Source organism: Pristiophorus japonicus, chromosome 10 (assembly GCF_044704955.1).
Source record: "Pristiophorus japonicus isolate sPriJap1 chromosome 10, sPriJap1.hap1, whole genome shotgun sequence".
Classification (NCBI taxonomy): domain Eukaryota; kingdom Metazoa; phylum Chordata; class Chondrichthyes; family Pristiophoridae; genus Pristiophorus; species Pristiophorus japonicus.
Window position 1 is genome coordinate 800,653 of NC_091986.1, and position 288,358 is coordinate 1,089,010.

At 46.3% G+C, this 288,358-nt stretch overlaps 1 protein-coding gene across 1 annotated transcript; it reads right to left on the reverse strand.

Annotated features, from left to right (window-relative positions):
- Positions 1 to 627: 627 nt before the first annotated feature.
- Positions 628 to 165,833, reverse strand: LOC139274683 (claudin-10-like). The gene is made up of 5 exons (XM_070891362.1): positions 165,614 to 165,833; positions 91,892 to 92,053; positions 81,250 to 81,331; positions 42,656 to 42,763; positions 628 to 763 (listed from the first exon to the last, which is right to left on the reverse strand). The coding sequence occupies exons 1-5, from the start codon at positions 165,831 to 165,833 to the stop codon at positions 628 to 630; spliced, it is 708 nt and encodes a 235-aa protein (XP_070747463.1).
- Between the last annotated feature and the right edge of the window lie 122,525 nt (positions 165,834 to 288,358).

Below are 288,358 nucleotides of genomic sequence, written 5' to 3' on the forward strand. Positions count from 1 at the left end.
GGGGACCCCGTCAGATGATAAGAGGGTCAGCACATGCATGCTGCAGCGAGAAAATGGGCGGAGCGGTCCCGGACACCGCTCTACTCCTGAGGAAGTGCAATTTCTAAAATGGCGGCCCCTCCACGGAGAGTCGGCGGCCATTCCGCACTGCCGCATGGCCGCCACTTTCAGGGGTTCAGAGGCCTTATTGGAAGGGGCAACTTCTACCCCTATGACTCTGTGACATAGTCAAGAAGCAATACATTTTCTTTTTCTTGTAACTAAATAACCAGGTAAAACTTGTCAAAATACTGAAAATATTTTTTTCACATAACAGTAAATCATTCATTGATGCAGTGCTCAACTCTGTTTCCATTTTTCATCAAATTAACCACTGAGGAATTGAAGTATAATTAGTTGCATCAAAAGATCAATAGTTAATGCAGAATGATCTATTTTTCCATAAAGCTATGTATAGACAAAAATATTCCATCAGGTCAAAAATAACAATTCTAAAAAGTTGTTTTTAGAATTATTGTGAGAAACAAAGGCAAATGTTATATATTTTTGTAAATTAAAGGAAATTTTCTTATGGACTGAACTTGATTAAATTAGTCATATCTTTATCTTATTTGTTGGTTGTTTTTATTAAACATATGCATTCTTATCAAATTGCTTTGGTGGGATCACTGTATTCCTAGCTGACCTCATGTCTTCTGCAACATTGTGTGTCTTTGTCTGAGAAGAAAAAACAGATGCTGTAGCACTGTAGCCATAACCCACTCTGAAAGAAAAATACATAAAATTATGTCCAGTAATCAATTCGATTCCATATTAAAGCTCTGAATTTAATTTACTTATAAAAATCATATTTCATCTGTTCTCGCACTGATCCCAATTACATCAATCAGAGTGATGATGGCAAATTTGAAATGCAAGTTCCTAGTTCCTTGGTAGAGACAGGAGGAAGTCATTTTTCCAAAGTTACTTCATCATAATTGACAAATCTCTCATTCTGAAAACAGTAGTGCTTCTGAATTTTCTTTCTTTCCTCCAGTTTCCTCTCGCTCTCCAAAGGCATGGAGTCATGCTGTGTAGACGTGCCAGACACCCTCCAGTACTTCACCCAAGTGACTATACTTCACGTGTGTGCTTAGACACATTTGGCAGGTTAGTTACCATGGTGGACATCACATCCGAGGCAAGTCTAGTCCTCATCTAACTGCTACATATGTGCAGTAACATCAGGAGTACTTGGACAGTGATTAGGAGGTAGAAACCCTGATGCTTTTTTCTATCTTTCAACAACCAGCACTGAGGCCAATTGTAGCACCCCTTTCATCACACTGAGATCAGCTAACTCAGCATACACTCAAGTTCAAACCTGAGAACCTTCTAAGTCCAATACAGATCAGTTCCACATACAGGCAGCGATTTTTCTGACCTCGAGGGATCCTTGGTGGGCAACGTCGGTGGTGGGCCCCGAACCCGCTGCTGGCTCCATCCCACTGTCTACAATGAATTTATGTTGGTAGGGCTTATTAAGCCCGCCCAGAACCTTTCCCAGCTAATTAGGGGAAGCGAGTCTAGTGATGTCATTTGATGACGTGTCATCAGCCGCTTTCCTTAAAGGGACCATGTTCAAATTGATTTTGACATTTGTGCTGTCAGTGTTCTACAGCAGCGAAGTGATGCAAACACTGACAATCACTGCACAGAGGGGTACGGCTGCACGCAGGCTCTCCCATGGCTCCCTCGATATACTTATGGAGGAAGTCACAGCACGCAGGAAGGTCCTCTTCCCTTTCCATGGGCGGAAAAGACCTCCCCAGGAGATCAGCCTGGTTGCACATTGCGGAGTAGGGCACAAGTAGGAATGTGATCAGGTGGATCTGGATGCAGTGCAGCAAATGTTTCAATTATCTCAGTAAATTACGAAACATTAGTACAAAGACACACTCAACCTCATTCTGCTGTACCTCTAATCACGGCCCCAACACATTACCTTCCATAACCTACTGCACATCCTTACACCAACTTACCTTGTACCTCAACTCATCCCTCTATCTATATTAACACATCCTCATCTCACTAGCCACCCCTCATACTCACCCTGATCCTAGTGTAATGATATCATCTAACAACACACAAGGGTAGGCACTTGGGCCTATACTCACTCATTGGAGTTCAGAAGAATGAGAGGTGATCTTATCGAAACACGAGATAATGAGGGGGCTCGACAAGGTGGATGAGAGAATATTTCCACTCATAGAGGAAACTAAAATTAGGGGACATAGTCTCAGAATAAAGGGCCGCCCATTTAAAACTGAGATGAGGAATTTCTTCTCTCAGAGCGTTGTAAATCTGTGGAATTCTCTGCCCCAGAAAGCTGTGGAGGCTAGGTCATTGAATATATTTAAGGAGGAGATAGACAGATTTTTGAGCGATAAGGGAATAAAGAGTTGTGGGGAGCGGGCAGGGAAGTGGAGCTGAGTCCATGATCAGATCAGCCATGATCGTATTAAATGGCGGTGCAGGCTCGAGGGGCCAAATGGCTTACTCCTGCTCCTATTTCTTATGTTCTTATGTTTTATGCAATGTTCATGTAAAGTTTCTGTTAATGTGGTGTCAAATATTGAAACCTTTATTTTCAATACTTTGCTTTCTTGGATAGATCTGTGTGCTTAGTAAGCTGCAGTGAATGGTAAGACATAACGGTACCCCTCTCCCCCCTGTTCCGCCAATGGTGATGAGTGTAAAATGAATGGCTTGGCATTGTAGGGATGCTTTATGGTATTGGCGTGGTGTGGTGCCATCCTGGCGCATCATGGGGACAGCCAGGATATACATCAAGTGAAGTAAATCTGGTCACGGTAAAGCATACCAGGCAGCAATGTGGTCGAGTGCTGATACCCTGTGTCCTGTGCAGCATCAGGTGATTGCGGAAAAGGTTGGTGTTGTTGTTGGTGCTGCTGGTGTGCCTGGTGCTGCTGGTGTTGGGGCTGATCGTGGTGGGATTCTGAGGACCAAGGTGAGAAAGTTTAAAGGGCACCCATGCTAATGGAAAAAAAGAAGCGATCTATCAATAGTGAGAGGTAATGAGGTCAGACTTGCGTAAAGACTTGCAGCACGGTGAATCTATTGTGGAAATGCAGTGAGGAAGATCTTGTGCTGGGGGAAGATATCTCTGTAAGGTGGGAGCTTTTACTTTTCATTTGTAGCTGTCAACTCAACAACTGATTCAATGGTCACTCAACTCCCGCCTCAGATTGACAGATGTGGTCCCCAAACGGCAAGGACCCCGTGGGCGAGCACGTAAAATTAAAAGGTGAGCTCAAATGATCTTAATGATCTCTAAACAAGGTCATAATGACCTGAATTGGGTCCCCCGCCGCTGTGTGTCGGGTCTGCTCAGTGCTAACAGACCCGACATCGGGGAAAGGTGTGTGGTGGCGGGTTCACAGTGAGGTCCTGATCTGGGGTAAAAAAACACTTTCCCACCCGACCGCCCACTGATCGTGATCGCTGACCTTCCGGAAAATTTCGGCCACACTTATCAACTTTGCCATCAGGCCACCTGCTTCTGAACTCTTACACAAAATTAATTACTATTTTACAATTCTTTCCTGTTTACAGCGTAATTTTACATGGCTTAATCTAAAGGTATTCTTTGTATCAGCCACCTCAGTCCAATTGGCAAATGCTTATGTAAAGAGACAGTTGTGATAATTATCTTGTATTGTATTACACAACACTGCAAAACAACATAACACAGTAGAGAGCAGCAAAACAGGTTGTAGACAAGAAACATACTTTTAAATTGCTAGAAGTTATTTTGAACCCACATTTCCTTTGTCTCATTGTTTGAACTTTAGGTACAATGCTGCAAATTAAGTAGAAGTTTCAAATGAACATGATATAAGTTCACTCAGGGATTCAACTCCTCCCTAACCAAAGCAGTAAGACCTTGGAAGATATGAGGAGAATGATCATACAGGTTTTAGGGTGCAACTTTATTTAATTCTCAGCATAAAGCATAATAAGGATGAAAATCACAGCTGCTTGTATTTTCAGATCAGGTTTGGGGTACAAAGATAAATGGCTAAAGAAGGTGCCCGCCTATTTTAGGTGGTACCATGCGACTGAGGTGAAAATTATATCATGGCATCACAAGCTTCATTTTCTGTTATTGCCACCTAATCTCCACTCTCACCTTGTCCATCGAAAACAGGTGTCCAAGGTTGCTAGATGCACAGCAGAAGGCGGAAGAGAATTTAAAGAACCAACCATAAAACTTTGTCAGATCAGTTTATAGCTTGTTTTAGACTTGCTTTGAACTTGTGGAGTTTTTTTTGTCTTTTCGAAATACTGTAATTGTTATGTATGCAAACCTCACCTATGTGTAAGACTTGCCACTAGGGGGCACACCTGTGGGAGACCTATGGGTCACCTGTGCACCCTGGAGCAAGCATGCTGCTGCCTCACTTTGGAATTATATTAAAGAGACCAAGGTCACAATGGTTTGAGCTTACAACACAGTCTCGTGGAGTTATTCTGAACTTAACAACTGGTGACGAGTTACAGATCACGAACTTTCACGTGGAAATTGTTGTCATTGGTATTCTTGAGAGATTTGTTGAGGGTGATGATTGTGAAACCTTCGTTGAGCGTCTCGACCAATACTTCGTGGCCAACAAGCTGGCCAATGAGACGGCGATCAAACGCAGAGCAATTCTCCTCATCGTATGTGGGTCTTCGATATATGGCCTCCTCAAAAATCTGCTGGCACCGGACAACCCAACGGACAAAACTTACACAGAGCTGTGTGGCTGGCTCAGGGACATCTCAAGCAGAAGAAGAGCATCTTAATGCCCAGGTATCACTTTTATACGCACCATCGCTCCGAGGGCCAGAACGTGGCAAGTTTTGTCGCTGACCTAAGATGCCTCGCGGGACAGTGCGAATTTGCAGGATCCTTGGGGGAAATGTTGCGGGACTTTTTCGTGCCTGGAATCGGCCACGAGGTCATTCTTCGCAAACTGCTGTCTGCCGAATCCTTAGATCTGAGGAAGGCCATCACGATAGCCCAGGCCTTCAAATCCACGAGCGACAACACAAAACAGATATCTTCACAGAATCATAGCTCACCAGCAAGTACTGTGCATAAAATAATGACTTCAGCAGTCAGAACTATACATGGTAGAGCCCACACGACTGCAGAGGCCAGGCCTAGGGTTACTCAGAGGATGCTGTGGAGTGCTAATGCGAATCCATTAACACCATGCTGGTGCTGCGGGGGCAGTCATCGAGCCCATCAATGTCGATTCAAGCATTATGTGTGCAAGGGCTGTGGAATAATGGGGCACCTCCAGCGAATGTGCAAGCGACCTCTGACTCACCACGTGACAGAGTCAGCAGAGGACGACCGATCCAGCGTGGATCACGCTGAACAAGCAGGAGAGGCAACCTAACCTAAGGATGAAGAGGAAGTGTATGGGGTACACACCTTCACCACCAAAAGCCCTCCGATGAAGTTAAAAGTAAAACTTAATGGCACCAGTCTCCATGGAATTGGACACGGGGGCAAGTCAATCAATCATGAGCCAGAAGGCTTTTGAGAAACTGGGGCAACGAGGCACAGAGGCCAAAACTGAGCCTGATTCAAACAACACTGTGCACTTACACCAAAGAACTCATTCCTGTTATCGGCAGTGCGGCAGTGAAAGTATCGTATGACAGAATGGTGCATGATTTACCACTATGGATTGTACCAGGCGATGGCCCAACACTGTTCGGCAGAAACTGGCTAGGAAAGATCCGCTGGAACTGGGACGACATCAAAGCACTGTCTTTGGTGGATGATGCCCTGTGCGCACAGGTGCTAAACAAATTCCCGCCGTTATTCGAACCAGGCATCAGCAACTTCACAGGCACCAATGTGCAGATCCATCTTGTTCCTGCGGCACAGCTCATTCATCACAAGGCCCGAGCAGTCCCATATATGATGCGAGAGAAAGTTGAGATCGAGCTGGACAGACTTCAACAAAAGGGAATCATATCGCCGAGTTCAACGAGTGGGCCAGTCCAATCATGCTGGTGCTAAAGAGCGATGGGACGGTCAGAATCTGTGGGGACTGCAAGGTGACGATCAACCGAGTCTCGTTACAGGACCAGTACCCACTACCCAAAGTGGAGGACTTATTCGCAACGCTAGCAGGGAGAAAGTCGTTCACCAAGCTAGATCTAACTTCTGCTTACGTGACACAGGAGCTGGCTGAACAGTCAAACAAATTGACGTGCATCAACACGCACAAAGGACTGTTCGTGTACCACAGATGCCCCTTTAGGACTCGCTCAGCTGCGGCCATCTTCCAGAGGAACATGGAGAGTCTGCTGAAATCGGTTCCATGCACCGTGGTGTTCCAAGATGACATCTTGATCACTGGTCGCAACACTACCGAACACTTGCACAACCTGGAAGAAGTTCTAAAGCGACTGGACAGAGTGGGACTCAGGCTGAAACGCTCCAAGTGTGCTTTCCTGGTGCCAGAGGTCGAATTTCTGGGGAGAAAGATTGCGGCAGATGGCATCAGACCCACGGACTCCAAGACGGGGGCCATCAAGAATGCACCCAGACCACAGAATGGGACGGAGCTGCGTTCGTTCCTGGAACTCCTCAACTATTTTAGTAACTTTCTACCGGGATTGAGCATTTTGCTGGAACCCTTGCATTTATTGCTACGCAAGTGTGATGACTGGGTTTGGGGTAAATCTCAACAGACAGCCTTTAATAAGGCCAGAAACCTGCTATATTCTAACAAGTTACTTGTATTGTATGACCCAGTACTAGGTTGTGATGTGTCGTCGTACGGGGTCGGTTGTGTGTTACAGCAAGCAAATGTGTCAGGCAAACTGCAACCGGTTGCATATGCATCCAGAAGTTTATCCAGCGCTGAAAGAGCCTACAGTAAGAAGCGCTGGCATGTGTATACGGGGTTAAGAAAATGCACCAATATTTATTTGGTCTCTGGTTCGAGCTCGAAACCGACCACAAACCGCTTACTTCACTGCTCTCAGAAAGCAAAGGTATCAACACCAATGCTTCGTCCCGCATCCAAAGATGGGCAGTAACATTGTGTGCGTGTGACTATGTAATCCACCACAGACCAGGCACTGAGAACTGCGCTGACGCCCTCAGTCAGCTGTCATTGCCCACCACCGGGGTGGAAATGGCGCAACCCGCAGACTTGCTTGTGGTAATGGATGCTTTTGAGAGTGAGGGGTCACCCGTCACGGCTCGCCAGATCAGGACCTGGACTAGCCAAGACCCCCTGCTATCACTAGTTAAAAGCTGCATCCTCAATGGGAGCTGGTCGGCGGTTCCCGGGGAAATGCAAGATGAAATCAAGCCGTTTCACCGACGTAAGGATGAATTGTCCATCCAATCGATTGCCTCCTATGGGGGAATCGCGTGGTTTTGCCAAAGAAAGCAGGGAAATGTTTATATGTGACCTACACGGTACCCACCCAGGCATAGTCATGATGAAGGCTATCGCCAGGTTGCACGTTTGGTGGCCCGGCATTGACTCTGAATTGGAGTTATGCGTACACCAATGCAACACTTGCTCACAGTTGAGCAACGCACCAAGGGAGGTCATGGCCCTCCAAACCGTGGTCCAGGGTTCACGTAGATTTTGCTGGCCTTTTTCTAGGGAAGATATTTCTAGTAGCAGTGGACGCTTATTCTTAATGGATTCAATGTATAATAATGTCATCATGTACGTCCACTGCTACCATTGAAAGCCTCAGGGCCATGTTCGCCACTCATGGTTTGCCCGACGTCCTTGTTAGTGACAATGGATCGTGTTTCACCAGCTCGGAATTCAACGAGTTCATGACCCGCAATGGCATTAAGCATGTCAGGTCTGCCCCATTTAAGCCTGCATCCAATGGTCAAGCAGAACGGGCAGTCTAAACCATCAAGCAGAGCTTGAAATGTGTAACGGACAGCTCCTTGCAGACCCGGTTATCTCGGGTCCTGCTCAACTACTGGACGCGCCCCGACTCGCTCACCGGGGTTCCCCCTGCAGCATTGTTATAGAAACATAGAAAATGAAGAGAGCACTCAAAACCAGGCTCCCGTTAGTCCACCCGATCTCAATGATCACGTAGAAACCCGGCGGCACCAGCATAACGCATACCACGATCGCGCGGCGGTATTGCGTGACATTGAGGTTAATGATCCTGTGTTTGTTCTCAATTACGGTCACTGTCCCAAGTGGATTGCTGGCACTGTTTTATCCAAGGAGGGGAATAGAGTTTGTTGTTAAATTGTTGAATGGGCAAACGTGCAGAAAGCACTTGGATCAGACCAAACTGCGATTCACAGACAACCAAGAACAGTTTGAAGAAGACTTTACCATCTATGATCCACCAACACACACTCAACCAGCAATCGACCTCTCTGTCAACCACAAGGATGAACCCACCATGCCCGACAGTCCAGCCAGACCAGCCGTGCTGCTGTGCAGCAATGGTCCGACCAACTCACCCATGCCAGGACTTCAACTCAGGCGATCGACCCGGGAATGCAGAGTGCCAGATCGCCTCAACCTGTAAATAACTTGTACTTATGACTTTGGGGGGAAGTGATGTTATGTATGCAAACCTCACCTATGTGTAAGACTTGCCACTAGGGGGTACACTTGTGGGAGACCTATGGGTCACCTGTGCACTCTGGAGCAAGCAGGTATAAAAGGTAGTCCACCATGCTGCTGCCTCACTTTGGAGTTATATTAAAGAGACCAAGGTCACAATGGTTTGAGCTTACAGCACAGTCTCGTGCAGTTATTCTGAACATAACAGCAATGATTGCCATTGTGCCAGATGCCAAAGTAATTGAAAACAGCAAAAATTGCACTGCCATTTTTCTCCCACCCATTTCACGCAGGGAACAATGGATTTTCCACTGGAAATTCCCCTTTATCTTTGCAAGAAGAAAAAGAGGAGGAGCAACGGAAGGATGCCTGGTTGGCACAACACCCACCTTCACACCAGAATATAAGGCAACAGTGAAGATAATCTGCATTTGTCAGATAAACAGTGCCTGTAAAAACTTCACTTTACAAAAGAAACAACCATACCTAAAGACCACCCCCACCACAGGTACTAATGGCTGTTAAGTCACGATTGCCCATAGCTTTTTTTGTATTGGGTTATTCCATGTTTTCACCAATGACATCAATAACATAAACAAGTATGGACTTTGGATAGATAAAGCAAGTGACAGTTTGCTGGAAGAAGCAATTTCATCTCCTTTCCCATGGACAACTGATGAACCATGACAGATCTTATGTAGATCACTACAATTTTACAGCATGACAGGATTCTTCAGGGTGTAAGGAGTCATAGATTGCACCCACATAGCCCTTCATGCACTCTTGCTCAATACCACAACCTACATCAATAGGAACGGAGTCCACTATTGCAATGTCAATCATTTGCAAGCAGCAGCATGGCATAATGCAAATGAACACTTAGTTTCCTAAGATTTCAACTGATGGCCCCTATTAATATACTTCATACTACTAGCAAGCTGATACAGAAAGGTAAGTCACTGAGTGAATTCAAGGCTATCGTCTGTGTTATGTCTGTAATGTACTTATGAATGACTCCACGAGGCAATGTGTTGTACTCAAACTGTAGAGACCTTGGTCCTTTATTCGTAACTCCAGAGTGAGGCACAAACATGGTGGGCAGCCTTTTATACAGCCCCTGCCACCAGGGCAGGAAACTCCGGTCTCCACGAGTTGCACCCTCTAGTGGTGCCAGCATAGTATATACAAAGTGTAAACCCTATTGATGGTACATCAGGTAAACAAGTCTCCATCTTATGCAACGATAACAGTGACTACACAGAGTGTATATCTATAGTCAGCATATATAACATCACTCTCCCACAAGTCCTTTGTGCCGATATCTTTGCACTATTTGCTCTGGCTTAGCTCTCCTCAGACTTAAGTGCTAATAGCCCTTGCATCTTGGCTATGCTTTGGCTTGGCTCTCTCCCTGTTAACCCCCAAGCCCTTTTGACACAACGTTGGGTAGTTGTTACCAGTTTGGATGGTTCAATGATTCAGTGCAGGTTCCAGTGGGTTCTGGGTGTGATCCATGTGTGTGTCCATGGCTACACACATCCATTCCCCTCACCACCCCCCGCCCCCCCCCCCCCTCCACAGCGAGATCATGCAGCAGGCCCGTTACATTATCATACAGGATCAGACACAGTGCAATTACAAAGAAAGGAAGGAAAAAAAAGTTTGTATCGTGGCACCTTGATTGTTTGACTTACATTCGTTACATTTTGCGGTCATGCGCCAGGATTGAGTGGATTGAATTCATGGTTCAGTCATGGTCAGGACTGAGGTAGCAGTACATGTATGCGAGGACGCTGGTTCCAGAGCAACCGGACAGGTCCTAGTCGTCTGATAGTGGCGCTGCGTCCCCTGCTAGCGGGGTGGACTTGGTTCGCTACCTTGCCAGGACTCAGGGCCTTTGCCATTGCCTAGTGGTGGGCAGAGCCACAGATGTGTGTGGCATCCCTGTCCCCCTTTGAGGGCTGCAGAATCTTCTGCCTGCTCTCTAACGGTGTTGGGAACCTGACTGTTCCAGGTCCCGTTTGGGGAACTTGTTGCTTCTGACCTTTCGCTCCCGGACATGGCCGAGGTAGCGACTGGGTCTGGGGGCTGCGCTGTCTCCACCCGGGTGTTGGTGGCCGACTGCACGTATTGGCGCCATTTTCGTTTACAGGTCCGTGGTGAATAGTGTCATCGGGTCCTGTAGTGTGGGATAGACCTGGGGCAGGGTATCAGGATCAATGCCTTCACCCTCCTGAGGTCGCTGGCCTATAACTTGTGGCGACACCTGGTGCAGGGCATTAGGATCAGCGCATTTACCCTACCGAATTCGCTCGCTTGCTACTTTTGGGGACACTCTATTCCCGATATCTCGCAACAACATTTTGTTCTTTACATTAGGAATAGTACCGACATCTCGCAACAATATTTTGTTCACAATCGTAATCGGTTTGTTACATTGCCATGCATACAATGTCTCTTTTAGTTCAGTTGGTTGCAGGTCTCCTTTAAGAGCACCCTGCTGGCTTTACCCCAATCAAATCCTTTGCTAGACACCACGTACTGGTCCCTCAGAGTTGCACCTCGTGATGTTGCCGCGGCCATCTTTTTTTTCAGCCACGTTGCCCCTCACTGCAGCAGGGACGCCATCTTGCCTCTGTCCTCGAGGTCGACTGCCTTGATCCTTCTCTCCCACGGCTCTGCCACAAAAGCTGGAAGAGTGCCTGTGAATTCGATCTTCCTCCCCAGGAGTCCTGCCACTGGAGCCGGGAAGGCACTTTTAGGTCGTTCCGGTCAGATCATTACCACGCAGTCGTGATGGATGGTCTGTGCCTCAGGTGCTGCGCTGGTCTGTTCTTTGGTGCCTGGCTCAAGCGAAGGTGAGGTTTTGCTTTGCCTTTGAGCACAGGGAACATCGATTGCTGGAGTAGGAACATAAAAACATAGAAAATAGGTGCAGGAGTAGGCCATTCGGCCCTTCGAGCCTGCACCACCATTCAATATGATCATGGCTGATCATGCAACTTCAGTACCCTATTCCTGCTTTCTCTCCATACCCCTTGATCCCTTTAGCCGTAAGGCCTACATCTAACTCCCTTTTGAATATATCTATTGAACTGGCCTCAACAACTTTCTGTAGTAGAGAATTCCACAGGTTCACAATTCTCTGAGTGAAGAAGCTTTTTCTCATCTCTGTCCTAAAAGGCTTACCCCTTATCCTTAGACTGTGACCCCTGGTTCTGGTCTTCCCCAACATCGGGAACATTCTTCCTGCATCTAACCTGTCCAATCTCGTCAGAATTTTATATGTTTCTATGAGATCCCCTCTCATTCTTCTAAATTCCAGTGAATATAAGCCTAGTCGATCCAGTCTTTCTTATGTCAATTCTGCCATCCCGGGTATCAGTCTGGTGAACCTTCGCTGCACTCCCTCAATAGCAAGAATGTCCTTCCTCAAATTAGGAGACCAAAACTGCACACAATATTCAAGGTGTGTCCTCACCACGGCCCTGTACAACTGCAGTAAGACCTCCCTGCTCTGATACTCAAATCCTCTCACTATGAAGGCCAACATGCCTTCTTCACCGCTTGCTGTATCTGCATGCCAACTTTCAATGACTGATATACCATGACACCCAGGTCTCGTTGCACCTCCCCTTTTCCTAATCTGTCATCATTCAGATAATATTCTGCCATCCTGTTTTTGCCACCAAAGTGGATAACCTCACATTTATCTACATTATACTGCATCGGCCATGCATTTTCCCACTCACCTAACCTGTCCAAGTCACCCTGTAGCCTCTTAGCATCCCCCTCACAGCTCACACTGCCACCCAGCTTAGTGTCATCTGCAAACTTGGTGAAGAGATCTTCCCATTTCCACTGGATCTTCCCCATCCACCTTCTTCCAAGTAGCGTTGGACCATCACCTGCAACAATCCACAGCGATAACTTGTGCACCACGCCATTATGGATTACACTTACATCCGCACTACCAAGGACTGGGATCAGCTCCTTGGTGTTGGTGCGCAACCTTTCCTGCACTGGAACCAGCTCGGGTCGTTTTTCGTTCCATAGCCTCTCAAAGGCATCCTGGCTCATCACTGACTGGCTCGCTCCCGTGTCCACTTCCATGAAGACTGGAACGCCGTTTATCTCGACTTCCATCTTCACTGGAGGACAATCGGTGTTGCAGGTATACACTCCATACACTTCTTCTTGGGGCTGAGCTGCCTCTCTGGCCAAATCATCATACTCCCCGCTGGATTCAAAGTCACCTACCGACTCATCTGCTAGATGATGAGTCGTATTTCTTTTAAATATACGCTGGGGATGGCCTTTCGTGTTACAGACTTTGCATGCGTACTCAGCAAACTGACACTGGTGAGCCCTATGTTTTCCTCCGCAACGCCAGCATGATGCTACTCAATTAGCACCCCTTGGCAGACTGAGTTCTGGAACCCTGAGGTCTGTGCTCTCTGCCCTGGCAGAGCCATGTTCTACAGTCTTGCCTGTGAAAGGCACCATTCTGTGTACTGGGTTTGAGTCCATGGGATGAATAATTTGCTTGGTGCTGCAGATCGAGGTCATGAACGCATGACTGATGCTGATGGCCTTCTGCAGGTCGGCAGATAATAGCTTGTGAAGGAGGCCCTCGTGGCCAATTCCCATAATGAAGATGTCTCGCAATGCTTCATTGAGGTACGTGCCGAAATCACATGGTACCGCAAGTCTCCTGAGGTCGGCAGTATATTTTGCAATCTCCTGGCCCTCAGGTCTGTGGTGAGTATAGAATCTGTGCCTGGCTGTGAAGATGCTCTCTTTTGGTTTTAGTTGGTCACGAATTAGTTCAGTCAGCTCATCGTATGTCTTATCGTTGGCCTTCGTGAGTGCCAGCAAGTCCCTGACGAGGCGGTAGACCTCGGGCCCACAACTGGTCAGCATTATGGCCTTGCGCTTCTCCGCCAATGTGTCTGTCTCCCCTGCCAGGTTGTTTGCCACGAAATATTGCTCGAGCCTTTCCGTGAACACATCCCAATTATCACCCTCTGCAAAGTCTTTTATTGTGCCAAAGGTAGCCATAATCGCGTGAAAGTCCATATTCTCATCGGCAGTTGTTATGTCTGTAATGTACCTATGAATGACTCCACGAGGCAATGTGTTGTACTCAAACTGTAGTGACCTTGGTCCTTTATTTGTAACTCCAGAGTGAGGCAGCCCCATGGTGGCTACCCTTTTATACAGCCCCTGCCACCAGGGCAGGAAACTCCAGTCTCCACCAGTTGCATCCTCTAGTGGTGCCAGCATAGTATATACACATTGTAAACCTTATTGATGGTACATCGGGTAAACAAGTCTCCATCTTATGCAACTATGCAATGACAACACAGGGAGTATATCTATAGCCTGCATATATAACAGTCTGCAGCCATATATGGCAGCACCTGTGATTTTCCAGGACAAGAACTGAGCTTCGATATTAAAAGTCTATTAATGCACCAAAGTAATAATTAGCCTGTTGAAGGCATTCTTCTGGTGCCTGGGCTGATCTGGGGATATCCTGCAATATTGCTGTGCTAAGGTTGCAAGGATTACGGTTATGTGCTGCATACTGCACAAGTTTGCCTTACAAAGAGGCTTCACCTTAAAAGTCCAAAAGGAGGAAGGCCATGGCAGTCAGCAGAGGGATTAGCAAAAGGAGAAGCAACAGCCTGCAGAGAATGTAAAGAACAGTCAATTATCAGATGCAAGAATCATTTGTGACACTTTTCATGCCAGCACCTGAAAACAACTTTCCCACAGTGCTTCCTCTTGGTGCCTGTGCATGAAGAGTGTGCGTTTAACCCTCGCCTTGTGCTTCTCCTATTTGCTGCCTAAGTGGCAGGACTGTGAGGTGGCTGGCTGCTGTGTTGCAATAGGAGCATCCTGGGACTTAAGTGGTCCACATTTTACAGCAGCTAAGTCCTGGGATATACCTCTTCTATTCCTGCTTCCTGTACAGTTTGGGATTGCATCCTTCCTGCCACATGTGAGGAGCTGGTTCTGAGGCCTGCATGTGGTGCTCTCCTGACAGAACCAGCATCCATATCCATTCATGCTATGCCACTAGTATTTGGGGTGGCTCAGCATGGACACTGATCTCCAGAACATCAGACCTAATGGAGATAAGAAAATCCCTCATAGGGGCCTTCACTGCAGACGTCCCTGGAACTTCAGATTCATCTGATGGACAGCAGTGTTTTGATAGCATCCTCTCATATGCTTCACAGGTTGTTGAACTTCTCCATCCGAACTGCTATCTTCAGCACAATGTCTGATACAGTCCGTAAAACCTGCACCAACACTTGATAATCTGCAAGTGGCATTTTTCTAAAAGCAAAACCTTTGAGATCGAGAACCTCAGGCTCTTCAGCCAAGAGGCAAAGCATCCTGATCCTCTGGCCAGTAACATCTTCCTTCTTATATGCCACTGTTGTTTCTGCTCATTTGTGTTTCAGGGAGCTTTGGGACATCACCTCTCAGTGTCTGCAGCATCTAACGGATACCATTAAATCTGCCATCCTGCTAATCAGTGGGCACTTAGATACAGGACCCAGTGTGGCATGGCTAGAATCTGACTTCATAATGCTATCCTCTTTCCTGATAGAAACATAGAAACATAGAAACTAGGTGCAGGAGTAGGCCATTCGGCCCTTCTAGCCTGCACCGCCATTCAATGAGTTCATGGCTGAACATGCAACTTCAGTACCCCATTCCTGCCTTCTCACCATACCCCCTGATTCCCCTAGTAGTAAGGATAGTTCATATGATAGTTCATATGATTTTTCCAGCCAGCCCCCTTAGATGCCTGCTGATGTTAGTGATAGAATACAGGACCAGGCTACCCACACACCTGTAGTGATGACATAAGTAGGAAGAATAAAAAAACAATGGGGGGCAAAATTGGGTAGCGCTGCATTTGGGGCGCTAAGTTTCATCTGTTTGAATACTTAGTGCCCGACGAGATGGGCTGCAAAATTGTGCTAAATTGGGCACTTTTGCATCAGAAATCCAGCGAGGCGGTATCTGAGGCGCTAATGGCCTCAGTGGGGCGCTGCAGGGTGCTATTACCGGGGCTGCACCCAATGTCAACTGACTTTCACTCAGTGATAATCAGCCTGCTGCTGATTCCAGTTCTTAAGTGGGATAACGTTTCAGGCATTTTCATAATTGCTGGAGTTGACTAAGAGCTGCAAGGAAGGTCTGTGATGGCTGCTCCAATACCTCGTAGAATGGCCACTCGTTTCAATGACCTGGCATTGGAGACATTGGTGGGGGGCAGTGGAGAGAAGGAGGAATGTACTGTTCCCTCCATCTGGGAGAAGGCCACAGGTTTTTAGCACCATGTGGGCACTGTGGTCGATAGAACCCATACACAGTGCCGCAAGAAATTCAATGACCTCAGTCAGGCGGTCAAGGTGAGTACATGTTTGCACATCTCTTACATACCAGCCTCTGAGCCTCTGTCTGTGTACACTCTGCAAACCAGCACTTAATTCAGCAGGCAACCACCAACTATCTGTACCTACTCACATTCACATCCTCATTTCATGCCTTGCCTACATTCACAGCTATTTAACCATGGCAGTCATATCTTCCACATACATAACTGGACTCTTACTCACACAGGTTCCTTTCTTTTGCAGGCCTAGATGGCACACAACAGAATGAAGCAGCAGCGAACTGGAGAGGGGGAAGCTGAACTGCGGCAGCTTTCTGACCTGGAGGAGAGAGTACTGAGGCTCATTGGCCCACTGGTGGTGGGCGCCATGGCCAGTGGCGACGTCGAGCCGCTGGGGGTAACAATGGAATCTTTCTCCGCTCTTCTCGTCCCACCTCCCTGTTAAACCAGTAGGTCATATTACTTTCCAGCTCATCATATTGTCAGCCTTCCTTGCTCCATTCCTGCCCCACTGCCCTCACCTTAACATAACTCTTGTGCCATTTATGCTTTCAGATAACCATACAGCAGATGAGTAGCCTGTGCCTGAGCCCCCGCAACTGAGTTACGAGGGAGAAGAGGGGGACGAGGAAGAGGGGGACGAGGAGGAGGAGGAGTAGGAGCCAAGCACTGTATCACTGCTTCTCTCACCTGCGGGCATCAGCTTAGTTATTTGCATAATGTGGTCGTTAGAGGTTAGGTTAGTACAGGGTCTGCATGAGGTGATCACCGGGACCTAGCGGGTTGCAGCATGGTTAAGGGGAAAAGGAACCTCTGAAGCCATCTCCCCGGAGGGCGAGTTCGTGCAAGGGTTCTACTGTACAGGACTCGGATGAGGACCTCGATGGGGAGGCGTTCACACAAAGGGTGATGACCATGCACTCCGACATGATAGGAGCAATGGCAAGGGTGCCTGAGAGCCTGTCGGAAGTGGTAAGGAGCGTGGAGGAGTCCACCTCCCGTGTTGTACACAGCTCTGCGCACACCATGGAGTCCATCAGTGCTAGTGTGCAGATGATGTTGGACTCCCAGACAGACCATGCAGATCCAGACCTCATTGCGCGTGTCATGGGCGATGTGGCAGCTTCCATTGTGGCACAGGCGGAAGCAATGCAACGTCTCTCAGGGTGACAACATTCCTGATCCCACCACTGCCACTCCGCCATTGCACTTGTCCTGCCTGTAACTCAGCCAGCCCAAACTGCTGCCATCCAGCCTGAGGTGGTGCAGTCTACAGCTGGGCCTTCTAGGCCCAGAGCTGGTCGAGGGCATCCTACAAGGCCATATGTAGTCTCTGGCCCTGACACACAGCAGCCTTCCACCAGCCATGCTGCAGCCACAGGGGACACACTGAGGAGGAGCATTAGAATAGGTGAACGAAAGAGGGGATATGAGGAATTGCACAAGGATGATGAATAAATACTCAGTCTACATTTTAGTGTTGTTAGATAAATGTTGATTGGAATGCTTAATGTTTGCTGTTGCTTCTCATTTCAGTCTTGGGGCTTTAGTCTGGAATGGCAAATTGATGTGGTGATGGGAATGTCCACAGAGGGATGGAAATCAGTGGAAACGAGTTCTGATGAGATAATCACGGATATCTCTTGCAGGATCGTGATGGAGTCACTTCCTTTTCCATCATGGCTGTTGCTGCTCCTGGTCCTCCTGCTGTTGTTCGTCCTCCTCCTGAGGTGAAGCGGCTATTCCTGGTGGCAATGGCTGTGCCGTCATGATAGCCAGGTTGTGCAGCATGCAGCAGACGATGACTAATAGGGACATCCATTCAGGTGAGTACTGCAGGACTCTTCCCGAGCCGTCAAGGTAGCGGAACCATTGCTTCAGCTCACTGATGTTCCTAGTGGCGGCATGGCTCTCATTGTGCGAGTGCTGGGCAGGAGTGGTAGGGTTGCGGAGGGGAGTCATGAGCCAGGTGGATAGTGGATACCCTTTGTCTCCGAGCAGCCAGCAGCGAGCTTCATTTGGGGGCTGGAACAGAGCTGGCACAGGATGAAGGCACCGTGGTCGCTGCCAGGATAGCGGGTATTCATGGTGACTATTCTGCGTGTGTGGTCGCACACCAACCGTACATTCAGTGAGCCTTTGCGGTTACGGAATACCTCAGGATTGTGATGCGGTGCCCTCAAAGCGGCATGGGTGCAATCGATGATGCCTTGCACCTGTGCAGCCTTCGGCCGCCTGAGGAAAAGAGTGTTCGAAGATCAGGCCCTCAAATCTACCACCAAGCTCATGGTCTACAGGGCTGTAGTAATACCCGCCCTCCTGTATGGCTCAGAGACATGGACCATATACAATAGACACCTCAAATTGCTGGAGAAATACCACCAACGATGTCTCCACAAGATCCTGCAAATCCCCTAGGAGGACAGATGCACCAACGTTAGTGTCTTTGCACAGGCCAACATCCCCAGCATTGAAGCACTGACCACACTTGATCATCTCCGCTGGGCAGGCCACATCGTCCGCATGCCAGACACAAGACTCCCAAAGCAAGTGCTCTACTCAGAACTCCTTCACGGCAAATAAGCCAAAGGTGGGCAGAGGAAACGTTACAAGGACACCCTCAAAGCATCCTTGATAAAATGCAACATCCCCACTGACATCTGGGAGTCCCTGGCCAAAGACCGCCCTAAGTGGAGAAAGAGCATCCGGGAAGGCGCTGAGCACCTATAGTCTCATCACCAATAGCATGCAGAAACCAAGTGCAGGCAGTGGAAAGAACGTCCGGCAAACCTGTCCCACCCACCCTTTTCCTCAATGAGTGTCTGTCCCCACCTGTGACAGAGTCTGTAGTTCCCGTATTGATCTGTTCAGCCACCTAAGAACTCAATTTTAGAGTGGAAGTAAGTTTTCCTTGATTCCGAGGGACTGCCTATGATGATGCCCGCTATCCTGGCAAAGCCACATGCATGCTCATGCTGCTTCTCTCTGATCAAGGGGAAGGAAATGTAGTACCTGCTCCTTCTGTACAGAGCATCTCTGACCTCGCAGATGGAGCAATGGACGGCAAATGGGGAGATGTTGGAGATGTCTCCTGTCGCTCCCTGGAAGGATCCATTGACGTAGAAATTGAGCGCGATGGTGACTTTGACTGCCACGAAGAGAACTGTCCTCACCCTGGTATGAGGCTCGAGGTCTGGTTGCAGCAAATGGCAGAGTTCTGTGACCACGTCCTTGCTGAAATGCAGCCTTCACACACACTGCTCCTCAGTGAAATTGATGTAGGAGAACTCCTGCCGGAATACCCGGGAGAATAAGGCTTCCTGTTGCCAGTCCTGTGGCACCTTCTTCCTCTGGTAACATGTTGCTGTGGTTCTCCCTGTGCTGCTGCCTCTGGTCCTCCCTGTGCTGCTGCCTATCTTTGTCTGTGCCTCTCCCTTTGCCTCTCCCTGTGACCCTCTCCACGGGCATCTCCCTGGGTCTCTTCATGGGCCTCTCCTTGTGCCTCTCACTGTGGCGTGCTCCTTGGGCCCCCTTCCTGGGTCTCTCCATGTGCTTTGTCCCTATGGTGCTCCCTCTCTTTGTCTTTGCCTTTCTCTCTCCCTCGCTCTCTGCCTTTCCCTCTGTAATTGGCAGCGCCTTTGTCTTCGTTGAAACATCCTCTGATGGTGATGTCGGAGCAGGAGGTCAAGTCCCAGCATAGCTCCCATGAAGAAACAGAAATGGTTGAACTTTAAAACTGCCATGAGTTATACAGGGGAAATGTTAGGTGGCAGAAGACCTTTTGAGCTAAAAATCACTGCTATCGGTCCACCAGCCACACTGCTAACTGTTGGAAAACAGAAGAAAGTAATGGCCGACAGAAAATAGTTTCCAAGATAGTGCCTTTAAATAGTGCTGCTGCATCTGAATCCCAACTGCAACTCGACAGCTGAAGCTGATGTAGATATCGGGCAGGAAAGTGGAGTTGAGGGCGATGATCAGTCATGATCTCACTGAATGGCGGGGCAGGCTCGAGGGGCCGAATGGCCTACTCCTACTCCTATTTCTTATGCTCTTATAGGCTGCCAAAGAATCCTCCTGGAACTCAGAAACTCTGAAATGAGGGCCACCTGGATCTCCAGAGGCTGATAATCGTACAGCACAGTGAAGTACCCTCAGGGAGCACGTTGGCTCACCACCACAAGACATGCGAGCCACCAGGGATAGGCATGGTGGTTGTAAATATATAGTTGTTCAGTAAAACCACTTTGTGATGTAAGTCCACTGTTTTGAGGCATGCCTGTTGTTCATTTATCTTTTGCATTTACAAACATGTTTGGAGATCTGTTTGCAACAGGCTCCTTAATGAACCATTGCCTCCTGATAAAGTTCTCTATTGATACATCCTCAAGGTAACACTATGATCTGCAAATGCTGGTGCAAGGGTACCCCCCGAATTCATCTTTTCCTTTGGTGTTCCCTTATTCCACATGCCTCTTCTATGACCTCTTCCTGCTGCTCCTGTTGTCTCTCCAGCATAAGTAAATATATAGGAATGGTCATACTGAGCCGATGGTAAGGAATCCATGATAGAAGTGTAGGAAGAAAAAGATTTTCTTGCCTGAAACTGCTGAAAGGTAGCTTACAGAATCCCTTCTTAGCAATAGAGCTGAGAAATTATTTTTCAAAGTTAATATTTCAGTCAAAGATCGTGGACAAAGCCTGTGAATTTCTGAGATAGCAAATTTTGCCCTTGTTATCCTATCATTTGCATGTACAAGGCACTTTAGAAGTGAGCACACATTCTGGTAGCAGTCAGTTATACCAGACTGTTTTAGAACAGGTGCAACTCTCTGTGTCTGACTTAAACCCTAAGGGGGAGAAATTGGCCTCCTTTGCACCTCTCGTTAGTGCCTCCGGGGCGCGATAATGGGGCGCTAATGGCTTTCCGGCCGGTCGTGACAAAAGTAACGACGCCCGCGAACTTCCCTAGTGGGTTAGACCGGGTGGTACACCTTACTGCCTCAATCTCCTGCATCCCGGGGATCGTGACGTTATCCTGTGTACAGCACCCCGTTATCGCTCCGGATCCTAAATTCGCTTCCGCCCTCTGCAGCATCGCTGGGCGTCAACAACGGCAGCTGCAGGAGGCATTGTAACCTCAGCTGGCTGCTTCGGGAGTGGTAATTAAAGTCATTGGTGGCCAGGCAGGCCAAAATTTTATTTTCACCACACTGTGCTGTGATTTGATTTTTTCTCACGCCATGATGGAACGAGCACTGTTAGAGTGCTTGGGGCTGATTTTCGTTGACCAGTTGAAGCCTTACCTTCAAACGACCTCTGCATTGGCCCTTCCCTTTAAGGGAGGGAATGTGCCTATGATTCCGGCAACGCTGTATGGGACATTGTGCAGCCCTCTACCGCTACTGCCCCGCTTGCTCTGTTTAGCATTCCTAGGGGAGTGGAAGCACCTGATTTAGCGCTCCACTTCCCTCCAGGAGCGCTAAACTGGAAGTTCGCATAGGCTTCACTTGCATAGTGCCCGCCGATACCTTTGCGCTCCCGCAAAATTTAGTGCCCCAGGACGATATATAGTTACTAGCCCTAAATTTCTGCCCTGACGATATTACTTTTCGCGCCAGAAAGTTGTGGCATTTTGAGCCAAAATATCTTTTCTCATCTTAATTTGATTTTTTTTTCAAATTTTGAAATCTCTAATTATGTTTTGGTGATAGTAATTAGTAGGTCCCTTTTTTCCTCTGCACTTCTCAGTGTCCATCATTTAACATGTATTCCCTTGACTTGTTAGCCCTCTCCAAATGCATTACCTCACACTTCTCCGGATTGAATTCCATGTGCCACTGCTCTGCCCACCTTACCAGTTCATTAATATCTTCCTGCAGTCTACAGCTTTCTTCTGCATTATCAACCAAAAAGCTGATTTTAGTATCATCTGCAAACTTCTTAATCATAGATTTGAGTCTAAATCATTGATATAGTATATATGGTCTTTAGCAAGGCTTTTGATAAGGTCCCACATGGTAGACTGGTTATGAAGGTTAAAGCCCATGGGATACAGGGCAAGGTGGCAAGTTGGATCCAAAATTGGCTTGCGGGTAGGAAGCAAATGGATGTTTTTGTGACTGGAAGGATGTTTCCAGTGGGGTTCCGCAGGGCTCAGTACTGGGTCCCTTGCTTTTTGTGGTATATATCAACGATTTAGATTTGAATATAGGGAGTATGATTAAGAAGTTTGCAGATGACACTAAAATTGGCTGTGTGGTTGATAATGAAGAGGAAAGTAATAGGCTGCAGGAGGATATCAATCTACTGGTCAGGTGGGCAGAGCAGTGGCAAATGGAATTTAATTCAGAGAAGTGTGAAGTGATACACTTTGGGAGGGCTAATAAGGAAAGGGTATACACATTAAGTGGTAGGCCATGCGGAATGCTTGTCTTTATTGGCCGAGGCATAGAATATAAGAGCAGGGAGGTTATGCTTAAATTGTATAATACTTTGGTTAGGCCACAGCTGGAGTACTGCGTGCAGTTCTGGTTGCTGTATTATAGGAAGGACATGATTGCACTGGAGTGGGTGCAGAGGAGATTTACTAGGATGCTGCCTGGAATGGAGAATCTTAGTTATGAGGACAGATTGGATAAGGCTGGGTTTGTTCTCATTGGAACAGAGGAGATTGAGAGGAGACCTCATTGAAGTGTACAAAATATTGAGGGGCCTGGATATAGTGGATAGTAAGGGTCTATTTCCATTGGTGGAGGGGTCGATTACGAGGGGGAATAGTTTTAAGGTGGTAGGTGGAAAGTTTACGCAGAAGGTTGTGGGGATCTGGAACTCGCTGCCTAGAAGTGGTGGATGCAGAAACCCTCACCGCTTTTAAGAGATGGTTGAATGGGCACTTCAAGCACAGTAATCTGCAGGGTTATGGACCTAGAGCTGGTAATTGGGATTCGACTGGATGACCTTTTGTTGGACGGCACAGATATAATGGTAAATACTGCAGGGAATAGAATTTCATTTCATTCATTCATAGGCAGTCCCTCGGAATCAAGGAAGACTTGCTTCCACTCCTAAAGTGAGTTCTTTGGTGGCTGAATAGTCCAACATGAGAGCCACAGACCCTGTCACAGGTGGGACAGATATTCATCGGGGGAAGAGGGGGGTAGCACTGATTTACCACATGCTCCTTCCGCTGCCTGCACCTGACCTCTTCATGCTCGCAGCGTTGAGTTTCGAAGAGCTCAACGCCCTCCCGGATGCACTTTCTCCACTGAGGGCAGTCTTCAGCCAGGATCTTCCAGGCGTCAGTGGTGATGTCGCACTTAACCAGGGAGCCTTTGAGAGTGTCCTTGTAATGTTTCCACTGCCCACCTTTGGCTCGTTTGCCATGAAGGAGCTCCGCATAGAGCAGTTGCTTAGGGAGTCTCGTGTCTGGCATGTGAACTAAATGGCCTGGCCAACAAAGCTGATCAAGTGTGGTTAGTGCTTCAATGCTGTGGATGTTAGCCTGGTCGAGGAGACTGATGTTGGTGCATCTGTCCTCCCAGGGGATTTGCCGGATCTTGCGGAGACATCGTTGGTGATATATCTGTAAGTCGTCCATGCCTCTGCTGCATACAGGAGGGCGGGTATTACTACAGCCCTGTAGACCACGAGCTTGGTGGTAGGTTTGAGGGCTTGGTCTTCGAACACTCTTTTCCTCAGGCGGCCGAAGGCTGCACTGGCGCACTGGAGGCGATGTTGAATCTCCGCATCAATGTCTGCCTTTGTTGACAGGAGGCTCCCGAGATATGGGAAATGGTCCACGTTGTCCAGGGCCGCGCCATGAATCTTGATGACTCGGGGGCAGTGCTGTGCGGTGAGGACAGGCTGGTGGAGGACCTTTGTCTTACGGATGTTAAGTATAAGGCCCATGCTTTCATATGCCTCGGTGAATATATCGACTATATCCTGGAGTTCAGCCTCAGAATGTGCACAAATGCAGGCGTCGTCCGCGTATTGCAGTTCAACGACAGAGGTTTGGGTGGTTTTGGACCTGTTCTGGAGATGGCGTAGGTTAAACAGCTTCCCACTAGTTCTGTAGTTTAGTTCCACTCCAGCGTGGAGCTTCTTGACAGTGAGGTGGAGCATGGCAGCGAGGAAGATTGAGAAGAGGGTTGGAGCGATGACGCAGCCCTGTTTGACTCTGGTTCGGACGTAGAATGGGTCTGTAACAGATCCGCTGGTAAGGATCACGGCCTGCATGTCGTCGTGGAGCAGGAAAAGTATGTTGACAAACTTTTGGGGGAACCCAAAACAGAGGAAGACGCTCCATAAGCCCTCACGGTCGACAATGTCAAAAGCCTTTGTAAGGTCGAAAAAGGTCATGTATAAGGGCTGGTGCTGCATTTTTCCTGCAGTTGTCATGCTGCAAAGATCATGTCCGTTGTTCCCTGTAGGGGACAAAATCTGCACTGTGACACCGGGAGGAGCTCTTCGGCCACAGGGAATAGAATACGGCCAGGGTGATCTCCTGGACTAGTTTCGATCGCCTGGATGGGTCAGGGAGGAATTTTCCCAGATTTATTCTTCCTTTTTGCTTCTTCCAGGAGATCACATGGCTCCGGTTGGAGTGGAGTGTAGAATATTTCAGTATAAGGGGTGTCGCAGTTGTATGAGGTGGACTGGTTGCGCTGGGTGCTCTTTGCCTTTCCGTCATTGTTCATAGGTTTATATGTAACCTTTAGGGTTGCTGACCAAGAGCCATGCAGCTCTTTGTCGGCCGGCGCGGACACGATGGGCTGAAATAGCCTCCTTCTGCGCTATAAATTTCTATGTTTCTATATATACCCCAAAAAGCAAGGGACCTAGTACTGAGCCCTGCGGAACCCCACTGGAAACAGCCTTCCAGTCACAAAAATAGGCATCAACCATTACCCTCTGCTTCCTGCTTCTAAGCCAATTTTGGATCCAACTTGCCACTATTTACAATATACATTAATGATTTAGATGAAGGAATTGAGTATAATATCTCCAAGTTTACAGATGACACTAAGCTGGGTGGCGGTGTGAGCTGTGAGGAGGACGCTAAGAGGCTACAGGGTGACTTGGACAGGTTAGGTGAGTGGTGAGTGGGCAAATGCATGGCCGATGCAGTATAATGTGGATAAATGTGAGGTTATCCACTTTGGGGGCAAAAACACGAAGGCAGAATATCTGAATGGCGGCAGATTAGGAAAAGGGGAAGTGCAACGAGACCTGGGTGTCATGGTACATCAGTCATTGAAAGTTGGCATGCAGGTATAGCAGGCGGTGAAGAAGGCAAATGGTATGTTGGCCTTCATAGCTAGGGGATTTGAGTATAGGAGCAGGGAGGTCTTACTGCAGTTGTACAGGGCCTTAGTGAGGCCTCACCTGGAATATTGTGTTCAGTTTTGGTCTTCTAATCTAAGCAAGGACATTCTTGCTATTGAGGGAGTGCAGTGAAGGTTCACCAGACTGATTCCCGGATGGCTGGACTGACATATGAGGAGAGACTGGATCAACTGGGCCTTTATTCACTGGAGTTTAGAAGGACGAGAGGGGATCTCATACAAACATATAAAATTCTGACGCGACTGGACAGGTTAGATGTAGGAAGAATGTTCCCGATGTTGGGGAAGTCCAGAACCAGGGGACATAGTCTTAGGATAAGGGTTAAGCCATTTAGGACTGAGATGAGGAGAAACTTCTTCACTGAGAGTTGTTAACCTGTGGAATTCTCTACCACAGAGAGTTGTTGATGCCAGTTCGTTGGATATATTCAAGAGGGAGTTAGATATGGTCCTTACGGCTAAAGAGATCAAGAGGTAGGGAGAGAAAGCAGGAAAGGGGTACTGAGATGAATGATCAGCCATGATCTTATTGAATGTTGGTGCAGGCTCGAAGGGCCGAATGGCCTACTCCTGCACCTATTTTCTATGTTTCTATGTTTCTATGTTTGCCCTGGATCCCATGGGCTTTTACTTTCGTGACTAGTCTGTCTTGTGGGACCTTATCAAAAGCCTGGCTAAAATCCATATACATACATCAAACACACTACCCTCATTGACCCTCCTGGTTACCCCCTTGAAAAATTCAATCAAGTTAGTCAGACACGACCTTCCATGGCCATTCAACTTCCGTTAGCTTAACATACGTTATCAAACGTAACAGTTGGCGAGCTGGTAAATTCTAAAGGTGAGTTCAATGTTGTTGTTAATCCTTTGTTAACAAGGTAATAATGAGCTGAATGGCTCCCCCGCTGCTGTGTGTCGGGTCTGCTCAGCGCTGACAGACCTGACATTTGGTAAAAGCGCGAGGTGGTGGGTTGGCAGCAGGGTCCCGACCCGCTATAAAAAAAAAACACTTTCCCACATGACCCACCAACGATCTCTCCCCCCACCCCAAGAAATTCTCCTCACAGTGTCAATTTCCAACACCCAGCTCTACCTCACCACCACTTCCCTCAATCTCTCCACGGTCTCTAAATTGTCAGACTGTTTGTCTGCATTCCAGTTCTGGATGAGCAGAAATTTTCTCCAATTAAATATTAGGAAGACCGAAGTTATTGTTTTCGGTCCCCGCCACAAACTCCATTTGCTAGCCACCATCTGTCTCCCTAGCAGCAGTCTGAGGCTGAATCAGAGATTCAGAGGGAAGTCATGTTTGATAAATCTTCTAGAATTTTTTGAGGATGTAACTAGTAGAGTGGACAAGGGAGAACCAGTGGATGTGGTGTATTTGGACTTTCAAAAGGCTTTTGACAAGGCCCCACACAAGAGATTCGTGTGCAACATTAAAGCACAAGGTATTGGGGGTAATGTATTGACGTGGATAGAGAACTGGTTGGCAGACAGGAAGCAAAGAGTAGGAATAAACAGGTCCTTTTCAGAATGGCAGGCAGTGACTAGTGGGGTTACCGCAAGGTTCAGTGCTGGGACCCCAGATATTTACAATATACATTAATGATTTAGACGAAAGAATTAAATGTAATATCTCCAAGTTTGCAGATGTCACGAAGCTGGGTGGCGGTGTGAGCTGTGAGGTTTGTAATGAGACAGGCCCCCTTTTTACAAGTCCTCACTATTTCCTGGTTTATACTCTGACCAACAGAGTTGCTACTGTGAGGGGGCCTATAGACTACGCCCACCAGTGACTTTTTTCCCTTATTATTCCTTATCTCCACCCAAACTGTTTCAACATCCTGATCATTTGAGCCTGTGTAATGAGACAAGATTAATAAACAATCTCCTAGTAAAGGATCCCCTTGGAATGAGTGATCATAGCATGGTTGAATTTCAAATTCAGATGGAGGGTGAGTGTCATGTATCTTACATTATTATATATAACTGTATCCCAACATGCTATACATGACTGTAATAAGATATGACCTGTAACCACCAGCATACCTTACCACCGGGGGTGCAGTTGCAAGAGACAGGTATATAAGCACAGGTCTCAGGCAAGGGCAGCATTCCAGAGCTGGAAAATAAAGGTGCAGGTCCAGAGTGACCTTGACTTCACTACATGCCTCGTGTGAATCTGTACTGAGGGGACAGGACTTTACAGTGAGAAAGTTGGATCTCAAATCAGCGTACTAAGCTTAAATAAAGGAGACTATGAAAGTATGAGTGCAGAGTTGGCTAAAGTGGACTGGGAAAATAGATTAAAGTGTAGGACGTTTGATGAACAGTGGCATACATTTGAGGAGATATTTCACAACTCTCAAAAAATATCTATTCTAGTGAGGAGAAAAGGGTGTAAAAGAAAAGATAGCTATCGGTGGCGAACGAAAGAAATAAAGGACGGTATCCAATTAAAAACAAGGGCATACAAAGTAGCCAAAACTAGTGAGAGGACAGAGAATGGGAAGCTTTTAAAAGCCAGCAAAGAATGACTAAAAAAATGATTAAGAAAGGGAAGATAGACTATGATAGTAAACTAGTGTAAAATATAAAAACAGATAGCAAGAGTTTCTATAGGTATATAAAAAGGAAAAGAGTGGCTAAAGTAAATGTTGGTCCCTTTGAGGACGACACCGGGGAATTATTAATGGGGAACATGGAGATGGCAAAAACTCTGAACAAATATTTTGTATCAATCTTTACGGTAGAGGACACAAACAATATCCCAACAGTGGATAGTCAAGGGGCTATAGAGGGGGGAGGAACTTAACACAATCACAATCACTAAGGAGGTGGTCCTCAGGGACTAAAGGCAGATAAATCCCCTGGACCTGATGGCTTGCATCCTAGGGTCTTAGAAACATAGAAACATAGAAAATAGGTGCAGGAGTAGGCCATTCACCTTCTTCACCGCCTGCTGTACCTACATGCCAACTTTCAATTACTGATGAACCATGACACCTAGGTCTCGTTGCACCTCCCCTTTTCCTAATCTGCCGCCATTCAGATAATATTCTGCCTTCGTGTTTTTGCCCTCAAACTGGATAACCTCACATTTATCCACATTATACTGTATCTGCCATGCATTTGCCCACTCACCTAACCTGTCCAAGTCACCCTGCAGCCTCTTAGCGTCCTCCTCACGGCTCACACTGCCACCCAGCTTAGTGTCATCTGCAAACTTGGAGATATTACGCTCAATTCTTTCATCTAAATCATTAATGTATATTGTAAAGAGCTGGGGTCCCAGCACTGAGCCCTGCGGCACTCCACTAGTCACTGCCTGCCATTCTGAAAAGGACCCGTTTATCTCGACTCTCTGCTTCCTGTCTGCCAACCAGTTCTCTATCCACGTCAGTACATTACCCCTAATAGCATGTGCTTTGATTTTGCACACCAATCTTTTGTGTGGGACCTTGTCAAAAGCCTTTTGAAAGTCCAAATACACTACATCCACAGGTTCTCCCTTGTCCACTCTGCTAGTTACATCCTCAAAAAATTCCAGAAGATTCGTCAAGCATGAGGAGGACACTAAGAGGCTGCAGGGTGACTTGGACAGGTCAGATGAGTGTGTAAATGCATGGCAGATGCAGTATAATGTGGATAAATGTGAGGTTATCCATTTTGGGGGCAAAAACACGAAGGCAGAATATTATCTGAATGGCAGCAGATTAGGAAAAGGAGAGGTGCAACGAGACCTGGGTGTCATGGTTCATCAGGCACTGAAAGTGGGCATGCAGGTACAGCAGGCGGTGAAGAAGGCAAATGGTATGTTGGCCTTCATAGCTAGGGGATTTGAGTATAGGAGCAGGGAGGTCTTACTGCAGTTGTATAGGGCCTTATTGAGGCCTCACATGGAATATTGTGTTCAGTTTTGGTCTAATCTGAGGAAGGACGTTCTTGCTATTGAGGGAGTGCAGTGAAGGTTCACCAGACTGATTCCAGGGATGGCTGGACTGTCATATGAGGAGAGACTGGATCAACTGGGCCTTTATTCACTGGAGTTTAGAAGGATGAGAGAGGATCTCATAGAAACGTGTAAGATTCTGACGGGACTGGACAGGTTAGATGCGGGAAGAATGTTCCCGATGTTGGGGAAGTCCAGAACCAAGGGACATAGTCTGAGGATAAGGGGTAGGCCATTTAGGACTGAGATGAGGAGAAACTTCTTCACTCAGAGAATTGTTAACCTATGGAATTCCCTGCTGCAGAGAGTTGTTGATGCCAGTTCATTGGATATATTCAAGAGGGAGTTAGATATGGCCCTTACGGCTAAGGGGATCAAGGGGTATGGAGAGAAACAGAAAAGGGGTACTGAGGGAATGATCAGCCATGATCTTATTGAATGGCGGTGCAGGCTCGAAGGGGCGAATGGCCTACTCCTGCACCAATTTCTATGTTTCTATGTTTCATAAATCCATGCTGATTTGGACCGATCCTGCCACTGCTTTCAAAATGCGCTGCTATTTCATCCTTAATGATTGATTCCAACATTTTCCCCACTACTGATATCTGGCTAACCGGTCCATAATTACCCGTTTTCTCTCTCCCTCCTTTTTTAAAAAGTGATGTTACATTAGCTACCCTCCAGTCTTAAGAGAAGTAACCGCAGGGATAGTGGATGCATTGGTTGTAATTTACCAAAATTCCCTGGATTTTGGGGCAATCCCAGCAGATTGGAAAACTGCAAATGTAACGCCCCTGTTTAATAAAGGAGGCAGACAAAAAGCAGGAAACGATAGACCAGTTAACCTAACATCTGTGGTTGGGAAAATGTTGGAGTCCATTATTAAAGAAGCAGTAGCAGGACGTTTGTAAAAGCAAAATTTGGTCAGGCTGAGTCAGCATGGATTTATGAAGGGGAAGTCATGTTTGACAAATTTGCCGGAATTCTTTGAGGATGTAATGAACAGGGTGGATAGCGGGGAACCAGTGGATGTGATGTATTTGGAGTTTCAGAAGGCATTTGACAAGGTGCCACATAAAATGTTACTGCACAAGATAAAAGTTCATGGGGTTGGCATGGATAGATGATTGGCTAACTAACAGAAAACAGAGACTCGGGATAAATGGTTCATTCTCGGGTTGGCAATCAGTAACTAGTGGAGTGCCGCAGGGATCAGTGCTGGGACTCCAACTATTTACAATCTATATTAATGACTTGGAAGAAAGGACCGAGTGTAACATAGCCAAGTTTGCTGACAATACAAAGATGGGAGGAGAAGCAATGTGTGAGGAGGACACAAAAAATCTGCAAAAGGACATAGACAGGCTAAGTGAGTGGGCAAAAATTTAGCAGATGGAGTATAATGTTGGAAAGTGTGAGGTCATGCACTTTGGCAGAAAAAAATCAAAGTGCAAGTTATTATTTAAATTAAGAAAAATTGCAAAGTGCTGCAGTACAGCGGGACGTGGGGATTCTTGTGTGTGAAACACAAAAGGATAGTATGCAGGTACAGCAAGTGATCAGGAAGGCCAATGGTATCTTGGCCTTTATTGCAAAGGGGATGGAGTATAAAAGCAGGGAAGTCTTGCTACAGTTATACAGGGTATTGATGAGGCCACACCTGGAATACTGCGTGCAGTTTTGGTTTCCATATTTAAGAAAGGATATACTTGTTTTCGAGACAGTTCAGAGAAGGTTCACTAGGTTGATTCCGGAGATAAGGGGGTTGACGTATGAGGAAAGGTTGAGTATGTTGGGCCTCTACTCATTGGAATTCAGAAGAACGAGAGGTGATCTTATCGAAATGTATAAGATTATGAGGGGACTTGACAAGGTGGATGCAGAGAGGATGTTTCCACTGATAGGGGAGACTAGAACTAGGGGGCATAATCTTAGAAGAAGTGGCCACCCATTTAAAACTGAGATGAGGAAGAATTTCTTCTCTCAGAGGGTTGTAAATCTGTGGAATTCGCTGCCTCAGAGAGCTGTAGAAGCCGGGACATTGAATAAATTTAAGTCAGAGATAGACAGTGTTATGTATGCACACTTTACTAGTGTGTAAGACTTGCCACCAGGGGGCGCAGCTGTGGGAGCCCCAAGGGTCACCTGCACATCCCGGGCAAGCAGGTATAAAAGGCAGTCTACCATGCTGCTTCCTCACTCTGGAGTTACATTAAAGAGACCAAGGTCACAATAGTTTGATCTTACAGTATACAGTCTTGTGGAGGTATTCTGAACATAGCAATTGGTGACGAGTAACAGATCACAAACTTTCACGCTGTTATGGTTGCCGTTGGTATTCTTGAGAGATTTGTTGAGGGTGATGATTGGGAAGCCTTCATTGAGCGTCTTGACCAGTACTTCATGGCCAATGAGCTGGATATGGAAGATAACGCGGTCAAGCGCAGGGCGAATCTCCTCACTGTTTGTGGGTCCACCATATATGACCGCATCAAAAATCTGCTAGCACTGACGAAACCAATGGAGAAGACATATGAGAGTTGTGCACGCTGGTTCGGGAACACCTCAATCCGAAGGAGAGCATCTTAATGGCCAGGTATCGCTTTTACACGCACCATCGCTCCGAGGACCAGAATGTGGCGAGCTATGCCGCCGACCTAAGACGCCTTGCGGGACCATGCGTATTTGTTGGATTTTTGGGGGAAATGTTGCGGGACTTTTTCGTGCTTGGAATCGGCCACAAGGTCATTCTTCGCAAACTGCTGTCTGCCGAATCCTTAGATCTGAGCAAGGCCATCACAATAACCCAGGCTTTCATGTCCACAAACGACAACACTAAGCAGATATCTTTGCAGCATCGAAGCTCACCGGCAAGTACTGTGCATAAAATAACGCTTTCAGCAGGCAGAACTGAACATGTCAGGGCCTACACGCCTGCAGAGGCCCGACCTAGGATGAATCAGATTCCGCTGTGGGGCGTAAATGCGAATCCATTAACACCATGTTGGCGCTGCAGGGGTCATCATCGGGCCCATCAATGTCGATTCAAGCACTACGTGCGCAAGGGCTGTGGCACAATAGGGCACCTCCAGCGAATGTGCAAACGTACTGCAACTCACCACGTGGCAGAGTTGGCAGAAGATGACCGATCCGACGCGGATCACGCTGAACGAGTAAGAGAGGCAACTCAACCCGAGGCTGAAGAGAAAGTGTATGGGGTACACACCTTCACCACCAAAAGCCCTCCGATAATGTTGAAAGTCAAATTAAACGGCGTTCCAGTTTCCATGGAATTGGACATGGGGATGAGTCAATCAATTATGAGCTAGAAACTATGGGGCAACAAGGCACAAAGGCCAAAACTAAGCCCAATTCACACAAAGCTGCACACTTACACCAAAGAGCTCATACCAGTCATTGACAGTGCGGCAGTGAAGGTATCGTACGATGGAACTGTGTGTGATTTATCACTATGGATTGTACCAGGCGATGGCCCAAGGCTGTTCGGCAGAAGCTGGCTAGGAAAGATCTGATGGAACTGGGACGACATCAAAGCACTGTCTTCGTGCGCCCAAGTGCTAAACAAATTCCCGTCGTTATTTGAGCCAGGCATCGGCAACTTCACAGGCGCCAAAGTGCAGATCCATCTAGTCCCTGATGCACGGCCCGTTCATTGCAAGGCCAGAGCGGTTTCATATATAATGCGAGAGAAAGTCGAGATCGAGCTGGACAGACTTCAACGAGAGGGAATCATATCGCCAGTCGAGTTCAACGAGTGGGCCAGTTCAATTGTTCCGGTGTTGAAAAGCGATGGGACGGTCAGAATCTGCGGGGACTACAAGGTAACGATCAAGCGAGTCTCGTTACAGGACCAGTACCCACTACCCAAAGCGGATGACCTGTTTGCAACACTAGCAGGGGGGAAGTCGTTCACCAAGCTGGATCTAACCTCTGCTTATATGACATAGGAGCTAGCTGAACCTTCAAAAAAATTGATGTGCATCAACATGCACAAAGAACTGTTCGTGTACCACAGATGCCCTTTTGGGATTCGCTCGGCTGTGGCCATCTTCCAGAGGAACATGGAGAGTCTGCTGAAATCGGTTCCGCGCACCGTGGTGCTTCAAGACGACATCCTGATCACTGGTTGCAACACCACCGAACACCTGCACAATCTGGAAGAGGTTCTAAAGCGACTGTACAGAGTGGGACTCAGGCTGAAATGCTCCAAGTGGATTTTCCTGGCGCCAGAGATAGACTTTTTGGGGAGAAAGATTGCGGCAGATGGCAGCAGACCCACGGACTCCAAGACGGAGGCCATCAAGAATGCACCCAGACCACAGAATGTGATGGAGCTGCGTTCGTTTCTGGAACTCCTCAACTATTTTGGTAACTTTCTACCGGGGTTGAGCACTTTGCTTGAACCTTTGCAAGGGTGACGACTGGGTTTGGGGTAAATCTCAAGAGACAGCCTTTAATAAGGCCAGAAACCTGCTATGTTCTAACAAGTTACTTGTATTGTATGACCCGTGTAAACGTTTAGTACTAGCTTGTGATGCATCTTCGTACGGGGTCGGTTGTGTGTTACAGCAAGCCAACCGGTTGCATATGCGTCCAGAAGTTTATCTAAGGCTGAAAGAGCCTACAGTATGGTTGAGAAAGAAGCACTAGCATGTGTATACGGGGTTAAGAAAATGCACCAACACCTCTTTGGACTCGAGCTCAAAATCCACCACAAACCGCTCATTTCACTGTTCTCAGAAAGCAAAGGTATTAACACCAATGCTTCATCCCGCATCCAAAGATGGGCACTAACATTATCTGTGTATGACTATGTAATCCGCCACAGACCAGGCACTGAGAACTGCGCTGATGCCCTCAGTCGGCTACCATTGCCCAGCACCAGGGTGGAAATGGCGCAACCCGCAGACTTGCTTCTTGTAATAGATGTTTTTGAGAGCGAGGGGTCATCCGTCACGGCTCGCCAGATCAGGACCTGGATTAGCCAGGACCCTGTGTTATCACTAGCAAAAAACTGCATCCTTAATGGGAGCTGGTCGGCTGCTCCCGGGGAAATGCAAGGCGAAATTAAGGCGTTTTACCGACGCAAGGATGAAATGTCCATCCATTCGGATTATCTCCTATGGGGGAATCGTGTGGTTTTGCCAAAAAAGGCAGGGAAACGTTTATACGTGACCTACACAGTACTCACCCAGGCACAGTCATGATGAAGGCTATCGCCAGGTCGCACGTTTGGTGGCCCGACATTAACTCGGAATTGGAGTCATGCTTACACCAATGTAACACTTGCTCACAGTTGAGCAATGCACCAAGGGAGGCCCCACTGAGTCTGTGGTCATGGCCCTCCAAACCGTGGTCCAGGGTCCACGTAGATTTCGCTGGCCCCTTTCTTGGAAAGATGTTCCTAGTAGCAGTGGACACTTACTCTAAATGGATTGAACGTATAATAATGTCATCATGTACGTCCACTGCCACCATTGAAAGCCTCTGGGCCATGTTCGCCACCCATGGCTTGCCCGACATCCTTGTTAGTGACAAAGGACCAAGTTTCACCAGCTCGGAATTCAATGAGTTCATGACCCGCAATGACATCAAGCATGTCAGGTCTGTCCCGTTTAAGCCCGCATCCAATGATCAAGTGGACGGGCAGTCCGAACTATCAAGCAGAGTTTGAAACGCGTGACGGACGGTTCCCTGCAGACCTGGTTATCTCGGGTTCTGCTCAGCTATTGGACGCGACCCCACTCGCTTACTGGTGTTGCCCCTGCAGAACTGTTAATGAAGAGAGCACTCAAAACCAGGCTGTCCTTAGTCTACCCGGATCTCAATAATCATGTAGAAACCCGGTGTCACCGGCATAACGTGTACCACAATCATGCGGCTGTATTGCGTGACATTGAGGTTAATGACCCTGTGTTTGTTCTTAATTACGTTCATGGACCCAATGGGTTGCTGGCACTATTTTAGCCAAGGAGGGGAATAGAGTGTTTGTTGTCAAACTTTTGAATGGACAAACATGCAGAAAGCATTTGGATCAGATCAAACTGTGATTCGCTGAAAACCAAGAACAGTTTGAAGAGGACATTACCATCAGTAATCCACCAACAAACACCCAACCAGCAATCGACCTCGCGGTTAACCACGAGGATGAACCCACCATGCCCGACAGTCCGATCAGACCAGCCGCACTGCTGTCAGCAATGATCCGACCAACTCACATGCCACGACTTCAATTCAGGCCATCAACCCGGGAACGTAGAGCCCCGGATTGCCTCAACTTGTAAATAACTCGGATCTCAGACTTTTAAGGGGAGCGATGTTATGCATGTAAACTTTACTATTGTTTAAGACTTGCCACCAGGGGGTGCACCTGTTGGAGACCCATGGGTCACCTGCACACCCCGGGCAAGCAAGTATAAAAGGCAGTCTATCATGCTGCTTCCTCACTCTGGAGTTACATTAAAGAGACCAAGCTCACAACAGTTTAAGCTTACAGTATACAGTCTTGTGGAGTTATTCTGAACATAACAGACAGCTTCTTAACTGAAAAGGGATTAAAGGGTTATGGGGAGCAGGCAGGGAAGTGGACCTGAGTCCATGATCGGATCAGCAATGATCGTATTTAATGGTGGAGCAGGTTCGAGAGGCCACATGGCCTACTCCTGCTCCTATTTCTTGTTTTCTTATCTTATGTGTCAACATAATTAAAACAGATTATCTGTCATTATCACATTGCTGTTTGTGGGAGCTTGCTGTGCTCAAAAAGGCTGCCGCGTTTCCTAAATTACAACAGAGACTACACTCCAAAAGTACTTCATTGGTTGTAAATTGCTTTGGGCTGGCCTGAGGTTGTGAAAGGTGCTTTAGAAATGCAAGTCCTTAAATGAGCTGGAGCACCGGGCCCTTCACCATAGTGGGCCACTCCGACCTGTGTGAGAACATCTACGCAGATCGGGCCTTCAAAAATAGGTGGAGCACGCCACTGCAGCTTCCAGCGCGAGCTGACACAAATGTGTGACGGGCGACTGGGTGATGTCATCAGGACCCAGGTCGCCATTTGGAGCGTGGGCAGGAGTATCGGCGGGGCCCTGGTACAGCAGAGGAGTGGGAAGGTTGTGACGGACTTGCGACGAGTGATTGGGGCAGAGGAGTGATGAAGGATCATGGCTGAGATTGGTGGGTGATCGTGATGAAGGTTTGGCGACTGTTTGGTGCGTAGATGCGGTGGGAGATCATGGCGGAGGTATGGCGAGTGTTTTTGTGAAGGAGGAACGGCGAGAAATCGTGGCAGAGGTGCGGCGAGTGAGGATATGGGGCCCAGAAGAGCTGAGGGCCCAGGGGCAGCATGGGCCTGCTCACACTGCGATATGTGTATGCGCTTTAAATATCCGGGCTGAAAACAAATCATCGGTGATGTTTTCAGACCCATTCCATTTAATTGGGCCAGGAAACCTACATGACTTTCAATTAATGCTATTGAATGAAATGCACAGTGCAGAACGCTGTTATATATGTGGACTTGTATTTACTCTGTACAGCCACCAGAGGGCTCATCCCCTGGAGTCCCAAGGGATCCCATAATCCCTTGGGAGCACAGGTATTTAAGGAGGCTTCACAGGTTGGAGAGGCACTCTGGAGACCTGCAATAAAAGACTATGGTCACACTTTACTTTGAGCTCACGGTGTTCAGTCTGACTCTCCATACACAACAACTGGCGATGAGATACAGATAGCGAACCCAAAGATGCAGAGAACAGTGGGCATCCTGGAGAAATTATCAGAGGGAGATGATTGGGAAACCTTCGTAGAGCGACTCGACCAATACTTTGTGGCCAACGAGCTGGAAGGAGAAGCGAATGCTGCCAAACGAAGGACGCTTCTCCTCACCGTCTGCGGGGCACTAACGTATGGCCTCATGAAAAGTCTGCTTGCTCCAGCGAAACCCACGGTGAAATCGTACGATGATTTGTGCACACTGGTCCGATAGCATTTGAACCCGAAGGAAAGCGTTCTGATGGCGAGGTACTGGTTCTACACCTACAAAAGGTCTGAAGGCCAGGAAATGGCGAGTTATGTCGCTGAGCTAAGACGCCTTACAGAACATTGCGAATTTGAAGGACATTTGGAGCACATGCTCAGAGACTTTTTCATACTTGGCATTGGCCACGAAACCATACTTCGCAAACTTTTGACTGTAGAGACTACAACCTTGAGTAAGACCATAGCGATAGCCCAGGCGTTCATTGCCACCAGTGACAATACAAAGCAAATCTCTCAGCAAACAAGTGCTGCTACAAGTACTGTGACCAAAGTGATGTTGTTTTCGAATCGTAACGTACAAGGCAGCTCACACATACCTGCAGATGACTCAGAGTCCACCATCAAGGGTGATGAATGCAAGGCCATTAACACCTTGTTGGCGCTGCAGGGGTGATCATCATTTCCATTCAAGTTGATTCAAAGAGTACGTTTGCAAGGTCTGTGGAACAATGGGACACCTCCAACGAGTGTGCAGGTAAGCTGCAAAGCCTGTTAAACCTGCAAACCACCATGTTGCAGAGGGGGACAGATCCATGGAGGATCACGATGAACCAGAGCCTCAGATAGAGGAGGCAGAGGTACATGGGGTGCACACATTCATCACGAATTGTCCCCCGATAATGCTGAATGTTGAACTAAATGGACTCCCAGTGTCAATGGAGCTGGACACGGGCATGAGCCAGTCCATCATGGGCAAAAAGACTTTCAAAAGATTGTGGTGTAACAAAGCCTCAAGGCCAGTCTTAACTCCAGTTTGCACGAAACTAAGAACTTACACTAAAGAACTGATTCTTGTAATCGGCAGTGCTACCGTAAAGGTTTCCTATGATAGAGCGGTGCACAAGCTACCACTCTGCGTGGTACCGGGCGATGGTCCCACGCTGCTCGGCAGGAGCTGGCTGAGAAAGATACGCTGGAACTGGGACAACATCCGCGCTATCGCCCGCTGAGGACACTTCGTGTGCCCAAGTTTGAAACAAATGTCCTTCGCTGTTCGAACCAGGCATCGGGAAATTCCAAGGAGCAAAAGTGCAGATCAAACTAATTCCGGGGGCGCGACCCATCCATCACAAGGCGAGAGCAGTACCGTACATGATGAGAGAAAGGGTAGAGATCGAGCTAGACCAGCTGCAACGAGAGGGCATCATTTCACCGATCGAGTTCAGCGAGTGGGCCAGTCCTATTGTCCCAGTCCTCAAGGGGGACATCACTGTCAGAATCTGTGGCAATTACAAAGTAACTATCAATCATTTCTCCCTGCAGGACCAATACCCACTACCAAAGGCCGATGACTCTTTGCAACACTGGCGGGAGGAAAGACATTCACGAAGCTGGATCTGACTTCAGCCTACTTGATGCAGGAACTGGAGGAATCATTGAAGGCCCTCACCTGCATCAACACGCACAAAGGTCTTCTTGTTTATAACCAATGCCCGTTTGGAATCCGATCAGCGGTGCCGATATTCCAGAGAAACATGGAAAGTTTACTGAAGTTGGTCCTGCACACCGTGGTCTTCCAGGACGACATCTTGGTCACAGGTCGGAACACAGTCGAGCGTCTGCAGAACCTGGAGGAGGTTCTTCATCGACTCAACCGCGTGTGGCTCAGGTTAAAACGCTCGAAGTGCGTTTTCCTGGCGCCTGAATTTGAGTTGTTCGGAAGGAGGATTGCGGCGGACGGCATCAGGCTCACCAATGTGAAGATGGAGGCAATCGAGAACGCACCGAGGCCACAGAACGTGATGGAGCTGCGGTCGTTTCTGGGACTCTTGAACTACTTTGGTAACTTCTTACCAGGTCTCAGCACACTGCTCGAACCACTGCATGTCTTACTACGAAAAGGGGGCGAATGGGTTTGGGGCCAAGAAAATGCCTTTGTAAAAGCGAGAAAATTGTTATGCTCAAACAAATTGCTTGTGTTGTATGATCCATATAAGCGTTTGGTACTGGCATGTGATGCATCGTCATATGGTGTCGGGTGTGTATTGCAACAAGCTAATGATTTCAGGAAACTGCAACCAGTTGCTTATGCATCCAGGAGTCTGTCTCAGGCTGAGAGAGCCTACAGCATGATTGAGAAAGAAGCGTTAGCGTGTGTCTATGGGGTAAAGAAAATGCATCAATACCTGTTTGGGCTAAAATTCGAATTGGGAACTGACCATAAGGCACTTATATCCCTGTTCTCTGAGAGTAAAGGGATAAATACCAACGCATCGGCCCGCATCCAGAGATGGGCGCTCACGTTGTCCGCATACAACTACGTCATCCGCCACAGGCCAGGCACAGAAAACTGCGCCGATGCTCTCAATAGGCTGCCATTGCCCACCACGAGGGTGGGAATGACGCAGCCCGCAGATCTAGCCATGGTTATGGAAGCATTTGAGAGTGAGCAATCACCCGTCACTGCCCGGCAGATCAAAACCTGGACAAGCCAGAACCCCTTATTATCTCTCGTCAAAAGCTGTGTCCTTTACGGGAGCTGGTCCAGTGTCCCAGTGGAAATGCAGGAAGAGACAAAGCCGTTCCAGCAGCGCAAAGATGAAATGTCTGCACAGGCAGACTGCCTTCCATGGGGCAATCGAGTAGCGGTCCCCAAGAAGGGCAGAGACACCTTCATCAATGACCTTCACAGTACCCACCCAGGCATCATAATGATGAAAACGATTGCCAGATCCCACGTGTGGTGGCCCAGTATCGATGCGGACTTAGAGTCCTGCGTTCACAGTTGTAATACATGCTCGCAGTTAAGCAATGTACCCAGGGAGGCGCCGCTAAGTGTATGGTCTTGGCCCTCCAAACTGTGGTCTAGGGTACACGTCGACTATGCAGGCCCGTTCTTGGGTAAAATGTTCCTTGTGGTTGTAGACGCGTACTCCAAGTGGATTGAATGTGAGATAATGACGGCTAGCACGTCCGTTGCCACTACTGAAAGCCTGTGGGCCATGTTTGCCACTCATGGCTTACCCGATGTCCTGGTGAGTGACAATGGGCCATGTTTTACCAGCGCTGAGTTCAAAGAATTCATGACCCGTAACGGGATCAAACATGTCACATCTGCCCTGTTTAAACCAGCGTCCAATGGTCAGGCAGAGAGAGCAGTGCAAACCATCAAGCAAGGCTTGAAGAGGATAACTGAAGGCTCACTGCAGACTCGCCTATCCCGAGTCCTGCTTATCTACCGCACAAGACCCATTCACTCACTGGGATCCCACCTGCTGAACTGCTCATGAAAAGAACACTTAAGACAAGGCTCTCGTTAGTTCACCCTGATCTACATGAACAGGTAGAGAGCAGGTGGCTTCAACAAAGTGCACACCATGATAGCGCAAATGTGTCACGCAAGATTGAAGTAAATGATCCTGTATTTGTATTAAATTAAGGACAAGGTCCCAAGTAGCTTCCCGGCACTGTCGTGGCCAAAGAGAGGAGCAGAGTGTTTCGGGTCAAACTTTCAAATGGACTCATTCACCGGAAACACTTGGACCAAATCAAACTCAGATTCACGGACTATCCTGAGCAACCCACCTTGGAACCTACCTTTTTTGATCCCCCAACATACACACCAGTGGCAACCGGCAACACGGTTGACCACGAAGCAGAACCCATCATCCACAGCAGCCCTGCAGGGCCCAACACACCAGGCAGCCCAGCAAAGCCAGCTGCACAGCAGCCCAGCGAGGGCCCAAAAAATGATTCAACAACACCAGCTTTCACACCGAGACGATCAACCAGGGCAAGAAGTGCCCCAAATCGACTCGCATTGTAGTTACACTATTGACTTTGGGGGGGAATATTGATATATATGTGGACTTGTATTTACTCTGTCCAGGCACTGGAGGGTTCATTCTCCAGAGTCCCAAGGGATCCCATAATCTCTTGGGAGCACAGGTATTTAAGGAGGCTTCACAGGTTGGAGAGCCACTCTGGAGACCTGCAATAAAAGACTAAGGTCACACTTTACTTTGAGCTCAGTGTTCAGTCTGACTCTTTCTCCATACACAACAAACGCGCTGTTGAAATCTACGGGGATGGTGACCCGCTACGCGACCTGATGCGACTCCAGGGTAAAGATTCCGGCCATTGTGTCCAATTCTGGGCACCACGCTTTAGGAAAGATGTAAAGGCTTTGGAGAGGGTTCAGAAGAGATTTCCTCGAATAGTTCCAGGGATGAGGAGAAGGTACAGAAGAGATTTGCTAGAATGGTTCCAGGGATGAGGAATTACAGTTACATGGATAGACTGGAGAAGCTGGAGTTGTTCGCCTAAGAGCAGAGAAGGCTAAGAGGAGATTCAATTAAGGTGTTTAAAATGAAGAGTAACTAAAGAAAAACTGTTTCTAATGGCTGAAGGGTTGATAACCAGAGGACTCAGATTTACAGTGTTTGGCAAAAGAACTCGAGGCGACATGAGGAAAAACCTTTTGACCCAATGAACGGTCAGGATTTGGAATGCATTAAGGTGGTAGATTCAATAGTAGCCTTGAAAAGGGAATTGGATAAATACTTGAAACAGAAAAATTGCAGGGAAAGCACTGGAGAGTGCGATTAACTGAATTGCTCTTCTAAAGAGCCGGCGCAGACTCGATGAGCTGAATGGCCTCCTTCTGTACTGTACTATTCTTTGATTCCATCTCTCTCCATGGTAACTGTCTGATCCTGAACCAGCCTGGTCACATCCTTGGTGTCATATTTGACCCTGTGATGAGCTTCCGACCATCACTCAGACCACCTATTTCCACCTCTGTAACATCACCCGACTCCGCCCTGCCTCAGTTCATCTGCTGCTGAAACCCTCATCCATGTCTTTGTTCCCTTTAGACTTGACTAGTCCCACACACTCCTGGCTGGCCTCCCACGTTCTACTTTCTGTAAACTTGAAGTCATCCAAAACTCTCCTGCCTATGTCCTATCTCGCGCCAAGTCCCATTCATCTATCACCCCTGTACATCGGTTCCCAGTTAAGCAACACTTCGACTTTACAATTCTCATCCTTGTTTTTACCCCAAGATGTTTGATAAGATTTAGATAAATGCAATTGTTTTTAAGGTAAATACAACCCTTGTATAACTCACAAAGGCAACATGATAAAGGAGCAGGTCTACTATAATGTTAACATTACAACTTCTCGGCTGCTTTATACATTCATCATGACATGTTCAATTCCATAAGAGCAGAATTCTAAATGCATTTCTTCAACCATATAATATCTCAATAAGCCTATTTTATCTTACCTTGGAGAATTTTCACCATCAGATAAGGAGAAACAAAATACCACACCTCCCATCACGGAGAGTGAAGACCCAGCCCAGCCAATAAATAAAGCAGCTCCTAATTCATATCTGCAGAAGCAAAATAAACATTTTTTAATTTTTCTCCCTGACAGGTTGGCTAAGTGTTTAAACCTACAATGATCTTATTAGGTTACAGGGTTGATGTTATGAGTTAGCATTCCTAGTATAGAGCTTTGGTGACAGGAGTACAGATCAGGAATTCAGGACATGTGGGCCAGCACAACATTAAAATGCATGGTATGTTGAATCTTGTCAATTGTTACAAATACATACCTATATTGATTAAAACTACAATTAAATCCTTTTGTATGTAAAAATTTAATGTGTAGAAATGAACATATATCTAAAACAACATGATGGAAATGAGGTGATGTAAACCCACATAAAGGCAACAAAAGAAAGTGAAGAATGTCTTAAAAAATACTGCCACTGTATGGGGGGAAAATTGCTTAGCGCCCCGTTTGAGGGCGGTAACAGCCGCGAGGCACGATTTCCTGTGCCAGGCGCAGAGGTCCCGCCCCATGACCTAAATTCGCGTTGCCGGTCCTGAGAGCAAATGGAGCGCACAGTAACCCGCTCCACCTGCTCTGTGAGGCATGAGCGGGGGGACGGAATCCGAGAGAGTTGCAGCGCGATGCGGTGAAACGAGTAGCACTGTCGTGTAGACAGGGCGCATCCTTTCTTTAAGGGGAGGGCCAAGCTTCCGACTCTGTGGGTACCTACCTGGACCACCGGGGAGCGGGGTGCCGTGGCAAGATCGCAGCACGGACCCAGCAATCCAACATGCAGTAGGCCGCGACCAGTAAGTTAAAAAATTGCCACCTCCCCATTAAATCTGGCCCCGTGAGCGGCCTACAACCCGGGTATGTGGCCCCTGAATCTGTCGTTGGCAGCGCCTGCCGCAGCTTCAAGGGGCGCTCCCAAATTCTCGCTCGGAGGCGCAAACAGGTCGTTGTGCACGGTGATGGTGTAGCCGACGCACCGCTGCAGGGTGCTACCAGTTTTCGCCGGAGTCATTAGCGGCGCCACGCCTGGGCCAAAGGTTATTTGCACCCCGTTAGCGCCCGCCCGGGATGCTAACGGGAGGCGCAAATGCCCCGAATTTCTCCCCCTTATTGTCTAATCAATTAATAGTCACAGATTGTATATCCAACATTAAAAATCCATGGTAAATGTAACAATGTTATTTTTTCCATCAAAGTAAAGATATAGAGGAGTAAAGATACAGCTGCTTAAAATACTAAGAGGAATGGATTATGTACATATAAGCATGTTATTTGATTGGACTGTAAGCACATAACTTGAGAACAGGAAGATAAAATTCACATCCCTTACACAAATCTTCAGGCTAGAAGGCATTTTTTATCCACTGCGTTTTGAATTTATGGAATAAGTTCCCACTTAATATGCTGATTAACACATTTGAAAAGAGCTAGATGAATATCAATTAATTTTGTGAGAAATGTTTCTGCACATGGTAATGTAATTTATAGGTTATAAGAATAAGCTCATATAGGGATAATTAAATGTTCTGTAGAGCATGATGGTTTCTGAGCTTCTGGGAGTATGGAAATACCGTATCAAGGCAGTTGGTTTAGAATGTATAATTTAGATGTAAGCATAAATATTCTAGACTTTTGATTGATCTAACTTTGGGACAGTTTGCAGAAACATTTCTCACAAAATTAATTGATTTGGTTTAGAATAACCTATTCTGTATGGTTTGTGGAAGCATAGAAACATAGAAAATAGGTGCAGGAGTAGGCCATTCGGCCCTTCGAGCCTGCACCGCCATTCAATGAGTTCATGGCTGAACATGCAACTTCAGTACCCCATTACTGCTTTCTCGCCATACCCCTTGAACCCCCTAGTAGTAAGGACTACATCTAACTCCTTTTTGAATATATTTAGTGAATTGGCCTCAACAACTTCCTGTGGTAGAGAATTCCACAGGTTCACCACTCTCTGGGTGAAGAAGTTTCTCCTCATCTCGGGCCGAAATGGCTTTCCCCTTATCCTTAGACTGTGACCCCTGGTTCTGGACTTCCCCAACATTGGGAACATTCTTCCTGCATCTAACCTGTCTAAACCCGTCAGAATTTTAAACGTTTCTATGAGATCCCGTCTCATTCTTCTGAACTCCAGTGAATACAAGCCCAGTTGATCCAGTCTTTCTTGATATGTCAGTCCCGCCATCCCGGGAATCAGTCTGGTGAACTTTCGCTGCACTCCTTCAATAGCAAGAATGTCCTTCCTCAAGTTAGGAGACCAAAACTGTACAAAATACTCCAGGTGTGGCCTCACCAAGGCCCTGTACAACTGTAGTAACACATCCCTGCCACTGTACTCAAATCCCCTCGCTATGAAGGCCAAGATGCCATTTGCTTTCTTAACCGCCTACTGTACCTGCATGCCAACCTTCAATGACTGATGTACCATGACACCCAGGTCTCGTTGCACCTCCCCTTTTCCTAATCTGTCACCATTCAGATAATAGTCTGTCTCAGTTTTTACCATCAAAGTGGATAACCTCACATTTATCCACATTATACTTCATCTGCCATGCATTTGCCCACTCACCTAACCTATCCAAGTCACTCTGCAGCCTCATAGTATCCTCCTCGCAGCTCACACTGCCACCCAATTTAGTGTCATCCGCAAATTTGGAGATACTACATTTAATCCCCTCGTCTAAATCATTAATGTACAGTGTAAAGAGCTGGCGCCCCAGCACAGAACCTTGCTGTACCCCACTAGTCACTGCCTGCCATTCTGAAAAGTACCCATTTACTATTACTCTTTGCTTCCTGTCTGCCAACCAGTTCTCAATCCACGTCAGCACACTACCCCCAATCCCATATGCTTTAACTTTGCACATTAATCTCTTGTGCGGAACCTTGTCGAAAGCCTTCTGAAAGTCACCACATCAACTGGTTCTCCCTTGTCCACTCTACTGGAAACATCCTCAAAAAATTCCAGAAGATTTGTCAAGCATGATTTCCCTTTCACAAATCCATGCTGACTTGGACCTATCATGTCACCTCTTTCCAAATGCGCTGCTATGACATCCTTAATAATTGATTCCATCATTTTACCCACTACCGATGTCAGGCTGACCGGTCTATAATTCCCTGTTTTCTCTCTCCCTCCTTTTTTAAAAAGTGGGGTTACATTGGCTACCCTCCACTCCATAGGAACTGATCCAGAGTCTATGGAATGTTGGAAAATGACTGTCAATGCATCCGCTATTTCCAAGGCCACCTCCTTAAGTACTCTGGGATGCAGACCATCAGGCCCTGGGGATTTATCGGCCTTCATTCCCATCAATTTCCCTAACACAATTTCCCGACTAATAAGGATTTCCCTCAGTTCCTCCTTCTTACTAGACCCTCTGACCCCTTTTATATCCGGAAGGTTGTTTGTGTCCTCCTTAGTGAATACTGAACCAAAGTATTTGTTCTATTGGTCTGCCATTTCTTTGTTCCCAATTATGACTTCCCCTGATTCTGACTGCAGGGGACCTACGTTTGTCTTTACTAACCTTTTTCTCTTTACATATCTATAGAAGCTTTTGCAGTCCATTTTAATGTTCCCTGCAAGCTTCCTCTCGTATTCTATTTCCCTGCCCTAATCAAACCCTTTGTCCTCCTCTGCTGAGTTCTAAATTTCTCCCAGTCCCCGGGTTCGCTGCTATTTCTGGCCAGTTTGTATGGCACTTCCTTGGCTTTAATACTATCCCTGATTTCCCTTGATAGCCACGGTTGAGCCACCTTCCCTTTTTTATTTTTAACGCCAGACAGGGATGTACAATTGTTGTAGTTCATCCATGCAGTCTCTAAATGTCTGCCATTGCCCATCCACTGTCAACCCCTTAAGTATCATTCGCCAATCTATCCTAGCCAATTCACGCCTCATACCTTCAAAGTTACCCTTCTTTAAGTTTTGGACCATGGTCTCTGACTTAACTGTTTCATTCTGCATCCTAATGTAGAATTCCACCATATTATGGTCACTCTTCCCCAAGGGGCCTCGCACAACGAGATTGCTAATTAATCCTCTCTCATTGCACAACACCAAGTCTAAGATGGCCTCCCCCCCCTAGTTGGTTCCTCGACATATTGGTCTAGAAAACCATCCCTTATGCACTCCAGGAAATCCTCCTCCACCGTATTGTTTCCAGTTTGGTTAGCCTAATCCATGATAACTGCTGCACCTTTATTGCATGCACCCCTAATTTCCTGTTTGATACCCTCCCCAACATCACTACTACTGTTTGGAGGTCTGTACACAACTCCCACTAGCGTTTTCTGCCTTTGGTATTCCGTAGCTCCACCCATACCGATTCCACATCAAGCTAATGTCTTTCCTTACAATTGCATTAATTTCCTCTTTAACCAGCAACGCCACCCCGCCTCCTTTTCCTTTCTGTCTATCCTTCCTAAATGTGGAATACCCTTGGATGTTGAAGTCCCAGCCTTGGTCACCCTGGAGCCATGTCTCCGTGATGCCAACCACATCGTATCCGTTAACTGCTATCTGCACAGTTAATTCGTCCACCTTATTCCAAATACTCCTCGCATTGAAGCACAGAGCCTTCAGGCTTGCCTTTTTAACACACTTTAACCCTTTAGAATTTTGCTGCAAAGTGGCCCTTTTTGTTTTTTGCCTTGGGTTTCTCTGCCCTCCACTTTTACTCATCTCCTTTCTGTCTTTTGCTTCTGTCTCCATTTTGTTTCCCTCTGTCTCCCTGCATTGGTTCCCATCCCCCTGCCATATTTAACTCCTCCCCAACAGCACTAGCAAACACTCCTCCTAGGACATTGGTTCCAGTCCTGCCCAGGTGCAGACCGTCCAGTTTGTACTGGTCCCACTTCCCCAGAACCAGTTCCAATGCCCCAGGAATTTGAATCCCTCCCTGCTGCACCACTGCTCAAGCCACGTATTCATCTGAGCTATCCTGCGATTCCTACTCTGACTAGCACGTGGCATTGGTAGCAATCCAGAGATTACTACTTTTGAGGTCCTACTTTTTGCTTGATGAGCCAAATGGCCTTCTCTTTTCCTTTTCATATTCTTCCATTCTTAAGTGAGGCATCACACAAAAAGGCCCAGCAGATGGTAGGAATTTCAGAATGCACTTCCCCAGCATCCGAGACATGTAATGAAAAAATCGTCTCCTAAAATGTGGATGCCTGTCTCCACTGCGTCTCTCGCAAGCCTCATCAGAAAAGATATGAAACTCCTAGTCTAAATTAGGTCTTTGAATTGACTAAGCTACATTCAGCCAGAGCAAAATGCCAAATTGGCATTGAACCGTTTCATATTTGAATATAGTTCCCTGAGATATATTTTTTAACTTAACATTTAGTGTGGTTCAGGATGTTAAATAGGAAACAATGGGAAGTCATTCAGTACAGTCTACAGCAGCTCACATCCTGGCCATACAATCGTTCCAAGTAGCAGGGCACCACACAGACCTGACTTCATTTTTCTTACTTTTGAATGTTACATTATCTTTGAAACAATTACCGGTAAGTTCATTTCGTTTGGTCCTGAGAAGTAGGTGGCTTGACTGAACAAGATATAAACATTTCATTCAAGGTGGGTAACCTTGATTTGCAGCTTGACAGGCCAATTCTCAACATGCACAGTTCAGGGAAGACTGTCCTTCTTTCTTTCACTCTCTGGAGGGTCAGCACGAGTCAGTAATAATCACACGTTGGCTCCAGAATGGCAAAGTGAATACATAGGGGGCGAATTGCCCAGCACCCCGATTGGGGGCGATATCCTGCTCCGGACGGTAATTCCTGCATCCTGCCACGGCCGCTGAATTGGGCTTTCCGCTCCTCAAAGGAAGTGGAGCGCGATCTTGTGCGCTCCATTTGTTGTAGGGGTAGGACCAGCGGCACTAACAGGGCACGATTGTGACACTATGCGAATGCTCCATGTAGAGCTGACACTGCAATGCCTCATTCCTCTGAGGGACCAGGACTGCAGCCTGGCACGATGGCAGCCTGGACCACACCAGGGGGAAACCAATAGAGCCCACCCCAAGAATTAGCAAAGCAAGCAAGATGGCGGTACAGCGACCTCCCCTTTAACTTCTGCCCTTCGAGCGGGTGGTGGGGCAATATTTCCCATGGGCCGGAAAGGGGTCGGCGCACGGTGCTAAGGTGTCACTGCGCACAGCGATGACGTCACCGCTGGTTATGCGGTAGCCTGGGGCGCTACCCACGAGGCACAGCGCTGCCATGACAGCGTCGCCACATAGCCCCAGGCAATTTTCCAGGAGATGGTAGCACCACCCCTTCCCCCATCGGGGTAAAAGTGCTTTGCGCCCTGTTAGCGCCCCCCAGAGACGCTGGAAGGCATCGTAAAAAGGGGCAATTTCGCCCCCCCCCCCACCCCCACTCACTGCCTACAAAGTAATTACAATACAGAGGGCAGTTAGATAAGAAACTGTATGCTTGAAGGTGAGTTTTGCATACAGCAGTGGTAGAATTGCACATTTTATTTATGTTTGTGATATAACGAGTGGTAAGTAATTGATTAATCTTTTTGTGGCATTCATATATTTCATGTAAACTAAATCAATTTCCACACAGGCCATGTAGGACATTATGATGTAAAGTTTCTTGTGGGAGAAAAGAAGGAACAGATGGGGCTAGACATTTCACTTTTGTGAAAATCAGCCAAAAATGGGCGTTATTTCCAGCATGGGCAGTAAATATGGGTTTTTACTGCCCATGCTGGATTATTGCCCATTGTCAAAACCCTTACTTTGCAATTTTTAAATAGCCGTTACCGCGAGCGATCTGAAATGGGCGTTAGCTTTAAGTTTCTCTGACCTTCTGCCGTAAAGTGTCGCCGTCCTGAGCAACGGCATGGCAACGCTATGTTCCTGCATTTTAGGAGGTAAGGAGTCATCATTACATGCGCATAAGAGGAGACAAAGAGAGAGGGAGCAGAGAGGGCGTGAAGGGGTGTGTGGGTGTGATGTGGGTGCTTGTTTGGCTGTTTTGGAAGGTAGGAGGGAGAATTTCAACCTTAATACAGAATTGTAAGCAAAAAGTTAGCTGTTACCAGCAAGATATTTTCGTTAATTTGGTGCCTATAATGGAGGGAATGGAGGAGATGACTCAGCATGCTGTGGAGACTGACGCTGGTGAGAGCAGTGAGCTGGGAGAGGAACAATTGGGAGGGCGAAAGAGAGCGAGGAGATTATCGGACGAAGCTAATGCCTCCCTCATGAAGGAAGTCGAATCACACTGGGGTGATTTGACACAGGGAGGGCGTGGGAAGCCTACCCCAAAGGCCTACCAGAAGTTATGGGCCGAGATAGCAGAGGTGGTCTCGTCGGCGACCAACGAGGTTCGTGAGGTCAACCAGTGCCGCAAGCGATGGAACGACCTTGTTGGATCCGCAAGAGCAAGTATTACATTTATTTACACATTTATATAATTTGATTTGTAAGTGTAATGAGTGATTAAAATCAAATGTGACGTCTTTCACTTTTACCGGGAAGGTTGTACTCAAAGCTTGCGTTCACGGTGTACGTCTTTAGGTAAAGAATGCTAATGATCATAATAATCATAATTACATCTGTCGGTTATGTATTGTATCAGTGTCTGTGACAGTACCTAGCAATGATATCATGCGATGATCTCATGCCATGTCATCCTGTTACCTTTTACAGAAGAAGGTTTCAAAGAATAGGGCCGAGTCGAGGCGAATGGGTGGGGGGCTACCAGTCATCATCAACATTACCAATATCAAGGAGCGGATGCTGGCACTAATGGGGACCCACCCCTGGTCAGCCACACAAGCAGCAGCAGAACCTGATGTGATGCCACATGAGTAAAGTATACACCATTGCAAGATGTAAAGTTAATAGATGCCACACCCACTCATATCCGAACAATAATATATGATCGATGATTGATAAAAGTGTTCTCTAAATAATGCTGACCTCATGAGAATCATTGCAATGCAGAATGTGTTGATGGTCATGAAATGTGATGTCTGTGATGATTTTGATAGCAGTGGTGCTTTTGTTGTGCATATGCTGTGTGTAGCACTGTAATCACCTTGTGACCCTAGCATCCCCTTCTCCTCTAATAACCTCATTTGTGTTTTGCAGCTAAGCCAGCAGCGCGTCCCCAGGCAAGACCACCGAGCCAAGAAGCTGAGGACACGGGGCCGGACTCACCGCACGATCCTCCATCTGGTGCTGAGGAGCTGCGATTCTCGTCCATGGATCTGCTGGGTTCGTTCTCTACGGATGACAGCGTGGACTTTAAGGAGCCTGCATCGCCAGGCTCCATAATGAATTCGACCCCAATGCTATCTAGTGCTCCTGCGGCCATTCACACCTCCACTGTGGAGGTACCGGGTCCAAGCACCTCGCCAAAGGGAACCCCAGGTGTCTCAGGACGGCGCCGAGCCCGCGGAGGTTTTATCTAGTCACGGCAGGTCTGCTCCACGAGCGGCAGATCAGAGCGGCGGCATGGTAGACTTGTCCAGGAGGACTTTTGACATAGGTCAGCAGATCCTCCAGACATTGGGGGGCATATCCCACCAGCTGGCCAGCAGGTCCGGCACCATGACGGAGTATGTTCCGTGGATGGCGGAGGCCCTGGAGGCGATAGCCAGGAACACTGGTGGCAGAGGCCTCCCAGTGGTCCCGGAGCGTGGCACTGCGCCCCAAGGTGCCGCACCCCCAATGCCAACAACACATGAGAGCCAGGAGGAACATCTTGCTTTTGGCTCGGAGAAGGTTCCCACCTCGGGACCCTCCTCTCCTGCATCCGTGCAACCACCAGCTCTGCCTTCCTCACCCCCAATGATGCAGTGCCTGAGGAGCTCCTCGCAGGCGGCGTGGAGTCAGGAGGGGAAGGGGTAGAGATGGGGAGAAGAGGGGGGGGGCAGGGGGAGGAAAGTGAGGTGCATGTCCACAGGTGATGGCTTTGTAATATTTCCATCTTGGTGTATCAAATTTATTGTAATGTCTGGGGTACGGGGGGAGGGGGCCACCTTGTTGGTTTGCATTTGTGTTCTGTGTTGCTGGAAATGTTGACCATTTGATTGATGTCAATGTTCTAAATGTGTTGTGGGGTTCGGGTGGGGTGGGGGTGGGGTGTTTTTGACAGTTTAACTTATGATTTCAGATAAATGTTTTTTATTTAACATAACCTTGTTGCGCATTGTCTCAGATAGCTGCACCGTTACACACTGGTGATTCCTTAACATGAAAGGGTATAATTAAACTTAACTTGAATCAACTTAAACTTTAACTGGCACCAAGGTGATGCCCACCATTGATGTCTGAGCTGCACACACAGCAGTGTGTCAGCTTTGTGAATAACAGCAATGTTCTTTCAGGCAAAGTGCTCATTTATGAGCTGCTGACGTAAGAGTCTTGCAGCTATGTAACCACCACGGGCCCTTTCCTGTGGTCTGGAGGGGGGCGTGGGCATGGTTGCATAGTCAGCCTGATTGTCTGGCCCAAGGTCAGCATCCAGCCCCTCGTCCTCCTCTTCCTCTCTCTCCTCAGGTGGACCGGCAGTCCCTTCTGGCAATTCTTGCCCCCTTCTGATAGCCAAGTTGTGCAGCATGGAGCACACGACCACGAATTGAGCTACCTGATTAGATTGGTATTGGAGCTCCCCTTCTGAGTGCTCCAGGCATTTAAAGCGCTGCTTAAGCACAGCAATGGTTTCCTGGACCACATTGCTTGTGGCTCTGTGGCTCTCGTTGTATCGCTTCTCGGCCTTGGTATGGGTGTCACGCAGGGGGGTCATCAGCCAGGTGGCGAGGCCATATCCTTTGTTATCAATCATCCAGCATTGACCTTGTGGCTGACTGGTAAACATGTCAGATACAGCGCTCTCATGCAGGATGTGAGCATCATGGATGCTGCCCGGAAATTTGGCATTCACTGCCATAATTATCTGGTTGTGGTCGACAACGAGTTGCATCTTCAGGGAGTGAAATTCTTTTTGGTTCCGAAAAATCTCTGCATCCTGAGAAGGTGCCCGCATGGCAATGTGCATACAGTCTATTGCTCCCTGCACCTTGGGGAAGTTAGCAATTCGATAGAATCCTAGAGCCCTCTCAGTCTGAGCTTCCGTGGTCATAGGGAAGCTGATAAAGTCCATCCTACGTGCTTACAGGGCTTCAGCGACCTGCCTAATGCAGCAATGTGTGGCATGCTGAGATATAGCGCAAATGTCGCCAGTGGAGGCCTGAAAGGAACCAGATGCGTAGAACAAAAGTGTCCCGGTCACCTTGACCTCGATGGACAGTGCGGCCCTGATGGTGCTGGCAGGCTGCAGATCTGCCCTGATGAGCTAGCATATCTCACTGATAACCTCTTTGTTGAAGCGCAGTCTCCGAAGACAGGTGTGCTTGGATAAGTTGAGTTAAGACCGTTTCTCCCTGTAAGTGCGGGGGGTGTATGGTCTCGTCCTCCTCATCAGTCTGGCACGTCAGTTGGGCACATAATGCTGTCGAATATATCTTCTGCCATCTGTACTCTACAGCATCTGCGTTATCATCAAGACAGGCTGAGAAATGGCTGGCCCCATTCCAATAACTATCAGCATAATACCGATTGTTCACAAGCAATAAATGTCCCCATTAAGACACCGAAAGTAAATTCCAATCGTCCACTGTGTGAAAAGATGTTTGTTCAGATGTTCACATCACCTTAAAAGACCTCCAGAGTACATCCAAACTCCCCCGAAGTTGAACCAGAGCAGCCTTTTAAATGATGCGACCTGCGATTTAGAAAATGGCATCCATACCGCTGTGATTAGTTCAGGTTAATTCAACTTTTCACAGCGGTTTTTTTCGGCGAGCAATATTATCGGCGAGATGTGTGCGTGGTGCCGAAAGTAAGGATGGGCGATTTTCTGGGCATTAGTTTTGGCAAATGTGATCTTTGCGACAAAAAACAGTGGCCGGGCGGTATTATTAAATCTTAGCGTTAATTACGTGCCGAAAGTAACGCTGGGCGATATTATGAGCATTGGTTTCGCCCATCCTGACCTTTCCGCCCCAAAAAAGTGGGCGGTATTATTTTTTATCGGCTTTATGTACATGCCGAAAGTAATGCTCGGCAATAAGTGACCAAGAAATGGCTGTTACTTTCCATTTTGTGGCTAAATGGGCAATATATGGGCATTACACCTCATTTCAGTGTTAAAATGGACGTTAAGTGGGCGGTATGCATACAAAAATAATGTAAAATCTAGCCCATGATCTTTTATCTCTTTCTGCAAGCTGCCACCCTTTGAGATTCCTTCAGGCCTGTTTGTTGAGGCGATCAGGATAAATGCATAAGCCACTGAAACAATCCTGCTATCCAACACAAAGCATTGCAACTAGGAGAAGTGGAGGATAGTGAGAAAAGATAAAATAAAAGGCCTGGAAGATAATCCATCTGCCATATTTACCTCGATGACTCCACCTTTTTAATCAGCTTTTATCATTCCTACTGGCCAACGTTCATGCAAGTTTCTGTTACAATTTGTTTTTAAAAGTATTAAGAAGAAAAAGATAGTTAAAGGCAAAGGAAGGGAATGATAATTTCTTCTGACTTTTCACAGAACTCATAGAAACATATAGCACAGAAGGAGGCCATTCAGCCCATCCTGCCTGTGATGGCTCTTAGGAAGAGCAGTCATGCTCAGTCCCACATCCTTAATTTTTGTCTTCACCCTGTAAGTTCCTCATCCTCAAGTACTTGCCCAACTCCCTTTTAAAAATTATTTATGGAATCCGCTTCCACCAGCTTTCCAGGTCGAGCATTCCAGATCCCGACAATGCTCAGTGAAATATTTATCCCCATCTCCCCTCTGGATCTTTTGGCAATGATTTTAAATCTGTGACCTCTGGTTATTGACCCACTCATCAGAGGGAATGGTTTTTCTCTCTCTACTTTATCAAAACCTCTCATCAGCTTGAAAACCTCTATTAGGTCACCTCCTCACTTTCTCCGTTCCAAGGAGAACAGTCCATTTTTTCCAATCTCTCATAACTGAAGTCCCTTGTCCCTGGCAGTATCCTGGCATACTGCCTCTGTACCCTTTCTAAGTACTTTATGTCCTATGTTCCTACATCTTTCATGACATGTAATGCCAAGAATTGTCCACAATACTCCAGCTGGAGTCTAACCAGTAATTTATAAAGTTCTACCATGATCTCCTTGCTTTTGTATTCTCTTCCTCTATTTATAAACCCAAGTAACCGATATGTATTTTTCGCCACCATATCAAAATGTCCTGTCACCTTTAAGCATTTGTCTCTCTGCTGATCTGCACTTTACTTCTGCCCATTTCACCATCCTGTCTATGTCATCCTGAAGCCTATAACTATCCTAATCACTGTCTACTACTTTGCTAAGTTTCATATAATCTGCAAACCTTATAATGCTGCTCCCTACATCCAAGTCTAGGTCATTTATAAAAATCAAAGAGGAATGGACCCAAAACTGATCCTTGGAGAACACCATTGCAAACCACCTGAAAAACATGAATCCACTACCACTCTTCGTTTCCTTTCACTGAATCAAATTTGTATCCAGACCACCACTTTCCTCTTAATGTTATGGGCTTCCATCTTTTTAATAAGCCTCCTGTGTGGCACTTTGTTGAATGCCTTCTGAAAGTCCATATATACAGCATCTGCTGCACTAACTTGATCAACCTTCTCTGTTACCTCATCAAAGAATTCAATCACGTTAGTCAGACACAATTTGCCATTAACAAATCCATGCTGGCTCCCCTTGATTAACCCATGCCTTTCCAAATGAAAGTTTATTTTGTCCCTGATAATGGTTTCCAATAACATCCCCACCACCGATGTTAGGCTGATTGTCCTATAGTTTCTTGATTTATCCTTCGTGAATAGTGATAAAACATTAGAAATCATCCAGTCCTCCGGCACTACTCCTGTATCCAATGATGCCTCTGCTATTTCTACCTTTGCTTCTTTCAGCAACCTAGGTGACCTACCAACTTTCAGTAATGCGAATCTTTATTGTATGTCTTCTCTATCAATGATTATCTTATCCATAACTTCCCTCTCCTCTTTTAGTGTAACCTTCAAATCATCTGCTTCCTTTGTGAAGGTAAATGCAAAGTACACAGTTAATACTTTAGCCATGTCCTCTGCCTCTACATGAAGATTTCCCTTTGGATCCTTAATAGAACCAACTTTTTCCCTAGATAACCGCTTGCACCTTATGTGTTTATAAAATGTTTTAGGGGGAATGGATAGGCATTTCTGCGGCCGCAACCGAGACTCCAGGATGGTATGTTGCCTTCCTGGTGCAAGGGTCAAGGATGTCTCGGAGCGGGTGCAGGACATTCTGAAAAGGGAGGGTGAACAGCCAGTTGTCGTGGTGCACATTGGTACCAACGATATAGGTAAAAAAAGGGATGAGGTCCTACGAGATGAATTTAAGGAGCTAGGAGCTAAATTAAAACGTAGGACCTCAAAAGTAGTAATCTCGGGATTGCTACCAGTGCCACGTGCTAGTCAGAGTAGGAATCGCAGGATAGCTCAGATGAATATGTGGCTTGAGCAGTGGTGCAGCAGGGAGGGATTCAAATTCCTGGGGCATTGGAAACAGTTCTGGGGGAGGTGGGACCAGTACAAACCGGACAGTCTGCAGCTAGGCAGGACTGGAACCAATGTCCTAGGGGGAGTGTTTGCTAGTGCTGTTGGGGAGGAGTTAAACTAATATGGCAGGGGGATGGGAACCAATGCAGGGAGACAGAGGGGAAAAAAAAGGAGACAAAAGAAAAAGACAGAAAGGAGATGAGAAAAAGTGGAGGGCAGAGAAACCCAAGGCAAAAAACAAAAAGGGCCACTGAATATATAGGGGCTGCAGGAAGAATCAAAACTAAAAATCATGGTTTAAAAACTAGTATTAAAACACTCTACCTAAATGCACGCAGCATTCGAAATAAAGTAAATGAGTTGACGGCACAAATCATTACAAATGGGTATGATTTGGTGGCCATTACAGAAACGTGGTTGCAGGGTGGCCAAGACTGGGAATTAAACATACAGGGGTATCTGACGATTTGGAAAGATAGACAAGAAGGGAAAGGAGGTGGGGTAGCTCTGTTAATAAAGGATGATATCAGGGCAGTTGTGAGAGACGATATTGGTTCTAATGAACAAAATGTTGAATCATTGTGGGTGGAGATTAGAGATAGTAAAGGGAAAAAGTCACTGGTGGGCGTAGTTTATACGCCCCCAAATAATAACTTCATGGTGGGGCGGGCAATAATCAACGAAATAATGTAGGCATCTGAAAAAGGAACGGCAGTAACCATGGGGGATATTAACCTACATATCGATTGGTCAAATCAAATCGCACGGGGTAGCCTGGAGGAGGAATTCATAGAATGCATACGGGATTGTTTCTTAGAACAGTATGTTACAGAACCTACAAGGGAGCAAGCTATCTTAGATTTGGTCCTGTGTAATGAGACAGGAATAATAAACGATCTCCTAGTAAAATATCCTCTCGGAATGAGTGATCACAGTATGGTTGAATTTGTAATACAGATTGAGGGTGAGGAAGTAGTGTCTCAAACGAGCGTACTATGCTTAAACAAAGGGGACTACAGTGGGATGAGGGCAGAGTTGGCTAAAGTAGACTGGGAACACAGACTAAACGGTGGCACAATTGAGGAACAGTGGAGCACTTTTAAGGAGCTCTTTCATAGTGCTCAACAAAAATATATTCCAGTGAAAAAGAAGGGCGGTAAGAGAAGGGATAACCAGCCGTGGATAACCAAGGAAATAAAGGAGAGTATCAAATGAAAAACCAATGCGTATAAGGTGACCAAGGTTAGTGGGAAACTAGAAGATTGGGAAAATTTTAAACAACAGCAAAGAATGACTAAGAAAGCAATAAAGAAAGGAAAGATAGATTACGAAGGTAAACTTGCGCAAAACATAAAAACAGATAGTAAAACCTTTTACAGATATATAAAACGGAAAAGAGTGACTAAAGTAAATGTTGGTCTCTTAGAAGATGAGAAGGGGGATTTAATAATGGGAAATGTGGAAATGGCTGAGACCTTAAATAATTATTTTGCTTCGGTCTTCACAGTGGAAGACACAAAAACCATGCCAGAAATTGCTGGTCACAGGAATGTGGGAAGGGAGGACCTTGAGACAATCACTATCACTACGGGGGTAGTGCTGGACAGGCTAATGGGACTCAAGGTAGACAAGTCCCCTGGTCCTGATGAAATGCATCCCAGGGTATTAAAAGAGATGGCGGAAGTTATAGCAGATGCATTCGTTATAATCTACCAAAGTTCTCTGGACTCTGGGGAGGTACCAGCTAAAAGCACTTAGAAAGCAGCTAATGTAACGCCTGTGTTTAAAAAAGGGGGCAGACAAAAGGCAGGTAACTATAGGCCGGTTAGTTTAACATCTGTAGTGCTTAAAACTATCATTAAGGAAGAAATAGCGGGACATCTAGATAGGAATAGTGGAATCAAGCAGACGCAACATGGATTCATGAGGGGGAAATCATGTTTAACTAATTTACTGGAATTCTTTGAGGATATAACGACCATGGTGGATAGAGGTGTACCGATGGATGTGGTGTATTTAGATTTTCAAAAGGCATTCGATAAGGTGCCACACAAAAGGTTACTGCAGAAGATAAAGGTATGCGGAGTCAGAGGAAATGTATTAGCATGGATAGAGAATTGGCTGGCTAACAGAAAGCAGAGAGTCGAGATAAATGGGTCCTTTTCGGGTTGGAAATCGGTGGTTAGTGGTGTGCCACAGGGATCGGTGCTGAGACCACAACTGTTTACAATATACATAGATGACCTGGAAGAGGGGACAGAGTGTAGTGTAACAAAATTTGCAGATAACACAAAGATTAGTGGGAAAGCGGGTTGTGTAGAGGACACAGAGAGGCTGCAAAGAGATTTAGATAGGTTAAGCGAATGGGCTAAGGTTTGGCAGATGGAATACAGTGTTGGAAAATGTGAGGTCATCCACCTTGGGGGAAAAAAAAAGGGAATATTATTTGAATGGGGAGAAATTACAACATGCTGCGGTGCAGAGGGACCTGGGGGTCCTTGTGCATGAATCCCAAAAAGTTGGTTTGCAGGTGCAGCAGGTAATCAGGAAGGCGAATGGAATGTTAGCCTTCATTGCGAGAGGGATGGAGTACAAAAGCAGGGAGGTCCTGCTGCAACTGTATAGGATATTGGTGAGGCCGCACCTGGAGTACTGCGTGCAGTTTTAGTCACCTTATTTAAGGAAGGATATACTAGCTTTGGAGGGGGTACAAAGACGATTCACTAGGCTGATTCTGGAGATGAGGGGGTTACCTTATGATGATAGATTGAGTAGACTGGGTCTTTACTCGTTGGAGTTCAGAAGGATGAGGGGTGATCTTATAGAAACATTTAAAATAATGAAAGAGATAGACAAGATAGAGGCAGAGAAGTTGTTTCCACTGGTCGGGGAGACTAGAACTTGGGGGCACAGCCTCAAAATACGGGGGAGCCAATTTAAAAACGAGTTGAGAAGGAATTTCTTCTCCCAGAGGGTTGTGAATCTGTGGAATTCTCTGCCCAGGGAAGCAGTTGAGGCTAGCTCATTGAATGTATTCAAGTCACAGATAGATAGATTTTTAACCAATAAAGGAATTAAGGATTACGGGGAGCGGGCGGGTAAGTGGAGCTGAGTCCATGGCCAGATCAGCCATGATCTTGTTGAATGGCGGAGCAGGCTCGAGGGGCTGGATGGCCTACTCCTGTTCCTAATTCTTATGTTCTTATGTATGTTCTTATGTTCAATTTAATGTTGCCTGCTAATCTTTTCTTGTAACCTCTCTTTGCTTCCGTGTTAACTTTTTCAATTCCCTCCTGTACTTTTCATAATCTTCCTGGTTATTGACTGAATCCTGCTCCTGGCATTTGTCATAAGGCTCATTTTTCTGTTTTATTTTAACATTTATTTCCTTTGTCATCTAGGGCGCATCAGCTTTTTTGAGAGAAGCAAGGTATTTACAAGCTAGTGAAATTTACAAAAAAACATTCTCATTAACGATAGAACTCTTACGTTTAGAATAACTCCACAAGACTGTTTATCTTAAGCTCAAACTGTTGTGACCTTGGTCTCTTTATTGTAACTCCAGACTGAGGAGGCAGCATGGTAGACTGCCTTTTATACCTGCTTGCCTAGGGTGTGCAGGTGACCCTTGGGTCTCCCACAGGTGCGCCCCTGGTTGCAAGTCTTACACATTGGTAATGTTTACATACATAACATCATTCCCCCTCCAAAGTCTTATGTACAAGTTATTTACAAGTTGAGACGATCCAGAGCTCTGCGTTCCTGGGTTGATCGCCTCAGTTGAAGTCCTGGCATGGGTGAGTCAGTTGAATCATTGCTATGCTGCGGTTTGGCTGGTCTGATCGGACTGTAGGGCATGGTGGGTTCATCCTCGTGGTTAACCGCGAGGTTGCTGGTTGGGTGTGTGTGGGTGCATCAATGATGGTAATGTCCTCTTCAAACTGTTCTTGGTTGTCAGTGAATCGCAGTTTGGTCTGATCCAAGTGCCTTCTGCATGTTTGTCCGTTCAAAAGTTTGACAACAAACACTCTATTCCCCTCCTTGGCTAACACAGTGCCAGCAACGTATTCGGGACCATGACCATAATTAAGAACAAACACAGGGTCATTAACTTCAATGCCCCGTGATACAGCCGCACGATCGTGGTACATGTTATGCTGGTGACGCCGGGTTTCTACATGACCATTGAGATCCGGGTGGACTAAGGAGAGCCTGGTTTTGAGAACTCTCTTCATTAGCAATTCTGCAGGGGGAATCCTGGTAAGCGAGTGGGGTTGCATGCGGTAGCTGAGCAGAATCTGAGATAGCTGGGTCTGCAGGGAAACGTCCGTCACATGTTTCAAGCTCTGCTTGATGGTTTGGACTGCCCATTCCACTTGACCATTGGATATGGGCTTAAACGGCGCAGACCTGACATACTTGATGCCATTGCGGGTCATGAACTCGTTGAATTCCGAGCTGGTGAAGCATGGTCCATTGTCACTAATAAGGACGTCGGGCAAACCATGGGTGGCGAACATGGCCCGGAGGCTTTCAATGGTGGCAGTGGACGTACATGATGACATTATTGTACATTCAATCCATTTAGAGTAAGCGTCCACTGCTACTAGGAATATCTTTCCTCGAAAGGGGCCAGCAAAATCTACATGGACCCTTGACCACGGTTTGGAGGGCCATGACCACAGACTCAGTGGGGCCTCCCTTGGTGCATTGCTCAACTGTGAGCAAGTGTTGCATTGGTGTACGCATGACTCCAATTCCGAGTCAATGCCGGGCCACCAAACGTGCTACCTGGCAATAGCCTTCATCATAACTATGCCTGGGTGGGTACTGTGAAGGTTGCATATAAACGTTTCCCTGCCTTTTTTTGGAAAATTACACGATTCCGCCATGGGAGGCAATCCGAATGGATGGACATTTTGTCCTTGCTTCGGTGGAACGGCTTAATTTCGTCTTGTATTTCCCCTGGGACCACCGACCAGCTCCCATTAAGGACACAGTTTTTTACTGGTGATAGCACCGGGTCCTGGCTAGTCCACGTCCTGATCTGGCGAACTGTGACGAGTGACCCCTCACTCTCAAAAGCATCCATTACATGGAGAAAGTCTGCGGGTTGCGCCATTTCCACCCCGGTGGTGGGCAATGGTAGCCGACTGAGGGTATCTGTACAGTTCTCCGTGCCTGATCTGTGGAGGATTACATAGGCATATGCAGATAACGTTTGGATGTGGGACGAAGCATTGGTGTTAATAACTTTGCTTTCTGAGAACAACAAAATAAGCGGCTTGTGGTTGGTTTCGAGCTCGAACCGGAGCTCAAATAGGCATTGGTGCATTTTCATAACCCCGTATACGCATGCTAATGTTTCTTTTTCAACCATACTATCGGCTTTTTCAGCCTTAGATAAGCTTCTGGATGCATATGTAACTGGTTGCAGTTTGCTTGACCTATTGGCTTGCTGTAACACATAACCAACCCCATGCGAAGATGCATCACAAGTTAGTACTAAACGTTTACACGGGTCATACAATACAAGTAACATGTTGGACCATAGCAGGTTTCTGGCCTTGTTAAAGGCTGTCTCTTTAGCTTTACCCCAAACCCAGTCGTCACCCTTGTGTAGCAATAAATGCAATGGTTCCAGCAAAGTGCTCAACCCCGGTAGAAAGTTATCAAAATAGTTGAGAAGTTCCAGGAACGAACGCAGCTCCATCACATTCTGTGGGCTGGGTGCATTCCTGATGGCCTCCGTTTTGGAGTCCGTGGGTCTGATGCCGTCCGCCGCAATCTTTCTCCCCAGAAATTTGACCTCTGGTGCCAGGAAGACACACTTGGAGTGTTTCAACCTGAGTCCCACTCTGTCCAGTCGCTTGAGAACCTCTTCCAGGTTGTGCAAGTGTTCGGCGGCCAGTGATCAAGATGTCATCTTGGAACACCAAAGTACGCGGAACCAATTTCAGCAGACTCTCCATGTTCCTCTGGAAGATGGGCGCCGCCGAACGAATCCCAATTTGCACATCAATTTTTTCGAAGGTTCAGCCAGCTCCTGTGTCATGTAAGCAGAGGTTAGATCCAGCTTGGTGAACGACTTCCCCCCTGCTAATGTTGCGAACAGAACAGGTAATCTGTTTTGGGTAGTGGGTATTGGTCCTGTAACGACACTCGGTTGATCGCTACCTTGTAGCCCTCGCAGATTCTGACCATCCCATCTCTCTTCAACACCGGAAAATTGGACTGGCCCACTCGTTGAACTTGACTGGTGATATGATCACCTTTCCTTGAAGTCTGTCCAGCTCGATCTCGACTTTCTCTCGCATCATTTTTGGCATACAAATTGGCCAGAAATAGCAGTGAACCCGGGGACTGGGAGAAATTTAGAACTCAGCAGAGGAGGACAAAGGGTTTGATTAGGGCAGGGAAAATAGAGTACGAGAGGAAGCTTGCAGGGAACATTAAATGGACTGCAAAAGCTTCTATAGATATGTAAAGAGAAAAAGGTTAGTAAAGACAAATGTAGGTCCCCTGCAGTCAGAATCAGGGGAAGTCATAACTGGGAACAAAGAAATGGCAGACCAATTGAACAAGTACTTTGGTTCGGTATTCACTAAGGAGGACACAAACAACCTTCCGGATATAAAAGGGGTCAGAGGGTCTAGTAAGAAGGAGGAACTGAGGGAAGTCCTTATCAGTCGGGAAATTGTGTTGGGGAAATTGATGGGATTGAAGGCCAATAAATCCCCAGGGCCTGATGGTCTGCATCCCAGAGTACTTAAGGAGGTGGCCTTGGAAATAGCGGATGCATTGACAGTCATTTTCCAACATTCCATAGACTCTGGAACAGTTCCTATGGAGTGGAGGGTAGCCAATGTAACCCCACTTTTTAAAAAAGGAGGGAGAGAGAAAACAGGGAATTATAGACCGGTCAGCCTGACATCGGTAGTGGGTAAAATGATGGAATCAATTATTAAGGATGTCATAGCAGCGCATTTGGAAAGAGGTGACATGATAGGACCAAGTCAGCATGGATTTGTGAAAGGGAAATCATGCTTGACAAATCTTCTGGAATTTTTTTAGGGTGTTTCCAGTAGAGTGGACAAGGGAGAACCAGTTGATGTGGTATATTTGGACTTTCAGAAGGCTTTCGACAAGGTCCCACACAAGAGATTAATGTGCAAAGTTAAAGCACATGGGATTGGGGGTAGTGTGCTGACATGGATTGAGAACTGGTTGGCAGACAGGAAGCAAAGAGTAGGAGTAAATGGGTATTTTTCAGAATGGCAGGCAGTGACTAGTGGGGTACCACAAGGTTCTGTGCTGGGGCCCCAGCTGTTTACATTGTACATTAATTATTTAAACGAGGGGATTAAATGTAGTATCTCCAAATTTGCGGATGACACTAAGTTGGGTGGCAGTGTGAGCCGCGGGGAGGATGCTATGAAGCTGCAGAGTGACTTGGATAGGTTAGGTGAGTGGGCAAATGCATGGCAGATGAAATATAATGTGGATAAATGTGAGGTCATCCACTTTGGTTGTAAAAACAGAGAGACAGACTATTATCTGAATGGTGACAGATTAGGAAAAGGGGAGGTGCAACGAGACCTGGGTGCCATGGTACATCAGTCATTGAAGGTTGGCATGCAGGTACAGCAGGCGGGTAAGAAGGCAAATGGCATGTTGGCCTTCATAGCGAGGGGATTTGAGTACAGGGGCAGGGATGTGTTACTACGGTTGTACAGGGCCTTGGTGAGGCCACACCTGGAGTATTGTGTACAGTTTTGGTCTTCTAATTTGAGGAAGGACATTCTTGCTATGGAGGAAGTGCAGCAAAGGTTCACCAGACTGATTCCCAGGATGGCGGGACTGACATATCAAGAAAGACTGGATCAACTGGGCTTGTATTCACTGGAGTTCAGAAGAATGAGACGGGATCTCATAGAATCATTTAAAATTCTGACGGGTTTAAACAGGTTAGATGCAGGAAGAATGTTCCCAATGTTGGGGAAGTCCAGAACCAGGGGTCACAGTCTAAGGATAAGAGGAAAGCCATTTAGGACCGAGATGAGGAGAAACTTCTTCACCCAGAGAGTGGTGAACCTGTGGAATTCTTTACCACAGAAAGTTGTTGAGGCCAATTCACTAAATATATTCAAAAAGGAGTTAGATGTCGTCCTTACTACTAGGGGGATCAAGGGGTATGGTGAGAAAGCAGGAATGGGGTACTGAAGTTGCATGTTCAGCCATGAACTCATTGAATGGCGGTGCAGGCTAGAAGGGCCGAATGGCCTACTCCTGCACCTATTTCCTTTGTTTCTATGTTTCTATGAACCGCTCGGGCCTTGTGATGAACGGGTCATGCATCAGGGACTAGATGGATCTGCACTTTGGCACCTGTGAAGTTGCCGATGCCTGGCTCAAATAACGATGGGAATTTGTTTAGCGTTTGGACACACGAGGCGTCATCCTCCGAAGACAGTGATGTCGTCCCAGTTCCATCAGATCTTTCCTAGCCAGCTTCTGCCGAACAGCGTTGGGCCATCACCTGGTACAATCCATAATGGTAAATCATGCACAGCTCCATCGTACGATACCTTCACTGCCACACTGCCAATGACTAGTATGAGCTCTTTGGTGTAAGTGTGCAGCTTGGTGTGGATCGGACTTAGTTTTGGCCTTTGTGCCTTGTTGCGCCACAATTTCTCAAAAGCCTTCTGGCTCATAATTGACTGACTCTCCCCCATGTCCAATTCCATGGAAACTGGAATGCCGTTTAATTTGACTTTTAACATTATCGGTGGGCTTTATGGTGGTGAAGGTGTGTACCCCATACAGTTCCTCTTCAGTCTCGGGTTGAGTTGCCTCTCTTACTCGTTCAGCGTGATCCGCACTGGATCGGTCAACTTCTGCTGACTCTGCCACCTGGTGAGTCACAGCACGTCTGCACATTCGCTGGAGGTGCCCCATTTTTCCATAGCCCTTGCACACGTGCTTGTATCGACATTGATGGACTCGATGATTACCCCCACAGCGCCAACACGGTGCTAATGGATTCGCAATCACGCCCCACGGCGGACTCTGAGTCATCCTAGGTTTGACCTCTGCGGGCATGTATGTCGACCCTGCCATGTACAATACTGCCTGCTGAAGGCGTTATTTTATGCACAGTACTTGCTGGTGATTTCCAATGCTGCAATGATATCTGTTTAGTGTTATCATTCGTGGACGTAAAAGCCTGGGCTATCGTGATGACCTTGCTCAGATCTAGGGATTTGGCAGACAGCAGTTTGCGAAGAATGACCTCGTGGCCAATTCCAAGCACGAAAAAGTCCCGCAACACTTCCCCCAAAAATCCAGCAAATACGCTCGGTCCCACTAGGTGTCTTAGGTTGGCGGCATAGCTCGCCACGTCCTGGCTCTCGGAGCGGTGGTGCATATAAAAGCGATACCTGGCCATCAAGATGCTCTCCTTCGGCTTGAGGTGTTCCGAAACCAGCGTGCACAACTCTTCATATGTCTTGTCTGTTGGTTTCGTCAGTGCTAGCAGATTTTTGACGAGGCCATATATCATGGACCCGCAAACAGTGAGGAGAATCGCCCTGTGCTTGATCGCGAGTTCTGCCTTTTCCAGCTAATTGGTCAAGATATTCAACGAAGGCTTCCCAATCATCAATCTCAACAAATCTCTCAAGATTACCAACGGCAGCCATAACTGCGTGAAATTTCGTGATCTGTTACTCGTCGTCAATTGTTACGCTTAGAATAACTCCACAAGACTGTTTATCTTAAGCTCAAACTGTTGTCACCTTGGTCTCTTTATTGTAACTCCAGAGTGAGGAGACAGCCTGGTTGACGGCCTTTTATACCTGCTTGCCTAGGGTGTGCAGGTGATCCTTGGGTCTCCCACAGGTGTGCCCCCTGGTGGCAAGTCTTACACATTGGTAATGTTTACATACATAACAAGAACGATCTTCTAATTAATCTAATGTGCCTATCAGTTATTAACCTCTAAGTGCCCTAAAGGTGTGCCTATTTATAGAAATTAGATCTTGTGGGAGTTAAATTGGGCCCTGTTGTGCCCATTTTTTAAGCGCTATGGAGTCAACTAAGATTCAAAAATGGGATCTGAGATGCATGCACACACTTCCAATGGGAAGTGCACAGGATGCCAATTTGATAAAGAGGTTTGCGCGTGCACACCTAACGACTGCTGGCAGCATACAGAACAGAGCGGTGATGACGTGAATCAGTGTGCAATGCTGATTTAAACCCACCACTGCCATTTTGCTACACCACACTCCAACCAATGCTTTGTCTTAACATCGCACAGATGAACATGATGTTAAACGATGAAAGATCCCCACCAGTATAATTTAAAAGAATCATGAAGTACTATCAGGGTATAACAAGGGAGACTAGAAATAGGGGTCATAAGTTTAGAATAAGGGGCTGCCCATTTAAAACTGAAATGAGGAGGAATTTCTTCTCTCAGAGGCTTGTAAATCTGTGGACTTCACTGCGTCAGAGAGCTGTGGAAGCCGGGACATTGAATAAATTTAAGGCAGAGATAGACAGTTTCTTAACCGATAAGGGATTAAGGGGTTATGGGGAGCGGGCAAGGAAGTGGAGCTGAGTCCATGATCGGATCAGCCATGATCTTATTAAATGGTGGAGCAGGCTGGAGCAGGCCGTATGGCTGACTCCTGCTCCTATTTCTTATGTTCTTATTTGCTGGATTATTTATTCTGGCTGCTGTTGCAATTGCACACATTTTCAGAGCTTTCCTACACTTGACTAAAGTTTTATTACTCTATAGGCAGTTGTCTGGCTGGTCTTGGAGTAATTCTTCTGTCATAAGAACATAACTACGTAAGAATTAGGAGCAGGAGTAGGCCTTACGGTGCTTCGAGCCTGCTCCGCCATTCAATAAGATCATGACTGATCTTCGACCTCAACTCTTTGTAACAACAACTTGTATTTATAATAGCGCCTTTGACATAGTAAAATGTCTCAAGGCGCTTCACAGGAGTGTTGTAAGACAAAAATATGACACCGAGCCACATAAGAAGAAATTACAGCAGATGACCAAAGCTTGGTCAAAGAAGTAGATTTTAAGGAGTGTCTTAAAGGGGAAAGAGATGTGGAGAGGTTTAAGAAAGAATGACTTACATTTATATAGCGCCTTTCACGACCACCGGACCTCTCAAAGTGCTTTACAGCCAATTAAGTACTTTTGGAGTGTAGTCACTGTTGTAACGTGGGAAACGTGGCAGCTAATTTGCGCACAGCAAGCTCCCACAAACAGCAATGTGATAATGACCAGATAAACTGTTTCTTGTTATGTTGATTGAGGGAAAAATTTTGACAATGGGCTAGAACCTCCACTTTTGTGCTTACCATCCAAAAATGGGTGTTATTTCCGGTGTGGGCGTTAAAAAAAGGGTTTTCAGATCGCTGGCTTCTTGCTCATTCTCAAAACACCTAATTTGCATTTTTGAAAATGGGCGTTACCATGAGCGATATCAAATGGGCGGTAGCGTTAAATTTTTTTGACCTTCTGCCGTAACATGTGGCCGTCCTTCGCAATGGCATGGCAACGCTCGATTCCTGCGATTCAGGAGGTCAAGGGTCATCATGACATGCGCAGAAGAGGAGACAGAGAGGGAGCTCAGAGGGACTGAAGGCGTGGCTGGGTGTGGTGTGGCTGCTTTGGGAGGAAGGAGGGAGACTTTAGAGCTTCACAGCAAATAGGCAAACAAAAATTAGGTATAATGGAGAGAGAAGAGGAGGCATCACAGCACGCTGTGGAGACTGATGCTGGAGAGAGCAGTGAGGTGGGAGAGGAGCACAATGGAGCGTGCAAAAGAGCCAGGAGGTTCTCGGACGAGGCAAATGCCAACCTCCTGCAGGAGGCCGAGTCACGCTGGGGTGATTTGACACAGGGAGGGGGTGGGAAGCCCACCCCAAAGGCCTACCAGGGGATACGGACCGAGATAGCAGAGGTGGTCTCGTTGGCGACCAACGAGGTGTGTGAGGGCAACCAATGCCGCAAACGATGGAACGACCTTGTGGGATCTGCAAGAGTAAGTATTACATTGACTTATATGTACTTATGTGTTTATATAATTTGATTTGTAACAGTCATGAGTGACTATCAGCAGATGTGAGGTCTTGCACTTATACCGGGAATGTTTTACCCAAAGCCTGTGGTCACGGTGTACGGCTTTAGGTAAAGAATGATAATAATCATAATAATCATGATTACATCTGTCGGTTATGTGTTGTATCAGTCTCTGTGACAGTACCTAGCAATGATATCACGCACTGATCTCATGCCATGTCGTCGTGTCACCTTTTACAGAAGAAGCTATTGACGATGAGGTCCATGCAGAGGCGAATGGGTGGGAGGCCACCAGTCCCCAGTGACATCACTGAGATGGAGGAGCGAGTGCTAGCACTCGTGGAGAAGCACCCCCAGACAGCCATGGACGTATCTGCAGACCCTGAAGTGATGCCACGTGAGTAAAGCTTACACCATTGCGTGATGTGAAGTCAATAGATGCCACACCCACTCATATCCGACCAATCATATATGATAGATGATTTCTAAAAGTTTCATAGAAATAATGCTGGCCTCATGCGAATCATTGCAATGCACAATGTGTTGATGGTCATGAAATGTGATGTCTGTGATGATTTTGAGAGTGGTGGTGCTTTTGTCGTGCATATGCTGTGTGTAGCGCTGAACTCACCTTGTCACCCTAGTACCTCCTTCTCCTCTAAACACCTCATTTGTGCCTTGCAGCTCAGCCAACAATGCGGCCCCAAGCAAAGCCACAGAGGGCAGAAGGAGTAGGATGGCCGGACTCAGCGGACGATCCTACATCTGGTGCTGAGGAGCTCTGATTCTCACTCGTCAATCCACTGGGTCTGTTCTCTATGGATGAGAACGCGGACTTCGAGGAACCTGCATCGCCACACTCCAGAAGCCATTCTACCAAAGGCCATCTACTGGTCCTCCGATCATTCCCGCCTCCACTCTGCAGGTACCGGCCCCAAGCACCTCGCCACAGGGCACCCCATTTGTCCCCAGGACGCCGCCAACCACACGGAGGCCTCGTGGACGCGGCAGGTCTGGTCCACGAGCGCCACATGAGAGCGGAGAGATGGTATAGTTGTCCAGGAGGACTGTAGACATTGGTGACCAGCTCATTGAAGCATTCGGGGACATATCCTGACAGCTGGCCACCATGACTGAGTACGTTCCGCAGATGGCGGAGGCCCTGAATGCGATAGCCAGGAACACTGCTGCCACAGGCCTCCCAGTGGTCCCCGAGCGCGGCACTCCACTCCTAGGTTCCGCATCGCCACTGCGAACGATAGATGAGAGCAAGGACCAAGATCCTGCTTCGCATCAGAGCATGTTGCCTCCTCGACAACCCCCGCTCCCGTACCCGTGCAACGACCGCATCTGCATTCATCCCCCCGAATGAGGCACCGCCTGAGGAGCTCCTCGGCCAGGCGCCGTGGAGTAAGGAGAGGAAGGGATAGAGGTTGGGAGAAGAATAGGAGGGGGGAAGGAAAGCGAGGTGCATGTCCGCAGGTGATGGCTGTGTTATATCTCCATCTGGGTGTATGCAATTTGTTGCAATGTATGGGGAGAGGACCACCCTCCTGCTTTGCCTTTGTATTCTGTGTTGCTCGACATGTTGAACATTTGATTGATGTCAATGGTGGAAAAAGTGGGGTGTGGTCGCGGGTTGGGTGTTATTGCATGTGATACTTATGATTTCAGACCAATGTTGGTATAAAAAAATTTTTATTGAACATATTCTTATTGCGCATTGTCTCAGATAGCTGGACTGTTACACGTTCGTGATTCCTTAACATGAAAGAGTTAAATAAAACTTAACTTCAATCAACGTAAACTTTAACTGGCACCAAGATGATGCCCACCATTGATGTCTGAGCTGCACACAGCAGTGTGTCAGCGTTGTCACTCACAGCAACGTTCTTTCAGGCAAATCGTTCAGATATCAGCTGCTTACGTAAGAGTGGTGCAGCTATGTAGCCACTGCAGACCTTTTCCTGCGGTCTGGAGGGAGTCGTGGGCTTGGTTGCATCGCCAGCCTGATTGTCTGGCCCTAGGTCAGCGTACAGCCACCCGTTGTCCTCTACTCTCTCTCCTGAGGAGGAGCATCAGTCCTTTCTGGCAATTCTTGGCCCCTCCTGATAGCCAGATTGTGCAGCATGGAGCACACAACCAGGAATTTACTACTTGCTCAGGGTTGTATTGTCGCTCCCCTCCTGAGTGGTCCAGGCATCTAAAGCGCTGCTTAAGCACAGTTATTGTTTTCTGGACCACATTGCGTGTGGCTCTGTGGCTCTGGTTATTTCGCTTCTCGGCCTTGGTGTGGATGTCATGCAGGGGTGTCATCAGCCAGGTGGCTAGGCCATATCGGTTAACACCAAGCATCTAGCATTGTCCTTGTGGCTGACTCTTAAAGATGTCAGAGATAGCGCTCTCACGCAGGATGTAAGCCTCATTAAAGGTGCCCAGACATTTGGCATTCACTGCCATTATGATCTAGTTATGACAACTAGTTGGACCATCAGGGAGTGAAATCCTTTTCTGTTACGAAAAAGCTCCAGGTCCTGAGATGGTGGCTGCATGGCGATGTGAGTGCACTGTATTGCTCCCTGCACCCTGGGGAACTTAGCAAAATGGTAGAATGCTCCAGCCATGTCAGTCTGAGCCTCCATAGTCATGGGGAAGCTGATAAAGTCCATCCTTCGCACGTACAGGGCCTCTGTGACCTGTCTAATGCAGCGATTCATGGCATGGTGAGACAGAGGGCAAATCTCAACCGCAGAGGCCCGAAAGGAACCGGATGCGTAGAAAGTGCCGCGTTGACCTTGACCTCGACCGACACTGATGTCCTGATGGCAGGCTACATTTGTGGCCTGTTGAACTCACATATTTCATTGATCAATACCTTGTGGAAGCGCAGTCACCGAAGGCAGGTGTGATCAGAAACGTCGAGGTAAGACCTCTTTTCCTTGTACGTGAAGGGTGTGTATGGTCTCATCCTCCACTTCATTCTTTCACGTCTTAAAGTGGGGCAATATGATGATGTACATCACACATTGAGCCATCTGCACTCTGCAGCATCTGCGTATTTATCGATGCAGGCTGAGAAATGGCTGGCCCCATTGAAATGAAAGTATAATAGCGATTGATCAAGAAGCACTAATTTCCTCACTAAAATACACCTAGAGTAAATCCCCAATAGTCCAGAGACTGAAAATATGTCTGTTGAGATGGTCACTTCACCTGAGAAGAACTCCAGAATCAATGCAAACTCCCCCGAAGTTGAAGCAGCCTTTTGAATGAAGCGACTTGCAATTTAAAAAATGGCAGCCACACCGCTGGCTTTAGTTCAGAACAGTTCCACTTTTTCCGGGCGTTTTTTGGGGCGAGCGATATTGTGGTTGATATGTGTGCGAGGTGGTGAAAGTGACGGTGAGCGATCTCCTGGGCGTTAGTTTTGCCAAATGTGCTCTTTACAACAAAAAAAAATGGGCAGGTGGTATTTTTGAATCTCGGCAGTTTAATTACGTGCGGAAAGTAACGCTGGGCGATATTATGGCCGTTGATTTCGCCCATTCTGATGATTCCGCCCCAAAAATGTGGGCGTGGGCGGGCGGTATTATTTTTTCCTGGCGTTTTACATATAGGGAAAGTAACGCTCGGCGATAAGTTTCTGAAAATTGCCCGTCACTTTCCATTTTGTGGCTAAATGGGCGATATATACGTTATATGTCATTTCAGCGTAAAATGGACGTTAAGTGGGTTTTAAGCATGCAAAAAATGAGGAAAGTCTAGCCCATGGAGTCGATGGCTAGGGAACAGAGTTTGTGGTGGGGACCGAAGACAATGGCTTAATTCTTCCCAATATTTAACTGGAGAAAGTTTCTGCTCATCCAGAACTGGATGTTGGACAAGCAGTCTGACAATTTAGAGACCATAGAGTTGTCGAGAGAAGTGGAGGTGAGGTAGAACTGGGTGTCGTTAGCGTACATGTGGAAACTGATGCTTTGTTTTTGGATGATGTCGCCAAGGGGCAGCATATAGATGAGAAATAGGAGGGAGCCAAGGACAGATCCTTGGAGGGCCCCAGAGGTAAAGATGCGAGTGTGCAAAGAGAAGCCATTGCAGGTGATTTTCTGGCTACGATTAGACAGATAAGAATGGAACCAGGCGAGTGCAGTCCCACCCAGCTGGACAATGGTGGAGAGGTGTTGGAGGAGGATAGAGTGGTCAACCGTGCCAAAGGCTGTAGACAGGTCAAGAAAGACGAGGAGCGATAGTTTACCTTTGTCACAGTCACAAAAGATGTCATTTGTGACTTTGATGAGAGCCGTATCGGTACTGTGGCAGGGGCGGAAACCTGATTGGAGTGATTCAAACATGGAGTTCCAGGAAAGAGGCAACACGTTCAAGGACTTCAGAGAGGAAAGGAAGGTTGGTGATGGGGCAGTAGTATGCAAGGACAGAGAGGTCAAAGATTGATAGAATCCAAAAATCTATCTATCTTAACCTTGAATATACTCAACAATTCTTTTGGGTGGAGAATTCCAAAGATTCACAACCCTCACAACCGTCTGAGTGAAGAAAGTCCTCCTCATCTCAGTCTTAAATGGTTGACCCCTTATCCTGAGCCTGTGACCCCTAGTTCTAGACTCTCCAGCCAAGGAAAACAACCTCTCAGCATCTACCCTGTCAATCCCCCTCAGAATCTTGTATGTTTCAATGAGACCACCTCTCATTCTTCTAAAGTCCAGAGAATATAGCTCCTAGCTACACAATCTCTCCTGTTAGGACAATCCTCCCATCCCAGTAATCAATCTAGTGAACCTTTGTTGCACCCCCTTTAAGACATGTATATCCTTCCTCAGGTAAAGAGACCAAAACTGTGCACAGTACTCCAGGTGTGGTCTCACCAGAGCCCCGGACAATTGAAGCAAGACTTCCTTACTCTTCTATTCCAACCCCATTATAATAATAGGCATTTGCTTTCTTAATTGCTTGCATTACCTGCATTCTAACTCTGTTTCCTGTACGAGGATACATAAATCTCTCTGAACACCAACATTTAATAGTTTCTCACCATTTAAAATATATTCTGTTTTTCCCTATTCTTCCCATCAAAGTAAATAACCTCACATTTCCCCACATTATACTCCATACGCCACCTTACTGCCCACTCACTTAAACTGTCCATATCCCTTTGCAGACTCTACATGGGCAAAATTGGGTTATTTTGCGCCTCCCGTTAGCGCCCCAGGGGCCAATAACGTGGCGCAAATGGTTTTGCGACTGAGCGCAGCGAGATCACCGACTCCTGCCATATTCGAAAACACTGACAGCTTGCAGGAGGCGTGTAGTTGGTGGCTGACCACTTCGGGGGCGATGCTTAAAGGCAAGGTGGCCTTGAGTGTCGGGCTGATCGGGCGGGATTGCGGCTACCGTCGTGCAGAAGGTAAGTTTGTTTTCCTTTGCAGAGCCTGCAACGATGGCTCTTCCCTTTAAAGGAGGGAAGGAGCCTTTCAACATGGCAGCACTACACGGCCCAGTGTGCAGCGCTGCTGAACTAATCGCCCCCGCCTGCTGCCGATTGCGCTCCAAGAAGGAAGTGGAGCATTTGATTTAGCGCTCCACTTCCTTCTTGGAGTGCAAACGCCAAATTCTTTTAAAGTTCGAAATGATAAGCGCCTAGTGGGGCGATACCCGATTTCACCCTCTTTGTGTCCTCCTCACAGCTTACCTTCCCACCAAACTTGTATCGTCAGCAAACTTAGATATATTATACTCGGTCGTTTCATCTAGGTCACGAATATAGATTGTAAATAGCTGAGGCCACAGCACTGATCCTTGCAGCACCCCACTAGTTACAGTCTGCCAACCTGAAAATGACCCGTTTATCCTACTCTCTGTTTTCTGTCACTTAACCAATACCCTCTCCATCCTAATATATCACACCCAACCCCATGAGCCCTTATCTTGCATAACAACCTTTTATGTGGCACCTTAACGAATGTCTTTTGGAAATCCAAATATACTACATCCACTGGTTCCCCATTATCTTTCCTGCTAGTTACATCCTCAAAAACATAATTTCCCTTTCAGAAAACCGTGTTTATTCTGCCTAATCATATTGGCCCTGAAATTCCGGCCTCCCCGGGTCCGTACGAAGTGTGTACGGACCCGGGAAGGCATCGGAAAAGCCAGTTTTCGGCGCGCAATGCGTATGCACTGAAACCCGGCTTTTCCGATCTGTCAAGTTTCTGGCTTGACACATCCTCTGCAGATCAGGAGCGAGGACACCTGTAAGTGCAAACTTCCGATATTTTTGCATACAATTGTCCTCAAAAATCTTCCGCCTGAAAAAGCAGGCACAAAGCCTACAAGTGTTTTAAAAAACACAAAAACATATAAAAATAAAGTTTTGAAAACATATTTTATCATTAAAAACCCTCCCACAATGGTACGTTTATTTAAAAAAACTTTTTCAAAAATCGGGAAAATATATATTTTTTTAAGACATTAATAACTTTAATTTAAATGAATATTTTCTATTTTTTATTAGTGTTTTGGGTGTTTGGGGCTGTCTCTCAATCAATGTAATAGGAGTTTAGGACCTTAGGGAACTCCTTTTGCTATGATACTTTACCTGATTGGCTGCTCAAAGCCATGTGACTCCAGCTCCAGGCCTGCGCACGTCCTGATGTGCACACACTGCGATGCGCAGTCAGCGCAGTCCACGGCATCGGAAAGTCGAACGTGGGCAGCAGCTTAAGATAGGTGCGTATTTTTTCTCTAAAATGCCCGCGGGAAGGCAAAAACGGAATTTCAGGGCCATTATGATTTTCTAAATGCTCTGTTACTACTTCCTTAATAATGGCATTTCCTCGACAACTGATGTCAGGCTAACTGGCCTGTAGTTTCCTGTTTTCTCTCCTTTCTTGAATAGTGGGGTTACATTTGCTACCTTCCAATCCGCTGTGACCGTTCTAGAATCTAGGGAATTTTGGAAGATCACAACCAATGCAGCCACCTCTTTTGGAACCCTAGGATGTAGGCCGTCAAGTCCAGGGGATTTGTTGGCTTTTAGCCCCATTAGTTTCTCAACTACTTTTTCTCTACTGATCTTAATTATTTTAAGCTCCTCATTCTCATTAGCCCCTTGGTTCCCCACTATTTTTGGTATACTTTTTGGGGGTGAAATTGTCCCTTTTTATAGCCCTATTAGCAGCTTCGGAGGACGCTAACGGGGCGCAATGGCATTTTTGCCCGGGGAGAGCACTAGTGCCTCTCAAGAAATTGCCCCAGGGGTTTGGGAAGGCACTGTCCCAGCAGCGGCGCGCCCGTGATTCACGGTCCAGGCCGGCGCGCAACCGCCGATGACGTCATCGTCGTGCACGCCAATCCTGCCCCGCGCCGACCTCTTTGCGCCCCATGGGTCGCAAAGCTGGTGGACATCCGCTGCCAGGGCACTCTTAAAGGGGAGGCCTTTAGCGCTCCAGGCCACCACCTTTATTTGTCGTCCGACTCTTGTGTCTGCCCGGCAATGGCGGCCCTCGCGTAAACTGGGCCACCATCATGCAGCCCAGCACTCCACTTTGGGCATACCTGGGCAATTTTACACTTTGTTGGGTAGATGCCAATGTTGCAGATGTATTGGAACAGAATCACTAGATGCGTGACTAATTATGGAGCACATGTCTTCAGCTCTGCAGCAGTGATTTTGGTGCCTTATAGCCTTTGCCGTATCCAATGCACTCTGTCGTTTTTTGACATCACATGGAGTGAATCGAATTGTCTGAAGACTGGCTTCTGTGATGGTGGGAACCTTAAGTGGAGGCTGAGATGGATCATCCACTCGGGCCATTCTGGCTGAAGATGCTTGAGAGGAGAGGAAGGGAGGCTACAATGTGCATAGCCCCTTTATGACTCTTCTACCTGACCAGATTATTCATGACCAATGCCAGTAACTTCAACTATACCTCCCCATTCACCAACTCCTTCCCTTTTCTCTATCACTGACCATATTATCGTCCTCTTTCTGACAAAACAAAATTAAAACCAATCAGAAAATGCAAATTCAAATCCAGTTTTATATATTCATTGATAAAATAATGCATTCAAAATTAAACTAATCACCCTTGTGCATTCTCTTAGTGCCTGTCTTCCGTGTGCCTTTACTCTTCCTAGTGCTCCTACGAGGTGCTTCCCCAGTGGTTGCAGCAAGTGAGACGGAAGGCTGTTAACCTTCAATTAAGATGACTGCAGATGGCTGAGAAGGACTACCATGAGCAGCTCTGGGCCTAGAGAACCCAGCTTCAGACTGCACCATGTTGGCCTGGGCTGCAACAGTCTGCTGGTTGACTGATAAGCAACAGCTAGGGCACTGGCAGAATGGCAAGTGTGGGAGCAGGAATGCTGTGTCCTGAGAGAAGAAAGCAGGTTCCTGTTCCATGGAGCCACTGCCATTCTCTTGGGGCCTCAGCAATCCTGGTGTTCTGTTGGAAAATAGATTAAGGGACTCCAGTGATGCCCTACTAGCCCCTTTGAACAGTGCTTTTCAGATCCAGGATGGCAGCAGCCTGAGCTTGCAGGACAGCAGTCTGTGATTCCATTGAAGCAGTCTGACCTTTGATAAAACCTGTTTGTGCTGCAATGGAAGTTGTGACATTGGCTATCAGACACTACATCAGGGTGGGTTCCACAGGAGGCTGATGGAGGTGACTATCAGACGCTGCATCACGGTGGGTTCCACGGGTGTGCTCATGGAGGTGACCACCCGTTCAATGTTGGAAAGGATGGGCTCCAAGCTCTGCGCAAATCGCTATGCCAAGCTGGAGCTGGACTCCCCCATGTTCTTTGACGTTATACGTAGGTTTTCTGGTAAGCTTTCCAAAGCACCAAGTTGTGTACATCCATCAGCCTTCTTCTGTAACCTGGGCCATCAAAGTCTTCATCTGACTCCTATGCAGCAGAACTAGTGTACGACCTCGCCCTTCAGCAAGCTGGCAACTGTGCTATCCTTTCCCCATGCCATTGCTCCTGCACACTTGTACTTGATGCCTCACCATGTGCAGATCAATTCTCCATCCTAACCTTTAAATTATGCTTAGTTTCAGTCTCTGAACTGATGGCTGCGTCATCATAGGCGGTCCCCCGAAACGAGGATGACTTGCTTCCACGCCAAAAAAAAAGGATGAGTTCACAGGTGTTTCGAATGAAGAACCCGAACTACATCCTCAAGGGTGGAAGATGCCTGCGCGGGGATTTTTTTAATGTATGGTGGCCGTTGCACCCCAGCCACCACACGGGCTTGACAGAGCTAGGTCTTGGTCCAGTGGCAAGGATTAACCAAGACAACTGGAGACCTGCACGGACCTAGTGCAGCACATATCGCAATGTGGGCTGGCCTGTGCTGCCCCTGGGCCCCTGGCCCCGAACTCATGCCTCCCTGGGCCCCGATCACATATCTCCACAATCTACACGTTCAGTCTACGCTTGAATGGCATGATTCATAACATTCCTTTCTCATGTGACTAAACAATGACAGGAACCTTCCAGAAATAAGAGGACTCGTGTTCGGTCAGCATCTAGGAGATAAAACTGCAGCCCTTCCATAGAGTTCCTGCGCTTGCCTGATCCATGAGGCGGCAGAGCTCCTTAATATGGCAGTCATTACCAATCTAACTCACTGGTACTTCAAAAGCATTGCAGCTCGTGGGGACACCGCCGCACCCCAACCGGAACCATGTGATCTCCTGAGAGAGGCAAAAAACAGATAAAACCCAAGCCAATTTAGGGGGAAAAAATCTGGGAAAATTCCTCTCCGACCCACCCAGGCGATCGACACTAGTCCAGGAGATCACCATATTAACATTGTGCATAAGTCATGGCGCGGTGGGGGGGTGCCCTGCGAACTGCAGCGGGGTGTGGCGGTGATGGCTGTGTATGGATGATAGAATGACGGTGTCCATTCATCTTCACTGTCTTCCTCCTCGTACTGGAAAGATTCCCGTTCTTGGCTATCTAAAATGAAAAAGGGCCAAGGGTTGTGTTGTGGAGAGGGGAGAGGAGAAAGTAAGAAGTGTGTGCTTACACCATCTGTAGCTTGTGAGCCAGAAAAGATTGTGGGATGAGGGAGAAGTGAGAAGAGAGAAATAGGATTAGGTATGCGGATATCCTCATCATCAATCCCTCCAGTCCCGCCAGTGGCCACTGCCTCAGTGATGCCCCTTCCCATGATGGCCGACACTGCCTCCTCCATGGAAGTTAAAACATGCAGGCTAGATTGACATCTATGGGTGGGTTCTTGGCAGGTGCTATGAGCCACATCTCCAGTTCTTTCCTGCTGCTGCCTGTTATATGTCACCTTCTCCTGCAAGAAAGAGGGAAGTATGGGTATCCTACAATATGTTTGGATGATGTGGCTGTAATGGTTCAATAATTGCCAGAGTGTGTGAGTTGTGGGTGTGAGACCTGCAATTATGCTAAGTGAGTGAGGTAAAGCATATGAATTGAAGGGTTGAGTCCTGATTGATCGAGATTGATTGGCATGCAGGTACAGCAGGCGGTTAAGAAGGCAAATGGCATGTTGGCCTTCATAGCGAGGGGATTTGAGTACAGGGGCAGGGATGTGTTACTACAGTTGTACAGGGCCTTGGTGAGGCCACACCTGGAGTATTGTGTACAGTTTTGGTCTCCTAACTTGAGGAAGGACATTCTCGCTATGGAGGGAGTGCAGCGAAGGTTCACCAGACTGATTCCCGGGATGGCAAGACTGACATATCAAGAAAGACTGGATCAACTGGGCTTGTATTCACTGGAGTTCAGAAGAATGAGAGGGGATCTCATAGAAACGTTTAAAATTCTGACGGGTTTAGACAGGTTAGATGCAGGAAGAATGTTCCCAATGTTGGGGAAGTCCAGAACCAGGGGTCACAGTCTAAGGATAAGGGGTAAGCCATTTAGGACCGAGATGAGGAGAAACTTCTTCACCCAGAGAGTGGTGAACCTGTGGAATTCTCTACCACAGAAAGTTGTTGAGGCCAATTCACTAAATATATTCAAAAAGAAGTTAGATGAAGTCCTTACTACGAGGGGAATCAAGGGGTATGGCGAGAAAGCAGGAATGGGGTACTGAAGTTGCATGTTCAGCCATGAGCTCATTGAATGGTGGTGCAGGCTCGAAGGGCCAAATGGCCTACTCCTGCACCTATTTTCTATGTTGCTAGGTGGGTGAATAGAATGTAATGAATTGAGCAAGGGATGAGGCTAGTGGTGCAGTTTGTAGGATACGCTATTTGGAGATTGAATTCACTCACCTTGACAACTTCTTCTTGCTGCACTGCATCCATATTCATGGAGCTCTTTTCCTGGCATTGACCTCCACATATATTTCTTCCCACTGCCTCCTTGAGGGTCTCCTGTCACCTCTCTGGATAGAGGATGCCCCTCCTCTACTCTTCCTGCACAAAGGTCTCCAGTGCATTAGTAGAAAATCTGGATGCATGCTCTATCGCATGTTCAACCATGCTTCAATATATCAGCTCACAAAGGACTCCTACCACTCCTTGCGGCCTCAATGCACCTCCCCTTTAAGAGATGCAGGCTGCCTTTAAGTAGCTATCGACACTATCAGGCCCCCTACTGATGCGTGCAACCAATGAACAGCGCAGGCAGTGTTGGCTGTACACAGCAATCATGTAAAACAGCAGCCAGCACGAATTTAATGTGCTGCTTGCAACGCAATGACGAGGTGCCGGTTAATTGCGCACCACAATCCCCATGCCTGTTTTTGGGGTTATCCAATTTAAACCCCAGTGGCTTTGACATGACATGCTTGGTTATAGGCCATTCCACCTTAGCAGCAGAATAATACATTGTGTGTTACATGGTAGAATTCTTCTGCCCTTATAAAATAGTGCATCTTCCAACTTACCATGACTAACTCCATGGGGGATCGCTTAGTATTAACCTAAATTGTCATTACTGTACTAGTAGGGAGATTTGTTTATTGATGTCGATTTTTTTCTTTTCATTTTCCTTTAGATCCTGTGTAGATCCTGTTTAGATCCTGTTCAGATCCTGTGTAGAACCTGTTTAGATCCTGTTCAGATCCAGTGTAGATCCTGTTTAGATTCTGTTCAGATCCTGATGAGATCCTGTGTAGAACCTGTTTCGATCCTGTTCAGATCCTGTTCAGATCCTGATTAGATCCTGTGTAGAACCTGTTCAGATCCTGTTTAGATCCTGTTCAGATCCTGTTCAGATTCTGATGCATAAACACCTTGCAGAAAAGGATGAAAACTTCTCATTTTTCCACTTCAAGTTAATTTTCTTTTCCCAATTTCAAAAATCTAGTGGAACATCTTCAGAATCCAGTAACAAATCAAAGAATGATTCATCAACATTACTTCTGGACCAAAAGTTATTAACTAATGTCAGTAACATGTTTAATGTAAGCCATAGCACAACTCACAAAATCTGCCATTAATTAGCACCAATTCCCTACCTAGATTAATTTCAGTGGAACAAATAATATTTTGTCACAATGAAAGAAGGTGTGGATCAAACAAGTTAAATAATCAAAATTGTTTTCGGGAATCATTTCATTTAACAATACAAATTACTTAATGTCAATACTAGCATTTTAAATTAATAAATCTTAAAAAGAATGCTGTTCTAAAATCTGTACTGTATTGCTAATAGTTTTATTTGATAGTGTACTTAGAGAGGATCGGTAATGACAATCTCAGCTTCACTCCATTTCTCAGTCATTAAATTTAATAGCTTAAAAGAAAATTAAGCTCGTATCATAGTGAAAACTTACTTTTGTTCGACAACCATGGGATCATAGAATTCTGCAGTAATTCGATTTGCATACCATGAAAAAGCAATTACAGATGACAACCCTGTAGGGAATAGATTTGCATTAGTCCAAGCTGAATAATAAATTATCGAACTGTAAATCCCCTATATACCAAGCTAAATTTATGTCAAATGTATCCCATTCATATAATAGCTTGAAGTGAATATGAATTAAACGGGTTAAAGGTAGTGAAATATTGGCCTTGATTTTGTGGTCAGCGGTGAAGGAAACATAGAAACATAGAAACATAGAAAATAGGTGCAGGAGTAGGCCATTCGGCCCTTCTAGTCTGCACCGCCATTCAATGAGCTCATGGCTGAACATGCAACTTCAGTACCCCATTCCTGCTTTCTCACCATACCCCTTGATTCCCCTAGTAGTAAGGACTTCATCGAACTCCTTTTTGAATATATTTAGTGAATTGGCCTCAACAACTTTCTGTGGTAGAGAATTCCACAAGTTCACCACTCTCTGGGTGAAGAAATTCCTCCTCATCTCGGACCTAAATAGCTTCCCCCTTATCCTTAGACTGTGTCCTCTGGTTCTGGACTTTCCCAACATTGGGAACATTCTTCCTGCATCTAACCTGTCTAACCCCGTCAGAATTTTAAATGTTTCTATGAGGTCCCCTCTCATTCTTCTGAACTCCAGTGAATACAAGCCCAGTTGATCCAGTCTTTCTTGATATGTCAGTCCCGCCATCCCGGGAATCAGTCTGGTGAACCTTCGCTGCACTCCCTCAATAGCAAGAATGTCCTTCCTCAGGTTAGGAGACCAAAGCTGTACACAATACTCCAGGTGTGGCCTCACCACGGCCCTGTACAATTGTAGCAACACCTCCCTGCCCCTGTACTCAAATCCCCTCGCTATGAAGGCCAACATGCCATTTGCTTTCTTAACCGCCTGCTGTACCTGCATGCCAACCTTCAATGACTGATGTACCATGACACCCAGGTCTCGCTGCACCTCCCCTTTTCCTAATCTGTCACCATTCAGATAATAGTCTGTCTCTCTGTTTTTACCATTTATCCACATTATACTTCATCTGCCATGCATTTGCCCACTCACCTAACCTATCCAAGTCGCTCTGCAGCCTCATAGCATCCTCCTCGCAGCTCACACTGCCACCCAACTTAGTGTCATCCACAAATTTGGAGATACTACATTTAATCCCCTCGTCTAAATCATTAATGTACAGTGTAAACAGCTGGGGCCCCAGCACAGAACCTTGCGATACCCCACTAGTCACTGCCTGCCATTCTGAAAAGTCCCCATTTACTCCTACTCTTTGCTTCCTGTCTGACAACCAGTTCTCAATCCATGTCAGCACACTACCCCCAATCCCATGTGCTTTAACTTTGCACATTAATCTCTTGTGTGGGACCTTGTCGAAAGCCTTCTGAAAGTCCAAATATACCACATCAACTGGTTCTCCCTTGTCCACTCTACTGGAAACATCCTCAAAAAATTCCAGAAGATTTGTCAAGCATGATTTCCCTTTCACAAATCCATGCTGACTTGGACCTATCATATTACCTCTTTCCAAATACACTGCTATGACATCCTTAATAATCGATTCCATCATTTTACCCACTACCGATGTCAGGCTGACCGGTCTATAATTCCCTGTTTTCTCTCTCCCTCCTTTTTTAAAAAGTGGGGTTACATTGGCTACCCTCCACTCCATAGGAACTGATCCAGAGTCAATGGAATGTTGGAAAATGACTGTCAATGCATCCACTATTTCCAAGGCCACCTCCTTAAGTACTCTGGGATGCAGTCCATCAGGCCCTGGGGATTTATCGGCCTTCAATCCCATCAATTTCCCCAACACAATTTCCCGATTAATAAGGATTTCCCTCAGTTCCTCCTCCTTACTAGACCCTCCGACCCCTTTTATATCCGGAAGGTTGTTTGTGTCCTCCTCAGTGAATACCGAACCAAAGTACTTGTTCAATTGGTCCGCCATTTCTTTGTTCCCCGTTATGACTTCTCCTGATTCTGACTGCAGGGGACCTACGTTTGTCTTTACTAACCTTTTTCTCTTTACATATCTATAGAAACTTTTGCAATCCTTCTTAATGTTCCCTGCAAGCTTCTTCTTGTACTCCATTTTCCCTGCCCTAATCAAACCCTTTGTCCTCCTCTGCTGAGTTCTAAATTTCTCCCAGTCCCCGGGTTCGCTGCTATTTCTGGCCAATTTGTATGCCACTTCCTTGGCTTTAATGCTATCCCTGATTTCGCTTGATAGCCACGGTTGAGCCACCTTCCCTTTTTTATTTTTATGCCAGACAGGAATGTACAATTGTTGTAGTTCATTCATGCGGTCTCTAAATGTTTGCCATTGCCCATCCACAGTCAACCCCTTTAGTATCATTCGCCAATCTATCCTAGCCAATTCACTCCTCATACCTTCAAAGTTAGCCTTCTTTAAGTTCTGAACCATGGTCTCTGAATTAACTGTTTCATTCTCCATCCTAATGCAGAATTCCACCATATTATGGTCACTCTTCCCCAAGGGGCCTCGCACAACGAGATTGCTAATTAATCCTCTCTCATTACACAACACCCAGTCTAAGATGGCCTCCCCCCTAGTTGGCTCCTCGACATATTGGTCTAAAAAACCATCCCTTATGCACTCCAGGAAATCCTCCTCCACCGTATTGCTTCCAGTTTGGTTAACCCAATCTATGTGCATATTAAAGTCACCCATTATAACTGCTGCACCTTTATTGCACGCACCCCTAATTTCATGTTTGATGCCCTCCCCAACATCACTACTACTGTTTGGAGATCTGTACACAACTCCCACTAACGTTTTTTGCCCTTTGGTATTTTGCAGCTCTACCCAGATAGACTCCACATCATCCAAGCTAATGTCCTTCCGAACTATTGCCTTAATTTGCTCCTTAACCAGCAATGCTACCCCACCTCCTTTTCCTTTTATTCTATCTTTCCTGAATGTTGAATACCCCTGGATGTTGAGTTCCCAGCCCTGATCATCCTGGAGCCATGTCTCTGTAATCCCAATCACATCATATTTGTTAACATCTATTTGCACAGTTAATTCATCCACATTATTGCGGATACTCCTTGCATTAAGACACAAAGCCTTCAGGCTTGTTTTTTTAACACCCTTTGTCCTTTTAGAATTTTGCTGTACAGTGGCCCTTTTTGTTCTTTGCCTTGGGTTTCTCTGCCCTCCACTTTTCCTCATCTCCTTTCTGTCTTTTGTTTTTGCCTCCTTTTTGTTTCCCTCTGTCTCCCTGCATTGGTTCCCATCCCCCTGCCATATTAGTTTAACTCCTCCCCAACAGCATTGGCAAACACTCCCCCTAGGACATTGGTTCCGGTCCTGCCCAGGTGCAGACCGTCCCCACGTGCCCACTGACTTTCAGTGGGCTTTTGCATTGTGATTTGTGATAATTAGAGAGCCAAAACAGCACGATCCCTGACCCCAGAGGAGTCTGATCTTGGGGGGCTGGGGCCGGGGGAGGTTTGTATGGGGGAACTAATGGTGGGGGAGTTTGGCGGCCAGGGGGAAGCACTCCTGCTCCTCACGGCCCACAAGGAGTGTCCCTAAGGTTGTCCACACCTCGCTGCGGCTGCCGGGATTCCTGAGGCCCAGGAAACCCGGCTGGCCACAGATAAACCTGCACAGCAGGTTTAATCCGAGGGTTCCGGCCTCATTATCATATTGAAAGATCCAACACACCTCCTAGCAGCGGGTTGGCTGCCTGCCCCCACCTGAGTAAAAGTCGGACCTTGGCAGCTTAGAGCCGGCTCCTGACATTCTTCCAATTTCTCCTCATTTAGTCCCACCTGCACACACTCACACTGGCTCACCCGCAGTCTAAACCAGGAAGTGTAAGTTAGAACATTTCATTCAATCCAAATTCATTTACAGAAAGCAAAGTAAAGAAAGGAAAAGAACGATGGGATTATGAGAGAGATAAAAGAGACAAAATGAAAAAATATAAAATAAATGATATTAATGTTTTTTTTTTAAATCTCTAACAATAATTAAAATCTGAAGGAGTGATACTCTACACTTGTAAAAGTAAATTTTCATCGTCATAGGCGGCTAACATGACTGCCCACCTCTGTATGCGGGCTGACGCATTTGCATTTATGGCCTTGTTGTCGGCCAAAAGGAACGTTAGGGGTTTGTGATCTGTCTCCAGCTCAAATTTCCTGCCAAACAGGTACTGGTGCATTTTTTTTACAGCATATACACATGCAAGTGCTTCATTTTCTACCATCCCATAGCCCCTTTCTGCCTGGGACAGACTTCTGGAGGCAGAAGCTCCCGGCTGTAACTGACCCTTGGCATTCACATGCTGCAACACACACCCGACCCCATAGGACGATGCATCGCACGTTAACACAAGTTTCTTACATGGGTCATATAGCGTTAACAGATTGTTGGAGCATAACAAATTGCATGCTCTGTCAAAAGCTCTTTCCTGGCTGTCCCCCCAGACCCATTCGCGACCTTTGCGTAGGAGCTCTAACAGCATGCTCAATTTGGGAAGAAAGTTACCAAAATAGTTCAGGAGTCCAAGGAACGAACGCAGCTCCGTCATGTTACGGGGTCTGGGTGCTCTCTGGATTGCTTCCATTTTGGACGCAGTAGGTCTGATCCCGTCTGCTGCTACCCTCATCCCCAGGAATTCTACCTCTGGAGCTAGGAAGACGCACTTCGCCTTTTTCAGTCGCACCTCCTCCATGTTGTGGAGGTGGTCTTCAGTATCGCAACCCGTGATGAGAATGTCGTCTTGAAAAACCACTGTCCTTGGAATCGACTTGAGGAGACTTTCCATGTTTCGTTGAAAGATCGCGGCGGCCGAGCGAATCCCAAACGGACATCTGTTGTACTCGAACAATCCCTTGTGTGTCGTGATGGTGGTCAGCTTCTTTGACTCACTCGCCAGCTCCTGGGTCATGTAAGCTAGGGTTAGGTCCAATTTTGAAAAAAGTTTGCCACCGGATAGCGTCGCAAAGAGGTCCTCCGCTCTCGGTAGCGGGTACTGGTCTTGGAGTGACACCCGATGGTGGCCTTGTAATCACCACATATCCTGACCGACCCATCCGCCTTGAGCACCGGCACAATCGGGTTCACCCAGTCACTGAATTTGACTGGCGAGATGATGCCTTCCCTCAGCAGGCGGTCCAATTCGCCTTCTATCTTTTCCCGCATCACATACGGCACCGCTCTGGTCTTGTGGTGTATAGCCTGGCGTCCGGGTTTATGTGAATCACTACCTTGGTCCCCATGAAAGTGCCAGTGACGGGTTGAAATAGTGAGTCAAATTTGTCCAGGACCTGTGAGCATGATATTCGCTTCACAAAAGAAATTGCATTGACAGCGCCCCATTTCCAGTTCATGACAGCAAGCCAACTCCTCCCCAGTAGTTCGGGACCGTCCCCTGGAACATTCCAGAGTGGCAACCTTTTCTCCGAATCTTTGTGGGTCACGACTACCGTGGCGCTGCCTAGCACCGGAATGATCTCCTTTGTATATGTCCGTAGCTGTGCATCAATCGGCAATAATTTTGGCCTCCTGGCCTTGGACGCCCACAACTTGTCGAACTGTTTGATACTCATCAGGGACTGGCTGGCCCCTGTGTCGAGCTCCATTGATACTGGGATGCCATTGAGGAGCATTTTCATAATTATCGGTTGCATCCTGGTGTATGAACTGTATATGTGCTCCACATGAACTCGCTGAACTTCAGTTTCCAGCGATTTCCCCCAGTGTTCATTTGGCCCCGTAGGGCTTACATCAGCCCCGTCCTCCTCGTACATCAACCTGGCTGCAGGCTTCCTGCACATACGCGCCAAGTGACCGCTGACGTTGCAATTTCTGCAGGTATATTGCTGATACCTGCAAGCTCTGGCTGTGTGTTTGCCTCCACACCTCCAACATGAGCCGTTGTTGGAAACAAAAGGTCCATTACCAGTCGATCGTCTCTGACTGTCTCTGTAACTAGGTGTTGATGGCCCCATTACTGGCCGCATTGTTCCTTGCGATGGCATGAATCGCCGTTCAGCTAGCCATTGTCTCTGTTGAATTCCCCCTTTGGGTTCGACTACATGCTCGGGCATGTCCGATTGCCCCTGTCTGCCTGGAGAACTGTGTGCCGCATTAACAATGTTGACCCCCTGTCCATTTGCTGCATTTAAACCAAGATTTTTGTCAAACATCATTCTGGTCTCTTCCTCCCCTGAGATAAATGTCTGGGCCATCAAAGCCGCCGTTTCCAGGGTCAAGTCTTTGGTCTCAATCAGCTTCTTGAAAATCCCAGCGTGCCCGACGCCCTCAATAAAAAAGTCTCACAGCATCTCTGCTCTGCATGCATCTGGGAACTTACATAGGCTCGCCAGTCGCCGGAGATCTGCCACAAAGTCTGGAACGCTTTGCCCTTCCCGCCGCCGGTGCGTGTAAAACCAGTGTCTCGCCATGTGCATGCTGCCCGCCAGTTTAAAGTGTTCCACGATCAACTTACTGAGCTCTTGTCCCCCGGCTTCTCTGGCGCTAGAAGGTCCTTCATCAGGGAGTACGTCCTGGATCCACAAACTGTCAGGAGATGAGCCCTGCATTTGTCGGCCGAATCCTGTCTCAACCATTCCTTGCAGACGAAACTTTGCTGTAGTCTCTCAATAAAATCGTCCCAATCATCACCGACACAGTGCCTCTCGTCTGTGCGTCTAGTGGCCATGCTTGCGTGGTTTAAATCCCAGTTTCTTGTCGCCAATTACTATACAGTATAAATGCACACGAGGCCCATACTTGAGAGAAGGTCACTCTGTGACCAGTAACCTTTATTCACCAGCACTGAAGTGACGAAGGTGGGTGGAGCTTCCCCATTTATACCTGAAAGCCCAGGTTAGGAGTGTCTCCCACAAGTTCACCACCCCCAGTGGTCAGTGTTCTCACGGTGTACAACTTAGGTCAGTTTATACATGGATTACAATGACAGTAGAATACATGACAGAATCGGACTGGTATCAATTACAGGTGTGCAATCCTACCCGCCCCATTTTCTTCTCTGTGCATTACCCAGGCAACGCTTTACATCTAGGCAGTAAAGATAAAAATCTATCCATTGTACAAGAACTAAAGTAGAAAACCAGCAGGTAACCTAAATTTTGTGTAGAACATAAGAACATCATAAATAGGAGCAGGAGTAGGCCATACGGCTCCTCGAGCCTGCTCCACCATTCAATAAGATCATCGCTGATCATCGACCTCAACTCCACTTTTCTGCCTACTCCCCATAATCCTTGACTCCCTTATCGTTCAAAAATCTGTCTATCTCAGCCTTGAATATATTCAATGACTAGCCCCACAGCTCTCTGGGGCAGAGAATTCCAAAGATTCACGACCCTCTGAGAGAAGAAATTCTTCATGTTTGCAATCAATTTGGTTTGCTGTGAAGCATTCAAAGTAAAAATATTTTCATTTCTTATTGTAATAGTTTAAATGTAATGCCTTGGATATATAAGAAACATAGGGCCCAAGTTTCCACAAGAAAAAAAACGGGCGCCCCTCCGAGCTGGGCGCCCGTTTTTCGCGCCTAAAACGGCGCCTAAAAAAATCCTCGGTAGTCTCCACCTACCTGCAGGTCCTCTGGCCCTCGGCGCAGTCAGCACGAGCTGTGGGGGGGCGGAGCCAGGTCCCGGCGCTGAAAACAGTGCCGGGACCTCTGCACATGCGCGCTACAGTCGGCACGCAAGTGCAGTAGCTCCAGGCGCCGAACTGTGTGGGAGGGGCCCGAAGCACGCAGCCCCTAGCCCTGGCCCAATGGCCTCACTGGGGCTGCTTGAATAAGGCTCCTCCCACGGCCAGCTCCTGCTCCCCCCCCCGACCAGACCCGACACCCGCTCCCCCCCCCCCCCCCCCCCCGCCGACCAGACCAGACCCGACACCCGCTCCCCTCCCCGCCCCGACCGAGACCCGACACCCGAGACCCGCTCCCCCCCCCCCGCCCCGACCCGACACCCGCTCCCCCCCCGCCCCGACCCGACACCCGACACCCGAGACCCGCTCCCCCCCCCCGCCCCGACCCGACACCCGCTCCCCCCCGCCCCGACCCGACACCCGACACCCGAGACCCGCTCCCCCCCCCCGCCCCGACCCGACACCCGCTCCCCCCCGCCCCGACCCGAGGCCCGCTCCCCGACCCGAGGCCCGCTCCCCACACCCCCGACCCGACACCCGCTCCCTCCCCCCGACCCGACACCCGACCCCCCCTCTCTCTCTCTCTCCCTCTCTCCCTCCCTCTCTCCCTCCCTCTCTCCCCTCTCTCTCTCCCTCTCCCCTCCCCTCTCTCTCTCCCTCTCCCCTCTCTCTCCCTCCCTCCCCTCTCTCCCTCCCCTCCCCCTCTCTCTCTCTCTCTCCCTCCCTCCCCTCTCTCTCTCTTCCCCCTCCTCTCTCTCTCTCTCTCTCTCTCCCTCCCCTCTCTCTCTCTCTCCCCCTCCCTCGCTCAGCGGCACGAACAGCTGCAGAATTCTCCCTGGCTGAAGCACTTTCACACAGGTAGAAAGATGGTTTATTTAATCTTTTCTTGGCTTATAAATGTTTATTCAGGTTGGATTTATTTGTATAATATTTGTAGAAGTATAAATAAGGATTTATTGTCAAATTTAATGAGTTCCCTTCCCCCCCACCTCGTTCTGGACGCCTAATTTGTAACCTGCGCCTGATTTTTTAATGTGTAGAACAGGTTTTTTCAGTTCTACAAAAATCTTCACTGGCGCCATTCTACTTTAGTTTGGAGTACGTTTTCACTGTGGAAACTTTCAAATCAGGCGTCAGTGGCCGGACACGCCCCCTTTAGAAGAAAAAATTCTGTTCTAAACTAGAACTGTTCTACCTGACTAGAACTGCAGAAAAAAAAATGTGGAGAATTGCGATTTCTAAAATAGTCCGTTCTCCACCAGTTGCTCCTAAAAATCAGGCGCGAATCATGTGGAAACTTGGGCCCATAGAAAGTAATTGTTTGAGATATAAGGTTAGTGGTAATCTTGGAGTGTTTAATATTATACTATATGTAATGGTGCTCTCAGCTGCTGGCAAGGAGACTGCTGTCATGTTTAATAACATCTGGCGTGCAATTTAACGACCAAATGGAGATTGGCTAACAGTCAACGCACTGTAATGGATGTTGAGGTTTGGTCGTCCAGGAAACAGTCCTTGAACCTGGGAAGCCTCACTGATAGAGGACAGACTCACAAAGTATTAGAACATGATGCCATGCATTGTCATTAATAAACAGTTATGAATAAGATATATATATCAGGTACTTTAGTCGTTATGTTACCGGACTTGTAGACCTTCCCTTTTGTTGTCTCACCTCTCTGCACTTCCCCTACCTCTGTACTTGTTTAAACCTGTTGCATCTCTAACTTTTATCAGTTCTGACGAAGGGTCATCGACCTGAAACATTAATTCTGTTCCTCTCTCCACAGATGTTGCCTGACTTGCTGAGTATTTCCAGCATTTTCTGTTTTATTTCAGATTTCCAGCATCCGCAGTATTTTGCTTTTGTATTAGTAATCCAGGGGCCTCGACAACTAATCCGGCGAATGTAAGTTCAAATCCAGTTTGAGAATTTGTATTCTGTTTTTAAAAGTTTGGAAATAAACAGCTGGTATCAATAAAAGTGACAATGAAACTTTTGGATTGTCGTAGAAATCCAACTTGCCTCGCTCCTCTTTCTCTCTGTAACCTCCACCAGCCCTATGACCCTCCAAGATCTCTGCACTCTTCCAATTCTGGCCTCTTGTGCATTTCCGAATTTAATTGCTCCACCATTGGCTTCTGTGCTTTCAGCTGCCTGGGCCCTAGGCTCTGGAATTCCCTCCTTAAGCCTTTCAGCTTCTCCACCTCTCTCTCCTCCTTTAAGAGGCTCCTTAAAACCTACCTCTTTGACAAAGGTTTTCGTCACCTATCCTAATATCGTAATATTTCCTTATGTGGCTCCATGTTAAATTTTGTTTGATAACGCCCCTGTTTTACTACATTAAACTCAAGTTGTTGTTGTGTCAATGACCTTTAGTATAGAAAGATGGAGTTGAGGTGAAAGATCAGCCATGACCTTATTACATAGCGGATCAGGCTCAAAGGACTGAATGGCCTATACCTGCTCCTATTTCTTATTTTCTTATGTTCTTGGGAAAGCTGCCGCCCTACTTATTTTGGCTTATATGTGCCTCCAGTGCCACATTCACAGCCCTCTGAAGTGGCCTGACAAGCCACTCAGTTGTATCAAATCGCTGCAAAGAATACTACAGTGGTTCAAGAAGAAGTCCTACCACCACCTTCTCAAAGACAACTAGGGATGGGCAATTAATGCTGGCCTTGCTATCGAAGCACACATTCTGTGAATTAATTTTTTTAAATGCAGTTTGAGAGTGCATAATGTATGGTTGTGCACAGTATGGACCTTATTTTGTTATAAGCCGAGTGAATAACCTGGTTCCTTTGCCTTTTAAATAAACTGCATTTTTTTTTAGAATTGTATCCTGAGTAAAACGTGCAGCGAAAACTGACCGAGGACGGTATCGACCCCTCTTGCACACTTGTAATCCTCCTTACCAGAAAGAATGAATAGCATTCCTGCGCAAAAGGTAATTTTTCCTTTAATCCTTTCTGGGCCTCCAATTTTCGTGCACTTCATCCCCACCAGTGAAAATATGCAACCAAAAAATCCCAGAGAAACAGCAGTAATCATGAGCCCTCTGCACACCTGGATATAAGCTGGATGAGAAAGAAACCAAACATTAGTAATATAAGAATTATTTGCTATTTATTGCTTTAGAAATTAGTATTTATAACAAATTTACGACAATGTGAAACACTTTTTCTCTTATATGCAATGACAAATCATATTTTTAATTGAGATAGTTGCGTGAAGTGCCACGGCCCACAGTGCAGGCACCACAATGGCCAAACGCAGCAGGAGAGAAGAATATTAAATCAAGAAATATTGACTACATAATACCAAACTTGGATTTTTAAAGCCTGTAGATTGTAGGAGGAATGGAAGACTAAGGGAAGGAAAGACGTCCATAGTTTTGAGTTAGAGAAGGAAATAAATCTGAATTATAAATGTTCATGCTTTCCTGAATTAGTGCTTCACTTTACCAGAAGAAACCAATATTGAGGATGTGAACTCTCAGCAGTTGGTATCTTTACAGAGAAATGAATGAGAAATTGCAAGAGACTAAGGAGGCTAATGTTCCAAGTTCATACTGGTAGCAGGGGGCCTTAGTCACTGCTCATAGCGCAGATAATGGGCTGACAGTCAGTAGTAATATGAAATATAGAAAAACGTAAAAGTCTGCAGGTGTGTTTTAGACAGAACCTCATGAACACATGAAACATGCATGTACACAATTGGGGGAAAAAGAAACTTTCAAATTGGGTATTAACTGTTTACACTGAGCCGTACGCTGGCCTTATTAAATCAATAATGAAACACATTTAAATGCAGTACATAGGCCTAAGTAGGCCTTGGAAAGAAGATGTGCAGGAAGCCATCATAACTGGGCACTAGGACTCAAAACTGGGTTGCGGTCTTGACACTGCAATCAACGCTGGAAGTGCGCCCGCCTTAAATTGGTGGGTGCCTATTTCATACATGCAAATTAGCCTGTTTGAGGACCCAAATGCCATTTTCAACAAATTTAGCATGCTATTCGTCAGGTCTACAATAGACACACAAATCATGGGCGGGAACAGTCAGGACAGCAACACTTCCAGCGTTATCTAAAGGAATCATCAGTCGTTCTTCGGTAAATCACCATTTTGACTCCTAGTGCACTGCTTTTGCTATTTTGGCTCTAATGGCTGTTGTCACGGACATTAAACAAGTATACATGAGCAGGAAGAGCTTCCAGTGAACAGGCAGCTGCTGTGTAATGACATGTGCCTAGTATCTGGGCAGCAGTCACAATGCCTTCATCCTGTGAGAGTCCTCAATTACCCCCTCTCCCACACCACGGTTCAAAGGCTGTCTACTTGGAGATAAGGGCTATTTCTTGTAGACATGGCTCATAGCACCTGCCAAGAATCCACCCATAGATGCCAAGGTGAGTTACAATCTAAGCCATGCCTACACCAGAGCCCTGATAGAGAAAATGATTAGCATCCTGAGCAACCCTTCCACTGCAGCAGTAATTCCAGGCTGCAAACGGTAGTAACATTCGTTAATCTGCAGTGAATGTCTGTATTAAGCAGATGGCAATGACTTCATCCCCTTCCCTATGGAGGCTACAAAACAGGAAGATGAGAAGGGAAAGGCTCATCTATTCAATTAGCTACCAGAGCTCTACAATAGCAGGTCACCAAGGGCTCTTTGGCTAAATCATTCCTGTTCCCCTGCACCAACAGGCATTCCCAACATCAGTCCGAGTCCTTCCACTATCCTTAGGACGGCACTCAACCCAAACACTAACATCGGCCTTTCAAGCTCTGGTCAACAAATTCTCACCAAACAAACCTTGCACATGAAGCATGTTGTAAATGACTGTAATTGACAATGAGCATTAACACATCCATAAGTCAATGATCACGAGGTGCAAGCCCCTAGTGCCTCGCTTTAACTCTCTCCTCCTTATTGTGGACCTCCTACGTGGTGCGACCCTAGGGGCTTCAGCGTGGAAGGTGGAAGGTTAATGAGCTTCCGATGGGGGCACTTGAGGTGGCTGTGGCCTCAAGAAGCTCAGACCTCAGAGAGCCCAGCTGCACATTGCAGCATCTCAACTCCCACTGGGCCGAGCTGGCTTTCTAGCACAGGATGGATATTGGTTGATGCATTGGCTGGGAAACAGTCTAGCCCAGCTGCAATTCTTGGATGGGCATTTGTTGAGGGGTTGACTTGGGGTGGGGGGGGGGGGCAGCTGTGATGTTATCTTGAAAGAGGACTGCAAGAGCCTCTCCCATTGTGCCACTGCCACTCGCATTTGGTGACATCTCGGCACTCGCAGTGAAGCCTTTATCCATCCTTTGACACAGAATGTGGCAGCCAGTGGAGATGCTGAAACCTAGAGCCTGAATGGCAGCAGTTTTAGTTTTTATTGACACTGTCAGAGCTGTCACCACTGGCTCTGTTATTGAGGGTCTTGCTGACCCCAAGCTGCATGGTTAACTGCATTGCCTCAATCCATATACAATAACATCACAGACTATCCAACATGGTGGGGATTCTCCTCAACAGGCCATCCAATGCACTGAACAATTATTGGTGCACACCAATCAGTTTTCTTTTAAAGGCTGTGCCCTGGAAGTCGTCATCTGTGCCTTTTGCAGCAGAGTTAGGATGCGAGCTTGCTCTCTGAAGAGGTATGTCAGGTGTCATCTTTTCCCCTGCCCTTGCTCCTCCCCTGTGCTTGGGGAATCTCTCAGTTTCAGACCCTAAAACTCATTACCTAAAGTACGCAGAGTGCCGATTACTGCGCTGAAAGAGTCACAATGAGTGACAGTACTTCTTTATGAGGGCTGCCTTCCGTTTCCTCTTCTGCAGCTGGTCCCAGGACTTACAAAGACAATGGAAAGAGGTGAGATAGACAAGAGTTAGCACATAGCTGCAATCAGAAACTGCAGCAGATGCATGGCTACTTTATGGGCCATGTGTTGTCATTCTGAGGGTGTGAGGGACAGAATTCATTCTCAAGAGAAAAAGAGAGGAAAATGGCCAAACACCTGCAGAGTCACTTTCTTCAGCCTCGTTATTTGCCACACTTTGTTCTCTTCCTCTGCCTATAACAGCTATTGCCAATCCTCCATTGATGGGAACTCCTGGATTGATAGTTACTCCCTCCTGTTGTACACCAGCTTGTGCTGCAGGAAGAGTATGACCGTGTTAATATGTGGACTGTTGAAGGGATGTAAAGACATTTGTAGCAGCTTACCATACTTTGCTTGATGAAGAGAAAAAAGTGTCAGGTGCATGGAAGAGAGAGCAGTATCTGTGAGGGCACGAGCAGGTGCAGAGTGTGCAAGTGGAAGAAGGAGGAGGTAAATTGAAGTGTACAGGTGTGATTGGAGAGAGATAGAAAGTGGGGTGCCAAGGCTTGTTAACATTGGGGCTACAGTAGAATGATGCAGGGTTGTGCAGATTGTGGTTGGGAATCTCACCTTAGCAGCACGAGTTGGATCATTGAACTTCTTCATACATTGCTGCCATTTCTATGATACCAAACCCCTGGCATTCACATGCTCTGTTACCTTTGCCCACTGTTGAAGGGCTATCTGGTAGGGCACTCTGTGCCTTTCTGTGGGGATCAATAACTCCTTCCTCCTGGTTACCTCTAACACCAAGACCTCTACGGCACTGTTTGAGAAATAGGGGGCTGCAACAGCATCTCATTCACCATAGACTAAATACACCTACCTTTTAAGTGATGCAGGCTACCTTTAAATCATGGGAGCCTCGCTAGATTTCTGCTCAACCCCAATGGGCAAGCTGTTAATTACAAGTCTAAGTAACACTGACAGTTTGCTCTTACTGTGGAAATTAAGCAGGTACCTCAAAATGGCATAAGAACGTAAGAAATAGGAGCAGGAGTAGGCCATACGGCTACTCGAGCCTGCTCTGTCAATTAATACGATCATGGACACAGGTCCACTTCCCTGCCTACTCCCCATAACCCCTTAATCCTTCATCGGTTAAGAAACTGTCTATCTCTGACTTAAATTTATTCAATGTGCCGGCTTCCACAACTCTCTGAGGCAGCGAATTCCACAGATTTACAACTCTCTGAGAGAAGAAATTCCTCCTCATCTCAGTTTTAAATGGGCGGCCCTTTATTCTAAGATCATGCCCTCTAGTTCTCGTCTCCCCTATTAGTGGAAACATCCTCTCTGCATCCACCTTGTCAAGTCCCCTCACAATCTTATACATGTCGATGAGATCACCTCTCATTCTTCTGAATTCCAATGAATACAGGCCCAACCTCCTCAACCTTTCCTCATAAGTCTACCTCTGGAATTAACCTTGTGAATCTTCTCTGAACTGCCTCCAAAGCAAGTATATCCTTTCGTTAATATGAAAACCAAAACTGCACGCAGTATTCCAGGTGTGGCGTCACCAGTACCCTGTATAACTGTAGCAAGACTTTCCTACTTTTATACTCCATCCCCTTTGCAATAAAGGCCAAGATTCCATTGGCCTTCCTGATCACTTGCTGTATCTGCATACTAACTTTTTATGTTCCATGCACATGTGCACCCAAGTCCCGCTGTACTGCAGCACTTTGCAATTTTTCTCCATTTAAATAATAACTTGCTCTTTGATTTTTTCTGCCAAAGTACATGACCTCACGCTTTCCAACATTATACTCCATCTGCCAAATTTTTGCCCACTCACTTAGTCTGTCTATGTCCTTTTGTTGATTTTTTGTGTCCTCCTCACACATTGCTTTTCCTCCCACCTTTGTATCATCAGCAAACTTGGCTACATTACACTCCGTCCTTTCTTCCAAGTCGTTAATATAGATTGTAAATAGTTGCGGTCCCAGCACTGATCCCTGTGGAACCATACTAGTTACTGATTGCCAACCTGAGAATGAACCATTTATCCTGACTCTCTGTTTTCTGTTAGTTAGCCAATCCTCTATCCATGCTAATATATTACCCCCAACCCCGTGAGTATCTTGTGCAGTAACCTTTTGTGTGGCACCTTGTCAAATGCCTTCTGGAAGTCCACTGGTTCCCCTTTATCCACCCAGTTCGTTACATCCTCAAATAATTACAGCAAATTTGTCAAATATGACTTCCCCTTCATAAATCCATGCTGACTCTGCCTGACCAAATTTTGCTTTTACAAATGTCCTGCGACTGTTTCTTTAATAATGGACTTCAACATTTTCCCAACCACAGATGTTAGGCTAACTGGTCTATAGTTTCCTGCTTTTTGTCTGCCACCTTTTTTAAATAAGAACATTACATTTGCAGTTTTCCAATCTGCTGGGACCTCCCCAGAATCCAGGAAATTTTGGTAAATTACAACCAATGCATCCACAATCCCTGCCGCTAGTTCTCTTAAGACCCTAGGATGCAAGCCATCAGGTCCAGGGGATTTATCTGCCTTTAGTCTCATTATCTTACTGAGTACCACCTCCTTACTGATTGTGATTGTCTTAAGTTCCTCCCCCCCTATAGCCCCTCGGCTATCCACTGTTGGAATATTGTTAGTGTCCTCTACCGTAAAGACTGATACAAAATATTTGTTCAGCGTTTCTGCCATCTCCATGTTCCCCATTACTAATTCCTCAGTCTCGTCCTCTTTGGGACCAACATTTACTTTAGCCACTCTTTTCCTTTTTATATACCTAGAGAAACTCTTGCTATCTGTTTTTATATTTTGTGCTAGTTTACTTTCATAGTCTATTTTCCCTTTCTTTATCATTTTTTTAGTCATTCTTTGCTGGCTTTTAAAAGCTTCCCAATCATCTGTCCTCCCACTAGTTTTGGCCACATTGTATGCCCTTGTTTTTAATTGGATACCGTTCTTTATTTCTTTAGTTAGCCACGGATGGCTATCTTTTCTTTTACACCCTTTTCTCCTCACTAGAATATATTTTCCTTGAGAGTTGTGAAATATCTCCTTAAATGTACACCACTGTTCGTCAACTGTCCTACACGTTAATCTATTTTCCCAGTCCACTTTAGCCAACTCTGCCCTCATACCTTCATAGTCTCCTTTATTTAAGCTTAGTACGCTGGTTAGAGATCCAACTTTCTCACCCTCCATCTGAATTTGAAATTCAACCATGCTATGATCACTCATTCCAAGAGGATCCTTTACTAGGAGATTGTTTATTAATCCTGTCTCATTACACCAGATCCAAGATAGCCTGCCCTCTGGTTGGTTCCGTTACATACTGCTCAAGGAACGCGTCCCTTATGCACTCTATGAACTCCTCCTCAAGGCTACCCTGACCAATTTGATTTGTCCAATCAATATGGAGGTTAAAATTACCCATGGTTATTGCTGTTCCCTTTTTACAAGCCCCCACTATTTCCTGGTTTATATTCTGACCAACAGAGATGCTACTGTTAGGGGGCCTATAGACTCCCACCTTATTATTTCCCCTTATTATTCCTTATCTCCACCCAAACTGGCAAATTGGCATACCTCGTGTCATCGAGTTCAGGATGTTGTAGCAGATCAACCACCTATTTTTGTTAGAGAGTTCAGATAGATGTCCCAAAGCAGTTCACAGCTAATAAATTACTTGTAAAGTGTAGTCATTGTTGTTTTGTATGCAAATATGGCAGCTAATTTGCATACAGAAAGTTCCCACAAGCAGCAATGAGATACATGACCAGATAATGAGATACATGACCAGATAATGAGATACATGACCAGATAATCTGTTTTGATGATGTTAGTTGAGGGATAGATGTTGGCCAGGACACCTCCTTTGCTCGTCTTTGAATAGTTCCATATGATCTTTTACATCCAATTGAAAGGGCCTCCATTTAAGATTTCATTAAATAGGTGGCCTATCTAACAATGCAGCACTCCCTCTGTACTGGGCTCAAATGCCAGCATAGATTATGTGCTCAATTCCTGGAGTGGGGCTTGAGCACACAACTTTCTGATAGAGTTGAGAGTTTTGCCACCGAGGCAAGCTGACACTTTTAAATAGTGTACATGACAGAAACTGCAAAGCAGAGGGACAAGGTAACAGAACAGATCTAAAATTTCCAAAGGCTGGAAGGATGTCAGATTATCAATTCCAATCACGATTCTCCCTCTCGAAGTCTCTTCCATCAACCAAAGTCCTTCCCTAAAAGGAGATAAAAGAGAATGATATCAGGAGTAGCAAAGACTAAAGATAATATTAATAGTAGTGTAAGGACAGGAATCTTTGCAACAAATGTATGAAAAATGATCTGGAGGAAAATTACATGACTCCAGTTAAAATGCCTTTAAAGTGACTTATAATTATTCTAACCTTACCTGTGGCATATTGCACTTATTTTAGCTCAAGCAATGATGACGACTACACATAAAGGTGTGTAATCTAAGTTTACAGTCATTACTGCTTTAGTGCTCCTTTTGGTGTGTCCCAAAACGTTGTTGCAAAGACTGTTCCTCAATATTCTCCTCAAGACGACCTTTAGTTGATTCTCGAAAACTGTTGACGATATTCTGGCATAGTAAGGAGAAGGACTGGAGCAGCATTGCTTTAACCAGAATGATTCCATGACAGCTAATGATTGCAAAACATCTTACAGTGCACTTATATCCCCATGCACCTGATTGAACCCACATTGCACAGTGTCCCAACATGTATATGGCTTCTGACATTTGGAGCAAAGGTACTGCTCCTGTGTGCACTGGGAATTGTGCTAAGTAAGATGAAGGGATATTAGCTGTGCACTCTGGCTTATCTGGCCCTACCTCCATAGGAAATATTTCCTACTGTTGCTCAGCCAAGTACTGAAAGCTCTTCTCCCTACATCATTTCAGTGCATGGCTTCTGATTCCAACCCTTCCTCAGTTATACCGGATTCAGCATGCTAACCAGGCTTCTCCTCTTTTGAAATCCCAATTGATTGGTCTTGTTCCTACCTGAAGGATGAAGATGTTGTTGAATCATCTGTGAAGATATAAGGAGAATATGGTTTTGCTCAGTTCATGTTGCACTATACATAACATGCCAAAGGCAACAAAGTGCTATAGCATAGCAACATTTTTCAGACAGTTGAACATCAAAACAGTATGGAATCAACTGAGGACAAAAGGAATTGATATTGGACCAAATCAATTAAATATGCATTAAAGGACTTTCATAGAATCATAGAATCATAGATGGTTACAGCATGGGAGAGCATAGCGTGCAAAGGCACTTCAACTAGCCCCTCTCCTCTGCCCTTTCCCCGTAGCCCTGCAAATTTGTTTCCTTCAGGCACTTTTGAAAGCCACGATTGAATCTGCTTCCACCATCCTTTCAGGCAGTGCATTCCAGATCCTAACCACACACTGTGTAAAAAAGTTTTTCCTCGTGTTGCCTTTGGTTCTTTTGTCAATCACCTTAAATCTGTGTCCTCTGATTCTTGACCCTTCTGCCAATAGGAACAGTTTCTCTCTATCTACTCTGTCCAGATCCTTCATGATTTTGAACACCTCCATCAAATCTCCTCTCAATCTTCTCTGCTCTAAGGAGAACAACCCCAGCTTCTCCAATCTATCCATGTAACTGAAGTCCCTCATCCCTGGAACCATTCTCATAAATCTTTTCTGCACCTTCTCTAAGGCCTTCACATCCTTCCTAAAGTGCGGTGCCCAGAATTGGACGCAGTACTCCAGTTGAGGCTGAACCAGTGTTTTATAAACGTTCATCATAATTTCAATGTTTTCGTACTCTTATTGTTGAAGCCCAGGATCCCATAAGCTTTTTTAACTGCTTTCTCAACCTGCCCTGCCACCTTCAACATTGTACCCTTTAGTTTATATTTCCTCTCCTCATTCTTTCTACTAAAATGTATCACTTTGTACTTTTCTGCTTTAAATTTCACCTGCCACATTTCTGCCCTTTCCACCAGCCTTTATTATTCATTATTGCAATACATATTGTACAATAGGGAATAGAAAAAATTATTGAAATTCTGAAGAGGTAGTTTTATAAACAAAGTACAACTTACCAGAATCACAGAAGCTAGATGGTGGGTCAAGCCCTTGTTCCACCAGGTGGACTTATTGGATCCATGTCAATATTCTCATGAGTGGCCACATTTGGATCTTGCACACCCAACCTTTATTACTGAACTCAATGTTTTGCCTATCTTCAAGTGTTACTGGAATTATAAAACTACAGTGTACTAAATGCTTGGATGATTTTCAGTTATATGTGGTTGCCTTTATGTGCCTACCGTTAAACCATTCAGTTTGATAAATTGTAGAACTAGCAATAAGATTAGAGAGCCGATTTTTACTTTTGGTATCTGAAATGGGCGGTACTGGATCATCCATCCGTTATGTACCCTGCTGAATGTTTCTTTCCATTGGCTCCATGTATAACTGAGAGCCCATCTGTCACCGCCTGTTTGTCACCACTGCTGAAAGTTACAATCAGCACTCTGTGCTCAGTTATATTTTCTGTACATTGAGGGGGAAGTTTTTTGAATAGATGAAATAGCTCATTTATGATATCGTACAATCATTCAATCCAGCAGGAGGCCATTTGGCCCATCTTGTCTGTGCCGACTCTCTGAAAAAGTAATCCAATTGGTTCTACTCCTTTGCTCTTTCCCCATAGCCCTGCAAATTTTTCTTTTTTAAATAGAGATCTAATTTCCTTTTAAAAGTTACCATTGAATCTGCATTCACCACCTTTTCAGGGAATGCATTTCAGATTATAGCAACTCACTGAAGAAAAAACATTCTCTTTACCTCCCCCTGACTGTTTTGCTAATTATTTAAAATCTGTGCTCTCTGGCTATCGATCTTCCTGCCAGTGGAAACAGCTTCTCCCTATTTATTCGATCAAAATCCCTCAGAATTTTGAACCCCTCTATTAACTCTCCTGTTAACCTTCTCTGCTTCAATGAGAGCAATCTCCAGAGCTGCGGAATTCCAAAAGGCAGAAAACGCTAGTGGGAGTTGTGTATAGACCACCAAATAGTAGTAGTGAGGTTGGGGACAGCATCAAACAAGAAATAAGGGATGTGTGCAATAAAGGTACAGCAGTAATCATGGGCGACTTTAATCGACATATTGATTGGGCTAACCTAACTGGTAGCAATGCGGTGGAGGAGGATTTCCTGGAGTGTATTAGGGATGGTTTTCTAGACCAATATGTCGAGGAACCAACCAGGGAGCTGGCCATCCTGGACTGGGTGATGTGTAATGAGAAGGGACTAATTGGCAATCTTGTTGTGCGAGGCCCCTTGGGGAAAAGTGACCATAATATGGTGGAATTCCTTATTAAGATGGAGAGTGACAAAGTTAATTCGGAAACTAGGGTCCTGAATTTAAGGAAAGGTAACTTCGACGGTAAGATGCGTGAATTGGCTCGAATTGACTGGCAAAGGATACTTAAAGGGTTGACGGTGGATAAGCAATGGCAAATATTTAAAAGATCACATGGATGAACTTCAGCAATTGTACATCCCTGTCTGGAGTAAAAATAAAACTGGGAAGGTGGCTCAACCATGGCTAACCAGGGAAATTAAGGATAGTGTTAAAACCAAGGAAGAGGCATATAAATTGGCTAGAAAAAGCAACAAACCTGAGGACTGGGAGAAATTTAGAATTCAACAGAGGAGGACTAAGGGTTTAATTAAGAGGGGGAAAATAGAGTACGAGAGGAAGCTTGCAGGGAACATAAAAACTGACTGCAAAAGCTTCTATAAATATGTGAAGAGAAAGAGATTAATAAAGACAAATGTAGGTCCCTTGCAGTCGGATTCAGGTGAATTTATAATGGGGAACAAAGAAATGGCAGACCAATTGAACCAATACTTCGGTTCTGTCTTCACAAAGGAAGATACAAATAACCTTCCGAATGTACTAGGGGACAGTGGGTCTAGTGAGAAGGAGGAACTGAAAGATATCCTTATTAGGCGGGAAATTGTGTTGGGGAAATTGATGGGATTAAAGGCCGATAAATCCCCGGGGCCTGATAGTCTGCATCCCAGAGTACTTAAGGAAGTGGCCTTAGAAATAGTGGATGCATTGGTGATCATTTTCCAATAGTCTATCGACTCTGGATCAGTTCCTATGGACTGGAGGGTAGCTAATGTAACACCACTTTTTAAAAAAGGAGGGAGAGAGAAAACAGGTAATTACAGGGGAAAATGTTGGAATCAATCATTAAGGATGAAATAGCAGCGCATTTGGAAAGCAGTGACAGGATCGGACCAAGTCAGCATGGATTTATGAAAGGGAAATCATGCTTGACAAATCTTCTAGAATTTTTTGAGGATGTAACTAGCAGAGTGGACAAGGGAGAACCAGTGGATGTGGTGTATTTGGACTTTCAAAAGGCTTTTGACAAGGTCCCACACAAGAGATTGGTGTGCAAAATTAAAGCACATGGTATTGGGGGTAATGGTGTGGCGTGGATAGACAACTGGTTGGCAGACAGGAAGCAGAGAGTCGGGATAAACGGGTCCTTTTCCGAATGGCAGGCAGTGACTAGTGGGGTGCCGCAGGGCTCAGTGCTGGGACCCCAGCTCTTTACAATATACATTAATGATTTGGATGAAGGAATAGAGTGTAATATCTCCAAGTTTGCGGATGACACTAAACTAGGTGGCGGTGTGAGCTGTGAGGAGGACGCTAAGAGGCTGCAGGGTGACTTGGACAGGTTGGGTGAGTGGGCAAATGCATGGCAGATGCAGTATAATATGGATAAATGTGAGGTTGTCCATTTTGGGGGCAAAAACACGAAGGCAGAATATTATCTGAATGGCAGCAGATTAGGAAAAGGGGAGGTGCAACGAGACCTGGGTGTCATGGTTCATCAGTCAATGAAAGTTGGCATGCAGGTACAGCAGGCGGTGAAGGCGGCAAATGGCATGTTGGCCTTCATAGCTCGGAGATTTGAGTATAGGAGCAGGGAGGTCTTACTGCAGTTGTACAGGGCCTTGGTGAGGCCTCACCTGGAATATTGTGTTCAGTTTTGGTCTCCTAATCTGAGGAAGGACGTTCTTGCTATTGAGGGAGTGCAGCGAAGGCTCACCAGACTGATTCTAGGGATGGCTGGACTGACATATGAAGAGAGACTGGATCAACTGGGCCTTTATACACTGGCGTTTAGAATGATGAGAGGGGATCTCATAGAAACATATAAGATTCTGACGGGACTGGACAGGTTAGATGCGGGAAGAATGTTCCCGATGTTGGGGAAGTCCAGAACCAGAGGACATAATCTTAGGATAAGGCGTAGGCCATTTAGGACTGAGATGAGGAGAAACTTCTTCACTCAGAGTTGTTAACCTGTGGAATTCCCTGCCAGAGAGAGTTGTTGATGCCAGTTCATTGGATATATTCAAGAGGGAGTTAGATATGGCCCTTGCGGTTGGGAGGATCAAGGGGTATGGAGAGAAAGCGGGAGCGGGGTGCTGAGGGAGTGATCAGCCATGATCTTGTTGAATGGCGGTGCAGGCTCGAAGGGCCGAATGGCCTACTCCTGCACCTATTTTCTCGGTTTCTATGTTTCTCTAATATCTCCAGATAACTGAAACACATCATCCCTGGTACCATTCCAGTAAATATCCTCTGCACTCTCTCCAAGGCCTTGACGTTCTTTCTAAAGTGTGGTGCCCAGAATCGGACACATTGGCCCAGATTTTGCTGTCAAAATAATGAAGAAGAAAGCTGCGGACTGCAGGAAGATATCAATCATCTGGTCAGGTGGGCAGAACAGTGCCAAATGGAACTTAATCCAAAGAAGTGTGAGCTAATGCATTTGGGGAGAGCTAACAAGGAAAGGGAATACACAATAAATGGTAGGATACTGAGAAGTGTAGAGGAACAAAGGGACCTGGAAGTGCATGTCCACAGATCCCTGAAGGTAGCAGGCCAGGTGATAAGGTGGTTAAGAAGACATACGGAATGCTTGCCTTTATTAGCCGAGGCATTGAATATAAGAGCAGGTGGGTTATGCTTGAATTGTATAAAACATTGGTTAGGCCAAAGCTGGAGTACTGCGTGCAGTTTTGGTCACTGCATTACAGGAAGGAAGTGATTGCACTGGAGAGGGTACAGAGGAGATTTATGAGGATGTTGCCAGGAGTGGAGAATCTTAGCTATGAGGACAAATTGGATAGGCTGGGTTTGTTTTCCTTGGAACAGGGGAGGCTGAGGGGAGACCTCATTGAGGTGTATAAAATTATGAGGGGCCTGGATAGAGTGGATAGGAAGGGCCTAATTCCCTTAGCAGAGGGGTCAACAATCAGGGGGCATAAATTTAAAGTAATTGGTAAAAGGTTTAGAGGGGATTTGAGGGGAAATTTCTTCCTGCAGAAGGTGGTGGGGGTCTGGAATTCACTGCCTGAAAGGGTGGTAGAGGCAGAAACACTCACCACATTTAAAAAGTACTTGAATGTGCACTTGAAGTGCCGTAACCTGCAGGGTTATGGACCTAGAGCTGGAAAGTGGGATTAGGCTGGATAGCCTCTTGTTGGAGGCACGGACATGATGGGCTGAAATGGCCTCCTTCTGTGCTGTAAACTTCTATGATTCTATGATTTTAGCTGTTACTCAAAACAAAGAAGCCCTCAAAGTATCTCTGTCGGTTAGCTGAATCATCCATCCAACAAAAATTTCTGCTAGGTTATCCAGAAATCCTATCCTTCATCGCCAATGTGATATCTTCTGTACGAGCTAAGATGGCTGATAACTTCAGGAACCTGTCAGGTGACCTGACCCTGAAGCTTTATTGTCAATACAGCAATGGCTGCATTACCACAGTAGTTCACTCGGTGGAGCTATATATATATATATATATATATTACAATACTGTCCCTCAGAATTTTTTCCAATAAGGTCAATATCAGCCATTTTGCTTATCTGTCAAAAACTATTTCTAGATTGAAATCCTCTAGCCCCTAGATGTACAATTTTCCTAATTGACAACTTCACTGATTCGGAACATGCTGCACTGTCCACAATAATTCATCTAGCTGAATTGCTTTCCAACTAGAGGTAATGCCTGCTTGCCTTTTGTATTGTCTGATTTGCCTCATCAGCAGAAAGCACTAAAATAAGCCTCCAGTTAGCGTTATGAACATCAATTGGTCTTATAATAATAATACTAACTTTTATTTATCATCATCATAGGCAGTCCCTCGGAATCGAGGAAGTCTTGCTTCCACTCTTAAAATTAGTTCTTAGGTGGCTGAACAGTCCAATACGGGAACCACAGACTCTGTCACAGGTGGGGACAGACAGTCGTTGAGGGAAGGGATGGGTCGGACTGGTTTGCCACACACACTTTCCGCTGCCTGCGCTTGGTTTCTGCACGCTCTCGCGTTGAAACTCGAGGTGCTCAGCACCCTCCCAGATGCACTTCCTGGTCTTTGGCCGGGGACTCCCAGGTGTCAATGGGGATGTTGCACTTTATCAGGGAAGCTTCGAGGGTGTCCTTGTAATGTTTCCTCTACCCATCTTTGGCTCGTTTGCCGTGAAGGAGTTCCGAGTAGAGCGCTTGCTTTGGGAGTCTCGTGTCTGACATGCGAACAATGTGGCTTGCCCAGCAGAGCTGATCAAGTGTGGTTCTACTTCAATGCTGGGGATGTTGGCCTGATCGAGGGCGCTAATGTTGCTGCGTCTGTCCTCCCAGGGGATTTGTAGGATCTTGCAGAGGCATCGTTGGTGATATATCTCCAGCGACTTGATGTGTCTTCTGTACATCGTCCATGTCTCTGAGCCATACAGGAGGACGAGTATTACTACAGCCCTGTAGACCATGAGCTTGGTGGCAGTTTTGAGGGCCTGTTTTAAACACTCTTTTCCTCAAGTGGCCGAAGGCTGCACTGGCGCACTGGAGGTGGTGTTGAATCTCGTCGTCAATGTCTGCTCTGGTTGATAAGAGGCTCCTGAGGTATGGGAAATGCTCCACGTTGTCCAGGGCCGCGCCGTGGATCTTGATTACTGGGGGGCAGTTCTGTGCGACGAGGACAGGCTGGTGGAGGACCTTTGTCTTACGGATATTTAGCGTAAGGCCCATGCTTTCGTACGCCTCAGTAAATACGATGACTATGTCCTGGAGTTCAGCCTCTGTATGTGCTCAGACACAGGCGTCGTCCGCGTACTGTAGCTCGACGATAGAGGTTGGGGTAGTCTTGGACCTGCCCTGGAGATGGCAAAGGTTGAACACGTTCCCACTGGTTCTGTAGTTTAGTTCCACTCCAGCGGGGAGCTTGTTGACTGTGAGGTGGAGCATGGCAGCGAGGAAGATTGAGAAGAGGGTTGGGGTGATGATGCAGCCCTGTTTGACCTCGGTCGGGCGTGAATTGGGTCTGTAATGGACCCGTTGGTAAGGATCACGGCCTGCATGTCATCATGGAGCAGGCAGAGGATGGTGTCGAACTTTTGGAGGCATCCGAAACGGAGGAGAACGCTCCATAGACCCTCGCATTTGACAGTGTCAAAGGCCTTTGTAAGATCGAAGAAGGCCATGTATAAGGGCTGGCGCTGCTCCCTGCATTTTTCCTGCAGCTGTCACCCTGCAAAGATCATGTCCGTTGTGCCCCATAGGGGACGAAATCCGCACTGTGATTCCGGGAGGAGCTCCTCAGCCACAGGGAGAAGACAGTTGAGGAGGACTCTAGCGACGACTTTCCCAGTGGCTGATAGCAGGGAGATTCCTCTGTAGTTGCCACAGTCGGACTTGTCCCCTTTTTTAAAGGTGGTCATGATCACTGCATCTCTGATATATACCGGCATGCTCTCCTCCCTCCAGATGAGAGAGATGAGGTCATGTATTCGTGCCAACAGTGCCTCTCCGCCATACTTTAGTGCCTCAGCAGAGATTCCATCCGCTCCCATAGCCTTGTTGTTTTTAAGCTGTCTTGGCTTTTTCTGCTTCATGCAAGTTCGGGCCTACCTCAGGCTTCCCACCACATCACCAATCGGCAACCCGGACTCCTGCGGCGAAGACCGGGACTCCTGTGACGGAGACCGGGACTCCAGCGGTGAAGACCGGGACTCCTGTGGCGGAGACTGGGACTCCAGCGGTGAAGACCGGGACTCCAGCAGTGACAATCTGGACCTGGCGATCGCCCCCGCCCAGCGGCGATTGGAACACCTCCAATGGCAACAGATGGGCCTCTTCTCCCCAACGACGTCTGGACCTCCTGCGGTGAGAGGCGACCTCCTCCTCAACGGCGACCGGGTCTCCTCCTCTTCTACGATGCGGTTGGCCCTCCCCCTCCCCCCTCAGCGACGACTGGAACTCTCCTGCTCCAGTGGTGACCTTCCACTCTGAACTCCAGTGGGCCACTGACCCTCCCAATGCTTGCCCCAAACCAAGACTCGGACCACCTACCATCAAGAGCACTACTCAGCCAACAACTTGCCGTAGGCAACTAGGCTCATACAGCAGTGCCTGGTCTCCAGTCATCTTGGACCCCATTGCTACTGGATCAAGACCTTGCTCAGCTAAGCCCATGTGGTAGCCGGTGTGCAACAACTACCCCACGTTAAAAGAACTCACGCACAGGCATCTTCCATTTCTCTAACATTAAGTTCAGGACCTGGAACCTCAGGACCTTCATGGACAATTCCAACAGCGACAGGCCGGAATGCTGCACCGCCATAGTTGCCCGGGAACTTAGACGCTTTGATATCGACATTGCCGCCCTAAGTGAGACCCGGCAGGCAGGGGAAGCCCAGCTCAAAGAAATAGGTGGAAGTTACACCTTCTTCTGGAAAGGGAAACCAGAGGAAGAACACCACCTCCATGAAGTCGGCTTCGTCATCAAAAATGACCACCTCAAAGACTCCCCCTGCAGGGTTAACGAACGCCTCATGACTCTCTGACTCACCCTATCCCGGAATCAATGCGCCACAGTCATCAGTGCGTACGCTCCAACACTCGATGCAGTAGATGAGACCAAAGAGGGTTTTTACTCCAGCCTCGAAAAATCCCTGTCCTGCGACCCCGCAGACGACAAACTGATCCTCCTCGGTGACTTCAACGCCAGGGTTGGCAAGGACACAGCCCTCTGGGGAGGCATAATTGGCAGAGAGGGTTAGGGAAAGCCAACTCTGGCAGTACCCTACTCCTGACAAAATGTCTACAATATGACCTTCTCATCACCAACACCCTGTTCCACCACAGGGACAAATACAAGGCATCATTGCAACATCCTCGCTCCATACACTGGCACCTGCTCGACTATGTCATGGTCCGAGCCAGGGATCGCAAGGATGTACGCATCACCCATGCCATGACAGGAGCCGACGATTGCTGGATGGACCACCGCCTAATCCGATCCATCATTGACATCTACGTAGCCCCAAAGCGGAGGGGGCAGCAGAAGCAGTGCCGCAAAAAAGTCAATGCCGGGGCACATAAGGACCCAGCTAAGAGAGACCTATACAGTCAGCACCTCACAGCTAACCTGGCGTGCCTTGATGACCCTGAGATGGTGAATGCCCACAGTCCTCCAGGCCTCCATAACCAGTGCCTGCGAAGAGACGCTCAGTCACTCAAGAAACACCAGGACTGGTTTGATGAGAATGATCAGGAGATCCAAGAGCTAATGGATCGCAAGCGCAGGATATTTCTGAGCCTTAAACAACAACCCAACTTGGGAGCAGCAAAGTAGCATTACAGACGGCTCAAGGCTGAGGTCCAACAAAAAACTCGGGACCTAAAGAACAGGTGGTGGATGGAGAAAGCACAGGAGATTCAGCAGCTGGCCGACAGCCACGATGTGCGAGGATTCATCGAGGTCAAGGCCACCTACGGTCCAAACTCCCAAGGCCCCACACCACTGCTGGCCAAGAGAGGGGAAACACTCATCAAGGACCCATTGGAAGGAGCACTTCGAAGATCTCCTCAATCGAGACTCTGCCTTTGACCCGAATGTTCTCGATTACATCCCGCAGCATGCAACCCGCCACCACCTCGGCAAAATCCTTATAATAATAACTTTTATTTATATGGTGCCTTTAACATAGTAAAACGTCACAGCAGTGTTAACAAGACAAAACAGATAAATTTGACGCCGAGACACAAAAGAAGAAATTAAGGCAGATGACCAAAAGCTTGGTTAAAGAGGTACATTTTAAAAAGCGTCTTAAAGGAGGAAAGAGAAATAGAGAGGCGGCGAGGTTTCAGGAGGGTCTTCATCAACGTGACCTGTCCAAGGTATACTGGAAATAATACCAGGTTTGAGATTTGGCTGTTTGATCAGGCCAACCAGGAATGGTTTCAAATATAGGGCTAGAACTTCCACTTTTTTTGCATGCTTAACACCCACTTAACGCTTGTTTTACCACTGAAATGTCATATAACGCCCATATATCGCCCATTCTGGCACAAAATGGAAACTGATGGACTTTTTTAGGAGACATCGCCGAGCGTTATTTTCCCAATGGGCTTAACGGCAAGAAAAAATATCACCGCCCGCGCACTTTTTTTGGGCAGAATCAGAAGAATGGGCGAATTCAACACCCATAATATCGCCCAGTGTTACTTTCCGCATGGAATTAACGCGAGATTCAATATTAACGCCTGCCCACTGTTTTTTGTCATAAAGAGCATATTTACCCAAACTAGCGGCCACGGAGATCGCCCATCTTCAATTTCACCACCTCGCACACATATCGCCCACAATATCGCTTGCTCAAAAAACCGCCCACAAAAAGTGGAACTAACCGGATCGAACACTAGCGGTGTTGCTGGCATTTGTTAAATCCCACTCTTACGGGAGGAACTGATATCGGAAAGGTTTGACGGAGAGAGCGCTGATGTGAGTGATAACGCTGACACACTGCTGTGTGTGTGCAGCTCAGACGTCAATGGTGCCCATCACTTTGGTGTCAGTTAAAGTTTACGTTGATTGATGTTAAGCTGTATTTAACTCTTTCATGGTAAGTAATCACCAGTGTGTAACGATCCAGCTATCTGAGACAATGCACAACAAGGTTATGATGAAGGGTCATCGACCTGAAACGTTAACTCTGCTTCTTCTCCACAGATGCTGCCTGACCTGCTGAGATTTCCAGCATTTTATGGTTTTATTCCAGATTCCAGCACCGCAGTATTTTGCTTTTATAGAAGTATGTAAAATGCACACACTTTCACTCGGCTATTGTTTTGTCTTTGGCACTATCCTGAAGCAAAATCCAAATGTCCATTTTCTCAAAATTGATATTGTACAGGTTGAACCTCCCTTATGCGGGACTCCCTTATCCTCACGTCCGGCACCATTCCCGGCCACTCTGACATGAACAAATTGAAGTCCATCCTCACTGCTGACTAACGCAATCGTTGGCCTGACCCCGTGATCCACCCCTCCCCGCCCATGATCTCTGTCGCATCCCAGCCCCAAGCCAGCCAACCCAGTTATCTCCTTGCTCAGTACCTGTACCATCCAATTTAACGTGACCACCCCTCGTCTAGAAAAATCCTTTATTCAGAACAGGCCAGGTCCCGAGGTTGCCGGATAAGAGAGGTTCAACCTGTACTATCAGTCACTGTGCCATTAAAATATTCTGCTATTTGCCTAATTACGATAAACATTATTTCAGTTTGTTGCATATAGTGTATCATAAATTCTGAGACGATGTCTTGTGAACATGGAAAAAAGAAGTACGTTTCCAGGGTCAGTTAATAGTTAACTTTTTCTAGTATTTTTAATGAGCATTGAACATCTGGGGAAGAGACACTTTATTTCAGTCTACAATACTATCTCTACAATGTGGTTAAAGGATACAATGAAATGAATATGGTTGGTTTTAGTTCAGTCTTTTATCTGCATACATGTAGCAGGAAGAGGAGAGGGTGAGCTCCTGTGACTTACCCAGGGAATAGGCTGCTTTCATTAGAAGGTGGAAAGACTGAAAGCTAAACTCTGAATTTGGATAGCAGATGTCAAGCTTGATATATTACCAGTACTGGATTCTGTAGTTAAATCAGGCCAAATGATGTATTCCAATTTATTCTTCTTGGGGGGAATGTAAATTGTAAAAGAAATGGATGCATTTGCAGCCATCCATGAAGAATGAAGCCATTGTTGCTGGCTGAATGAGTATTAGGTATCCCTTGTAGAACCAGAAAGGCACTTTTTGTATGACAGCTGGTGCTTATTACCAGCAATGTTGTCATTATTCAAGGGGGTGGTGCTTGTATAGAAATCCCCTACCTTAGTACAACCCGTTAGAACGATGTTAAGTGAAGAAACTGGTGGTCGCCGCTCTTTCGCCAGCTGGTAATAAAAGAAGGTCTCTGAGAAGACAGAAAAAGCCGCAAATACTCAGCAGTCAGGCAGTATCCAAGAGATAGAAACAGAGTTCACATCTCAGGTCGAGATGCTGCCTGACTAGCTGAATATTTTCAGCATTTTATGCTGTCTTTTCAGATTTACAGCATCTGCTCACCGAGGGAAGAGGAAGATGCAGAAGAGGAGGAAGCCGAGAAGGAGGAAGCAGAGGAAGGATGCAACCAAGACAGCCCCTTTCTGGCCGGGATATCCGGGATGGAATCATCTGCCTGCGGTACCAGCGACCACAGCCCCAATTCCCCTTTCCACATTTGTCCCACACCTTACCTTCCCTCTGTTACTGACCATCACAGCATCCACTTGGCCACAATGCTGGAATAAAATCCACCACAAAGCAAACTTTCTAATCCAACTTTATACATCTAGCCATCCAATATTACATCAAGAAATCAACTCATCGCTCTTATGCAATCCCTTAGTGACTGTCTTGTGCCATCATCATCATAGGCAGTCCCTCGATGTTGAGGAAGACTTGCTTCCACTCTAAAAGTGAGTTCTTAGGTGACTCAACAGTCCAATATGGGAATTACAGTCCCTGTCACAGGTGGGACAGACAGTGGTTGAAGGAAAGGGTGGGTGGGGTGCCTTTGCCAATCCTACAGATGTCACGCAGTGCTACCCCTGTGGCTGCAGCGCGGCTGGTGGAAGGCTGCTAACTTACAGTGGAGTCACTGCAAATGGTCTTGCTGGTCGACCTTGAGGAGCTGCTGGCTGGGCGTGTCAAATCAATCTTTTTCTTCAATCTCCTCTCCCTCTTCTTGGTCACCCACTGGCTGGGCAGGCTGCATTTCTTGGGTGTATGAAATGAGGAAGGCACAAGGGTGGAGTTGTGGTGAGGGGAGGGCGGGAAAGCAAGAGGTGCATCCCAGAAGGAGGAGAATTTATGAGGATAACATAAGAATTAGCAACAGGAGTAGGCCATCTAGCCCCTCGAGCCTGCTCCGCCATTTAACAAGATCATGGCTGATCTGGCTGTGGACTCAGCTCCACTTACCCGCCCGCTCCCCATAACCCTTAATTCCCTTATTGGTTAAAAATCTATCTATCTGTGACTTGAATACATTCAATGAGCCAGCCTCAACTGCTTCCTTGGGCAGAGAATTCCACAGATTCACAACCCTCTGGGAGAAGAAATTCCTTCTCAATTCGGTTTTAAATTGGCTCCCCCGTATTTTGAGGCTGTGCCCCCTAGTTCTAGTCTCCCTGACCAGTGGAAACAACCTCTCTGCCTCTATCTTGTCTATCCCTTTCATTATTTTAAATGTTTCTATAAGATCACCCTTCATCCTTCTGAACTCCAACGAGTAAAGACCCAGTCTACTCAATCTATCATCATAAGGTAACCCCCTCATCTCCGGAATCAGCCTAGTGAATCGTCTCTGTATCCCCTCCAAAGCTAGTATATCCTTCCTTAAGTAAGGTGATCAAAACTGCACGCAGTACTCCAGGTGCGGCCTCACCAATACCCTATACAGTTGCAGAAGGACCTCCCTCCCATCCCTCTCGCAATGAAGGCAACATTCCATTCGCCTTCCTGATTACCTGTCGCACCTGCAAACTAACTTTTTGGGATTCATGCACAAGGAGAAGGGAGCGGGTAGGTCCGAAGGCCTCCTCGTAGGACTGCTCCTGGGCACGGCCAAGGGTGCCATCAGCCGGTCCAGGCAGCGGGCGGTCGAGGGGGTCGTTCAACCTGACTGCCTGCCTCTCTTCCGCTCTTACATCCGGTCCAGGGTGTCCTTGGAGATGGAGCACGCGGTGTCCACCGGTACGCTCGCGGCCTTCCGCGAGAGGTGGGCACCGGAGGGACTGGAGTGCATCATCACGCCCGGCAACCAAATTTTAATTTGATTTTACGTTTTAAAGTTTAATTTGTTTTAATTGCCGGTGCTTTTAGTGTCCCCTTCCCTTTTATAGGGGGCACTGGAAAAATGTGATTTTAGCGCCCAAAAAAAACCCCCCAAAAAAATGAAAAACACAAAAAAAAAACCAAAAAAAAGGAAAAAAGGGCCTTGTAAATGTCTGGTGTGTCACCCAGGTCGGGTGGCACGGTTTAATGTTTTATGTTTTTGCAGGTGAACTCCAAAAAGAGTTTCATGCACAAGGACCTCCAGGTCCCTCTGCACCGCAGCATGTTGTAATTTCTCCCCATTCAAATAATATTCTCTTTTACTGTTTTTTTTCCCAAGGTGGATGACCTCACACTTTCCGACATTGTATTCCATCTGCCAAACCTTAGCCCATTCGCTTAACCTATCTAAATCTCTCTGTATCCTCTACACAACCCGCTTTCCCACTAATCTTTGTGTCATCTGCAAATTTTGTTACACTACACTCTGTCCCCTCTTCCAGGTCATCTATGTATATTGTAAACAGTTGTGGTCCCAGCACCGATCCCTGTGGCACACCACTAACCTCCGATTTCCAACCCGAAAAGGACACATTTATCCCAACTATCTGCTTTCTGTTAGCCAGCCAATTCTCTATCCATGCTAATACATTTCCACTGACTCCGCGTACCTTTATCTTCTGCAGTAACCTTTTGTGTGGCACCTTATCGAATGCCTTTTGAAAATCTAAATACACCACATCCATCGGTACACCTCTATCCACCATGCTCGTTATATCCTCAAAGAATTCCAGTAAATTAGTTAAACATGATTTCCTCTTTCATGAATCCATGCTGCATCTGCTTGATTGCACTGTTCCTATCTAGATGTCCCGCTATTTCTTCCTTAATGATAGTTTCAAGCATTTTCCCCACTACAGATGTTAAACTAACCGGCCTATAGTTACCTGCCTTTTGTCTGCCCCCTTTTTTAAACAGAGGTGATACATTAGCCGCTTTCCAATCCGCTGGTACCTCCCCAGAGTCCAGAGAATTTTGGTAGATTATAACGAATGCATCTGCTATAACTTCCGCCATCTCTTTTAATACCCTGGGATGCATTTCATCAGGACCAGGGGACTTGTCGATCTTGAGTCCCATTAGCCTGTCCAGCACTACCCCCGTAGTGATAGTGATTGTCTCAAGGTCCTCCCTTCTCACATTCCTGTGACCAACAATTTCTGGCAAGGTTTCTGTGTCTTCCACTGTGAAGACTGAAGCAAAATAATTGTTTAAGGTCTCAGCCATTTCCACATTTCCCATTATTAAATCCCCCTTCTCATCTTCTAAGGGACCAACATTTATTTTAGTCACTCTTTTCCATTTTATATATCTGTAAAAGCTTTTACTCTCCGTTTTTATGTTTTGCACAAGTTTACCTTCATAAACTATCTTTCCTTTCTTTATTGCTTTCTTAGTCATTCTTTGCTGTCGTTTAAAATGTTCCCAATCTTCTATTTTCCAACTAACCTTGGCCACCTGATACGCATTGGTTTTTAATTTGATACTCTCCTTTATTTCCTTGGTTATCCACAGCTGGTTATCCCTTCTCTTACCGCCCTTCTTTTTCACTGGAATATATTTTTGTTGAGCACTACGCAAGAGCTCCTTAAAAGTCCTCCACTGTTCCTCAATTGTGCCACCGTTTAGTCTGTGTTTCCAGTCTACTTTAGCCAACTCTGCCCTCATCCCACTGTAGTCCCCTTTGTTTAAGCATAGTACGCTCGTTTGAGACACTCTTCCTCACCCTCAATCTGAATTACAAATTCAACCAAAATGTGATCACTCATTCCGAGAGGATCTTTTACTAGGAGATCGTTTATTATTCCTGTCTCATTACACAGGACCAGATCTAAGATAGCTTGCTCCCTTGTAGGTTCTGTAACATACTGTTCTAAGAAACAATCCCGTATGCATTCTATGAATTCCTCCTCAAGGCTACCACGTGCGATTTGATTTGACCAATCGATATGTAGGTTAAAATCCCCCATGATTACTGCCGTTCCTTTTTCAGATGCCTCCATTATTCCCTTGATTATTGCCCGCCCCACCGTTAAGTTATTATTTGGGGGCCTATAAACTATGCCCACCAGTGACTTTTTCCCCTTACTATCTCGAATCTCCACCCACAATGATTCAACATTTTGTTCATTAGAGCCAATATTGTCTCTCACAACTGCCCTGATATCATCCTTTATTAACAGAGCTACCCCACCTCCTTTCCCTTCTTGTCTATCTTTCCGAATCGTCAGATACCCCTGTATGTTTAATTCCCAGTCTTGGCCACCCTGCAACCACGTTTCTGTAATGGCCACCAAATCATACCCATTTGTAATGATTTGTGCCGTCAACTCATTTACTTTATTTCAAATGCTGCGTGCGTTTAGGTAGAGTGTTTTAATACTAGTTTTTAAACCATGATTTTTAATTTTGACCCCTCCTGCAGCCCCTTTATATTCAGTGGCCCTTTTTGTTTTTTGCCTTGGGTTTCTCTGCCCTCCACTTTTACTCATCTCCTTTCTGTCTTTTGCTTTTGTCTCCTTTTTTTTCCCCTCTGTCTCCCTGCATTGTTTCCCATCCCCCTGCCATATTAGTTTAACTCCTCCCCAACAGCACTAACAAACACTCCCCCTAGGACATTGGTTCCGGTCCTGCCTAGGTGCAGACCGTCCGGTTTGTACTGGTCCCACCTCCCCCAGAATCGGTTCCAATGACCCAGGAATTTGAATCCCTCCCTGCTGCACCACTGCTCAATCTCACGTATTCATCTGAGCTATCCTGCGATTCCTACTCTGACTAGCACCTGGCACTGGTAGCAATCCTGAGATTACTACTTTTGAGGTCCTACGTTTTAATTTAGCTTCTAGCTCCTTAAATTCGTCTTGTAGGACCTCATCCCTTTTTTTACCAATATCGTTGGTACCAATGTGCACCACGACAACTGGCTGTTCACCCTCCCTTTTCAAAATACCAGCATCTTGTGTGTTTTCAGCCTCATCTTTGATCAAGGGCTCAGGCATGGCCCTGCCAAGAATGGCCAGCACCATCTCCTCTAAGGGGGTGAGGTGTGGGAGATGTGCCTAGTTATTGGTGCAGATTGTTGGTAGGTGAGTGATTGTCAGGGTGGGGTGGGGGTCATGCATTGAGCAGTGTGAGGCTAGTGGTGCAGTTGGTAGGAGACAGCTCTTGAAGATGCATTCTGTTATGTATGTAACTATATAATACTTGCCACCAGAGGGCAAGTTGGAGTCCTAATGGTCACCTGCACACACGTGCAGGGCCAGTATAAAAGGTTGGCTGCCATGTTGTTTAGGTACTCTGGAGTTGTAATAAAGAAGACTAAGTTTAGCTCACAGTACTCAGCCTCGTCGAGTTATTCTATACACAACAATTGGCGACGAGTAACAGAATACGAACCTTCACGCAACCATGGCTGCCGGTGGAATATTAAAGAGATTCGAAGAGGGTGATGATTGGGAAGCCTTGGTCGAGCGTCTCGACCAGTACTTCATGGCCAACGAGCTGGAGGGAGACACTAACGCGGCCAAGCGCAGGGCGGTTCTCCTCACGTCTGTGGGCCTAAAATATACGGCCTCATCAACAATATGCTCACACCGACAAAATCAATGGAGAAGGAATATTCAGAGTTGTGCACACTGTTTCGGGACCACCCCAAGCTGAAGGAGAGTATCCTCATGGCCAGATACCGTTTTTACACGCACCATCGCTCCAGGGGCCAGGACGTGGCGCATTATGTCGCCGACCTGAGACGCCTCGCGGGACCTTGTGATTTTGGAGCTGCGTTAGGGCAAATGCTGTGGGTCTTTTTCGTGCTGGGCATCAGCCACGAGGTCATTCTTCGAAAGCTGCTGGCTGCCGAAACCCTAGACCTGAGCAGGACCATCGCGATGGCCCAGGCATGCATGACCATGTACGATAACACCAAACAGATATCTTCTCAACATCGAAGCTCACCGGCAAGTACGTGCATAAAACAACGTCACTAGCAGGCTGAACTGCATATGGCAGAGCCTATACGTCTGCGGCTGCAAGACCTGTGATAACTCAGAGTTCGACATCGGGGGTGAATGTGAATCCATTAGCACCGTGTTGGCGTTGCGGGGTAATCATCGGGCCCATCAATGTCGATTCAAGCACTATGTGTGCAAAGGCTGCACAATGATGGGGCATCTCCAGCGAATGTGCAAACTTGCTGCGACATACCACGTGGCAGAGGATGATCAATCCGGCGTGGATCATGCAGCACAGGCAACTCAACCTGAGAAAGAAGTGTATGGGGTACATACCTTCACCACCAAGAACCCTCCTATAATGCTGAAAGTCAAATTAAATGGAGTTCCAGTATCCATGGAGTTGGACAGGGGTGCGAGTCAGTCAATAATGAGCCAGAAGGCCTTCAAGAAACTGTGGAGCAATAAAGCACAAAGGCCCAAACTGAGCCCGATTAATGCAAAGCTGCAAACCTACACCAAAGAGCTCATACTAGTCATTGGAAGTGCGGCAGTGAAGGTATCTTATGATGGAGCTGTGCGTGACCTATCATTGTGGATTGTTCCAGGCAATGGCCCAACGCTGTTCGGCAGAAGCTGGCTAGAAAAGATTAGATGGAATTGGAATGACATCAAAACACTATCTTCAGTGGATGACGCCTCGTGTGCTCAAGTGCTGAGCAAGTTTCCCTCGCTATTCGAGCTAGGAATCGGCAACTTCACAGGCGCCAAGGTACAGATCCATCTTGGCCCCAATGCACGGCCTGTCCATCACAAGGCTCGGGCAGTTCCATACATGATGAGGGAGAAAGTCGAGATCGAACTGGACAGACTCCAACGCGAAGGAATCATATCGCCAGTCGAGTTCAACAAGTGGGCCAGTCCAATTGTTCCGGTGCTGAAAAGTGACGGCACAGTCAGAATCTGCGGAGACTACAAGTAACGATTAACCAAGTCTCACTACAGGACCAGTACCCGCTGCCCAAGGCGGATGACCTGTTCGCAATGTTAGCGGGGGGGGGGAAGTCGTTCACCAAGTTGAACCTAACCTCCGCCTACATGACACAGGAGCTGGCTGAATCTTCGAAAACACTGACGTACATCAACACACACAAAGGACTGTTTATATACCACAAGTGCCCTTTCGGGATTCGCTCGGCTGTAGCCATTTTCCAGAGAAACATGGAGAGTTTGTTGAAATCTGTTCCACGCACCGTTGTGTTTCAAGTCGACATTCTGATCACTGATCGTGACACCACTGAACATCTACACAACCTGGAAGAGGTTCTAAGTCGCCTAGACAGAGTGGGACTCAAGCTGAAAGGCTCCAAGTGTGTTTTCCTGGCGCCAGAAGTCAAATGTTTGGGGAGAAAGATTGCAGCAGACAGCATCAGGCCCACAGAGGCCATTAAGAATGCACCCAGACTATCGTGTTTGCAGGCACCTTTAGTAATGACTCCACGAGGCAGGGTATGGTGCTTAAACTCTGCAGACTTGCAATCCTTTATTAGCAGCTCCTGAGTGCCAACAACAAGCTGTGTGTTCCTTTTTATACTGGGTTACCTGCCGTGTGCAGGCAACCCCTGGGTCTCCAGCAACAGCACCCTCTAGTGTACCGGTAAGGTGTGTACAGTACAAGGGTACATTTAATGTTGCATACAGTGTTACAGTCATCACACAGTAAACAGGCATGCATACACAACAATACTCCCCCCTGAGCATTTTTCATATCCTAGTTGTCATGACCAGGGGAGGTGATCAGTGGTGGGCTATGGGGGTTGTGGTGAGGGTTGTGTGGTTGCCAGGTGTGACCTCTGTGCTTGACGCTGGCCTCGTACGTTTCCCCTCCCTCACACACAAACCAAGTGGGTGTCACTGTTGTGGGATCCCTCGGGGAGGTACCCATGGCAGCAGTGGGTCGTGTGTATACACTGTGATGTGGGTAGTTGTGGGGGGTGGGCAGGGCCACAAGACTGGGTGGGCTCCTTGTCCAATTGGGATGAGGGTCAGGTCATCCCAGGGTTTGCCAGGAAAGCTGGAGGGTATTGGCCTCATGTTTCTGGTGTTGGCCCTGGTGGCCAGGGGCTGTAGGGCTGGTCTGGTGCCGGTTGCCATTGGTGGTGGCTGGGCTGCCCATTGACCACTGTCCCTGTAGTGGGTCTGCTCCCACTGCCTGTGTGTGTGTCCTGCAAGGGGCATCACATTCGTTCCAAAGATCCAGGCTACATGGTCAAGTAGCCTGCTGGACCTGGGAGTCTCCCACAGAGGGATTCCATTGGCATTAGCATGGTCCCTGAAGGACTCAATGTTCTTTGACAGTGTCCTACCAGTATACATGATACCTTGGCTCTGATCACACATAGTCGAGCCTGCATTATACATTCTCGCACTTGCATCACTTTTGGGTATCCTGGTTTCAACAGACATGGTTACATTAGGCATTTCACAATCTCTATCATTATTGATAAGCATAATAAATTTGTTCTTAACCTTACTGACACCTGCATTCATCTCATTAGTCACATTAGTTAAACCAGCATCACAATTCATGATTACATTGCATACATTTTCATACTTGCACCCTTTAATTGCATCTTTAGCTTTAAAGTCCGTGTACTCAAATAGTTGGAACTTCCCCTTTAAATATTTTTGGTTACCGGTCTCCTTTAAGGTAGCTTTCAAATCCGATTGGCTGCTCGATGTCACATGATGCTCCTCCATGTTGACTCGCATTTTGAATGCAGGTCTGCAGCTCACCAAGCAGCAGCCATTTTGTGGTGCTCCTTTCTTCCACGTTCTTGTGCTGCTGCAGCCATTTTGTGGTCTTGTTGCAGGCAGGCTGTGGTGGTCTTTTCTTCCACGTGCTTGTGGTGCTGCAGTCATTCTGTGGTCTTGCTGCAGGCAGGCTGTGGTGGTCTTTTCTTCCACAGCACCACTCCGCCTGATGTGGACCCGGTTCATCCAATTCCTGCCCAGCAGCGTGGGACCGTCGCTGGCTACAATCCACAGGGGGAGTTTGTGCAACACACCGCCCTGGGAGACCTGGATGTCTACACTGCCAACGATTTGGATTTTACCTTTGGTGTAGGTGAGCAGCTTTGCCTGGACAGGAGACAGTTTTGGTCGAGTGGCAGGATTCCTCCAAATTTTTTCAAAGGTCTTTTGGCTCATCACAGACTGGCTCACCCCTGTGTCGATCTCCATGGAGACTGGGACCCCGTCGATGTCCACTTCCATCATCCACGGAGAATTTCCGGTGGAGCAGGTAAAGATTCCATACTCCTCTCCCAGGGTTAGAGCAGCTACATCTTCATCTGTTTCACAGCCCCGGTGATTAGTCAACTCATCAGAGACACAGTGAGTACAGCCTTTTCTGCACATTATCTGCACATTTTTCTTTGCAGCCTTTGCATGCATATCTTTGTAGTGGCACTGGTGGGCCCTGTGGTTTCCTCCACAGCGCCAGCATGGGGCCAACTGTTTTGCCCATGTGGCGGACTCGGGTGTTTGCGGGACTCGGGGCAGCATTTCTGCCTTTAGAAGTGTCCATGCGGTGCACTGCGCTTGCTGGTTTAGAGTCCTGGGTCAGTATTCGCCTGGAATCGCTGGCCGAAACCATATAGGCCTGGCTCACTTGAATTGCTTTCTGTAGGGTGACCGTAATGTCAGCCGAGAGCAATTTGTGTAGGAGGCCTTCGTGGCCGATTCCGAGGACAAATATGTCCCTTAGTGCTTCATTAAGGTGGTCGCCAAACTCACACGGTGCAGCTACTCTTCTTAAGTGTGCAGCATACTTGCCAATTTCTTGGCCCTCAGATCGCCGATAAGTGTAGAACCGGTGCCTGGCTGTGAGGATGCTTTCTTTCGGTTTTAGTTGTTCCTGTATGATTGTTACAAGTTCCTCATAGCTCTTGGTGGTTGTCTTCTCCGGGGCTACTAAGTCCCTGATGAGCCCGTAGATGCTGGGCCCACAACTGCTAAGCAGGATGGCCCTGCGTTTGTTCGGTAGTGTGGCCAGTGTGTCCCCGTCCAGGTCGTTGGGCTATGAAGAAGTGTTCCAATCTTTCCACAAAAGCGTCCCATTCCTCCCCCTCCGTAAATTGCTGAAAGTTGCTGAGGTTAGACATGTTGAGCGTATATGTCGTGATCCCGTATTCCTGTCGCCAGCTATCGTGTATACAGGCACCTTTAGTAATGACTCCACGGGGCAGGATATGGTGCTTATACTCTGCAGACTTGCAGTCCTTTAGTAGCAGCTCCTGAGTGCCAACAACAAGCTATGTGTTCCTTTTTATACTGGGTAACCTGCCGTGTGCAGGCAACCCCTGGGTCTCCAGCAACAGCACCCTCTACTGTACCGGTAAGGTGTGTACAGTACAAGGGTACATTCAATGTTGCATACAGTGTTACAGACATCACACAGTACACAGGCATGCATACACAACACAGACCATAGACTGTCACGGAGCTGCGTTCGTTCCTGGGATTCCTCGGTAACTTTCTAACCGGGTTGAGCACGTTGTTAGAGCCTTTGCACATGTTGCTACATAAGGGTGACAACTGAGTTTGGGGCAAATCTCAAGACACAGCCTTTGAGAAGGACAGGAACCTGCTATGTTCAAATAAGTTACTTGTACACTATGACCCATGTAAACGTTTAGTGCTTGCTTGTGACGCCTCATCATACGGGGTCGGCTGTGTGTTACAGCAAGCCAATGTAACAGGCAACCTTCAACCGGTTGCATACGCGTCTAGAAGTCTGTCTAAGGCTGAGAGAGTCTACAATATGGTCGAGAAAGAGGCATTAGCATGTGTATATGGGGTTAAGAAAATGCACCAAATACTTATTTGGACTTCGTTTTGAGCTTGAAACTGACCACAAGCCGCTCATTTCGCTGTTTTCAGAGAGCAATGGTATAAACATCAATGCTTCGTCTCACATCCAAAAATGGGCACTAACATTATCTGCTTATGACTATGTTATCCGCCACAGACCAGGCACTAAAAACTGCTGATGCTCTCAGCCGGCTACCATTACCCACCACTGGGGTTGAAATGGCGAATGGTCATGGATGCTTTTGACAGCGAGAGGTCACCCGTCACAGCTCGTCAGATCAGGACCTGGACCAGCCAGGATCCTGTGCTATCATTAGTAAAGAGTTGCGTCCTAAATGGGAACTGGTCGGCCGTTCCCGGGAAAATGCAAGATGAAATTAAGCCGTTTCACCGACGGAAAGATGAAATGTCCATCCAGTCGGATTGTCTCTTATGGGTTAATCGCGTGATTTTGCCAAAAAAAGGCAGGGAAACGTTTATACGCGACCTACACAGTACTCACCCAGTCATTGTCATGATGAAGGCAATTGCCAGATCGTATGTTTGGTGGCCCGGCATTGACTCGGACTTGGAGTCATGCATGCATCAGTGCAACACTTGATCGCAACTTAGCAATGCACCAAGGGAGGCTCCACTGAGTCTGTGGCCATGGCCCTCCAAACCGTGGTCCAGGATCCACGTAGATTTTGCCGGCCCCTTTCTAGGAAAGATGTTTTTAGTAGTTGTGGATGCCTACTCCAAATGGATTGAATGTGTAATCATGTCATCCAGCACGTCCACAGCCACCATTGAAAGCCTTCGGACCATGTTCGCCACCCATGGCTTGTCCGACGTCCTTGTCAGCGACAATGAACCATGTTTCACCAGCTCGGAATTCAACAAGTTTATGACCCGCAATGGCATCAAGCATGTCAGGTCTGCCCCATTTAAGCCCATGTCTAACGGTCAAGTGGAGCGGGCAGTCCAAACAATCAAGCAGAGCATGAAACAGCTCCCTGTCTCGCATTCTTCCCAGTTACCGGACGCGACCCCACTTGCTTAATGGGGTTCCTCCGGCAGAATTGTTAATGGAGAGCTCTCAAAACCAGGCTCTCCCGAGTCCACCCGGACTTAATGATCACGTGGAAACCCGGCGACACTGGCAGAACATGTATCACGATCGCGCGGCTGTTTCACGTGACATTGATGTTAACGACCCTGTGTTTGTTCTGAATTACGGTCATGGTTCCAAGTGGGTTGCTGGCACTGTTTTGGCTAAGGAAGGGAATAGGGTGTTTATAATCAAACTGTTAAATGGCCAAATGTGCAGAAAGCATTTAGATCAGACCAAATTGCAATTTACTGACAACCAGGAACGACTTGAAGAGGACATCACCATCGACGATCCACCAACACACACCCAACCAGCAATCGACCTCGCTGTCAATCACGAGGATGAACCCTCCATTCCTGACAGTCCGGTCAGACCAGCCGCGGTGCAGTGCAGCATGGTCCGGCCAACTCACACACGCCAGGGTTTGAACTTAGACAATCAACCAGGGAACGAAGGGCTCCGGATCGCCTCAACTTGTAAATAACTTGTACCGAAGACTTTGGGGGGAGTGATGTTATGTATGTAACTATGTAATACTTGCCGCCAGAGGGCACGACTGTTGGAGTCCTAATGGTCACCTGCATACACGTGCAGGGCCAGTATACAAGGTTGGCTGCCATGTTGTTTAGGCACTCTGGAGTTGTAATAAAGAAGACTAAGGTCACACTAAGTTTACCTTCACAGTACTCAACCTTGTGGAGTTCTTCTATACACAACACATTCGCTGACCTTGAACAGTGGTCTGAGGTCATGAAGCTTCTTTGGGCACTGGAGATGGGTGGTGGGGGCAACACTGCTGGCAGAATGTCCCACATCCTTCTTTCTGGAGGGCCTCCTGGCCCCTGTGGGTAGAGGATCTCTCTTGCAGTGTTGACCCCCTGCACAAAGCTGGAGTGCTGCATGCGAGACCCTGGGTGCCCTTTCCCTGACTTGCTCAGCCATTTGTGTTAATACCGAAGCACTTCTACTATTTTTTTAACAGTGGAATACAATTCAGCTTTAAAAGGTGAAGATTGATATTTAGGAATTATTTTTAATGTTTATGTTTTTTCTGAAAGGCAATAAGGGCTGATTTTATTTTTTATTTGTTTTGGATGCTTTGCCCCTTCAATTCATCGTCCCTTTAATTGCCCACAATGCATTGCGAACTCCACAGCCTCGCTCTCCCAAGCTGTAAAAAGTTGCAATGCTGACTGTGGATGGGAACTTTGGGTCGGAGGTCTCCATTAACGCCACCAGGAGAGCTTTGCACGGTAAGAAAAAAAGACTTGGATTTATATAGCGCCTTTCACGACCACTGGACGTCTCAAAGCACTTCACAACCAATGAAGTACTTCTGAAGTGTAGTTACTGTTGTAATGTGGGAAACGCGGCAGCCAATTTGCACACAAGCAAACTCCCACAAACAGCAATGTGATAATTACCAGATAATCTGTTTTTTTTCGTGATGTTGAGGGATAAATTTTGGCCAGGACACTGGGGATAACTTACCTGCTCTTAACATAGAAACAGAAATTTACAGCGCGGAAAGGAGGCCATTTTGGCCCATCGTGTCCATGCCGGCCGACAAAGAGCCGCACGGCTCTTGGTCAGCATCCCTGAAGGTTAGATTTAGACCTATGAACAATGAACAATGGTGGACAGGTAAAGAGCACCCAGCCCAACCAATCCGCCCCACACAATTGTGACACCTTCGAAATAGTGCAGTGGGATCTTTTACGTCCACCTGAGAGAACACCTCCAACAGTGCAGCACTCCCTCAGCACTGCACCAGAGTGTCAGCCTGGATTTATATGCTCAAATCCCTGGAATGGGACTTGAACCACAACCTTCTGACTCAGAGGTGCTACCCACTGAGCCACATCTGACACTACTGGTAAGTTTGCTCCACATCGTCAAACCCCAGCGCGAAATGTTTAATGGTGGCGCTGCCGCCAGTTTCAGCGGCTATTAACTCGTTGCTGGTGACACCGGCAATTGTTATGGCACACATGGATTTTTCCCTCTAAATCTTTCAGTTGAACCAAACACTATCTTTAAACAATAGTGTCAAGTCAGCAAATGCCACCAGTGCTCATTGAAGATTCACTAGAAAACGTAAGTAATGCTGGCTGTGTCTGGGTACCAATTAGCATTGTTCCAGTGCAGTCGTCAATATCTGATTAGTCAGCAGTTGACAAAGGTAACAAATCTACTTCAAAGATGCCAAATTGCTTTCTTCAGCTTTTTGGAAGATTTTAGATGGACAGAATTTTATATCAAAATCTGCGTAGCTGAGAGTCTGCACCAGTTCATCAACCACTGAGGATTACCACTGCAACAGGAGGAAGTAGACAGAAATCTTCAGATAACGTTAGACCACTGAATTATTGAACTACCATGTGGAATCAGCGATTGTCTCAGTTCAAAAAAAAGCAGCAATTAATTTCTGAGCAATATCATAGTCTAAGATGTGTATTCACCTTCATAAATTAATGATTTAGGAAATTGCTGACATCCATTCCAGAATATGCTTATTGTATATGAGCAAGGAAGAGGAGCTGAAAACGATGTGTCGAAGGTGCTGGCATGACACAATGCAGCATTGATCAGTTTGCAATAGCATCATTCAGGCTCTATAATGCAACATACAATTTTACAGAACCTCCTGGTCTGAGTGTTGAAAAGCCTTTCTTGATAATCAATATATTTGAGATTATAGCTAAGTATAGCCAGAAATGGTCTGGAAATTCGGTTGAAGGTTTTTAAGGAGTTAATGTCGGCGGAGGCTAAATTTAGTGTCAGAAAATGGTTTGTGACGGCAGCCAAAAAATTCAGTGGAATGGAGAATGAAGGGAAGCATTCCACACTTGTCTTAGGCGAGTAACTGAATATCCCGAGCTAAAGAGCTGGCTTTGTAGCGCCCTAAGAGAGGCCTCCCTGCAAAAAAAAGAATCGTAACAAAAAACACAAAAAACATTCTCTGTACATTATTCATCCCAAATAAAGTTAAATCGCAAAGAAAACCTATCAATCACACTTACCTCAGGCAATCATTCCTTCCCTTAGCGCCCCGGGACAGCTCTGCATCCCAGCTTTCTCTGGCGGAATCACTACGGGGCGCTATGGGTGCAGCGCAAACCAAATGTGGTAGCTGCGTCAATACCGGGGGTGTTGTACACCGGCGCGATGCTCACGGGCAGTACTCCTCAGCACCGTCAGTACCGGCACATTGAATTTGCCGAGCGGCGTGAATGCCAGCGCTCATGGCTGCAAATCCTTTAGCCCCACCACCCCCCTCGCAAGGTGCGCGATCCAAATGAATTTCTAGCCCCATGTGTGTGTTGTGTTTGTTTCCAGTTAATCATTTTGTATTCTTATTTTCAAGCTATCCCTATTTTCTAGTTAAAGTTTTAGTTTGTTGGTTGATTGCATAGTTCTGTATCAATACTCCCAGATGCCAAAAGTAACTAATGAGTACTCCAGAAAATTCATCCTTCCTCATTATCTCCGATTTCAGTAGGGCCACTATTGTCCACTGACAACATCTTCTATCTCATGAATATAGCGACCATTTCATCCCAGAGATTATTTGATTATTTCAGTGTGTACCTTCAACTATCCCAGTCCAGTCCCCAATCAAATACTTAATCAAGCTCCTTTCTGTAGGTGTTAATTGATACAGTATGAACTACTTTTGCTGTAATCTAGTTCACATCTTCACTGCTCTGTAAGAATCATAAGAACGTAAGACCATAAGAAATAGGAGCAGGAGTAGGCCATATGGCCCCTTGAGCCTGTGCTGCCATTTAATAGGATCATGGCTGATCCGATCATGGACTCAGGGCCACTTCCCTTCCCGCTCCCTATAACCCCTTATTCCATTATTGGTTAAGAAACTGTCTGTCTCTGTCTTAAATTTATTCAATGACCCAGCTTCCACAGCTCTCTGAGGCAGCGAATTCCACAGATTAACAACCCTCTGAGAGAAGAAATTCCTCCTCATCTCAGTTTTAAATGGGCGGCCCCTGATTCTAAGATTATGCCCCATCGTTCTAGTCTCCCCTATCAGTGGAAACATCCTCTCTGCATCCACGTAGTCAAGCCCCCTCATAATCTTATACGTTTCAATAAGATCAAAAGTTTTCTTTGAATTCCTAGGCTCACATGAGGTTGCTAATATTAACACTATGACCTATAACAACAAGAGATAACTTGCATTTCTATCGCACTTTTAGCATAGTAAAACACCCCAAGGTGCTTCACAGGTGCGATAGCAGACAAAAATTGACACCGAGTCACATAAAGAGATATTAGGACAGGTGACCAAAAGCTTGGTCAAAGAGATAGGTTTTAAAGAACGATTTAAAGGAGAAGCGAGAGAGAGATAGGGAGGCAGAAAAGTTTAGGAATGTGAATTCCCGAGCTTAGGGCTTAGGCAGCTGAAGGCATGGCCACAAATTGTGGGGTGATGGAAATCAGGGATGCACAAGAGGCCAAAATTGGAGGAATTCAGAGATCTCTGTATCTCCATAACCTAAGTTGTCTGTTCACAGTCTAAGTTAAAGTCAAATAACCATTCTATAGACTCTGGATCAGTTCCTATGGATTGGAGGGTAGCTAATGTAACCCCATTTTTTTTAAAAAGGAGGGAGAGAGAAAACAGGGAATTATAGTCCAGTTAGCCTGACATCGATAGTGGGGAAAATGTTGGAATCAATTATTAAAGATGTAATTGTTACACTCATAATAAATGGTGAGACTGAGTATTGTGTGCAATGAGCAAGTGTGACCTTAGCTCCTTTATTAAGGTTCCAGAGTGCAGGTACCTCGTGGGTGCTTATATACTGTGCTTTTAAGGGATGCTGGGATCCCTTGGGACTCCAACAGGTGGGCCCTTTGGTGGTCAGGTGAAATGCAGGTTACAAGGGGTTAAATACGTAACAGTAATAGCAGCACATTTAGAAAACAGTGACATGATCGGTCCAAGTCAGCATGGATTTATGAAAGGGAAATCATGCTTGACAAATCTTCTGGAATTTTTTGAGGATGTAACTAGTAGAGTGGACAAGGGAGAACCAGTGGATGTGGTGTATTTGGACTTTCAAAGGCTTTTGACAAAGTCCCACACAAGAGTTTAGTGTGCAAAATTAAAGCACATGGTATTGGGGCTAATGTACTGACGTGGATAGAGAACTGGTTGGCAGACAGGAAACAAAGAGTAGGAATAAACAGGTCCTTTTCAGAATGGCAGGCAGTGACTAGTGGAGTACTGCAAGGTTCAGTGCTGGGACCCCAGCTATTTACAATATATATTAATGATTTAGATGAAGGAATTGAATGTAATACCTCCCAGTTTGTAGATGATACTAAGCTGGGTGGGATTGTGAGCTGTGAGGAGGGTGCTAAGAGGCTGCAGGGTGACTTGGACATGTTAGATGAGTGGGCAAATGCATGGCAGATGCAGTATAATGTAGATAAATGTGAGGTTATTGACTTTGGTGGCAAAAACAGGAAGGCAGAATATTATTATCTGAATGGTGACAGATTAGGAAAAGGGGAGGTGCAACGTGTCATGGTACATCAGTCATTGAAAGTTGACATGCAGGTACAGCAGGCGGTGAAGAAGGCAAATGGCATGTTGGCCTTCATAGCGAGAGGATTTGAGTATAGGGGCAGGGAGGTTTTACTGCAGTTGTACAGGGCCTTGGTGAGGCCACACCTTGAATATTGTGTTCAGTTTTGGTCTCCTAATCTGAGGAAGGACATTTTTGCTATTGAGGGAGTGCAGCGAAGGTTCACCAGATTGATTCCTGGGATGACAGGACTGACATAAGAAGAAAGATTGGATCGACTCGGCTTATATTCACTGGAATTTAGAAGAATGAGAGGGGATCTCATAGAAACATATAAAATTCTGATGGGATTGGACAAGTTAGATGCAGGAAGAATGTTCCCGATGTTGGGGAAGTCCAAAACCAGGGGTCACAGTCTAAGGATAAGGGGTAAGCCATTTAAGACCGAGATGAGGAGAAACTTCTTCACCCAGAGAGTTGTGAACCTGTGGAATTCCCTGCCGCAGAGAGTTGTTGATGCCAGTTCATTAGATATATTCAAGAGGGAGTTAGATCCCTTACGGCTAAGGGGATCAAGGGGTATGGAGAGAAAGCAGGAACGGGGTACTGAGGGAATGATCAGCCATGATCATATTGAATGGTGGTGCAGGCTCGAAGGGCCGAATGGCCTACTCCTGCACCTATTTTCTATGTTTCTATATCTACTTTATCTATGCCTCTCTCAGCAGTTAAAGCCTTGGGGATGGATTTTTGGTATTGGTGATTTTGGAGCGTTAATCACGCCGGGGCAGTCCTTCTAGCGCCTGGAAAAAGTTTGCGCACCCATGCATAAAATTCCCCTGAAACTGAGCTTCAATGATCAGGGGCACTAAATCAGGCATTACACACCTGTGCTTGGCTGCCCCAGCCGAAAATGGTGGTGAAAATAAAGTTCTAGAGTTTGCGCATGTGCAGAAGCGCTCGACCGTTCCCAAGCCCAGGCGAAAGTTTAGGGTACGCCAATTTCGTTGGCGCATGCGCAGATCCACCGACACACTTCGCTCAGAGCGGGAAACGTGGCGCAGCAAGAGGGATGCCAGAGAGCACGTGGCTTCTCTGCAATGGCTGCTGAGGCCCTAGTTCAGGCCATTGGCAGGAGGTGGTCTGCACTACATCTCATGGGAGGAAGGAAGCCCGTGCCAAGGGTGGTCAGGGGGATTTGGAAGGAGATAGTGCTGGTGGCGTCAGCGACAGACACGGTGGCTAGAACTGCCACCCAATGTCGCAAGAAGTTTAACGACCTCACGAGGATCGTCGGGTGAGTACCCTTTACATTTATGGACCCCTGCCATGATTGCAAAATCACTGTCCCACACAATGTAAAGTCTTTGACGGAGCTGCCCCTTCTCAACGTGTTCCAGGCCATGGTGTGGGTTGTTGAAGCCACAAGAAAACTGGAGGCTCGCTTCACCAGCCATGCCCTGCACATTTGGGCATCGCGGACCCTCTTGTCCCCTAATCATTCTCACCCCTCCTCGCACTACCCTTTGACTCTTGATGTGCGTTGGCCAAACATCACCCTGAGCCACAATCCTACCTGACTCTCACCTCCTCCCAGTTTTTCTGCATCATCATCATAGGCGGTCCCTCGAACTAGGATGACTTGCTTCCACATGAGTTCACAGATGCTGATGATAATGATGAATGAATATATTTGCACTTCCAGGCAGTAGCAGCTATTCTACTATAGAAGGCACATGTGGCAAAGAGGAGCTGCACACTCACTCACACCTTCTTCTTGCTCTTATTATAGGCCAAGTTAGCGCATAATCGCCGGGAGCAGCAGTGGATTGGAGGCGGAGAGCCTGATGTGCAGGACTTCACGGAGGTGGAGCTGCAAATGTCGGCCCTCATGGGCACCAAGTTCGTGCGTGGCTGGTGGCGAGGAAGAGCCCCCTACGGGTAATGACGGTATGTGCATGGCCTTTGCAATTGATGTGAGTTCCTTGATGTTAATATCAAGTGGCCTAGTCCCTTTACATATATGTGTGCAATACCTCCTTCCTCTTATCAGCCTGCCCTCTTATCAGCCTGCCCCCTCCCCTGCTGCTAACCACAAGTCTGTTGCTTTGTGCTTACAGATGACCAGCCAGAAGCGCAGCAGCCTTCCCATGAGCCATCGAAATCTGGGGACGAGGGAGATGACGAGGGCGGGAGCAACAGTGTGCTCCCTGAGCAGGAGACCCCACCAGTCCCACCGAGTGGGGACACAACATCGTGGGCCAACATGTCATTTGAGGGGTTTGAGGACTCTGAGGCTTCAGGCCTCAGTGATCTACAGCAGCGCTGAGCGGGAAGGGAAACTTCCTGGAGGGTAAGTCAGCCCAGTAGTTTCGCTCAGAGAAAGGCAGATATAGACCTGGACTTGGCTATGTCCAGGGAGACCACGCAAATGCACCACAACCTCATGGGTGCATTGGGTAGGGTCCCGCAGAGCATCGGCACACTTACGGTGAGCGTGGTGGAGGCAGCCCCAAGCATTGCCCATGCCTCTAAAGAGTCCAGCGAGTCCATCCGTGGCTGCTCACAGAGACAAATGGGCTCCAGCAACGATAGTGGAGTCCCAGAGGGGATGGCGTGTAAGGTTTTGTGCCGCCGGCAACCCTGAATTTCCCGGCCGGGTCGCTAACCAAAGCGCAAGCCAGTCGAAAATCCAGCCCTTGGGTTATGACTTCCCAAACTTTTTTTGTGATCGGATTCCATAGGATTCCATAGGATATACAGCACAGAAACAGGTCATTCGGCCCAACCAGTCCATGCCGGCATTTATGCTCCACTCGAGCCTCCTCCCGTCTATCCCCATCTCACTCTATCAACATAACCCTCTGTTCCCTTCTCCCTCATATGCTTATTTAACTGCCCCTTAAATGCATCGATACTATTTGCTTCAACTACACCCCGTGGTAGTCAATTCCACATTCTCACCACTTTCTGGGTAAAGAAGTTTCTTCTGAATTCCCTATTTGATGTCTTCTGACTATCTTATATTGATGGCCTGTTGTTTGCTCTCCCCCACAAGTGAAACATTCTCTTTGTATCCACGCTATCAAAACCTTTCATGATTTTAAAAACCTCTATTAGGTCATCCCTCTTTTCAAGAGAAAAGAGACCCAGCCTGTTCATTCTTTCCTGATAGGTATACCCTTGCATTTCTGGTATCATCCTTCTTTGCTCCCTCTCCAGTGCTTCTATGGGCTAGAACCTCCACTTCTTGTGCATGCTTAATGCCCACTTAATGCCCATTTTGCCGCTGTAACTAGTGGAGTGCCGCAGGGATCAGTGCTGGGACCCCAACTATTTACAATCTATATTAACGACTTGGAAGAAGGGACTGAATGTAAACGTAGCCAAGTTTGCTGACGATACAAAGATGGGACGAAAAGCAATGTGTGAGGAGGACACAAAAAATCTGCAAAAGGACATAGACAGGCTAAGTGAGTGGGCAAACATTTGGCAGATGGAGTATAATGTTGGAAAGTGTGAGGTCATGCACTTTGGCAGAAAAAATCAAAGAGCAAGTTATTATTTAAATAGAGAAAGATTGCAAAGTGCCGCAGTACAGCGGGACCTGGGGGTACTTGTGCATGAAACACAAAAGGATAGTATGCAGGTACAGCAAGTGATCAGGAAGGCCAATGGTATCTTGGCCTTTATTGCAAAGGGGATGGAGTATAAAAGCAAGGAAGTCTTGCTACAGCTATATAAGGTATTGATGAGGCCACACCTGGAATACTGCGTGCAGTTTTGGTTTCCATATTTACGAAAGGATATACTTGCTTTGGACGCAGTTCAGAGAAGGTTCACTAGGTTGATTCTGGAGATGACGGGGTTGACTTATGAGGAAAGGTTGAGTAGGTTGGGCCTCTACTCATTGGAATTCAGAAGAATGAGAGGTGATCTTATCGAAACGTACAAGATTATGAGGGGGCTTGACAAGGTGGATGCAGAGAGGATGTTTCCACTGATGGGGGAGACTAGAACTAGAGGGCATGATCTTAGAATAAGGGGCCACCCATTTAAAACTGAGATGAGGAGAAATTTCTTCTCTGAGGGTTGTAAATCTGTGGAATTAGCTGCCTCAGAGAGCTGTGGAAGCTGGGACATTGAATAAATTTAAGACAGAAATCGACAGTTTCTTAAACGATAAGGGGTTATGGGGTGTGGGCGGGGAAGTGGAGCTGAGTCCATGATCAGATCAGCCATGATCTTATTGAATGGCAGAACAGGCTCGAGGGGCCATATGGCCTACTCCTGTTCCTATTTCTTACGTTCTTATGTTCTTGTGACGTATAACGCCCATATATCGCCCATTTTGGCACAAAATGGAAACTGACGATCATTTTTCAGAAACTTATTGCCGAGCGTTACTTTCCCCATGTGCTTAATGCCGAGAAAAAATATTACCGCCTGCCCATGTTTTTTGGGCAGAATCAGCAGAATGGGCAAATTCAACGCCCATAATATCGCCCAGCGTTACTTTCCGCGCGGAATTAATGCCGAGATTCAATATTAGCGCCCGTCCATTGTTTTTTGTCGTAAAGAGCATATTTACCCAAACTAGTGGCCATGGAGATCGCCCATCGTCAATTTCACCACTGCGCACACATATCGCCCACAATATCGCTCGCCCAAAAAAACGCTCACAAAAAGTGGAACTAACCGGAACAAATCATAGCGTTATAGACACCATGTTCTAGATCACATGTCGCCTCCTTTAAAAGACTGCTGTGCTTCAACCTCGGCGGAGTTTGGATGTACTCTGCAGGTCATTGGAGTTGTTGTGAACATCTCTACAAACATTTTGACCGTACTGTGACCGATTGGAATTGAATAGGTGTTTTTGTCAGGACATTCCTTGTTTGTGAGCAATCGGTGGAAAACAGAGCTACTGCAATGGACCCTGTCCTTTCTCACACTCTCTTGGTGACCAAATACATGCAGCAGACTCGAAGGAATGCTGCACTGCATTATGTGCCCAATGTAAGATGTGACCGACTGATGAGGAGGACCAGACGTTACACCTCCCGTACGTTCAAGGAGAAGCATTCTTACCTCGACTTGCCCGACACCACTTGACTTTGGAGACTGCGCTTTCACAAAGAGATTATCACTGATGTATGCCAGCTGATAAGGGCAGATCTGCAGCCTGCCAGCACCATCAGTACTGCACTGTCCATCAAGGTCAAAGTCACCGCAGCACTGTCGTTTTACGCCTCGGGTTCTTTTCAGGCCACAGCTGGCGACATTTGCGGACTTTCTCAGCATGCCACACATCGCTGCATTAGGCAGGTCACTGAAGCCCTGTACGCACGCAAGAGGGACTTGATCAGCTTCCCTATGACCAGTGAGGCACAGAGTGAGAGGGCTCTAGGATTCTCTAGAATTGCAAACTTCCCCAAGATGCAGGGAGCAATAGACTATATGCACATCGGGCACCTTTTCAGGATGCTGAGGTTTTCAGGAACCACAAGGAATTTCACTCCCTGAATGTCGAACAGGTTTGAGCACCAGCAAATTATACTGGCAGTGAATGCTCAATTTCCGGGTAGCATCCATGATGTTCACATCCTGCGTGAGAGCATTGTATCTGACTTGTTTACCAGTCAGCCACAAGGTCAATGTTGGATGCTTAGTGACAAAGGATATGGCCTCACCACCTGGCTGATGACTCCCCTGCGTGACACCCACACCGAGGCCGAGAAGCGATACAATGAGAGCCACAGAGCAACTCGCAATATTGTGGAGAAGATCATTGGAGTGCTGAAGCAGCGCTTTAGACGCCTGGACCACACAGGAGGCGAGCTTCAATACCACCCTGAGCAGGTAGCTCAATTCGTCGTGGTGTGCTCCATGCTACACAACTTGGCTATCAGGAGGGGACAAGAATTGCCTGATGAGTCTGACAGTCCACCTCACCAGAGAGAGGAAGAGGAGGATAAGGAGGCGGATGCTGACATCAGCCCAGACAATCAGGCTGATGCTGAAGCCATGCTCCCGCCCCCCTGTAGACCGTATGAAAGGGCCGTGGTGGCATGATAGCTGCAAGAGACTTACGTTAGGAGCTCATCAATGATCACTTTGCCTGAAAGAACGTTGGTGTTATTTACAAGGCTGACACACTGCTGGGTGTGCAGGTCATACATCAATGGTGGGCATCACCTTGGTGAGAGTTAAAGTTTAAGTTGATTGAAGTTAAGTGTGATTATACCCTTTGATAAGGAATCACCAGCTGTAAAGGTTCAGCTATCTGAGCCTATGTACTATAAGGTTTTGTTAAATAAAAAACATTTAAACTAAACATTTGTCTGAAATGATCAGTATTTCTGTACAAACCAACTCATCCCCCCCCCCCCCCCCCCCCGCCCGGTTCTCCTCCCTACCTCTAACCTTTCCTCTTCTGACTCCAAGCCACCCGCCCAAGGACGTCCTCAGGTGATGCTTCATTGAAGGGGGGATGACAGCCAAAGCGCTGCTTGGATGGATATGGGAGAGGACGGTCCCAAGGTGGGAACATGCTCCGAGCCATAAGCAAGATGTTGCTGCTGGCTCTCATGTGTGGTTGGCAATAGGGTGCGTCACCTTGGGGTGCAGTGCGACGCTCCGTGACCACTGGGAGCCCTCTGCCACCAGTGTTCCTGGCTACCAGCTCGAGGGCCTCCTCCATCCCTTCCATGTTATATCTTATTTGTTGGACAAAAACTCAGTGCCAGCTATGTTCTTGGTGCTTAGTAGACTTTTTGCTACTGGTGAATCTCCGTCGTGCCTCCCACAACAGCCAAACAAGCACACACCACAGCCACACACGCTTTCAATCCTTCTGAGCACCCTCTCTCTGTCTCCTCTTCTGCACATGTCATGATGACCCTTGACCTCCTGAATTGCGGGAATCGAGCGCTGCCATGCCGTTGCTAAGGACGGACACACTTTACGGCAGAAAGTCAAAAAAATGTAACGCTACCGTCCATTTGATGTCGCTCGCGGTAACGCCCATTTTCAAAAATGGAAACTAGGTTTTTTTACCGCCCATGCCGGAAATAACGCCCATTTTTGGGCGATAAGCACAAAAGTGGAGGTTTTAGCCCCATATCTCTTTAAAATTATGACGACCAAAATTGTACGCAGTACTCCAATTGTGGTCTAACCAAGGTTCAATACAAGTTTAGCATAACTTCACTACATTTTAATTCTATCCCTCTAGAAATAAACCCTAATGCTTGGTCTACTTTTTTATGGCCTTGCTAACCTGTGTGGCTACTTTTAGTGATGTGTATATTTGTACTTCCAGATCCCTTTGCTCCTCTACCCCATTTAGATTCTTATTTTCCAAGTAATATGTGACTTCCATATATTTCTTATCAAAATGTAATACCTTACATTTATCTGTGATGAATTTCATTTGCCAATGATATGCCAATTCTGCAAGTTTATTAATATCCTGCTGTAATTTCTTGCAGTCTGCCTCAGTATTGACTATCCATCCTACACCCACTCCCCCCCGCCCCCCGCTCCATCGCCCCCCCCGACCCACACAACTTAGTGTCATCTGCAAATTTAGAAATTGTGTTTTTGATTCCAAAGTCTAAATCATTAATATAAATTGTGAACAGTGGTCCCAGAACTGATCCTTGTGGGGCACCACTATCCACCCTCTGCCACTGCGAATAGCTACCCTTTATCCCTACTCTCTGCTTTCTGTCTTGAAGCCAGCTAGCGATCCATTCTGCTACTTGTCCCTTGACACTGCATCCCCTGACCTTATTCATTATCTATTATGTGGTACCTTATCGAAGGCCTTTTGAAAATCTAGATTAATTACATCTACTGCATTACCCTTGTCTACTCTCTCTGTTAACTCTTCAAAAATTCAATTAGCTTGGTCAAGCAAAACTTTCCCTTTTGAAATCTATGCTGATTATTTATTATTATATTTTTGGTTTCTGGGGGCTAAAACCTCCACTTTTGTGGTTATCGGCCAAAAATGGGCGTTATTTCCGGCGTGGGCGTTAAAAAAGGCTTTTCAGATCACCGGCTTCTCACCCAGTCTCAAAACACCTAGTTTCCATTTTTGAAAATGGCCATTACCGCGAGCGATATGAAATGGGTGTTAGCATTAAATTTTTTTCACCTTCTGCCGTAAAGTGTTGGCGTCCTTAGCAACGGCATGGCAATGCTCGTTTCCCATGATTCAGGAGGTCAAGGGTCATCAGGACATGCGCACAAGAGGACACAGAGAGAGAGGGTGCTCAGAGGGACTGAAGGCGTGGCTGGGTGTGGTGTGGCTGCTTTGGGAGAAAGGAGGGAGACTTTAGAGCTTCACAGCAAGTAGGGAAAGAAAAATGAGCTGTTACCAGCCTCATATTTGCCCCAATTTTCCCTATAATGGAGAGCGAGGAGGAGGCATCACAGCATGCTGTGGCACCTGACGCTGGAGAGAGCAGGGAGGTGGGAAAGGAGCACATTGGAGGGCACAAAAGAGCCAGGAGATTCTCGGTCGAGGCAAATGCCTCCCGCCAGCAGAAGGTCGAGTTACGCTGGGGTGATTTGACACAGGGAGGGCTGTTCACCACGGATGAGGGCGCAGACTTTGAGTAACCTGCATTGACACGGTCCAGAAGCCATTCCACCCCAAAGGCCTACCAGCGGATACGGACCGAGATAGCAGACATGGTCGGCCACCAACCAGGTTCATGAGGGCAACCAATGCCGAAAACGATGGAACGACTTTGTGGGATCTGCAAGAGTAAGTATGACATTGATTTACGTGTACTTATGTATTTAGGTAATTGGATTTGTAGCAGTCATGAGTGACTATCATCAGATGTGAGCTCTTTCACTTTTACCGGGAATGTTTTACTCAAAGCCTGCGGTCACGGTGTGCATCTTTCGGTAAAGAATGATAATTGTCATAATAATCATAGTTATGTGTTGTATCAGTCTCTGTGACAGTACCTAGCAATGATATCATGCAATGATCTCATACCATATTGTCCTGTCACCTTTTACAGAAGAAGCTATCGATGATGAGGTCCGTGCAGAGGCGAACGTGTGGGGGCCACCAGTCCCCAGCAACATCACCGAGACGCACCCCCGGACAGTTGTGCAGACCTTGAAGTGATGCCACGTGAGGAAAGATTACACCATTACGTGATGTGAAATCAATAGATGCCACACTCACTCATATCCGAACAATCATATATGATAGATGATTTCTAAAATTGTCATAGAAATAATGTTGGCCTAATGAAAATAATTGGAATGCGAATGTGTTGATGGTCATGAAATGTGTTGTATGCGATGATTTTGAGAGTGGTGGTGTTTTTGTCATGCATATGCTGTGAGTAGCGCTGGACTTGCCTTGTGTCCCTAGCACCCCCTTCTCCTCTAAGAACTTCATTTATGTTTTGCAGCTCAGCCACCAGCACATCCCAAGGCAAGACCACCGAGGGCAGAAGGTGGGGACGCGGGGCCTGGCTCTCCGAATTATGCAACACCTGGTGCTGAGGAGCACCGATTATCTCCTGTCTATCCGCTGAGTCTGTTCACCACGGATGAGGGCGCAGACTTTGAGTAACCTGCATCGACACGGTCCAGAAGCCATTCCACCCCAAGGCCATCTAGCGGTCCTCCGGTCATTCCCGCCTCCACTGTGGAGGTACCAGACCCGAGCACCTCGCCACAGGGCACCTCATTTGCCCCCAGGTCTCGAGGATGCAGCAGGTCTGTTCCACGAGTGCCATCTGACAGTGAAGAGATGGTACAGTTGTCCAGGAGGACTGTAGACATTGGTGACCAGCTCATCGAAGCATTGGGGGGCATATCCCGACATTTGGCCACCATCACTGAGTACGTACCACAGATGGCGGAGGCCCTCGATGTGATAGCCAGGAACAGTGGTGGCACAGGCCTCCCAGTGGTCCTTGAGCACGGCACTCCACCCCTAGGTTCCGCAACACCACTGCGAACGACAGATGAGAGCAAGGACTAAAATCCCGCTTCTGCATCAGAGAATGATGCCACTTCGGCACCCCCCACTCCCGTACCCGTGCAACCACCTCTTCTGCCTTCATCCCTCCCAATCAGGCACCGCCTGAGGAGCTCATCAACCATGCGCCGGGGGGCGAGGAGGGGAAGGGTTAGAGGTGGGGAGAAGAAGGGAGGGGGGAAGGAAAGTGAGGTGCATGTCCGCTGGTGATGGCTGTGTTAGAAACATATAAAAATAGAAAATAGGTGCAGGAGTAGGCCATTCGGCCCTTCGAACCTGCACCACCATTCAATAAGATCATGGCTGATCATGCAACTTCAGTACCCCATTCCTGCTTTCTCTCCATACTCCTTGATCCCTTTAGCCGTAAGGGCCACATCGAGTTCCCTTTTGAATATATCTAATGAATTGGCCTCAACATCTTTCTGTGGTAGAGAATTCCACAGGTTCACAATTTTCTAAGTGAAGAGGTTTCTCCTCATCTCAGTCCTAAATGGCTTACCCCTTATCCTTAGGCTGTGACCCCTGGTTCTGGTCTTCCCGAACATCGGGAACATGCTTCCTGCATCTAATCCCGTCCAATCCCGTCAGAATTTTATATGTTTCTATGAGATCACCTCTCACTCTTCTAAATTTCAGGGAATATAAGCCTAGTCAATCCAGTCTTTCTTCATATGTCAGACCTGCCATCCTGGGAATCAGTCTGGTGAACCTTCGCTGCACTCCCTCAATAGCAAGAATGTCCTTCCTCAGATTAGGAGACCAAAACTGCACACAATACTCAAGGTGTGGTCTCATCAAGGCCCTGTCTAACTGTTGTAAGACCTCCCTGTTCCTATACTCAAATCCTCTCGCTATGAAGGTCAACATGCCGTTTGCCTTCTTCACCGCCTGCTGTACTTGCATGCCAACTTTCAATGATTAATGTACCATTACACCCAGGTCTCGTTGCACCTCCCCTTTTCCTAATCTGCCGCCATTCAGATAATATTCTGCCTTCCTGTTTTTGCTACCAAAATGGATAACCTCACATTTATCTACATTATACTGCATCTGCCATGCATTTGCCCACTCACCTAACCTGTCCAAGTCACCCGACAGCCTCTTAGCATCCACCTCACAGCTCACACTCCCACCCAGCTTAGTGACATCTGCAAACTTGGAGATATTACATTCAATTCCTTTGTCTAAATCATTAATGTATATTGTAATAGCTGGGGTCCCAGCACTGAACCTTGTGGTACCCCACTAGTCACTGCCTGCCATTCTGAAAAGGACCCGTTTATTCTTACTCTGCCAACCAGTTCTCTATCTACATCAATACATTATCCCCAATACCATGTGCTTTAATTTTGTGCACTAATCTCTTGTGTGGGACCTTGTCAAAAGCCTTTTGAAAGTCCAAATACACCACATCCACTGGTTCTTCCTTGTCCACTCTACTAGTTACATCCTCAAAAAATTCTAGAAGATTTGTCAAGCATGATTTCTCTTTCATAAATCCATGCTGACATGGACCGATCCTGTCACTGCTTTCCCAATGCGGTACTTTTAAATCTTTAATAATTGATTCCAACATTTTCCGCACGACCGATGTCAGGCGAACCGGTCTATAATTCCCTGTTTTATCTCTCCCTCCTTTTTTAAAAAGTAGGGTTACATTAGCTATCCTCCAATCCATAGGAACTGATCCAGAGTCTATAGGATGTTGGAAAATGACCACCAATGCATCCACTATTTCTAGGGCCACTTCCTTAAGTACTCTGGGATGCAGACTATCAGGCCCTGGGGATTTATCGACCTTCAATCCGATCAATTTCCCGAACATAATTTCCTGACTAATAAGGTTTTCCTTCAGTTCCTCCTTCTCACTTGACCCTCTGTCCCCTAGTATTTCCGGAACGTTATTTGTTTCTTCCTTCATGAAGATAGAACCAAAGTATTTAGAAACATAGAAACATAGAAAATAGGTGCAGGAGCAGGCCATTCAGCCCTTCTAGCCTGCACCGCCATTCAATGAGTTCATGGCTGAACATGAAACTTTAGTACCCCCTTCCTGCTTTCTCGCCATACCCCTTGATCCCCGAGTAGTAAGGACTTCATCTAACTCCCTTTTGAATATATTTAGTGAATTGGCCTCAACTACTTTCTGTGGTAGAGAATTCCACAGGTTCACCACTCTCTGGGTGAAGAAGTTTCTCCTCAACTCGGTCCTAAATGGCTTACCCCTTATCCTTAGACTGTGACCCCTGGTTCTGGACTTCCCCAACATTGGGAACATTCTTCCTGCATCCAACCTGTCCAAACCCGTCAGAATTTTAAACGTTTCTATGAGGTCCCCTCTCACTCTTCTGAACTCCAGTGAATACAAGCCCAGTTGATCCAGTCTTTCTTGATAGGTCAGTCCCACCATCCCAGGAATCAGTCTGGTGAATCTTCGCTGCACTCCCTCAATAGCAAGAATGTCCTTCCTCAAGTTAGGAGACCAAAACTGTACACAATACTCCAGGTGTGGCCTCACCAAGGCCCTGTACAACTGTAGTACTACCTCCCTGCCCCTGTACTCAAATCCCCTCGCTATGAAGGCCAACATGCCATTTGCTTTCTTAACTGCCTGCTGTACCTGCATGCCAACCTTCAATGACTGATGTACCATGACACCCAGGTCTCGTTGCACCTTCCCTTTTCCGAATCTGTCACCATTCAGATAATAGTCTGTCTCTCTGTTTTTACCACCAAAGTGGATAACCTCACATTTATCCACATTATACTTCATCTGCCATGCATTTGCCCACTCACCTAACCTATCCAAGTCACTCTGCAGCCTCATAGCATCCTCCTCGCAGCTCACACTGCCACCCAACTTAGTGTCATCCGCAAATTTGGAGATACTACATTTAATCCCTTCGTCTAAATCATGAATGTACAATGTAAACAGCTGGGGCCCCAGCACAGAACCTTGCGGTACCCCACTAGTCACTGCCTGCCATTCTGAAAAGTACCCATTTACCCCTACTCTTTGCTTCCTGTCTGACAACCAGTTCTCAATCCACGTCAGCACACTACCCCCAATCCCATGTGCTTTAACTTTGCACATTAATCTCTTGTGTGGGACCTTGTCGAAAGCCTTCTGAAAGTCCAAATACACCACATCAACTGGTTCTCCTTTGTCCACTTTACTGGAAACATCCTCAAAAAATTCCAGAAGATTTGTCAAGCATGATTTCCCTTTCACAAATCCATGCTCACTTGGACCTATCATGTCACCATTTTCCAAATGCGCTGCGATGACATCCTTAATAATTGATTCCATCATTTTACCCACTACTGAGGTCAGGCTGACCGGTCTATAATTCCCTGTTTTCTCTCTCCCTCCTTTTTTCAAAAGTGGGGTTACATTCGCTACCCTCCACTCGATAGGAACTGATCCAGAGTCAATGGAATGTTGGAAAATGACTGTCAATGCATCCGCTATTTCCAAGACCACCTCCTTAAGTACTCTGGGATGCAGTCCATCAGGCCCTGGGGATTTATCGGCCTTCAATCCCATCAATTTCCCCAACACAATTTCCCGACTAATAAAGATTTCCCTCAGTTCCTCCTTACTAGACCCTCTGACCTCTTTTATATCCGGAAGGTTGTTTGTGTCCTCCTTAGTGAATACTGAACCAAAGTACTTGTTCAATTGGTCTGCCATTTCTTTGTTCCCCGTTATGACTTCCCCTGATTCTGACTGCAGGGGACCTACATTTGTCTTTACTAACCTTTTTCTCTTTACATACCTATAGAAACTTTTGCAATCCGCCTTAATATTCCCTGCAAGCTTCTTCTCGTACTCCATTTTCCCTGCCCTAATCAAACCCTTTGTCCTCCTCTGCTGAGTTCTAAATTTCTCCCAGTCCCCAGGTTCGCTGCTATTTCTGGCCAATTTGTATGCCACTTCCTTGGCTTTAATACTATCCCTGATTTCCCGAGATAGCCACGGTTGAGCCACCTTCCCTTTTTTATTTTTACGCCAGACAGGAATGTACAATTGTTGTAATTCATCCATGCGGTCTCTAAATGTCTGCCATTGCCCATCCACAGTCAACCCCTTAAGTATCATTCGCCAATCTATCCTAGCCAATTCACGCCTCATACCTTCAAAGTTACCCTTCTTTAAGTTCTGGACCATGGTCTCTGAATTAACTGTTTCATTCTCCATCCTAATGCAGAATTCCACCATATTATGGTCACTCTTCCCCAAGGGGCCTCGCACAATGAGATTGCTAATTAATCCTCTCTCATTACACAACACCTAGTCTAAGATGGCCTCCCCCCTAGTTGGTTCCTCGACATATTGGTCTAGAAAACCATCCCTTATGCACTCCAGGAAATCCTCCTCCACCGTATTGCTTCCACTTTGGCTAGCCCAATCTATGTGCATATTAAAGTCACCCATTATAACTGCTGCACCTTTATTGCATGCACCCCTAATTTCCTGTTTGATGCCCTCCCCAACATCACTACTACTGTTTGGAGGTCTGTACACAACTCCCACTAACGTTTTTTGCCGTTTGGTGTTCTGCAGCTCTACCCATATAGATTCCACATCATCCAAGCTAATGTCTTTCCTAACGATTGCATTAATCTCCTCTTTAACCAGAAATGCTACCCCACCTCCTTTTCCTTTTATTCTATCCTTCCTGAATGTTGAATAACCCTGGATGTTGAGTTCCCAGCCCTGATCATCCTGGAGTCATGTCTCCGTAATCCCAATCACATCATATTTGTTAACATCTATTTGCACAGTTAATTCATCCACCTTATTGCGGATACTCCTTGCATTAAGACACAAAGTCTTCAGGCTTGTTTTTTTTAACACCCTTTGTCCTTTTAGAATTTTGCTGTACAGTGGTCCTTTTTGTTCTTTGCCTTGGGTTTCTCTGCCCTCCACTTTTCCTCATCTCCTTTCTGTCTTTTGCTTTTGCCTCCTTTTTGTCTCCCTCTGTCTTCCTGCATTGGTTCCCATCCCCCTGTCATATTAGTTTAACTCCTCCCCAACAGCACTAGCAAAAACTTCCCGTAGGACATTGGTTCCGGTCCTGCTCAGGTGCAGACCGTCCGGTTTGTACTGGTCCCACCTCCCCCAGAACCGGTTCCAATGCCCCAGGAATTTGAATCCCTCCCTGCTGCACCACTGCTCAAGCCACGTATTCATCTGCGCTATCCTGCGATTCCTACTCTGACTAGCACGTGGCACTGGTAGCAATCCCGAGATTACTACTTTTGAGGTCCTACTTTTTAATTTAGCTCCTAGCTCCTTAAATTCGTTTCGTAGGACCACATCCCTTTTTTTACCTATGTCGTTGGTACCAATGTGCACCATGACAACTGGCTGTTCTCCCTCCCATTTCAGAATGTCCTGCACCCACTCCGAGACATCCTTGACCCTTGCACCAGGGAAGCAACATACCATCCTGGAGTCTCGGTTGCGGCCGCAGAAACGCCTATCTATTCCCCGCACCATTGAATCCCCTATCACTATCGCGCTCCCACTCTTTTTCCTGCCCTCCTGTGCAGCAGAGCCAGCCACGGCTGCTGCCCTCCCCTGATGAGTCATCCCCCCCAATAGTACTCAATAGTATTCAATTGGTCTGCCATTTCTTTGTTCCCCACTATAAATTCACCTGATTCTGACTGCAAGGGACTTACATTTGTCTTCACTAATCTTTTTCTCTTCACATATCTATAGAAGCTTTTGCAGTCAGTTTTTATGTTCCCTGCAAGCTTCCTCTCATACTCTATTTTCCCCCTCCTAAGTAAACCCTTTGTCCTCCTCTGCTGAATTCTAAATTTCTCCCAGTCCTCAAGTTTGCTGCTTTATATGTGTTATATCTCCATCTGAGTGTATGCAATGTGAAGTAATGTATGGGGGCTGGGGACCACGGTCCTGATTTGTCTTTGTATTCTGTGTTGATGGAGATGTCGAACATTTGATTGATGTCAAAAAGTGGGGTGTGGGCGGGGTTTGGGTGTTATTGCCTGTGATACTTATGATTTCAGACCAATGTTGGTATTAAATTTTTGTTCTTCAACATAACCTTGTTGCGCATTGTCTCTGGTGAGTAAACCCCCAATAATCCAGAGTCTGAACATATGTCTGTTGAAATGTTCACTTCACCTGAGAAGAACTCCTGAGTCAATGCAAACTCCCCCGAAGTTGAGGCAGCCTTTTGAATGAAGCAACATGCGATTTTAAAAATGCCAGCCACACCGTTGGTGTTCGTTCAGAACAGTTCCACTTTTTGTGGGCGTTTTTCTGCCGAGCGATATTGTGGTCAATATGTGTGCGAGGTGGGGAAACTGATGCTGGGCGATCTCCTGGGCACTAGTTTCGCCAAATGTACTATTTACGACCAAAAAAAGTGGCCGTTAATATTGAATCTCGGTGTTAACTCCGTGCGGAAAGAAACGCTGGCCGATATTATGGACGTTGATTTCGCCCAATCTGATGATTTCGCCCCAAAAATGTGGGTGAGCGGTAATATATTTTCCAGGCGTTAAGCGCATGGGGAAAGTAACGCTCAGTGAAAAGTTTCTGAAAAATGGGCGTCAGTTTCCATTTTGTGCCAAAATGGGCGATATCTGGGCATTATTCGTCATTTCAGCGGTAAAATGGGCATTGGGAGGCGGAGCGGCAGTTTGTGAGGCCGACAAAAGGCCAGCGGGACCTCAAGGAGCCCAGCAGGGAGTCGGGAGGTGGAGCAGCAGTTCGTGAGGCCTCCAAGAGGCCAGCAGAGAGTCGAGGAGGCCAGCTGGTGCAGCTGCAGCAGGGAGGCAAAAAGAATTAGAAAAAAATCGAAAGGTGACGTCACAACTAAGTGGATAAGTGATTGGCTGGTGATTGGTAAGTGGTTTTTCTTTTTCTTTTTCTTTATCAGTAAGCAACCTGTAGCATTGTTGCTGCCAATTTAAGTTTATCTAAGGGTTCAGTCATGGCAGGACAGCTCGGACACGTGTTATGCTCCTCCTGTACTATGTGGGAAGTCAGGGATGCTTCCGGTGTCCCTAATGACTACGTGTGCGGGAAGTGCATCCACCTGCAGCTCCTGACGGACCGCATTGCGGCACTGGAGCTGCGGGTGGATTCACTCTGAAGCATCCATGATGCTGAGAATGACGTGAATAGCACGTTTAGTGAGTTGGTCTTACCGCAGGTAAAGGGTACACAGCCAGATAGGGAATGGATGACCAACAGGAAGAGCAGTGCAAGGAAGGTAGTGCAGGGGTCCCCTGTGGTCATCCCCCTGCAAAACAGATACACCGCTTTGGGTACTGTTGAGGGGGATGACTCATCAGGGGAGGGCAGCAGCCAGGTTCATGGCTCTGCTGCACAGGAGGGCAGGAGAAAGAATGGGAGAGCTATAGTTTTAGGGGATTCAATGGTAAGGGGAATAGATAGACATTTCTGCGGCCGCAATCGAGACTCCAGGATGGTATGTTGCCTCCCTGGTGCAAGGGTCAAGGAAGTCTTGGAGCGGGTGCAGGGCATTCTGAAAAGGGAGGGTGAACAGTCAGTTGTCGTGGTGCATATAGGTGCCAACGATATAGGTAAAAAAAAGGGATGAGATCTTACAAGATGAATTTAGGGAGCTAGGTGCTAAATTAAAAAGTAGGACCTCAAAAGTAGTAATCTCAGGATTGCTACCAGTGCCACGTGCTAGTCAGAGTAGGAATCACAGGATAGCTCAGATGAATACATGGCTTGAGGAATGGTGCACAAGGGAGGGATTCAAATTCCTGGGACATTGGAACCGGTTCTGGGGGAGGTGGAACCAGTACAAACCAGATGGTCTGCACCTGGGCAGGACCGGAACCAATGTCCTAGGGGGAGTGTTTGCTAGTGCTGTTGGGGAGGAGTTAAACTAATATGGAAGGGGAAGGGAACCTATGCAAGGAGACAGAGGGAAGTAGAATGGGGGCAGAAGCAAAAGATAGAAAGAAGAAAAGTAAAAGTGGAGGGAAGAGAAACCTAAAGCAAAAAGGGCCACATTACAGCAAAATTCTAAAGGGGCAAAGTGTGTTAGAAAGACAAGCCTGAAGGCTCTGTGCCTCAATGCGAGGAGTATTCAGAATAAGGTGGACGAATTAACAGTGCAGATAGCAGTTAACGGATACGATTTGGTTGGCATCACGGAGACATGGCTCCAGGGTGACCAAGGCTGGGAACTCAACATCCAAGGGTATTCAACATTTAGGAAGGATAGACAGAAAGGAAAAGGAGGCAGGGTGGCATTGCTGGTTAAAGAGGAAATTAATGCAATTGTAAGGAAAGACATTAGCTTGGATGATGTGGAATCGGTATGGGTGGAGCTACAGAATACCAAAGGGCAGAAAACGTGAGTGGGAGTTGTGTGCAGACCTGCAAACAGTAGTAGTGATGTTGGGGAGGGCATCAAACAGGAAATTAGGGGTGCATGCAATAAAGGTGCAGCAGTTATCATGTGTGACTTTAATATGCATATAGATTGGGCTAACCAAACTGGAAGCAATACGGTGGAGGAAGATTTCCTGGAGTGCATAAGGGATGGTTTTCTCGACCAATATGTCGAGGAGCCAACTAGGGGGGAGGCGATCTTAGACTGGGTGATGTGTAATGAGAAAGGACTAATTAACAATCTTGTTGTGCGAGGCCCCTTGGGGAAGAGTGACCATAACATAGTAGAATTCTTTATTAAGCTGGAGAGTGACACAGTTAATTCAGAAACTAGGGTCCTGAACTTAAGGAAAGGTAACTTTGATGGTTTGAGGCGTGAATTGGCTAGAATAGACTGGCAAATGATACTTAAAGGGTTGACGGTCGATAGGCAATGGCAAACATTTAAAGATCACATCGATGAACTTCAGCAATTGTACATCCCTGTCTGGAGTAAAAATAAAACGGGGAAGGTGGCTCAACCATGGCTAACAAGAGAAATTAATGATAGTGCTAAATCCAAGGAAGAGGCATATAAATTAGCCAGAAAAAGCAACAAACCTGAGGACTGGGAGAAATTTAGAATTCAGCAGAGGAGGACAAAGGGTTTAATTAAGAGGGGGGAAATAGAGTACGAGAAGAAGCCTGCCGGTAACATAAAAACTGACTGCAAAAGCTTCTATAGATATGTGAAGAGAAAAAGATTACTGAAGACAAATGTAGGTCCCTTGCAGTCGGATTCAGGTGAATTTGTAATTGGGAACAAAGAAATGGCAGACCAATTGAATAAATACTTTGGTTCTGTCTTCACGAAGGAAGACACAAATAATGTTCTGGAAATACTAGGGGACAGAGGGTCAAGTGAGAAGGAGGAACTGAAGGAAAGCCTTATTAGTCAGGAAATTGTGTTAGGGAAATTGATGGGATTGAAGGCCGATAAATCCCCAGGGCCTGATAGTCTGCATCCCAGAGTACTTAAGGAAGTGGCCCTAGAAATTGTGGATGCATTAGTGATCATTTTCCAACAGTCTATTGACTCTGGATCAGTTCCTATGGACTGGAGGGTAGCTAATGTAACACCACTTTTTAAAAAAGGGAGGGAGAGAGAAAGCGGGTAATTATAGACCGGTTAGCCTGACATCAGTAGTGGTGAAAATGTTGGAATCAATTATTAAGGATGAACTAGTAGCGCATTTGGAAAGCAGTGACAGGATCGGTCCAAATCAGCATGGATTTATGAAGGGGAAATCATGCTTGACAAATCTTCTGGAATATTTTGAGGATGTAACTAGTCGAGTGGACAAGGGAGAACCAGTGGATGTGGTGTATTTGGACTTTCAAAAGGCTTTTGACAAGGTCCCACACAAGAGATTGGTGTGTAAAATCAAAGCACATGGTATTGTGGGTAATATACTGACGGTGGTGTGGATAGAGAACTGGTTGGCAGACAGGAAGCAGAGAGTCAGGATAAACGGGTCCTTTTCAGAATGGCAGGCAGTGACTAGTGGAGTGCCGCAGGGCTCAGTGCTGGGATCCCAGCTCTTTACAATATACATCAATGATTTGGATGAAGAAATTGAGTGTAATATCTCCAAGTTTGCAGATGACACTAAACTGGGTGGCGGTGTGAGCTGTGAGGGGATGCTAGGAGGCTGCAGCATGACTTGGACAGGTTAGGTGAGTGGGCAAATGCATGGCAGATGCAGTATAATGTGGAGAAATGTGAGGTCATCCACTTTGGGGGCAAAAACACGAAGACAGAATATTATCTGAATGGCGGCAAGCTTGGAAAAGGGGAGGTGAAACAAGACCTGGGTGTCATGGTTCATCAGTCATTGAAAGTTGGCATACACGTACAGCAGGCAGTGAAGAAGACAAATGGTATGTTGGCCTTCATAGCTAGGGGATTTGAGTATAGGAGCAGGGAGGTCTTACTGCAGTTGTACAGGGCCTTGGTAAGGCCTCACCTGGAATATTGTGCTCAGTTTTGGTCCCATAATCTGAGGAAGGACATTCTTGTTATTGAGGGAGTGCAGCGAAGGTTCACCAGACTGATTCCTGGGATGGCAGGACTGACATATAAAGAAAGACTAGGCTTATATTCACTGGAATTTAGAAGAATGAGAGGTGATCTCATAGAAACATATAAAATTCTGACGGGATTGGACAGGTTAGATGCAGGAAGAATGTTCCCGATGTTGGCGAAGTCCAGAACCAGCGGTCACAATCTAAGGATAAGGGGAAAGCCATTTAGGACCAAGATGAGGAGAAACTTCTTCACTCAGAGAATTGTGAACCTGTGGAATTCTCTACCACAGAAAGTTGTTGAGGCCAGTTCGTTAGATATATTCAAATGAGAGTTAGATGTGGCCCTTACGGCTAAAGGGATCAAGGGATATGGAGAGAAAGCAGGAATGGGGTACTGAAGTTGCATGATCAGCCATGATCTTATTGAATGGTGGTGCAGGCTCGAAGGGCCAAATGGCCTACTCCTGCACCTATTTTCTATGTTTCTATGTTTCTATAATCAAGGGAATAGACAGCATCCTCTGCAGCCAAGATGAGAATCCCCAAGGGTGTAGGATATCTTGTGGCAGCTGGAGAGGAATTTGGAAAGGGAGGGGGTAAATCCAGTTGTCGTGGTCCATGTCAGAACAAACAACTTAGGTAGAAACCAACCTGAATATAAACAAAACAGGAAAGAAGATTGCAGGAAAGAGTAAAGTAAGGGAGGATATTGATGGCCAGGGAATAAATCGAATTATAGACAGGAGTTTAAAAAGATGGTTGAAAGCAAAGTGAGAGGAACTGCTATTAAAAATGAATTAATCTGTCTGTACAGCAATGCACACAGTGTCCGTAATAAAACAAGGGAGCTGGAGGCAATCATGTGTTGCACGGATCCAGACATTGGGATTACTGAGACATGGCTACAGAAAAATCAGGACTGGGAATTAAACATAAAAGGGTGCAACATATTTAGAAAAGATAGAGAGGGAAAGCGAGGAGTAACTCTATTTATTAGGGACAACATAATGGCAGTAGAAAAAAGTGATGCAGCTATCAGAAAAACAGAAATAGAATCCATATGGGTGGAGATAAAAGAAAATAAAGGATAAATCACACTAATAGGTGTAGTCTACAGACAACCTGATAGTGGAAGGGAGGGGGAGGAATAAATATGCAAACACATTCGGGAAATGAGTCAAAACATAGAATAATGATTATGGGGGATTTCAACTGCCCTGATATTGGGTAAAGGGGATAAGGGAATGGAGTTCCTAAAATGTGTACAGGACTCCTTTCTAACACAGTATGTAAAAAGCCTAACAAGGGAGGATATGCCATTGGATCTAGGAATGGGGAATGGACCAGAGCAGATAAGAGAATTAAAAGTACCGGAACATCTAGGCAATAGTGAGCATAATACTATTCAAGATCACTCAAAGGTGATCTTGAACTGAAACAGGTTGTCCAGCACTACCTGCACCTTCACCATGGCTCCTACAGGGTAATTTGATATTTTTTGCCCTCAGGCTCACCAAAGCCAATTTTTAAAAAAACTGAATTTGTGGACAATACAATAATTGGCAATGTAATAAATAGTGAGGAGAATAGTAGCAGATTTCAGGAGGACATGGACAGGCTGGCTTGGCAGAGTGCAATGGGCCCCAAGTCTTTGCTTTCTCACAAAAGCTCTGGCCCCTCCTCCTCCTCCACCTGCCGCTCTCGATTGGTTCGCAGAGCACCCACAGGCAGCGCTCCTCTACCGTCACCGAAGGCACAGTGAGCCCTGACCTCCCCTGTTAGTGTTGATGAAGGTAGTGCAGTGGATGAAGAACATATGGACTTTCAAGTGGAATTTGATAAAGCAGTGGTTCTCAACCTTTTTTCTTCTGAGGCTCCCCTCCCATGTTATAAAAAGTCCACGAACCGCGGGGGGGGGGGGGAGGAGAAAGAACTGTGGGGGAAAAGGTATGGGGGAGAAGGGGGTGTGAGGATGGAGAAGGGAGTGTGTGGGGGGGCGAAAATGGGGTGTGGGGAGGAAAGAAGGATCTGTGTGGGGGGCAAGAAGGGGGAGGGGTGAGAAGGGGGTGTGTGGGGGGCGGGAAGGGGGTGTGGGGGAGGGAGATGGGTTGTGAGGGGGAGAAGGGGGTGCGTGGAGAGAGAAGAGCTGTGGTAGAAGAGGGTGGGGGAAGGAGATGAGGAGGAGAATGGGGTGGGGAGAAGGGGGCTGTGGGCTGAGAAGGGGGTGTGGGGGGGAGAAGGTGGGTTGGAGGAGAAGGGGTGTGGGTGGGAGAATAGGGTATTTGAGGGGGGAGAAGGGGTGAGGTGGGGAGAATGGGGTGTGGGGGGAGAATGGGGGGTGTGGGGAGAGAATGGGGTGTATGGGGTGGAAAAGGGGGTGTGGGAGGGAGAGCGGGGTGTGGGGGGGGAGAAGGGGTATGGGGGGGAGAAAGGTTGTGGGGTGGGAGAAGAAGTGGGGATTTGGAGAAGGAGGGTGGGAGAAGAAGTGAGGGTGGGGGGAGAAGGGGTTGTGGGAGGAGAATGGGGTTGTGGGGTGAGAAGGGGGGTGGGGGTAGAAGGGGTTTTGGGAGGAGAATGGGGGTGCGGGAAGGGGAGAAGGGGTTGTGGGGGGAGCAGGAATAGGATTTCATCTCACATGGTTGCAATTAACAACTGTCAAAGTTCACTAGGCTTTGGCCCCTCAACACAAACCCGGAGAACTTTCCACTCACTTTATGACACCTGAATGCCCTCGTGTCCAGGCCCCAGGCCCTCTGACAGATCTTCGATGCACTCAAAGGTGATCTTGAACTGAAACAGGTTGTCCAGCACTACCTGCACCTTCACCATGGCTCCTACAGGGTAATTTGATATTTTTTGCCCTCAGGCTCACCCACGCCAATTTAAAACAAAACTGAATTTGTGGACGATACAATAATTGCCAATGTAATAAATAGAGGAGAATAGTGGCAGACTTCAGGAGGACATAGACAGGCTGGCTTGGCAGAGTGCAATGGGCCCCAAGTCTTTGCTTTCTCACAAAAGCTCCGGCCCATCCTTCTCCTCCACCTGCCATTCTCGATTGGTTCACAGAGCACCCACAGGCAGCGCTCCGCTACCGTCACCGAAGGCACAGTGAGCCCTGACCTCCCCGCAGGGCGCCACCTGCAGGCGGAAACAGTGAGGCGGTTTCACCCAAACCCACCTGCTAAAACTGGTCAATCTTTGTGGCATGTGCTCCATGAAATCTTCTCGTGGATCCCGAGGACACCGCAGACCCGCAGTTAAGAACCGCTATTATAAAGTACCACATAACAAATATCTTCCGAAAATAGAAGCACAAGGGATTAAAGGGACCACGGTAACTTAGGTACGTAATTGGCTCAGGGTTAGGAAGCAGAAAGTAATGGTGAATAGAAGTTTTTCTGACTGGAGAGAAGTATGCAGTGGGGTCCCTCAGAGATCAATATTAGGACCATTGTTTTTCTTGTTTTATATAAATGACCTGGACTTCAGCATAGGGAGAACAACTTTGAAGTTTGTGGATAATATAAAACTTGGCAATGTGTTAAATAGTTAGGATAATAACTAATATGGTAGAATTCTTCATTAAGATGGAGAGAGACACAGTTAATTCAGAGTCTCGGGCCCTGAACTTAAAGAAAGGTAACTTTGATGGTATGAGACGTGAATTGGCTAGGATAGACTGGCGAATGATACTTAAAGGGTTGATGGTAGATAGGCAATGGCAGACATTTAAAGATCACATGTGATACATCCTTACTATACAGCATAAATGCACACGAGGCCCATGCTTGAGAGAAGGTCAGTCTGTGACCTGTCCTTTATTCCATAGCACTCAAGTGATGAAGGTGGGTGGAGCTTCCCCTTTTATACCTGAAGGTCCAGGTTAGGAGTGTCTCCCACAAGTTCACCACCTAATGGTCATTGTTCTCACAGTGTACAACTTAGGTCAGATTATACATGGGTTACAATGCTGGTTGAATATATGACAACATGGATGAACTTCAACAATTGTACATCCCTGTCTGGCATAAAAATAAAACGGGGAAGGTGGTTCAACCGTGGCTATCAAGGGAAATTAAGGATAGTGTTAAATCCAAGGAAGAGGCATATAACTAGGCCAGAAAAAGCAGCAAATCTGAGGAGTGGGAGGAATGTAGAATTCAGCAGAGGAAGACAAAGGGTTTAATTAGGAGGGGGAAAATAGAGTATGAGAGTAAGCTTGCAGGGAGCATAAAAACTGACTGCAAAAGCTTCTATAGATATGTGAGGAGAAAAAGATTAGTGAAGACAAATGTAGGTCCCTTGCAGACAGAATCAGGTGAATTTATAATGGGGAACAAAGAAATGGCAGACCAATTGAACAAATACTTTGGTTCTGTCTTCATTAAGGAAGACACAAATAACCTTCTGGAAATACTAGGGGACCGAGGATCGAACGAGAAGGAGGAACTGAAGGAAATCCTTATTAGCCATGAAATTGTGTTCAGGAAATTGATCGGATTGCAGGCCGATAAATCCCCAGGGCCTGATAGTCTGCATCCCAGAGTACTTAAGGAAGTGGCCCTAGAAATAGTGAATGCATTGGTGGTCATTTTCCAACATCTTTTCGACTCTGGATCAGTTCCTATGAATTGGAAGGTAGCTAATGTAACCCGACTTTTTAAAAAAAGAGGGAGAGAGAAAACAGGGAATTATAGACCGGTTAGCCTGATATCAGTAGTGGGGAAAATGTTAGAATCATTTATTAAAGATAGCAGCACATTTGGAAAGCAGTGACAGGATCGGTCTAAGTCAGCATGGATTTATGAAAGGGAAATCATGCTTGACAAATCTTCCAGAATCTTTTGAGGATATAACTAGTAGACTGGCAAGGGAGAACCAGTGGATGTGGTGTATTTGGACTTTCAAAAGGCTTTTGACAAGGTCCCACACAAGAGATTAGTGTGCAAAATTAAAGCTCATGGTATTGAGGGTAATGTATTGACATGGATAGAGAACAGGTTGGCAGACAGGAAGCAAAGAGTAGGAATAAATGGGTCCTTTCAGAATGGCAGGCAGTGACTAGTGGAGTACCGCAAAGTTCAATGCTGGGACCCCAGCTATTTACAATATACAATAATGATTTAGATGAAGGAATTGAATGTAATATCTCCAAGTTTGCAGATGACACTAAGCTGGGTGGCAGTGTGAGCTGTGAGGAGGATGTTAAGAGTCTGCAGGATGACTTGGACAGGTTAGGTGAGTGGGCAAATGCATGGCAGATGCAGTATAATATAGGTAAATGTGAGGTTATCCACTTTGGTGGCAAAAACAGGAAGGCAGAATATTATCTGAATGGTGACAGATTAGGAAAAGGGGAGGTGCAACGAGACCTGGGTGTCATGGTACATCAGTCATTGAAATTTAGCATGCAGGTACAGCAGGCGGTGAAGAAGGCAAATGGCATGTTGGCCTTCATAGCGAAAGGATTTGAGTATAGGAGCAGGGAGGTCTTACTGCAGTTGTACAGGGCCTTGGTGAGGCCACACCTTGAATATTGTGTACAGTTTTGGTCTCCTAATCTGAGGAAGGACATTCTTGCTATTGAGGGAGCGCAGTGAAGGTTCACCAGACTGATTTCTGGGATGGCAGGACTGACATATGAGGAGAGACTGGATCGACTGGGCTTGTATTCACTGGAATTTAGAAGAATGAGAGGGGATCTCATAGAAACATATAAAATTCTGACGGGACTGGACAGGTTAGATGCAGGAAGAATGTTCCCGCTGTTGGGGAAGTCCAGTACCAGGAATCACAGTCTAAGGATAAGGGGTAAGCCATTTAGAACGAGATGAGGAGAAACTTCTTCACTCAGAGAATTGTGAACCTGTCGAATTCTCTACCATAGAAAGTTGTTGAGGCCAGTTCGTTAGATATATTCAAAAGGGAGTTTAGATGTGGCCCTTACGGCTAAAGGGATCAAGGGGTATGGAGAGAAAGCAGGAATCGGGTACTGAAGTTGCAAAAATGATCAGCCATGATCTTATTGAATGGTGGTGCAGGCTCAAAGGGCCGAATGGCCTACTCTTGCAACTACTTTCTATGTTTCTATGTTTCTATGAGAATAGTTGCATAATTCAGGAGACATAGAGAGGCTGGTGAAATGGGCAGATGCAATTTAGTATGGATAAGTGCAAAGTGATGGACTTTGGGAGGAACGACACAGAGAGGTTGGATAATCCAAATGGTACTATTTTGAGGGGAGTAAGAGCAGAAAGACCTGGAGGTGCATATTCACAAATCTTTGAAGGTGGCAGAGCATGTTGATAAGGTGGTTAAGAAAGTGTGTGAGATACTTGGCTTTGTAAACAGGGGGGCTGAATACAAAATCAAATTACTGGTTAGGCCTCAGTTGGAGTAATGTGTCCAATTCTGGGCACCACACTTTAGGAAGGATGTCAAGGCCTTGGAGAGGTTACAGAGGAGGTTTACCAGGATGACATCAGGGATCAGGGACTTCAGTTATGTGGAGAGATTGGAGAAGCTGGGATCGTTCTCCTTAGAGCAGTGAGGGTTAAGGGGAGAGGTATTCAACATTTTGAGATGTTTTGATAGAGCAAGTAGGGAGACACTGTTTCCTCTGGCAAGTGGGTTGATAACCAGAGGTCAAAGATTTCAAATCATTGGCAAAAGAAGTAGAGGGAAAATTAGGAGCATTTTTTTGACTAAGAGATTTGTTAAGATCTGAAACAGACTACCTGAAAGGATGGTGGAAGTAGATTCCATAGAAAATTTAAAAAGGCAACTGGACATCTAGTGACAGCTGTGGCTCAGTTGATAGCACACTTGCTTCTGAATCAGAAGGTTGTCGGTTCAAATCCTACTCCAACAAAGCAATCTAGGCAGTCACTCCAGTGCAGTACTGAGGGCATGCTGCATTGTTGGAAGTGTTGTCTTTCGGATGAGATGTCAAACCAAGGCCTCATCTACTCTCTGGATGTAACTGATCCCATGGCACTACTTTGCAGAAGAGCAGGGAAGTTATCCTGTGTTCTGGCCAATATTTATCCCTCAATCAACATCACATAAACAGATTATCTGGTCATTCGCACATTGCTGTTTGTGAGAACTTGCTGTGTGCAAATTGGTTGCCACGTTTGCTACATTACAGCAGTGATTTACAAAAGTGGTAAAGTGCTTTGGGACACCCTGAGGTCATGAAAAGGCTTTTATAAATGCAAGTCTTTCTTTCTTCAAGAGGACTAATTTGCAGGGTTATGGGGAAAAATCTGGGTCGTGGGACTAATTGGGCATCATTTTCAAAGAGCTGATATAGGCATGATGGGCCGAATCGCCTCCTTCTGTGCTGTAGGATTCTATAATTCTATGAAAACTTAATTATAAATAATAAGTGGATTATATGTATATGAAAGGATGCTTTTTTTATTAGAGTTCAACAATTGTAGTTTTTAAACAGAGTATGTCAGTGCAACTTGATGTAACAAGAGCGTCAAGTCTGGCGTTAGCCCAGTCATCAAAGAATCCTGTAATAGTGGTTTTTGTTGTTGTTTATTTCAGGGTTAGGTATACAAGTTTTAATTCCTAAAATAATTCTATTTTAATTGATTTGGAAACCAACTGCTGCGTTTTGCAGTAGCATTCAATTTATTGTTATTGTAAATTCCACGTTGTAGGCAAATGAATCCAGCTGAATATCATTTTCTTGAAAACAATGCTGATGGTAAAACAACCAGATTGAATTTGGTGCAGATATTTAAACGGCTTTTCTTGTCCCTTTGTATCAGATTACAACACGATTTTAGTGTTATATGTACTGAACTTCAAAACATATCCAGTATATTTATGAAATCCGCCATTGGTATCGCACATCAAGAGACTTGAGCACATAAATCTAGGCTGACACTCCATTTGCAGTGCTGAGGGAGTGCTGCACATCTTTCAGATGTGACGTTAAACTGAGGCCCCATCTGCTCCCTCAGGTGGACATAAAAGATCCCATGGCACTATTTCAAAGATGGGCAGGGGAGTTAGCCCCGGTGTCCTGGCCAATATTCATCCCTCAATTAACATAACAAAGGAGAAACAAATAATCTGCTCATTATCATATTGCTGTTTGTGGGAGCTTGCTGTGCGCAAATTGGTTGCCGTGTTTCCACATTACAACAGTGACTACACTCCAAAAGTACTTCATTGGTTGTAAAGCGCTTTGTGGTGTGAAAGGTGCTATATAAATGCAAGTTTTTCTTTCTTTACAATTACATTCAAGTCTTATGCAAACACACACAAATTAAATGTATTCTAAAGGTCGGAAAAAATGCATTGTATATAAACAATAAAGCAACAAGCGTTTTCCTTCTGATAATACAAGTAGAGAGGGCATTACATCCTACCCAGTTACCAGAGCTAATGTTCAATTTACCAATAGTTTTCAATTTTCTGCTCATTGAGACATAAAGCAATTATTCTTAGTAAAAGTTAAACAATTAAAACAGATTATATAAAACCGGAAGGCATAATTTTACACAGCTTAGATTTATTGTCAGCATTTGTAGCTAATTAACACTTTAACCTGCTCAACCATGAAATAAAAATACCTCAGAGCTCACTGTTTAGATTTACGATGACGTTTCCAGGGAAATTCGTTGAATATTTACACAAATAAAAACAAACTGGATAACCCTAGAATACTGTAAGGATAAAATAAAGGACTTCGTCAGTCATGCGTGCACATAAGTCATTAGGGTTTCACAATCAGGCTGCAAACTCGTTTTAATCAGGTCAGTCAGCAGGGGCTATCGCACTGCTCAACCAGCCTTGAAATAGTTTCAAGTTAAATATTAGAAACTGCAACATAACAATACCATCACATTTTAATCTATCTATCGATGTCACTATCTGAATCATGTAACAGATTCTATAATCTATTTAATGTATCTAGGTATTTACCATCTATATGTTTAAGTGTTTAATCTAATTATCCAATATACATAGACAAATATTACTATCACTTACCATATTTCCTCATATAGGGCTCAATTTTCCCCAAGCCCGTTTTCTGGCGTATTGCCAGAGTTACGACTGTTTTTCTGGGCCAGAAATTGGCTGGAAATAATTTGCCAAAGTTTCCCCGATCGATAATTTGAATTTGGCGCCACGCAGCATGTCCAGTCGCCTCGGGGAGGGGGGGCGGCGAGGGGGGGAGCCTGATGTCTGCATCGAAAAACGATGCTGCACCTTCTGTCCATATGTGGAAAAAAGAGTTACGTTTATGATGTCGTTGCAATGGACGCGCATGCGCAGTACAGCTCCGAGTTGGCAATCGGCCATTTTTAAAGAGCCAGTTATGTGTGTGAGAAGGAGTGCTGTTTGAGAGCATGGGAAAAATTGCAGCTGCAACAGTACAAGATGCAACGTGAACCAAGGACCAAGAATTTCTTACAGGAAGAAGTGGAGGCACTCGTTACTGTGATTGAGAACAGATGGCAGGAGCTGGACACCAGCAGAGGTCACATAAAAGTTCCACCCAAAGAAATGAAGAAATGCCAGAACCAAGTTGCAGAAGATTACTGTGTAATGGTGACCACCATGAGATCTGGAAGCTAGTGTAAAAAGAAGTGGAAGGACCTTGGTCAAGTAGTTAGTGTAAGTAATGTTTTCATTTATTCAATGCAATTGCAATTGTAAATGTGACCATCTGTATGTCCCACCCAGCAGAAAGACACCCTCTCGAAAAAGTTAGGTTTTCATCTTTGCAAAGGAAGGTGGCACATAATAAAAGGGAAAGAACTCGAACAGGAGGAGACCTGGCAAATCTGCAGAAGCTGGGCCCATACTTGAGGGAAAGGGTAAGTCCTGCAAATTAATCATGGTCCCTCAAATCAGCTTGCTGCCTGGCCTGCACTGTGTGAGTCTATTCATGCCACCCACCCTGTCCCCTCCTCTGTTGCTAACCATTTGTCTGTTCTGTTATATTTTACAGAACTTGAGGCCAACCCTGATAATGCAAAAAAGATTCAGATGCGGACGAGCCTGAAGAGGAGAACATCCTCCAATCCAACCCTCCAGACCAAGAACATGGTGGTGAGGGGGAGGGGGAGTGGATGGAGCTGGATGAAGCCGCCACTGTTTTACTGACTTTGGAGGAGGTGCCGCTCATTGCAGTGACAGTCCCTTCCGTGACTAGTGGTTTGAGTGCTGGTGGGACATTCCATGGTTTCCCACCTTCCCAGGCTGTGGGTCCCAGTGGTGTGGTGCAGCAAGGCACACCCAGGGCACCACCATCCCAGGCTGCGGGTCCCAGTGGTGTGGTGCAACAAGGCACACCCAGGGCCCCACTGTCCCAGGCTGCGGGTCCCAGTGGTGGGGTGCAGCAAGCCACACCCAGGGCCCCACTGTCCCAGGCTGCGGGTCCCAGTGGTGGGGTGCAGCGAGCCATACCTAGGGCCCCACTGTCCCAGGCTGTGGGTCTCAGTGGTGTGGTGCAGCAAGCCACACCCAGGGCCCCACCATCCCAAGCTGCAGGTCCCAGTGGTGGCGTGCGAGTCACACCCGTAGGGAGGAGGGGAAGGAGAGCTCGACCTCGCTGTCCTGAGGTGCAGGATCTAACAGATGTGGTTCATATTATGTCACTGAGTGCGGAGAGCATTGACCTTACCCGATCACTCCTGGACGCCATGAGTGGGGTGATAAGGTAACGGGACTGTCGGGAGAAGTAACAGAAATGACACGAGAAATGGGAACAATATCCGACCAGCAGTGAGGGAATAGTGGCCATGCGGGAGGGAATGTCAGAGGTAACTGATGCACTGTCACTGACCATGAGGGAGGGAATGTTGCAGGTAGTTGGACAGTTTGCTCAACATGAGGGAGGGAATGTTACAGGTCGTTGAGACACTGTCAGGGCGCATGAGGGACGACATGTTGGAGTTAGCTGCTGCAATAGCACGCCCAGACTCCGCGCCCATTGACAGAATCAACTGCCACTCCCACTCTAATCCCCACACCAGCCTCTGAAAAGCCCAACTTGCTGCCTGGGCCCTCCAGCTTGCTGCCTGCCGCCGATGCCCTCCACCCTCAAAAGGTGCGCAGTATCCGAGATGTTAGAAAGAATAAGCTTGGTACCAAGCCCAGAAACACTACACCACCGGCTGCATGTAGGGGTGGTGGAGTGTCCACGAACAAGTGCAGCGGGCGGTCTTAGAATAAGGTGGAGGAGAGATGGGTGGATGCAGCCTTTCTTTGCTGTTGTTATTATTGTTACTGTTGTAACTGTTCTCAAATTAAAAGTTTTTTGTAAGTTGTGTCAATTTACAAGTTTAAAAGTTTGCAAGTGATCTTAAGGTTTTTAAGTGATCTTAAAGTAAAGCTTGATACAAGAATAATTTTATTAAAGTACAAAAGCAATGTTTGTAAACTTTTGAATTAAATATATTTTACATTAAAACTGAATCATTTCCATTATTTGTTCCTCTCTTCCCCCACCCCCCTTAACTAATTACAGTCTTGTGACTTCTCCCCTTCTCTCTCTCTCCACCCCCCCCCCCCCCCCCCTGCCGGCCCCCACTCATTGTAGTCTTCAGAAGCCTTCCGATCACCACCTCGCTCCCCGGACTCAGTGTGCATAAGCCTTACGATCATCACCTCGCTCCCCGGGCTCAAAGCCTTATGATCGGTACCTTGCTCTCTCTCTCCACCCCCACTCCCCCACCTCCCCATGGCTTGTTTTCTAGCCGAGCCCCAAGCCCCTGTGTCCAGGTGTGGGGTCAATTCTGCCGGCCAAAGCTATGACCCTCCAGCCCTGCTTCAAGATGTTTGGTGGTGGCGTGTGAGTTAGTAATAAAAAAGAGAAAACGTCTGAAATCCAACAAACTTCCATTCACTATGTTGACAGGTAAAAAAAGTTGAACTTTATTATTGATTTTTACAGTATTCTTGACTCCCTCCAAAATCTTTGATTAAAAATAATGGCGTCTTTCAGCACCGATTTGTCAATGTGTGCTGGTTTTCCTAAGCGCCCTGAAGGTTTTTCGGGAATGGCCTGATATGCTGACCTAGGAGGAATAAATGTTGGCAACTCTGCAAAAATTGTAAAAACCAGCGCAGACATTAGGGAATGCCTCTATGACGTAAAAAAACTGGCCTAGAAAAATTGTAAGTAAGTCAGTTATGCCGGCGCAGATCGCAGGAGGAAACTCTGAAAAAAATAAATACACCAAAAAAAACAGCCACGCCAAAAAAACGGCACAAATGACCCGGGAAAATTGAGCCCATACAGTTAGCTGCTAAATATGTGTTGCTCTGAAATTGATGTTTGTGAAATGTTACTGTGAAATCGATGCCTCAATGTATGAACCAAGCCTTCTTACCAAATAGGGCTGTTAACCCCCTTAGGTGTAAAAGTCAGAATGATTTTCTCTTCGGAATACTACAATCACTGATACTAATTGCTTTTGCCATATTTTGGAACATGTGAAATCTGGATAGTTTAGAAATGTAGGATTTTTATCTGAAATCAGAAGTAAGCTCATTTTCTTACCATAAGTATCGGCGTTTCATTTTCTCAGTTCTAATAACCTCTTCAAAATATTATTAAAAATGACTTGCCGCTTTTTTGAATATGGGAACAGTGCAGGAAAGTGGAGTTAAGGTCGAAGATCAGCCATGATTTTATTGAATGGCAGAGCAGGCTCGAGCGGCTGAATGGCCAACTCCTGCTCCTATTTCTTATGTTCTTAACTGTAATATCACCACCGCTTAAAATGTAATGCAAAATATTTCTTAATTTTCTTCAAAATGTTATAAAATGTAAAATTAAAGTATCTGTTCTCTTATATTTTGTTACATCCAATATATCGTGGTGGGAAAACATTATAATCAGACTGGAACATAAAAATCATGGTTATTCTGATACAGCAATGGGGATAGGGCACTTGTTTCATTATATTTGCCTTTAGCAAGGCGTTTCAGCATTCATTTGTCAAATCTGTATATAGCTTGCGAATTTTACTGAAAATACAAGCGGTTATCTGATGCTTAAAATCTGTCCCAATCTCTAGAAGTCTGCAGTACATATGAAGTATCTTATCCTACCCCGCCGCTCCCGCCCACACACACACACACACACATCTTCAGGAGAGAGAAGAGTTTAAGGAGCTGTAAAAGTAAACGCCCCTCGTTTGACAAGAGATCCGTTTAATCTGGATGAAAAGGGCGACAATATGTTTCGAGGTTTTGATGAAACTTTTATCCACATTCCATACTTCTCTCGAGTAGTTGCATATCCAAATTCATATTAAATAAATCAATAAATGTACAATCCAACTTTCACAGGATTACAGCAGGATACAGATCCGTGGAGGCATCTTTACTTGGGGGCGCTGTGTCTGGCAAAATATTCCTATTTCAATACTTGTCACCACAAATTAACTTTTCCCATCTTGCTGTCGGTTTCAAAAATTAAGAATTCAATCAGTCATTGCTCTCTATGTAGATGGATCGGTCGAGGGGATGACTGAAAGCAAGAAAAGACCTGGAAGGGATTATTTTGACACAGACCGTTACTGAGCCAGGACAAGTACAGCACCGGTACAGCAAATGTCTCGCATACTACTGGCATTCACCCAACAGACGGTGAATTTATTCCCACTCTTGGTTGCTGTGTCCAAACTCGAACAATATAGATGTCGATATGGACATTATTTTGTTTGAAAGGACAACGCGTGTCTGTGTTTTACAAAGATAACTCGTCCTGCTGGACAGGGAGTTATGCTGACAGGGTTCTCCTGATCACATCCCTCCATATTGAAAGCTGTACTACAGTAATGGAACTAAACAAGGAAAGTGGGTAGGATAACACTAACAAGGTACTGCCACCTAAACAAAAAGGTTTACAGTCTCTGGAGAATGACAGGGTGAACAGAACGCCGCAGTATTTCAGAATAGCGCTCTCATGGAGATGCAAAACATCCAGATCTCAATCAATGACCTGACATTTCAGATGAGCATAAATCGAAGCCTAGAACTGGAGGTGCCTCTGAGGAGAGAGGTGTAAGGCCAACTCTTAACAGTGTTTCTGCTTTTGTCTTTCGAATTGCCTCATATACCGAGCTACTGACTGCGGCCAGGGTTTCAGCAAGTTATTGGCAGGAGGTTGCGCAAGTGTGCAGACTTTTACAGGCTACTAGGAGGGTGATCTCAACAGGAAAGTTTCAGGAAGATTTCTTCAAAATCTGTAAGATTGTAAAATACACTAACACCAGAAATATTGATATTCGAACTGAAATAAAGGCGAAGCTAAATGAAAGAAGTATAACTGAAAGTAAGCAAGACAAAGAGCAGAGAGGTAGCAGGAGATGGGAATGAGCGACCAGCCTGGTGTGAAAAGCTTCGTGAAAAAAGACAGGAATGGAAAAATATAAAACAGTTAAAGCGAGACCACCAGGCGGAATAGGAATAAAAGAGGAAACATAAAAGTCGTTTCAAATAAGGACATGGAGAATAATCCCAGTGTTTCTCGCAGTACAGAGAGCTGGAGGAACAGAGGTAAAGCGACGGTGGAATATATTACCGACTACACCAATGGTTATTTTAGACCTGTTCCTGGGCGGTTTGGATGTCCAGTTTAGTGTTCTCTGTATCCTTGTCTTTTTAAAATTTAAATCACGTCCTTGTTAAAATTGGCTTTTGTGGCTAAACGGAATTGATCGCATCAAGATGGTGTCTTGTGACAGGTGGCTCAGCTTTGTAAAACAGGATGCGTGTGACTAAGTGGGTGTTTGTGTAAAACCAAACTGCGTGCAATACAGGGAAATCACAAAAAGAAAAATAATAAAACATAAGATACGAATGGAATCTGGACTAAAGAGTTTATGACATTTCCGAACTCGAACCCCAAAATAAGGACAGACACTGTACCTGCGCCCTGGTTAAAGCGTATAACTGCACTTTACTTTCTATGGGAAATAATAAAGCAAAGGAATTAAAATTTAGGGGGCGGCAAATACCGGAAATCTGCACATCCCTGGATCGTTACCGTAGTTTCTGAGGAATTAAAATAGGTTGCGGTTTGGGATGTAAAGTTTTGAAGGATCTAAAACCCAAATATTTACCCATCTTTTTAATTCAGATGCCGACGGACCTCCTCCGTAATGTTAGCATTTTCTGCTGTGTTAAGATTATTCAATGATTCTGAGACAAAAAATAAATTGCTGGATACAATCTCTTCCCTTTAAAATGTTCAAAATCAAGCTGTGATAAATTACTCTATTTAGTCAGCGCAAGACTACAACGTGCACATAAGTTGTGAGGAATTGAATGAACAATAGAATCAGAAAGGAATCTGCCCGATACATTACACCTGCTGCAGGTACAGAGAGGGGGAGATAGCGATAAAGGACTAGGAGCTGGAAATGATTCATTAGACTGATTAATTTTTAAAATCACCAACCATCGAGTGCCAGCATGGATGGGAAGTCTTTGCAGTTGGAAACTCCAGTGGAATCTGTCACACAAGTTTTCCAGAGATTAGCCCAGAAAGTGGCAGTGGTGATAACTGTCCCGTCGATGGAAGACACCTTCCAATAGTCTGTGGGCAACGTCGAAGACACGAAAATAAAGCCAGATACGGACAATATGAAGGCAATGATTTCGATTGCCATATTCGCCATCTTTAGGAATTTCGAACAGTAATATAATAGTTTACTGCTTATGATTCAAAACAACTTAATTCTGGTTTTGCAGATTATCTATAAGTGTATCATTCAAGATACTACAGGTTGGAGAGGTTAAAACCAGTCCTCTGCACTGACCGATCCGTTGCTCCTGTTCCTGAAGGGAGGATGTGAATCGTATCCTCTGTTTCTTTAGGACTGAGTGAAACGGAACTTTGCTGAAACTTGAAATCTGTGCTGGGGCCAGTTACCTTACGTCACGGGACAGTCACACCTTGTCCAAGACCTTTAAATATCCCAAGGACCACAGGCGACCAATACCCTTCCGATACAGTTTACAAAGCTGTGAGAGCTACACCTAGGAAAACAACATCGACAGTGTCCACAAACTTACATATCTTACCAAGTACAGCAACATATTGAATGTAAGATGAAGTTACAGAGGATGTGACGGTCATCCATTCGAGGTGAACAAAAACGAATGAATGTTAAAGCATATATTGAAGGCAACATTTTCTGTAAATACTGATTGGATAAGTTATAGATAGGCCTGTCATCAAATTGAAATAAATAGTTCGCCAATATAATCATCTGAAAAGATATTTGCCTAATGGTGGATTATAAAGCAGTAACAGTCCACGGGTCCCCATGTCACCAAAAACCATGTCCATAAAGCTCAATAACTGAACCCTGAGATTGGATTATTCACTGCAATCCTCCTGTAATCAGTCATTCAGGACATTGAAGATATTAGCAGCTCTCCCATGGCGTTGCTGACTCGGAGTCAGAAGATTCGGTATTTTACAATAAGACCCTTATACCATGTGGTGCCGAACATTGTCAGGGACTACATTCTAATTTTATTCAATGGTATTCTTGAATGTTTACCAGTGCTTTGGTGCATAAATAACACAACTCTGAACATTACTCTGTGAAAACTGTAAACCAATGGCCTTGATTTGGTTTATTTATTCCTTTACCAGTGTATTTAATTTTTACCATTTTAAAGCTGAGAAGACAAAGCAAGATGGTTTGCAAGTTGCAGCAATTGGAGGTAGATATCCATTAATTGGCGATAATGGGGAGGGGAATGGGTTCAGCTGTATTTCAGGGAAGTCCTGTGCTTTGCTAGCCCTGGAAAATAATTCTGAGGTTTGGCAGAATTGGGGTGGAGTTCCTGGTGTATGACCCCCTACTGCAGTGAGGTTGCTGGAGTGTGACAGTACTGTGGTGGGGGAACCTAGGGTTCGGCCTATCTGTGGAAAGTGAAATTGTGATTTGGCACAACAGGAACATAAGGCATGACTCTCCTTCTGTCAGCAGTGAGGTAGCTTTGGGCAGGGCATTGGTGTGTCTGTACTGGTTTGTAATTTTCTAAGGAATGACTGTAAACACCAAATTTGATGTTTTTAGGGCTCTGCCTCACCATCACCTCTCGCAACCCCTCCACTGCCTCTAATTTGTTACACTGCATGTCCAACATCCAGTACTGGATGAGCAGAAATTTCCTCCAACTAAATATTGGGCAGACTGAAGCCATTGTCCTCGGTTCCCTCCACAAAGTTCCCTAGCCACTGACACCATCCCTCTCCCTGGGCACTGACTGAGGCTGAACCAGACCGTTTGCAATCTTGGCATCCTATTGGACCTTGAGATGAGGTTCCGACCACATATCTGCCCCATCACCAAGACCACCTACTTTCACCTGCATAACATCGCCCATCTCCGTCCCTACCTCAACTTATCTGCTGCTGAAATCCTCATCCAATCTTCCACCCTTCATAAACTTGAGCTCATCCAAAATTCTGCTGTTCATATCCTAACTCGCACCTAGTCCCGTTTATCCATCACCCCTGTGCTCACTGATCTATATTGACTCCCAGTCTGGTAATGCTTCAGTTTTAAAATTCTCATATTTGTTTTCAAATGCCTATATGACATCGCCCCACACTATCCCTGTAAGCTCCTCCAGCCTCTGAGATCTCTGTGTTCCTCCAATTCTGGCCTCTTGCATATCTCCGATTTTAATCACGCCAGCATTGGTGGCCGTGCCTTCAGCTGCCTAGGCCCTAAGCTGTGGAATTCCCTCCCTAACCCTCTCTGCCTCTCTAGCTCTGTCTCCTTCTTTAAGTTGTTCCTTAAAACCTACTTCTTTGTCATCTATCCTAATATCTCTTTATGTGGCTCAGTGTCAAATTTTGTTGATAACGCTCCTGTGAAACATCTTGTGACATTGTACTACATTAAATTAGCTATAGAAATGTAATTTGATACTGTTGTTCCTGGAATGTACATCTCTATGACTGTTTCTATCCATATCTCACTCTTGCACTGTTGTAAGAAATTGTAAATATTCTAATTGCTAACTATCAGCAAAACACAGGTGATCATTAGAATGTTCAAAACTTTACTTGTTTGATTGTTTCTCTCTCTGTCTCAAAAGTGTTAATAACGTTTCACTAATTAGAAGGTTAACATGTTTTAACTGTCAACATGTGATTATCAAGTACTTGTTAGAGTCTCTCTCACTGACTGCCTGGGACACAATGCCTGCAGGGTTCTCCTCATCTCTTTGTCATCCTCTATAACTTTGGTGAGAGTTTGGCAGAAACTGCAGAAGCAGTGTAACATTATTTAGCACTTTACATCACTTCTCCAGGTGTTCTGCCAACTTCATATCTTACAACAATGAATGTATATCTCTATGTATAATCACAGTCGACAAGCTCCCCGCTAGAGTGGAACTAAACTACAGAACCAGTGGGAACCTGTTCAACCTGCGCCATCTCCAGGCCAGGTCCAAGACCACCCCAACCTCTGTCGTCGAGTTACAGTATGTGGATGCCGCCTGCGACTGCGCACATAAAAATGGTGAACTCCAAGACATAGTCGACGTATTTACTGAGGCATACGAAAGCATGGGCCTTATGCTAAACATCCATAAGACAAAGGTCCTCCACCAGTCTCTCCTCGCCGCACAGTACTGCCCCCCCCAGTCATCAAGATCCACGGTGCGGCCCTGGACAACGTGGACCATTTCCCATATCTTGGGAGCCTCTTATCAACAAGAACAGGCAGTGACGAGGATATTCAACACCGCCCCCAGTGCGCCAGTGCAGCCTTCGGCCACCTGAGGAAAAGTGTGTTTGAAGACCAGGCCCTCAAATCTGCCACCAAGCTCATGGTCTACAGGGCTGTAGTAATACCTGCCCTCCTGTATGGCTCACAGACATGGACCATGTGCAATAGGCACCTCAAGTCGCAGGAGAAATACCACCAATGATGTCTCTGCAAGATCCTATAAATCCCCTGGGAGGACAGACGCACCAACATTAGCTTCCTCGTCTAGGCCAACATCCCCAGCATTGAAGCACTGACCACACTTGATCAACTCCGCTGGGCAGGCCACATAGTTCACATGCCAGACATGAGACTCCCAAAGCAAATGCTCTACTCGGAACTCCTTCACGGCAAACGAGCCAAAGATGGGTAGCGGAAACATTACAAGGACACTATCAAAGCCTCCCTGTTAAAGTGCAACATCCCCACTGACACCTGAGAGTCCCTGGCCAAAGACCGCCCTAAGTGGAGGAAGTGCATCCGGGAGGGCGCTGAACACCTCGAGTCTCGTCGTCGAGAGCATGCAGAAATCAAGCGCAGGCAGCGGAAAAAGCATGCGGCAAACCAGTCCCACCCACCCCTTCCCTCAACGACTATTTGTCCTGCCTGTGACAGATACTGTGGTTCTCGTATTGGACTGTTCAGCCACCTAAGAACTCATGCTAAGAATGGAAGCAAGTCTTCCTCGATTCAGAGGGACTGCCTATGATGATGATGATGATGATGAATGCATTTCTAAAATACTTAATTGGCTGTAAAGTGTTATGGGATAGCCTGAGGTCATGAAAGTCACTATATAAGTGCAAGTCTTTCTTGTTTTGCCAAAGTTATGGCAGTAGATCATAACAACCCCATGGAGGTTCCAAGCACCTCTCATTGTCGAATAAATTGCTAGAAGCTAATGGCATCTAGCACATTCAAGGACTTTTTTTTTAGATTTAAGACCTGGCTAGAACATAAAGTACTGTGCAATTCTACCAACTCTTAAACCTAAATCAGAATGCAGAAACATATATTATATCCTATTGCACGTAAAATGAGGGCTTTTATTTCCAAATAAGTCTCAGTATAATAACCAATGTACCGTGCTCTCGTGTTCATATGTTAGTGAGTGTCAGCCATTGCTCAGTGGGTAGCACACTTGCCTCTGAGTCAGAAGGTTGTGGGTTCAAGTTCCACTCCAGGGACCTGAGCACATAAATATAGGCTGACACTCCAGTGTAGTGCTGAAGGAGCGCTGAATTATCAGAGATGCCATCTTTCAGATGAGATGTTAAACCGAGACCACATCTGCTTCCTCAGGTGGATGTAAAAGATCCCATGGCATTAGTTAGAAGAAGAGCAGGTGAGTTATCCCCGGTGTCCTGAACAATATTTATCCATCAATCAACATAATAAAAACAGTTTATCTGGTCATTATCACAAGTTGGCTGCCGCAATTCCCATATTACAACAGTGACTACTTCAAAAGTACGTAACGCTTTGAGATGTATGTGATCGTGAAAGGCTCTATATAAATGTGAGTCTCTCTTTCAACATGAAGACACCGTCCAGTACAATGGGTTTGAATAGTATGAATCTGATCGAAGTAACTGAAGTGACATCTCATTGAGACAGTAAGCTTATATCGTTTTAATATATCGGATATAAAAGGGGTCAGAGGGTCTAATAAGAAGGAGGAACTGAGGGAAATCTTTATTAGTCGGGAAATTGTGTTGGGGAAGTTAATGGGATTGAAGGCCGATAAATCCCCAGGGCCTGATGGTCTGCATCCCAGGGTACTTAAGGAGGTGGCCTTGGAAATAGTGGATGCATTGACAGTCATTTTCCAACATTCCATAGACTCTGGATCAGTTCCTATGGAGTGGAGGGTAGCCAATGTAACCCCACTTTTTAAAAAAGGAGGGAGAGAGAAAACAGGGAATTATAGACCGGTCAGCCTGACATCGGTAGTGGGTAAAATGATGGAATCAATTATTAAGGATGTCATAGCAGCACATTTGGAAAGAGGTGACATGATAGGTCCAAGTCAGCATGGATTTGTGAAAGGGAAATCATGCTTGACAAATCTTCTGGAATTTTTTGAGGATGTTTCCAGTAAAGTGGACAAGGGAGAACCAGTTGATGTGGTGTATTTGGATTTTCAGAAGGCTTTCGACAAGGTCCCACACAAGAGATTAATGTGCAAAATTAAAGCACATGGGATTGGGGGTAGTGTGCTGATTTGAATTGAGAACTGGTTGGCAGACAGGAAGCAAAAAGTAGGAGTAAATGGGTACTTTTCAGAATGGCAGGCAGTGACTAGTGGGGTACCGCAAGGTTCTGTGCTGGGGCCCCAGCTGTTTACATTGTACATTAATGATTTAGACGAGGGGATTAAATGTAGTATCTCCAATTTTGCGGATGACACTAAGTTGGATGGCAGTGTGAGCTGCGAGGAGGATGCTATGAGGCTGCAGAGTGACTTGGATAGGTTAGGTGAGTGGGCAAATGCATGGCAGATGAAGTATAATGTGGATAAATGTGAGGTTATCCATCTTGGTGGTAAAAACAGAGAGACAGATGATTATCTGAATGGTGACAGATTAGGAAAAGGGGAGGTGCAACGAGACCTGGGTGTCATGGTACATCAGTCATTGAAGGTTCGCATGCAGGCACAACAGGCGGTTAAGAAAGCAAATAGCATGTTGCCCTTCATAGCGAGGGGATTTGAGTACAGGGGCAGGGAGGTAGTACTACAGTTGTACAGGGCCTTGGTGAGGCCACACCTGGAGTATTGTGTACAGTTTTGATCTCCTAACTTGAGGAAGGACATTCTTGCTATTGAGGGAGTGCAGCGAAGGTTCACAAGACTGATTCCCGGGATGGAGGGACTGACATATCAAGAAAGACTGGATCAACTGGGCTTGTATTCACTGGAGTTCAGAAGAATGAGAGGGGATCTCATAGAAACGTTTAAAATTCTGACGGGTTTAGACAGGTTAGATGCAAGAAGAATGTTCCCAATGTTGGGCAAGTCCAGAACCAGGGGTCACAGTCTAAGGATAAGGGGTAAGCCATTTAGGACCGAGATGAGGAGAAATTTCTTCACCCAGAGAGTGGTGAACCTGTGGAATTCTCTACTACAGAAAGTTGTTGAGCCCAATTCACTAAATATATTCAAAAAGGAGTTAGATGAAGTCCTTACTACTAGGGGGATCAAAGGGCATGGCGAGAAAGCAGGAATGGGGTACTGAAGTTGCATGTTCAGCCATGAACTCATTAAATGGTGGTGCAGGCTTGAGGGGCCGAATGGCCTACTCCTGCACCTATTTTCTATGTTTCTATGTTTTCGTTTTGCGCTGGCTTCAGTATAACGGCAACCAATCTGAGAAAATTTTAAAACATTGCCAAGCAGTCCAACTGATTACCTGGCAAGTTTCTGTACTTCATTTTACATCTTCTTAATGTGACCAGAGGCCTAAATGTTCCTTTGACTTTGTTAAATTAGTATTTAACTGGCATTCAGAGCTTTGTGGTCAGAGCTCTTCCCATGCATTCTAATATATGTATACAATCCACATGGACATTTGTATTGGCCAGTGAACACTGCCATGCTACTTTTAAGGTTATTTTCTATTGTTTATTATGCTCTTTGGGTTATACTGACTAATTACCAGGGAAACTGTTACCAATCTAAATAAAAAATGCAGCAACTAATATATCATCATCATCATAGGCAGTCCCTTGAAACAAGGATGACTTGCTTCCATGCCAAAAAAGGATTTCACAGGTGTTTCAATGAAGGACCTAATATTCCAGATCTCGAACTACACGTTGAAGGGTGGAAGATGCCTGTGCATGGATTTTTTTAACGTGTGGTGGCCATTGCACACCAGCCACCACACGGGCTTAACAGAGCTAGGTCTTGGTCCAGTGGCAAGGATTACCCAAGAAGACTGGAGACCTGCTCTGCTGCACGGACCCAGTGCGCTCACATATCGCAGTGTGGGCTGGGCCCGTGCTGCCCCTGGGCCCCTGGCCCCAAACTCACGCCTCTCCTGGGCCCCGATCACATCCCTCCACAGTCTCTCACCGCTCCTGCTGTAATAGAGTTGAAGTATTCTAATTAGATGTCTGCAACTGCAGAACAGGTTACTTATTAAATGTAAAAAGCAAAATATTGCAGATGCTGGAAATCTGAAACAAAAGAGAAAATGCTGGAAACATGGAGCAGGTCAGTCGGCACCTGTGGAGAGAACAAAGAAATAGCAGTTCAGGTGTGGACTCTTCAAAATTGAAAGGTAAAAGGCAGACTGACAAATTGACAGTCACAAGGAAAAGTGCGTAGAGCAATAATTGCTGGAATAATGTAAGAAATCATCTCAGTCAAATAATGGAAAGAAACATGAAAACATTAAAGAGACAAAGGTAAATAGCTAACAAAGTGGGAGAGCTGCAGAGATACGAGAATATGGGACAGATTGGAAACTTGGAACAGCTGCAGATCAAAACAGGTTTGTAAATGAGGACGTAGCGAAAGTCTGAAGTTACTGAAGTCAGTGTTCGGAGCAGAGGGTTGCAGAGAGCCTCGAAGAAAGATGCAGTATCATTCATGAAGCTTGCATTGAGCTTTTTTGGAACAGTGCACAAGATCATTGACAGAGAGGTCAGAGGAGGAATGGGAAGGGAAGTTAAAGTAATGGCAAACGTACCATGAGCTGCAAATATAATATGCTCGATTAGAGGAAGTACCTGGGATAGTTCCAGGAGAAGGGCAGCTGGAAATAGGGGTGATGAAAGAGTAAATTACAATTTTGCGGATGAATTGTCCTTCCAGAAAGGGGAGGGAAGGATGTGTTTGATGATGGAATCATGTAAGTGGCTGAAGATGATCTTGTGAATGCTGAGGCTGATGGGGATCGAAGGTAAGGACTGGGAGACTTTGTCAGAGTTATGAGAGGAGGGAGAGAGGCAGAAGCACCAGAAACCTAAATAAGGTTGGTGAGCTGCAGACGTAAATACCATGTGGGTATATGAATAGGTTGCTGAGGGAAGTAAAGATAGAAATTGCAGAGATGCTGGCCACAATCTTCCAATCCTCCTCAGATACAGGGGTGGTGCCAAAGGACTGGAGGATTGCAAATGTTACACCTTTGTTCAAAAAAAGGAAAAGTATAAACCTGGCAATTGCCGATCAGTCAGTTTAACATCGGCGGTGGGGAAGCTTTTAGCAAGAATAATCCGGGAGAACATTAATAGCCATTTGGACAAGCATGGACTAATAAAGGAGAGCCAGCATAGATTTGATAAGGTAAAATTGTATTTAACTAACTTGATTGAGTTTTTTGATAAGGTAACAGAGAGGGTGAATGAGGACATTGCAGTTGATGTTGTGTATATGGACTTTCCAATTGAGTTTGATAAAGTACCACATATTATCAAAATTGAAGCCCAGATTGGGTTAGAAGGGACAGTAGCAGTATCGATACAAAATTGGCTAAGGGATAGAAAACAGAGTTGTGGTGAATGGCTGTTTTTCAGACTGGTGGACGGTATGAAGTAGAGTTCTCCAAGGTTCAGTACTGGGACTACTGCTGACTAAGGGGTGATCTGATCAAAGTTTTCAAGATATTAAGGGGAACAGATGAGGTAGATAGAGATAAACTATTTCAGGTGCTTGGGGAGTCTAAGACTAGGGGGACATAATCTAAAAAATAGAGCCAGACCTTTCTGGAGTGAAATTAGGAAACACATCTACATACGAAGGGTAGAAGTTTGGAACTCTCTTCCGCAAACAGCAATTGTTAATATTAAATCAGTGATTGATATCTTTTTGTTAACCAAAGGTATTAAAGGATATGGGCCATAGACGGATATATGAAGTTCGATCACAGATCAGCCATGATCTCATTGAATGGCAGAACAGACTCGAGGGACTAAATGGCCTCCTCCTGTTCCTATGTTCCTATGTTTTGATATACATTAATGATTTGGACTTGGGGATACAGGGCATAATTTCAACATTTTGAGATGACTAGAAATTTGGAAGTGTAGTAAACAGTGAGGAAATAGTAATAGACTTCAAGAGGACATAGACAGGCTGGTGGAATGGGTGGACACATGGCAGATGAAATTCAACGCAGAAAAGTGTGAGGTGATACAGTTTGGTAGGAAGAATGAGGAGACACATTAACAGCTAAATGTTACAATTTTAAATGGGGTGCAAGAAAAGAGACACCTGGGAGTGTTTGTGCACAAATCTTTGAAGATGGGAAGAGAGATCAACAAAGCAGTTAATAAAGCATATGGGATCCTGGGCTTTATAAATAAAGACATAGGGCTAGAACCTCCACTTTTGTGCTTATCGCCCAAAAATTGGCATTATTTCCGGCGTGGGCAGTAAAAAAGGGTTTTCAGATCGCTGGCTTCTTGCCCATTCTCAAAGCACCTAGTCTCCATTTTTGAAAATGGCGTTACCGCGAGCGATATGAAATGGGTGGTAGCGTTAAATCTCGCCGACCTGTCGCAAAGTGTCGCCGTCCTTAGCAACAGCATGGCAACGCTCGATTCCCGCGATTCGGGAGGTCAAGGGTCATCATGACATGCGCAGAAGATGAGACAGTGAGAGAACGAGCTGAGAGGGACTGAAGGCATGTCTGGGTGTGGTATGTCTGTTTTGGGAGGAAGGAGGGAGATGTTAGAGCTTCACAGTAAGGAGGCAAACAAGACTTAGCTGTTACCAGCCACATATTTGGCCAAATTTGACCTATAATGGAGAGAGAGGAGGAGGCATCACAGCACTCTGTGGAGACTGACGCTGGAGAGAGCAGTGAGGTGTGAGGGCAGCCAATGCTGCAAAGGATGGAATGTCCTTGTGGGATCCGCAAGAGTAAGTATTACATTGATTTACATGTACTTATGTATTTATATAATTTGATTTGTAAAAGTCATGAGTGACTATCATCAGATGTGAGGACTTTCACTTTTACCGGGAATGTTTTACTCAAAGCTTGTGGTCACGGTGTACGCCTTTAGGTAAAGAATGATAATAATCATAATAATCATGATTACATTTGTCGGTTATGTGTTGTATCAGTATCTGTGACAGTACCGAGCAATGATATCATGCAATGATCTCATGTCATGTCGTCCTGTCACCTTTTACAGAAGAAGCTATCGACGATGAGGTCCATGCAGAGGCAAATGGGTGAGGGCCACCAGTCCCCAGCGACATCACTGACATGGAGGAGCGAGTGCTCGCAGTCGTGGGGAAGCACCCCCGGACAGTCACGGACGCATCTGCAGATCCTGAAGTGATGCCACATGCGTAAAGCTTACACCATTGTGTGATGTGAAGTCAATAGATGCCACACCCACTCATATCCGAACAATCATATATTGTCATAGAAATAATGATGGGCTAATGAAAATCATTGCAATGCAAATGTGTTGATGGTCATGAAAACTGATGTCTGTGATGATTTTGAGAGCGGTGGTGCTTTTGTCGTGCATATGCTGTGTGTAGCGCTGGACTCACCTTGTGATCCTAGTACCCCCTTCTTCTCTAATAACCTCATTTGTGTTTTGCAGCTCAGCCAGCAGTGCGGCACCAGGCAAGACCACAAAGGCCAGAAGGTGGAGTCGCGGGGCCCGACACTCCTTATGATCCAACACCTGGTGCTGAGGAGCTGCGATTCTCGCCCGTCAATCTGCTGGGTCTGTTCTCGACGAATGAGAGCGCGGACTTCGAGGGACCTGCATTGCCACGCTCCAGAAGCCATTCCACCCCAAGGCCATCGAGTGGTCCTCCGGTCATTCCCACCTCCACTCTGGCGGTACCGGCCCCAAGCACCTCGCCCATTTGTCCCAAGGATGGCGCCGACCCCACGGAGGTCTTGTGGACACGGCAGGTCTGTTCCACGAGCACCACATGACAGCGGAGAGATGGTACAGTTGTCCAGGAGGACTGTAGACATTGGTGACCAGCTCATTGAAGCATTGGAGGGCATATCCCGACAGCTGTCCACCATGACCAAGTACATTCCGCGGATGGCGGAGGCCCAGGATGCGATAGCCAGGATCACTGCTGGCACAGACCTCCCAATGGTTCCCGAATGCGGCACTCCACCCCTAGGTTTCGCACCACCTCTGCGAACAACAGATGAGAGCAAGGACCAAGATCATGCTTCCGCATCAGAGATGTTGCCCCCTCAGCACCCCCGCCCCCGTTTCCGTACCCGTGCAACAACCGCACCTGCCTTCATGCCCCCCCCACTGAGGCACCGCCTGAGGAGCTCCTCGGCCAGGTACCGTGGAGCAAGGAGGGGAACGGGTAGAGGTGGGGAGAAGAAGGGGAGGGGTGGGGAAGGAAAGTGAGGTGCATGTCCGCAGGTGATGGCTGTGTTATATCTCCATCTGGGTGTATGCAATTTGTTGTAATGTATGGGGGCTGGGAACCACGCACCTGCTTTGCCTTTGTAATCTGTGTTGCTCGACATGTTGAAAATTTTATTGATGTCAATGGTGGAAAAAGTGGGGTGTGGGCGGGGGTTGGGTGTTATTGGCTGTGATACTTATGATTTCAGACTAATGTTGGGATAACATTTTTGTTATTGAACGTAACCTTGTTGCACATTGTCTCACATAGCTGCACCGTTACACACTGGTGATTCCTTAACATGAAAGGGTTAAATACAACTTAACATCAATCAACGTAAACTTTAATTGGCACCAAGGGGATGGGCACCATTGATGTCTGAGCTGCACACACACAGCAGTGTGTCAGCGTTGTCACTCACATCAATGCTCTTTCAGGCAAATCGTTCAGCTATCAGTTCCTCACGTAAGAGTCTTGCAGCTATGCAGCCACCACGGGCTCTTTCCTGCGGACAGGAGGGGGTCGTGGGCATAGTTGCATAGCCAGCCTGATTGTCTGGCCCTAGGTCAGCATCCAGCCCTCGTCGTCCTCTTCCTCTCTCGCCTGAGGTGGACCATCAGTCCCTTCTGGCAATACTTGGTGCCTCATGATAGCCAGGTTGTGCAGCATGGAGCACACGACCACTAATTTACCTTTTTGCTCAGGGTTGTATTGTAGCTCCCCTCCTGAGTGGTCAAGACATCTGAAGCGCTGCTTAAGCACAGTTATTGTTTGGTGGCACCATTGCATTGAAAGTATAATAGCGATTGATCAGAAGCAATGATTTCCTCACTAAAATACACCTGGAGTAAAGCCCCAATAGTCTGAAAATATATCTGCTGAGATGTTCACTTCACCTGAGAAGAACTCCAGTCAATGCAAACTCCCCCGAAGTTGAGGCAGCCTTTTGAATGAAGCGACTTGCGATTTTAAAAATGCCAGCCACACCGCTGCCGTTCGTTCAGAACATTTCTACTTTGGGCGTTTTTTTGGGCGAGCGATATTGTGGCTGATATGTGTGTGAGGTGGTGAAAGTGACAGTGGGCGATCTCCTGGGCGTTAGTTTCATCAAATGTGCTCTTTACGGCAAAAAAAAGTGGGCGGGTGGTATTATTGAATCTTGGTGTTAATTCTGTGCGGAAAGAAACGCTGGGTGATATTATGGGCATTGATTTCGCCCAATCTGATGATTCCGCCCAAAAAAAGTGGGCGGGCGGTAATATTTTTTCCCGGCGTTAAGCCCATGGGGAAAGTAACGCTCGTCGATAAGTTTCCTAAAAATGCCCATCAGTTTCCATTTTATGCCAAAATGAACGATATATGGGGGTTATACGTCATTTCAGCGGTAAAAGTAGGCGTTAAGCATGCAAAAAAAGTGGAGGTTCTAGCCCATAGAGAACAAAATCCAGGAAGTTATGCAAAACCTATATAATACACTAGTTTGGCCCCAACTGGAGTATTGTGTTCAGTTCTGGGCTCCATGCTTTAGGAAGGATGTGCAGGCTTTGGAGAGGGTTCAGAAGATATTAACTAGAATGATTCCAGGGATGAGGGAATACAGTTACCTGGATAGATTAGACATCCTGGAGTTGTTCTTTTTGGAGTGACGAAGACTAAGCAGAGATTAGATAGAGGTGTTTAACATCATGAAGAGTTTAGATAGAGTAAATAATGAAAAACTGTTTCCAATGGCTGATGGATCAATAACCAGAGGGTACAGATTTAAGGTGATTTGCAAAAAAATCAGAGGCAACACGAGGAAAAAAATGTTTGCGCAGTGAGTCGGTATTGCCTGATAGGGTGGTGGATACAGATTCAATAGTAGCCTTCAAAAGGATAAATATTTAGAATCATAGAATCTTGAAATTTACAGCACGGAAGGAGGCCATTCCAACCCATCGTGTCTGTGCCGGCCAAAAAAGAGCTATCCGGCCTAATTCCACTTTCCAGCTCTCGGTCCGTAGCCTTGTAAGTTACAGCACTTCAAGTGCACATCCAAGTACTTCTTCATTATCAACCACACAGCCAATTTTTGTATCATCTGCAAACTTTTTAATCATACCCCCTGCATTCAAGTCTAAATCATTGATGTATACCACTTGAGCAAGGGACTCAATACTGAGCCATGCAGGACCCCACTGGAAACAGCCTTCATTTATTATTGATCATTGATTTATTATCAATTATCACTGATTTGTTAGTCCCACTCTTTTTCTTTAAGGGAACATATTTGGTCTGTATCCTCCGGATCTCCTCCTTGAATGCCTCCCACTGCTCTGACACTGATATACCTTTAAGTAGCTGTTTCCAGTCCACTATGGCTAAATCGCCTCTCAGCTTAGCAAAATTGGCTTTTCTCCAATTGAGAACTGTTATTCCTGGTTTATCTTTGTCCTTTTCTATAACTACCTTAAATCTAACTGAATTGTGTTCACTAGCACCAAAATGCTCTTCCATTGCTACCCCTTTCCACCTGCCCAGCTTCATTCCCTAACACTAAGTCCAGAACCGCCCCCTCCCTTGTTGCGCTTGCTACATAGTGGCTAAAAAAGTTCTCCTGAATGTATTTTAGGAATTCCGCACCATCCATACCTTTCACACTCATTTTATTCCAGTTATTATTAGGGTAGTTAAAATCCCCTACTTTTACTGCCCTGTAGTTTTTGCACTTCTTAGAAATGTGTCTACATATTTGCTCTTCTATCTTCCTCTGACTGTTTGGGGGTCTATAGTACACTCCCAGAAGTGTGATCGCCCCTTTTTTGTTCTTCAATTCGACCCATATGGCCTCATTTGATGATCCTTCCAATATATCATCCCTCCTCACAGCTGTAATTGTTTCTTTAATCAATACTGAGACCCCCCCTCCTTTTTTACCCCCCTCTCTATCCCATCTGAAAACCCTGTAACCAGGAATATTGAGCTGCCATACCTGCCCCTCTTTCAGCCATGTCTCTGTAATAACTATAATATCATTCTCCCAAGTGTCTATCTGTCCTCTCAACTCATCTGCTTATTTCCTATACTCCTTACATTGAAGTATATACTATTTAGCACTGCCAAACTACCTTGTCTATTTTCCAGCCCTTCTTTCCTGTCTTTGAAATTTACTTTCTACTTCTTTGTTTTCCAATTTCAGCTTTGCTTCTCTCCCTACTGAATCTATTCTCAGGTTCCCATCCCCCTGTCAAGCAAGTTTAAACCCTCCCCAACAGCACTAGTAAACACCCCCGTGAGGTTATTAGTCCCGACTCTGTTGAAGTGCAACCCGTCCGGCTTGTACAGGTCCCACCTCCCCCAGAAATGGTCCCAATGCCTCAGGAATCTAAAGCCTTCCCTCTTGCACTATCTCTCCTGCCACGCCTGTCTGTTTCTCTAATATCGAATCCCCGACCAATATTGCTCTTCCATTCTTCTTCTTACCTCCCTGTGCAGCTGAGCCACCCGTGGTGCCGTGGACTTGGCTCTGGCTGCACTCCCCAGAGGAACCATCGCCCCCACCAGTACTCAGAACAGAATACTGGTTGGAGAGTGAGCTGCACTCAGGGAACACCAGCACTATCTGCCTTGTCCTCCTCTTCTGTCTGACAGTCACCCATTCCCCTCTCTGCCTGCACACTCTTTAGCTGTGGGGTGACCATCTCTATCCATGTAGCTCTCAGCCTTGAGAATGTACTGCAGTGACTCCAGCCGCTGCTCAAGCTCTGAAACCCAGAGCTCGAGTTGCTGTAACTGGTGGCACTTCCTGCACATGTGGTCATCCAGGCTATGCGAAGCATCCAGGACTTGCCACACGGCACAGGATGTGCACTCCACGGGACTGAGCTGCCCTGCCATGCCTCTAGTTAATAGACTATGAACTAAACTATGAAATAAATGTAACACTATCCAAAAGAACAAAGTGAAGAGGGGAGAACAATAGGTCAATATGGGGGTGGGGGGGGGGGGCTGAAATTCATTATCGGCCCATTGGGGGCTGTAACATCAGGGAGGCATGGAACGTTGTGCGGAAGTCCCATCCCGCTCGATAAATTTGGGTTTCCGCCCCTGGAAGCTCCACTTCCTTCACTGCCTTCCTGGGACAGTAACGGGGTGGACGCCTCAGCAGTGCTACGTACTTGGCTGTGTAGTGTTACCACGTCCGCGGGGCCCTTCCCTCAATTAATGAGAAGGGCCCACGCTACCGACTCTGCAAAAGAAAAAGGCAGCTACCTGGACCACCGGGGAGCGGGGGTGCCACGCAATCAGCAGAATGCCATGCTGAGCGATCGCGCCCCCGACCCCGCGAAGAAACTGCATCAGGAGCGGCAACAAAAAGGTTATCTTTTTTTCACTCGGCCACCTCCCCTGTAATTTTTGCCCCGGTAGTGGCTGGCTGCCCGATACGTGTACCCTGAAGCTCTTGCTGTTACCGCCCGGGGCAACTGCAGGGAGCGAAACTCAATTTTTGGGCTGGGGCGCAAACAGGGCAATATGCACGGTGTGCTCAAGCGGTAAAGCATTTGTATCCCATGAGTGCCCGTCAGGGGTGCTAATGGGAGTCGCAAATGCACTGAATTTCTAGCCCAAGAGTTCAGATTCACTAACTACTTTCACGAAGAGACAATTATTTGGATGTATCATCAAATAGATGGGATGGTCATTGATGGCCGTAATGGTCTTTTTGGCCCTTTTTTTCACATGTTTGTATGTTGATAATGCAGTGTTTCCTGTTAGTGTTGTCTTGCTTTTTCTTGCCAGAGAGTGAAAGCAAGAGTAAGCAGCATTGCCCACTGGTACTGGCCACCAATAGTAGCAACTCAGTGAGCAAGGAAAGGAGGCAGAGATATACCTGAAGTGGAGTAGGCATGATGCCAAATTGGAGACCAGTGTGAGGGTAAAAGCAGACTTATTAGTGAATATGAGGCAGCAATATTTGAGGAATGTGAGGCAAATATTTGAGGCAGACACGTTGGAGATTGGAGGCAAAGGCAAAATTGAAGATAGGTGTTGAAATTAGAAACATAACAGAAAATAATTATGGTTTCATTATCCATTGGAAAGACTGAAGAAAGACAAGTAAAGCAAAGAGGAAAGAAAATAATCAGTAAGATAAAACAACAAGGTAATGCAAAATAGTCACACAAAACATAAATTTAGTATCTTAGCTTATTTGGGAATATAGGCACCAATTCTCAACTATTTCTGGTGTACATACTGGAACAGCAAAGCAATGAATGACCATAACATGGTTGAATTTCAAATTCAGTTGGAGGGTGAGACAGTCGGTTCTCAAACCAGGGTCCTTAGCTTAAATAAAGAAGACTACAAAGGTATGAGGGCAGAGTTGGCTAAAGTGGACTGGGAAAATAGACTAAAGAATGGGACGGTTGATGAGCAGTGGCAGACATTTAAGGAGAGATTTCATAACTCGCAACAAAAATATATCCCAATGAGAAGGAAAGACTGTAAGAGAAGGGATAACCATCCGTGGCTAACTAAGGAAATAAGGGATGGTATCAAATTGAAAGCAAAGGGATACAATGTGGCCAAGACTAGTGGGAGGCCAGAGGATTGGGACATTTTTAAAAGCTGGCAGAGAACGACTAAAAAAATGATTAAGAGAGGGAAGATAGATTATGAAAGTAAACTAGCATGAAATATAAAAACAAATAGTAAGAGTTTCTACAGGTACATAAAAAGGAAAAGAGTGGCTAAAGTAAATGTTGGTCCCCTGGAGGATGAAACTGGGGAATTAATAATGGGCAATAGGGAAATGGCAGAGACTTGAACAAATATTTTGTATCGGTCTTCACGGTAGAAGACACTAAAACCATCCCAATAGTGGATAATCAAGGGGCTATAGATACGGAGGAACTTAATACAATCATTATCACTAATGAAGTAGCACTAGGTAAAATAATGGGATTAAGAACATAAGAACATAAGAATTAGGAACAGGAGTAGGCCATCTAGCCCCTCGAGCCTGCTCCGCCATTCAAAAAGATCATGGCTGATCTGGCCATGGACTCAGCTCCACTTACCCGCCCGCTCCCCATAACCTTTAATTCCCTTATTGGTTAAAAATCTATCTATCTGTGACTTGAATACATTCAATGAGCCAGCCTCAACTGCTTCCTTGGGCAGAGAATTCCACAGATTCACAACCCTCTGGGAGAAGAAATTCCTTCTCAACTCGGTTTTAAATTGGCTCCCCTGTATTTTGAGGCTGTGCCCCCTAGTTCTAGTCTCCCCGACCAGTGGAAACGACCTCTCTGCTCTATCTTGTCTATCCCTTTCATTATTTTAAATGTTTCTATAAGATCACCCCTCATTCTTTTGAATTCCAACAAGTAAAGACCCAGTCTACTCAATCTATCATCATAAGGTAACCCCCTCATCTCCAGAATCAGCCTAGTGAATCGTTTCTGTACCCCCTCCAAAGCTAGTATATCCTTCTTTAAGTAAGGTGACCAAAATTGCACGCAGCACTCCAGGTGCGGCCTCACCAATAACCTGTACAGTTGCAGCAGGACCTCCGTGCTTTTGTACTCCACTGGACCTGATGCCTTACATCCTCGGGTCTTAAGAGACGTGGCTGCAGAGATAGTGGATGCATTGGTTGTAATCTACCAAAATTCCCTGGATTCTGGGGAGGTCTCAGCAGATTGGAAAACTGCAAATGTAATGCCCCTATTTTAAAAAGGAGGCAGACAAAAAGCAGGAAACTATAGACCAGTTAGCCTAACATCTGTTGTTGGGAAAATGCTGGAGTCCATTATTAAGGAAGCAGTAGCAGGACATTTGGAAAAGCATAATTCAATCAAGCAGAGTCAGCATGGTTTTATGAAATGGAAATCATGTTTGACAAATTTGCTGGAGCTCTTTGAGGATGTAATGAACAGGGTGGATAAAGGGGGGGGGTGGGGGGAACCAGTGGATGTGGTGTATTTGGATTTCCAGAAGGCATTCGATAAGGTGCTACATAAGAGGTTATTGCACAAGATAAAAGTACATCGGGTTGGAGGTAATATATTAACATGGATAGAGGATTGGCTAACTCATAGAAAACAGAGATAAATGGGTCATTTTCCGGTTGGCAAACAGTGACTAGTGGGGTGCCGCAGGGATCGGTACTGGGTCCTCAACTATTTACAATCTATATTAATGACTTGGATGAAGGGACGAGTGTAATGTAGCCAAATTTCTTGATGATACAAAGATGGGTGGGAAAGCAAATTGTGAGGAGGACACTAACATTCTGCAAAGGGATATAGTCAGGCTAAGTGAGTGGGCAAAAATTTGGCAGATGGAATATAATGTGGGAAAGTGTGAGGTTATCCACTTTGGTAGAAATAATAGAAAAGCAAATTATAATTTAAATGGAGAAAAATTGCAAAGTGCTGCAGTACAGAGAGACCTGGGGGTCCTTGTGCATGAAACACAAAAAGTTAGTATGTAGGCACAGCAAGTAATCAGGAACGCAAATGGAATGTTGGCCTTTATTGCAAAGGGGAATAGAGTATAGAAGTAGAGAAGTCCTGCCACTACTGTACAGGGTATTGGTGAGGCTACACCTGGAGTACTGTGTACAGTTTTGGTCTCCGTATTTAAGGAAGGATATACTTGCATTAGAGGCTGTTCAGAGAAGGTTCACTAGGTTGACTCCAGAGATGAGGGAGTTGACTTATAAGGATAGGTTGAGTTGGTTGGGCCTATACACATTGGAGCTCAGAAGAATGAGAGGTGATCTTATTGAAACTGATAAGATAATGAGGGGGCTCGACAAGGTGGATGCAGAGAGGAGATTTCCACTGATAGGGGAGACTAAAACTAGGGGCCTATGGGCTAGAACCTCCACTTTCTTTGCATGTTTAACGCCCACTTAACACCCATTTTAACGCTGAAATATCGTATAACGCCCATATATCACCCAATTGGCAAAAAATGGAAACTGACGGGCATTTTTCATAAACTTATCGCCGAGCATTACTTTCCCCATGTGCTTAAAGCCGGGAAAAAATATTACCGGAATTATCAGAATGGGCGAAATCAACGCCCGTAATATCGCCCAGCATGACTTTCCGCACTGATTTAACGCCCGGCCACTGTTTTTTGTCGTAAAGAGCATATTTACCAAAACTCGTGGCCATGAGGTCCGCCGGCGTCAATTTCACCATCTCACACACATATCGGCCACAATATCACTCACCCAAAAAAACGCTCAGAAAAAGTGGAACTAACCGGAACTAATCACAGTATTATGGATGCCATGTTCTACATCACATGTCGGATCCTTTAAAAGGCTGTTGTGCTTCAACCTCAGCGGAGTTTGGATGTACTCTGCAGGTCGTTGGAGTTGATGTGAACATCTCTACAAACATCTTGACCATACAGTAACCGATTGGAATTGAATAGGTGTCTTCGTCGGGACATTCCCTGCTTGTGACCAATCGGTGGAAAACAGAGAGCTACTGCAATAGGGCCTGTCCTTTCTCACCCTCTTTTGGTGACCAATTACATGCAGCAGACTCGACATCGCCGAAGGAACGCTCCATTGCATTATGTGCCCACTGTAAGACGTGACAGACTGATGAGGAGGACCAGACGTTACACCCTCTGCAAGTACAAGGAGAAGCATTCTTACCTTGACTTGCCCGACACCGCCTGCTTTCGGAAACTGCGCTTCCACAAAGACATTATCACACAGGTATGCCAGCCCATAAGGGCAGATCTGCACCCTGCCAGCACCATCAGTACTGCACTGTCCGTCAAGGTCAAAGTCACCGCGGCGCTGTCATTCTGCATCTCGGGCTCTTTTCAGGCCACAGCTGGCAACATTTGCAGACTTTCTCAGCATGCCACACATCGCTGCATTCACCAGGTCATTGAAGCACGCAGGAGGGACTTGATCAGCTTCCCTATGACCAGGGAGGCACAAAGTGAGAGGGCTCTCGGATTCTCCAGAATTGCAAACTTCCCCAAGGTGCAGGGGGCTGCACATCGCGATGCGGGCACCTTTTCAGGAACCGCAAAGGTTCCACTCCCTGAATGTACAACTTGTTGTCGACCACCAGCAAATTATACTGGTAGCGAATGCTCAATTTCCAGGCAGCATCCAGGATGCTCACATCCTCTATGAGAGCACTGTATCTGACTTGTTTACCAGTCAGCCACATGGTCAATGTTGGATGCTTGGTGACAAAGGATATGGCCTCCGCATCTGGCTGATGATCCCCCTGCGTGACACCCACACCGAAGCTGAGAGGCAATACAATGAGAGCCACAGAGCAACTCGAAATATCATGGAAAAAACCATTGGAGTGCTTAAGCAGCGCTTCAGATGCCTGGACCACTCAGGAGGCGAGCTCCAATATCACCCTGAGAAGGTAGCTCAATTCGTGGTGGTGTGCTCCATGCTGCACAACTTGGAGGGGACAAGAATTGCCTGATGAGTCTGACAGTCCACCTCACCAGAGAGAGGAAGAGGAAGATGAGGAGGCGGATGCTGACATCGGCCCAGACAATCAGGCCCCCATCCCACTGTAGATTGTATGAAAGGGCCTGTGGTGGCATGATAGCTGCAAGAGCCTTACGTCAGGAGCTCAGAAATGGTGGCTTTGCCTGAAAGAAGGTTGGTGATATTTACAATGCTAACACTGCTGGGTGTGCAGGTCATACATCAATGGTGGGCATCATCTTGGTGACAGTTAAAGTTTAAGTTGATTGAAGTTTAGTGTCATTATACCCTTTGATGTTAAGGAATCATCATGTAATGGTGCAGCGATCTGAGCCAATGCGCTGCAAGGTTTTGTTAAATTAAAAACATTTAAACCGAACATTAGTCTGAAGTCATCAGTATTTCTGTACAAACCATCCCCCACCCCACCCCGCTTCTCCTCCCCACCTCTACCCCTTCCCCTCCTGACTCCAAGCCGCCTGGCCGAGGAGCTCCTCAGGCGATGCTTCATTGCAGGGCAGGGGGGGAGGATGACGGCCGAAACGCTGCTTGGACAGATACGGGAGAGGATGGTCCCAAGGTGGGAACGTGCTCCAAGCCAGAAGCAAGATGTTGTTGCTGGCTCTCATGTGTGGTTGGCAATGGGGGTGTGGCACCTTGGGGTGCAGTGCCATGCTCTGGGATCACTGGGAGCCCTCTGCCACCAGTGTTCCTGGCTACCAGTTCCAGGGTCTCCTCCATTCCTTCCATGTTATATCTTATTTGTTGGACAAAAACTGGGAATTGGTGCCAACTATGTTCTTGGTGCTTTTTGCTACTGGTGAATCCCCCTCATGCCTCCCACAACACCCAGACAAGCACACACCACAGCCACACACGCTTTCAGTGCCTCTGAGCTCCCTCTCTCTCTATCTCCTCTTTTGCGCATGTCATGATGACCCATGACCTCCTGAATCGCGGGAATCGAGCGTTGCCACGCCATTGCTAAGGACGGCCAAACTCTACGGCAGAAGGTCAGAAAAATTTAACACGACCGCCCATTTCATATCGCTCGCGGTAACGCCCATTTTCAAAAATGGAGACTAGGTGCTTTGAGAATGGGCGAGAAGCCGGTGATCTGAAAGCCCTTTTTTACCGCCCACGCTGGAAATAATGCCAATTTTTGGGCGATAAGCACTAAAGTGGAGGTTCTGGCCAATAATCTTAGAATAAGGGGCCACCCATTGAAAACTGAGACGAGGAGAAATGTCTTCTCTCAGAGGGTTGTAAATCTGTGGTATTCTCTGCCCCAGAGAGCTGTGAAGGCTGGGACATTGAATATATTTAAGGCGGAAATAGACAGATTTTTGAGTGATAAGGGAGTAAAGAGTTATGGGGAGTGTGCAGGGAAGTGGAGCTGAATCCATGATCAGATCAGCCAAGAACTTATTGAATGGCAGAGCAGGCTCGAGGGGCCAAATGGCCTGCTCCTATTTCTTATGTTCTTATGAAACCTTTCCAGCAAGCTAATCCGGGTGGAAGCCATTTCTGGCACCTGTGCACCTTTAAAGTGCTTCCCCAAGTTTCCTTGCACTTCTGGGACCATTTTATGATTGGCCCAATGTATCCTCATTTACATGAATCAAAGTGGATGCCAGTGGTGTTGCAGCACCAAGGTTCCTAGATTTAGATGTCTGTTATACTTGGGGTAAGTTACACATGATTGTATGGGACGCAGCAGATGACAGGATCAGCTAAACTGGTGGAAGTTCTAATACTGAGGAGTTTCTGACAGAGAAACGTCTACAAATCTTTGAATACAGATTTTTAAAATGAGAAACAATTTTTATTGTCTTTTAAAAACTGCATAGAAGTCTCATTTCTAGTGTATATGCCTACACCATTATAGCAACCTATATTAAAACACAAGGCATCACCCCTTGCATAAATATAAGTGGCCTACCCTTCTTCTTGGTCATGGACAAAGACATGTGCTAGAATTTTCACTTTGCAGAGATTGCGGGTTTGCAAGTGGGTGGGCTGTTAATAGTGCTGAAATTGACAGCGTGTTGGAAAGCTGCCTTCAACACGCTGACTTCCGTGTATTAGTCAGTGCGTCAGAGACCCGCTCAAGCGAGGGGAGGGGGAGGGGCGACCTCATCAAAGTATTTGAGAGCTCGTTAATAGACTATTAACAGGCTTTCTAAGCTGATGTTGCAGCTTTTATTGGGTGTGCTCAGGATTCACCGGTTTCCTGAACCTCGCCTGTCAAAGCAAGGCGAGAGCTGAGCGGCCATTGTGTAAGTTGAACAATTAACAGTTGAAAAAAATCATATAAATACCCACACCTCTCATCTGCTTCCTTGCCTAAGAGAAAGACTCTTGCTGACACCATTTGTGCAAAAAGAATTTAATGTGATACAGAGCCAATTTATATCCCTAAACTCCACGCTGAACACCAGGGGACCACTGACCTTCCCAATGCCTGGCCCCAGGCAAACCTTGGATCACCTACCATCTCAACGAAGGGCACTACTGAGCGCCGAGCTTGCGGCTAACATCTTGCCATAGGCAACTAGGCTCATACAGCAGTGCCTGGTCTCCAGTCGTTTTGGAGCCCCTTGCCACTAGACCATGACCTTGCTCAGTTAAGCCTGTGTGGTAGCTGGTGTGCAATGGCTACCCCACGTTAAAAGAACTCATGCACAGGCATCTTCCACTCCTTTAGCATGAAGTTCGGGGCCTGGAACGTCAGGACCGTTATGGACAACTCCAACAGCGACAGGCAGGAACGCCGCGCCGCCATAGTTGCCCGGGAACTTTAATGTTGACATCGCCACCCTGAGCGAGACCCGGCTGATAGGGGAAGGCCAAATCAAGGAACAAGGTGGAGGTTACACCTTCTTCTGAAAAGGGAAACCGGAAGAAGAACGCCGCCTCCATGGAGTCGGTTTCGCCATCAAAAACGAGCTGGTCAACCTCAAAGACTTCCCCTGTGGGATTAACGAACGTCTCATGATTCTCTGACTCACCATATCCCGGGAATCAGTGCGCCACAGTCATCAGTGCATAGGCCCCAACACTTGATGCGAGAGATGAGACCAAAGAGGGTTTTAAATCCAGACTCGAACAAACCCTGTCCCGCATGCCTGCGGACGACAAATTGATCCTCCTCGGTGACTTCAACGCCAGGGTCGGCAAGGACACAGCCCTCTGGGGAGGCATGATCGGCAGAGAGGGGGTAAGGAAAGCCAACTCCAGCGGTACCCTGCTCCTAACAAAATGTCTAGAACATGACCTTGTCATCACCAACACCTTGTTCCACCAAAGGGACAAGTACAAGGCATCGTGGCAACACCCTCGCTCCAAACACTGGCACCTGCTCGACTATGTCATCGTCCGAGCCAGGGATCGCAAGGATGTGCGCATCACCCGCGCCATGACAGGAGCTGACGACTGCTGGACGGACCACCGCCTAATCCGTTCCATCATTAACATTAACATAGCCCCAAAGCGGAGGGGGCAGCAGAAGCGGTGCCACAAAAAAGCCAATGCCGGGGCACTCATAAACCCAGCTAAGAGAGCCCTATACAGTCAGTGCCTCATTGCTAACTTGGCGTGCCTTGATAACCCCGAGATGCAGAATGCCCGCAGCGCTTGGTTTGCCCTCCAGGCCTCCATAACCAATGCCTGCGAAGAGACGCTCGGTCACTCAACCAGGAAACATCAGGACTGGTTTGATGAGAATGACCAGGAGATCCAAGAGCTAATAGATTGAAAGCGCAGGGCATTTCTGAGCCTAAAACAACAACCAACTTGAGAGCAGCAAAATAACATTACAGACGGCTTAAGGCCGAGGTCCAACAAAAAACTCGCGACCTAAAGAACAGATGGTGGATGGAGAAAGCACAGGAGATACAGCAGCTGGCCACAGCCATGATGTGCGAAGATTCTTCACCGCAGTCAAGGCCACCTGAGGTCCAAACACCCAAGGCCCCACACCACTGTTGGCTAAGAACGGGGAGAACTCATCAAGGACACCGAGGCAGTCAAGGCCCACTGGATAGAACACTTCGAAGATCTCCTCAACCGAGGCTCAGGCTTTGACTCGAGTGTTCTCGACTCCATCCCGCACCATGATACCTGCCACCACCTCAGTAAAACTCCAGCCCTGCACGAGGTAGAACAAGCCATAAGGCAGCTTAAGAACAATAAGGCTACGGGAGAAGATAGAATCCCTGCTGAGGCACTGAAGTATGGCGTAGAAGCACTACTGGCGCGAATGCATGATCTCATCTCTCTCATCTGGAGGGAGGAGAGCATGCCGGGTGATCTCAGAGATGCAGTGATCGGAACCATCTTTAAAAAAGGGGACAAGTCCGACTGCGGCAACTACAGAGGAATCTCCCTGTTATCAGCCACTGGGAAAGTCGGCGCAAGAATCCTCCTGAACCGTCTTCTCCCTGTGGCTGAGGAGCTCCTCCCGGAGTTACAGTGCGGATTTCGTCCCCTATGGGGTACAACGGACATGATTTTTACAGCGCGACAGCTGCAAGAAAAATGCAGGGAACAGCACCAGCCCTTATACATGGTCTTCTTTGACCTTAGAAAGGCCTTTGACACTGTCAACCGCGATTGTCTGTGGAGCGTCCTCCTCCATTTCAGCTGCCCCCAAAAGTTCATCACCATCCTCTGTCTGTTCCACAATGACATGCAAGCCATGATCCTTGCCAAAGGATCCATTACAGACCCAATCCACGCCCGGACTGCGGTCAAACAGGGCTGGGTCATTGCACCAACCATCTTCTCAATCTTCCTCGCTGCCATGCTCCACCTCACACCTCCACCTCCAGCAACAAGCTCCACAGAACCAGTGGGAACCTGTTCAACCTTCGTCATCTCCAGGCCAGATCCAAGACCATCCCAACCTCTGTCTTTGAGCTCCAGTATGCCGATGACGCCTGCGTCTGCGCACATTCAGAGGCTGAACTCCAAGTCATAGTCAACATGTTCACTGAGGCATACGAAAGCATGGGCCTTACACTAAACATCCGTAAGACAAAGGTCCTCCACCAACCTGTCCCCCCCACACAGCACTGCCCCCCAGTCATCAAGATCCACGGTGTGTCCCTGGACAATGTGGATCATTTCCCATACCTCAGGAGCCTCTTATTAACAAGGGTAGATATTGACGATGAGATTCAACACCGCCTCCAGTGCGCCAGTGCAGACTTCGGCCACCTTAGGAAAAGAGTGTTCAAAGATCAGGCTCTCAAATCTGCCACCAAGCCATGGTCTACAGGGCTGTAGTAATACCCACCCTCCTCGCTTCACATGGATGAACTTCAACAATTGTGCATCCCTGTCTGGAGTAAAAATAAAACAGGGAAGGTGGCTCAACCGTGGCTAACAAGGGAAATTAAGGATAGTGTTAAATCCAAGGAAGAGGCATATAAATTGGCCAAAAAAAGCAGCAAACCTGAGGACTGGGAGAATTTTATAATTCAGCAGAGGAGTACAAAGGGTTTAATTAGGAGGGGGAAATGAGAGGAAGCTTGCTGGGAACATAAAAACTGACTGAAAAAGCTTCTATAGATATGTGAAGAGAAAAGATTAGTGGAAGACAAACGTAGGTCCCTTGCAGTCAGTTTCAGGTGAATTTATAATGGGGAACAAAGAAATGGCAAACCAGTTAAACAAATACTTTGGTTCTGTCTTCACAAAGGAAGACACAAATAACCTTCCTGAAATACTAGGGGACTGAGGGTCTAGTGAGAAGGAGGAACTGAAGGAAATCCTTATTAGGCGGGAAATTGTGTTAGGGAAATTGATGGGATTGAAGGCCGATAAATCCCCGGGGCCTGATAGTCTGCATCCCAGAGTACTTAAGGAAGTGGCCCCAGAAATAGTGGATGCATTGGTGATCATTTTCCAACAGTCCTATGGACTGGAGGGTAGCTAATGTAACACCACTTTTTTAGAAAGGAGGGAGAGAGAAAACAGGTAATTATAGACCGGTTAGCCTGATATCAGTAGTGGGGAAAATGTTGGTATCAATTATTAAAGATGAAATAGCAGCGCATTTGGAAAGCAGTGACAGGATCGGTCCAAGTCAGCATGGATTTATGAAAGGGAAATCATGCTTGACAAATCTTCTAGAAATTTTTGAGGATGTAACTAGTAGAGTGGACAAGGGAGAACCAGTGGTTGTGGTGTATTTGGACTTTCAAAAGGCTTTTGACAAGGTCTCACACAAGAGATTGGTGTTCAAAATCAAAGCACATGGTATTGGGGTAATGTATTGACGTGGATAGAGAACTGGTTGGCAGACAGGAAGCAGAGAGTCGGGATAAACGGGTCCTTTTCAGAATGGCAGGCAGTGACTAGTGGGGTGCTGCAGGGCTCAGTGCTGGGACCCCAGCTCTTTACAATATACATTAATGATTTGGATGAAGGAATAGAGTGTAAGTTTGCAGATGACATTAAGCGGTGTGAGCTGTGAGGAGGACGCTAAGAGGCTGCAGGGTGACTTGGACAGGTTAGGTGAATGGGCAAACGCATGGCAGATGCAGTATAATGTGGATAAATGTGAGGTTATCCACTTTGGTGGCAAAAACACAAAGGCAGAATATTATCTGAATGGCGGCAAATTAGGGAAGGGGGAGGTGCAACGAGACCTGAGTGTCATGGATCATCAGTCATTGAAAGTTAGCGTGCAGGTACAGCAGGCGGTGAAGAAAGCAAATGGTATGTTGGCCTTCATAGCTAGGGGATTTGAGTATAGGAGCAGGGAAGTCTTACTGCAGTTGCACAGGGCCTTGGTGAGGCCTCATCTGGAATATTATGTTCAGTTTTGGTCTCCTAATCTGAGGAAGGACATTCTTGCTATTGAGGGAGTGCAGCGATGGTTCACCAGACTGATTCCAGGGATGGCTGGACTGACATATGAGGAGAGATTGGATCGACTGGGCCTGTATTCACTGGAGTTTAGAAGGATGAGAGGGGATCTCAAAGAAACACATAAAATTCTGACGGGACTGGACAGGTTGGATGAAGGAAGGATGTTCCCGATGTTGGAGAAATCCAGAACCAGGGGACATAGTCTAAGGATAAGGGGTAAGCCATTTAGGACTGAGGTGAGGAGAAACGTCTTCACTCAGAGAGTTGTTAACCTGTGGAATTCCCTACCGCAGAGAGTTGTTGATGCCAGTTCATTGGATATATTCCAGAGGGAGTTAGATATGGCCCTTATGGCTAAAGGGATCAAGGGGCATGGAGAGAAAGCAGGAAAGGGTACTGAGGTGAATGATCAGCCATGATCTTATTGAATGGTGGTGCAGGCTCGAAGGGCCAAATGGCCTACTCCTGCACATATTTTCTATGTTTCTATGTTTCTATGTATGGCTCAGAGACATGGACCATGTACAGTAGACACCTTAAGTTGCTGGAGAAATACCACCAACGATGTCTCCACAAGATCCTACAAATCCCCTGGGAGAACAGGCACACCAACGTCGCGTCCTCGACCAGGTTAACATCACCAGCATTCAAGCACTGACCACACTTGATCAGCTCCGCTGGGCAGGCCACATTGTCCGCATGCCAGACCCGAGATTCCCAAAGCAAGTGCTCTACTCGGAACTCCTTCATGGCAAACGAGCTAAAGGTGGGCAGAGGAAACGTTACAAGGACACCATCAAAGCCTCCCTGATAAAATGCAACATCTCCACTGACACCTGGGAGTCCCTGGCCAAAGACCGCCCTAAGTGGAGAAAGTGCATCCGGGTGGGCGCTGAGCACCTTGAGCGTCGTCGCCGAGAGCGTGCAGAAACCAAGCGCAGGCAGCGGAAGGAGCGTGCGGCAAACCAGTCCCCACCCACCCCTTCCCTCAACCACTGACTGTCCCACCTGTGACAGGGACTGTGGTTCTCATATTGGACTGTTCAGCCACCTAAGGACTCATTTTCTCATTTTTAGAGTGGAAGCAAGTCTTCCTCGGTGCTGAGGGACTGCCTATGATGATACCCCTAAGGAGAAAGAGCTCTAATTGCCAAAAATAAAATCATGGAGGTAAGAGATAACGTAAAACTAAAAGAAAGAGCATACAAAAAACTGCAAAAAATAGCACAGATTCTGGCGAATGGGAAAGATACAAAGAACAGCAAAGGTGGCAAAACAGATAGAGCTACAAAAAGGGAGTATGAAAAGAAGGGCTACCATTTTCACCCAGCGTGGCCCGTTTTCACCCCACAGCAGAAATTGGGCAGCACCCCATGAGGCCGCTGTGGGTGATGTCAGCGCCAGCCTCGCGGGTCACAAACCGGGCCGCACCACATTTTGTGAGGTGAAATTTAAAGGGGAGGTGTGCGCCGCCATTTTGTCCTGTTTGCTGACTTACGGACTGGCCTTCCTTTTTTTTTCCCAGGATCCGTGCCGTGATGTTGCAGCCCGGCACACCACTTCTGTGCCGAGCTGCAGCCATGGCACCCTGCATCCCCAGTAGCCGATTGGAGACCCCTCGCCCCACTGCAGAGTTCAAAGCATGCCCTCCCCTTTAATGGAAGGGGAGGGCCCTGTGCTCATGTCAGCGTGATGTGGAGAGGCCGCGAAGCACTGCAACATTCGTGTGCTTACTGCCCCAGTACCGCCCCCAAGAGGAAGTGGAACACCTGACATTGCATTCCACTTCCTCTTGGGGGCAGTAACCCCAATTTCGATGCCGGGCGCAGGAAGTCCCACCTGGCCAAGGTTACCTCTCCCAAACGGGGCGATTCACAATTTCGCCCCTCTGGAATATTATCAGTTCTGGCCACCACACCTGGAAAATCTTTGAGGGAGTGCAACGTAGATTTCCCAGAATGATACCTGGATTCCAAGGGTTAAATTATGAGGAGAGATTACACAAACTAGGGTTGTATTCCCTTAAATTTAGAAGGTTAAGGGTGATTTGATCGCTGTGTTCAAGACATTAAGGGGGACAAATAGGGTAACTGGAGAGAAACTATTTCTGCCGGATGGGGATTCTATCACTAGGGGGCATCGTCTAAAAATTAGTCAGACCTTTCAGGAGTGAAATTAGGAAACACTTCTGCACACTAAGGGGTCGAAATTCAGTATCGCCGTTTTTGCTGATTTTACCGCCAGGCATTGATGCAGGCTGAAACTGCAAAATTGAGTTTTTACGCCCAAAGATGAGAGAGCAGCGCTAAAACATGGTGTTGCATACTCATCCACAGGTGCAAAACACAGAAGGTTAGTATGCAGGTACAGCAAGTAATCAGGAAGGCCAATGGAATCTTGGCCTTTATTGCAAAGGGGATGGAGTATAAAAGCAGGGAAGTCTTGCTACAGTTATCCAGGTGATTGGTGAGGCCACACCTGGAATACTGCGTGCAGTTTTAGTTTCCATATTTACAAAAGGATATACTTGCTTTGGAGGCAGTTCAGAGAAGGTTCACTCGGTTGATTCCGGGGATTAGGGGGTTGACTTATGAGGAAAGGTTGAGTAGGTTGGGCCTGTACTCATTGGAATTCAGAAGAATGAGACGTGATCTTATCGAAACGTATAAGATTATGAGGGGGCTTGACAGGGTGGATGCAGAGAGGATGTTTCCACTGATGGGGGAGACTAGAACTAGAGGGCATAATCTTAAAATAAGGGGCCGCCCATTTAAAACTGAGATGAGGATAAATTTATTTTCTCAGAGGGTTTTGGATCTGTGGAATTTGCTGCCTCAGAGAGCTGTGGAAGCCGGGACATTGAATAAATTTAAGACAGAAATAGACAGTTTCTTAAACGATAAGGGAATAAGGGGTTATGAGAAGCAGGCAGGGAAGTGGAGCTGAGTCCATGATTGGATCAGCCATGATCTTATTAAATGGCGGAGCAGGCTCGAGGGGCCTTATGTCCTACTCCTGCTCCTATTTCTTATGTTCTTATACCATTTACCGCTACTCTCTGCTACTTGTTCCCTGATTCTGCATTCTCTGACCTTGTTCATCAATCTATTATGGGGTTTTTGAAAATCTAGATAAATTACATCAACTGCAATACCCTTATCTACTCTCTCTGTTACCTCTTCAAAAAATACAATGAGGTTGGTCAAGCACAACTTTCCCTTTTGAAATCCATGATAACTATTCATTATTATATTTTTGTTTTCTAGATGTTTTTCCAAAGTCTCTCCACATAACTGATCTCCCTCATCCCTGGTACCATTCTAGTCAATCTCTTCTGCACCCTTTCTAAGGTCCATATACACAGCATCAACTACACTACGCTCTCTGTTACTTCATCAAACAACTCGATCAAGTTAATCAAAAATGATTTACCTTGAACAAATCCATACAGATTTTTATTTGTTGGCCCATACTTTACCAAATGCCAATTAATTTTGTCCGGGATTATTGGCAGTAATTTTAATCAGGTGCCGGGTTAGCAGTGGTGGGGCAAGGAAGTGAACGGAAAAGCCGGGAGAATGGATTTCCTGCAGGCCATGACAAACTTAACAGCAGGGCCTGTTTAGGACATAAGAACATAAGAAATCGGAGCAGGAGTAGGCCATTTGGTCCCTTGAGCCTGCTCCGCCATGTGGTGCCCGGTATTGAATGCAATACTCCAGCTGAGGCCTAACTAGTGTTTTATAAAGGTTTAGCAAAACTTCCTTTCTTTTTTACTCTATTCCTCTCGTAATAAAGCCAAGGATCCCATCTGCTTTTTAACAGCTTTCTCAACTTGTCCTGCCACCTTCAAAGATTTGTGTACATACACCCCCAGGCCTCTCAGTTCCTGCACCCCCTTTAAAATTGTACCATATAGTTCATATTGCCTCTCATTCTTCCCACCAAAATGTATCAATTCACTTTTCTCTGCATTAAATTTCAACCGCCTTGTGTCTGGCCATTTCACCAGTCTGTCTCTGTCTTCATAAAGTCTGTTATTGTCCATCTCATTCTTTACTACATTTCCGAGTATTGTGTCATCTGCAAACTTTGAAATTATGCCCTGTATACCCAAGGTAAGATCATTAATATATATCATAAAGAGCAGAGGTTCTAATGCTGACCCCTGGCAAACACCACTGTATACTTCCCTCCAGTCTGAAAAACAACCGTTCACCACTGCTCTCTGCTTTCTATCCCTTAGACAATTTTATTTGTCCCATTGTCCCTTTAATCCCAGGGGCTTTAATTTTGAAAACAGGCCTATTATGTGGTACTTTGTCAAATGCCTTTTGAAAGTCCATATACACAGCATCAACTACACTACGCTCTCCGTTACTTCATCAAACAACTCGATCAAGTTAATGAAAATGATTTACCTTGAACAAATCCATACAGATTTTTATTTGTTGGCCCATACTTTACCAAATGCCAATTAATTTTGTCCGGGATTATTGGCAGTAATTTTAATCAGGTGCCGGGTTAGCAGTGGTGGGGCAAGGAAGTGAACGGAAAAGCCGGGAGAATGAATTTCCTGCAGGCCATGACAAACTTAACAGCAGGGCCTGATTAGGACATAAGAACATAAGAAATCGGAGCAGGAGTAGGCCATTTGGCCCCTTGAGCCTGCTCTGCCATTCAATAAGATCATGGCTTATTTGATCTTGGCCTCAACCCCACTTCCCCGCCCACTCCCCATAACTCTTGACTCCCTTATCATTCGAAAATCTGTCTGTATCCAAATTAAATATACTCAATGACCCAGCCTCCACAGCTCTCTGGGGTTTATCAAAAGCTAACATACCATTTGCTTTCCTAATTGCTTGCTGTACCTGCATGTTAACGTTCTGTGATTCATGTCCAAGAACACCTGGGTCCTTCTGAATGCAAACATTTCCCAGTCTCTCGTCATTCAAAAAATATTCTGATTTTTTGTTTTTCCGACCAAAGAGGATAACTTCACACTTCCCCACATTGTATTCCACGTGCCATGTTCTTTCCCATTCAGTCAACCTGTCAATATCTCTCTGCAGCCTCTTTATGTCTTCCTCACAACTTACCTTTCCACCTAACTTTGCATAATCAGCAAACTTGGATACATTACACTCAGTCCCTTCATCTAAGTTATTAATATAGATTGTAAATAGCTGAGGCCCACTACTGATGCATGTGGTACCCCGCTAGTTACAGCTTGCCAACCCGAAAAAGTTACATTTATTCCTACTCACTGTTTTCTGTCCATTAACTAATCCTCCATCCATGCTAATATATTACTCCCAATCCCATGAGTTCTAATTTTGCATAATAACCTCCTGTGTGGCACCTTATCGAATGCTTTTTGAAAATCCAGATACACCACATCCACTAGTTCCCCCTTATCCATCTGATTAGTTACATCTTCAAAAAACTCGAACAGATTTGTCAAACAAGATTTCCCTTTCATAACACGATGTTGACTCTGCCTAATCATATTATGATTTTCCAAGTGCCTTGTTACCATGTCCCCAATGATAGATTCTAGCATTTGCCGATTACTGATGTCAGGCTAACTGGCCCATAGTTGCCTGTTTTTTTCTCTTCTTTCTTTCTAAAATAGCGGGGTTATGTTTGCTACCTTCCAATCCTTGGGGACTGTTCAAGAATCTAGGGAAATCTGGAAAATTAATACCAGTGCATCCACTATCTCTGTAGCTACCTCTTTTAAAACCCTAGGATGCAGGTTGTCAGGTCCAGAGGATTTGGTGTCACTTAGTCCCATTAATTTCTCCAATACTATGGGGTCGAAATTCGGTTTCTAATGCTACCACCCATTACTGCCGGAGAGGGGTGACTAACGAGCAGCTAAGTGCTTGCCATCAGCGGTGACCGGGTTCCTTGGCTGAGGATAAATTTAGCTGGGTGGTGGGGGCGGTGCCAAGACGTACCGCTGCACGCTTGGCCGCCACCCACGTGGTGACCTCATCAAGCGTGTAATGCCTCCTTGCTGCTGCAGCCGCGATATTTGGTAAGTGCAGTGGCCTTACCGGCAACCTGGGAAAGGTGGTGAACCCGGGTTGGTAGTGTCCAAGGATCAAGGTAAGTAGTTATGTTTATTTTTTTTAGCATTTATGTATTAATGGGACTAGTGAGAAAGTGTGGGTGTAGGTGAGGGAATGTGTGGGTGCAGGTGAGGGAACGTGTGGGTGTAGGTGAGGGAACGTGTGGGTGTAGGTGAGGGAACGTGTGGGTGTAGGTGAGGGAACGTGTGGGTAACTTTTTTAAAATTTTTTTGATCTGGCATGCCGGCAACCTACTGTTGGGGAAATTCAGTCAGCCTCCTGAGCTCCCACCCCGTTGGTGCCCGGGGATGAGTGTGCAACGTCACTTTTAGCGCTGCTCTCTCATCGTTAGGCGGAAAAACTGAATTTTGCACAGGTTGTAGCGGCACCTACTGCCTGGCGTTAAAATCAGCACTCAGCCCGTGTCACCGCCTCAAAAATGGCGGGACTGAGTTTCAACTCTTATGTCTTTACTTATACTGATTGCTTTAATTTCCTCATTCTCTCTAGACCCTTGCTTCCCCATTATTTCCGGAATGTTTTTTGTGTCTGCTACCATGAAGACAGCTACAAAGTATTTGTTCAATGTATCTGTCATTTCCTTATGGCCCATTATAATTTCTCCTGTCTCTGCCTCTAATGGGCCTACGTTTACTTTCACTAATCTCTTCCTATTTACATACCGATAGAAATGTTCACAATCTGTTTTTATGTCTCTTGCTAATTTACTCTCATATTCTTTTTTCTGTTTCCTTATCAATTTCTTGGTCCTCCTTTGCTGAATTCTAAAATCCTCCCAATCCTCAGGCTTACTGCTCTTTTCGGCAACATTATAAGCCTCTTCCTTTGATCTAATACTATATTTAACTTCTCTTGTTACCCAACTTTGGACCACTTTTCCTGTGGGGTTCTTGTACCTTAAAGGAATGTATATTTGTTGTAAATTATGTATTAATTTTTTTAATGCTAGCCATTGCTTGTCTAGCATCTTACTCTTTCATGTAGTTTCTCAATCTACCTTAGCCAACTTACCCCCCCTCAAAACTACATAGTTTGCTTTGTTTAGATTTAAGACCCTAGTTTCAGATTTAAAATTCTGTTGGGTTTAGACAGGTTAGATCCAGGAAGAATGTTCCCAATGTTGGGGAAGTCCAGAACCAGGGGTCACAGTCTAAGGATAAGGGGTAAGCCATTTAGGACCGAGATGAGGAGAATCTTCTTCACCCAGAGAGTGGTGAACCTGTGGAATTCTCTACCACAGAAAGTTGTTGAGGTCAATTCACTAAATATATTCAAAAGGGAGTTAGATGTAGTCCTTACTACTAGGGGGATCAAGGAGTATGGCGAGAAAGCAGGAATGGGGTACTGAAGTTGCATGTTTAGCCATGAACTCATTGAATGGCAGTGCAGGCTCGAAGGGCCGAATGGCCTACTCCTGCACCTATTTTCTATGTTTCTATGTTAACTAAATCACTTTTAAACTCAATATAAAATTCTACCATATTATGGTTACTCTTCCCTAAAGGCCCTTTAATACAAGGTTATTAATTAATCCTTTTTCATTGCACAATATTAGATCTACAAATAGCCTGTTCTCTAGTTGGTTCCTCAATATACTGATCTAGAAAACTATCTTGTATACATTCCATTAACTTGTCCGCCACACTATTACTGCAAATTTGGTTAGATTAACGTCCCCCATGATTACTGTATTACCCTTGTTACATGCACCTCTACTTTCATGATTTATACTCTGCCCTACATTACAACTACTGTTTCGGGGCCTATAAATTGTGTGTCTTGCGATTAATTCACGAGAGTTGGTGGTGGTCATGGTGATGCAGTAGATACAAGGTTGGAAGCTCAGCTCAGGATCAAATAGGATGCATGGCTATGAACAGTCTGGTTCAGCTTCAGGCATTTGCCAAGGAGAGAGAATCGGAGAGAGACAATGGCTTTGGTCTACCCAATAGGTAATTGAAGGTAATTTCTGCTTATCAAGTACTAGATGTCAGAAAAGCTGCGTGCAAATTAGAGACAGTGCAGTGGTGAGGAGAGGTGGCGGTGAGCAGTGTTCCCTGTGAGCTGCGCTTTGTTCTGTGTGACCTGTTTTTTTCAGTGCTTGGTCCCTTTAAATTTCTGCACACAGGGGTATTTTCAATGTAAAAGATTGTGAGCAGCCTGCCCGGGACCTTGCAGATTATTGTGTGGTCACGCGTGCACGCAACTTAGAGGGAACATTGATGGTGAGGTAGAGCTGGGTGTCATCAGCGTACATGTGGAATCTGACGCTGTGTTTTTGGATGATGTCGCCAAGGGGCAGCAAGTAGATGAGAAATAGGAGGGGGCCGAGGATAGATCCTTGGGGGACACCAGAGGTAATAGTGTGGGAGTGGGAGGAGAAAGCATTGCAGGGGTTTCTCTCTCTATGACTGGATAGATAGCATTGGAACTAGGTGAGTGCAGTCCCACCCAGCTGGACAATGCAGGAGAGGCGTTTGAGGAGGATGGAGTGGTCAACTGTGTCAAAGGCTGCAGACAGGTCGAGAAGGATTAGGCAGGATTATTCACCATGGTCACAGTCACATGGGATGTAATTTGTGACTTTGATAAGTGCTGTGTCAGGGCAGAAAACTGATTGAAGGAGCTTCGGAAAAGGTGGGCATGGATTTGAGGCAAAAACACATTCAAGGTCTTTGGAGAGGATGAGAGGTTGGAGGGTATTTTTTTTGAGGAGGGGTTGATGACGGCAGATTTGAAAGGGAGGGGGAGAGGAGACCATTAACAATATCAGCTAACGTAGAGTCCAGGAACAGAAGTTAGGTGGTCAGCAGTTTGGTAGGGTTCGGGTCGAGGGATCAGGAGCTGGGTTTCATGGACAAGGTGAGCTCGGAGAGGGCATGAAGGGAGATGGGAGAAAAACTAAAGAAAGATGCAGGTTGAACATGAGGGCAGGGGGAACCTGGAGGAGATTTGGCTTCGTGGGATAGATGAAGGGAGGGAAGCGGCAGAGGCAGTCTCAATGGATGGTCTAAATCTTTGAGGCAAAGAAGTCCATGAGCTCCTCATACATGGAGATGAGGATAGACACAGTGGCCCAATTCTTTTGCTTAATTCATTCTCAGGATGTGGGAATTGCTTGCAATGCCCATCTCAGGTTTAGTACAACTGAGTTTCTTTCTAGGCCACTTTAGAGGGCAATTAAGAGTCAATCACGTTGGTGTGGGACAATGGGCCGGATTTTCCACTTTTGTGCAGGCTGCCCAAAAATGGGCATTATTTCCAGCATTGACGGTAACTATGGGTTTTAAGATCACCGGATTATCGCCCATTTTCAAAAACCCAACATTCCATTTTATAAAATGGGCGCTACCGTGAGCGATCTGAAATGGGCGTTAGCGTTATAATTTTTGGCCTTCTGCTGTAAACTGTTGGCATCCATAGCAATGTCATGGCAACAGTGGTTTCCCACGTTTCAGGAGGTCAGGGGTCATCAATACATGCACAGAAGAGGAGAGAGAGAGGGAGCAGAGAGGAACTGAAAGCGTGTGTGGGTGTGTTGTGTGCTTGTTTGGCTGTTGTGGGAGGTAGAAAGGAGATTTACCAGCAGCAAAAAGACTTGTGAGCACAAATAACGTTGTTCCCATGGAGTTTTGGGGAAAAAAAATATAGTTAAAATGGAAGGGATGGAGGAGGCATCTTAGCACGCTGTGGAGACTGAGGACACTGGCGAAAGCAATGAGGTGGGAGAGGAACTATTGGGAGGACGAAAACAAGCTCGGAGATTCTCCGACGAGGCAAATACCTCCCTCCTGCAGGAGGTGGAATCACACTGGGGTCAATTGATCCGGGGTGTGCGTGGGAAGCCCACCCCAAAGATCTACCAGAAGATATGGGCCGACATAGCCAAGGTGGTCTCGTCGGCGACGAACGAGTTGCGTAAGGGTAACCAGTGCCGCAAGCGCTGGAACGAACTTGTCAGATCCGCCAGAGTAAGTATTACATTTATTTACATATACTTATATATTTATATAATTTGAATTGTAAGTGTACTGAGTGATTAAAATCAGATGTGATATCTTGCACTTATACCGGGAATGTTTTACTTAAAGTCTGCATTAGGTAAATAATGATAATTTTCATCATGATCATGATTAAATCTGTCGGTTATGTGTTGTATCAGTCTCTGTGACAGTACCAAGCAACGATCTCATGCAATGATCTCATGCCATGTCGTGCTGCTGTTACCTTTTACAGAAGAAGCTTTCGAAGAATAGGGCCGAACAGAGGTGAACGGGTGGGGGGTCACCAGTCATCAGTGAGCTCACTGACATCGAGGAGCGGTTACTGGCAATAGTGGGGACCCACCCCCAGTTGGCCACGCATGCAGCAGCAGAACCTGATGTGATGCCACGTGAGTAAAGTATACACCATTGCAAGATGTAAAGTCATTAGATGCCACACCCACTCATATCCAAACAATAATATTTGATAGATGACTGATAAAAGTGTTCTCTAAATAATGATGACCTCATGAGAATCATTGCAATGCAGAATTTGGTTATGTTCATGAAATGTGGTGTCTGTGAGTATTTTGATAGCGATGGTGCTTTTGTCGTGTATATGCTGTGAGTAGCATTGGAATTATCTTGTGACCCTAGCACCCCCTTCTCCTCTAATAACCTCATTTATGTTTTGTAGCTCAGCCAGCATCATGGCCCCATGCAACACCACTGTGCCAAGAAGGTGGGGGTGTGGGGCCGGACTCGCCGGTCAATCGTCCATCTGGTGCTGAGGAGCCCCAATTATCGCCCGTGGATCTGCAGGGTGCCTTCCGACAGTGCAGACTTCAAGGAGCCTGCATCGCCAAGCTCCATAATGCATTTGAGACCAATTACATCTCGTGCTCCTGCGGCCATGCCCTCCTCCACCTTGGAGGTACCAGGCCCAAGCATCTTGCCGCAGAGCAGCCGAGGTGCCTCCATGACTGCGCCGACCACGCGGCAGATCTGAGCGGGGACATGGTACACTTGTCCAGGAGGAGTGTTGACATAGGTCAGCAGATCCTACGGACAATAGGAGGCATATCCCAACAGCTGGCCAGCATATCCGCCACCATGACCGAGTACATGCTGTGGATGGCAGAGGCCCTGGAGGCGATAGCCAGGAACACTGGTGGCAGAGGGCTCCCAGTGGTCCCAGAGTGCGTCACTGCACCCCAAGGTGCCACACCCCCATTGCCAATGACACATGAGATCCAGGAGGAAGATCTTGTTTCTGGCTCGGAGCATGGTCCCACCTCGGGATCCTCCTCTCCCGTATCCGGCCAACCAATGGTTCTGCCATCATCCCCCCCAATGAAGCAGCGCCTGAGGAGCTCCTCAGCAAGGCAGCTTGGAGTAAGGAGGGGAAGGGGTAGAGGTGGGGAGGAGAAGCCGGGTGGAAAGGAAAGCGAGGGGCATGGCCGCAGGAGTTGTATTGGTCACAGTATTTTTATGTTGTGCTGGTTTTATTATTGGGAGATTTGGGGGGAGGGGGGTACTTTGGGTTTTTTGCATTTGTGTTCTTTGATTATGAAGTTTTATTTGAAATATGGACACTTTTATGAATGATATAAATGTCATCAATTTGTTGTGAGGTGAAGTGGGGTGGAGTGGGGTGTTTTTTACAGTTATAATTATGATTTTATACAAATATTCTCATTAAATGTTTTTTTATTTCACATAACCTTGTTGCGCATTGTCTCAGATAAGACCACTTCTCCCTGTAAGTGCGTGGGGTGTACGTTCCCGTCCTCCTCCTCAGTCTGCCACCTCTTTGACTGGGCACATAATGCTCTTGAATAAACCTTCTGCCATCTCTAGTCTGCAGTATATGCACAGTCATCAAGACAGGCTGAGAAATTACAGGCCCCATTACAATCACAATCAGTATTATATCTATTGTGCACAAACAATAAATTTACCAACTAAAACACCAAAATTAAATTCCAATCGTCCACAGTATGATAAGATGTTTGTTCAGATGTTCAAATCACCTTAAAAGAACTGCACAGTACATCAAAACTTCCCAGAACTTGAAGCAGTCTTTTATATGAACCGACCTCTGATTTACAACATGGCATCCATAACTCTGGCTTTAGTTCAGGTGAGAGCAACTTTTTCTCAGCGGGTTTTTCGGCAAACGATATTTTCGCCGATATATGGGCGAGGTGCCGAAAGTAACGCTCGGCGATATTAAGGGCGTTAGTTTCGCCCATTCTGAACTTTACGGCAAAAAAAAGCGGGCAGCTGGTATTATTAATTCTTGGCGTTAAGTACATGCCGAAAGTAACACTGGACAATAAGTGAGCGATACATGGGCGTTAGTTTCTATTTTGTTGCTAAATGGGCGATATCTGGGCGTTATACTCATCTCAGCGTTAAAATGGACGTTAAGTGGGCGCTATCGATGCAAAAAAAATGGAAGGTCTAGGCCTTTGAGTCAAACCTAGGCCATCCCAGGTAAGGACGACAGGTTTTCTTCCCTAAAGGATATTAATGAACCAGTTGGGTTGTCTTGACAATCCCGATAGCCATTTATCCTTCAAAGTTTATTTCGACATATTGGTTTGTCTTTGTTTTTAAAAAAAATACAGTAGCTGTCGTTTTCAGACTACTTCAGCAAAAGTCATTTTGTTTTTTGAATAATCAGCGACAGGACCTGATCCTTTTCACAAAGTCTGCAGTCAGTTTTGGGCCAGGGTCACAACCTACAGCACCTTCTTCGGAACAGAGACGGGCTTGCTTTGCACTAATGTTGACAAATTAGCTGTTTCAGACAATTTATAACTGACCTTAAACTTGCTGCTTTCTCCACTTCATTAAACCATCAATCAATAATACTCAATTAGCTGCCTATTATGTGACATTTTTGTTGTGGAAAATGATATTATTATAAAGGCTTCCACTGTCTTATGGAGAGACATGTCTATAAGGACATATGCCAGAAGCACCAAATCTGATCTTCAACCAGAACGTCGGGAAGGAGTTCCGCATCACAACATAATTATTGCAAGAAACAAATGGTATGTCACAGCATGTGCACGACTTCCTAAAGAAGCAATGGGTGAGTAAGCACAAATAGTCTGCTCATTCACCAGATCAGAGTCTTAATAGATGGGTTGTATGAATGTCTAGAAACCAACATCTTTCATCAATTGCAGGAAGTAATTGAGGGCGAGAGGTGAGGTATCCCATAGCAAGCTATTCTTTTGTTGGCTGTTTGAATGTGAACTTAGCTTTAATAATAGTACCACTAGTAACCTCAAATGAAGCAGAAAAATTCCAAATAAGAAATATATTTTACAAACCCAAAAGATGAAAGTTGGGGAGATATTTTTAATTTCTCTAAAACTGGTGAGATTGTTATCAAAAGATAGCAAGTCATTTCCTCTGATGTAACATTCATATTCTCTCATAACAGTGATATCATGTTTAAGGATTAGTCCATATAATTATTTTTGCACAATATATGCTGTCTGTAACATGGTTTGTGTGACTCCCAAACAATGCTTTTGAAAAAGTACGGTATGCATTTATTATAAACACCTTTGATCCAGTGCAATTTAGATCTTAGTTATTTGGACTTCATCTGTATAACGGATATGTAACTGTGCAAAAAACCTGAGCAATTAAGTGACAAATTAACTCTAACATAGATAAATGTGAGGAGATGCACTTTGGTAGGAGAAATAGAAACATCAGCTACACATTAGAAAATAAGAAACTGAGTGGGCTAGAAGAACAAAGGGAACAAATCAATGAAAGCAGCAACACAGGTTAGCCAAGTAATTAAAAATGCTAACAAAGTACTGGGATTTATTTCTAGGGGTATAGAATTCAAAAATAGTGAATTGATGTTAAACTTGTATAGGACGATGGTCAGACCGCATTTAGAGTACTGTGCACTGTTCTGGGCTCCATTCTGCCAAAAGGACATAGAAGCACTGGAGAAAGTGCAAAAAAGATTTACAAAGCTGGTAGCAGAACTGAGAGAATACAGCCATCAGGAAAGATTGAATTGGTTGAGGCTTTTTTCTTGATAAAAAAAACTTAGAGGTGATCTGATAGAGATCTTTAAAATTATGAATGGGTTGGAGAGGGTAGATGTGGAGAATATGTTCCACTTGTGGGAGAACACAAAACTAGGGGCCATAAATACAATATAGTTATTAACAAAACCAATAGGGAATTTAGATTGGTAAATTACGTGTGACACTCTACTATTTAAGAATGGTGAGAGAGGGTAACCGGGGAATTATAGACCAGTTAGCCTAACATCTGTTGTCATGAAATTACTAGAGTTTATAATTAAGGATAGGATGACTGAACACCTTGAAAATTTTCAGCTGATTAGATAGAGCCAGCATGGATTTGTAATTCGTAGGTCATGCCTGAAGAACCTGATTGCATTTTTTGGAGAGGTGCCTAAAATAGTGGACAGGGGAATGTCTAAGGATGTTATTTATATGGACTTCCAGAAGGCATTTGATAAAAATCCCTCATAAGAGACTGTTAGCTAAAGTTGAACCCTTGAAATTGAAGGCAAATTATTGACCTGGTTATGAAATTAGCTGAGCGGCAGGAGACAGAGAGTAGGGATAATGGGCAGGTAATCTAATAGGCAGGATGTGACGAGTTGTATCCCACAGGGATCTGTGTTGGGGACTCAACTATTCACAGTATTTATTAACAACTTAGATGATGGGATAGAAAGTCACATATCCAAATCTGCCGATGACACAAAGATAGCGGCAATGTAGGCAGTGTGGCTAAAAGCATAAAATTACAAAGGGATATTGATAGATTAAGTGACTGGGCAAAACTGTGGCAAATGGATTTCAATGTTGATAAATGTGAGGTCATCCATGTTGGACCTAAAAAGGATAGAACAGGTACTTTCTAAATGGTGAAAAGCTAGAAACAGTGAAAAGGGGGTCAGATACATAGATCATTAAAATGCCATGAACAGGTACAGAAAATCATCAAAAACCTACTGGAATGCTGGCCTATATATCGAGAGGACTAGAATACACGGGGGTAGAAGTTATGCTACAGTTATACAAAGCCCTGGTTAGACCACACCTGGAGCGCTGTGAGCAGTTCTGGGCCCACACCTTAGGGAGGGTATATTGGAGGGAGTGCAGTGTCGGTTTACCAGAATGATACTTAGACTTCAGGGGTTAAATTACAAGGAGAGATTACACAAACTAGGGTTGTATTCCCTGGAATTTAGAAGGTTAAGTGGTGATTTGATCAAAGTTTTCAAGATATTAAGGGGAACAGTTGGGGCAGGTAGAGATAAACTATTTTCGCTGATTGGGGAGACTAGGATTGAGGGCATAGTCTAAATATTAGAGCCAGACCTCTCAGAAGTGAAATTAGGAAACACTTCTATACACAAAGGGTGGTAGAAGCTTAGAACACTCTTCTGCAAATGGCATTGATGTTAGATCAATTGTTAATTTTAAATCTGAAATTGATAGATTTTTGTTAACCAAAGGTATGAAGGCATGTGGGCCAACAGGAGTTAGGTCGCAGATCAGCCATGATCTCATTGAATGGTGGAACAGGCTCAAGGGGCTAAATGGCCTACTCCTGTTCCTATGTTCCTATATAAATAAGGAGAAATGTCTTTACTCAGAGTGGTTAGAATGTGGAACTCGCTACCAAAATAAATAGTTGAGGTAAATCGCTTGGATGCTTTCAAGAGGAATGATATGCTGAAAGGCTGAGTTGTGTCAGATATAATGGGAGGAGACCCGTGTGGATTATAAACACCAGCACAAACTAGTTGGGCCGAATGGCCTGTTTCTGTGCTGTATATTCTATGTAATTCTATTTAAAACCCAATGAAATCTCTTGCATGTACTATGAGCAGAACTGTACAATGACTTCACAAAATCTACGCATGCAACTTTCTGAATGTTTGTCCTTGCACTCAGTAATAAATCATTACCTAGAGGGTAATTGATCAACCTGGCATGATTCAAAGTTTTGGTAAGTCATTTATTTTCAGGTCAAAGGTGTTAGTATGTTACCCACCGAGGACACGTGAATGTACGGCTTGAGAAATAAAGATGGAATGCAATCAGGTGAGCAATGAAGCTTACTTGCATCCGTGGACCTTCATTCATTTGTTTTACATGAGGAAGGAGAAGACTGGAGAGATGCTATCTGTCACTGTTCTATTTATTCTCCAATCTGAGGAAGTAATTGCATTAATTTTATCTTTTTGTCTTAAAATGCCAATTATCAAAGGTTATGAATAGACTGAAATGACATTACAATCCAGGTATAATAGGCATTAGCTAGTGGAAAATAAGGTAGTTCAGCAATTCCAGTCACTGCCAGACAACCTTATATAATCAGTCACTTAAATTCAAAGGGTTCAAAAGGAAGTTTTGTTATTTGGCATTAAACATTCCCAAGAATACAGCAATCTATTTATAGAGGTTGCAAGTTAACCTTATTGTTCAGTGTCATTTTATGTGGAAATAACAAATGTACAGTACCATCACGTTTTACATCTTTCAAAAATGTCAGCAATAATACTAGGTTTTTAGGTGAAGCTAACTAAATAAAGGTGAAGGTTTTCATAAAGGAAAATGAATTAGCACATTTTACAAAGCCTGCAATTTGCAGTTTTTGCAGCCATTGTTAACAGCAGATGTTATTGGGTTATTTTATGAGTGAAAGGAAATCTTCCTGTGAACAGGAGTTGATTAAATAAGCATTACATCTCCATCTTCCTCTTAATGCAAACCTTTTGTTAAACATATGAGTTTTTATCAAATTGTTTTGATGCTGTTCCCATGCTTTTGGCTGGCCTCATTTCTGTTGCACCACTGTAAGCCTTTGTCCGACAAGGAAGAAAGGACATTGCTCCATACCTTGTTCTGAAAGAAACAAAATGTGTTGAACTTCAACCACTTGTGACTTTTCCCAATTATAAAACTATTATACAAAAGTTGCCTTTCTTGCATTGCAGTTTTCAAATTCTACAGTTTGAACATTGCCAAAAGATCGGGGCAACTAAGGCACAATGAAATTACAAGCAACTTTGGGATGAACTTCTGAAAATCTGCTTAATAATAGAACATTTATGAAACTGCTGCTTCAATGCAACTTACATATGTAAGTAAGATTAATAACATTAATACTGGCTCCATTAATACAAAAACTCAGCTTTATAATCTTAATAGGTTATTTTATCAATTATATGTTAATTGAGTTTGACAACTACATCAACTTGTATACATTTAAGATAATTACAAATCAATTAATAACTGTATCTCAAAATTTAAAATCCTATGTTTATAAATCTTGATAGGCATTAGCATTAGACAGTTGGAACAATATATTGAGCATGTTAATTAAATACAGTGCGAGTTAGGCAAATTTGATGATAGTTTCTACTACAAACTTTTTTATTAATTTATTCATTCGCAGGACGTGGGTGTCACTGGGAAGGCCTCTATTTATTGCCCATCCCTAATTACCCCTTGGTGGTGGAAGATGGAAGGTGGTGGTGAGCTGCCTTCTTGAACCGCTGCAGTCCGTGTTGTGAAGGTGCTCCCACAGTGCTGTTAGGGAGGGAGTTCCAGGATTTTGACCCAGCGACGATGAAGAAATGGCGATATATTTCCAAGTCAGGATGGTGTGTGACTCGGAGGGGAACTTTGAGGTGGTGTTCCCATGCGTCTGCTGCCCTTGTTCTTCTATCTGGTAGAGGTCGCAGGTTTGGGAGGTGCTGTCGATAAGCCTTGGTGAGTTGTTGCAATGCATTTTCTGGATGGTAAACAGTGCACTGGTATGGAGGGAGTGAATATTTAAGGTGGTGGATGGGGTGCCAATCAAGCGGGCTGTTTTGTCCTGGATGGTGTTGAGCTTCTTGAGTGTTGTTGGAGCTGCACTCATCCAGGCAAGTGGAGAGTATTCCATCACACTCCTGACTTGTGCCTTGTAGATGGTGGAAAGGCTTTGGGGAGTCAGGAGGTGAGACTCTCACCACAGAATACCCAGCCTCTGACCTGCTCTTATTCCCACAATAATTATGTGGCGGGTCCAGTTAAGTTTCTGGCCAATGGTTGCCCCCAGGATGTTGAGGGTGGAAATCCGGTGATGGTAATGCCATTGAATGTCAAGGGGAGCTGGTTAGACTCTCCCTTGTTGGAGATAGTTATTGCCTGGCTCTTGTGTGATGCAAATAGTACTTGCCACTTATCAGCTCAAGCCTAAATGTTGTCTAGGTCTTGCTGTATGCGGGCATAGACTGCTTCATTATCTGAGGAGTTGTGAATGGAACTGAACACTGTGCAATCATCAGCGAACATCCCCACTTCTGACATGATGGAGGGAAGGCCATTGATGATTGTTGGGCTGAGGACACTGCCCTGAGGAACTCCTACAGTGATGTCCCAGGGATGAAATGATTGGTTTGCAACAACCACAACTATCTTTCTTTGCGCTAAGTATGACTCCAGCTAGCGAAGAGGTTTTCTCCTGATTCCCATTGACTTCAATTTTATGGCTCCTTGCTGCCACATTTGGTCAATTGCTGCCTTTATGTCAAGGGCAGTCACTCTCAACTCATCTCTGTAATTCAGCTCTTTTGTCCATGTTTGGACCAAGGCTGTAATGAGGTCTGGAGCCGAGTGGGCCATCAGAACCCAAACTGAGCATCAGTGAGCAGGTTATTGATGAGTAAGTGCCGCTTGATAGCACTGTAGATGACACCTTCCATCACTTTGCTGATGATTGAGAGTAGACTGATGGGACGGTAATTGGCTGGATTGGATTTGTCCTGCTTTTTGTGGACAGGACAAACCTGACAGTTTTCCACATTGTCGGGTAGATGCCAGTGTTGTTGCTGTACTGGAACAGCTTGGCTAGAGGTACGGCTAGTTCTGGAGCACAAGTCTGCAGCACAACAGCCGGGATGTTGTCGGGGCCCATAGCCTTTGCTGTATCCAGTGCGCTCAGCCGTTTCTTGGTATCACATGGAGTGAATCGAATTGGCTGAAGACTGGCTTCTGTGATGGTGGGGACCTCAGGAGGAGGCCGATATGGATCATCCATTTGGCACTTCTGGCAGAAAATGTTTGTGGATGCTACAGAGTTGTCTTTTGCACTCTCGTGTTGGGACCCGTCATCATTGAGGATGGGGATATTCATGGAGCCTCCTCCTCCCGTTAGCTGTTTAATGGTCCACCACCATTCATAACTGGATGTGGCAAGATTACAGAGCTTTGATCTGATCTGTTGGTTGAGAGATTGTTTAGCTGTCTATAGCATGCTGCTTTCGCTGTTTAACATGCATATAGTCCTGTGTTGCAGCTTCCCCAGGTTGGCACCTTATTTTCAGGTACACCTGGTACTGCTGCTGGCATGCTCTTCTACACTCCTCATTGAACCAGGGTTGGTCACCTGGTTTGATTGTATTGCTCGAGTGAAGCATATGTAAGGCCATGAGTTTACAGATTGTGGTGGAATACAAGTCTACTGCTGTTGATAGTACACAGCGCCTCATGGATGCCCAGTTTTTCTTGTTTTTTTATTCATTCATGGGATGTGGGTATCACTGACAAGGCCCATCCCTAATTGCCCTTGAGAAGGTGGTGGTGAGCCACTTTCTTAAACTGCTGCATTCTGTGTGGTGAAGGCACTCCCACGGTGCTGTTAGGGAGGGAGTTTCAGGATTTTGACCCAGCGACGATGAAGGAACGGCGATATATTTCCAAGTCAGGATGTTGTGTGACTTAGAGGGAAACTTGTAGGTGATGTTGTTCACAAGCGCCTGCTGCTGTTAACCTTCCAGGCGGTGGAGGTAGCGGGTTTGGGAGTTTTGAGCTGCTAGATCTGTTCTGCATTTATCCCATTTAGCACAGAGCTAGTGTCGCACAACACGGTGGAGGGTGTCCTCAGTGTGAAGATGAGAGTTCGTCTCCACAAGGACTGTGTGGTGGTCACTGCTACCAATACTGTCATGGACAGATGCATCTGCAACACGTGAATTGGTGAGGACGAGGTCAAGTAGGTTTTTCCCTCGTGTTGGTTCTCTCACCACGTGCCAAAAGCCCAGTCTGCCAGTTATGTCGTTCGGACTCGGACAGCTCAAGCCACACTTGGTGATGGACATTGAAGTCCCCCACCCAGAGTACATTCTGAGCCCTTGCTACCCTCAGTGCTTCTTCCAAATGTTGTTCAGTGGGGTGTACTGATTTAGCAGCTACACGATAAAGATAGAAACTGTCTTTTTTAACATCAGCTTAGCTCAGTGGTAGCACTCCAAAATCTAAGTCAGTAGGTCATGGGTCCAAGCCCCATTGCAGGAGTGCAGAGTTAATCTAAGCTGACAGTGTAAGACAGAAGAATGTTGAATTTGCTGCAGCTGGGCATCTAATAGTGTCTGCTGTTAGTTCGACGTAACCTTGCATTCTTCAGTTCAAAAATGTTTTGCCCACAATGTTGCTGAAGGTGCTCTAGGACCTGAGTCAACAGGGCAACCAAGATGGTATCTACTTAATAAACAAGTTTTAAGGATTGGGAAAAAAAACAGAGGAAGGACTGAGAAGGAGGATGAATTAGAGTGGGTGATTCAATGACAAATCATGTACACAAAGAGAAACATAGAAACATAGAAAATAGGTGCAGGAGTAGGCCATTTGGCCCTTCGAGCCTGCACCACCATTCAATATGATCATGATCATGCATCTTCAGTACCCCATTCCTGCTTTCTTTCCATACCGCTTGATCCCTTTAGCCATAAGGGCCACATCTAACTCCCTTTTGAATATATCTAACGAACTGGCCTCAACAACTTTCTGTGGTAGAGAATTACACAGGTTCACAATTCTCTGAGTGAAGAAGTTTCTCCTTCCCCCTATCCTTAGACTGTGACCCCTGGTTCTGGGCTTCCCCAACATCACGAACATTCTTCCTGCATCTAACCTGTCTAATCCCGTCAGAATTTAATATGTTTCTATGAGATCCCCTCTCATTCTTCTAAATTCCAGTGAATATAAGCCTAGTCGATCCAGTCTTTCTTCATATGTCAGTCTTGTCATCCTGGGAATCAGTCTTGTGAACCTACACTGCACTCCCTCAATAGCAAGAATGTCCTTCCTCAGATTAGGAGACCAAAACTGTACAGAATATTCAAGGTGTGCTCACCAAGGCCCTGTACAACTGCAGTAAGACCTCCCTGCTCCTATACTCAAATCCTTTCGCTAGGAAGGCCAACATTTGCCTTCTTCACCGCCTGCTGTACCTGCATGCCAACTTTCAATGACTGATGTACCATGGCACCCAGTTCTCGTTGCACCTCCCCTTTTCCTAATCTGTCACCATTCAGATAATATTCTGCCTGCCTGTTTTTGCCCCCAAAGTGGATAACCTCACACTTATCTACATTATACTGCATCTGCCATGCATTTTCCCACTCACCCAACCTGTCCAAGTCACCCTGTAGCCTCTTAGCATCCTCCTCACAGCTCACACTGCCACCCAGCTTAGTGTCATCTGAAAACTTGGAGATATTACACTCAATTCCTTCGTCTAAATCATATTGTAATATTGTAAATAGCTGGGGTTCCAGCACTGAACCTTGTGGTACCTCACTAGTCACTGCCTGCCATTCTGAAAAGGACCCGTTTATTCCTACTCTTTGCTTGCTGTCTGCCAACCAGTTCTCTATCGACGTCAATACATTACCCCCAATACCATGTGCTTTAAATTTGCGCACTAATCCCTTGTGTGGGACCTTGTCAAAAGCCTTTTGAAAGTCCAAATACACCACATCCATTGGTTCTTCCTTGTCCACTCGACTAGTTACATCCGCAAAAAATTCTAGAAGATTTGGCAAGCATGATTTCCCTTTCATAAATCCATGCTGACTTGGACCGATCCTGTCACTGCTTTCCAAATGCGCTGCTATTATATCTTTACAATTGATTCACATTTTCCCCACTACCAATGTCAGGCTAATGTCTGGTCTATAATTCCCTGTTTTCTCTCTCCTGCCTTTTTTAGAAAGTGGGGTTACATAAGCTGCCCTCCAATCCATAGGAAATGATCCAGAGTCTATAGAATGTTGGAGTACTCTGGGATGCAGACTATCAGGCCCTGGGGATTTATCGGCCTTCAATCCCATCAATTTCCCCAACACAATTTTCTGACTAATAAGGATATCCTTCAGTTCCTCCTTCTTACGAGACCCTCTGTCCCCTGGTACTTCCGGAAGGTTTTTTTAGTCTTCCTTAGTGGTTAGAACCAACGTATTTGTTCAATTGGTCTGCCATTTCTTTGTTCCCCATTATAAATTCACCTGATTTTAACTGCAAGGGACCTACATTTGTCTTCACTAATATTTTTCTCTTCACATATCTATAGAAGCTTTTGCAGTCAGTTTTTATGTTCCCTGTAAGCTTACTCTCATACTCTATTTTCCCCCTCCTAATTAAACCTTTTGTCCTCCTCTGCTGAATTCTAAATTTCTCTCAGTCCTCAGGTTTGCTGCTTTTTCTGGCCAATTTACATGCCTCTTTCTTGGATTTAACACTGTCCCTAATTTCCCTTGTTAGCCACAGTTGAGCCACCTTCCCCGTCTTATTTTTACACCAGACAGGGATGTACAATTGTTGAAGTTCATCCATGTGATCTTTAAATGTCTGCCATTGCCTATCCACCATCAACCTTTTAAGTATCATTTGCCAGTCGATCCTAGCCAATTCACGTCTCATACCATTGAAGTTACCTTTCTTTAAGTTCAGGACCCTAGTTTCCGAATTAACTGTGTCACTCTCCATCTTAATGAAGAATTCTACCATATTATGGTCACTCTTCCCCAAAGGGCCTTGCACAACAAGATTGCTAATCAATCCTCTCTCATTACACAATACCCAATCTAGGATGCCAAAGAGAGGGAAAGAAAGATTGGATTAAGAGAGAAAGAAAAGAGAGACAGAAAATAAAAGTAAGAAAAAAAATCTTCCTTGTTTCTTTCAATGCGTAGTATTTCCAATGTAAAAGCTTGTGAACAGCCTGCACAGGACCGTGCAGATTTCTGCGCAGTCGTGCAGCTTCGAAGGAACATTGATGGTGAGGTAGAACTGGGTGCCGTCAGCATACATGTGGATGATGTCACCAAGGGGCAGCATGTAGATGAGAAATATGAGGGTTCAACGATAGATTTTTGGGGAGTCTCCTGGGGTAACTGTGTGGGAGTGGGAAGAAAAGCCATTGCAGGCTACGACTGGATAGATAAGATTGGAACCAGGCGAGTGCAGTCCCTTCCAGCTGGATGATAGAATAGAGGCGTTGGAAGGGGTTGGCGTCGTCAACCATGTCAAAGGCTGCAGAGAGGTCGAGAAGGATGAGGAGGGATAGGATGTCATTTATGGCTTTGATAAGAGCAGTTTCAGAGCTAAGGTTGGGGCGGAAACCTGATTGGAGTGGTTCAAACATGGAATTGTGGGAAAGGTCGGGATTTGGGATGCGTCAACATGTTCAAGGACTTTGGAGAGGAAAAGGATGTTGGAGATGGGACAGTTGTTTGCAAGGATGGAGGGCTCAAGAATAGATTGTTAAGGAGAGGGGTGATATGGCAGATTTGAAGGAAAGGGGGACAGTACCTGATGAAAAGGAAGTTGGGTGGTCAACAGTTTAGTGGGAATAGGTTCGAGGGAGTGGGATATGGATTTCATGGACAAGTTGAGCTTGGAAAGGGCATGAAGTGAGATAGGAGAGAAATTAGAGAAAGGTGCGAGTTCAGGGCTCGGACAGAAGGGACCTTAGGGGAAATTTGGCTTGATGAGCTAAGAGAAGGGAGGGAAGCAGCAGAGGGCACTGAATGGATGGTCTCAGTATTAATAATGAAGAAGTCCCGAGCTCTTCGGGAACTAATGCAGGTCAACCAAACAGGGATGATGAGTGAGCAGAAATTAGTGGTGAATAGGATACCGGCTGTAGAGTTTTGGAGTAGCTGAAGTTTATGAAGGATGAAAGATGGGACTGTAGCCAGGAGAGCATTGCAATAATCCAGGCTGGTGGTGACAAAAACTGGATGAGAGTTTCAGCAGAAGATAGGCTGAGGTAGGGTGGAGGCAGGTAATATTACAGATGTGAAATTAGGTCTTTGTGATGGAGAAAATATAGGATCAGAAGCTTATCTCCAGGTCAAATAATAGTGAGGATAAGTGGCATCAGTTATGTGGAGAGACGAGAGAAGCTGGGATTGTTCTCCTTAGAGCAGAGAAGACTAAGGGGAAGACTTAATAGAAATGTTCAAAAGTATGAGGTATTTTGATCGGGTAATTATGGAGAAACTATTTCCACTGAAAGGAGGGCTGGTAACCAGACAAAGATTTAAGATAATTGGCCAAAGAAACAGAGGGAAGATGAGGAGATACTGATTTGCACAGCGAGTTGTTATGATCTGGAATGCACTGCCTGAAGGGAATTGGATATATACCTGAAAAGGAAAAATTTGTTGGGCAATGGGCAAAGAGCAGGGTGTGGGACTAATTAGGTAGCTCTTTCAAAGAAGCACGATGGGCTGAATGGCCTCCTTCTGTGCTGTATGATTCCATAATTCTAGTAGATCGGATACCAACGTTGAAAATAGTCTGGCTCAGCCTGAGAAAGTGGCTGAGGAGAGGAATGGAATCGATGGCATAAGTATGGAATTATGATAGGGGGCTGAGGTTGATGGCTTCGGTGTTCCCAATATTTAGCTGGAGGATAATGCAGCTCATCCAAGACTAGATGTCAGATAAGCAATCTGACATTACAAATGCAATAGAGAGAGGTTACGGTGAACAGGGCTGCATGTTAGAACATAACAACATAAGAAATAGGAGCAGGAGTGGGCCTTTCGGCCCCTCGAGCCTGCTCCGCCATTCAATAAGATCATGGCTGATCCGATCATGGACTCAGCTCCACTTCCCTGCCCGCTCCCCATAACTCCTTATCCCCTTATCGTTTAAGAAACTGTCTATTTATGTCTTAAATTTATTCAATGTCCCAGCTTCCACAGCTCTCTGAGGCACCGAATTCCTCAGATTTACAACCCTCTCAGAGAAGAAATTTCTCCTCATCTCTGTTTTAAATGGGCAGCCTCTTATTCTAAGATCATGCCCTCTAGTTCTAGTCTCCCCCATCAGTGGAAACATCCTCTCTGCATCCACCTTGTCAAGCCCCCTCATAATCTTATATGTTTCGATAAGATCACCTCTCATCCTTCTGAATTCCAATGAGTAGAGGCCCAACCTACTCAACCTTTCCTCATAAGTCAACCCCCTCATCTCCAGAATCAACCTAGTGAACCTTCTCTGAATTGCCTCCAAAGCAAGCATATCCTTTCGTAAATATGGAAACCAAAACTGCACGCAGTACTCCAGGTGTGGCCTCACCAATACCCTGTATAGCTGTAGCAAGACTTCCCTGCTTTTATATTCCATCCCCTTTGTAATAAAGGCCAAGATACTATTGGCCTTCCTGATCACTTGCTGTACCTGCATACTAACCTTTTGTGTTTCATACACAAATACCCCCAGGTCCCGCTGTACTGCGGCACTTTGCAATCTTTCTCCATTTAAATAATAACTTGCTCTGCTCTTTGACTTTTTTTCTGCCAAAGTGCATGACCTCACACTTTGCAACATTATACTCCATCTGCCAAATTTTGCCCACTCGCTTAGCCTGTCTATGTCCTTTTGCAGATTTTTTGTGTCCTCCTCACACATTGCTTTTCCTCCCATCTTTGTATCATCAGCAAACTTGGCTACATTACACTCGGTCCCTTCCTTCAAGTCATTAATATAGATTGTAAATAGTTGGGGTTCCAGCACTGGTCCCTGCGGCACTCCACTAGTTACTGGTTGCCAACCAGAGAATGAACCATTTATCCCGACTCTCTGTTTTCTGTTAGTTAGCCAATCCTCTATCCATGCTAATATATTACCCCCCAACCCTATGAATTTTTATCTTGTGCAGTAACCTTTTATGTGGCACCTTGTCAAATACCTTTTTGAAGTCCAAATACACCACATCCACTGGTTCCCCTTTATCCACCCTGTTCGTTACATCCTCAAAGAACTCCAGCAAATTTGTCAAACATGACTTCCCCTTCATAAATCCATGCTGACTCTGCCTGACCAAATTTTTCTTTTCAGAATGTCCTGTTACTGCTTCTTTAATAATGGACTCCAACATTTTCCCAACCACAGATGTTAGGCTAACTGGTCTATAGTTTCCTGCTTTTTGTCTGCCTCCTTTTTTAAATAGGGGTGTTACATTTGCAGTTTTCCAATCTGCTGGGACCTTCCCAGAATCTAGGGAATTTTGATAAATTACAACCAATGCATCCACTATCCCTGCCGCTACTTCTCTTAAGACCCCAGGCTACAAGCCATCAGGTCCAGGGGATCTATTCGCCTTTAGTCTCATTATCTTACTGAGTACCACCTCCTTAGTCATTGTGATTGTGTTAAGTTCCTCCCCCCCCTATAGCCCCTTGACTATACACTGTCAGAATATTGTTAGTGTAATCAGTGTAAATATGGAAGCTGACTCCACGTCTGCAGGGGAGTCACCAAGGGATAGCATATAGATAAGGAAGAAGGAGGGGCAAGGATAGCTCCTTGGAGAACTCTGGAACTAAGTGTGGGCTAGGCAGAGAAGCCATTGCTGGAGATACTCTGCCGACAAGCGAATAGGTAAGAATGGAACCAATCAAGGGCAGTCTTAGTGAGCTGGACAATAGAGAAGAGGCATTGGAGGAACCATGTCAAAAGCTGTAGATAAGTCGAGGAGGATGAGGAGAGGTAATGCACCAGAGGATGTAATTTGAGACTTTTGTAAGGACCATTTTGCTGCTGTGGCAGGGCAGAACTTGATTGGAAAGATTAACAAAATGAGCTGCACAAAAGATAGGAATGAATTTGGATGTTCAAGGACTTTAGAGCGGAGGTGGAGATTGGAGATGGTGTGGTGGTTTACATGGATACAAGAGTTTGAACATTTTTTGAGGATAATAACAGTGGTTTTGAAAGGAAGGGAACAGTACAGGAGGAATGGGAACCACTTGCAATATTAGCTAGCATGGGGCCAGGAATAGAAATTGGATTATCAGCAGTTTTGCAGGAATGAGGTAAAGGGAGCAAGAGATCGATCTCATGGATAAGATGAGCTTGGAAAGGGCATGAGGGGAGACAGTGGAGAAACAAGAGCAAGATGTGGGTTTAGGGCTAGAATAGGAGGGAACTTGAGGGAGGTTTAGTTTGGTGGACAAAGGAAAGGGACAACTCAGTAGAGGTAACTAAATGGATGGTGTCAAACTTAATGACGAAGAAATCCATGAACTCTTCACACTTGTTGGAGGTGAGGGTTGAGGAGGCAGGGAGAGAGGTTTAAGGAGATAATTGATCGTGGAGAAAAGAAGCCCGAGATTTTTTGTGCTCTCCAGGACAAGCATAAAGTAGTGGGTGGTCTTGGCAGAGGAAGGTGAAGTCCAATAGTGCTTGTTGTGATCAGCCAGATCTGGTGATGTATGGCCCCATGCACCCCCTCCCTTTGCCCCACAATTGGCGGCTATGGCTTCAGAATTTTAGGCCCAATGCTTTGCAATTCGCTCCCTAAACCCCTTCTGCTTCTCCATCTTTCTCTTCTCCTTTAAGGTCTTTGTATTAAATCCATCTCTTTGACCAAAGCTTTGGTCATATTAATATATCTTTCTATGCCTTGCTGTGCACTTTTGTCTGATTACATCACTGTGAAATGCCTTGGGACTTTTTTCTACACTAAAGGTACTACATAAATGCTAGTTGTATTGTTGTTGTTCATTGTGAATTGTGACTCAGCTGATGCTACCTCCTCATGTTCACTAACTCTGTGATGTATGTAGCTGTGCTCCAATTTGCAAATGTTGATAATGAGTTGTGTGGTGAAATCTTGTCTGGGGCAGTGCTGACAGACTGCTCTTCCCGACCTAAAATGACAGAAGGAGAATAGGTATTAGAATGTTGGCTGCAAGAGTTATGTTGAAACAGCTTGATTTGAATGATACTGTATGTGATGTTTTTGTACATACCTGTGTGCCAGTGAGTGTGAAGAGGGCATGACAGAAGAAGATGGAACCAGCCCTGAGTTTGAGGCTGGTCTTTGCCTTCTATGCATGTTGTCTCTATGCTCTTATATGCAAACGTGCATAAGGTGGGCTCTCCAAGAGAATTAAGGGCTTGTGATTCCTGAGCACTTCTCTAGTTTGGGTCTGTTCCCTTCCATGTGACAATCTGCAGACTATATGGTTACTTACTTCAGAATGAGTGGCAGGTTGGGCCCATATCTATCACTATAAAGTCATCTTGAGAGAAAAGTCAAAGAAGCACATATGAATAGTAAGAACATTGTGTGCAGTGTGTACCCAAGTTGCTGATATACACTTCTGGCAGGTAAAGGTTCCTGCTGGGAGTGCAAAGTAGGTAAGTTGCCCCATATAGTGAAAGACATGTGTCCAACATACAGCCCATCCTGGGCATCAGTAAGTGATCATGCATCCTGCAGCTAGACTGTGTTATAATAATTTGATGTATCAAGGATTTGGAAGAAGTCAATGGCCTGGAAATTCAGGCGCTATACGGTCTCCTAGACCTCCATATGACCTGTTTGAAATGCTCTTCCCAGCTGACGGCAGGTACATGCCAAAACAAAATCTGAAGCAGGCTGAAAGAAAGGTGGCAGAGATAGTAAACTCCCAGAGCATTACGCCCAGGACCTGGATTTGGTGCAAGAAATAGTTCAATGATGACTAAAACAGGTCCTTCTATTTCCATTTCTCTGCATTACACCTGGCCACAACACTTCCACCCAGCGCTCTGAGCACTTGGTGAAGCAGTCAGCAGGAGCAGGAACATGGAGTAATGGAAAGGGCAGCCCAGAAGACAGCTTGGCAGAGGGCAAGCACAGCAGAAAGCTCTGTTGAGAAGGATAAAAATGCAAATTCAGGGGCCCAGCATTCAAAAGAAAGCTGCTTTCCATATATATGCAATTATATGATGTACTTCCATTTTTGCACGTTAAAATCACATCGGGGTTCTAATGACATAATTATCATATAAAATAAAATTGGCCGTGTGGTTCATGGTGAGGAAAAATCCTGTAGACTGCAGGAAGAGATCAATGGACTGGTCAGGTGGGCAGAAAAATGGCAAATGGAATTTAATCCAGAGAAGTGTGAGGTAATGCATTTGGGGAGAGCTAACAAGGCAAGGTGTTATGTATTTAACCCCTTGTAACCTTGTAACCTGCATCACACCTGTCCACCAGAAGGTCTACCTGTTGGAGTCTCAAGGGATCCCAGCATCTCTTGGGAGTGCGGTACATAAACGTCCACCAACGAGGTACCTGCACTCTGGAACTATAATAAAGGAGCTAAGGTCACACATGCTCATGACACACAGTACTTGGTCTGACCATTAATTATGAGTGTAACAATTGGTGACGAGGTAACAAACCACGCGAAAATGCAGAGAACAGTCGGCATCCTGGAGAAGTTCTTGGAGGGGGATGATTGGGAGGCCTTCGTGGAGAGACTCGACCAATACTTCATAGCCAACGAGCTGGAAGGAGACGAGAACGCGACCAAATGAAGGATGATCCACCTAACTGTCTGTGGGGCTAACACCTATGGCCTCATGAAGAATCTCCTGGCCCCGGCTAAACCTACAGAGAAATCCTACGAAGAGCTGTGTACGCTGGTCCGGGAACATCTAAATCCTAAGGATTTTGATGGTGAGATATCAGTTCTACACGTGTCAACGATCGGAGGGCCAGGAAGTGGTGAGCTACATCGCTGAACTAAGGCGCCTTGCAGGACATTGTGAGTTTGAGGGATTTCTAGAACAAATGCTCAGAGACTTTTTTGTACTAGGCATTGGACATGAGACAATGTTTTTGGTTGTCGTGGATGCTTACTCAAAGTGGATTGAATGTGCAATAATGTTTGGAAGCATGTCCACGGCCACCATTGAAAGTCTAAGAGCTATATTTGCCATGCACGGCCTGCCTGATGTCCTAGTCAGCAACAATGGGCCGTGCCTCACAAGTGCCAAATTCAAAGAGTTCATGACCCGTAACGGGATCAAACATGTCACATCTGCGCCATTCAAGCCCGCATCCAATGGCCAGGCAGAACGGGCAGTCCAGACATCAAGCAAAGCTTGAAACGTGTGTCGGAAGGCTCCCTGCAGACCCGGTTGTCCCGAGTACTGCTCAGCTACCGCACCAGACCCCACTCACTCACAGGGATTCCCCCAACCGAGCTGCTCATGAAAAGGGCACTTAAAACAAGGGCTCTCTCTGGTCCACTCTGATCTACATGATCACGTGGAGGACAGGCGGCATCAACAGACTGTGTACCATGATCACGCAAACTTGTCACGCGATATTGAGAGCAATGATCCTGTATTTGTGCTCAATTATGACATGGTCCCAAATGGCTCGCTGGCATGGTCACAGCCAAAGAGGGGAGTAGGGTGTTTCAGGTCAAACTGACCAATTGCCAAATGCACAGAAAACATTTGGACCAATTAAACTGTGGTTCACCAATAGCTACGCACATCCTGAAGAGGACACCATCAACTTTGACCTTCCAACACACACACAAGTGGCAACTGATATCACACAGTTGACCACGAAAGAGAACTCACCATCTCCAGCAGCCCAAAGAAGAACTGACCAACCCAACCACACCAACATTTGTACCGAGACAATTGACAAGGGAGCGCAAAGCCCCAGATCATCTCACCTTGTAACTAAGTGTATTGTTGACTTCACGTGGGAGTGATGTTATGTATTTAACCCCTTGTAACCTTGTAACCTGCATCACACCTGTCCACTAGAGGGCCTATCTGTTGGAGTCCCAAAGGAACCCAGCATCCCTTGGGAGTACAGTATATAAACAGGCCAATCACCGGGTACCTGCACTCTGGAACTACAATAAAGGAGCTAAGGTCACACTTGCTCATTACACACAGTACTTGGTCGGACCATTTATTATGAGTGTAACACAAGGGAATACACATTAAATGGTAGGACACTGAGAAGTGTAGAGGAACAAAGGGACCTTGGAGTGCATGTCCACAGATCCCTGAAAGTACAAGGACAGGTAGATAAGGTGGTTAAGAAGGCATTTAGGATATTTGCCTTTATTAGCCAAGGCATAGAACATAACAGGGAGTTTATGCTTGAACTATATAAAACACCAGTTAGGCCACATGTGGAGTACTGCATACAGTTCTGGTCACCACATTACAGGAAAGATGTGATTGCACAAGTGAGGGTACAGAGGAGATTTACGAGGATGTTGATCAGAATGGAGAATTTTAGCTATGAGGAAAGATTGGATAGAATGGGGTTTTCCGATCATGGAGAGTGGGTTAGGTAGGGACCCTGGATATAGGAGGTAGATATAAAGCTCCTGGATCCAGCAGTTCCTGCCTCGCTTTAACTGCCGGGTTCACAAATTATGCGAAACCCATCCATATGCAGTTAAAAACAAAATGGAGGTGAAAAAAAGGCTTTCAGCCTCAGTGTAATATTTAAATTGACGTACTACTCCCTGGGAGCTGGTTGGTCACCTGCCCCGCCCCTGTCTCACCTCCATTAAAACCGGAAGTGGGCGGGTTGGAGGCGGGATCAGGTCGGGAACCACATTTTGAACAATTTAACTGCCCCCACACCCCCAATCCACCCGTCACTTGTCTTTTTAGGTGGAAATTCCGACCTGTGTGTCCGTAAGGAGCTCTTGGAATTGATGTGGCCTACTTACATCTGTAAATTGGGGCCTGGAATGGAACAGTTTCTTGTTCCACCAGTTCCACAGCTTTAGTATGATCTGACCCATCCCCCTTTCTGAAACAAGTACAGTCATCGGACAGGGTGGCAGGACAGTTCAGTACAGTCTTTGGAAGAGGTACTTCTTCACTCAGAGAATTGTGAACCTGTGGAGTTCTCTGCCACAGAAAGTTGTTGAGGCCAGTTCATTAGATATATTCAAAATGGAGTTAGATGTGGTCTTACGGCTAAAGGGATCAAGGGGTTTGGAGAGAAGCAGGAATGGGGTACTGAAGTTGCAAGATCAGCTATGATCATATTGAATGGTGGTGCAGGCTCAAAGGGCCGAATGGCCTACTCCTGCACCTATTTTCTATGTCGGGGGAAGGTCCAGATGTGATGTCATTATGAGAAACAGTCATATCATCCATGCTCGTCCCATGCATAGCCCTGCTATGAGCACTGCTTACTGATCTATGTCACAACAGAATTGACAGCAGCAATGAGATTACTGAAGCCTTGATCACTTGCTCTCCTCATATGATCCTCAAATCTGTCCAAGCTGGAGTAGGGAGCTGTGGGAATGAGTGTCCACACTATCTGAGTACCTCAATGTCCTGTGTGGCCTGCAGGACCAGCGCAAGTTAGGTTAAGCTCTGAAGATGAGTCAAAACAGCTTTCTGCTGAAGGTAGGGTTTGTAAATTCTACACTATACAAGGGAGAGCAAGGTACGATCAACTCTGCAGATAAAGGGCGTTATATATGTATATTTGTATTTACTCTGTACAGACACCAGAGGGCTCATTCCCTGGAGTCCCAAGGGATCCCATAATCCCTTGGAAGCACAGGTATTTAAGGAGGCATCACAGGTTGGAGAGGCACTCTGGAGACCTGCAATAAAAGACTACGGTCACACTTTACTTTGAGCTCACAGTGTTCAGTCTGACTCTTTCTCCATGCACAACAAAGGGGATGGTAGAATGTCTAAAGTAAACACTCAAGAATGTATGTGATTATCTGGAATATGTGTTTGATCACTGGTAGTTATGAGGAATGGGACTAAGTTAATTAATCCAACATAACTGGGGTAACGAGATAATGGGAAGGGATTAAGAAAGGCAGGATGCATCTTGCTGAGTCCATGGGCTAGATTTTCCATTATTTTGGCATGCATAATGCCCACTTAATACTGAAATGAGGTGTAACGCCTAGATATTGCCTATTTAGCCACAAAATGGAAACTGACGCCCATTTTTCAGACACTTATTGGCGAGCGTTACTTTCGGCATGTACTTAACGCCAGGAAAAATAATACCGCCCGCCCACTTTTTGGGGGAGAAATCATCAGAACGGGTGAAACCAACGCCCATGATATCGGCCAGCGTTACTTTCAGCACGTAACTAATGGCAAGATTCAATAATACCGACTGTCCACTTTTTTTTGTCGTAAACATCAAATTTGCCGAAACTAACTCCCAGCATATCACCCAGCGTCAATTTCACCACCTTGCACACGTCGCCCACAATATCGCTCGCCCAAAACACCGCTCTGAAAAAGTGGAACTGTTCTGAACGTCATCATAGGCAGTCCCTCGGAATCGAGGAGGACTTGCTTCCACTCCCAAAGTGAGTTCTTTGTTGGCTGAACAGTCCGATATGAGAGCCACAGACCCTGTTACAGGTGGGACAGACATTCGTCGGGGGAAGAGGTCGGTAGGGCTGGTTTGCCGCACGCTCCTTCCGTTGTCTGCGCCTGGCCTCTTCATGCTCCTTGTGTCGAGACTCAAGGAGCTCAACGCACTCCCGGATGGTCTTTCTCCTCCTCGGGCGGTCTGCGGCCAGGGTCTCTCAGGTGTCAGTGGTGATGTCGCATTTTACCAGGGAGGCTTTGAGGGTGTCCTTATAACGTTTCCGCTGTCCTCCTTTAGCTCGTTTACCATGAAGGAGCTCCGCATAAAGCATTTGCTTCGGGAGTCTCGTATCTGGCATGTGTACGATGTGGCCTGCCCAGCGAAGCTGATCGAGTGTGGTCAGTGCTTCAATACTGGGGATGTTAGCCTGGTCAAGAACACTGATGTTGGTGCGCCTGTCCTCCCAGAAGATTTGCAGGATCTTGCGGAGACATCGTTGGTGATATATCTCCAGCGACTTGAGGTGCCTTCTGTACATCGTCCATGCCTCAGACCCATACAGGAGGGCAGGTATTACTACAGCCCTGTAGACCAGGAGTTTGGTGGTAGATTTGAGGGCCTGGTCGTCAAACACTCTTTTCCACAGACGGCCGAAGGCTGCACTGGCACACTGGAGGCGATGCTGAATCTCCGCATCAATGTCTGCCTTTGTTGATAAGAGGCTCCCGAGATATAGGAAATGGTCAGACATTGTCGAGGACCGCACGGTGGATCTTGATGATTGGAGGACAGTGCTGTGCGGCGATGACAGACTGGTAAAGGACCTTTGCCTTATGGATGTTAAGCGTAAGGCCCATGCTTTCATATGCCTCAGTGAATACATTGACTATATCCTGGAGTTCAGCCTCTGAATGTGCACAGACACAGGCATCATCCCTGATACGTCCTTACTACACAATAAATGCACACGAGGCCCATGCTTGAGAGAAGGTCAGTCTGTGACCTGTCCTTTATTCCTTAGCACTCAAGTGATGAAGGTGGGTGGAGCTTCCCCTTTTATACCTGAAGGCCAAGGTTAGGAGTGTCTCCCACCTCGTGGTCAGTGTTCTCACGGTGTATAACTTAGGTCAGTTTATACATGGGTTACAATGCTGGTTGAATACATGACATCACCTCCCCCCCCAAAGTCTTATTGGGATCACAGGTTGAGTCTCTCTGGTGTTTACGCTCCCTTGTAGAGCGCCTGAGTTGGGGCTCCGGTTGTTGGGCGCTGGCCTGAGTGTCTGCTGTTTGCAGTGCCTCAGGCCTGTCCGGACTGCCCACAGTGACTGGGCTCTCCTCCCTTTGGTTCCGGTGTTCGGTCACCTGTGGTGGAGTGAACTCTATATCGTGTTCTTCCTCTGCTTCTTCTATGAGGTTGCTGAACCTCCTTTTTGTTTGATCCACATGTTTGCGGCAGATTTGTCCATTGGTAAGTTTAACTACCAGAATCCTATTTCCCTCTTTGGCAACTAAAGTGCCTGCGAGCCATTTGGGCCCTGCAGCGTAGTTGAGGACAAAAACAGGATCATTTACATCAATACATCGCGCCCTCGCATTCCTGTCATGGTAGTGATATTGTGACTGGCGCCTGCTCTCGACAATTTCTTTCATGGTGGGGTGTATAAGGGATAATCGGGTTTTGAGCGTCCTTTTCATTAGTAGCTCTGCGGGTGGAACCCCTGTGAGTGAGTGTGGTCGGGATCTATAGGCCAACAGGAAGCATGATAAGCGGGTTTGTAGGGAACCCCCTTGGAATCTGAGCATCCCCTGTTTGATTATCTGCACTGCTCGTTCTGCCTGGCCGTTTGAGGCCGGCTTGAACGGTGCCATTCTAACATGGTTAATTCCATTGCCTGCCATGAAGTCCTGGAATTCAGTGCTTGTGAAGCACGGGCCATTGTCGCTGACCAAGATGTCCGGTAGACCGTGGTCGGCGAACATTGCCCGTAGACTTTCTACCGTGGCAGAGGATGTGCTTGAATTTAAAATGTCACACTCGATCCATTTGGAGTAGGCGTCTACTACAACCAAAAACATTTTCCCCATGAAAGAACCTGCGTAGTCCACATGGATGCGTGACCAAAGCTTGGCGGGCCATGGCCAGGGGCTAAGGGGGGCTTCCCTGGGTGCATGGCCCAGCTGGGCACACGTGTTGCACCTGCGAACACAAAGTTCCAGATCTGCATCTATCCCTGGCCACCAAACGTGTGACCTGGCAATTGCCTTCATCGTGACAACGCCCGGGTGCCCATTGTGGAGTTCTCTGATGAACACCTCTCTGCCCATCTGGGGCATGACTAAGCGGTTTCCCCACAGTAGGCAATCGGCCTGAATCGAGAGTTCATCCTTGCGCCTGTGAAATGGTTTAAATTTCTCAGGGCATGCCCTGTACGTGGCTGCCCAGTCCCCATTCAGGACACATTTCTTGACTAGAGACAATAGCGGGTCTCTATTTGTCCAGACTTTAATCTGACGGGCTGTCACGGGTGAGCCTTCGCTTCCGAAAGCTTCAACAGCCATGACCATCTCAGCACCATGCTCGGTAGCCCCCTCAGTGGTGGCTAATGGGAGCCTGCTGAGTGCATCGGCGCAGTTTTCGGTGCCCGGTCTGTGACGAATTGTGTAGTCATAGGCGGCTAATGTGAGTGCCCACCTCTGTATGCGGGCCAATGCGTTTGCATTTATGGCCTTGTTGTCGGCCAAAAGGGACGTTAGGGGTTTGTGATCTGTCTCCAGCTCAAATTTCCTGCCAAACAGGTACTGGTGCATTTTCTTTACAGCATATACACATGCGAACGCCTCCTTTTCGACCATCCCCTAGCCCCTTTCTGCCTGGGAAAGACTCCTGGAGGCATAAGCTACCGGCTGTAACTGACCCTTGGCATTGACATGCTGCAACACACACCCGACACCATAGGACGACGCATCGCACGTTAACACAAGTTTCTTACATGGGTCATATAGTGTTAACAGATTATTGGAACATAACAAATTGCGTGCTCTATTAAAAGCCCTTTCCTGGCTGTCCCCCCAGACCCATTCGTGACCTTTGTGTAGGAGCACATGTAGCGGCTCTAGCAGCGTGCTCAATTTGGGAAGAAAGATACCAAAATAGTTCAGGAGCCCCAGGAACGAACGCAGCTCCGTCGTGTTACGGGGTCTGGGTGTTCTCTGGATCGCTTCCGTCTTGGATGCAGTAGGGCTGATCCCGTCTGCTGCTACCCTCATCCCCAGGAATTCTACCTCTGGAGCTAGGAAGACGCACTTCGCCTTTTTCAGTCGCAGACCTACCCGGTCCAGTCTGCGTAGCACCTCCTCCAGGTTGTGGAGGTGTTCTTCAGTATCATAACCCGTAATGAGGATGTCGTCCTGAAAAACCACCGTCCCTGGAATCGACTTGAGGAGGCTTTCCATATTTCGTTGGAAGATCGCGGCGGCCGAGCGAATCCCGAACGGACATCTGTTGTACTCAAACAACCCCTTGTGTGTCGTGATGGTGCTCAGCTTCTTCGATTCACTCGCCAGCTCCTGGGTCATGTAAGCTGAGGTCAGGTCCAATTTTGAAAAAAGTTTGCCACCGGATAGCGTCGCAAAGCGTTCCTCCGCTCTCGGTAGCGGGTACTGGACTTGGAGTGACACCCGATTGATGGTGGCCTTGTAATCGCCACATATCCTGACCGACCCATCCGCCTTGAGCACCGGCACAATCGGGCTCGCCCAGTCACTGAATTCGACTGGGGAGATGATGCCTTCCCTCAACAGGCGGTCCAATTCGCCTTCTATCTTTTCCCGCATCACGTACGGCACCGCTCTGGCCTTGTGGTGTACTGGTCTGGCGTCCGGGTTTATGTGAATCACTACCTTGGCCCCCATGAAAGTGCCAATGCCGGGTTGAAATAATGAGTCAAATTTGTCCAGGACCTGTGAGCATGATACTCGCTCCACAGAGGAAATTGCATTGACATCGCCCCATTTCCAGTTCATGACAGCAAGCCAACTCCTCCCCAGTAGTGCGGGACCATCCCCTGGGACAATCCAGAGTGGCAACCTGTTCTCCGAATCTTTGCCTAGCACCGGAATGATCTGCTTTGTGTAAGTCCGTAGCTGTGCATCAATCGGCGATAATTTTGGCCTCCTGGCCTTGGATGCCCACAACTTTTCGAACTGTTTGATACCCATCAGGGACTGGCTGGCACCCGTGTCTAACTCCATTGATACTGGGATGCCATTGAGGAGCACTTTCATCATTATCAGTGGCGTCCTGGTGTATGAACTCTATACGTGCTCCACATGAACTCGCTGAACTTCAGCTTCCAGCGATTTCCCCCAGTGTCCATTTCTGCAATTTCTGCAGGTATTTTGCTCATCTCTGCAAACTCCGGATGAATGTATGCCTCCACGCCTCCAGCATGAGTTGCGGTTTGAAACAAAAGGTCCCTTGCCAGTCGATCGTCCCTGACTGCCCCTGTTATTGTCCTTGAGTGCACCATTAACAGGTGTTGATGGCCCCATTACTGGCCGCATTGTCCCTTGCAATGGCGTGAATCGCTGTTCAGCTTGCCATTGTCTCTGTCGAACTCCCCCTCTGGGTTCGACTACATGTTGGGGCATGCCCGACTGCCCTTGTCTGCCTGGAGAACTGTGTGCTGCTTTAACAATGTTGAATCTCTGTCCCAACCATTCCTTAACACAGTACCTCTCGTCTGTTCTGCTAGTGGCCATGCTCGCGTGGTTTAAATCCCAGTTTCTTGTCGCCATTGATACATCCTTACTCACAGTATAAATGCACACGAGGCCCATGCTTGAGAGAAGGTCAGTCTGTGACCTGTCCTTTATTCCTTAGCACTCAAGTGATGAAGGTGGGTGGAGCTTCCCCTTTTATACCTGAAGGTCCAGGTTAGGAGTGTCTCCCATCTAGTGGTCAGTGTTCTCACAGTGTACAACTTAGGTCAGTTTATACATGGGTTACAATGCTGGTTGAATACATGACAGTCCCCATACTGCAGCTCAATGACAGAGGTTGGGGTGATCTTGGCTGGCCTGGAGGCAGCGTAGGTTAAACAGATTCCCACTGGTTCTGTATTTTAATTCCACTCCAGCGGGGAACTTGTTGATTGTGAGGTGGAGCATGGCGCCGAGGAAGACTGAGAAGAGGGTTGGAGTGATAACGCAGCCCTGTTTGACCCCGATCCAGACGTGGATTGGGTCTATAATGGATCCGTTGGTAAGGATCACGGCCTGCATGTCATCGTGAAGAAGGCGAAGGATGTTGACAAACTTTTGGGGGCATCCAAAATGGAGGAGGACGCTCTATAGACCCTCATGGTTGACAGTGTCAAAGGCCTTTGTAAGATCGAAAAAGGTCATGTATAAGGGCTGGCGCTGCTCCCTGCATTTTTCCTGCAACTGGCGCGCTGCAAAGATCGTGTCCGTTGTGCCCCGTAGGAAACAAAATCCGCACTGTGATTCCGGGAGGAGCTCCTTGGCCACAGGGAGAAGACGATTGAGGAGAACTCTAGCGACAACTTTCCCAGTGGCTGAAAGCAGGGAGATTCCCCTGTAGTTGCTGCAGACGGGCTTGTCCCCTTTTAAAAAATGCTCACTATCACCGCATCTCTGAGATCTCCCGGCATGCTCTCCTCCCTCCAGATGAGAGAGATGAGGTCATGTATCCGTGCCAACAGCACCTCTCTGCCATACTTTAGTGCCTCAGCAGGGATTCCATCCACACCCATAGCCTTGTTATTCTACAGCTGTTTTATGGCTTTGCCAACCTCATGCAACGTTGGAGTTTTACTGAGTTGGTGGAGATTTTTGTTGGACCTGACCCTTGAGCCGTCTGCAATGTTGTTTTGCAACTCCCGTGTTGGGCTGTTGCTTGAAGCTCAAAAATGCTTTGCGCCTACGATCTATTAGTTCTTCGATCTCCTGATGATTTTCATCAATCCAGTCCTGATGTTTTCTGGTTAAGTGACCAAGTGTCTCTTCACAGGCACTGGTTATGGAGGCCTGGAGGGCAGACCAAGCACTGTGGGTATTCAGCATCTCAGGGTCACCAAGGCACGCCAGATTGGCTGTGAGGCGCTGGCTGTATAGGGCTATCTTAGCTGGGTCTCTAAGTGCCCTGGCATTAACTTTTTTGTGGAACTGCTTCTGCTGTCCCCTCTGCTTTGGGGCAATGTTAATGTTAATGATGGATTGGATTAGGTGATGGTCTGTCCAGCAGTCGTCAGTTCCTGTCATAGCACGGGTGATGCGCACATCTTTGCGATCCCTGGTTCGGACGATGACCTAGTCAAGCAGGTGCCAGTGTTTGGAACGAGGGTGTTGCCACGATGCCTTGTATTTGTCCCTCTGGTGGAACAGGGTGTTGGTAATGAGGAGTTCAAGTTCTAGACATTTTGTCAGGAGTAGGGTACCGCTGGAATTGGTTTTCCCTACCCCCTCTCTGGCCAATCACGCCTCCCCAGAGGGCTGTGTCTTTGCCGACCCTGACATTAAAATCACCCAGGAGGATCAATTTGCCATCCGTGGGGACACGGGACAAGGATGTCTCGAGGTTGGAATAAAAACCCTCTTTAGCCTCATCCGTTGCATCATAGAAACATAGAAACATAGAAAATAGGTGCAGAAGGAGGCCATTCAGCCCTTCGAGGCTGCATCGCCATTCAATGAGTTCATGGCTGAACATGCAACTTCAGTACCCCATTCCTGCTTTCTCGCCATGCCCCTTGATCCCCCCAGTAGTAAGGACTACATCTAACTCTAACTATCGAGTATGGGGGCGTACGCACTGATGACTGTGGCACATTGGTTCCGAGATAGGGTGATACGGAGAGTCATGAGGCATTCATTGACCCCACAGGGGGAGTCTTTGAGGCGGTCGACCAGCTCATTCTTGATGGCAAAGCCGACTCCATGAAAGCGGCATTCTGCCTCTTGTTTCCCTTTCCAGAAGAAGGTGTAACCTCCACCGTGTTGCTTCAACTGGCCTTCCTCTGCCTGTCGGGTCTCGCTTAGGTGGCGATGTCAATGTCAAAACGCCTGAGTTCCCGGGCAACTATGGTGGTGCGGCGTTCTGGCCTGTTGCTGTTGGGATTGTCCATGAGGGTCCTGACGGTCCAGGTCCCGAACTTCATTCTGACAGAGTTACGGGCCATCTACCATCAATGGCGCTACCTGGCGCCGAGCTTGCGGTCAACACTTCGCCGTAGGCAATTAGGCTCATCGAGCTGTGCCTGGTCTCCAGTTGTCTTGGACCAAGACCTTGTTCAGCTAAACCTGTGTGGTTGTTCTGAATGAATCACAGCGGCGTGGGCGTCATTTTTCAAATTGCAGGTCGCTTAATAAAAAAGGCTGCTTCAACTTCGGGGGAGTTTGTATTGACTCTGGAGTTCTTCTCAGGTGAAGTGACCATCTCAACAGACATATTTTCAGAATGTGGACGATTGGGTTTTACTGTAGGTGTATCTTAGTGTTGAAATTATTGCTTTTGAACACTCGGCATTATACTTTTATTGGAATGGGGCCAGCCATTTCTCAACCTGCATTAATTACTACGCAGATGCTGCAGAGTGCAAATGGCACAACATCTAATGCACACCATTATGTGCCCAATCTAAGATGTGCCAGACTGAGGAGGAAGTCCAGACCATACACACTTTGCACTTACAGGGAGAAGCGGTCTTACCTCGACGTGTCCGAGAACACCTGCCTTCGGAGACTGCACTGCCACAAAGTGGTGATCACTGAAATATGCCAGCTCATCAGGGCAGACTTGCAGCCTGCCATCACCTTCAGGACATCACTGTCCGTCAAGGTCAAGGTCACCGCGGCACTATTGTTCTACACATCCGGTTCCTTTCGGGCCTCCGCGGTCGGCATTTCCCCTCACCATGTCTCACCATGCCACACATCGCTGCATTAGACAGGTCACAGAGGCCCTGTACATGCGTAGGATGGACTTTATCAGCTTCCCCATGACTACAGAGGCTCAGACTGACAGGGCTGGAGCATTCTACCATTTTGCTAAGTTCCCCAAGGTGCAGGGAGCAATACAGTGTACTCACATCGCCATGCGGGCACCTTCTCAGGACCCAGAGCTTTTACGCAACAGAAAAGGATTTCACTCCCTGATGGTCCAACTAGTTGTCAACCACAACCAGATAATTATGGCAGTGAATGCCAAATGTCCCGGCACCTTTGATGAGGCTCACATCCTGCGTGAGAATGCTGTCTCTGACATGTTTAAGAGTCAGCCACAAGGACAATGCTGGATGCTTGGTGACAACCGATATGGCCAAGCCACCTGGCTGATGACCCCCCCTGCGTGACATCCACACCGAGGCCGAGAAGCGATACAACAAGAGCCACAGAGCCACACGCAATGTGGTCCAAAAAATAATAACTTTGCTTAAGCAGTGCTTTAGATGCCTGAAGCACTCAGGAGGGGAGCTACAATACAACCCTGAGCAAGTAGCTCAATTTGTGGTTGTGTTCTCCATGCTGCACAACCTGGCTATCAGGAGGGGACAAGAATTGCCAGAAGGGACTGATGGTCCACCTGAGGAGAGAGAGGAAGAGGAGGACGAGGGGCTGGATGCTGACCTTGGGCCAGACAATCAGGCTGACTATGCAACCAAGCCCACGCCCCCCTCCAGACACAGGAAAGGGCCCGTGATGGTTACATAGCTGCAAGACTCTTACGTCAGGAGCTCATAAATGAACAATTTGCCTGAAAGAACGTTGCTATGTTGCTGTAATTGACAAAGCTGACACACTGCTATGTGTGCAGCTCAGACATCAATGGTGGGCATCACCATGGCGCCAGTTAAAGTTTAAGTTGATTCAAGTTAAGTTTAATTATATTCTTTCATGTTAAGGAATCACCAGTGTGAGACAATGCACATCAAGGTTATGTTGAATAAATATTTAATACGACCATCGGTCTGAAATCATAAGTATCACGGGCAAAAACATCTCACCCCCACCACACTTTTTCCACCATTGACATCAATCAAATGTTCAACATGTCCAGCAACACAGAATACAAAGGCCAAGCAGGAGGGTGGCCCCCTCCCCCCATACATTACAACAAATTGCATACACCTAGATGGAGATATAACACAGCCATCACCTGCAGACATGCACCTCACTTTCCTTCCCCCCTCCCCTTCTTCTCCCCACCTCTACCCCTTCCCCTCCTCGCTCCACGGCGCCTGTACGAAGAGCTCCTCAGACGGTGCCTGATTGAGGGGATGGAGGCAGAATCGGTGGTTGCACGGGTACGGGAGCGGGGAGTGCCGAGGTAGGAACATTCTTGGGTCCAGAAGCAGGATCTTGGTCCTGCCTCTCATTTGTCGTTGGCAGTGGGGGTGCGGAACCTAGGGGTGGAGTGCCGCGCTCGGGGACCACTGGGAGGCCTGTGCCAGCAGTGTTCCTGGCTATCACCTCCAAGACCTCCATCATCCGTGGAACATACTCCGTCATGGTGCCGGAGATGGTGGCCAGCTGTCGGGATATGCCCCCCAATGTATTGAGGATCTGGTCACCTATGTCTACAGTTCTCCTGGACAACTTTACCATCTCTCTACTCTCATCTGGCGCTTGTGGACCAGACCTGCCATGTCCACGAAACCTCCGTGGGGTCGGTGCCGTCTTGTGGACAAATAGGGTGCCCTGTGGTGAGGTGCTTGGGCCCGGTACCTCCAGAGTGGAGGTAGGAATGGCCAGAGGAGCACTTGATGGCCTTGGGGTGGAATGCCTTCTGGAGCCTGGCAATGCAGATTCCTCAAAGTCCGCGATCTCATCCGTAGAGAACAGACCCAGCGGATTGACGGACGAGAATCGCAGCTCCTCAGCAGCAGATGTAGGATCGTCTGGCAAGTCCAGTCTCGCACCCCCACCTTCTGCCCTCGGTGGTCTTGCCTTGGGCCACGCTGCTGGCTGAGCTGCAAAACACAAATGAGGTTACTAGAGGAGAAGGGGATGCTAGGGTCACAAGGTGAGTCCAGCGCTACACACAGCATATGCACGACAAAAGCAGCACCGCTCTCAAAATCATCACAGACATCACATTTCATGACCATCAACACATTATGCATTGCAATGATTCTCATGAGGCCAGCATTATTTATAGGGCAATTTTAGAAACCATCTATCATATTTTATTGTTCGGATATGAGTGGGTGTGGTATCAATTGGCTTTAGATCACGCAATGCTGTATACTTTACTCACGTGGCATCACTTCAGGGTCTGCAGCTGCCTGCGTGGCCATCTGGGAGTGCTTCCCCATGAGTGTGAGCACCCGCTCCTCCATCTCAGTGATGTCGCTGGTGACTGGTGGCCCCCCCCACCCATTCACCTCTGCTCGGACCTAATCGTCAATAGCTTCTTCTGTAAAAGGTAACAGGACGACATGGCATAAGATCATTGCATGATATCATTGGTAAGTACTGTCACAGACACTGATGCAACACATAACCGACAGATGTAATCATGATTATTAAGATAATTAGCATTCTTTACCTAAAGACGTACACCGTGACCGCAGGCTTTGAGTACAACATTCACGGTAAAAGTGAAACATTTCACATCTGATGATAGTCACTCATGACTCTTACAAATCAAATTATATAAATATATAAGTACATATAAATAAATGTAATCCTTACTCTTACGGATCCAACAAGGTCGTTCCATCGCTTGCGGCATTAGTTGCCCTCACAAACCCCGTTGGTCACCGACGCGACCACCTCTGCTATCTCGGCCCATATCTTCTGGTAGGTCTTTGGGGTGGACTTCCCACACCCTCCCTGTGTCAAATCACACCACTGGACCTCCTGCATGAGGGAGGCATTAGCCTCATCCGAGAACCTCCTCGCTCTTTTGCGTCCTCCAATGTGTTCCTCTCCCAGCTCACTGCTCTTGTCAGCGTCAGTCTCCACAACGTGCTGTGTCGCCTCCTCCTCTCTCTCCATTATCGGCACCAAATGAATGAAAATATCTGGCTGGTAATAGCTAATTCTTTTGGCATAATTTGCTATAAAGCTCGAAACTCTCCCTCCTTCCTCCCGAAGCAGCCACACCACACCCAGCCACGCCTTCATTCCCTCTCAGCTCCCTCCCTCTCTTATGTGCATGTCATAATGACCCTTGACCTCCTGAATCATGGGAATCGAGCGTTGACATGCCGTTGCTAAGGACGGCGACACTTTACGGCAGGTCAGAGAGATTTAACGCTAACGCCTATTTCATATCGCTTGTGGTAACGCCCAATTTCAAAAATGGAGACTAAGGGCTTTGAAAGTAAGTGACAAGCCGGTGATCTTAAAACCCATTTTTACCGCCCACGCCGGAAATAATGCCCATTTTTGGGCGATGTGTAAAATCTAGTCCCATGTTCTGTTGATTCTGCTGTCACCTGCATGTCTCTTTGCTATGTTATGATTTAGTGCTAATATTCATGGAATGTAATGATCAAAAGTAAAAATGGTATATCATTGTAATCAAATCACTGTATAGTAGTACTCATATGGGAATCGTGAGTATGATGTCTCAATAAAGACCACTGTCTTGCATTGTTAGAACTGTATGTGCGTGTGTACTCTGTTATTTAAGGTGACAAATTGAATTTGAACAAGAAAGCAGTCCAACAAGAGCATTCTGAGCATTCACCAAAGTTGCTGTAGATGCCCTCAGGATCTGTGCTGTAGTGGAGGAGTTGCTCGCTGCAGGTGCTCCTGGGGTTATCACACACTCTATGATGGACTGCAGTGTTTTCATTCCATCCATTAACATAATGCAGAAATAGTGAATGAATACATCTTTACCAGCCATTAACTACTGCAGATTGCTTGGCCTAATGTTTGATGACTGATACAGATCCCCTGTATTCCAGATCCACCGTTTCATCAAATGACAGTGGACAGACAGCAACTCCTGCTCCTCTGCTGCCATTGCTAGCTCCTGGGCATCCAGTCTTGATATACTCTGGGGTGGATAGACCTGAGCTGGTGCTGTGGAGGGTAAGCGTGAAAGATGCATGCTGTGAGGTGCTGCCTTGTCAGTATCATTGGGACACAACTGTTCTTTTTCTGGCGCAGCTAGAGAAAGAGAACTATGTTACAATGCTCTCCTTTATGAGAACTCTTCAGATGGAGCTGTCAAAAGAATGAGTATGATGTTTTTATGTTTGAGTGTATGTTTTGATCCAATGAGTGGATGAATATGATGAGAAGAGCAAGCATGCAAAGGCTATGGGGCCCAAGCTCCAATTTCTCCATCTACTGCTTCCACACCTCTTCCCAGGATCTCTAGATTCACCTCCTCAAATGAAGTAAGTGGACATACACTGGGAAGATCTCTCCTGTGAGTTTTCTCCCTCTTATTGGCCCCAAGTTTCCGGCCGCGCTGAAAATGGCACAGCCCCGAGCTTCACGCCTGTTCTTTGCGCCTAAAAGTGCGCATGAAAAAAACTGCGACATTCTCCGGCTCCTCGGAGCTTGACCTCTGCTTGGCGCGGAGCGCTCTTTACAGCGGAGGGCGGAGCCAAACACTCGCGCCGATTCTGTCAGCAGTGGGGGGTGGGTCTAATTTAAATGAGCCAACGTCGTGCCGGCAACCCTGCGCGTGCGCGTTGGAGCGTGCGCGCACGCGCAGTGTCAAACAAACATTGGCACTAGGCCATTTTTAAAGGAACTGGAGAAAAAGTGAAGATTTGTCTCTTGGACCCCTGGAAAGGCTTGTAATTTAATTTTTGTGATATTTTTGTGTGTGAGGGAGTGCTTTTAGCAGCACTGTTGAATAAATCACCTGCTGAAATCAGTGAGTTCAGCTTTTCACTGCTAAACTTGCAGAACCAGTGCTGCATTGGTGCATGCAAATTAAGGGCTGTGTGTTTTGAGAAATAAGAGTGCCAATTCAACTTTGCAATGGATCAACATCCACCAAGAACAAAGAATTTCTTGCATGAGGAAGTAGAGATATTAGTCAACGTAATTGAGCAGAGATGGCAGGAGCTAGATACCAGCATCAGAGGTCGCATAAAAGTGCCACCAAAAGAAATGAAGCAACGCTGGAACCAAGTTGCAGAAGATTACTGCGCCGTGGAGCACACCAGGAGATCTGGAAGCCAGTGTAAAAAGAAATGGCACGACCTTGGTCAAGTAGTTAGTATAAGTAATATTTCCCATTTTTAATTTAATCGTAATTGGAACCTGGCTATCTGTCTGTCCCACCTTGCAGACTGACACACTCTGTAAAAAGTTATATTTTACTCTTTGCAGGAGAAATTGGCCCACAACAAAAGGGAGGCAACTCAGACAGGAGGAGGCACGCCCAATCTGCATCCACTGACACCCTTGGAACAAAGGGTAGCTGCGATGATGAGTCGTACATGGAGAAAAGCAATCAGTACAGCACAAGCTGGGCCCGCACGCGAGGAAGAGGGTAAGTCCTGAAAATGCATCGTGGCCCTTTAAATCAACCTGCTGCCTAACCTGCTGTGTGTGAGAGTACTCATGCCACCCATCCGGCCCCCTCCCTTGCTGTTCTGATGTATTTTGCAGAACATGATGATGATGATGATGACGATGACGATGCTGCTGCTGCCAACCCTGAGGATCCTGAGGGTACAGAACAAGGACCAGTACAACCAGCTGCGGACAATCCAGACTGGATGATGGCACCGATGACTGAAATGTCTGCAGGGGAGAGCTTCCAAATTAATGTTTATGAGCCCCCATCAAGGGGCATCAGAGTTTCAACCCCTAGCATAGGTCTTGGTTCCACCTTCCATGCTTTCACTTCCGATGTTGCGGGTCCCAGTGGTGCTGCTGGTATAATGCAGCATTCTACAGTCAGTGCACTACCATCTGAACCTGCGCCTCCCTCTCGCATAGGTTCTGGTTTCACCTACTATGGTTTTGATTCCAACGCTGCGGGTCCCAGTGCTGCTGCTGATATCATGGAGCAGTTTACACCCATTCGTCCAACATCCCAGCCCATGGCTCGCACTCGAGTGCTGTCGTCTGGAACACCGAGCGCCCCACCATCCCAGCCTGAGCCTCCCTCTCTAGTACTGCCATCTGCAACACAGAGCGTCCTACCGTTCCAGCCCGAGCCTCTCCCTGTAGTTCTGCCATCTGCAACACAGAGCATCCCACTGTTCCAGCCCGAGCCTCTCCCTCCAGTTCTGCCGTCTGGAACACAGAGCGTCCCACAGTCCCAGCCCATGCCTCCCTGTGTACTGGTGCCACTTGCAATAGCGAGCGTCCCACCGCCTGTGCCCGCGCCTCCCGGTGTAGTGGTGCCACGAGGCAGACCCAGGCAGAGGAGAAGGAGATTGGAGACACGCTCTCCTGAGATGCAGCGTGCAACAGATGCGACTCAGGTTGTGGCATTGGGTATGGAGACCAATGAGCTTACCCGATCACTCATCGGTGTCATCAGTGCAGTGGGTGAAGAGTTGACGGTCCTGACGGGAGAAATAGCAGTAATGACACGGGAACTTAGGGAGGGAATGTCTGAGGGAGTGCAATCGATGGCACAGGCCGTCAGGGAGGGCATGCAAGTGTTGGCACAGGCCGTCAGGGAGGGCCTGGTTGAGGTAGCTGCTGCAATAAGGGCACACAGCCCAGCCAATTAAATGACACCCCCATGAGGAAGTGAACATTCACTGAGATGTGGATGAGACATGGTTGCAACTTTTCTTTGCTGCTTTTGTTTTGTTCTTGATGCAGCTGTAGTAGCGTTTTTCAAATTAAAATTGTTTTGTAAGTTTTGTAACTTTACAACTTATAAGGGATCTTATGGTTTTTAAGTGATCTTATAGTGTGAATGCTCTCACATTTTTTTGTATCTTATTTAATTTTGCACCTAAAAAGTGATCCTGAAGTTTAAGTGTTCTTCAGAGTGTAAGATTTTTCACATTGAAACTGTTTTGTAAGTTTTGTAACTTTACAACATATAAGTGATCTCAGGGTTTTCAAGTGATCTTATAGTGTAAATGCTCTCACATTCTGTAACGTATTTAATTTTGCATCTAAAAAGTGATCTTGAAGTGTAAATGATCTTAGAGTGTAAAATTTTTCACATAGAAATTGCTTTGTAACTTTTGTAACATTACAAGTTTATAAGTGATCTTAAAGTTTTTAAGTGATCTTCAAGAGTCATATTAAAAAGTATAGTTTGATACAACAAATATTTTATTACAGTGACGTTAACTTTTCAATAAAATATTTTTTCATGAAAACTGTTTCATGTTCCATTAACACAACACAACGTAGGAACAACTGCAAAGAATAAACATGTCCATGCACAAAAGTGGTCGCAGAGCCCTCACGCATCAGTAGTTGAAGCGTTCACGGATGAGCTGCTGGCGCAAGGCTCGAGCAATCGTTAAAGGGGCACGATGGACGGCCCTTCTCCGACCTCGTGCTCCGGCATCAGGCACTTGCATGCTTTCCTGATCGTCGTTATCATCCACATCCTGGTCTTCCGTAATACTATCATCAGGCACTGGACCCTCACGTAGGTCTTCTGGTTCCACTACCAGCTCCTGCTGCCTCATGATGGCTAAGTTATGAAGCATGCAGCACACAACAGTGAAGTGACCGACAATCTGAGGAGAGTAGACAACTGTCCTCCAGAATGGTCCAGGCATCGGAATTGCTGTTTCAATATGCCAATGGTCCTCTCAATGATGCTGCGTGTCGCAATGTGCGCCATGTTGTATTGACGGTCAGCTTCTGTCCTTGTCACGCGTAGGGGCGTCATGAGCCAGATGGTCAGGCCGTACCCTTTGTCTCCCAGTAGCCAGCTCTGCCCTTCTGGCTGCTGCTGAAACATGTCAGATATAACGCTGCTGCTGAAACATGTCATATCTGCCCCGTTCAAACCAGCATCTAATGGTCAGGTAGAGAGAGCAGTGCAAACTATCAAACAGCGCTTGAAGAGGGTAACTGAAGGCTCACTGCAGACTCACCTATCCCCTGTCCTGCTTAGCTACCGCACGAGATCCCACTCGCTCACTGGGATCCCATCTGCTGAACTGCTCATGAAAAGGGCATTTAAGACAAGGCTCTCGTTAGTTTACCAATCTACATCAACAGGTAGAGAGCAGGTGGCTTCAACAAAGTACATATTATGATAGCGCAAATGTGTCACGCAAATTTGAAATCAATGATCCTGTATTTGTATTAAATTATGGACAAGGTCCCAAATGGCATCCCGGCACTGTCATGGCCAAAGAGGGGAGCAGGGTGTTTCGGGTCAAACTTTCAAATGGACACATTCACCGGAAACACTTGGACCAAATCAAACTCAGATTCACGGACTATCCTGAGCAACCCACCTTGGACCCTACATTCTTTGACCCCCCCAACATACACACCAGTGGCAACCGACACCGCAGTTGACCACGAAGCAGAACCCATCACCCGCAGCAGCCCAGCAGGACTCACCACACCAGGCAGCCCAGCAAGGCCAGCTGCACAGCAGCCCAGTGAGGGCCCAACAGATGATTCACCAAAACCAACATTTGCACCGAGACGATCAACCAGGGAAAGAAAGGGTCCAGATCGACTCACCTTGTAAATAGTTACACTGCTGACTTTGGGAGGGAGTGTTGTTATGTATGTAAACTTGCATATACCTTGTACAGCCACCAGAGGGCTCATCCACTGGAGTCCCAAGGGATCCCACAATCCCTTGGGAGCACAGATACTTAAGGAGGCCTCACAGGCTGTAGAGGCACTCTGGAGACCGGCAATAAAAGACTAAGGTCACACGTAACTTTGAGCTCACAGTATCCAGTCAGACTCTTTATTCATACATAACAATTTCTATGATGCTTATGGGGACTCCCACATGATCCCAGGGACACTGGTGAGCCACGGGCCCCTGGGATGCCTGGGCCTTTACACAGGGTCCGCCTGCAGTCCCACGACCCACCTAACTCCGGAGACACAAGGTAAGTACAGAATTTTCTTGTGGTTCGGAGGCGTACATGGGTGGCAAGCCTCCGACCGCAACTTCCAGACCAATGAGACCCACCAGATATCATGATCTTTACCTGTGCCCTCACATGTAGTTCTTCAACCTTTCGAAATATGGACCTAAATTGCTACCCCTGACTTTTTAACGGCAGTACTGAGAGTCGTTCCCGGTATGTGCAGCGGGAATGTCGCTGTCAGGGGGTTAGTTCGGAAAGGACCTCGCATCGGTCCGCTTCTATCCCGGGCCGGAGGGACCCCTGCACCGTGGGTACGAGACTCTGCTCCAGCAACGCGAGCCCCATAATCCAGGGCAGCCCTCAAGCGGCTTTGCTGAGGGCACTGAGGAAACAGACGCGCCGCTGAAGGGACTCCGGGGCCGGCATCGGACCGGCCGAAGGGACTCCGGGGCCGGCACTCAACCGGCCGAGGGGACTCTGGGGCCACCGCTGACTTACATCTTAAACTTTTAATCAACTTTTAATCAACTTTTAAACTTTTTAAACAACGTGAGTAACTTTTTAAACAATTTGGAAATACTTTTAAACATTTAAACTTTTAAGAAATTTTTAGATAACCTTGGAAACTCTGGAAGAATCTTCTTAAAACATCCCCCAGCGGACAGCTGACCATCCTAATGGCTGCTCCCCAACCAAGCCTCAGGCCACCTACGATCAGTGGCGATACTCAGCACCGAGCCTGTGGCCAACACCCTGCCGTAGGCAATTAAGCTCATACAGCAGTGCCTGGTCTCCAGTTGTCTTGGACCCCCTTGCCACTGGACCAAGACCTTGCTCAGCTAAGCCCGTGTGATTGCCGGTGTGCAGCGGCCACCCCACATTAAAAGAACTTACGCATGTATCTTCCACTCCGTTAACATGAAGTTCTGGACCTGGAACGGTAGGACCCTCATGGATAATTCCAACAGCAACAGGCCGGAACTTCGCACCACTATAGTTGCCCGGGAACTTAGACGTTTTGACATCAACATCATCGCCCTAAGCGAGACCCGGCGGGCAGGGGAAGGCCAGCTCAAGGAACAAGGTGGAGGTTACACCTTTTTCTGGAAAGGGAAACCAGAGGCAGAACGCCGCCTTCATGGAGTCGGCTTCACCATCAAAAATGAGCTGGTCGGCCGTCTCACAGACTCTCCCTACGGGGTTAACGAACACCTCATGACTCTTCATCTTACCCTAACCCGGAACCAATGCGCCACAGTCATCAGTGCGTACGCCCCAACACTCGATGCAACAGATGAGGCTAAAGAGGGTTTTTATTCCAACCTCGAGACAGCCCTGTCCCGCGACCCCACGGGCGACAAACTGATCCTCCTAGGTGACTTTAATGCCAGGGTCGGCAAAGACACAACCCTCTGGGGGGCGTGATTGGCAGAGAGGGGGTAGGGAAAGCCAACTCCAGCGGTACCCTACTCCTGACAAAAAGTCTAGAACATGAACTCCTCATTACCAACACCCTGTTCCGCCAGAGGAACAAATACAAGGCATCGTGGCAACACCCTCGCTCCAAACACTGGCACCTGCTCGACTATGTCATCATCTGAACTAGGGATCGCAAGGATGTGCACATCACCAGCGCCATGACAGGAGCTGATGACAGCTGGACGGACCACCGCCTAATCTGATCCATCATCAACATTAACATTGCCCCAAAGCAGAGGGGACAGCAGAAGCAGTGCAGTAAAAAAGTCAATGCCGGGGCACTTAAAGACCCAGCTAAGAGAGCCCTATACAGCCAGCGCCTCACAGCTAATCTGGTGTGCCTTGATGACCCTGAGATGCTGAATACCCACAGTGCTTGGTCTGCCCTCCAGGCTTCTATAACCAGTGCCTGTGAAGAGACACTTGGTCACTCAACCAGAAAATACCAGGACTGGTTTGATGAAAATGATCAGGAGATCCAAGAACTAATAGATCGTAAGCGCAGAGCATTTCTGAGCCTCAAGCAACAACCCAACTCGGGAGCAGCAAAGCAACATTACAGACGGCTCAAGGCTGAGGTCCAACAAAAAACCCGGGACCCATAGAACATGGATGGAGAAAGCACAGGAGATACAACAACTGGCCAACAGCCACGATATGCGAGGATTCTTCACTGCAGTCAAGGCCACCTACGGTCCAAACTCCCAAGGTCCCACCCCGCTCCTGGCCAAGAACCGGGAAACACTCATCAAGGACACCGAGGCTATCAGGGCCCGATGGAGGGAGCACTTAGAAGATCTACTCAATCAAGACTCTGCCTTTGACTCGAGTGTTCTCGACTCCATCCCGCAGCATGCCACCTGCCACCAACTCAGTGAAACTCCAACGTTGCACGAGGTAGGCAAAGCCATAAAATAGCTCAAGAATAACAAGGCTACGGTTGCGGATGGAATCCCTGCTGAAGCGCTAAAGTATGGCAGAGAGGCACTGTTGGCGTGGATACATGACCTCATCTCTCTCATCTGGAGGGAGGAGAGCATGCCGGGAGATCTCAGAGATGCAGTGATCGTCGCCATCTTTAAAAAAGGGGACAAGTCCGACTGCGGCAACTACAGAGGAATCTCCGTTATCAGCCACTGGGAAATTTGTCGCTAGAGTTCTCCTCAAACGTCTTCTCCCTGTGGCCGAGAAGCTCCTCCGGGAATCACAGTGCAGATTTCGTCCCCTACGGGCACAATGGACATGATCTTTAGAGCGCGACAACTGCAGGAGCAGCACCAGCCCTTAATAATGGCCTTTTTCGATCTTACAAAGGCCTTGGACACTGTCAACCGCGAGGGTCTATGGAGCGTCCTCCTCCGTTTCGGATGCCTCCAAAAGTTTGCCAACATCCTTCGCCTGCTCCACGACGACATGCAGGCTCTGATCCTTACCAATGGATCCATTACAGACCCAATCCACGTCCAGACCAAGATCAAACAGGGCTGTGTCATCGCTCCAACCCTCTTCTCAATCTTCCTCGCTGCCATGCTCCACCTCACAGTCGACAAGCTCCCCACTGGAGTGGAACTAAACTACAGAACCTATGCCGCCTCCAGGCCACGTCCAAGATCACCCCAACCTCTGTCGTTGAGCTACAGTACGTGGACGACGCCTGCGTCTGCGCACATTGTGAGGCTGAACTCCAGAATATAGTCGATGTATTCACCGAAGCATATGAAAGCATGGGCCTTACGCTTAACATCCGTAAAACAAAGGTCCTCCACCAGCTTGTCCTCGCCGCATAGCACTGTCCCCCAGTCATCAAGATTCATGGCGCATCCCTCAACAACATGGACCACTTCCCATACCTCAGGAGCCTCTTATCAACAAGAGCAGACATTGATGCGGAGATTCAACATCGCCTCCAATGCGCCAGTGCAGCCTTCGGCCACCTGACGAAAAGAGTGTTCGAAGATCAGGCCCTCAAATCTACCACCAAGCTCATGGTCTACAGGGTTGTAGTAATACCCGCCCTCCTGTATGGATCAGAGGCATGGACAATGTATTGAAGGCACTTCAAGTCGCTGGAGCTATATCACCAACGATGTCTCCGCAAGATCCTGCAAATCCCCTGTGAGGACAAGCGCACCAACATCAGTGTCCTCGACCAGGCTAATATCCCCAGCATTAAAGCACTCGATCAGCTTCGCTGGGCAGGCCACATAGATCGCATGCCTGACACGAGACTCCCGAAACAAATGCTCTATGCGGAGCTCCTTCACGGCAAATGAGCCAAAGGTGGGCAGCGGAAGCGTTACAAGGACACCCTCAAAGCCTCCCTGATAAAGTGCAACATCACCACTGACACCTGGAAGTCCTTGGCCGAAGACCGCCCTAAGTGGAGGAAGTGCATTCGGGAGGACGTTGAGTTCTTCGAATCTCAGCACCGAGAGTATGAAGAGGTCAAGCGCAGGCAGCAGAGGGAACGTGCAGCAAACCAGTCCCACCCACCCCTTCCCTCGACGAATATCTGTCCCACCTGTGACAGAGTCTGTGGCTCTCATATTGGACTGTTCAGCCACCAAATAACTCACTTCAGGAGTGGAAGCAACTCTTCCTCGACTCTGAGGGACTGCCTATGATGATGAGAAATATGGATTGATTTTAGTAAGACCAAGCCAGACACAAGTCATTAAGCTGCTTTATTGTACTGCCTGTAAAAGAACATGCAGAGTAATAGCTATCACAAATCTCATCTTAATACAATTTAACCAATCCCTCCTTTAGAAATCAGAAAATAAAATAAACTCCACACTGCCCCAGTTAGCTGTCTAAGTAATAATTGTCTTTGATTAGCCCTATCACTGAATCAGACCATGGCTTGCTATGTACAAGGTTAGCCCCCTTCTTAAGGTAGTTTGACCAAGGTCATACCTGGTTCTCTCAGCAGACATTAACCACTAACCTTCATCGTGTGGCCTCCCAGTGGACAGGAAGCTGAAAGATTAACATATGACGCTTTTCCCAAGCTATGGGTTGGACAGTTGAGCTGCAAATTAAACCAGCAACTTCCTCGCTAAATGTCAGCTCCTTGAAACTTAATCTACTGCAAAACTCAAAAAGATAAGAGATTCCAATCCATAATGTGTGAATGTTTGCTAGGATATGTACGTTCCATTGTCTCAGGCTATCATGACTGACACTTCATTTGATTTCCATTCCACAAAACTGTCATGTGACTGTCCTGGGAATTTGAGTCCTTAAAAGCACTCAAAAGCACATTTTAATATAAATCACACCAAGCTCCCAACTGTACACAGTATTATAGGTGTGGCCCCAACAATACCCTGTACAGTTGTAGCAGGACTTCTCTGCTTTTATACTCTATCCCGCTTGCAATAAAGGCCAACATTCCATTTGCCTTCCTGATTACTTGCTGTACCTGCATACTAACTTTTATGTATGTAACCCTTGGCAACCTGTATCATACCACCACCATAGGGCCTACCTATTGGAGTCCCCAGGGATCTCAGGATCCCTGGGGAGCACTGTATATAAGCAGGCCTCTCATGCTGTACCAACACTCTGGAGTTTAATTAAAGGAGCTAAGGTCATACTTACTCTTTGCATACAGTATTCAGTCATATCACTTTATTATGTAATACTAAAATTTTTTTGTTTCATGCACAAGGAGCCCCAGGTCTCTCTGTACTGCAGCACTTTGCAATTTTTCTCCATTTAAATTATAATTTGCTTTTCTATTTTTTCTGCCAAAGTGGATAGCCTCACATTTTTCCACATTATACTCCATCTGCCAAAGTTTTTCCCACTCACTTAGCCTGTCTATATCCCTTTGCAGATTTTTTGTGTCCTCCTCACAATTTGCTTTCCCACCCATCTTTGTATCATCAGCAAACTTGGCTACATTACACTCGGTCCCTTCATCCAAGTCATTAAATATAGATTGTAAATAATTGAGGACCAAGCACCAATCCCTGCAGCACCCCACTAGTTACTGTTTGCTAACCGGAAAATGACCCATTTATCCTGACTCTCTGTTTTCTGTTAGTTAGCCAATCCTCTATCCATGCTAATATATTACTGCCAACTTCGTGAACTTTAATCTTGTGCAGTAACCTTTTATGTGGCACCTTATCGAATGCCTTCTGGAAATCCAAATACACCACATCCACTGGTTCCCCCTTATCCATCCTGCTCGTTACATCCTCAAAGAACTCCACCAAATTTGTCAAACATGATTTCCCTTTCGTAAAACCATGCTGACTCTGCTTGATTGAATCATGCTTTTCCAAATGGACTACTCAATTTGAAATCTCAGGAGCCCAGTTGGTAACTGGATTTTACCACATAGGGGTGTCTTAATGAGCCCAGTTGCCTCCAAATTAGGTTGTGAGAAATCAGGCCCTTTGGCCCATTGAAGTCCATTCACCGCCCCTCTAGTACATTAAAGTCTCCCATCACGGCATCTAATTGTATTTTGAAGTGTTTGTCTCTCACCTTGCTTGGTACATTATTCCAAACATTTATCACTATTTGAGGTAAATAAAAGTGTTTCCTGATATCTATTCAAAATGAACTTATCCCAGTTGATTAATGCACAGCCCAGTGTGTAACAGATCCATACCGACCAGGGAGCTGCCAGCTTCAGTCCCCAGTCTCTGCAGAGTTAGCAAGTCCAAAATGGGCCTTGGTTAAGGCTGTACGTTAGAACCAGATTGCCGTCCTCCTGTCATAGTGGGGGGGGAAATTGCGGTCGGAGGCTTCCTTCGGACGAACCTCTCTGACCCAAAATATTTTAGCGAAATTACTTGGTGGTCATGGAAGTGCCTTCGATTCCAGTTGGAGGCCTTCATTCAATGCGCTGCGCACGGGGAGATGACTTGCCTTTATGTACGGAAATGCTGGAGTTACGTGGGCCTGGAACACCAATCACTCTGCAGTATTCTCATTGCTAATAATGGGAACTCCGTTTTTATGAGTTCCCAATACTATCAATGAAAAAACCCTCCTAAAACAAGAAATACAACATAATAAATACTAAAAAAACCTCACATATTTAAAATTAATTGAAATTAAAGTTAATTCAATGTTTTAGGAAAAATATATAGGTTGACAATGAAGGGTTAGGGTGGGGGAGAAGCGTATGACACGGAGAGACCATAAGCAGATGATAACTTTTTCATGAGGTCAAGAGCATCTCCTCCTGACCCCACAAAAAATCATTTCAAAAACTTTTATTTACTGTACAATAATCCACTCGGTACTTCTGCCTGAAGATGGTTGCAAACACTTCAGACTTGTCTTTTGCACTCACGTGCTGGGCTCCACCATCATTGAGAATGGGGATATTCATGGAGGCTCCTCCTCTCATTAATTACCCACCACCATTCACGACTAGATGTGGCAGGACTGCAGAGCTTTGATCTGATCCGTTGGTTGTGGGATTGCTTAGCCCTGTCTATAGCATGCTGCTTCCGCTGTTGAACATGCATGTAGTCCTGTGTTGCAGCTTCACCAGGTTGGCACCTCATTTCTAGGTACACCTGGTGCTGTTGTTGGCATGCTCTTCTACACTCCTCATTGAACCAGGGTGAGTCCCTTGGCTTGATGGTAATTGTTGAGTGCGGGATATGCCGGGCCGTAGGTTTACAGATTGTGGTATAATATTACAATATGTCTACGCATAATAAAGAACTCAGACAGCTGAGCAAGTGGTTTGAAGTTTGGAGATCCTCAAGCCTGGGACTAATTGTTTGAGGGTGCCGCGCTTGTTTTTCAGATATTAAACAGATGATTTGTCCTCCAAGATAGCAGTGAGGAAAGAAAATTTGCAGGGCTACGGGGATAGGGCAAGGGAGTGAGACTAGCTGAAGTGCTCTAGTATAGAGCCGACAGGGGCTCGATGGGCCAAATGGCCTCCTTCTGTGCTGTAACCATGCCATGATTCTATGACAGGAAGCATGTGCTTATTACGAACTAGAACTGCACTGCTCGTCAAATTTGTATAGGCAAAAAGAGGCATCCAGAGCCCACACCTGAACAGATGTTAGTTCCTTTGAATATACAAATATGGAGCCTAACGCCAGTTTGAGGTCCCATGAGCAAATTTAGGTTACCCTGAACGCACCATGCCCGTTGCATTCAGGAAATTCAGGTCTACAAATAGGCTTAAAAAGCGCCCGCATCAAGGCTGTTAAAACATACCTGAATGTGGGGCAGGAGTACTCCTCCCGATTCCACATTAGAAACAGAAAACAGAGAGTCAGGATAAATGGTTCATTCTCGGGTTGGCAATCAGTAATTAGTGGGGTGCCGCAGGGATCAGTGCTGGGACTCCAACTATTTACAATCTATATTAACGACTTGGAAGATAGGATCGAGTGTAATGTAGCCAAGTTTGCTGACGATACAAAGATGGGAGGAAAAGCAATGTGTGAGGAGAACACAAAAAATCTGCAAAAGGACATAGACAGGCTAAGTGAGTGGGCAAAATTTGGCAGATGGAGTATAATGTTGCAAAGTATGAGGTCATGCACTTTGGCAGAAAAAAATCAAAGAGCAAGTTATTATCTAAATGGAGAAAAATTGCAAAGTGCTGCAGTACAGCGGGACCTGGGGGTACTTGTGCATGAAACACAAAAGGTTAGTATGCAGTTACAGCAAGTGATCAGGAAGGCCAATAGAATCTTGGCCTTTATTGCAAAGGGGATGGAATATAAAAGCAGGGAAGTCTTGCTACAGTTATACAGGGTATTGGTGAGGCCACACCTGGAATACTGCGTGACCTCTTGGATTCCATATTTACGAAAGGATATACTCGCTTTGGAGGCAGTTCAGAGAAGGTTCACTAGGTTGATTCTGGGGATGAGGGGGTTGACTTATGAGGAAAGGTTGAGTAGGTTGGGCCTCCACTCATTGGAATTCAGAAGAATGAGAGGTGACCGTATCGAAACATATATGATTTTGAAGGGGCTTGACAAGGTGGATGCAGAGAGGATGTTTCCACTGATGGGGGAGACTAGAACTAGGGGGCATAATCTTAGAATAAGGAGCTGCCCATTTAAAACAGAGATGAGGAGAAATTTCTTCTCTCAGAGGGTTGTAAATCTGTGGAATTCGCTGCCTCAGAGAGCTGTGGAAGCTGGGACATTGAATACATTTAAGACAGAGATAGACAGCTTCTTAACCGATAAGGGGATAAGGGGTTATGGGGAACGGGCGGGGAAGTGGAGCTGAGTCCATGATCGGATCAGCCATGATTGTATTGAATGTCGGAGCAGGCTCGAGGGGCCGCATGGCCTACTCCCGCTCCTATTTTGTATGTTCTTATGTAAATATGGGCTTCTGCTGACCAGCGCTCAACCCCCGCTCCCAATCAGCGCCTCAACCCGCCTCTTGATCACATCGTCAAACCGCGCCCGCCCCCGATCGTAGCCATGACTCCCCCCCCATCGATTGCAGCCTTGATCCCCCCCTCCCCCTGGTCACAGGCTTGCCCCTCCCCCCGATCGCAGCCTTGATTCCCCACCCCCGATCACAGCCTTGACCCCTTTCCCCCGATCACAACCTTGTCCCACCACCCCGATCACAGGCTCGACCCCCTGCTAGTCGTCACCTTGACCCCCTCCCAATCGCCACCTCAACATCTCTCCTGATCAACTTCAAGGGAAATAAAACTCAGAGAGATGTAAAGCGGGCTGTCGATTCACTATCACCCGTTTGACACTATCGGACAAAGGCAATTTCACCCAGCAGGTGCTACAGATGGATTCGGATATCACATATCACTGGGACTGGCACTATGACAACACAAGTGTGAAGCAAGAACTTAAACTGTTCCTGGATTGGAATAGCAACTAGGTTTCCCATTTCTGTGTACTTTCAATAAGGTTTAATCAATGTTTACCTTGGGGAGTGTTTATCTTCAGCCACTGACAAGCAAAAACTCAAACCACCCAAGACGCAAAGCACTGCACCAGCCCACCCGATGAACAAAGCAGTTCCCAATTCATATCTGTAGAGGCAAAATATACATGTCAAGTATTTACTTAAAGAAATTGTTTAAATTATCTATAATCTACATAGTGAACTTTTTTAAAGGATTGTTCTTTCATAAAGGACTCCAGAAATAAAGTTCAATGTGCTGCCTTGGCACATGTTACATTTTTTTAAATTGTTGCAAAAATGAATAACTTGGACAATGCTATCATGTTGTGAGTTCTGTGATGCTATTCTCACTATGGGTCATGTTTCAGCTATTCAGGAATGTTGGCCTTTATTGCAAGAGGGATGGAGTATAAAAGTAAGGAGATCCTGCTACAACTGTACAGGATATGCCACACCTGGAGCACATACTCTTTATGTGTTATTTAAGGAGGGATATACTTGCATTGGAGGCAGTTCAGAGAAGGTTCACTGGTTGATTCCTGAGATGACGGGGTTGACTTATGAAGATAGGTTGAGCAGGTTGGGCCGATACTCATTGGAGTTTAGAAGAATGAGAGGTGATTTTATTGAAACGTAATAAACTCTGAGGGGACTCGACAAGGTAGATGCAGAGGATGTTTCCCGTCGTGGGGGAATCTAGAACTAGGGGACATAGGACTAGAACCTCCACTTTTTTGCATGCTTAACGCCCACTTAACGCCCATTTTACCGCTGAAATGACATATCGCCCATTTTGCCATAAAATGAAAACTGACGGGCATTTTTAGGAAACTTATCCCTGAGCGTTACTTTCCCCATGTGCTTAACGTCGGGAGAAAATATCACCGCTTGCCCAACTTTTTTAGGCGGAATCATCAGAATGGGCGAAATCAACACCCATAATATCGCCCAGCGTTACTTTCCACACAGATTTAACGCTGAGATTCAATATTAACACCCGCCCACTGTTTTTTGTCATAAAGATCACGTTTGCTGAAACAAACGTCCAGGAGATCGCCCAGCGTCAATTTCACCACCTCGCACACATATCGCCAACAATATTGCTTGTCCAAAAAACTGCCCAGAAAAAGTGAAACTAACCGGAACTAGTCACAGCGTTATGGACGCCATGTTCTACATCACATGTCACATCCTTTAAAAGGCTGTTGTGCTTAAACTTCAGCAGAGTTCGGATGTACTCCGCAGGTCGTTGGAGTTCATGTGAAGATCTCTACAAACATCTTGACCATACAGTGACCGATTGGAATTGAATAGGTGTCTTCATTGGGACATTCCTTGTTTGTGACCAATCGGTGAAAAACAGAGAGCTACTGCAATGGGGCCTGTCCTTTCTCACCCTCTCTTGGTGACCAATTGCATGTAGCAGACTCGATACCGCCGAAGGAACTCTCCACTGCATTAAGTTGCCTAATGTAAGACATGCCAGACTGATGAAGAGGACCGCAAGTACAAGGAGAAGCATTCTTACCTCGACTTGCCTGACACCACCTGCCTTCGGAGACTGCGCTTCCACAAAGAGATTATCACTGATGTATGCCAGCTGATAAGGGCAGATCTGCAGCCTGCCAGCGCCATCGGTACTGCACTGTCCATCGAGGTCAAAGTCACCGCGGCACTGTCGTTCTATGCCTCGGGTTCTTTTCAGGCCACAGCTGGTGACATTTGCGGACTTTCTCAGCATGCCATACATCGCTGCATTAAGCAGGTCACTGAAGCCCTCTACACACACAGCAAGGACTTGATTAGCTTCCCTATGACCAGGGAGGCACAGACTGAGAGGTCTCTAGGATTCTCCAGAATTGCAAACTTCCCCAAGGTGCAGGGAGCAATAGACTGTACGCACATCGCGATGCGGGCACCTTTTCAGGATGCAGAGGTTTTCAGGAACCGCAAGGGATTCCACTCCCTGAATTTCCAGCTGGTTGTCGACCACCAGCAAATTATACTGGCAGTGAATGCTCAATTTCCAGGCAGCATCCATGATGCTCACATCATGCGTGAGATCACTGTATCTGACTTGTTTACCAGTCAGCCACAAGGTCACAAGGATGCTTGGTGACAAAGGATATGGCCTCACCACCTGGCTGATGACCCCGCTGCGTGACACCCACACCGAAGCCAAGAGACGATACAACGAGAGCCACAGAGCAATTCGCAATATCGTGGAGAAAACCATTGGAGTGCTGAAGCAGCGCTTTAGATGCCTGGACCACTCAACAGGCGAGCTCCAATACCACCCTGAGCAGGTAGCTCAATTCGTGGTGGTGTGCTCCATGCTGTACTACTTGGCTATCAGGAGAATTGCCTGATGAGCCTGACAGTCCACCTCACCAGAGAAAGGAAGAGGAGGATGAGTAAGCAGACACTGACATCGGCCCAGGCAATCAGGTTGATGCTGAAGCCATGTCCCCGCCCCCCCTGTAGACCACATGAAAGGGCCCGTAGAGGCATAATAGCTGCAAGAGCCTTAAGTCAGGAGCTCATCAATGATCACTTTGCCTGAAAGAACATTGTTGTTATTTACAAGGCTAACACACTGCTGGGTGTGCAGGTTACACATCAATGGTGGGCATCACCTTGGTGATAGTTAAAGTTTAAGTTGATTGAAGTTAAGTGTAATTATACCCTTTGATGTTAAGGAATCACCAGCGTGTAAAGGTGCAGCTATCTGAGCCAATGCGCTACAAGGTTTTGTTAAATAAAAAAACATTTAAACCGAACATTAGTCTGAAATCATCAGTATTTCTGTACAAACCAACCCTCCCCCCACCCGCGCCCCCACCACCCGGCTTCTCTGCCCCAACTCTACCCCTTCCCCTTCCCATCCTGACTCCAAGCAGCCTGGCCGAGGAGCTCCTCAGGCGATGCTTCATTGCGGGAGTGGGGGGTGGGGGAGGTGACGGCCGAAACGCTGCTTGGATGGATACGGGAGAGGACGGTCCCGAGGTGGGAACGTGCTCCGAGCCAGAAGCAAGATGTTGCTGCTGGCTCTCATGTGTGGGGTTGGGGGTGTGGCACCTTGGGGTGCAGTGCGGAGTGCGGCGCTCCGGGACCACTGGGAGCCTTCTGCCACCAGTGTTCCTGGCTACCAGCTCCAGGGCCTCCATCCCTTCCATGTTATATATTATTTGTTGGACAAAAGCTTGGTGCCAACTATGTTCTTGGTGCTTAGTAGGCTTTTTGCTATGCGTGAATCTCCCTCGTGCCTCCCACAACAGCGAGAGCAGCATACACCACAGCCACACACACTTTCAGTGCCTCTGAGCTCCCTCTCTCTCTGTCTCCTCTTCTGTGCATGTCATGGTGACCCTTGACCTCCTGAATCGCGGGAATCGAGCTTTGCCATGCCATTGCTAAGGACGGCCGCACTTTACGGCAGATGGTCAAAAAAATTTCACACTACCGCCCATTTCATATCACTCGCGGTAACGGCCATTTTCAAAAATGGAGACTAGGTGCTTTGAGAATGGGTGAAAAGCCAGCGATCTGAAAAGCCTTTTTTACCACCCACGCCGGAAATAATGCCCATTTTTGGGCGATAAGCACATAAGTGGAGGGTCTAGCCCATAGTTTCAGAATAAGAGGTCACCCATTTAAAACGGAGATGAGGAGGAATTTCTTCTCCCAGAGGGCCGTGAATCTTTGGAATTCTCTGCTCCAGAGAGCTGTGGAGGCTGAGTCATTGAATATATTTAAGCTGGAGATAGACAGATTTTTGAACAAAAGGAAGTCAAGGATTATTGGGAGCGGGCAGGGAAGTGGAGTTGAAGCCAACATCAGATCAGCCATGATCTTATTGAATGGTGGAGCAGGCTCGAGGGGCCAAATGGCCTACTCCTGCTCCTAGTTCTTATGTTCTTATGGCATCATTTATTTTAGGGGGTGGAAAATACTGACTGATTGTTCATGGACCATTGATACACTATAAAAAAACGAATAGCTTCATTCATTTTGCTTCACAGCAAAATATACTCGATCTGTGCATATTTTAACAGAGCCAGTAGCTTGAAAACTGCACTTATCTGAAAAATCACCAGAACATACTCTTTATGTGTTGTTTACAACAAATCTGCTGAGAGGATAGCAAATTATACATTGGTAGAAAATATTGGCCCTGAAATTCCAGTCGGAAGCTTCTTTCAAACAAACGCCACCGACCGGAGAATTTTAGGAAAGTACCTGGTGGTCCGGGAAGAGCGTGGGATTCCAGTGGGGTGGCCTTCTCTTCCCGCGCTGCTAAGCGCGTTCCCGTCCTCCTGGTTCCAATGCAGATGGTGCAATCAGGTAACGTATCTCATTAATAGCAATGAAAACTCCGTATCTACGAGTTCTCATTGCTATTAATGAGAAAGAAAACACTAAACACCACAAAAAAATTAAAAACACACCTCACATAATTAAAATTAATTGAAATTAAAGTTAATAAATGTCTTAGAAAAAAAATATTTTTTTGATTTTTTTTTTAAGTTTTGTAATTAGGGTTAAAAATAAACTTACCTTAGTGGGCAGGTTTTTAACATTAAACTATGTTTTTAAATTTTATTTTTATATGTTTTCATATGTTTTAAAACTCTTACGCTGGTAAAAGTAGACTATGCGCCTGCTTTTACCAGGTGCAAGAGTTTTCAGCACATGCGCTGGACAAGAGATGGGCAAATAGCGCAATCTTGCCTGTCATGTATTTAACTGTCATTGTAACCCATGTATAAACTGACTAGTTGTACACTGTGAGAACATTGACCACTAGGTGGTGAACTTGGGAGAGACACTCCTAACCTGGTCTTTCAGATATAAAAGGGGAAGCTCCACCCATCTTCATCACTTCAGTGCTGGACTAAAAGTTGCTGGTCACAGAGTGACCTTCTCTCAAGCATGGGCCTCATGTGCATTTGTACTGTATAGTAAGGACATATCATTGGCGACGAGAAACTGGGATTTAAACCACGCGAGCATGGCCACTAGCAGCACAGACGAGAGGTACTGTGTTGGTGATGATTGGGATGACTTTATTGAGAGACTACAGCAAAGCTTCATCACTAAGGAATGGCTGGGACAGGATTCGGCCGACAAACGCAGGGCTCATCTCCTGACGGTTTGTGGGTCCTGGACGTATTCACTGATGAAGGACTTTCTAGCGCCAGAGAAGCCGGCGGACAAGACTTTTGAAGAGCCCAGTAAGTTGATCGGGGAACACTTTAAACCGGCGAGCAGCATGCACATGGCGAGACACGGTTTTATATGCACCGGCGGCAAGAAGGGCAAAGCGTTCCAGACTTCGTGGCAGACCTCCGGCGACTGGCGAGCCTATGTAAGTTCCCAGATGCATGCAGAGCGGAGATGCTGCGAGACTTTCTTATTGAGGGCATCGGGCACGCTGGGGTTTTCAGAAAACTGATTGAGACCAAAGACTTGAGCCTGGAAACAGCGGCTTTGATGGCCCAGACATTTATCTCATGGAAGGAAGAGACCAGAATGATGTTTGACTAAAATCTTGGTATAAATGCAGCAAAAGGACAGGGAGTCAACATTGTTAACACGGCGCATAGTTCCCAAGGCAGACAGTGGCAATTGGACATGCCGAGCATGTAGTCGAATCCAAAGGGGTAATTCAACAGAGACAATGGCTAGCTGAACGGCAATTCATGCCATCGCAAGGGACAATGCGGCCAGTAATGGGGCCATCAACACCTGTTAATGGTGTGCTTAAAAACAGTTACACAGACAGTCAGAGACGATCGACTTGTTTCCAACAACGGCTCATGTTGGAGGTATGGAGGCAAACACCCAGCCAGAGCTTGCAGGTATCAGCAATACACCTGAAAAATTGCAACGTCAGCGGTCACTTGACGTGTAGGTGCAGGAAGCCTGCGGCCAGGTTGAAGTACGAGGAGGACGGGGACGATGTAAGCCCTACGAGGCCAAATGGACACTGGGGGAAATCGCTGGAAGCTGAAGTTCAGCGAGTTCATGTGGAGCACATATACAGTTCATACACCAGGATGCCACCGATAATGATGAAAGTGCTCCTTAATGGCATCCCAGTATTAATGGAGCTAGACACTGGGACCAGATGAGTATCAAACAGTTTGACAAGTTGTGGGCGTCCAAGGCCAGGAGGCCAAAATTATTGCCGATTGACGCACAGCTATGGACAAATACAAAAGAGATCATTCCGGTGCTAGGCAGCGCCACGGTAGTCGTGACCCACAAAGATTTGGAGAACAGGTTGCCACTCTGGATTGTTTCAGGGGACGGTCCCGCACTACTGGGGAGGAGTTGGCTGGCTCTCATGAACTGGAAATGGGGCGATGTCAATGCGATTTCTTCTGTGGAGCGAATATCATGCTCACAGGTCCTGGACAAATTTGACTCACTATTTCAGCCAGGCATTGGCACTTTCATAGGGACGAAGGTAGTGATTCACATAAACCCGGACGCCAGGCCAGTACACCACAAGGCCAGAGCGGTGCTGTACGTGATGCGGGAAAAGATAGAAGGCGAATTGGACCGCCTGCTGAGGGAAGGCATCATCTCGCCAGTCGAATTCTGTGACTGGGCGAGCCCGATTGTGCCGGTGCTCAAGGCTGGTGGGTCGTTCAGGATATGTGGTGATTACAAGGCCACCATCAATCGGGTGTTACTCCAAGACCAGTACCCGCGACCGAGAGCGGAGGACCTCTTTGCGACGCTATCCGGTAGAAAACTTTTTTCAAAATTGGACCTGACCTTAGCTTCTGACCTGACCGCGATCTTTTAATGCAATATGGAAAGCCTCCTCAAGTCGATTCCAAGGACAGTGGTTTTTCAAGACGACATCCTCACCACGGGTTGTGATACTGAAGAACACCTCCACAACCTGGAGGAGGTGCTACGCAGACTGGACCGGGTAGGTCTGCGACTGAAAAAGGTGAAGTGCGTCTTCCTAGCTCCAGAGGTAGAATTCCTGGGGATGAGGGTAGCAGCAGACGGGATCAGACCTACTGCATCCAAAACAGAAGCGATCCAGAGAGCACCCAGACCCCGTAACACGACGGAGCTGCGTTCGTTCCTCGGGCTCCTGAACTAGCTTGGTAACTTTCTTCCCAAATTGAGCATGCTGTTAGAGCCACTACACATGCTCCTACGCAAAGGTCGCGAATGGGGGGACAGCCAGGAAAAGGCTTTTGATACAGCACGAAATTTGTCATGCTCCAACAATCTGTTAACGCTATATGACCCATGTAAGAAACTCATTTTAATGTGCGACCTGTCGTCCTATGGGGTCGGGTGTGTGTTGCAGCATGTTAATGCCAAGGGTCAGTTATAGCCAGTAGCTTAAGCCTCCAGAAGTCTGTCCCAGGCAGAACGGGGCTATGGGATGGTAGAAAAGGAAGCACTTACGTGTGTATATGCTGTAAAAAAAAAAATGCACCAGTACCTGTTCGGCAGGAAATTTGAGCTGGAGACAGATCACAAACCCCTAACATCCCTTTTGGCCGACAATAAGGCCATAAATGCAAATGCATTGGCCCGCATACAGAGGTGGGCACTCACGTTAGCCACCTATGACTATACAATTCGGCACAGACCGGGCACTGAAAACTGCGCCGATGCACTCAGCAGGCTCCCACTAGCCACCACTGAGGGGGCAACCGAGCATGCTGCTGAGATGGTCATGGCTGTGGAAGCTTTCGAAAGCGAAAGCTCACCCGTGACAGCCCATCAGATCAAAGTCTGGACAAATAGAGACCCGCTACTGTCTTTAGTCAAGAAATGTGTCTTTAATGGGGACTGGGCAGCCACATATGGGGCATGCCCTGAAGAATTCAACCCATTTCACAGGCGCAAGGATGAACTCTCGATTCAGGCCAATTGCCTATTATGAGGAAACCGAGAAGTCATGCCCCAGATGGGCAGAGAGATGTTCATCAGAGAACTCCACAATGAGCACCTGGGCATTGTCATGATAAAGTCAATTGCCAGGTCACACATTTGGTGGCCAGGGATAGATGCAGACCTGGAACTTTGTGTTCACAGGTGCAACACGTGCGCCCAGCTGGGCAATGCACCCAGGGAAGCCCCCTTAGCCCCTGGTCCTGGCCCGCCAAACCATGGTCACACATCCATGTGGACTACGCAGGTCCTTTCATGGGAAAAATGTTTTTAGTTGTAGTAGACGTCTACTCCAAATGGATCGAGTGTGATATTCTCAATTCAAGCACATCCTCGGCCACGGTAGAAAGTCTACGGGCAATGTTCGTCACCCATGGTCTACCGGACATCTTGGTCAGTGACAATAGCCCGTGCTTTACAAGCATTGAATTCCAGAACTTCATGGCAGGAAATGGTATCAATCAAAAATGGTAATCAGGAAGGCGAATGGAATGTTGGCCTTCATTGCGAGAGGGATGGAGTACAAAAGCAGGGAGGTCCTGCTGCAACTGTACAGGGTATTCGTGAGTCCGCACCTGGAGTACTGCGTGCAGTTTTGATCACCTTACTTAAGGAAGGATACACTAGCTTTGGAAGGGGTACAGAGACGATTCACTAGGCTGATTCCGGTGATGAGGGGTTACCTTATGATGATAGATTGAGTAGTCTGGGTCTTTACTCATTGGAATTCAGAATTATGATGAGTGGTGATCTTATATATACATTTAAAATAATGAAGGGGATATACAGGATATAGCCATGAACTCATTGAATGGCGTTCAAGGATCGAAGAGACGAATGGATTACTCCTGCACCTATTTTCTATGTTTCTATGTTTCTATGTCTCAGAACGGCACCGTTCAAGCCGGCCTCAAATGGCCAGGCGGAATGAGCAGTGCAGATAATCAAACGGGATGTTCAGAATCCAAGGGGGTTCCCCACAAAGCCACTTATCACACCTCCTATTGGCTAATAGATCCCGACCACACTCGCTCACCGGGGTCCCACCCGCAGAGCTGCTAATGAAAAGGACGCTCAAAACCAGGTTATCCCTTATACACCCGACTATGAAAGAAATTGTTGAGAGCAGGTGCCAGTCACAATGTGACTACCATGACGGGAATGCGAGGGCGCGATGTATTGATGTCAATGACCCTGTCTTTGTTCTCAACTCCGCTGCAGGGCCTAAATGGCTCGCAGGCACTGTGATTGCCAAAGAGGGGAATAGGATTCTGGTAGTTAAACTTACCAGTGGACAAATCTGCTGCAAACACGTGGATCAAACAAAAAGGAGGTTCAGCAACCCCATAGAAGAAGCAGAGGAGGAACACGATGTAGAGTTCACTCCTCCACAGGTGGCCGAACACCGAAACTAAGTGGAGGAGAGCCCAGTCACTGTGGGCAGTCCGGACAGGCCTGAGGCACCGCAAACAGCAGACACTCAGGCCAGTGCCCAACAACCAGAGCCCCAACTCAGGTGCTCTACAAGGGAGCGTAAACCACCAGAGAGACTTAACCTGTGATCCCAATAAGACTTTGGGGGGGAGGTGATGTCATGTGTTTAACTGATTGTAACCCATGTATAAACTGACTAGTTGTACACTGTGAGAACATTGACCATTAGGTGGTGAACTTGTGGGAGACACTCCTAACCTGGTCTTTCAGGTATAAAAGGGGAAGCTCCACCCATCTTCATCACTTCAGTGCTGGACTAAAAGTTGCTGGTCACAGAGTGACCTTCTCTCAAGCATGGGCCTCTTGTGCATTTGTACTGTATAGTAAGGACATATCATTGCCCATGCGAATGTCCTGGCTGTGGACAGATTGGAAAAGCCGGTTTTCGGAGCATGCGCATTGCGTGTCGAAAACCAGCTATTGCGATGCCTTCCCAGGTCCGAACACACTCGCTACAGATCCGGGAGGCCAGGATTTCTGCCCCATTATTTCTGTACATTTGAAGAACACATACACAAAATGGCAAATGTCCTTTAAAATATAACTTTAATGTAGTTTATGCCCACTGATTGCTGAGAGTATGTTCAGTTCACAATGTAACATTGAGGGTACATAACAGAATGATGCAATTAAATCTTTAGTTCTGTAGCTTAAATGAAGGCAACTTTGTGGGTGAGTTATTAATGATAAATAAATACATACCTGTAGATTACTTCCTGTTTATTTTTAATTATTAGTATCATCTTTTAAATGATATGTATTCCCAGGTCTCCTCTGTGGGGGTGTATTTTATTCAGCAAATATCAACCAAAACGCCCTCTCAGATTCTGTGTGCACTGTTTAAATTTTTTAACATAATTTTTTTAAGATAATCTTAATTTGGGAAGAAACTGGGCTAAATAATGTGGTCTGGGATAATAGTGTGTCGGACCAGTGTCCTTCAAATGCTGGTGGTGCTTTCTGGAGCTGAAGGCAACTCTGCAGTCTCGAGAAATATCAATGTAACCTGGCTGGAGTTGTGGACAGAGACACCTGTGATACCTGTGCGCTAACCCAGGAACAGGTGCCGTAAGTACTCATTATTTTTTTAAATTACGATGCCTCCTTACAATGTATCTTAACAGTTCAACAATTGCTGCAACTTGCATTTATACAGGATCTTTAATGTAAAGAATATCCCAAGCCACTTCACCAATTGAAATAAACAGCAACATTGATGCCAAGCCATGGAGGGAGAGGTCAGGAGGGATGGCTAAAGGCTTGGTCAAACAGTTGGGTTTTGAGAAGACTTTTAAAGGAGGAGAAAGATGTGGAGAGGTGATCAGGTTTAGGAGAGAGTTCCAGAGAGTAGGGCCAAGATAGCTGAAGGCTGTACCACCAATGGTGGGATGAAGGGAAGAGTGACTAACAAAAGGCCAGAACTGAAGAACCAAAGGGTGTGGCGAGCCTATAAGGCTGGAGGAAGTTTTAACGGTGAGGTGAGGCAAGTCCATGGAGAGGTTTGAAAATGTGGCTGAGGAATTTAAATTGAATATGTAGGAGGATGGGGGACTGTGCAGGTCAGTGAGGGCAAGGGTGATAGGCGAGTGGGACAGGATACAGGTTGCAATGTTCTGGAGAAATTGGAATTTGTGGAGGACAGTGTTACGTATGCAATAAAGGTTCAAACTGAGTACTGTTTAACTAAGCAAGGTACAACCTTACTTCTGCTTTATTACAGCCCAAAGTGCCTGACTCACAAAATGGCTGGCCTTTTATACCTGAGCAGCACCATGTTCGTGCTGCTCAGTGGCCTCCAACAATGACACCATCTGGTGGCTACAAACAGCATGTACATACATGATAATACCCTCCTCTGAGATCTTATCAGTCTTTCACAGGTTGAGACGGTCTGGTGCTTTATGCTCCCGGGTTGACCGTCTCAGTTCGATTCCGGCCTTGGGTGAGTGTGCAGAGTCTGTTGTGGCTGGTGGCTGGCTGACTGACTTGTTGGGGGTGGCAGTGGCCATGTCAGGAATTGCAAGTCCATTTTTATTGAACAAATCAGTGATGGAAATTCTGGGTTCACTGATGACCCTCGAGTCCACTGAAGGCTGCTGGTAGGTTGATTGGTCATCGACGGTTTCTTCGTCCGACTGCTCTGGCTCGTCTGTGTGCCTCAGCTTTGTTTGATCCATGTGTTTCCTGCAAGTTTGCCCATTCTTGAGCTTAATAACAAATACTCTGTTGTCCTCCTTGGCCATGAGCGTACCAGCGATCCATTTGGGACCATGACCATAATTCAACACATATACAGGATCATTAACAGAAATCTCGCGTGACACAGTTGCGCGATTGTTGTAACCTTGTTGACTCTGTCTTCTGTATTCAACATGATTACTTAAATCCGGGTGTACAAGAGATAACTTCGTCACAAGACTTCTTTTCATCATGAGCTCAGCAGGCGAGAACCCCTGTGAGTGTGTGGGGTTTTGTCCTGTAACTCAGCAGTATGCAAGACAAGCAGGTCTGCAGTGACCCTTGGGTTACTCTCCTCATGCTTTGCTTGATAATTTGTACTGCACGTTCTGCTTGCCCGTTGGATGCAGGCTTGAACGGTGCTGACCTTACATGTTTTATGCCGTTGAGTTTTACAAACTCCTGAAACTCCTGACTGGTGAAGCACGACCCATTGTCGCTCACCACTATGTCAGGCAGACCATGTGTCGCGAACATGACATTGAGATTCTCTACGGTTGCCGTAGATGTACTGGATGACATGATTATGCATTCTATCCACTTCGAATAAGCATCCACCACCACTAAAAACATCTTTCCCAGGAAGGGACCTGCAAAATCTACATGGATCCTGGACCAAGGTTTGGATGGCCATGACCACAGACTCAGCGGTGATTCCGCTGGTGCTTTGCTGAGCTGCATGCAGGTGTTGCACTGATGCACGCATGCTTCCAGCTCAGAATCAATTCCTGGCCACCATACAAGAGACCTGGCGATGGCCTTCATCATCACTATACCAGGATGTGTGCTGTGTAACTCACGCACAAACTTCTCTCTCCCTTTCTTAGGCATTACAACTCGATTGCCCCACAATATGCAATCTGCTTAAATAGACAGTTTGTCCTTGCGACGAATTAGTATTGATACCTTTGCTCTCGGAAAACAACTAAATGAGCGGCTTGTGATTGGTCTCTAATTCAAACCTCAGACCGAACAGGTATTGATGCATCTTTTTAACATCATACACACATGCTAAAGCTTCTTTTTCTACCATACTGAAGGCTCTTTCTGCTTTAGACAAACTTTTGGATGCATATGCGACAGGTTGAAGTTTCCCCGACTCATTGGCTTGTTGTAACATGCAACCAATTCCATATGATGATGCGTCACAGGCCAAAATTAAATGTTTACATGGGTCATAATGTACCCGCAGCTTGTTCAAGCAAAGCAGATTGGTGGCTTTCTCGAAAGCTCTGTCTTGCAATGTGCCCCACATCCAGTTGTTACCTTTCGCAATAGCATGTGCAGTGGTTCAAGTAAGGTGCTCAATTTAGGTAGGAAGTTACCAAAGTAGTTGAGTAGACCCAGGAACGAATGCAGCTCCGTCACGTTCTGTGGTTTGGGTGTATTCTTGATGGCTTTGGTTTTCACGTCAGTAGGTCTGATGCCATCAGCGGCAATTTTCCTCCCGAGGAATTCGACCTCCGGTGCCATGAAGACGCACTTCGGGCGTTTAAGTCAGTCCCACTCTGTTCAAACGCAGTAGAACCTCTTCCAGGTTGTTCAGGTGTTCCTTAGAGTCACGACCAGTGATCAGGATGTCATCTTGGAACACAATGGTTCTGGGAACGGACTTCAGTAGACTTTCCATATTCCTCTGGAATGTTGCTGCAGCCGAACGAATTCCAAATGGGCCCCTGTGGTAAATAAACAGTCCTTTGTGCGTGTTAATGCACGTAAGTCTTAGGCCGATGTCAAGTCCAGTTTTGTGAACAACTTCCCTCTGGCTAGCGTCGCAAACAAGTCATCAGCCTTTGGCATTGGGTACTGATCTTGTTTCAAAACCCTGTTGATGGTAGACTTGTAGTCTCCACAGATTCTGACACAGCCATCACTTTTCAGTACAAGAACAATGAGGCTGGCCCATTCATTAAATTCAACCGGTGATATGATCCCTTCACGCTGGAGTCTGTCCAGTTCAATTTCAACCTTCTCCCTCATCATATACGGCACTGCCCGAGCTTTATGGACGGGTCTTGCATCTGAGTCCACGTGGATCTGCACCTTGGCTCCCGTGAAGTTGCCGATACCCGGTTCGAACAGCGAGGGGAACTTGCTCAATACTTGGTCACATGTATCTCCCTCCGACGACAACGCCTTTATGTTGCTCCAGTCGCATCTGATTTTCTCCAACCAGCTCCTGCCGAGCAGCGTTGGGCCATTGCCTGGAACAATCCACAGCGGTAACTCATAACCCGCACCATTATACGACACATTAACTTGTGCACTGCCAATCACCTTTATCAGTTCTTTGGTGTACGTGCGCAGCTTAGCGTTAATAGGGCTCTGCGTGGGCCTCAAAGTCTTAGTATCCCACAGCTTATTAAATGCCCTCTCGTTCATGATCGATTGACTCGCCCCTGTGTCCAGTTCCATCGATACCGGTATCCCGTTAAACGTCACATTAATCAAAATTGGTTTACTCTTGGTTATGAAAGAGTACAGTCCATACACTTCCTCCTCTGGCATCTCGGATTGCGTATCCAGATCCACGCTAGTCTGACTCTCATCCTCCACATGGTATGTCACAGCTCGCTTGCTCATCTGCGGACACTTGCGCTGGAGTTTAAAGCACTCGGCCCCACTCTAAGGCAGCCTTTGCAACTATATTGCTTAAATCGGCACTGCTGGTGCCGATGATTTCCCCCACAATGCCAACACGGAGAAGTCGGATACATTCCCGCTGGTGGACTTTGAGCAGCCACAGGTTTCATGAACGCAGCCGGATAGGCCCTGCCATGTGCCGCTCTGCCGAACGCCAAATCAATCGCATTTACAGTTATTGCTAAGGTTTGGTTCTTCACTGATATTTGCTTTAAACTCCTGTCCATCGTAATACATGATTGAGCGATCTGAATGGCCCTTTTTAAATCCAACTCCTCCACCGCCAGTAGTTTACGCAGGATCACCTCATGGTTGATACCGGTAACAAAGAAGTCCCACAGCACCGGGAAGTGCCAACACCGTCCCGAACTTGCACAGCCCCGCTAAACGTACGACCTTGCTTCTGCTTTATTACGGCACAAAGTGCCTGACTCACAAAATGGCTGGCCTTTTATACCAGAGCAGTGCCATGTGCGTGTTGCTCAGTGGCCTCCAACAATGACACCATCTGGTGACTACAAACAGCATGTACATACAAGCCATAAAAGAGAATAATCAAGACTGGAGGTGACAATAGATGATTAAGAATTTCAGCGGTGGAGGGGATGAGGCAGGGGTGCAAACAGGTAGTGCTGCACAGGTAGAAACAGGTGGTTTGGGTAATGGATAGAATCTGAGCTTTGAACAGGATACAGGGGTTTCCAGTAGAACTGCTTCAGCTGAGCTGGAACCAGTGGCAAGGGAGCAGAGTTTATTGTGGGGGTTTAAAACCATGGCTTTGGTCTTGACAATGTTAAGTTGGAGAAAATTGTGATTTGATATTCAACAGGCATGCTAACAGCATTGGAGCATTCTCCTCCATATCCTTCCTATAGTTTTTCTCAAACATTAATCTCCTTTTTGTTCTCTAAGGTTCTTGACGACATCATGATCTCCCAGCACCACACCCACCTTTCTCAAAACTTTACTTGTTTGAATTCTCCTAGTCCTGCTTGCTCTCTGTTTGCAGCACTGAGGCAGCCTTGGTCAATGTCACAAATTACATCCTGTGACTGTGGCCATGCTGCTTTATCCTTCCTTGACCTCTCTGATCTGTTTGATATGGTAGACCATGTCATCCTCCTTCATCGCAGCTCCTGTTATCCAGCTCTGTGCAGTTGCCCTTGGCACATGCAGAAAGGGGCAATGGCTGTTACTGAGATACAAGTGGAGATGTGCAGTAAATCCCCAGTTCCTTCTCCTCTGCCTCTTCTTCCAAAGCAAAGGTAGAAGCAATGCTGAATGGGAAAGCTATCATGTTCTGTTTAAAGGGGAATGTGGGAAGATAGTCCCACAGCAAATGGTAGGAAGTCAGATTGTAAATTTGTTAAAAGGAGCAAAAAAACCCAAAATAAATCTAAAACCAGGGGAGAAATAGAAGATTCTGCGTAGCGTTCAAATTTCTGTGTTTGGGACTATAAATTTACTTTTCCCCAGTGCCTAACAACTCTGAACGCACATTGTATTTGGGTGTGATTACTGCTGAGTGTAAATGAGGTAATGACAGGAACGGAATCAATAACGTCAGGCAGCCTCATTTAGCCAGGTTGGGCATGTGCAGTTGGCTGGGAATGACAGCTGCAAAATGGGTGAGGGCTAGAGTCACGTTTCTTGCCCAGCTACAAATGCAGCCCAGTTATCGGACAGTAAAAAGAATAAAAACAACCTCTAGTCTCTCAGTATGGGCTGTAATTTGCGGCCCCTGAGGGTGCGTATGAGCTGCGCCCGCGCCTGTAGAGGTCACACATGTGCTGCGCATGCGCTAAAACCAGAAACTTGTGATCTGTCAAGAAAGTGGCAAGTAACATTCGCACCAAACAAGTGCCAGGCAATGACTATCTTCAACAAGCGAGAGTCTAGCTCAACCGTGGCTATCAAGGGAAATCAGGGATAGTATTAAAGCCAAGGAAGTGGCATACAAATTGGCCAGAAATAGCAGCGAACCTGGGGACTGGGAGAAATTTAGAACTCAGCAGAGGAGGACAAAGGGTTTGATTAGGGCAGGGAAAATGGAGTATGAGAAGAAGCTTGCAGGGAACATTAAGACGGATTGCAAAAGTTTCTATAGATATGTAAAGAGAAAAAGGTTAGTAAAGACAAATGTAGGTCCCCTGCAGTCAGAATCAGGGGAAGTCATAACGGGGAACAAAGAAATGGCGGACCAATTGAACAAGTACTTTGGTTCGGTATTCACGAAGGAGGACACTAACAACCTTCCGGTTATAAAAGGGGTCGGGGGGTCTAGTAAGGAGGAGGAACTGAGGGAAATCCTTATTAGCCGGGAAATTGTGTTGGGGAAATTGATGGGATTGAAGGCCGATAAATCCCCAGGGCCTGATGGACTGCATCCCAGAGTACTTAAGGAGGTGGCCTTGGAAATAGTGGATGCGTTGACAGTCATTTTCCAACATTCCATTGACTCTGGATCAGTTCCTATGGAGTGGAGGGTAGCCAATGTAACCCCACTTTTTAAAAAAGGAGGGAGAGAGAAAACAGGGAATTATAGACCGGTCAGCCTGACATCGGTAGTGGGTAAAATGATGGAATCAATTATTAAGGATGTCATAGCAGTGCATTTGGAAAGAGGTGACATGATGGGTCCAAGTCAGCATGGATTTGTGAAAGGGAAATCATGCTTGACAAATCTTCTGGAATTTTTTGAGGATGTTTCCAGTAGAGTGGATAAGGGAGAACCAGTTGATGTGGTATATTTGGACTTTCAGAAGGCGTTCGACAAGGTCCCACACAAGAGATTGATGTGCAAAGTTAGAGCACATGGGATTGGGGGTAGTGTACTGACATGGATTGAGAACTGGTTGTCAGACAGGAAGCAAAGAGTAGGAGTAAATGGGTACTTTTCAGAATGGCAGGCAGTGACTAGTGGGGTACCGCAAGGTTCTGTGCTGGGGCCCCAGCTGTTTACACTGTACATTAATGATTTAGATGAGGGGATTAAATGTAGTATCTCCAAATTTGCGGATGACACTAAGTTGGGTGGCAGTGTGAGCTGCGAGGAGGATGCTGTGAGGCTGCAGAGCGACTTGGATAGGTTAGGTGAGTGGGCAAATGCATGGCAGATGAAGTATAATGTGGATAAATGTGAGGTTATCCACTTTGGTGGTAAAAACAGAGAGACAGACTATTATCTGAATGGTGACAGATTAGGAAAAGGGGAGGTGCAAAGAGACCTGGGTGTCATGGTACATCAGTCATTGAAGGTTGGCATGCAGGTGCAGCAGGCGGTTAAGAAAGCAAATGGCATGTTGGCCTTCATAGCAAGGGGATTTGAGTACAGGGGCAGGGAGGTGTTGCTACAGTTGTACAGGGCATTGGTGAGGCCACACCTGGAGTATTGTGTACAGTTTTGGTCTCCTAACCTGAGGAAGGACATTCTTGCTATTGAGGGAGTGCAGCGAAGGTTCACCAGACTGATTCCCGGGATGGTGGGACTGACCTATCAAGAAAGACTGGATCAACTGGGCTTGTATTCACTGGAGTTCAGAAGAATGAGAGGGGACCTCATAGAAACATATAAAATTCTGACGGGGTTAGACAGGTTAGATGCAGGAAGAATGTTCCCAATGTTGGGGAAGTCCAGAACCAGGGGTCACAGTCTAAGGATAAGGGGTAAGCCATTTAGGACCGAGATGCGGAGGAACTTCTTCACCCAGAGAGTGGTGAACCTGTGGAATTCTCTACCACAGAAAGTTGTTGAGGCCAATTCACTAAATATATTCAAAAAGGAGTTAGATGAGGTCCTTACTGCTAGGGGGATCAAGGGGTATGGCGAGAAAGCAGGAATGGGGTACTGAAGTTGAATGTTCAGCCATGAACTCATTGAATGGCGGTGCAGGCTAGAAGGGCCGAATGGCCTACTCCTGCACCTATTTTCTATGTTTCTATGTTTCTATGTTTCTAACCACCTCCCCTTAACACTCAATAGCATTACCGTCACCGAATCCCCCACCATCAACATCCTGGGGGTCACCATTGACCAGAAACTTAACTGGACCAAATACTGTGACTACAAGAGCAGGGCAGAGGCTGGGTATTCTGTGGCGAGTGTCTCACCTCCTGACTCCCCAAAGCCTTTCCACCATCTACAAGGCACAAGTCAGGAGTGTGAAGGAATACTCTCCACTTGCCTGGATTTGTGCAGCTCCAACAACACTCAAGAAGCTCGACACCATCCAGGACAAAGCAGCCCACTTGATTGGCATCCCATCCACCACTTTCAACATTCCCTCAATCACCGGTGTATCGTGGCTGCAGTGTGTACCATCCTCAAGATGCACTACAGCAACTCGCCAAGACTTCTTCAGCAGCACCTCCCAAACCCATGGCCTATACCACCTAGAAGGTTAAGAGCAGCAGGCGCATGAGAACACCACCACCTCCACGTTCCCCTCCAAGTCACACACCATCCTGACTTGCAAATATATCACCATTCCTTCATTTCCGCTGGGTCAAAGTCCTGGAACTCCCTCCCTAATGGCACAGTGGGAGCACCTTCATCACATGGACTGCAGCAGTTCAAGAAGACGGCTCACCACCACCTACTCAAGGGCAATTAGGGATGGGCAATAAATACTGGCCTTGTCAGTGACGCCCACATCCCATGAATGAATTTAAAAAAAAATCTCTTGACAGATCGCAAGCGTCCCCCAGAAGAGGGCCTCCGCATGCGGATTGGGCTATTTGCCCAACTTCTGCCCAGCGAATGCCCGTGAAAGGCCTGCTTTTACCAGTGTAAGAGTTTTAAAAAACAGAAAAATACATTGTTAAATAATTTGTACATTAAATACCCTGTGCAATAAGATAAGTTTATTTTTAGCCCCGTTAAAACATGTCAATTTATTTTTCAATTTAAAAAATATATATTTAATTAAATAACATTTTAATTAATTTTAAATATATAATGTTTTTTATTATTTATTTGATGTGTGGAGGTATTTTTTATGTGATCACATTCATACTTATGGGCTTTCAGTACCTATGGAATGGGGATTCCTGTTTTTGATTGGTTGGGCCAGCCCACTTGATCCCAGGGGGATTGGGAAACGCAGGCCTACACCTATAGGCCCAGGAGCACAAGTCTCCATGGATCCCGAGGCAGAAGGTAAGTGTGTAATTTTTTGCTTGTCGGAGGTATCCGCCCACGGGAAGCCTCCAGATGTAAATTCAGCCCCAATGTTTTCAGTTGAATTACCCATGTGGATTATGCCTTCATTTACCAAGTTATTCAGTTAATTGCCTCACAAATCTCATGATCTTGCTGGTTATTCTGGGATCTTGCCCACTGGTGTGTAGTGCTAATACCACTATGGGTGCACCTACCCCATGTACAGTGCCCAACTACAATGTGCCCCCTAGCCCACTGAGTTGAGAGCTGATTTGGACAACTTGGTTAGAAATACATTACCCTTTTTGGGGATCCAGGCTGCTTGCCTGACCTTGACAGCAGTGGTTGGGTTCATAACTGCCCATGTGGAGGTAATTATGTCTCACTTACCAGCCTGCATAGATAGCTTCCAGGCATTGTAATTTCAGTCCTATTCCCACTCTGACTTCTCTGTCGTTGGCCTCATACGCTGTTCTAATGAAGCTCAATGGAAGTTCAAGGAAGAGCAGCTCATCTTTCAGCAGCATTTTACAACCTTCTAGACTCAACGTTGAGTTCAACAATTTCAGATTATACAACTGGTCCCATTTATTCTCACCACAGGCATTGGTAATGATTCTGCCATTTACAGCTCCTCCAGACTCTGCTTTTGTTTCCTTGCTTGTCCCATTACCACCCCATTTTGCCTTGCACCATCATGCATTCTGTCATTTAATCACTCCTGCTTTTCACTCGATCACAGACCTTCCCTTTTATTCTTTCCCCCCCCTCCCCCTTTCCCCTGCCTCTGTACTTGCTTAAAGTCTGTTACATCGCTAACCTTTTTCAGTTCTGACGAAAGGTCATCGACCTGAAACGTGAACTCTCTTTCTCCCTCCACTGATGCTGCCTAACTTGCTGCGTACTTCCAGCATTTTCTCTAGATATGCCAGGTCCCGACTGAGCTATTGGATCAGGAACTCCTGCATAAGATCAATCCTTTATCATAATCAAAAACTCCCGGAAATAAAGGAAACCTGATACGAATGGGTCTTTGCTATTTTCCAGGGTGTTCCATCAGTCCCTCTAGGAATTTTGGCCCAATGTTTATTGCCTCATTCCCATTTATAAAAAATATTTATTGTTATATATGTAAACTTGTGTATACCTTGTACTGCCACAGAGGGCTCATCCTCTGGAGTCCCAAGGGATCCCACAATCCCTTGGGAGCACAGGTACTTAAGGAGGCCTCACAGGCTGGAGAGGCACTCTGGAGACCTGCAGTAAAAGACTAAGGTCACACTTTACTTTGAGCTCACAGTATCTAGTCAGACTCTTTCTTCGTACATAACAACTGACGACGAGATACAGATGACGAACCCAATGATGTAGAGAACAGTGAGCATCCTGGAGAAATTCTCAGAGGGAGATGATTGGGAAACCTTTGTGGAGCGACTCGACCAATACTTCGTGGCCAACGAGCTGGAAGGAGAAGCGAATGCTGCCAAATGAAGGGTGCTTCTCCTCACTGTCTGCGGGGCACTAACGTATGGCCTCATGAAAAATCTGCTTGCTCCAGTGAAACCCACAGAGAAATAGTACGATGATTTGTGCACACTGGTCCAAGAGCATTTGAACCCAAAGAACAGCATTCTGATGGCGAGGTAACGGTTCTACACCTACAAAAGGTCTGAAGGATAGGAAGTGGTGAGTTATGTCGTCAAGCTAAGACGCCTTGCAGGACATTGCAAATTTGAAGAACATTTGGAGCATATGCTCAGAGACTTTTTCGTACTTGGCATTGGCCATGAAATGATACTTCGCAAACTTTTGACTGTAGAGACCCCAACCTTGAGTAAGGCCACAGCGATAGCCCAGGCGTTCATTGCCACCATTGACAATACTAAGCAAATCTCTCAGCATACAAGTGTTGCTACAAGTACTGTGAACAAAATGATGTTGTTTTCAAATCGCAACGGACAGGGCAGGCCCCACATGCCTGCAGCTTCACGTCCGCAGATGTCTCAGAGTCCACCATCAAGGGTGATGAATGCAAAGCCATTCACACCTTGTTGGCGCTGCGGGGGTGATCATTGTTTCCATTCATGCCACTTCAAAGAGTACGTTTGCAAGGGCTGTGGAACAATGGGACACCTCCGAGTATGCAGGCAAAGTGCAAATCCTGTTAAACCTGCAAACCACCATGTTGCAGAGGAGGACAGACCCACGGCGGATCATGACGAACCAGAGCCTCAGACCAAGGAGGCAGAGGTATATGGGGTGCACACATTTACCACAAAGTTCCCCCGATAATTCTGAAGGTTGAACTAAATGGACTCCCGATGTCAATGGAGTTCGACACAGGCGCGAGCCAGATCATCATGAGCAAAAAGACTTTCAAAAAATTGTGGTGCAGTAAGGCCTCAAGGCCAGTCTTGACACCAATTCGCACGAAACTAAGAACTTACACAAAGAAATTGATTCCCGTAATCAGCAGTGCCACTGTAAAGGTCTCCTACGATGGAGCGGTGCACAAGCTACCACTCTGGGTGGTACTGGGCGATGGTCCCATGCTGATAAGCAGGAGCTGGCTGGAAAAGATACGCTGGAATTGGGACGATGTCCGAGCGCTCTCGCCCGTTGACAACACTTAGTGTGCCCAGGTCTTAAACAAGTTCCCTTCACTGTTCGAACCAGGCATCGGGAAGTTCCAAGGAGCAAAAGTGCAGATCCACCTAATTCCGGGGGCGCGACCCATCACAAGACGAGAGCGGTACCGTACATGATGAGAGAAAGGGTAGAGATTGAGCTAGACTGGCTGCAAAGAGAGGGCATCATTTCACTGATCGAATTCAACGAGTGGGCCAGCCCGATCGTTCCAGTCCTCAAGGGAGACGGCACCATCAGAATCTGTGGCGATTACAAAGTAACTATCAATCGTTTCTCCCTGCAGGACCAATACCCACTACCAAAGGCTGACGACCTCTTTGCAACGCTGGCGGGAGGAAAGACGTTCACGAAGCTGGACTTGACCTCGGCCTCCATGACGCAGGAGCTGGAGGAATCATCGAAGGGCCTCACCTGCATCAACACGCACAAAGGTCTCTTCATTTAAAACAGATGCCTGTTTGGAATTCGATAAGCCGTGGCGATATTCCAGAGAAACATGGAAAGCTTCCTGAAGTTGGTCCCGTGCACGGTGGTCTTCCAGGACAACATCTTGGTTACAGGTCGGGACACAGTCGAGCATCTGCAGAACCTGGAGGAGGTTCTTAGTCGACTCAATCGCGTGGCGCTCAGGTTAAAACGATCGAAGTGCGTTTTCCTGGCACCTGAAGTGGAGTTCCTGGGGAAAAGAATCGCGGCGGACGGCATCAGGCCCACCAATTCGAAGACGAAGGCAATCAAGAATGCACTGAGGCCACAGAACATGACGGAGCTGCGGTCGTTTCTAGGATTCCTGAACTACTTTGGTAACTTCTTACCGGGTCTCAGCACACTGTTAGAACCACTGCACGCCTTACTGCATAAAGGGGACGAATGGGTATGGGACAAAAGCCAAGAAAATGCCTTTGTAAAAGCTAGAAAATTGTTATGCTGAAACAAATTGCTTGTGTTGTATGATCCATGTAAGCGTTTGGTACTAGCATGTGATGCATCGTCGTATAACGTCGGGTGTGTATTGCAACAAGCTAATGATTTTAGGAAATTGCAACTGGTTGCTTATGCATCCAGAAGTCTGACCAAGGCTGAGAGAGCCTACAGCATGATTGAAAAAGAACCATTAGCGTGTGTCTATGGGGTAAAGAAAATGCATCAATATCTGTTTGGGCTAAAATTTGAATTGGAAACTGACCATAAGCCACTAATATCTGTTTTCTGAGAATAAAGAGATAAATACTAATGCATCGGCCCACATCCAGAGATGGGCGCTCATGTTGTCTGTAGACAACTACGCCATCTGCCACAGGCCAGACACAGAAAACTGTGCCGATGCTCTCAGTAGGCTGCCATTGCCCACCACAGGGGTGGAAATGATACAGCCCGCAGATTTAGTCATAGTTATGGAAGCATTTGAGAGTGAGCAATCACCCGTCACAGCCCGACCGATTGGAACCTGGATGAGCCACGACCCCTTACTGTCCCTAGTTAAAAACTGTATGCTTCACGGGAGCTGGTCCAGTGTCCCAGTGCAAATGCAGGAAGAAATAAAGTCATACTAGCGGCGCAAAGATGAAATGTCTATACAAGCAGACTGCCTTCTGTGGGGCAATCGGGTAGTGGTCCCCAAGAAGGGCAGAGACACCTTCATCAGTGACCTCCACAGTACCCACCCAGGCATCGTAAGGATGAAAGCAATAGCCAGATCCCATGTGTGGTGGCCCGGTATCGATGCGGACTTGTCCTGCGTGCACACATGTAACACATGCTCGCAGTTAAGCAATGCACCCAGGGAGGCGCCACTAAGTTTATGGTCTTGACCCTCCAAACCGTGGTCTAGGGTCCATGTCAATTATGCAGGCCCTTTCTTGGGTAAAATGTTCCTAGTGGTTGTAGATGCATACTCCTAATGGATTGAATGTGAGATAATGTCGGTAAGCACGTCCGCTGCCACCACTGAAAGCCTGCGGGCCATGTTTTACCATGGCGAGTTCAAAGAATTTATGGCCCGTAACGGGATCAAACATGTTACATCTGCCCCATTCAAACCAGCAGCCAATGGTCAGGCAGAGAGAGCAGTGCAAACTATCAAGCAGGTCTTGAAGAGGGTAACTGAAGGCTCACTGCAGACTCGCCTATCCCGAGTCATGCTTAGTTACCGCACGAGACCCCACTCAGTCACTGGGATTCCACCTGCTGAACTGCTCATGAAAAGGGCACTTAAGACAAGGCTCTCGTTAATTCACCCTGATCTAAATGAACAGGTAGAGAGCAGTCGGCTTCAACAAAGTACATATCATGATAGCGCAAATGTGTCACGCGAGATTGAAATCAATGATCCTGTATTTGTATTGAACTATGGACAAGGTCCCAAGTGGCTTCTCGGCACTGTTGTGGCCAAAGAGGGGAGCAGGGTGTTTCGGGTCAAACTTTCAAATGGACTCATTCACCGGAAACACTTGGACCAAATCAAACTCAGATTTACGGACTATCCTGAGCAACCCACTTAGGACCCTACCTTCTTTGAACCCCCAACATATACACCACTGTCAACCGACACCGCGGTTGGCCACGAAGCAGAACCCATCATCCACAGCAGCCCAGCAGGACTCACCACACTAGGCAGCCCAGCAAGGCCAGCTGCACAGCAGCCCAGCGTGGGCCCAACAAACGATTCACCAAAACCAGCATTTGCACCGAGACGATCAACCAGGGAAAGAAGGGCCCCAGATCGACTCACATTGTAAATAGTTACACTGTTGACTTTGGGGGAGAGTGTTGTTATGCATGTGAACTTGTGTATATCTTGTACTGCCACCAGAGGGCTCATCCCCTGGAGTCCCGAGGGATCCCATAATCCCTTGGGAGCACAGGTACTTAAGGAGGCCTCACAGATTGGAGAGGCACTCTGGAGACCTGCAATAAAAGACTAAGGTCACACTTTACTTTGAGCTCACAGTATCTAGTCAGACTCTTTCTTCATACATAACATTTATCATTTTTACTGACACTGTGTTTCTGTTCTTTATGTTCCCACAGTACTATCAGAACACAACTTTTACAATTAAGCTTTTCATTTTTTACAACTAAGGAAATAATATCTTTGTTTGCTCCACTAAGCTGAAGTCAAAACCAGATATAAAGAAATCACATAAAAATGTTTAGCCAGTCAATAATAATAGGTACTGACATTGAAATTAAATACTTACTTTGGCATTAAGGGGTCATAATGCTCCACAGTAATTTCATGTGCATACCATGAGCAAGCAACCAATGGTGACAACCCTATGAAGTAAGAAATAATGTTAATAATTGTACATTTAAAAAAAGAAAAGTAAAACTTACAAACATGCTTAAAAGACCAGTTGGTCCATCGAGTCTGTCCCATTCAGTCGCGTTGGAACTAGGGAACATAATCCTCAATGCTCCACACTCACGGCAGCTATGTCATCTTCTAGCATGGTTAAAGAAAACAGATTTTAAAAATCCTGGTCCAATAAAAGAATTCTGGGAAATTCCTCTCCAATCCCAAAAGGCAATCAAAAAATGAGTCCTAGGACATTACGATAGCGATGAGGTACATTATCCAACATTCCACCTACCTTTTGTACTCAGTGATTTCAGCCTCCGCCTAGAACTTGTCCAGTACTCTTTTAAATGTTTCCAGAAAATCTGCACCCATTGCATGAGCTAGCAACTTAATCCAAAGTTCAATGACTTTCTGGGAAAACAAAAAACCTCCTAAAATGTATCCTAGTTCTATGCTTACGCAACTTATATATCTGTCCACTCATTATGCCTAATTTATCTCATTTATGAAGGGGAAGTCATGTTTGACGAATTTGCTCGAATTGTTTGAGGATGTAACGAACAGGGTGGATAAAGGGGAATCAGTGGATGTGGTGTATTTGGATTTCCAGAAGGCATTTGACAAGGTGCCACATAAAAGGTTACTGCACAAGATAAAAGTTCACAGGGTTGGGGGTAATATATTAGCATGGATAGAGGATTGGTGAACTAACAGAAAACAGAGAGTTGGGATAAATGGTTCATTCTCTGGTTGGCAATCAGTAACTAGTGGGGTGCTACAGGGATCAGTGCTGGGACCCCAACTATTTACAATCTATATTAACGACTTGGAAGATAGGATCGAGTGTAACGTGGCCAAGTTTGCTGACGATACAAAGATGGGAGGAAAAGCAATGTGTGAGGAGGACACAAAAAATCTGCAAAAGGACACAGACAGGCTAAGTGAGTGGGCAAAAATTTGGCAGATGGAGTATAATGTTGAAAAGTATGATGTCATGCACTTTGACAGAAAAAAATCAAAGAGCAAGTTATTATTTAAATGGAGAAAAATTGCAAAGTGCTGAAGTACAGCGGGACCTGGGGGTACTTGTGCATGAAACACAAAAGGTTAGTGTGCAGGTCCAGCAAGTGATCAGGAAGGCCAATGGAATCTTGGCCTTTATTGCAAAGAGGATGGAGTATAAAAGCAGGGAAGTCTTGCTACAGCTATACATGGTATTGGTGAGGCCACACCTGGAATACTGTGTACAGTTTTAGTTTCCATATTTATGAAAGGATATACTTGCTTTGGACGCAGTTCAGAGAAGGTTCACTAGGTTGATTCCGGGGATGTGGGGGTTGACTTATGAGGAAAGGTCGAGGAGGTTGGGCCTCTACTCATTGGAATTCAGAAGAATGAGAGGTGATCTTATCGAAACATATAAGATTATGAGGGGGCTTGACAAGGTGGATGCAGAGAGAATGTTTCCACTGATAGGGGAGACTAAAACTAGAGGGCATGATCTTAGAATAAGGGGATGAGGAAGAGTTTCTTCTCTCAGTGGGTTGTAAATCTGTGGAATTCACTGCCTCAGAGAGCTGTGAAAGCCGGTACATTGAATAAATTTAAGACAGAGATAGACAGTTTCTAAACCGATAAGGGGTTAAGGGGTTATGGGGATCGGGCAGGGAAGTGGACCTGAGTCCATGATCGGATCAGCCATGATCGTATTAAATGGCGGAGCAGGCTCGAGGGGCCATATGGCCTACTCCTACTCCTAATTCTTATGTTCTTATGTTAATTCAAATAATCTGTCTGCATGTACACAGTCTAGTCCCTTCAGCATTTTGAATACTTCATTCAAGTTTCTCTGAAGTCTATGTTTTCACAGAGTCGTTGCAAAAATTAGTTTGCAAAAATGAAAGTACATGGAATTGGAGGCAACCTATCGACATAGGTCGGGGATTGGTTAGTAGGTAGTAGGCAGAGAGCAGGGATAAAGGGTATGTGCTCCATTTGGCAAGAGGTGACTAATGTGTCTCCCAGGGATCTGTACTGGGGCTTCAGCTTCTCACTATATTTATCGATGACTTAGATGAAGGAATAGACAGGCATATATCTAAGTTTGCAAATTACACTCGGTTAGGTGGCACAGTAAGTTATGTAGATGGGGGCAGAAAGTTGCAAAGGGACAACATTGTTATATTAAGTGAGTGGGCAAAACTGTGGCAGATGGAGTTCAACATGGAAAAGTGTGAGGTCATCTACTTTGGACAGCGCGCCCCCCGACCTGTGAGGGAACACCATCGCCGCAGGTCAGGGCTATAAGAGGAGGAGCTGGAGCTAGCCCCTGCAGGGTACAGCGTGAGCTAGTCCAGGAGTGCGATGGCTTGGAGGAGAGCGACTGGATTGATGTCACTAGAATCCAGGTCACCAATTGTTGCGTGAGCAGGACCATCGGAGTGGCCCAGGTACAGCAGGAAAGGTGGCAAGCAGCAGAGGAGCGGCGAGAGATCGGGATGGAGTGATCGGGGCCCAGGAGAGGCGAGAGTTCAGGGCCCAGAAGAGGCGTGGGTCCAGGGGCAGCACGGGCCAGCCACACTGTAGGAGTATGTGTGCGCGCCAGATCCGTGCAGCAGAGCTGGTCTCCAGTCGTCTTGGTTAATCCTTGCCACTGGACCAAGACCGGGCTCTGTCAAGCCCGTGTGGTGGCTGGGTTGCAACGGTCACCCCATGTGGATGTGGGTCATTCTCAAAACGAGGGACTGCCTAATTCTATAGTTTGGACCTAAGAAAGATCGATCAAAGTATTTTCTATCTTTTGAGAATGGAAGAACTATAGAAGAGCAAAGAGTTTTAGGGGTTCCTTAAAGATCACTTAAAGCTAATGGACAGGTACAAAGAATAATTCAAAAGGCTAATGGAATAAGAACATAAGAAATAGGAGCAGGAGTAGTCCATATGGCCACTCGAGCCTGCTCCACCATTAAATAAGATCATGGCTGATCTGATCATGGACTCAGCTCCACTTCCCTGCCTGCTTCCCATAACCCTTTACTCCATTGTTGCTCAAAAATCTGTTCATCTCCGCCTTAAATATATTCAATGACCTAACCTCCACAGCTCTCTGGGGCAGAGAATTCCACAGATTTACAACCCTCTGAGAGAAGAAATTCCTCCTCATCTCAGTTTTAAATGGGCGGGCCCTTATTCTAAGACTATGCCCCCTAGTTTTAGTTTCTCTTGTGAGTGGAAGTATCCTCTTTGCATCCACCTTGTCGAGCCCCCTCATTATCTTATGTTTCAATAAAATCACCTCTCATTCTTCTGAACTCCAATGTGTATAGGCCCAACCTACTTATCCTCATAAGTCAATTCCCTCAACTCCGGAATCAACCGAGTGAACCTTCTCTGAACAGCCTCCAATGCAAGTATATCTTTTCTTAAATACGTTTAAGGAAGGATATACTTGCATAGCAACATAAAAACATAGAAAATAGGTGCAGGAGCAGGCCATTCGGCCCTTCGAGCCTGCACCGCCATTCAATATGATCATGGCTGATCATGCAACTTCAGTACCCCATTCCCGCCTTCTCTCCATACCCGCTGATCCCCTTAGCCGTAAGGGCCCGTAACCATACGCATTGCATTGGAGGCTGTTCAGAATGTTAGCCTTCATCTCAAGGGGGATGGAATACAAAGAGGTGCAAGTTATGCTGGAGTTCAGAAGAATGAGAGGTGATTGAAACATAACATAATGAGGGGACTCGACAAGGTGGATGCAAAGAGGATACTTCCACTCACAGGGGAAACTAAAACTAGGGGACATAGTCTTAGAATAAGGGCCCACCCATTTAAAACTGAGATGAGGAGGAATTTCTTCTCTCAGAGGGTTGTAAATCTATGGAATTCTCTGCCCCAGAGAGCTGTGGAGGCTGGGTCATTGAATATATAATGTTCTGGTTAGATCACATCTGGAGTAACCGCGATCAGTTCTGGGCATCGAACCTGAGGAAGGATATATTGGCCTCGGAGTGGGGGCAGCGCAGATTCACCAGAATGATACTGGGGCTAAAAAGGTTGAATTACGAGGACAGGTTGCATAGACTAGGTTTATATTTCCTTGAATATAGAAAATTAAAGGGTGATCTGATTGAGGTGTTGAAGATGATTAAAAGATTTGATAGGGTCGATAGAGAGAAATTATTTCCTCTGGTGGGGGGAATCCAGAACAAGAGGTCATAACCTTAACATTAGAGCCAGGCTGTTCAGAGATGATGTCAGGAAGCATTTCTTCACACAAAGGGCAGTGGGAATCTGGAACTCACTTCCCCCAAAACGCTGCTGAGGCTGCGGGTCAATTGAAAACTTAGTGATAGATTTTTGTTAGGTTAGGACATTAAGGGACATCGAAACAAGGCAGTTAAATGGATCTGAGATACAGATCAGCCATGATCTAATTGAATGGCAGAACAGGCTCAAGGGGCTGAGCAGCCTCCTCCTGTTCCGATGTTCCTAGAGTGAAAAGACCAGCCTATCATGATGACTTATTTTCTTTAAACTAGTTACTAATCGAGTGACCTTCCTCTGAACATTTTCCAAGGCTTCTATCTCATCCACATCGAATTTAAATGATTATTTGGAATGCTGCATGTTTAACCTTTAAGTCAAAAACAGATGCAACCAAGGCCTAGAAATTGGCCTCCTTCGCGCCTCCCATTATTACCTCTGCGGGGGGCGACAATGGGGCACTAATGACATACCGACCGGGTGCAGCGAGATGAACGATTCCCGCGAACCTCGGCGCGGGGTATTCGGCAGCGGTACCACGATCTCCTTCGCCTATAAATCGTGACGTCATCACCGGGCATGTTGTCCCGGTAGCCCCCCGGACCTGAACTTTGGTTCCACCCCGTGCAGCATCATTGGGCGAAAACACCCACAGCTGCAGGAGGCATTGTTCACGAGGCCGAGCACTTCGTGAGTGAAAGTTAAACAGAGGTGGCTGAGGTAAGTACCAACCTTTCTGAAATGTTTTTTGTCAATGTTTTTGTCATATACCAATGGCTAAATACTTCAGAATCTTTAGAGGAATATAGAAAGTTAAGAGGCAAAATTAAAAAGGATATTAGGAATGCTAAGAGAGAGCACGAGAAATTCTTGTCCAGTAAAATTAAGAAAAACCCTAAGATGTTCTATAAATATATTAAGAGTAAGAGGGTAACTAAAGAAAGGGTAGGGCCAATTAGAGACCATGAGGGTAATCTTTGTGTGGAGGCGGAAGATGTTGGTAGGGTTCTTAACGAATACTTTGCATCTGTTTTCACAAAGGAAAGGGGTAATGCAGATACTGCTATAGAGGAGGAGTGTAATATTCTGGATGAAATAAATATAGTGAGAGAGGAAGTATTAAGGGGTTTAGCAGTTTTGAAAGTAGATAAGTCCCCAGGCCTGGATGAAATGCATCCCAGGCTGTTGAACGAAGTAAAGGAGGAAATAGCAGAGGCCTTGACCATCATTTTCCAGTCCTCTTTGGATCTGGGCATAGTGCCGGAGGATTGGAGAATTGCTAATGTAGTACCCTTGTTTAAGAAGGGAAAAAAGGATCGGCTGAGTAATTACAGGCCTGTCAGCCTAACCTCAGTGGTAGGAAAATTATTGGAAAAAATCCTGAAAGACAGGATAAATCTGCATTTGGAAAGGCAACAATTAATTAGGGACAGTCAGCACAGATATGTTTAGGGAAGATCGTGTCTGACTAACCTGATTGAATTTTTTGAGGAGGTAACCAAGAGGGTCAATGAGGGTAGTGCGTACGATGTAGTATATATGGACTTTAGCAAGGCTTTTGATAAGGTCCCACATGGTAGGCTGGTCATGAAGGTTAAAGCCCATGGGATACAGGGCAAAGTGGCAAGTTGGATCCAAAATTGGCTTGGAGGTAGGAAGCAAAGGGTAATGATTGATGGATGTTTTTGTGACTGGAAGGATGTTTCCAGTGGGGTTCCGCAGGGCTCAGTGCTGGGTCCCTTGCTTTTTATGGTATATATCAACGATTTAGATTTGAATATAGAGAGTATGATGAAGAAATTTGCAGACCACACTAAAATTGGCTGTGTGGTTGATAATGAAGAGGAAAGTCATGGGCTGCAGGAGGATATCAATCTACTGGTCAAGTGGGCAGAGCAGTGGCAAAAGGAATTTAATTCAGAGAAGTGTGAGGTGAGGCACTTTAGGAGGGCTAATAAGGAAAGGGTATACACATTAAGTGGTAGGCCACTTAATAGTGTAGATGAACAAAGGGACCTTGGAGTGCTTGTCCACAGATTCCTGAAAGTAGCAGGTCAGGTGGATAAGGTGGTTAAGAATGCATACGGAATGCATGCCTTTATTGGCCGAGGCATAGAAGATAAGAGCAAAGAGGCTATGCTTAAATTGTATAATACTTTGGGTAGGCCACAGCTGGAGCACTGCGTGCAGTTCTGGTCGCCGTATTATAGGAAGGACGTGATTACACTAGAGAGGGTGCAGAGGAGATTTACTAGGATGCTGCCTGGAATGGAGAATCTTAGTTATGAGGACAGATTGGATAGGCTGGTTTGTTCTCCTTGGAGCAGAGGAGGTTGAGAGGAGACCGCATTGAGGTGTACAAAATATTGAAGGGCCTGGACATAGTGGATAGTAAGGGTCTATTTCCATTGGTGGATGGGTCTATTATGAGGGGGCATAGACTTAAGGTGGTTGGTGGAAGGTTTAGAGGGGATTTGAGGGGGGGCTTCTTTACGCAGAGGGTTGTGGGGATCTGGAACCCGCTGCCTGGAAGAGTGGTGGATGCAGAAACCCTCATCACTTTTAAGAGATGGTTGGATGGGCACTTAAAGTGCAATAACCTGCAGGGTTACGGACCTAGAGCTGGTAATTGGGATTAACCTGGATGACCTTTTGTTGGGCGGCGCAGATATAATGGTAAGTACTGCAGGGAATAGAGTATGGCCAGGGTGATCTCCTGGACTAGTGTCGATTGCCTGGATGGGTCGGAGAGGAATTTTCCCAGATTTTTTTCTCCCTAAATTGGCCTGGATCTTTATCTGGTTTTTGCCTCTCCCAGGAGATCACATGGCTCCGATTGGGGTGGAGTGCAGATGCTCTCAGTATGAGGGGTGTTACTGTTGTGTGGGGTGGATTGGTTGGGATGTTCATAGGTTTATATGTAACCTTTAGGGCTGCTGACCGAGGGCCATGTGGCTCTTTGTCGGCCGGCGCGAACACGATCGGGGCTGATCAGGGCTGCCATCGGGGACCAGCTCACTGGGCCAGTGCAGAGCCCGCAGCGATGGCCTTTCCCTTTAAGGGAGGGAAGGAGCCTCAGATCGTGACAGCGCTGCATGGCCCATTATTCAGCGCTGCACAGCTCCCCGCCTGCTGCCTCTTGCGCACCAGGAAGGAAGTGGAGCACTTGATTTAGCGCTCCACTTCCTTACTGGAGTGCAAACACCACATTTTTTTAAAGCTGAAAAACGTTAGTGCTTGCCGTTAATTTTTTCAACTTTGAAAAGTTAGCGGCCTAAACGAAACGCTCATGAATTTCTCTGCCCAAGTCTTACATGTTTAGGAAGGGAATACTTTATCATGAATGACCCTTACCGGAAAGTATGTATATGACTCCAGCACAAAGAGCAACTTTCGCTTTACTCCTTTCTGAGCCTCCGATGTTGGTACATGCCATCCCCATCAGTGCAAATATGGAACCAAAAAATCCCAGACAGATAGAAGTCACCATGAGGGCTCTGGAGACCTGGATATAAACTAAATTTCAAGAGTACCGAACAATATATAAGAATTTCTTTTAAAGATTTACTTGTAAATATCAGCTCCTTATTAACATTATAGTAAAACATCCCCTTTCCCCAATACATAATATTATCTGAGTTTAGCAATTCACTTGCGATGTGGCATAAGGCCTCATATATATAAAGAATAATGGACATCATTACAAGTAATTACAAAACTTTAACCAATGTGAAAACTAAAAACCATTTCATAATTCGCAATCTTGTTGTGCGAGGCCCCTTGCGGAAGAATGACCATAATATGGTAGAATTCTTTATTAAGATGGAGAGTGACACAGTTAATTCAGAGACTAGGGTCCTGAACTTAAGGAAAGGTAACTTCGATGGTATGAGACGTGAATTGGTTAGAATAGACTGGAGAATGATACTAAAAGGGTTGACAGTGTATAGGAAATAGCAAACATTTAAAGATCACATGGATGAACTTCAACAATTGTACATCCCTGTCTGGAGTAAAAATAAAACAGGAAAGGTGGGTCAACCGTGGCTACCAAGGGAAATTAAGGATAGTGCTAAATCCAAGGAAGAGGCCTATAAATTGGCCAGAAAAAGCTGCAAACCTTAGGACTGGGAGAAGTTTAGAATTCAGCAGAGGAGGACCAAGGGTTTAATTAGGAGGGGGAAATAGAGTCGAGAGGAAGCTTGCCGGGAATATAAAAACTGACTGCAGAAGCTTCTATAGATATGTGAAGATAAAAAGATTAGTGAAGACAAACGTAGGTCCCTTGCAGTCAGATTCGGGTGAAATTATAATGGGGAACAAAGAAATGGCAGACCAATTGAACAAAAAATTTGGTTCTGTCTTCACGAAGGAAAACACAAATAACCTTCCGGAAATATTAGGGGACTGAGGGGCTAGTGAGAAGGTGGAACTGAAGGATATCCTTATTAGGCGGGAAATTGTGTTGGGGAAATTGATGGGATTGAAGGCCGATAAATCCCCAGGGCCTGATAGTCTGCATCCCAGAGTACTTAAGGAAGTGGCCCTAGAAATAGTGGATGCATTGGTGATCATTTTCCAACAGCCTATCAACTCTGGATCAGTTCCTGTGGACTGGAGGGTAGCTAATGTAACACCACTTTTTAAAAAAGGAGGGAGAGAGAAAACAGGTAATTATAGACCGGTTAGCCTGACATCAGTCGTGGGTAAAATGTTAGAATCAATTATTAAAGATGAAATAGCAGCACATTTGGAAAGCAGTGACAGGATCGGTCCAAGGATTTATGAAAGGGAAATCATGCTTGACAAATCTTCTAGAATTTTTTGAGGATGTAACTAGTAGAGTGGACAAGGGAGAACCAGTGGTTGTGGTGTACTTGGACTTTCAAAAGGCATTTGACAAGGTCCCACACAAGAGATTGGTGTGCAAAATTAAAGCACATGATATTGGGGGCAATGTACTGACGTGGATAGAGAACTGGTTGTCAGACAGGAAGCAGAGAGTTGGGATAAACGGGTCCTTTTCAGAAAGGCAGGCAGTGACTAG

Bases quoted from the DNA above. Each gene is read 5' to 3' on its own strand.
- LOC139274683 (XM_070891362.1), bottom strand. From the start codon at position 165,833: ATGGCGAATATGGCAATCGAAATCATTGCCTTCATATTGTCCGTATCT. The intron at 92,054-165,613 runs GTTGGTGATTTT...TTTCTCATCCAG, and splicing joins ATCCATGCTGGCACTCGATG to CTTATATCCAGGTGTGCAGA. The intron at 42,764-81,249 runs GTAAGTTTTCAC...TTGCTTCTGCAG, and splicing joins CCCATGGTTGTCGAACAAAA to ATATGAATTAGGAGCTGCTT.